This window comes from Geotrypetes seraphini, chromosome 6, assembly GCF_902459505.1.
Source record: "Geotrypetes seraphini chromosome 6, aGeoSer1.1, whole genome shotgun sequence".
Lineage (NCBI taxonomy): Eukaryota > Metazoa > Chordata > Amphibia > Gymnophiona > Dermophiidae > Geotrypetes > Geotrypetes seraphini.
The window spans coordinates 226,832,791-227,080,503 of record NC_047089.1 but is presented as its reverse complement, the minus strand read 5'-3'; the positions used below and the strand labels follow the sequence as shown (position 1 = coordinate 227,080,503).

The window sequence follows — 247,713 nt, the reverse complement described above, 5'->3', positions numbered from 1 at the left end:
CGGCCTATCACAGCCTCCGGAAGCGCATTCCATGTATCCACCACCTTCTGGGTGAAAAATAACTTTCTGGCATTTGTTCTAAACCTGTCCCCTTTTAATTTCTCTGAGTGCCCCCTTGTACTTGTGGTTCCCCATAATCTGAAAAATCTGTCCCTGTCTACCCTTTCTATACCCTTCAGGATCTTGAAGGTTTCTATCATGTCTCCTCTAAGTCTCCGCTTTTCCAGGGAGAACAGCCCCAGCTCTTTCAGTCTGTCAGTATATGAGAGGTTTTCCATACCCTTTATCAGTTTAGTTGCTCTTCTCTGGACTCCCTCAAGTACCGCCATGTCCTTCTTGAGGTACGGCGACCAGGCCTGGACACAGTATTCCAGATGCGGGCGCACCTTTGCACGATACAGGAATAAGCAGTGGATTTCTCCAAGCCATATTAATAGTGGCGAAATACCAGATTATAAGTTGAATTTAATAGAAAAACCACACAATGATAAATACAACCTGATCAGCAACCATATGAAAACAAGATTTCCAAATCCTAGAGGAATCAAATACAAAACTATTTACTCTACAATCATTCTACATCTGGCAGGAAAATAGTGGAATCCTTTACCAGAACAATTAAAGAACATCCCCTCCTACCAAAACTAAAAAGAGGACATGTCCGGGTTTTCTCGGACGTCTGGTAGCCCTAATCCAGTCACTGTCTAGTTAGTAGTAGGGTAGTGATATTCAGTCCACTAACCAGCTAAGTAAGTGGATAATTTAGCCATCCCCTCTATCTGTAACCCCTACCCTGGCATCCTGTTTGTCTGTCTTGATTGTTTAGATTGTAAGATCACTCAAGCAGGAACTGTCTCCTTTGTAACTCTGTACAGCGCTGCGTACATCTGGTAGCGCTCTAGAAATAAGTAATAGTACTAGCAGTATTAGTAGTTTAAAATTAGGACAGCAAAAGGCTGTCTTATTTTATCCGCAAAGCTAATAAGGCACTGATCTGATATCGGCTATTCCCCAATTAACTTTGGGGTGAGAGAGATAGGGAGAGAGAGAGAAGGCTTTTATACGTTGGCATCTTTATTCTAAAACTAGAATCTATTGTATTTCCCAGTATCTTTCTGTTTAAAATTTGTAAACTGTTTAAAACAATGGTTAGCTTAATTGATAAGGAAGGGGTGACACAAGAATGGTAGATGGAATTAGTCTGTATGGCTTCTTTGTCCCATTCAAGGGCTAGATTCACTAAGCAAACCGATTGTATATTGATCGGTTTGCAACCCCTTTGCGACCCTGACCCAATTCACTAACCTTGTGGCCGGTCTGATTCCGATCCGTGCATGCAAATGAGGGTAAGCGGCATGCAAAGCAAGAAGGACGTGATTCACTAAACTTTGTCAGCAACACCGACTGGGCTGGCCGATCAAGAAAGAAGCGACTGGTAGGGACCATCACTCACAACCTTTCCTGCTCTCTGCCGACTTCTCCTGCCTTTCAGCCCCGCCGCCCTGACTCTCCTCTCACTGCCCTGCTCTCTGCCCTTCTCCTGCCTTTCAGCCCCGACCCTCCTCTCGCCACCCTGTGCTCTGCCCCAAATTCAAACTTCCTCCTTCTCTCTGCCACCCCGACTCTGGATCTCTGCTGCCTTCCCTGCAGTGCAAGTTTGTGGGTTTAAAGCGGGGCTGCACTACAGTGTGTTCCAGAACACGCCACAGTGCAGCCCCACTTTAAACCCATAGGCTCGCACTGCAGGGAAGGCAGCAGAGAGCAGGAGAGTCGGGGTGGCACGGACTTCCATTATCCTCCCTGCTCTGCTTGCGGGCACCTCCCACCCCATCACACACTCAGGCAGCTCTGGTAAGCATCCGCAGACCATCTACAGGCAAAGTAGATGATATGAGCATGCGTGGGGTCGCTACCTAGCGATCCGTGTCCTCAGATGGGGGTGTGCCTCCAATCCGGTGAATCGGTCAGCCTGCCTCTAATTGCGCACGGATCAGACACGGATCTCCAGGTTAGTGAATCTAGCCCCAAGTAGCATACCTTCTTGATAAACAATCCAGTCTGGCTGGATACTTAGGCCTGGATTCTATATAGGACGCCCGGTCTCAGAAGCCGATGGGCATCCTACATAGAATTGGGCATAAGGCCGCCTAAAATAAACTCGATTCTGTAACTGACGTCCATGTTATAGACGCCAGTTAGACAATCGGGTTATTGTAGATGCGGCTGCTACACTTACTGCAGCAAGGGATATCCCTGCCGCGATAAGCATAGCGGCCATGGCTGCCAGTCCCCCCATTCAAGTACACCCCCCCCCCCCCCCGCTAACCTTTAAGATGGACAGATGGATCTTCCCACCGTCCGGCTGGCAGACCTGCCTCTTCCCGTTGCATTGTGAGATGCACCGGGGAGGGGTCTAAGGCCTGATTGGGACGGGTGGGGGTGTTCCGTCCAGGAGGGATTGGGAATTCATCCTGCTGCATTTGTTCAGAGGGGGGGACTGGCGGCCGCAGCCATGGCAGGAAGATTCCTTGCTGCAATAAGTGTAGAGGCTGCGTCTATTTACAATGTAGGCCAGCATTTTTCTAGCCTTCATTGTACGCATCTCCTGCTGGCTGCTGGCCTAGGGAGACGCATACGACTGCCTAGGTTTACCTAAGGCTACACTTAGGCAAGCTTAGGCAGGCTTGCAGACCTCCCTATGCTCCCAGAGGCGCCTCCAATGTAGGCGGTCTGGGGAGCTTTTTTTAAAAAAAATGTGCATCCCAATTGGCTGGTTAGACAGCTGTAGAACTACAGCTGCCTACAATCGGGACGCAGTTTACAGAATCTGGTCCTTAATGTATGGATTCTGTGCAGGAGTATTTAGGGTCTATCCGCATCAACATTCCAGAGTCAGGTTGATATAACGTCCCATAGGCCTCTGCTTACATTGGTGAGAACAACAGAAAATGCTGACAGCTAGCAATGTAAGGCTGGACTGACGTCTCCCATACTCTTTTTTTTTATTCAGGAGTGTCACATAGTGGTGCTTTTACCATATATCTGTGCTAAGAATAGGCTGGCTGATATTTGAATGTTTCTGAAAATGCTACATGTTCTTTTTCAGGTCCTGCCAACCTCACCCAGCTGTAATACCTATGCATTCGGAAATGCTTGGGTGGCTCCTGCCTTCACATGGTCCCTAGGCTGCAACTACCAGAGTGGTTGATGGAATTCCTCTTGTACCGATAGCTTTACAGAATCTCTCCATGGTGGTATAAAAAAATGGAGATGCAAGTGACTGAACGGAAAGAGAAGCTGAAAATGTAGAGGAAGCTTTGTGAGGAGGGTCTGTGTGGTTTGGAATTATGATTTGCCAAGTTTGAAAAGGTTTACTTATTGCTTGGCAGTGTTCTGATAGGTTTAAAAGGCCTAGAAATATTAGGAGTAGGGCATGGTACCACTTAATGATTGAGGTTTATTCTGCAATATCTGTTGGAGGTGTGGAAATTAGGAGGATTTAAAATTAGCTGACTGGAGATTACCTTGGTGGGGTATGATGATCTTCACTTGTTGTTAAGTGGAACATTCATGGGTTCCATGTGGTTGATTGTCCTCTGGTCCACTGATGTATGTTGTTTGATGTCTTTGGGCTTCTGTTAATGGCGGCATGAAGCAGGAGGATGGGGGGAGGGGTGCAGAGCAGCTCTCCCACACTTGTTCAACTCACTCCCCTCCTCTGCCGATACTGGATCCCGATGGGATAGCTAATGGTGGCAATGGAGCTGCCCAGTGTTTTAGTTTGGTACCTTTGGGCTCCCATTAATAGCGACACGTAGCAAGAGCGTCGGGGGCGGAGTGACTCTCCCAAAGAGGCCTGACTCGCTGCCCTCTTCTGCCGATGTTGGATCCCAGTGGGGCAGCTCCTGGTGGCAACGGAGCTGTCCTATGTTTAAGTTTGGTGCCTTCGGGCTCCCATTAATGGTGGCATGTAGCAGGAGCTGTAGCATTTGTTTTGTTTATACTTGACAGCATCAGCATGGAGTTGGAGAGGGCAAAGGGGGGTGGGGTGGGTGAAGAGGCTGCAAAATAAACCCACCAGCTAATTTTAAAGCTATATCATAGAAAGCAAATTGAATCGTATTGAATCGAACAATTGATTCAATTAGCAAAATCGAATTGAATTTTTTTTCCCCTGAATCATCCAGTTCATGATCTCACTAAGGTTCCTGGATCTCTTTTAGAAACATAGAAACATGATGGCAGATAAGGCCAAATGGCCCATCTAGTCTGCCCAACCACAGTACCCATTATCTCTTTCTCTCTCTGAGAGATCCCACGTGCCTATCCCAGGCTCTCTTGAATTCAGACACAATCTCTGTTTCTACCACCTCTTCCGGGAGACTGTTCCATGCATCTACCACCTGTTCTGTAAAAAAATATTTCCTCAGATTACTTCAGAGCCGATCACCTCTTAACTTCATCCTATGTGTAGGAATGCCCCACAAAGGAAACACACACACACACAATCTTAGTAAGGGCGCTAGTAAGGGTTAGCTCCGAGTCCCAATTTATTATGCTTCTAAGCTAATGACATTATAGTAACTCGCTCGTTTACACATCTCATGATTGGTGGGTACAAAGGTACATGGGTTTTACATTGGTGGATACAAAGATAGGTACATGTTTTTTATCTTGTGATTATCTCGTGCTTTTACCTCATGATCATCCTCCAACTCAGCACTTAGACAAGGACCTGATTAACATGTGGACAGGGCCTGAGTCTTTGCACATATGCAATGCCTGTCAGCTGATGTCCTTACCAAATAAGGACAGCTCAAATAAGATAAGCATGTGACAGTCCAAGGTTATAATGCATGCTCCTTAGCCTTAAGCTGTAGGCAAAGTAGGGATGCTTAAACAAGATAAGAGAAAAGATAAGGGTAAACCTATGTCAGGTTAATAAGTGGCAAGAATCGGGGAGGGGGAATGCCTCAGCATTCTGTCTCAGGGTGCAACCCTTGTCCATACTTAGAATGTATATGTGGCAGAAGAGAGAGGGAATGAGAAACAGGGCCTCAGATCCAAACACAGGCCTAGATCCGCACACAGGGCCTAGGTCAGTGTACCAACCTGGCCTGCGTTCAGAACCGCCTGTGTGCTGACCCTGCCTGTGTTCCGATGCCCTGGATCAGAACTTATCAGATCTCCATCCCTACACTATGCCCTCTCATTGCAGAGTTTCCTTTCAAATGAAAGAGACTTGACTCATGTACATTTATATTATACTAGTGTTTAAGCCCGTTACATTAATGGGTGCTAGTAAAGCCTCCTTCCCTCACATGTCCCCTATTTTCAGTCCCAGCTCCAAACCCATTTTTACCCCCCCCCCACGGTCCAATAGCACCTCTTCCCTACTCCCCCGGTTCCTCTTCCCTGGTCAACAGCACCTCTTCCCTGCTCTCCTGGTTCCTCTTCCCTGCTTCCCCAGTCAGCAGCACCTCTTCCCTGCTCCGCCGGTTCCTCTTCCCTGCTCCCCCGGTCAGCAACACCCCTTACTTGCTCCCCTGGTCCAGCATGTAGCTTTGTGAGTATCGCGGCCGGCTTTTGCGAACTTCGCAGGCTGCTCTGCACTTCAGTAGCACGTTCCCTCTGATGCAATCATTAACCTCTTTCGTTTTCCACTCAACCAGTTCCTGAACCAGTCCTTCACTTTGGGACCCATCCCAAGGGCACTCCGTTTATTTATTAGACGTCTGTGTGGAACACTGTCAAAGGCTTTGCTAAAATCTAAATACACCACATCTAGCGCACATCCTCTATCCAATTCTCTGGTCACCCAGTCAAAGAAATTGATCAGATTTGTCTGACAAGACCTACCTCTAGTGAATCCATGTTGCCTCCAGTCCTGTAAATCCATAAACTTGACCATTCTCTGTTTTAAAAGCGTTTCCATTAATTTGCTTACCACAGAAGTCAGACTTACCGGCCTGTAATTCCCTACTTCTTCCTTACTTCCACTTTGTGGAGAGGGATCACATCCGCCCTTCTCCAGTCCTCCAGTACAACTCTTGACTCATTGAAAAGGTAAGTCAGCGGAGCTACCAGAACTTCCCTAAGTTCCTTCAGCACTCTCAGATGTACACCATCTGGCCCCATCGCTTTGTCTACCTTTATTTTAGCTACCTCCTCATGAACACAACCTTCTGAAAATTGATCAGGGTCTATTACTCCTCCAGTCCCACTCCGACGTTTCAGCCGTGAACACAGAACAGAAATATTTGTTAAGCAATTCGGCCTTTTCTTTATCAGCTTCTACATATTCCTCCCCTTCACCTTTAAGTCTCACAATGCCACTTTTGCACTTCTTCCTATCACTAACATATCTAAAAAAATGTCTTAACTCCCCATTTTACTGTATCAGCTATTTTTTCTTCCATTTGCATCTTTGCTTTCCTGACCAAACGACCAGCCTCTCTTAACTTTTCCAGATATTTTTGCCTCTTTCTGAAATCTTTTATAGTTTATGAAAGCTAACCTCTTATTCCTTACCTTCTCAGCTACTACTTTTGAGAACCAAAGTGGCCTTCTTTTCCTCATACTTTTACTTACTTGCCTCACAAAAACGTTTGTCGCTCTTACAATTGCTCCTTTCAGTTTTGCCCACCGCATTTCCACTCCTTCCAGACGTTCCCAGCCAGACAACAATTCCTTGACGTAAATTCCCATCCGAACAAAGTTAGTTTTTATAAAGTCTAGAACCTTTGCTTTTGAGTGAGCCCTCTCTATACCCATCTTAATATTAAACTGTACCATGCAGTGATCACTGGATGCCAGAGGATCACCCATTGTAACATCAAAAACACTTTCCCCATTTGTAAGCACTAAGTCCAGTATGATGCCCATCCTGCGTGGGTTCCATTACCAACTGATGGGAGAGTTCTCCTTGTAGAGAATCCAGGATCTCCCTACTTCTAGAAGACCCTGCATTAGGGATACTCCAATCAATATCCGGCAGAGCTTTGCATTCATACCAGACATGGAAACCCATGTTGACTGCCATTAGACTGAGGTAATTAGAAGGGCCAGGGCCTCTCCTGGCCCACCTGTGGCTGTGCTCAGGTTCAGTGCAATATACTATGATTACTTCTAAGTATTTTTACAACAGATAAAGCATTACTTTTTTTTGTTAGTACAGTACATAGTTCTTCCAGGGCTGGGACTGTGAGAAGGTAATGTTTAAAAAGTTTTAAGTCTGTTCAAAGTTTCCTATAATATTTCCAACAAAAAGTAGCTCTGTAGATTTTTCAAACTGTTTTTTTTTTTTTAAAAACAAATTAATTGATTCCATCTGTTGAATTACAGCATGCTCACCACAGCTGTTTTTCCCAACCTTCCCTAAAGGCATATTTCTTTCAACCAGTCTAACTGGCTTTTTTAATGCCTTTTATTTTCTGGAGGATTTTTTTTTGTTGTTGTTTTGTTTTGGCAAACTTAAGAATTTTCTCCCTGCCTGAACAGCAGGAAAGCCAGGCACACAGCCCTGCTGATTGGTTGTGTCCTTGGAAAGGATGTGACATCAGCCTTATACTATGCCTTATACACTGTGGCCTTTTCTACCTGGAGCTGTGCTGGATGAGAGGGCTTTTTGTTGGAGAGGAGAGCAGGTAGCCAGGTTATGGTGAAGCTCTGAGCCCCAGTCTTCCTTTCTGAACTGTTTTGCTTGTCCTAGCTGCTGTAATAGATTACTTATGGAACTGGCATGCTCTTCAGTGGAGATAGAGTTCAGACTCTTCTGATTAAGCACTTCACAGAATGTGCAGTGCCTGCTGAAGAATGAAGGCTGCAGGAGCAAGTGGGTCTCAGGGCTTGGAAGGGTCCGGAAAGACTTCCACAGCCTTCATAGCAAACCCATGGATGAGTGGTAAATATATATTTTTCTTTATACTGTGCATCAGAAAGTGGATAACAAACTCTTCTAATAGGAATGAAAGGAAAACAGAAGATTCTAGAAGTATAGCTCAGGGTTGTTGTTTGTTTGTTTTTTTAAACCATTAAGTTCATATGTATGCATCCAATGTGCACTGAGACTACGAAAATAGAATATATGCCTAGGTATTTCAAGAAATAATATCAATTTGTATTGCTAGTCATTTGTACTAACATTAGGGCCAAACAGTAGAACAGGTCCAGAAGCTTTGGCTGTCTGAAACACGGGAGTCTGCAAATTAGCGTTTGCACAACTGTTATACAGCACTATTATTACTCTCAAGATAGTGGAGGGGGAGGGAAGATGCACATTTCTCAAATGACATATTAATTAAGAAATTAGTACTGTAAATACTTTTTTTTCCTTAACACAAGTGATAGTTCCCCTCTTACTAACAGTTAATACAGCGCCCTGCCAACCAGGGCAATGGCTCTAAGCCTCCAGTCCTATAACCTGCAATAGAGAACCTTCTGTTCTGCTTCTGTACAAAGTACTGTGAGCTGCTGCGGTAGCCATTTTGCCAGGCAGCTGCGAGGGGGCTGCACTCCTGCCCCCAACAACCCCCACTGGACCGCCAGGGATAGAAGTAGGCCTGGGAGGGGCCTACTTGGACAGCTGGGGCAGGGGGCTTGCTTTCTGGCTGTGGGTAAGGGGAGGGAAGAAGAGGGCTTTGTTACGGGGAGCAGGAGGAGACTCAAATTTGTTTAAAAAAGGTTATGTGGGTGCCACTCTGATATTCAGTGTTGGCACCCGCATGCTAAGCGACCTGATTTAAGACAGCTTTTGTTCTAAATTAGGCTGCTTAGCCATGTGGGTGCTAGACCTATATATTGCCAGCACTAGCCTAACCCCAGACTTCTCCCTAACTCTGCCCCTGCCCACTTTTTTTGTGAGTGGTCAGAGGTGATATTCAGTGGCACCACCCACTTTAGTGTCTCTGACTATCGGGTCTTAAGCGGCTCCAGGGGATTTAAGCGGGCGGAGCCTCTGCTGCCTGCTTAAATCACTTTGAATATTGAGATTTTTTTTCTAGCATTTGGGTTAGAGAATTAATGTTTTTGATATGTCTAGCTAGCTAGCTTTTTAATTTTACAATCATGTCTTCCAGGAAACTTTATTTGGCCTTGAATCAGTGTGTCTTTTATTATTGGCGTTCCTTTCTTTATTATTCTTTTTATTGTAAACCCTTTTGATTTGTTTGTTTAGCGGTACAGCAAATTTTAAATAAAACCACATACCATAACCATTTAGGCACGACCACTTACAATTGCTGTGTGGCAGGTGTAAATAGGTTTGCCTAAAGGCAGCAATTAGGCACCTAACTGATAGTATTCAATAAATTCATGCTTAAATGATCAGAATATCCATGAACCTCCCATGCCCCCCCCATACAAACACTCCCTTTGCAGTTATTCTATTTATTAATTTTTCTCTAGTGTTCTCCCAGGAGAGCTCAGAATAGTTTATATTCAGGTACTCAAGCAGTCTGTCCCAGTGCACTCACAATCTATCTAATGCGCCTGGGGCAATGGGGGATTAAGTGACTTGCCCAGGGTGACAAGGTGCAGAGTGGGTTTCAAATCACAACCTCAGGGTGCTGAGGCTGTAGCTTTAACCACTGCGCCACACTCTCCCCAACACTTAGGCGCCAATTTATAGCATAGCACATAAGGACACTTAGGCACTTATCTGATGATTCATCCCCATTTTGGCGCTTAACTTCTGTTTGAGTGCCAAAAGCGTGCCTAACATTTGCCGCAAACCCTTTGAAGCTGCGACGCACTAAATGCGAGGCTGCGGCTGGAGGGAAATCAAGGAATGTGCGGATGTTGATGCGATGATTACATTACATTAGTGACTTCTATTCCGCTTATACCTTGCAGTTCTAGGCAGATTACAGAAGAAGATAACTGGACTTTTCCAGGAAAAGTTACAGGATAAAGTGCTAATTACCGGTACATGGTTGAGAATTTGCTTGGAAAATTACAAGATTGGGAACAATTAAGGAGATGTTTTCAATGATGATGTCCGCACATGCGTGGATGCCCTCCAGCCTGGCTCCTAGCCTCCACTTGCCACTGGTGGGGGGGGGGGGAGGGGAGGGTGCTGAAGAAGGAGAGGAGGAGAAGCACCAGCGGAGAGGCACTGGTGCCAGCCGACTTCTTACAGGACGTCCTGTAAGCAGTCAGCTGGCACCTTTCCTCCTCACCGGCGTCTCACGGAACACTGGGAATCTGCCACGGCACACAGCTTGCGATACACTGCATTAGAGGTATGTGGTTATATTAAGCCTCTCTTCCCAGAAGACCTGAAGCCCCAAAACAGAGGTGCTGAAATTTGGAATTAGTTGCTACAGTATTCCTTGTCAATGGAAGAAAAGAAACATTTAAACGTGTGCCGCGAGATGCCTGCTAGGAGGAGATGAACCGTGCCTCTCCTCGCCGCGCCTCTTCTCTTCCAGCACCTCCCACGGGTGGCTCAGGGTCCCGTCTGGAGGGCCTTTGTGCATGCTTGGATGTCGACGTGATGACATCATGCATACTTGTGACATCATCGTGTCGACATCTACGTACTTCCGGATGTCCTTGAGCCGTAGCCACCGCGTTCAGTGTGCCGCGGCTTCGCAAAGTTTGCGAGATACTGGTTTAAACTATTCTAGCTACGAAACAATTAAGGGGACAAGAAGTTACTAACGGTTTGAACTTCTTCATTGCGCAGATTTTGTTTCAGACTGGTCTCCCATGCACGATGCTGCTTTTCATGGACGGCTTCTTGTCCTGGACAAACTCATTAACCAGGTAGCATTTTCTTGGAATGACATGTTAATGACAAGACAATATTTGGTACTTTACAAATGTACTATGTTCTGACAGATTTAGTAAGCTTTGGATGATGACTGAGTGCACTTATGCTATTTCTTAGGTCACTGGGCATATGTGAATTCATTGTTATGACACAGCCAGTCCTAACATGCTGTGTGGTAATACTGTGGTAATACTGTGGTACAAATTTTCAGTGTGATGGCTGTTGCATAATTTGAAATGGAACCGGTCTATGTCCCAGAAATGCCAAAGAAAGACAATTTAATTATTAATTAAAAATGAGTGTGACTTTTGGGCAGACTGGATAGACCATTTAGGTCTTTATCTGTTGTCATTTACTGTGTTACTAAGTCAGTGAAACTCCACATGCAACTTTAAGTGCTGATTCATCTGTACCTCCTATTTGTGCAGTAATGTTTGGACAGATAAATTATCTGTTTAGCAACTGAATATCTCTGCTTAAACAGATAACTTTTCATGTAGCCCTGGAACAACCTTAGCCAGGCCCCAAATATAGCTGGCCTGGAATTTCAAAAGGTAAGAAAACAAGGCGGCAGACAGTCCACTAGATCCACAGTGAGGATAAAACAAAGAAGCAGACCAAGCAAAATCCAAATATCCAAGTTTTTATTTCAAAAGCTCCCAGAAACAGATGTGCCTGACGTGGTCGCATTTCACCTATGTGGCTGCATCAGGGTAAATTGAAACCACAATTCGTAAAACACAACATTCATTTAAAAAATATCTTTTCATGAACCTGTGGGTATATATAATCTCCCATGCTATAATACATTGAAACTCAAGGTGGATAAAATAAATATCTTCTGCAAGTATGTTTTACGAATTGTGGTTTAAACTTTTAAATTTTGTATTTGGCTTTTGTTTGCCCCTGATGCAGCCACATAGGCAAAACATGGCACAGCTTTTGAAATAAAGAGTTGGATATTTGGATTTTATTTGGTCTGTTAGAATTTGAAAAGAAAAAAGTATTTATAGATCATTGCCAATTTTGAAAAATGACTAGTGTATATTTTAATTTATTTCTATTTATTCCCTATTTTCCTTCTTTTGCATAACCTTCTCCTTCTCCTTAGACCTTCTCCTGAGTGACACAATGCACTTACTCATATTAGCCAGGAAGTCTGGAGGGATCTATTTTGACACTAAGGGGCCAATATTCAGCTAGCACCGGGCAATGTGCTGTCCGCCAATGCTGGTGCTCAACCCAGATATTCAATGCTGGGCTGTTTTTGGTGACCGGAATTTTTAGCCGTGGCAACTTAACTGCAACTCCTCAATATCTCTCCTCTCTTATCTCTTCCTATACTCCTCCCTGGGAACTCCATTCATCGGATAAGTCTCTCTTATCAGGACCCTTCTCCATTAATGCCAACTCCAGACTCCGTTCCTTCTCTCTTGCTGTGCATTATGCCTGGATCAGACTCCCCGAATCACTATGTCAAGCTCCGATCCTGGCTATATTCAAATTCAAGCTCAAGACCCACCTCTTCCAGCTCCGGACTCCGTTCCTTCTCTCTTGCTGTGCCTTATGCCTGGATCAGACTCCCCGAATCACTATGTCAAGCTCTGATCCTGGCTATATTCAAATTCAAGCTCAAGACCCACCTCTTCCAGCTCCGGACTCCGTTCCTTCTCTCTTGCTGTGCATTATGCCTGGATCAGACTCCCCGAATCACTATGTCAAGCTCTGATCCTGGCTATATTCAAATTCAAGCTCAAGACCCACCTCTTCCAGCTCACTTTTAACTCCTAACCCCCACATGTTTGTCTGTGAAGTAGATTGTATGCTCTTTTGAGCAGGGACTTTGTCTTGAATATTCTAATATATAGCGTTGAGCACATCTAACTGTGCTATATTTATTTATTTGATTTTTTTTTTATAGCCCAAGCTCCCAAAGGAGCTCAGAATGGGTTACAAATCAGGTCCTCGAGAATATTCCTTATCTGTCCCAGTGGATACACAATCTAATGTACCTGAGGAAGTGGAGGATTAAGGACAAAATTTTATAAGAAGCGCCCAAAAGTTAGGCGCCAAATTAGGCACCATTCAACGCGATTCAAGTAAAATTGGGTACAGCACCCAATTTTACTTGAATCACGCTGAGTGGCACCTATTTTGGAGGCGCCCAATAAATAGGGGTTATTTATTTATAGTATTGATATTGACAAATTTGACCTTGTGGGTTTTGCAAGTGAATGGCATAATATGTGGCATAGTATTAGTTAGGCCTATTTTTAATAGTAACTCTCAAGCAACCAGGAACTGCATTTATCTGGCATCTATCAATCTCCATGGGTGCCTGTTTACTGAGAGTCTACTGTAATTTTAATTTGGATGGGCCCTTCCATGCCTCCCACCAGTAGATATATAAAATAATTTGTTTTTTACCTTCTCTCATATCCAACATCTCTCCTTCTTTCTCCCCAATCGCCCACCTGCTGACTGGCAGCTCCTCCTATCTCTGAATCCTCTCCTGATATACCTCAGAGGTGGCCACAGTGAAGGTGGGGCTTCTATAAGGCTTGAAGCTGCATGTTTGCACAGTGCTGTCTCTCTCAAGTTTTTCTGGTGCCACCACTGCTCCTAAATTAGCAGCAGAGGTGGACTGACCATTGGGACAACAGGGCATTGCCCAAGAGCCCACAAAAATAGAGGGCCCTCTCTTCCCTAGCCTCCATCATCCTTAAATTTGAACTGAGCTTACACAAGAAGTGCTAGTGTTAGTGGCTGAAAGGCATGCTGCCAATTTCCTCACACTGGGGGAGGTTCGGGCCATGGAGCTCTGGCTTGTGGGGCTTAGACATCCCCCATCGGCAAAGGTGAAATTTTTAATGGGGGAAGGGAGGAGAAAGCAGAAAAGAATGTGTGGCCTCCTGCCCCTTCCTCCAAAAAACAAGCTGCTGATTATGCCCCTGGGCAAGGCATATTAGAATGAAGGGGCCCCCCCCCCCCCCCCCCCCGGCAGTGGCGCTCTGGCATCTATCAAATTTTGACACCATAAGCGGTCACCTATTTAACAGTTTGATTATTATCTATGTCTAAATCAAGGCCTACTTTCAATGTAGTGTGAATAACAAGTGTGAAAACCCCCATCTGTAAACATTCATATTAAATTTAAATCAAAAGCAGCCCAGTTTTTCCTGGCGGCTTGGATGATTCAGCATTTTCAAAAGTGTCTCTCCTCTGTGAAACTGTTGAACCAGACAGTGGCTCCAAGGCAAATAATTAATTGTTTGTTAATTATACTTTGCTACTTTTCCCAAGGGCTGCAATGTGAACCTAATCACAGCAGATGGGGTCTCTCCTCTCCATGACGCTTGTTTAGGGGGTCATCAGGCTTGTGCCAATGTCTTGCTGAAACATGGAGCAAAAGTAAGGAACGATTTATTTTTAGTAGAATCTTTTGTCAAGTTTCCTTATATACTTACTTCATTTCTCCAATAAAAAAGATTCCAATTGCAATGGGTCAAAAATGTATGCCTAATCCTATATAATAAAACGCTAGCCACGCATGCGCACTCAGACCTGCGTGATCTGTGATCCTTGATCTGTGATCCGTAAGTCTGTGGTCAGAGTGCGTATGCGGCGGCCAGATCGGGAAAGCACAGCCGGCGACTCCCCCCTCCCACCCTCACTCACCGCCAAAACCACCACCGCCAAAGCCTCCTCCTTCTCGCCGGCTCACCCGTGTTTAAATTGAGAAAAGCGCTGCACCGCGCTAACGCTGGCTTTGCCGTCTTCTTTCCACTGCGGCCCGCCCTCTCTGACTACTTCCTGTTTCCGCTAGGGTTGGCCGCAGTGGATAGAAGACGCCAAAGCCAGCGGTAGCGCGGTGCAGTGCTTTTCTCTCAATTTAAACGCGGCGGCTGGGAAGGGGGCGGCGGGAAATGCTGCTTCTGCACAGGGAAGTGTGTGTGTGTGTGAAATGCTGTTTCTGGACAGGGAAGGCCAGGAAATGCTGCTGTTGCACAGGGAAGGGTGGGAAATACTGCTTCTGCACAGGGAAGTGTGTGTGTGTGGGGGGAGAAATGCTGTTTCTGCACAGGGAAGGCCAGGAAATGCTGCTGTTGCACAGGGAAGGGTGGGAAATGCTGCTTCTGCACAGGGAAGTGTGTGTGTGTGTGGGGGGGAAATGCTGTTTCTAGACAGGGAAGGCCAGGAAATGCTGCTGTTGCACAGGGAAGGGTGGGAAATGCTGCTTCTGCACAGGGAAATGTGTATGTGTGTGTGGGGAAATGCTGTTTCTGGACAGGGAAGGCCAGGAAATGCTGCTGTTGCACAGGGAAGGGTGGGAAATGCTGCTTCTGCACAGGGAAGTGTGTGTGTGTGGGGGGGGAAATGCTGTTTCTGCACAGGGAAGGCCAGGAAATGCTGCTGTTGCACAGGGAAGGGTGGGAAATGCTGCTTCTGCACAGGGAAGTGTGTGTGTGTGTGGGGGGGGGGGAAATGCTGTTTCTAGACAGGGAAGGCCAGGAAATGCTGCTGTTGCACAGGGAAGGGTGGGAAATGCTGCTTCTGCACAGGGAAGTGTGTGTGTGGGGGGGAAATGCTGTTTCTGGATAGGGAAGGCCAGGAAATGCTGCTTCTGCACAGGGAAGTGTGTGTGTGTGGGGGGGGAATGCTGCTTCTGCACAGGGAAGTGTGTGTGTGTGGGGGAAATGCTGTTTCTGGACAGGGAAGGCCAGGAAATGCTGCTGTTGCACAGGGAAGGGTGGGAAATGCTGCTATATTCTAGCACCCGTTAATGTAACGGGCTTAAACACTAGTAAGTAATAATAGACTTAATAGGAAACCTAACAAATTCTATATTGGCAATTGTGCATGCATTTGCTATTATAAAATACTAGTGTAAATCTGTATTTACATGGTAAACCAGAGATTTTCATACCTAGCTCAATGGCAGGTATAAACGTTCACGTCTAGGCAGTTAAGTGCATAAATCCTTCTTTACACTTTTCACACAGAATCCCCCTGGCGGTGACAAACAACCCAGAGCTGGAAAAACTGAGAAAAATTATAAAAGACCTACAGCCACTACTCCAGGGGGATGAATTACCCAAAGAAATATTCCCAGCTCCACCTAGTCTAAAACAGAAATTGGTGAAAAACAAACTCCCAACCCAAACTCACAAGAAAGAGAATGGCACACGTCCCTGCAATATGCCAAGCTCCAAACTGTGCCAACATGATTCACAGCAGTGTTTCTCAACTCGATCCTGCTGTACCCCCTTGCCAGTCGGGTTTTCAGGATACCCACAATGAATTTGCATAAACTTGATTTGCATACACGGCCTCCATTATATGCAAATTTATTTCATGCATATTCATTGTGGATATCTTGAAAACCCGACTGGCAAGGCGGTTCTCCAGGACCAAGTTGAGAAACACTGATTCACAGGACCCCAGTCACTCACAAAGGAATCCTTCACATGCTCATCAATATAATAATTCAAAATGTTGTGTGATCGTGGGGTACCCCCCTCTTCAAACCTAGCATGCACCCAAAAAAAGGGAGGAAAAGCCTCAGACTAATGTAGCAGTATAGAACCAAAAGGTACAAATCAAAACTGTTTTTGATACTTTCACTGGCAAAAGGGGCTGCACTTTTCAAGGCTGTATTGTTTGTTCCCCTGATGAGCCAAACATTGGTGAAACAAGGTTGCTTGTTGGGAAGATTGGAGAAGACGTGACAGCGTTGGAGCTCAAGTCGTCTTTTGTCAGCTAAGTCCTTGAATGTGCCTCCGGGTGACTTTGCCCTTTTCTAAAGGGATCAATAAGTACAAGGGGGCACTCAGAGAAATTGAAAGGGGAGAGATTTAGAACAAACGCCAGGAAGTTCTTTTTCACACAGAGGGTGGTGGATACATGGAACGCGCTACCAGAGGATGTGATAAACAGGAGCACGCTACAGGGGTTCAAAGAAGCTTTGGATAGGTACTTGGAAGACAAAGGGATTGAGGGGTACAGATAAGAGTAGAGGTAGATTATAGGGATGGGATTAGAGGTAAGTTACAAAATTAATCAGAGACCACTGTTCAGGCACTAGGCCTGATGGGCCGCCGCGGGAGTGGACCGCTGAGCAAGATGGACATCTGGTTTGACTCAGCGGGGGCAACTTCTTATGTTCTAAACCTGAGCTGTTCTGTGAGGGAGATTTTTTGCCAGTGAAAGTATCAGAAGCAGTTTTGATTTGTACCTTTTGGTTCTATACTGCTACATTGGTCTGAGGCTTTTTCTCCCTCTTTTTGGGTGCATGCTGGGTTTGAAGAGGGGGGTACCTCGGTGCAACAATCACACAACATTTTGAATCATTAAATGAACATATTAACTCGTATGTTGTGCGTCCTCATATAATTTGTAAATATATCGTTTAATGCAAAAAGCGAAAAGAAGGATGGAGAAACAAGCCAGATGCTAAACACTAGGATTAATTTATACAGATATCATATTAAAAATTGCAATGCAATGTCTGTGAGACAACACTTCAAAAAAAAACAGAACACTGCATCAATGATTTTATGGTGAGAATGCTAAAAGGAAATTTTAAGACAATCTGAGAATGTAAGACCTTTGAAATCAAAATAATAAAATACATCCACTAGACAGGAATCAACAAACCATTACATTTTACTGCTTTGTCACCTTCTTATCGCCTATCCGTATCTCTCTGTCTTTCACCTTGCCCATCCCTCCCTCCTCCTGTAAAACTTTCATTGGAATGTTTTTATGCTTCACTTATATATACTGGTATTTGGCAGCATTTGCTTACTTCTGATCTGAAGAGCTAATCAAACAATGCACTTATTTAGGCCAATAAAAAATGTATCACCTTTATTTCTTTTGTTTTATTTCTATATATTAAACTTCCAAGCGAAATTTTGAAATATATATATATGAGTATACAGTATATTGCATGCAGATGGATCTCAGCCCCTTGACCACTCTAGAACCCCCCCAATTCCCTGCACCCAGGACGGACCACCCCCACCACAGCTACCTGAAGTGGTAAAGCCTGAAACAAAATATTTCTAGGTATTTTAACTTTGTTTATTAATGAAATATCTTGCTGGTGGTTTGTTTTCCAGGTGAATGATGCTAGCATTAAGTGGCATACTCCTTTGTTCAATGCCTGTGTTAGTGGCAGCTTAGCTTGCGTGAATCTCCTGGTACAACATGGAGCCAGCCCGAATTCAGCATGTGACCTGGCATCACCCATTCATGAAGCTGCAAAGAGAGGTATAGCAAATTAGGCACTGACCCCCCCACCCGGATTCTGTATACTGCAGCCAAAGCTGCGCATGCAAATCCGTGCGCTTTGCAGATTGGCATATGGCAGATTAACAAGCCAATCAGCACCGATTAACAAGCAATTATTGGTATTACTGTATTTCTCTGCATATAGGCACCCCTCTGCATAGGCCGCCCCCAAGTGTAGGCCGCAAAAAAGGATGGCCTATGTTAAAAAACTGGAAGATAAGCTGCCCCATGGTATTAGCTGCGGCTTATCTTCCCCTGCCTTTTTCATTCATCCCCCTGTACCTTTGTCGGAGCCCCTTTGCTGGACGGTGCAGGGCTCAGGTCTCCAGTGGTGCGGGGGCAGGCAGCTGCGATCACTTCGATATCCAACCTGCCCCCGCACCGCTTGCTGAATGGCTGATGTTAGCTGTCGTGGGACTCACGAGAACTGATGTCAGCCACTCAGCAAGTGCTGTGGGTGCAAGCCAGATGCCAAATAGATCGCGGCTGCCTGCCCTGCACCGCTGGAGATTCGAGCCATGCGCCATCCGCTGTTCAGCGAGGGGGCTCCAAAAAAGGTATGGGGGAGGGGAATGATTGTATAAAATACTGGGGGTAGGGGGATGATTTGCTGCATAGGTCGCCCCATTTAACTAGGCCGCGCTCCATACACGAATTTGTAAAACCCATTTATAGGCCGCGGCCTATATATGGGGAAATATGGTAATTGGCACTAAATAGAATTTATGCACGAAACTTTCTAAGTGCTTTCTATAAAATGATGCACGTAAATTCTACTATGTGGTTCTTAAGACAGGATGTTAGACTTATTTTAAAAAATCTGGGTTCAAAGTAGTTTAACCATCCAGAAACAGCTCCTGGCCAGTTACATCGCCCATTCAGGGCTATCCACTCATTTTCAGTGGCACTTAACCGGTTAGTACCGCTGAAAATGTCTGGTTCACGCCTAACTGAAAACCAGCTATTTTGGGAGCATTCCAGCCAAGGTACTTGCTTAAATAGGACTGACACTGATGCATTCTGTCTTTATGCAGTGCCCTATAGCTGGTTAAGTGCTGAGCATCACAATTAGATGGCTTTGCAATTCAATGCCAAAGCCCTGACATGGTTCGGCATTGACTTTCCAGGCATTATGCCAGTGGCTGTCAGCAAAATGCTGAGTACGCCACTGGCTGAATATCGGACCCTTGTGAAATTATCTTCATTTCTCTGTAGGTTATACTGAATGTGTGGAGGCCCTCGTCTCTCATGGAGCAAATCTACAACTCAATGTCAAGGACCTAGGAACCCCACTGTATCTTGCTTGTAAGAACCAGAAAGTGGAGTGTGCCAAGAAGCTCCTTGAATTAGGTACCAAACTGACCCTCTTTCATTTTTTATTTTTATTTTTTTATTTATAATTCTCAGTACATAAGAACATAAGAATAGCCTTACTGGGTCAAATCAGTGGTCCATCAAGCCCAGTAGCCTGTTCTCATGGTGGCCAAACCAGGTCACTAGTACCTGGCCAAAACCCAAGGAGTAGCAATATTCCATGCTACTGATGCAGGGCAAGCAGTGGCTTCTCCCATGTCTTTCTCAATAACAGACTATGGACTTTTCCTCTAGGAACTTGTCCAAACCTTTCTTAAAACCAGCTATGCTATCTGCTCTTACCACAACCTCTGGCAATGTGTTCCAGAGCTTAACTAGTAAGGAATGGAATTTTATAAAATATAATCATTTCAATGTCTTCCATCTAGCCCACATTATGAGAGGATATACCGGTAACTTATTTAAACAAGATAAACGCAAGTAATACAAGAGGAAGAATTTTTAGATACAATGAACATAGGCAATAAGTAACCAAAAAGGATAAAAAAAAATCACTATCTAATTCATTCACCGGTTCAAAATCCTCTAAAAATTAGGTGACATCTTTGATTTCTCCTCAATATCAATCAAATTTAGGTGTTATGCTGCTCATGTAAATTCAAAAACCTCTCTAACTGAATAGAATCCCAGAAAACAAATTCCTTTTCTTGAAGTTGAACTAAACATTTGCAAGGAAACTTAAGAAAAAATATATTTCCCAAAGCCAAAACTCTAGGTTTAAATAAAAGAAAAGCCTTCCTTTTCAATTGAGTGGCTCTAGCCACATCAGGAAACATTAATATTTATTTAGATTTCTATCCCGTTCTCCTGGCAGCTCAGAACAAGTTACAATTGACATTCACAATAAAATTATAGGATAAAGTTTATAGGTGGTCATAGAAAGACAGGAGGGGAGACATAGGGGAGGAGGGGGGTGGGGAGCAAAAAGGGAGGAGGAGGGGGGAGAGCAGGGGAGCGGGAGTTGAGAAGGAGAGCTAAGAGCAAGGAGAAGGCGGTCCTAGGGGGCTGTTCACTTTAAAAGGTGAGTCTTCAGTGTTTTCCAGAAGGTCATTAGCAAGAATTGTGTTCTTATCTGGGCAGGCAATTGGTTTTAAAGATGGGGGACAAAGTGGCTGTATGAGCATCTGAACGATGTTTCCATTTGAAGGGATCTTCCTGCAAGGATGCATAGTTGTTTCTCAGCCTCAGAGTGGAGAGGGCAGGCAGGAGTGTATTAAGGTAGTTTTGATGTGATGTAGGCAGGGTTGATGTGATGGAGTCTCTTGTAGGCCATCACAAGGACTTTGAAAACATAGCGTTTGTTATCTGGTAGCCAGTGTTCTGCATGGAGGGCTGGAGAGATGGAATCGTGGTAATCCAGGTCATGTAGGAGGCAGATCACAGAGTTCTGGACATGTTGGAGGCGTTTGAGTTCTGTGGTGGTGATTGCATTGAAGATGGAGTTACAATAGTCCATTCTTGAGAGAACATAGGCTTAGAGGAGTTGGGTTAGGTCAGGTTTAGTGATATACGGTTTGATCCTTTTTAGCTGGCCCATGTAGTAGAAGGAGACAGAGACCACTTGAGAGATATGGGCTGAAAGGGAGAGGTGGCCATCTAGTATCACTTCAAGACTATGCACTTGATCTTTTGCAACAAGAGTGTGGAGTTGGGCAGGTGAAACTAGTGTTCTTCTTTCTGATCCATAGTAATTCCGTTTTGGCAGCATTTAGCTGGAGTTTGTTATCTGTTGTCCAATTCTTCATGTCGGTGAGGCAGTGTTGAAGGTTGGTGAGTTGGGTTGCTCGGTCTTTACCTAGCGGGAGGAGAAGCTGAATGTCGTCTGCATAGGAGTAGATTTTGATTTTGTATTTTTGGGCGATGTCGATCACTGGTCTGATGTATAGATTGAAGAGGAGCGGGGACAGCAGGGCACCCTGGGGGGATGCCATATTTAATAGGTTTGGGTTCTGATTTGTTTGGGCCTAGTAGTACTGATGCTGTACTGTATCTAATACTAATACTATATCACCACAGAATTTGCTTTTTTATTTTTAAAATAAGTTTTCATGATCAGTCCTTTATCAATCTCATTAGCACAGGTCATACTGACCCTCTGTCAAATACACTTCCTGGCCTGGCTCACTGGCTATAATGGCAGTGCTGTGTTGAATATTTTTGTTTCGTGTCTTGATCCAGTTTCTGTTTGCTGGGTTAGCAAGGACTGAGGTTGCTAGGGAGGCAACATTCACAGCTCTGAAGGGGGGAGAATCCCAACCACAGTATCTTGTTACAATAAACAGCAATGAATGGGACACAGGGGGTATTTGTCCTAGGTTCAGAGGAGAGCTGGGATTTTTGGCATCTGAGGATGTTTGCTGTGATGGGCCAGTTATAGCAGGAAATGGATACTAAATTAAAATAGATTTCACAATATATATGGTGATACCTTTTTAGTGGACTAACTTAATACATCCACTTAAGCCAGGTCAAAAAACCTTGTTGTCGAGTACTGTATATCTCTTTTTATGAAAAATCATTAATTTGAATAATTTCAACACTGGAGCCAACTTCTGTAGCGAAAAATGACAAATGAAATACTTAACGTCATTTGTCTAAATCAGGAGTGTCCAACCTGCGGTCCAGTAAAGTATTTTGTGCAGCCCGGGTCGAGGGCGATGCAGTGTTTTCCTCTGCTTCCCCCGGGTGTTTACCGTCTTGCCGGCTCCCTCCTCTGTCTTGCTGCAGTGTTTGAACGTTTGTGCAGCCCCAGAAACATTTTTTCCGACCAATGCGGCCCAGGGAAGCCAAAAGGTTGGACACCCCTGGTCTAAATAGTACATAGCATACTTTATTTAAAATACTTATATTCTAATATTTGGATGAAGTGCTTACAATTTCCTTGCAAAATATTCTTCTATTAAATAAGGTTTACTATATTCCTTCAAGAAATTCAGGAGAGTCTTCAGAGGTTAAGTTTCAAGAAATAAAGCATAATGAAAGCAATTTATCAGCAATTTTTGATACAACTTTGGCTCCTTTTATTAAGCCACGCCAGCAGGGTTAACGTGACTTTTCAACACGCACTAACCCCTGCGCTTGCCTAAAAACTACCGCCTGCTCAAGAGGAGGCAGTAGCAGCTAGCGCGGCCAGCGGTTTAGCACGTGGTATTATGCACGTTAAACCGCTGATGTGGATTGGAACAATCTTTCCGCTACGACCAGTGGCAGCAGGAAGCTATTAACCTCTATAAAGGGAGCGAGACTCAGTCAAATGGTATTAGAGCCTACTAGGGATCGGGCGATACTAGACCTAATACTCACCAATGGAGAAAGTGTCACAGAGGTCTCGGTAGGCAATACGTTGGCCGCCAGTGACCACAACATGATATGGTTCAACCTCAGGAAAGGTTTCACTAAGTCAAGCACATCAACCAAGGTCCTCAACTTTAAGGGCACAAACTTCGAAAGCATGGGAGATTTCGTCCATCGGGCACTGCAAAACCATGCCGAAACAGATAATGTAGAGGTAATGTGGTCAACTCTGAAATCAACCTTACATGAAGCAACCAACCGCTACGTCAAATCAGTAAGTAAACGGCGAAGAAACAATAGACCGCAGTGGTTCTCTGCGGAGATCTCAGACCTCATAAAAAAGAAGAAAAGAGCGTTCATCGTCTACAAACAATCAGGGAAGCGAGAATCCAAGGAAGACTCTCTGGCCAAGTCAAAAGCGGTCAAAACGGCAGTTAGGGAGGCCAAACTCCGAATGGAGGAGAACCTTGCGAAGAGCATCAAGAAGGGCAATAAATCCTTCTTCCGATATATTAGTGACAGAAAAAGAAACACAGATGGGATAGTACGCCTTAGGAAACCCGACGGGAACTATGTAGAATCGGACTCCAACAAAGCCAAACTTTTAAATGAATACTTCTGCTCGGTCTTCACTTGCGAGGCGCCAGGATCCGGCCCTCAGCTGCCGACAAGGGAAAACTCGGAAGACCCGTTTCAAAATTTCGAGTTTACGCCCAGCAGTGTCTACGAGGAGCTATCATGACTCAAGGTTAACAAAGCTATGGGACCGGACAAACTACACCCCAGGGTGCTCAGGGAGTTGAGTGACGTCCTGACGGAAATGTTATCCGCGCTCTTCAATCTTTCCCTAAGTACAGGAAGAGTCCCGTTGGATTGGAAAATGGCTAATGTCATTCCATTCCACAAACAGGGATGCAGGACGGAGGCTGAGAATTATAGACCGATGAGTCTCACATCGATAGTGAGTAAACTTATGGAAACACTAATCAAATGCCAATTGGATACGATCCTGAACGAGGAGAATCTACGAGATCCCTATCAACATGGTTTTACGAAGGGAAGGTCCTGCCAATCAAATCTGATCAGCTTCTTTGACTGGGTAACAAGAAAGCTGGATATAGGGGAGTCCCTGGACGTCGTGTACTTGGACTTCAGCAAAGCGTTTGATAGCATCCCACACCGCAGGTTATTGAGCAAGATGGGTTTGATGGGACTGGGTGGAACATTAACCACATGGGTTAGGGACTGGCTTAGAGGTAGACTTCAGAGGGTAGTGGTAAACGGTACCCTCTCCGATACGACGGAGGTGATCAGCGGAGTGCCGCAGGGCTCAGTCTTGGGCCCGATCCTATTTAACATTTTCGTAAGAGACTTGGCTGAGGGGCTTCGAGGTAAAATTACATTATTCGCCGATGACGCCAAACTAGGCAACATGGTAGGCAACCGCACAACAGATGAAAGAACAGTGCCCGACAAAAGCTCAATGCCTGACAGTATGATGCAGGACCTACTCCTGCTGGAGCATTGGTCAAAGACTTGGCAACTAAGTTTCAATGCCAATAAATGCAAGGTCATGCACCTTGGCGGCAAAAATCCATGCAGGACTTACACCCTAAATGATGAGATCCTAGCAAGGACTGTAGCAGAATGTGACTTGGGGGTGATCATTAGCGAAGACATGAAGATTGCCAATCAAGTGGAGAAAGCTTCATCCAGGGCTAGACAAATCATGGGCTGTATCCGTAGAAGTTTTGTTAGCCGTAAGCCCGAGGTCATAATGACGTTGTACAGATCCATGGTAAGACCCCCATCTGGAATACTGTGTACAATTCTGGAGGCCACATTATCAAAAAGATGTGCGGAGAGTTGAGTCGGTCAAGCGAATGGCCACCAGGATGGTCTCAGGACTCAAGGATCTACCATATGAGGAACGACTGGGTAAGTTGCAGCTGTACTCACTCGAGGAACGCAGAGAGAGGGGAGACATGATCGAGACGTTCAAATATGTCACAGGCCGTATCGAGGTGGAAGAGGATCTCTTTTTCCTTAAAGGACCCACGGCAACAAGAGGGCATCCGTTGAAAATCAGGGATGGGAAATTTCATGGCGACACCAGAAAATATTTCTTCACCGAAAGGGTGGTTGATCACTGGAATAATCTTCCACAACAGGTAATTGAGGCAAGCAGTGTGCCAGATTTTAAGAAAAGATGGGATTGGCATGTGGGATCTCTTCATGGAGGTAGTTAGGGGTTGGGCCATTAGTGTGGGCAGACTAGATGGGCCATGGCCCTTTTCTGCCGTCATGTTCTATGTTTCTAAAGGAGTCCTATGAGCGAGGATTCAGAAAGATTGACATTGCTGGGATCGTTTGTCTTTGAAAAAGATGTTAAATAAAAAGGGGGGTTAAATTAGTGTATTTTTTTTTTTTTAACTTTATTATTTATTGAAATTTTTTACATACTCCACAAGAACATTCTTCTTGTACAAGCAAAGCAGAAAGGAACAAATTAAAAATACTCACATTTACTGCTACTGGTAACATATTCAATTTTCCTTAGACCACTAACTCAAATGGGGGGGGGAGGAATTGAATAAATTGAAGAGATACAATATTTAGGAATATGTCAATGAATGAAAGGCTAAACTAAACTAAACTAAACCTTAGGTTTCTATACCGCACCATCTCCATGGTCGTGGAGCTCGGCACGGTTTACAGGGGTTGTAATAAGAAAGGAACTCCAGGGAAAGGGTTAGATGTAGATCGGAGAGGAGAAGAATGTTAGAGGGCAAGGATGTCAGAGAGGGGAGAAGTTAGATTTTAGAGAAAAGCCAGGTTTTCAGGTGTTTGCGGAAGGGTTGGAGAGCACTCAGGTTCCGAAGGGGAGAGGTGAGGTTATTCCAGAGCTCGGTGAATCTGAAGAGGAGGGAAGTCCCCAGTTTTCCTGGGTGGGAAATGCCTTTTAGTGAGGGGAAGGATAGTTTTGATTTTTGGGACGGTCTGGGGGTACTAAGATTCGAGGAGTTCCAGGAAAGAGGAATTAATGGAGGAAGGATGCCATGGAGGATCTTGAAGGTTAGGTTGATGCATTTGAAATGGACTCTGGAAGTTATTGGAAGCCAGTGAAGCTTGGAAAGAAGTGGTGTGACGTGATCGAATTTACTTTTAGAAAAGATAAGCTTGGCCGCGGCATTTTGGATCCGCTGGAGTCTGTGGAGGTTTTTCTTCGTTAGGCATAAGAAGATGGAATTGCAATAGTCCAGCCTGGAGAGGATGATGGATTGGACGAGCACTGCAAAATGATTTTGATGGAAACAGGATCTTACTGACCTCAGCATGTGAAGGCTGAAATAGCATTTTTTTACCAGGGAGTTGAGGTGGTCGTTGAAGGACAGTGTAGAATCAATGATGACGCCCAGGACCTTACTGGAGAATTCAAGCTGCAGAGAGGAGCCGGAAGGCAGTGGGATTGAGGGGGGTAATTGAGCTAATTTTGGGCTGAGCCAAAGTAGTTTTGTCTTGGATTCGTTCAATTTCATTTGGACGGAGTGGGCCCAAGATTGGAGGCTTGAGATACAGGAGGATATGTTCGATGGGAGATCGGTGAGGTTCGAGTCGGTCTCGAGAAGGACAAGGATGTCATCAGCATAGGTGTAAATTGTTTCAAGGGGGGATAGGTGGAGGAGTTTTAGGGAGGACATATAAATGTTGAAGAGGATAGGAGAAAGAGGTGAACCTTGCGGGACTCCACAGATTGGTGTCCAAGGGGAGGAAGAGGTACCATTCATGTTGACAATGTAGGAGCGGGAACGAAGGAATTTTGAGAACCATTCAAGGACAGTGGAGGTGATGCCAATTTCGGAGAGTTGGTAAAGTAAAATGTCGTGATGAACGACGTCGAAAGCGGCAGAGAGGTCAAATTGCAAGAGGACAGCGAACTTGTTGCGGGAGTGAAGTTGTTGGACCTTGGAGATTAGGGAGGTCAGTAGGGATTCGGTGCTGTAATTGGGACGAAAGCCGTGTTGGTAGGGTAAGAGGATGGAGAATTTCTCTAGGTAGGATGAGAGTTGAGTCGATATGATGGATTCGAGCATCTTGGTTAGGAGAGGGATATTCGCTATTGGGCGATAGCTAGATGGAGAGGAAAGGTCAAGGTCGGGTTTTTTCAATAGAGGGGTTAGGGCGATGTGGCCCATTTCTGGGGAGAAAAGGCCCGAATGTAGAGTGGAGTTTAGGAGTTTAGTAATGGAAGAGATGGCTTGTGTGGGTATTTCCTCGTAGAGGTAGGAGGGGAAAGGGTCTAAAGAACAGTTGCAGGATTTCATTTTGAGACAGAGTTTGAGGATGGTGGAATCGGATACTTGGTCGAAGGCAGCCCAGAGTCTGTCGGCTGGGATAGCGCTGGAGGCCGATAGAGTAGGGTTGGGGTCAGTGAGCACCAGGGAGTTGTAGGAGACTGCAGGAGGGAAGGAGCAGCGTAGGGTAGTGACCTTATCATTGAAGAAATTTGCCAGGACATCGGCTGAGGGAGAGGAGGGGAAAGAGGTGGAGTCTTTTTTGGAGGTTAGAGAGCACCAGATTTTGAAAAGTGTGCTACTCTGATTATTGGATCTGGAGATTTGCTCGCCATAGAAGTTCTTTCTTGCTTTTTTTAATGTAGAATTATAGTGCTTGATGCTGGCTCTCCAGGATTGTTTGTCTGTAGGGGAATTGGATTTTTTCCATTTGCGCTCCAGGGCTCGACATTTCTGCTTTAGTTCTCTATGATAAGGGAGGTACCAGGGGGCTTTGCGAGGGTAAGAGATGGATTTGGTGGAAAGGGGGGCGAGGGAGTGGTAGGTGGATTCGGAGAGGGCGGTCCAGTTATGCCAGTTGGATTCGGGGTCTACAGGTTTAGGAGCGGAGGAGAGTTGATTGAGAAATTTTGTCCAGAACAGGTTGCTTGGAATTTTTTTGCGAAAGGTGATGAGGTTAGGGGAGAGGGGAGGAGCCCCGAGATGTGACATGAAAATGGGGATGGAGAAGGTCCCAAGGAAGTGGTCAGACCAGGGGACCTGTTCCCAGCGGGTGTCACCGACTGAGGTTTTGTAAGCGGTAAGATCAAGGAAAGTAATGAGGTCAAGAGTGTGACCCTTTTCATGGATGGGGATGGTGAGGGGGGTGAGAAACCGAGAGAGGCGAGGAAGCTCTTCAGTTCTATCGTATTCTTGTTGGTATTGTCATCAAGGTGGAGATTGATGTCCCCGATGATCAAAAGCCTTTGAAATTTGAGGAAGGCATTTGATATGGTTTTGAGAACGAGATCAGCGGATTTGTTCCAGGGGGCAGGTGGGCGATAAAGAAGTAGGATTCCCAGTGGGTGAGATTGGAGTTCGTCGTTGACCGAGGCCAACATGTATTCTAGGGAGGTGTGGCAGCTCTTTTCGATGAGCTGGACATCGAAGAAGGATTTGTAAATTAGTGCCAGGCCGCCTCCTATTCTGTTAGATCTGGGAGAGAACAGACCTTGGAAGCCGTGGGAGCAGAGTTCATTTTCTGTAAATGTGTCATCTTTCATGATCCAGGATTCTGTGATACATAGGAATCCCGGGTCAGAGTCCACAAGAAGGTCCTTCAGGATTTGAGTCTTATTGCAAGCGGATCTGGCATTGCAATAGAGTGTTGGGACTGGAGTAAGTGAGTCAGAGGCAAGGTTAGGGAGGTTGGCGGGGGGAACGGGCTTTAAGGGTGTGTGGTTGACTCTTCGAGGATTTTTTTTGGAGGAATGGATTCTGGGGTGAAGTAGGGTGGGGATTCTGAGGCCAGGACAGAAGTTGAAATCAATTGAGGGGTCGGGAAGGTTAGGGGAAGGAGGTGTCAGGCAGGGGGTGGTGTAGGGAGAAGAGCAGAGCAGGAGGAGAAGGAGCCAGAAAGGCGGCTTCATGTTTTTTTTTTAATTTTTGGGGAGAGCTTTATCGGGGGGAGAGCTAGGCAATATGCCTAGTCAGGCAGTGGGAGTATGGACAGGATGGAGGGAGGCTTCCTCCTTTCTCTGTTTAGAGATGACGCAGGGGGTAAAAAAGAAGCCTTGACAACAGGGAGAGCGGAGATGCCGGGGTTTCGGGGCGGAGCAGGGCTCCCACGCGGCCCGAGATCGCCGGTTCAGTAGAGGCAGCTCCCGATGGCAGAGGAGCTGCTTTTAAAGGAGAGCAGAGTCGGAGGGGTTTCGGGGGCGGAGCAGGGCTCCCACGCGGCCCGAGATCGCCGGTTCAGTAGAGGCAGCTCCCGATGGCAGAGGAGCTGCTTTTAAAGGAGAGCAGAGTCGGAGGAGTTTCGGGGGCGGAGCAGGGCTCCCACGCGGCCCGAGATCGCCGGTTCAGTAGAGGCAGCTCCCGATGGCAGAGGAGCTGCTTTTAAAGGAGAGCAGAGTCGGAGGGGTTTCGGGGGCGGAGCAGGGCTCCCACGCGGCCCGAGATCGCCGGTTCAGTAGAGGCAGCTCCCGATGGCAGAGGAGCTGCTTTTAAAGGAGAGCAGTGTCGGAGGGGTTTCGGGGGCGGAGCAGGGCTTAACAGCTATTAACCCTCTCTTGATCTTAAACATTCCCAGTAGCCAAACCTTTCAAGTCTAAAAAGGCTCGTAATTGATCTGGTGTATAGTAGACATATTTAACTCCTTGATATTTAATCAAATATTTACATGGATAAGCTAATAGGAATGTCGCTCCCAGGGTTAAAGTCTCTACTCTCATTGCTAGAAACAATTTTATTTGCTCCTGCGTTGTTCTCGTGACGTCGGGAAACATCCATGCTTTCTTTCCTAAGAACAATAATTGTGGGTTTCGGAAATACAATCGCATAATTGTATTCATATCTTGTTCAAAAACAAAAGAAATGAACAGTGTGGCCCTCTCTGTGGATTCAGAAATAGTGGATTCTAATAATTCCGTAACATTAAGAGCATCTGTTGACTTCAATTCCTCTATGCCTGGTGTAGTTCCCACAATTTTCTTTTTAGGCAAATAGTAGATTCTATTAAGTGGAGGATAATGTACCGGGGTAAACTTTAATATAATCAGTTAAATACCTTTTCCACATTTCAATGGGTGTAACCCCCAAGGCCTTCGGAAAGTTCAACAGACGTACATTTAATCTTCGGTTATAATTTTCCATTTGTTCAATTTTTTTAGTCAAAACTGTTCGTTCCTTTATCAAATTGTTGGTTACAGCTTGAATATTTACCACATTGTCCTTAATTTCTTTTATTTCTGTTGAAAAATCTTCTTTAACTTTCTCCAAAGATTTACCCAAAGTGTCAAGGGTAGATAATTCTTGTAAAGATCTGGCTACCTGGGTGTTTAACCTCTTGAGAGACTCCAAAATTTTCTCGAGGGTGACCACCTCCAACTTTGTTGTTTCAGAGCCAGCTACAATGTTGGCTCGCACTGCTCCTTGTTGCCCTTCAATCCTCGCGGCTCCAAGCCCCTGAAACAGGGTCTCCCCAGTGCTGGCTTCCGCAAACGGAAGCTCCGATAGGACCACGAGTTCCTGAGCAGGGTATGGGAGTGGAACAGGCTCCGGGGGGGTGGGGGGGAGAGAGACACCTCCTGCTCAGAGTCTCCAGTCGCTCTTCCGGCTGGAGATAACCTGAGCCTTCCTCCCGGAGTACCGGGGCCTAAAGAAGTAGCGGTAAAGTCCAATATGGATCTTTGGACAGGAGTAGATGTCCGGACTGCAGCGGGCTCAGAACGGATATTACCCTTCCGTTTTGAATGAGGAATTACGCTGAAGTAAAAAGCTCTCGTGGACCGCTGGTAAGACCGCTGACTTCAGGCTGCCGCCATCTTGACTCCTCCCGATTTTTCTAAATTAGTATATTTATTTAAAAAATTTGTAACCAACAATTAGGAGCGGGTAACAACAAAACATCTATAATAATAAAATGGTAAGCGCGAATGCGCACTCTAAAGCCGTATTCCCTGATCTGTCGGGACATGGCCACAAGAGTGTGCATGCGCGCTTACTACGTCACCCGCACCAGGCGGGGATCGAGCGAGGAGCTGTGGCGGGCCAGCTGCCTATCGCCTCCATGAGGGAAGTGAGGAGCCGGCCCGGGCGACGCAAGGGCCATGCCCGACCCCGACTCTGCCTAGCGCTGGCTGCACGGCCGAGATGCTGCCGTTGCTGCTCCACGCGCCCCGGCCTCCTCCTCCTCCACATGTGTGCTCACAGACGGGCGGCCGGCCTGCAGACAGGAGGCTGCTGAAGCCGCGGCAGAAACGCACAAACCTTCCCCCGGGGTGGGGGGGGACGGACGGCGCGTGACGGCGAGGAGGGAGTGGGAGCAGGCCGCAGAGGCTGTCGGTGCTATTGAAGGAGCGAGTGAGGCTAGATAATACTTTTGTTTTTTTAAAAGGTTTTTGCACTATATCTGCCGATTGTTCAGCAGGGCTGGTCCGTTGTCGCTAAGTAAGGCAGGGGAATTTGTACCTGGTAGGAAGTTTTCTAACCAATTGGAACTTCGGTTCCCAAGTTGACGCGATGGGGGTTCCTGCTCTTTAAATTCAGTGCAGCGAGGATGCCGCAGCCATTTTTAGCAAACACAGCAGTGTTACAGCACAACCGAATAAGCACAAGTGTTAGATTAGGTAAGTTAACTTTGTAGGAACGAATACTACATTTTGGTTTGTTGGAAAATTCGGTGTGGTAGAAAGCATGATTATTATGTAATTGTTTAGTACAGTCACAGTATTTGCTTCCCGAAAGACAGAAAGAAAGAAAGACAGAAATACAGAAAGCGGCTAGGAAAAAGAGAGAGAGAAAAAGAAATAAAGACAGACACACAGACATATATTCTAGCACCCGTTAATGTAACGGGCTATAAGACTAGTACATAATAAAATACAATAACTGACAAAAACATACAACATGAAATAACTGATAACATTTCAATTTAAAACCCAATTCAATGCACCACACAGTAATACTATGCTATTAAGAAAACACTCGATCAAATTCAAAACCGTAGCGCAGTTTTTAGCACTGGCCATGGCAGTAACCGCTTCGACACTCATAGAATTCCTATGTCACCATCGCAGTTGGAGCTAAAAACCACGCTACGGTTTTGTAACGGGGGAGGGGGCATTTAGTAATGAAGTTATACTTTCGGAATTTCCAAGCTCTTTTATAGGAAAAAGGTGTTAATTTACCCAAACATGACAAGACAAACCCAGGAAATTAGAAGAGCTTTTTTGGCTATGAGACAAGAAGTTTTTTTATTTAGGGGCTACTTTTTTGTTGGCTTACTCATGTAATTGTCGTATAAAATATTTGGGTACAATTTATGTTTATTACCAACCAGAGCAATTGAGAAACTTTATTGATTTAAAGAAGATGTCTTTGTAAGTTTTCAGCTTATTTATGACTGCCGTATTATTATATAACGGGGTTATTCATGTTTTCTTAAGATTGATCTCCTTATCATTTGATTCATTCCCCCCAAATATTGGGATCTAAGTAAGAACGATATTATAGTTCTTGTAAAATATTGTTTCATAGAAACATAGAAAGTGACGGCAGAAAAGGGCCAAGGCCCATCGAGTCTGCCCACTCCATTGACCCACCCCCCTAGTTAATTGCTCTCTGATGACCTTTTCCCTCGAAGAGATCCGACATGAGCATCCCAAATGATCTTAAAAACTTGCACCTGCTGGCCTCACCTGGGAGCCTATTCCAGCTGTCCACCACTCTTTCAGTGAAGAAGTACTTCCTGGTGTTGCCATGAAACTTCCCGCCCTTTATTTTCAGCGGGTGTCCTCTTGTGGCTGAGGGTCCCCTAAGAAGGAAAACATTATCTTCTACTTTGATGCGACCAGTGACATACTTAAACATCTCAATCATGTCCCCTCTCTCCCTACGTTTCTGCTCTATTCTTACTTGAACAAGAGGATACTTGTGTGATTATTTTTGAAATGCATAAATAAATAAAATACTTACATTCCACATAATATTGACAATACTCCCCCGATATTCGTGGGGGTTCTGTTCTAGGAACCCCCGTGAATTGTGAAAAACCGCGAATACGGTTTTTCAATGGGGGAGACTGGAGAGGGCAGCGAGACAGGCAGGAGAGAGCAGCCGGAGCGCCGGCGACTGCAGGAAATCACTCGCTGTATGCTCCGACCGCCTCTTCCTGCACTAAGTCGGGCCTTACCAATCAGGAGCTGCGTGTCAAAGCAGCTCCTGATTAATGAATGTACCAGAATGTTAATGGATTTTGGCTCTAAGAATTTAGAGATTGAGCGGATCAGTTGCAGCTTGAAAAAACATGATTTAATTACAGAACTTATATGGTTATGGAAGATTAGTTTTTATCACATAAAACCCCTAAGATTTTAATAGAGTCAACATGGTCCAGGGGGGATGTATCGAGAAGAATTGGAAAGTTTAGCACTATTCTCTCTTTCCAGGGGAAGAACATTACTTTTGTTGTTTTTGAAGCGTTTAAGGCTAGCATATTTTCTTTCAACCATAATCTAATCTGATTGAATTGTTAATTTCAGTAATTTCATTGGTATTTTCCGGGTTTAGCGGGTGTAATAATTGGATATCATCTGCGTAAAGAAATGCTGAAAAACCAATTGATTGTGGGTGAAATTTATATTAGATTACCTAAAATGTTCTGGATTAATCCTAATCGCTGTATTAGTTTTTCTTTATTTTTCTCTCTAATCCTTGATGTGGACTGATTTATTTTCTAAACAAATCAAAGTGGGAAGGTCGAGATGTTCCGGTAGGGGGTCTTTATGATCAGTAACATAAAATCATTCAGCGACTCAACGCTGCATGTGTTTCGGTACTCAGGGTACCTTCCTCAGGGGTCTGACAATAAAGACCCCCCCCTACTGGAACATCTCGACTTTCCCACTTTGTTTCCGTAGGGATTTCCTGCTGCTTCTAGTGGTGCTGATTTATTTTCTTTAATGAGTGCTGATCGTACCGATTGTTAAAACTTCAATTAAAAAAAATAAAAGAAGAAACCTACTCCATGTTAAATCTAAGGGCTCCTTTCATCAAGGCGCGCTCCGGGGATTAGTGCGTCGGACATTTCATCACGCGCTAACCCCTTCGGCAGCCTAAAATCCTAACGCCTTGTCAATGGAAGCGTTAGGTACTAGCGCGGCAGGCAGTTTAACGCGCGGTATTCCGCGCATTAAACCGCTACCGCGCCTTTGGAAAAGGACCCCTAAGTGTAACTCTTTATTGCTGTAAAACCAGAGAACTCACAGAACAGGTGTCCTGTCTTTGTTAAATTCTGTTCACAAATATATTCTCATTCTTTTCTGTGCTTGACTTAATACCTTACTACCAAGGAGCAAATGCAAATGATGGCAAAAATCTGGACTCCAATCTCCACCTGGCTGCCAAGAATTGCAACATAGATCTGGTTAATTTGCTGATTGACTTTGGAGCTGACAGTATGGCTAGGAATGCTGATGGGAAGCGGCCAGCAGAATTAGTCCCACCTGATAGCACTTTAGCACAGATGTTTTCAAAGAGAGAAGGTACGTAGATCTCCAGTCTGTTGAAAGTCGTAATTGTCAGAGAACCACTGGAAGCATTACGCAATGTTTATTCATCAAAGCAGATATTCCACCTACAGCTAGATTACAATACAACTGAAACAAGTCCAGTTTAAATGAAGCCTTGGCAAGGGTGATGATAAAATAATGGGTGTTGACTCTTAAAGTAATGATGCATGTACCATAAGTAAGCAATTATATTCTGCTTAATCTTGCAGTCCCTTTGAAATGAGCTCCAGTGGTTCTGCCAGTTAAGTTTCCAAACTGTAATGGAATATGTCATTCACTGCTTCTTAAACTCTTGCTCTGAACAACATGGCACCAACTCCCAGTTAACATTAAAAACCTGGTAGAATACCTTCAGTGCTTCTTTTTAGCAGAGAAACTATTGAAATTACCTGGATGAAGCGATGAAATCTTTCTTCATCTGATAATTTCTTTTTAGCGATGTGTAGCAAGTTATTTTTATGCTATAGCTTCAAACGTTTTTTCCTCTACTCTACCTTGCTTATATCTACCAAGTCTTACCAGGAAACTCAGTGCAGTTTTCTTTATGTTTAAATGATTTTTATTATTCCAGCAGTAAGAAGCAAATACAAACAGTAATACCAGTCAGGAAATAACATTTTCAACAATATAATCAGTTCCCCTCCCTTCCTCAAGAATCCTTGGCCAGTCCAACAGCTGAGAGTGGGAATAAAATCTTAAAGATTCAAAAGTCTACTGCGAGCACGCGGTGTGAGGTCCTGCCAGAAGTGCTCCCACACCTGACAAAATTTGCGACCCGGGCCAAGAGTCAAGTCTCCCACCATGCGTCTCTCCAGTGTTGCGTGCACTATCATTAGGGATCTCCAATGTGCATATGACGGGGGATCACGGGAGAGCCAGTTGGTGAGGATGGCTTTTTTTCCCATCAAAAGGGCTCTGGAGATAAATGCTGACATTCCCCTGGGTTTGGGCGAGGCTATATTATAAAATCCAAATAACGCCCTCGGTTGCAGAAGCCATCGCCTTCCCCAAAGCAATGTGGTATATAGGCCAAGATGTCTCCAAAACTGTTGGATTGCGGGGCAGGCCCAAAACATGCGACTCAAAGATATGTGAGCCTGATTTCGGGCAAGAATGCGACGCAGTAATCCCCATCCGAGCTGCACGTTCCGGTGGAATGTAAAGTCTAAGAACAATTTTCAATTGCATTTCCCAGTGAGTAATATTGGGTGACACCTTCTGAATGTTCTTCAGGACCCGTTGTAACTGTTGAGCAGTCAACTGGCAATGCAGTGCAGTTTTCTTAAAGAATAATCATTTATTAGATTTAGCCTTTAAATTTACTTCTGCTTGTTTGGCTTTCTGTTAACTTTCATTACAGTGCAATAGGTGAGACATTCTAGAGTCACAGATGGGTAATATCCCTATAGCCGTGTGCATCTGCAGAAGGAATCCACTCCAGATTTTTCCTCTTGCCTCTGCTGTACTTCACTGGGTGGAAAAATGTGTTGGCTGCTGTTGGAGGAGCTCTGCAGCTGGAGAGGCAGTTTTTGTGCATGTGAACATGCATGAAAACTAAGCCTGTGCAGGGGAGGGGGGGGGGGCGCGAAGGCCAGCAGTAGTGGCAGCTTTTGGATATTGATGCTGGCTGCCAAGGTAGGAAAATAGTCTGATTGCTGGTGGGGCTTGGGGACCCTACCAATCACTGGAAGGGTACTTTAATTTGGGTTGGGCCTAAGCCCAAAGTGGGTGTGTCTACCTGTGGCTATACAGCTGCTTGTAACCAGGTTGGGATCTGGTGCTACCTGGCTTGGGGATTTTCCCTTCTATTTTATATATTCCACCAGTGACAATCTTTGTTGTAGCCTGGCTCCTTTTGCAACCTTACAACCATAGGCCCTGGCTCCAACCATGTTGGCATCGCTCCCGTAGAAACCTGATGGCAGGTAAAGGCCAAATGGTCCATCCAGTCTGCCAATCCGCAGCATCCACTATCTCCTTATCTCCCTAAGAGATCCCACATGCCTGTCCCATGCTTTCTTGAATTCAGACACAGTCTTTGTCTCCACCACCTATACCAGGAGACTCTTCTACACATCTACCACCTTTTCTGTAAAAAAAAGTATTTCCTTAGATCACTCCTGAACCTATCACCTCTCAACTTCATCCTATGCCCTCTCATTCCGGAGTTTCTTTACAAATGAAAGAGATTCATCTCATGCGCATTTATGCCATGTTGGTATTTAAAAGTCTCTCAAGAACACCATTGTAGTGACAATTAAACAATAGTTACAAAAAAATGTCACTCACCAGTAGTGGGCTGCCTCTCTAAGATCTGAAATTGAGATCAAAACCAGGTGGAGAAAAAGCCTCAAAAACTATTATCACGCAGCAATCATTGATGATTTACAGCTGGCATTCTTATTGTCATTGGCAAAAAAACTCACACCTGCAGCACAATGTTAGAAGATCTAATGAGGGGAAAACCCCACTACTGTGCACAGTATTAATTTTTATTTTTAAATCTTTTTATAGTTCATGTATATCATTTTTATAAATACTAATAAATTATAAAGATTCAAAACAAAAAGGCTGAAGAAACGGAAGCAAAAAATACTTAGCTCTGGCGCCAGAGAATGTTACTGGAAGAGATCCGCCGGTACTGGATAAACAACTTCTTTTTAACGGTGTGCATCAGCCTCTCATCGTAAACAAACAGGTCCACGACAGAGCCAAAAACTGCTCCAACAAGCAGTCGTTTCGCCAACAATCGTTTGGTTTCTTTAGGGTTTCTCAAATCAGCTTCCAACAGCCAGAGATTCTCAAACCAACTTCAGACGTGATAATAAGAACGCCAGATGTAAATCATCAATGATTGCTGCGTGATAATAGTTTTTTGAGGCTTTTTCTCCACCTGGTTTTGATCTCAGTGTCAGATCTTACAGAGGTAGCCCACTGCTGGTGAGTGACATTTTTTGTAACTATTATTTAAATGTCTCTATCATATCTCTTTTCTCCCGCATTTCCTCCATAGTATACATTGAGATCTTTAAGTCTGTCCCCATATGCCTTATGACGAAAACCACCTACCATTTTAGCAGCTTTCCCTGAATTTCCATCCTGTTTATATCTTTTTGAAGGTGTGGTCTCCAGAATTGTACACAATATTCTATCTATGAGATCTCACCAGTCTTATACAGGGGCATCAATACCTCCTTTTTCCCACTGGCTATACCTCTCCCTGTGCACCATAGCATCCTTCTAGCTTTCGCCATCACCTTTACAACCTGTTTGGCCAACTTAAGATTATCACATACTGTCACACCCAAGCCCCACTCCTCTTTTGTGCACTAAAGTTTTTCACCCCCTAAACTGTACTGTTCCCTCGGGATTTTGCCTCCCAAATGCATGACCTTGCATTTCTTAGCATTAAATCTTAGCTGCCAAATTTCAGACCATCCTTCAAGCTTCACTAGGTCCTTCCTCATGCTATTCACACCATCAGGAGTGTCTACTCTATTGCAGATTTTGGTATCACTTGCAAAGAGGCAAATCTTAACTGATAAGCTTTCAGCAATATCGCTAACAAAAATGTTAAAAAAACCCCACAAAAACAGGCCCAAGAACTGAACCTTGAGGGATACCACTGGTAACATCCCTTTCCTCAGAGCAATCTTCATTGACTGCTACCCTTGTCACCTTCCATTCAACCAGTTCCTGTCCTAGTCTGTCAATTTAGGGCCCATACCAAGGGCACTCAATTTATTTATTATGCGCCTGTGTAGAACACTGTCAAAGGCTTTGCTAAAATCTAAATACACCACATCTAGTGCACTCCCTGTATCCAATTCTCTGGTCACCCAGTCAAAGAAATTGATCAGATTTGGCTGACAAGACCTGCCTTTAGTGAATCCATGTTGCTTCGGGTCCTGTAATCCATTGGATTCCAGAAACGTTGCTACTCTGTTTTAAAAGCATCCTATATAATAAAACGTTAGCGGCGCATGCGCTTTTAAAAAAGCGTGATTCCTGCCGCTGTGGTGTGTGATCCGTGGCCGTGTTCCATTTTAGAACCCGGCTAGGGATCACTCTGGCCACTCCCCTCCTCCCGCCCTCACCAACCAGAAGCAAGCTCAACACACCTCCCACCCTCACCTCACCAACCCTAAGCAAGCTGGAACATACCTCCCGCCCTCGCTCACCACTGCTGCCGCTGCCGCTGATCCTCCTCTTCGGGGCAGCCTGCGATCGTGGCCGGCTTTGGCGGGCCTCACGGGCCGCTTTCCGACCTCGGTGGCATGTTCCCTATGATGCACGGGACCACGTCGGGGGGAGCGTGCTTCCGGGTTGGGGAGTGGCCTGCGAAGTTCGCTGGGGCCAGCCACCACGATCGCGGCCTGCTTTGAAGAGGAGCAGGCCAGAAGACGCCGGGATGGAGGGAGGGTAAGCAGGGGGATTAATTCAGGTGGCCAGAGGGAGAGGGAAAGGGGGCTGCTTTGGGGGGAGGGGTGTGCTGAGGGGACACAGAAGGGGCCATTGAGAGATAGGGAGAGGGAAAGGGGGCTGCTTTGGGGGGGAGGTGTGCTGGGGACAGACAGTTTTACTCTGGGGGAAAGACAGAAGGGGCCATGTAGAGACAGGGAAAGGGGGCTGCTTTGGGGGAGGGGTGTGCTGGGGGGAGACAGAAGGGGCCATGGAGAGATAGGGAGAGGGAAATGGGGCTGCTTTGGGTGGGAGGTGTGTTGGGGGCAGACAGCTTTGCTCTGGGGAGAAGACAGAAGGGGCCATGGACAGACAGGGAGAGGGAAAGGGGGCTGCTTTGGGGGGAGGGGTGTGCTTAGGGCAAACAGCTTTGCTCTGGGGGGGAGACAGAAGGACAACTGCCAAGGAGAGAGAGATAAAGAAACACAGACATCTAAAGAGCGGCAGGCAGCAGAAGCAGCGGCGGGGACTTAAGAGCACAGCTCCACCCCTCCCCCGATCCAGCAGGGGCTAACGGTTAAGCATGAGGAGATGCTGGGGCCGCACCGAAACCAGCGGCAGACAGCAGAATCAGCAGCAGGGACTTAATGAGCACAGCTACGCTCCTCCCCCGATCCAGCAGGGAATAACGGTGAGCACAAAGGGACGCCGGGGCCACACCGAAACCAGCGGCAGGCAACAGAAGCAGTGGCAGAGACTTAAGAGCATAGCTCCGCCCCTCCCCCGATCCAGCAGGGTTCTATACCATACTAGATATCGAATCTGAGAATGGTGGCAGTTGACCGTTTAATGCAGCTGATGCACTGAGATGATAGTGGCGGTTGTCTGGCTGTTGCAGAGGTCATCTGATCCAAATGGCATGCCTGCATTTTAGCATTGCATTGACTCTTGATCTAAATGACTAGCCTGTATTTTGGCACTCATTACTATTTCCTGGGAAACCTCATAGCTGAAATATTTTGTGTTGGCTTGGCTGCATACGTCAGGGCTCAAGGAGCATATCAGCTTTCGCTCCTTGGCATATTGTCTTTATGAACTTCTAACATCAGATCCTATTGTCTGACTGGAATTTACTTTATTTCATTTATTTCATTTTTATTTATTGTTTTCTCAGGTACTTTAGCTAGATTGTGAGCCTTTGGGACAGCTAGGGAAATCCAAAGTACCATTTTTATTTATTTTATTTTAATGTATCTTTAATCTATCTTCATTGTAAACCGCGTTGAACCTCACAGTATAGCGATATATAAGAAATAAAATCAAAATCTATTCTAGCACCCGTTAATGTAACGGGTTTAAAGACTAGTTTCCAATAATTTACTTACCATAGAAGTCAGACTTACAGGCTGTAGTTTCCTACTTTTTCCTTACTTCCACTCCCGACTCTAGAAAAGGTCAGCCAGCGGAGCTCCCAGAACCTCCATAAGTTCCTTTGGTATCCTCAGATGTACACCATCCGGCCCCATTGCTTTGGCTACCTTTAGTTTAGCTAGGTCCTCACAAACACAGTGCTCTGAAAATCAGTCAGGGTCTACCATACCTCCAGATTTGTCTTCTGTGGTCCTGCTCCCAGCGTTTCATCTGTGAACACTACCTTCCCAGAATCTTCGGCCCTACCTGATCCAATCTGCTGCTAACTGGCTATTTAATCTAAATCTAATCTAAAATTTGGATTTGTATACCGGGTCATTACCTAAAAGGAGCTTGACTCGGCTAACAAAGTAGCTGTAACATAAAGGAATAATGAAAAGTGCAAAGTAAAATACAAACTCGGATTAAAAAGTGAAGAACTATTAATACATGAAGGTTATCTTGACCTTAGAAATGTAACAGAAATGAGTCATATATATTAAATGTGCCCTTTTACGAATTTGGTTTAACGTAATAAAGATCTGATAATAGGCTGCACACATCTGATTGGCCATATTGTTATTTCTTCTGAAACCTATAGAATGTGGCATCAATGAAATGGCTTTTATAACTCTTATGTCTTTTTTCTAGGACCTCTCTCCTTGAAGCAGTTATGCCGCTTATGCATTAGAAAATATATTGGACATAAATGTCACCTTAGGATAACTGAACTGCTGCTACCTAAGGAGCTGAAAGACTTTCTGTTGTTTAGATAGACCAAGTTTTATTGATGATTACTAGTTGTCACAAGAGTGAGGTATGCTTTCAAGATTCCAGCATATGGAAGAATGGAGTTTATCAGTTGACATGGAACGTGATTCAGGTTTCCAAGGAGCTAGTCAGCCTCTGTAAAGGGATTGGGATTTGATACATCGCTTAGACAAAGTGTATTATGTGGTCAGTCAGGCACTCAAACATTTCTCCCTATCTGTCCCAGCAGGCTCACAGTCTTATCTAATGTACCTAAGGCATGAGCTAAATCCAAATCTACTCATCTTTCTATATGTTTATGGGGTCATTTTACCAAACAGTGATAAGCACTAAGATATGCTTACTGTGAGATAGAGACACCTACTGCAGGATATGCTGAGGTTTCCCGCAGTAAATTTGCTGATTTACACATGCACACTGTGCACCAAATAAATATTTTGCATTTTGTTTGAGCATGTTGGTTGTGGAGAATAGGGGAGACAGCACTACTCAGTGCATGGGGCATTGCTGTACACTGATTAGCATGGGTTGAGCACATGGCCCTTACCACAAACAAAATGGGTGGCGTTAAGGGCTGACATGGTAATATTTTTAATGGCTGCATGTTAATTGCGCAATTAGTTTGTGAAGGTCCAAGAAAACAAAGAGACAGCGATCCACAAGATCCAGGATACAAAAAACCAAACAGTAGATCAGAGTAAAACTCAAAAGTTCCAGTTCAATAATTTATTCACCATAGCTGAGAGAGGAAAGAAACCATCACCGTTAAGTGATAGCTGTTGCAAAACACCTTTTGGTTTTTACAGCCCCTGATGCAGGCCTTGTAAGGGCGAAATTATTGTACTAGCACTTTTGAGTTTTACTCTGCTCTACTGGCAATTAGTTTGTGGCCCTTAATTCCAGAAATAGGAAAATTGGCCAATTTCCTTGCATGGCACAAGTGGTGTTAATGCATGTGAAAGATACGGAAGGGGCGGGCTAAGGCCACTTTTGCCGTGGCTTTAGTAAAAAGACTTCTATATGTCTCAACTGTACTTGCCCCCTTGGCTGCCTATTAAGATGTTTAATTGTATCATATTTATCAAATCCTCTTGATAAATGTCTTGTCATAGACTAATTCCCCCAAAATGCTTATGACTATAGGTGGAAACGTTTTCCTACTGTGCTGAAATTCTTTAACTTAAGATTTAAACTTTTAAGGCCTAGAGGGGAAAAAAAGACTTCAAGGGCTCGCACTTACCTGACTTTAGAACACTTCTTGTCAGGTTAGCCTCCTGTGAGCTATCATTACTCTCAAAAAAATCTATTTTTTAGGCAAATCCAAAAATTTGTTGGTATCCTATATAATAAAACCCTAGCCGCGCATGTGCACTCCCACCTGCGTGTTCTATTTTCCCTGTTCCGTGAGATGTAGGTCCGTGATGGCAGGAGTGCGCATGCGCGGGTCCCCAGCCTTACCGCACCTAACTACACTCGCCAGCAGGACTGGCCGCCAGCGCTGGACTCCCTGCTCTGCTGAAAGTAAGTTCTTCGCCTTGTCGCCCCCCCTTCCCTTCCCACGGTCCCAACTCCAAACCTGCAGACTCCAGCAGGGTCTGCATCACTCTACACACGCTGCTTCGGGGCTGTAGAAGGCCCCGAAGCAGTGTGTGTAGAGTGCTGCAGACGCTGCTGGAGTCGGCAGGTTTGGAGTCGGGACTGCGGAAAGGGAAGGGGGGGGGGAGTGGGCGGCGGCAAGGGACTACGAGAGCCGACCAGACTTCTAGCACCCGTTAATGTAACGGGCTAAAATACTAGTATTTATATAATGTTCATATATGGAACAACAGGTAAATAAGACTTATGACCATTTTACTTAGCTTTATGCCGTGACTTAGTAGCAATGCTCAAGAAAAATATTTGATCTTGAAATCTAAGGGCTCCTTTTATCAAGTCACGCTAGCGGTTTAACTCGTGCTAAACCGCAGGCCGCGCTAACCGCTTCCGCCTCCTCTTGAGCAGGCGGTAGTTTTTGGCCAGCGCAGGGGTTAACGCGTGATGAAAAGTCGTGCACGTTAACCCCGCTAGCGTGGCTTGATAAAAGGAGCCCTAAGTTAAAGAATTTAAACCCAGCAGAAAAATGTTTCCACACATAGTCATAAGCATAATTGTATCATACTGACATTATGAGCATCATATTTATGTGAGAGTGCTCTAATTAAGTGCCTATTAAAGTATGTCATTTGCAATGTGTTGAACATTGTTAAGTTACTACTAAATTTCACAGTGTTTGGCTTTTTATGCTCATCTATATTTTTTTATCCTTATCTTAGATGTATATCTAAAATATTTATGGTGATGTGCTCAGACCTGTAACCCAATAAATAGTGAAGCCACTATCATGAGTTTAACAAGGGGACCATCATTGCAACCACCTGTCCCCGACCCTCCCTAAATAGTCTTGTTACTTTTCAAATACTGTGATATTACTTATCTGAATGGAGAGGTTTTAGTTGTTGATCTTGGTCTTGTTAAATCTCACTGGTGACTGTGTTATAACCAATAAAGTGAAGATTAAAATTCAAGGAAGATTGTGTTTATCCTCATCAATTCTTAACAATTCCCGTCCCCCCGACTCGAGTTTCGTCCGCTTCGTCGGGGAGGGACACTAGAAATCTAATATCGGCTTGCTGAGACCTGATTCTTTCAAAATCCTCGGGCCATCTGAGATAAGTAATTCCATTCAGATAAGTAATATCACAGTATTTGAAAAGTAACAAGACTATTTAGGGAGGGTCGGGGACAGGTGGTTGCAATGATGGTCCCCTTGTTAAACTCATGATAGTGGCTTCACTATTTATTGGGTTACAGGTCTGAGCACATCACCATAAATATTTTAGATATACATCTAAGATAAGGATAAAAAAATATAGATGAGCATAAAAAGCCAAACACTGTGAAATTTAGTAGTAAACTAATTGATAGTAGTTCACAGAATATTATTGTATATCTTCCTATTATTGTTCAATATAGAGAACATTGTTAAGTGTCATCTCTCTTATAAGTTGTTTTCCCATGCTGCCTGGTATGATATAACATTTGTAATCTGACATTTATCATATTTCTGTTACATGAATGTTTTAATGTTTAGATTTCTGACACGATTCAGTTTCATCAGGTCAGAATGTTGGCTGTTACAGTGCTTTTCCTATTGTTTATTAAATTGTATGTTGTTTATTAAAATTTGATGCAAACGCTTATAACATAGTTTCACAGCAAATTACAAATGGGGTGTCAAATCATTTATTTAAACATATAATGGACAAACATAGACAGACTTACAGACTACAATAGGAAAAGGCAACACTGAGGGTTCACATAGTAGGAAGGGGATGGAAAGCAGAAGCAGAAGCTTTAAAAAACCGAGAGCCTTAAGAAATGCTATTCATTAGATAGGTGTATATGTTTTCTAATTTACATAGTAGGTTTTATGCAACAGCCTATGTTTATATTCCATTATTCTCGATTGAAGAACATTATTCTTTTTTTTTTATCATTAACTGTTTATTAAAGATTTTATGCATATACAAATAAACAGTATATTCTATAATTACATTGTATTACATTAGTGACTTTTAATCCGCCATTACTTTGCGGTTCAAGGCGGATTACATAAGAGGTTTTCTGGTCATTTCCAGAAGAGTTACATAGTTGAGCGGGTTACTTCGGGGTACTGAAATGCTTCCTATAATGTACATCAGTGGTCCCCAACCCTATCCCGGAGAACCACTAGCCAGTCGGGTTTTCAGGATAGCCCTAATATGCATGAGGCAGATCTGCATTCCTATCACCTTCATTACATGCAAATCTCTTTCATGCATATTCATTAGGGCTATCCTGAAAACCTGACTGGCTGGTGGTTCCCTAGAACAGGGTTGGGAACCACTGATGTACAGAACAATTGCACTACAAGCACCAAAAACTGCAATAACACTGCGGAGAACAAGGAAAGGGATCAACCAAACCCTTATCTAATAATAATAAACCATCCACAACAGCCAGCTCCCAACATCATATTGCCCTCCTCACCCCCCTGTCAAAACACACAAAACCTCTTCTGAAGCAGCAAAGACAGGCTGCATAATAATCTTAATACAATGCTTGAAGAACATTATTCTTGACTGAATAATTTGTTTATATCAGAGGTGTAATGATTTTAGATATTCCAGAGCAAACAAGACAAAACTGTAGATCTGTACAAGACGCAGGCAAAATTTATTTGTGACAAAAAATAAAAAAATTGGTAAAGGGTTTAAAAATTTTTTTTTTATTTTTTGTCACAAATAAATTTTGCCTGCGTCTTGTACAGATCTGCAGTTTTGTCTTGTTTGCTCTGGGTTGTTTCTTTACTGCAGTTTAGGTTGGAACTTTTCTTTTTGTTTTGTTGCTTTATGATTTTAGATATCAACATTTCCTCTGCCATCCTCCTGATCCCAGGACTGGCACTTTTATACCACTAATGATTTCTATGTGCTTTGGGTTATAAGGATATTTTTATTACAGCAACAAATGGAAGATGTGTAGTACCCCCTCAATTAAAGATGCTCACCACTCCTCCTATTGAATTCATTGGGGAAGGGTAAGTGGGGTTTTGCATCTACAAGTGACGTTAGTGTCTAGCAAGGCCTCAACCATGTCCTCTCTCTTTCAGGGTTTGCTTTATATTAACTCTTCCACGGCTGCCAATTCCGGTCCTCGAGATCTACTGGCAGGCCAGGTTTTCAGGATATACACAATGAACATGCATGAGAGAGATTTGCATACCAAGAGGCAGTGCAGGCAAATCTCTCTCATGCATATTCATTGTGGATATCCTGAAAACCTGGATCTCGAGGACTGGAATTAGGCAGCCCTGCTTCAGCCCTTGAAGATTATTGGTGGCAACTTAGAGAACCTTACTTCTTAATTTCTGTCTACCTTGGAGAATAGAAGCAATCACATAGAGAAAATTACTGTGGGAATCAAATTGGAAAGATTAGCACACAGAAAACAATCTGTATGTAAAATGTTACTGAAAAAAAAAAAATGGTCAATGAAAGGAGAAGTCTTACCCCCATTCCCCCACTAAGCTGCGGTAGAGGTTTCTACCACAGCTCAAAGCGCTAAATTCTCTGACATTACTCTGACACTCCGGGCCATGGTAGAAACCTCTACTGTGGCTTAGTAAAAGGAGGGGTGGGGTGTAATTTGTAGGAAATTAGAAAAATTAAATGAGGGGGGAAGGGAGTGCATTTACTGAAATGAAGAACTGATTCAGAACTGTAGTCCAAGAAAAATAAAATGCTGGGTTTCCTCAATAACACCACAAAAAAGTTGTTTGCTGCATTCTACGTAGAAAATTTGGTACCACTGAGTAGTGCTTTATGGAAACCAAGTTCACTGAAAGCTTCAAGCAGCTAGAGGATTATGATGCAAATTACTGAGGGTTGGATACTCAAAAGCAAATATTGGTAACTGGCTGCCATTATCGGGATATTTGTGTGGACTGGAGCTATCTGTGGACAGAGTTGCTTAATATCCTTCCGTATGGAGAGTGGTTTGAATATTGTGGCTAGTAGGAAAAAGGAGGAATTTATGCCCCTGTATAAGACACTGGTGAGACCTCATTTAGAATATTGTGTACCATTCTGGAGGCCGCACCTTCAAAAAGATATGAAAAGGATGGAGTCAGTCCAGAGGAAGGCTACTAAAATGGTGTGTGGTCTTCGTGATAAGGTGTATGGGGACAGACTTAAAGATCTCAACCTGTATACTTTGGAGGAAAGGCGGGAGAGGGGAGATACGATAGATGTTTAAATACCTACAAAACATAAATGTGCACGAGTCTCTTTCATTTGAAACAAAACTCTGCAATGAGATGGCATAGGATGAAGTTAAGAGGTGATCGGCTCTGAGTAATTTAAGGAAATACTTTTTTACAGAAAGGGTGGTAGATGCATAGAACAGTCTCCCAGAAGAGGGGGTGGAGACAGAAACTGTGTCTGAATTCAAAAGGGCCTGGGATAGGCATGTGTGATCTCTCAGAGAGAGAAAGAGATAATGGTTACTGCGGATGGGCAGACTAGATGGGCCATTTGGCCTTTATCTGCCATCATGTTTCTAAATATTCACACCTCTCGCAAGCCAGATAGCAGCGTTGAATATCCATGTTTAATTTAACTTCACAGCCAGCATTTACATTTAATAGACTTTTTTATACCGATATACCATAAATATTCTAGCTACTGTGAAGATATTCTTTGTTGAATAGACATTCCCAGAAGAGGGTTTGACTTAATATAGAGTCAAAATTATTATACCGTATATACTTGAATATAAACTGAGATTTTGGGGTCCAAAATGGACCAAAAACTTGGATCTCAGTTTATATTTGAGCCACCACCCGACCACCGTCAAGGCTCTGCTCATCTTCCTCCTGCACTCAACCCCCAGAGACCACTATCCTGCACACCCCCTCCCAGCCAGCAGCTTATTGGTTTGTGCTCAAGAAAGCTGCTGCTGTGACGCTGAATAAGGCTGTAACTGCTGATCCATTGCAGAGCATTGAGCATCTGTGTATGCTCAAGGCCTGCTGGCTCCCCCACCTTCGAGAATCTCTTCTCATCCCTCAGAGAATCTCTTCTTTTCCCCATGCTCTTTTGAATTCACATACAGTATAGCTTTTTCCTCATCACTCTCCACATGTTGGTTCATAGCATCTTTTAGTCTTGCAATTCCATTTTTCAACTTCCTCCTTTCACTAATACAATTAATTGGTTCCAGGAGCAAGTTTGTTATGCGAAAAGTTCGTTATGTGAAACGCGTTTTCCCATAACAATACATGTAAAAAAAAATAATTCGTTCTGTAGCATAAAATATGCTAAGATGACATAAAAAAAGATAAATTTTTTGTTATTATTTTTATTTAGATACATCTAAAAACATAATTGTTTTTTAAAACAACACACATTTTTTAAATTTAAAGACAGACTAAGTAGAGTCTAATTTTACAGTGAGAGAGGGCAGTTAAGCGCAGTGCCATCAGTTATCCTGCCCCTCTCAGTGAATTGCCTGGGATGGAGGGAGGGAGAGAAGAAGGCAGATGATGGAAGTGGGAAGAACTTGTGCCGTCAGCATCAGGCACAAGCGGGAAAGCAGCAGCGGTGAGGGGCTAGAAGTTATCTTCCTTTCATTCATGTCCTTGCCACCCCCGTCCCTTGGTCGGTCCCACAATTTCACAATTTCCTGCATATCTCCTCCCTCCATTCTTGTAGCCCATAATCTCCTCTCCTGACATCTCCCTGTCCTTTTACTTCCACTATCTTCCTATCCCATCTCTATTCCCTTTTGTCCCTCTCCCCATGATCAATCATCTCACCACCTCTCTCTTCCCTCACCCTCAGGGTTCAAGATTGCTTCCACTCTTTTTCCTGTTGTTCTCTCTGCCTGTCACCCTATGATTTAGCATCCCTTCTGCCCTTGTCCAATATTTCCCCTTCTCTCCCTCCCTCTCATCCCCTGCTCCAACATACCGTATTTCGACTGCCCTTCCATCCCCAGGCCTGCCAACTTCCACTCATTTACTGCTTTCTCCCACCTCTGCCAAAGCCCGCCCCCTCCCCGCAGTGATCGGCAACACCAGGCACCCCCCCTCAATCGGTGAAACAGGGCCCCCCCTCGATCGGCGAAACAGGGCCGGCGACTGCTTTCTCCCGCTGCTGTTGAAGTCTGTAAACAACTTTAACACAAGCCACGGGGCTCTAACAGTGCGTATGCTGCCAACAGCTTCCTTCCTCCTTCCTCTCCCCTCATGATGTAACTTCCCATTTGGTTGATGGAGGAGGAGGAGGGTAACCGGTAGCGTCACGCACACTGCGCGGAAGGATGCAGCTCGGGCGACTTCGTTGTGTGAAACGAAGTTCGTTGTGGGAAGCAAGACCTGAAGTTCGTTGTGCGCAGCGTTCGCTGTGCGAGGCGTCCGTTATGCGAGGCACCACTGTATATCTGAAAAAAAAAATTGTCTCACTTTTTTACGTTTTTAGCCTTTTGTTCTTCCGCTTGGCCTTTCGCTAGTCGTCTCTCTCTCTTGGCTTATTTCAGTTTCACCTAGTAATCCTTTCTATACACCTCTTCTTGATATATTTTTTTTAATATATTTCACAAATGCCAGCTCTTTTGCCTTTATTTTCTCAAAATAATCGGTTTCCTTTTTCTCTTGCTTTTATTTATTCAAATAAAGGTCAGTAGCCATTTTTATTGCTCCTTTCAGCTTAGACCACTGATTTTCCACTTCTCTTATGTCCTCTATTCCTAACAGCTCTTCCTTCAGGTACTCTCCTATTTTATTAAAGTCTGTATGTTTGAAATCTAGGACTTTGAGTTTTGTGTGGCTACCCTCCCATTTAGCTGTTATATCGAACCAAACCGTTTGATGATTGCTACCGTACTTCCCAGGTGGGCACCCACTTGAACATTAGAGATACGCTCCCCATTTGTGAGTACCAGATCCAATATCGCTTTTTCTCTTGTGGGTTCCTTCGCCATTTGTCTGAGCAGAGCCTCTTGAAATGCATCCACAATCTCCCTACTTCTTTCCGATTCGGCAGACGGAACTTTCCAATCAGCATCCGGCAGACTGAAATCACCCAACAGCACCATCTCCTCTTTCTTTCCAAACTTTTAGATATCCGCAATCAGATCTTTATCAATTTGTTGCATTTTGGGTTGGAGGTCTGAAGACTACACCTAATCCTTGGTGGATTTATTGGTATGTTTTGGGTCATTGTCGTGTTGCAGGGTTCAGTTCCGCTTCAGCTTTAATTTTCTTACAGATGGTCTCGCATGTTCCTCAAGCACCCTCCGATACATGGTAGAATTCATGGTGGATTCTATGATGGTGAGCTGGCCGGTCCTGCTGCAGCAAAGCATCCCCAAAACATGACACTTCCACCTCCATGCTTTACAGTTGGTATGAGGTTCTTTTCCTGGAATGTATTTGGTGTATACCAAACATGTCCTCGTTTCTGGTGTCCAAATAATTCAATTTTAGACTCATCTATCCATAGAACACTATTCCAGAAGTCCTGGTGTTTGTCTACGTTCTCTTTGGCAAACTTCAGTCTGGCCTTGATCTTTCTTTTGACTTGAGGAGTGACCAGGAAGTGACGTTAAGAAGGGAGCTGAGGCTGGCATGAGCAGCAAGTGGAAGATACTGCTTGTGTCTGTGAACATTTAAAGAGATACACGAGGAGCGGAAAGGAGACAATGGCCTCTCCTCCTTATTACACCATTACATTATTACTTATTACACTTGTTTACAAACTATATACAGGTACTTATTTTATACCCAGGGCAATGGAGTGTTAAGTAGGGTTACCAAATGGCTCCAGAAAAAGGAGTATGGATTGAGACATCCAGGCTTTACTTCCACTGCTTTCAACAGAAGCAAAACTCAGATGTCTCAATTCGTACTCCTTTTTCTGGAGCCATATGGTAGAAGTAAAAGTCAGACATCTTAATCCGACCTCCTTTTTCTGGAGCCATATGGTAACCCTAGAGCAGTGTATCGCAAACTGTGCGCTGCAGCGAGATTCCGGGTGTGCCACCAGATGCTGGAAAAGAGGAGAGGCGCAGGCTGACTGCCTCGCAGTGAAAGGCACATCCTGTAGGCAGTCAGCTGGCATCCATACCTCTTCTCCATGCCTGTCCTGCTCCAGCACCCCCCCCCCCAAATCAGGCTGCTCAGGATAGAGAATGACACGGTGACAAAATTCATCACCGCCCCCGCCCCCGCGGATAACCGCGGAAAATAATCCCATGTCATTTTCTAGTGTCTATTTCAACCTCAGTCCTTCTACACCAGCATTCTTCAAAGCAAAGCTTGTGAGTCAGTGGTTGTGGCCATTCATACTCTGATTCTTCCCTCTCTCTTTAAAGAATGACATGAAGATGGTTTCCCGCGGGGACGGGAACGGTGATGATTTGTCACCGTTTCATTCTCTCAGGGTTCCGTCTGGAGGGCCTCCACATGTCAAATATTGATGTGATGATGTCACGCACGCGTGTTACGTCATCATGTCGACATCCACGTATTTCCGAGAGCCCTCCAGTCACGGCCCAGGATTCACTGCTGCCGAGTAATACAAAAAAAGTTTGCGGGACACTGCGCTAGACTACTTAGTGACTTGCCCAGAATCACAAGTTGCTGCAGTGAGCACTGCACCCAGGTTCTCAGGCCGCTGCACTAACCACTAAACTACTCCTCCACTCTTATTACGATCTTCTTAGTTTCAGAAATGAAGCCGTATAAAGTAACCTCTTTCCCGAATTCCCCACACCTTACCCAGCGCGACCTGCCCCGGCTTCCGCACGCCTCACGTGACAGCGGCGTGATGACGCAAACTCTGGATGGCGTCACGTGAAAGGCGACGAGTGGTGGAGTTAAGAAGTGAGCAACCTGCGCGCTAAACACGGGCTTTCTCCGGGGTTTGGATGACATTGTGGATTTTTTTTTTAAACTTACCCTCCCGCTGCTCGTTAGGCCTCTGCCTAGACCAGGAACCGACTCTCGTGCACCGGCCCGGAGTAACCGAAACAGGTGATTTCTGTGCGCGCCCTGCGGCTGCCGTTTGTTCTGCCGTCACCGTGGCCTCTCGCGCCGGCCCCTGCTGTGGCCCGGATGTGCTGGAGATGATCGCTCCCGTGCTCGGTCCTGCTAAGAGCCCAGGTCAGGTTTTATTTCTGCTCTCTGCTGGCCTGTCTCGCAGCGATTCCGGCCCTGCTGAGCTGGGGCCTGCTCTGAAAAGGAACCGTGTTTTTATCAACACTATATAAAGTAAGGGACTCTTCTTCCAGTCGTCAAAACTTATCACCCACCTATGTATATAGTTATATGCACGTACATAAAATAAACCCAAAAATAAAGCTAACCAAACGGTCTTCCTCCCTCGCCAAAAGAGAAAAATGGGAGCATAGTTTCCACTAATAACAAACACAGACACCTTCTCACAAATATAGCCTTTTCTGCCTCAAAAACGACATAGACGTACACACAGGGTCTCATGCAGAAAAGTGCACTAGGCTCTGTGCACCGGTTAATTTTATGGGTGTACAATGCCAACATGAGTTTTGTGCATGAGTTATCGGTGTGCAATGAGTCGTGTAAACAACTTGACTCCAAGCTAATGAAGCTATTTAGTTCAGATACAAAAGAAGTGTGTAGAGAAGATCAAAAGGCTAAACCCGATGCTGTGGCTCATTTGAATACCATTAATGCAAGGAGCTTGTATTAGAGCTGTGTACCAATGCCTTTTTAGTGTATAGCTTCCTAAACCAAGCAAAATACTACATTCTTGTGTGCCAACGCAGTAAACAAATTGTATGCTAATAGGAGAGCACACTGGATGCATGTGGTTCTTCTGTGCAAGGACCAGAGCACTGGACGCATGTGCACTAGTTCTGTGTTGACACTGACAGCAGCTAGAGCTTCTGTATAGGTCTGAGCAGAAATGTTACTATTCAGCACATAAAATATTGCAGAACCAGTATTTATGTGCAGATAAGTATTCTAGAAGTAACACCCATAATTACATGTACATCTTCTTATGTACAATTTTTGCGTGACTGAAGTTGCTGCTAGAACAGAGCTGTAGTACTCTTTGATCCAGGCCTTGTTTGCATAAAAAGATGATATAATGAGGACACTCCTACAGAACCATGACCTCAGAAGAATGAGCACATGTCCTCTTCAGTTCTCTCTTTTTTTTTTTTCTTCAGTATGCTTTGTGTGGAACCAAATATGTTGCTAGTTTTATATGCTGGTAGAAAAGAGAAGAAACAGATGGGAAATTCTCACAAATATTACTGCAGAAAACTGAGCTAACACTTAAAGTCTCTTTGGATTAGGTGTTCAAGTCCTGGTATTATGCTTAACCTTTTGATCTTTTGTGCACTTCTCTGCATCTGCGCAGAATAGCTAAAAGCCTCATTACCATTGATTGTAATAAGCAGGGTTAGCGTCTGCATAGAAACTTTTTTTTTTTTGCACCTGTGCGTTCACAAAATTGTGTGCTCAAACCAGACTTACCCTGTGTAAAACCTTGTGCGTTCAGTCCCAGTGTTGGTGAGTTTCATAGGGACTGGGTAAAAGAAATAAATCCTCCAGATCTAGTGTGTAGCACCTTAAATCTGGAGGAGAACTCTGGATCCATTAATTGGAAGGAAAAGTAATATTTTACATTTAGGCTCAGAACAGGGACAGGGCAGTTGCAGCAGAGGATCTGGAATTCGGCTGACTGGGTAAAAGCTAGATTTCCCCCATTTTTACACTGAAACAGTAGTGGATCTGGGGGTGGGGGGTGGGTGGGTAACAGATGACTGGGTATAAGTTGAATCTAATGGATTTAAGGAGGCAGATCCAGATTTTTCTTTTTAACTCTGACCCAATTTTCTGATGGCTTCTTCTCCTTACTGCAAGCATATAGACCTGAGGTGTTTGCATATCCCATAAAGAGTATGGGGAAGTATACTGGAATAAAAGCAGAGTGCTGAATTGTTGAAAATTGAAATATTGGTACATAAGAACATAAGCAATGCCTATGCTGGGTCAGACCTAAGGTCCATTGTGCCCAGCAGTCCACTCACGCAGCTGCCCAACAGGTCCAGGACCTGTGCAGTAATCCTCTATTTATATCCTTCTATCCCCTTTTCCAGCAGGAAATTGTCCAATCCTTTCTTAAACCCCAGTACTGTACTCTGCCCTATTACGTCCTCTGGAAGCGCATTCCAGGTATTCACAACACGTTGGGTAAAGAAGAACTTCCAAGCATTTGTTTTGCATCTGTCCCCTTTCAACTTTTCCGAATGCCCTCTTGTCCTTTTATTTTTTTAAAGTTTGAAGAATCTGTCCCTCTCTACTCTCTCTGTGCCCTTCATGATCTTGTAAGTCTCTGTCATATCCCCTCTAAATCTCCAGGGAAAAGAGTCCCATTTTCTCCAATCTCTCAGCGTATGAAAGGTTTTCCATCCCTTTTATCAGTCGTGTCGCTCTCCTCTGAACCCTCTCGAGTAACGCCATATCCTTCTTAAGGTACGGCGACCAATATTGGACGCAGTATTCCAGATGTGGGCACACCATCGTCCGATACAACGGCAGGATAACTTCTTTCGTTCTGGTTGTAATACCCTTCTTGATTATACCTAGCGTTCTAGTCGCTCTCTTAGCGGCTGCTGCGCACTGTGCCATCGGCTTCATTGTCATGTCCATCATTACCCCCAAGTCCCTTTCTTGGGTACTCTCATTCAATAACATCCCTCCCATTGTATAGGTGTACCTCGGGTTTCTGCGTCCCACATGCAATACTTTACATTTCTCAACGTTGAACTTCATCTGCCATCTCGTCACCCATTCCCCTAGTTTGTTCAAGTTCCTTTGCAATTCTTTGCAGTCCTCTTTAGTCTGAGGTCCACTAAAGTTTGGTGTCGTCCACAAATTTTATTATCTAACACTTCGTCCCTGTTTCTAGATCATTTATGAATATATTAAATAGCAGCGGCCCGAGCACCAAGCCCTGCGGAACACTACTCGTGACCCTCCTCCAGTCCGAGTAGTGGCCCTTCACCCCTACCCTCTGTTTCCTACCCGCCAACCAATTTCTTATCCATCTATGTACGTCTCCGTCCACCCCATGGTTCTTCAGTTTCCGGAGTAGACGTTCATGAGGCACCTTGTCAAAGGCTTTTTGGAAATCTAGGTATATGATATCTATGGGATCTCCTCTGTCCATCCGTTTGTTAACTCCTTCGAAGAAGTGCAGTAAGTTAGTTAGGCACGATCTCCCCTTGCAGAAACCATGTTGGCTGGTTATCAGAAGTTCGTTTCTTTCAAAATGTTCATCGATGTTTTCTTTTATCAGCGCTTCCGCCATTTTCCCCGGAACCGAGGTCAGACTCACCGGTCTGTAGTTTCCCGGGTCACCTCTTAATCCCTTTTTTAAAGATGGGCGTAATGTTGGCTATCTTCCAATCCTCTGGGATCACGCCTGTTTTCAGGGATAGGTTGCAAATTTGCTGCAGTAGTTCCGCTATCTCCTCTTTTAATTCCTTCAGAACCCTTGGATGAATTCCATCCAGACCCGGGGATTTGTCAGTTTTTAGTTGAATGTGTTGGAGAATACTGTATGGCAAGTACAGAATTCTTTGCAAATTTCACAGCAAGATGAGTACATTTGAGTGTAAATTTACTACAGTTTTCTAGGGGGTAGTCAACTCTTCCTCCCTATTTCCATAAAAATGAGCTGCTGGTTCACAACTGGAACAGTAATCAAGTGTGCTAGATTCACCCACAAGAAATTTGGCAACGTGATGCTCTGACCTATAAGTTGTATTTAGGCAGTCATAATGTTATTATGTAATGTGGAGAAGGGAGAGTTATGTTTACAAAGGCCCTTTCTCTTTCATGTATATGAATTGTTTCATCCTTACATTTTCTCCCATACTATGCTGGTTATGATTTTATATGGTAAACAGCCTGGATGGCTTGTCTAAAAAACAAAAATGAAACTTTCACACACACTTATCCTCATGGATAGTAATGACACTATGTTATGTCCTTCAAATGGTTCTTAAGCAGCACTTTATAAAGCTCAATGGACTGCAGAAAATTCTATCGATTGTTCCCTTATTTTAGTGGTAATATATGTGATAGCTTGAGACATTTTGACCTTCTTTTACTAAGCTGTGATAAGAGGTTTTTACTGCGGCCTAGGGCGCTAAATGCTCAGACTCTTGTAGGAATTCTATAAATGTTGGAGCAGCATCGGAGCATTTAGCACTCTGGTTCGTGATAAAAGCCTCTATCAATGCTTTAAAATTTTATTTTATTTTTTTTTATGAGCTCTAATCTTAAATGACAATTAGAATACCAGGTTGTTGAGACTTATCCCCTCTTCTACAAAGCCGCGGTAACGGCCCCGACGCCTATAGAGATTTAAAGGGCTTCGTGGCTGTTGCCGCTAGAGTGGCTTTGTAGAAGAGGGGGGGTTAATGAAGTTGCCATCTGTTTTTGGCATTTTAGGTTTCAGTAAAATATCTTTATCTAAAATAAAAAAAACAAAAAAAAAAAAGTTACATACTTTCAGGAAGTGAGTATCTGTTTTTTTGGAGTGGAAAATTATTAGTTCAAGCTTATGATGATACATTTCAGTGTACTACCAGACACAAGGTAATATGGTGTGGTAGTTGTATTAGTCCATCTTTAAAGGTAATAAATAAAAATAATTTAAAAAAGCCAAAGAAAAGAAAATGATATTTTTTTATTGGACTAACTTAATATAGAAAAAAATTGAAGATCTGAATATGTATATGCTAGAAGTCAGGAGATATGATACAGACATTCAAGTACTTGAAAGGTATTAATATACCCTTTCAGAGATGTAGAGGCATTAAAACTAGATTCCATGGTGTGCCCTCACCTGGAGTACTGCATCCAGCACTGGTCACCGTAAATGAAGAAGGACACGGTACTACTCGAAAGGGTGCAGAGAAGAGCGACTAAAAGGTTAAGAGGCTGGGGAGGTGCCGTACAGTGAAAGATTCGAGAAACTGGGCCTCTTCTCCCTTGAAAAGAGGAGACTGAGAGGGGACATGATTGAAACATTCAAAATACTGAAGGGAATAGACTTGGTAGATAAAGACAGACTGTTCACTTCTCCAAGGTAGGGAGAACGAGAGTGCACTCTCTAAAGTTGAAAGAGGATAGATTCTGTACGAATGTAAGGAAATTCTTCTTTACCCAGAGAGTGGTGGAAAACTGGAATGCTCTTCTGGGGTCTGCTATAGGGGAAAACACCCTCCAGGGTTTCAAGACAAAGTTGGACAAGTTCCTGCTAAACTGGAACGTACGCAGGTGAGGCTGGACTCATTTAGAGCACTGGTTTTTGACCTGAGGGCCGCCACATGAGCAGACTGCTGGGCAGGATGGACCACTGGTCTGACCCAGCAGCGGCAATTCTTATGTTCTTATGACATGAATTGAGGTTGCAGAACCATACATAGAGATGGTAATGGATACCTGGAATGCCTTTCCAGGAGAGGTGGTGGGGTTAAAATTTGAGAGAATTAACAAATGCATGAGATAAACACAGGGAAGCCTAAATACAGCATGGAAACACAGCATGGCTGTTGAAGTATTATATTGGGTTGGAGTAGTGGGAACTAAGGCCAAAGCCGGAGAGACTTCTACGGTCTGGGTCCTGCAAAACAAAAAGATTTCATAATTTCATAATTCCAGTATTGTATATCACTTTATTATAATGCTTTGAGTGAATGTGCTGTATAATTCAAAGGGGAGGGGAAGATATGTTAAATAGCATGTTAAATAGCATGCTTAAATAGCATGTTAGCGATACTTTGGTTGTCCCAGAACTTCATCATATTTAACTGGTTATATATGGTTGGTATGATGGCAAATTGCTAACTAGTGTTTAAGCATGCATGACTACAACCAGTATAGAGTGATGGGTGTGGCTCTGGCTACCTTGTTGGCCAGACTGGATGGACTGTACGAGTCTCTGTCTTCTGTCATTTACTGTGTAACATTTTTAAAATTAGGTTTTGAAGGTAATTCTTCAGTTCAGATCTGAAGAAAGTATTGCCTTTGAAAGCTAATAAAAAATGTACACTTCTCCCTCCGTATTCGCTGTGTTAGGGGATTAACAGAACTGCAAATACAGAGAAACCTCAAATAACTTTTTCATATGTTAGTCGTTGTTTTCTATTAAAAACCATTGTGAATATGGTGAAACTGTGAATAACATGGTGGGAGACCTAGCCTGTTCCTGAAGGAGAGGCAAAACATGGTGAAGAAAGTGCTGGGACTCAGTGATTTTTCTCTGTAAACACTTGGAATCAGCGTAATTTGGGGGGAGGAGCCAGCAAGCTAAACACCGTGAATAATCGAATCCGCGAATGCTGAATCTGCAAATACAGAGGGAGAAGTGTATTAAGTTACTCCTGGTTGGGCAACCTTGGTTCTTGAGGGCTGCAACCCAGTCAGATTTTCAGGATTCTCCCAATGAATCTGCATGAGATCTATTTACATGCACTGCCTCCAGAATGAGTTGTGGGCCTCGAGCACTGAGATTGCCCACCCTTGAGTTAATTCAATTAAAAAAAAGGTATTGTCTTGTTTTCTTATCTTTTATTTATATTTATCTTTAAATGTAGTGGACAAATGATGCCACTTACAGTTTGGAATCATGGATAACGCCCATGCCTTTTGTAATTGGAACAGAAACAATTTATGGTCAATTTGTTTTTTGAATTTTACTTATCTTTTCCAAATCTGAGCTCAAGGCAATTTACATATTCTGCTCCATGAATTATTTCCTTGCCCAAATTGGCTTACAGTCTAGTTGTACTGGATGCAATGGCAGATGAAGTGACTTACCCAAGGACACAAAGGGCCGGATTTTCTAAATTGTGTTGCTAGCAGTGGCTGCTTTAAAAAGTGGTGCAGATCAAATGTCAATCACATGACTGCGCTGTTTAGAGAATCATGGCCATGTTGAAAGTAGGCACCGGAAATGTAGACTAGGGTTTTGCAGGCCTACATTTCCAATGCCTTCTTTTGATGAGAATCGCATTGTAGAGGTGCCTACTAGTGCCTACATCCAGCATAAACCATGATTATTTTAGACATAGGTGTCTCAATGGACAGGAAGGAGTTGACTACTGTCGTTTGTAGATGACTTGCAAGCGCCTAAATTAAAAAAAAATTAGATTTTAATTGGTTTTAAAAGACATGGTCAATTACCGCATTGTTTATTACTAATTAAACCACTTAAGTTAGATGGTTGTAGGTCACTTTCGTTGCAGCTTTGAGAATTTGGGCCAGAGTGTCGGAAGAAGCAGAACTTGAACCTTGGCTTACCTGATTTATACTTTACTTGTTCAACCATTGAGCTGCATTTCTATTCTACTGGTTCAAATTGCACAAGTAATGACAATTTTGATAGAGAAGATAATTCTCTTGAGTGCACACTGAAAGCTAAATAGTATTTGTTATAACTACCTTCTAGTAATGTGCAAATGGAGGAAGTGATACCTCAATCAAATATACCCTCCACTCCATATGTGTGGTCTGGCTCTCTGTAAAAGTACAGTAGGGCTATCTCTTATAGCACTGTTTTTATGTATTTGAAGTAGAGAAACACATTTGGATTGTTGAGGGCACCTGACATTCTGCCACAGGGCAGCAGAAGTTAGTTGGCATTACCCAAATGAATGAACACGTCTTCTACAGTGTATACGATGAGATTCTTTGCATTTTTGCAATTATTTCAGCAATTGGTAGCAAGTCCACAGTGCTTGGAAGTAGCTTTCATATTAACAGAAATATCTGATATGTATGCCTTATCAAAAACCAGGCAGAAGAATCAAAGATTGTATATTCGAAAGACTATATATTTAGGAGTTCTATTCTTGTGTATTTATAAATTAAGTAGATGAAGTTGGGATTAGTTTGTGCACAGGTGCATTGTGGTGTTTTGTTTCTTTATGAGATAGTCAAATACATTTGTGTAGCTGGGGCATTGTTCTTTTGAAAAGTTACAAACAGTGCAGAATTAAAAGCAAGTGAAGTTGGGGGTTGGGGGAGGGAAGTAAAAAGCTAGTTTGAGAAATGTTTTTTTTTTTCTAGTGGTGTTAATTACATAAGTATCTATATTAGAGGGGTCTTTTACTTAACATTAATGCATGTTCCAGTGTAAAGGTGTCTGCTGATGGTCTCGGTTTATTTGACTTGGTCAGGGGCTGGAGCACAGGCTGTTCAGATGTTAATAGCATTCTTTTGGAGTGCTTATGGTGCCAGCTTCATTTCATCTCTCCTCCTCCCCCCCCCCTTTTCGTGAGAGGTGTGCTGGGATTGAGGGTTGGTCTGTGGAGGTCTGACTGGCAGCCCGAAAATTCCAGCAAAGTGGTTGAGTGGCTGGAAGCAGAGGGCCTCTCCTAGAACAGCTGCATCTGAGAGGAGCTGAGGCAGGCAGCAGCAGCTTTTCCCCAGCACATGGTCTGTGAGTAAGGCTGTGACAGCATGTGGAAAAAATTGGAGGAGGGGAAGGGTGGTGTTCAAAAGTTGTTTTTAACTGTTTCTATAGCTTGGGCCTTACTTCTCCCCTCCCTTAAAGTCCTGTTTTTTGAGCGTTTTTTTCATCCATGAGGTGACTAAGCTTTTATTTTTTTTTTTAGCACTAAAACTCACCAGTGGTCATCTTGGATTTTCCTGAATTTTTTAATTCCCCCCCCTCCTAAGTTCTCAAACTTCTCCATAACCTTGGCTTGTTTTTAAAGTGGCAGGGACTCTAATACCCCTATATCAATCATGCCACGTTTGCAAAGGATGGGTGGCGGAAGAGCGCCCTTCTGCCATGTACTGTGTTGAGTGAAATGGGGTAGCAAGAACTTTATGTTTAGCGCCCATGTGTCTTCTGGGGCATGGCACATGACTTTTGAGTGTGTTAGGGAAGCAAAAATTTCCCCAAGAGTCCTGGAACAGCAGCACAGCATGCTGAACTGGTGCAGAGGCTCTGCGGCCAAAGAAGAGACGTCCCCTCCCTTCTAAAGGGGAAGGAGAGTTGCCTACTAAGGCCTTTACCCTTATCCCAGAGTTCTTTAATCTGCTCTGGCAGGCGTATGCGTACAGACAAAATATGCAATTTAGGTCCACTTCAGGATGTGCTGTTGTCTCGTTGGTCTCCCCAAAAAGACTCCCTACATGCAATTTAGGTCCACCGAAGAGTGACCCTTGGCACTTCTATGAGAGTGGAGCTCCTCCTTGACTGATTGTCAGTCGGACAGGCATTCAGGGGATGAAAGTTCAGTTTTGATCCCCTTACTGTCTCAGTGAGGCCTCCCTGATGGGAGGTTTCTGCCTCCTATATTGAGGGTCAGGATGGAGTCCCAGCCATTAACCTGGGAGAGGATCCCTCCATATGGTGGCTGTTAAAGTCTTTGACCCTGCCAGACATTATTACCAAGTTTCTTCATGAGTTCAAGTTTGATCCGCCTCAGCCCCAGTCATTTCAGTGTTCTCTTTTGAGTCGGGTCTGATCTCGGCCCATGTCCTTTCTGTGGCACCCAGTCATGAAATTCCTGGTTACAGATCCTGGGAGGGATCAAGAGTTCCTACAAATGTTTGCTATGCCAAAGGTAGAATCCCTGGTGGCACAGGTGACTTAACACACATCCTTATCCAGTGAGGGAGGAGTCGTGCTAAAGAATACACAGGACCACAGAATGAATATGGTCCTCATGGGGCAGTTTGAAGCAGCATCAGTTGCCTCTTTTTTTGTAGCACGCGCCTACTGTTCATGGCTGTAAACTTTGGACATGACATTGGCTGAGCCATTACCTCAGCTCGTTCTGGCAGGGGTGGACTATGTGGCCGACGCACTTTGATGTAATTAGAGTCATGGCGAGAGACTCCGCACACTCTATCTCTGCCCAACGCATGCTGTGGATCAGACACTGGGCGGGCAATTCAACTTCCAAGGCTTTGCTTAGCAGGCTTACCTTCAAGGGAAAGATGTTTTTTTGGCAAAGATATGTATGATCTTATGGCCAGTGTGTAAGATTGTTGTCCCCAAGTCCTTACTGGACAGCAGACCTCAAGTGGTTAGAAGCCAGAACCGGAGCTCCTTTCAGAGGTCCCAATGTTTTTCCAGTACACTCAGGAGGCTCGTTTCAGAGAACCTATCAGGGTTCCAGACAGATATTCCAAAAGCCAGGAAATTCAAAATACAGGTTCCTGGCCATAACGTCAGCTAAGAAGCCACAATGACATCAGACCTTCAGCTCCCCTTCAGAAAATTGGAGGTCAGCTCAGATCTTTGGGTCTTGGAGATTGTCGGAGAAGATCACAGGATAGTTTGCATACCCTCTGTCTGACTGATTCTTGGATTCCACGGCAGGTCGACTGGATTTGGCGGTTCAAGTCCGGACTACGTTAACAGATTGCTGAATATTTAAGCCTTTGAACTAGTTCCAGAAGAACACTCGGGCAGATACATGGTATACTTTGTTGTGCCCAAGAAAGATTCCTTTGACTGGAGGCCTATTCTGGAACTCAAACATGTCAATTTCCAAATGGGTTCTGCATTTCCAGATGGAGACGGTGAGATCTGTCATTGCAGCAGTCTAGCTGGGAGAGTTTCTGGCTGCCCTGGATTTGACAGAAGCTTTTCTTCAAATTCCAGTTTTCCCAGCATACAAAGTTCCTGAGAATTCATGTGTTGAAGGAATCGCTCAATTCTCAGTGCTATCATTTTGGGCTGGCAACGGCACCCCAAACGTTCACCAAGGTGATGGTAGTTGTAGCAGCTCATCTTTACAGAGCGGGCTAGTTGGTTCATCCTTATCTAGATGACTGATTCATCAGCACCCTTTCTTGAAAAGAGGGAGACAGAGGAGTGGTTGCAGTTGTGCAAACTTTGCAGAATCTGGGCTGGATTGTAAACTTTCAAAAGAGCCAATTAGTTCCCACTCAGTTCTGTTCAAGATGGCAGAAGGCTGAGTTTTGTTTTTGTTTTTTAATTTTTTACCAGAGGCACTCGGACAGAAGCTATGGGGGCAAATTATGAACCTCCTGTCGCAACCAGTACCTACAGTGTGGTACTACCTACAGGTTCTGGGCTTGATGGCAACTGCCATAGAACTAGTACCCTGGGCAAGAGCGCATAAACATCCACTTCAGGATGTGCTGTTGTCTCATTGGTCTCCCCAGAGAGACTCCCTACATGGCCCTCCAGTAGTGTACAGAGGAAGGGGGTGTCCACCCTGAGTGTAGCCCATAAAAGGTTGCTCCAAGCAAGGGCCAGTGTCATGCTTTGACTCCAGCGGCAGCATTCAGAATCTGCTGCTCTACCAGCATCGGGCTTTTTCTGCCGAGACCTGTTAGAGAGGAAGGTCCAATGCTGGCAGAAATAGCAACTTTTGAATGAGGGAGGGAGAGAAAGCAGATGCCGGACCACGAAAGAGAAGAGAGAGATGCCAGGGCATGGAGGGAGGGAAGGGAAGGAGACAGAGATGCCAGTCCAGGGGGAAAGAGAAGAGATACCAGATCATGGAAACGGGTTGTTTAAACCCAGAGGGAATACAGTGGACTAGAGGCATTTACAGGAAAAAGAGCAACCAGTTATATGTTCTATGTGCTTTGGACCTGCTCTAATTGCAGTGAGTTATGTTTCTTTGTTTTGCTGTACAGTTTGATGCTGGTTCACTTCCCAGGCTGTCTCCTGCGTTTTGGACCAGGGGAATGGGTCTGCTGACTTCTCAGCTGTGGAGAAACCACAGTCCTTCTCGACTTTGTTTTTGAGCCTTGACTCTTGTCCTGCCTTTGTTTCAGGTTTAGGAAAAAAAATAAAAAAAGAAGCTGCCAGTTTTGTGTGTTCACCCCTCCTCTGAAGTTTGGTGACAGGAACACAGAAATATCTCATTCTTTCCGAAGAATTTCTACAAGTCAGTGCATTTTGTTCTGGGAACTGACTCCTCCCCCCTTCCCCGAATATATTTCACTAATATAGTATTTAGCTTGAAAATTCTTTGCTTGGCTAGTAAACATTTTTTAATGGGCCCTAAGTTTTCAAAATACATTTTCTGCAGCTGTTAGTTTCAGTTGCTATAATTTCATGGCATTGTTTCAGTATACTCAACCCCAAATTTCTTGATTACATGAAAGGAATGACTACTCAGCTTTGCAGTAACTCATAATTTGAAACTGCCCTTAGTAGTATTTTAACAACTGTGTGTATGAAATGAAGGTGAATATGCTAGTGCAGAAGTAGTAGAAAAATCATAATTGATTTTTCTTAATTTTTCCCTTATTTAAAACTCCCCATCCTAGACATTATATTGTAGGGTAGTGTAGCTAAAAAAAAATTGGCATCCTCCACTTTCATTGTTCTATATGTAGAGATATTCTGTTGGATCTAGCTGCTGTCAGTGGTTGTACCAGCGATGGTCCTACTATGTTTACAGTTCCCTAGATCAACCAATGTCTGTCCAGATGTGAGCAGATGTTTCACAGTAGATAAATCTGATATTTTTTCAATGACTAAGTTGTGATTTTTTATTTTATTTTTTTTTAAATCAGTCATTCAATATGATCTAGAATAGATAATTACCCTTCTTGCCTGTGATCTGTATTGCATCCTATGATTGTTAGGTCTCTGACCCTTAACATCTATTCCTTGCCACATGGCTCTTTTCAATAATTTCAAAAAACAAATGCTGTTTAAAATATATAATACCATAATCTCATTGAGGTTTTCATTCTGATAACCTTCACCCTAACTTTTTTGGAGGTTCAACTCCAGTATGCTATGTGATCTTGTTTTCCTAGACTCGAGTTTGTGATTATAAAACAGTGCTTTCAGTGAATAAGTTGGGGATACTTCAGCAGCTGTCTGGGATGCATTTAAAGTGCGTCAAGAGCAGAAATGATTTCTTATTCCATAGCCTAAACCAGGGATACTCAAACCTGTCCTGGGAGTCCATGGGCCAGTCAGGTTTTCAGAATATCCATCATGAATATGCATGAGAGAGTTTTGCATGCCTGTCACCTCCATTGAATGCAAATCTCTCTCAAGCATATTCCTGAGGGATATTCTGAATATGTCTTGTCTAAACCAAGGGTTCTCAACCCAGTCCTTGGGACATACCCAGTCAGTCAGGTTTTGAGGATATGCATAATGAATATTCATGAGGTAGACTAGTTATTGTGGATAGTCTCTGAAATTCTGACTGACTGGGTTGAGAATCCCTGAATGGAACTAAAGTTAGTAGATCTAGAGAACAAGATTAAGGCTCTGGAACCATGACATATTGGATAGTAGAACAGTGATCTGCAAATTCATCATTTGAAGTACAAATATAATTTATTTTCATGTCTGTAGGTAAGAATAGCTAGCTATCATCAAAATGTAAGATACTATGAAGAAAGTAAAAAGTGATGATATTCTGGCCCAGTACTTAAGATGAATAGAAGACTGGTTGAAGTATTGATCTTGAGGACTGGTGTTAGCCTGACTAAAGAATAAAGACTCTTTTGCTCACTTTCAGCAATTTTTCAGCCTTCTTTTCAGTAAACCTTCACATTTCATTGTTAACAGATGTTGGAAGACTCCCTAAATTTTCAGCGGGACTTAGCCAGCTATCTCCCATTGAATATCCTGCTTGCTGGATTGGTTGGTGACATAGCCAGTCGCTGTCAGTATTCAAAAGCTGGCCAGCTAAGGCAAGACAGACCTGCTTTTTAGACGGGTCTATCTTTACTGCTTTGCTTCAAGTTTCAAGTTTATTTAATCTTTGATATACCGTTTATCAAAAACATACCTAAATGGTTTACAATTATCAGAGTATTAAAATAAAAACTTTAAAGTAAAAAAGTGTGTGTGTGTGGGGGGGGGAAGACAAAACAAATGGACTTACTGGAATAAAAAGGAAAAGTGGGAGACTGTAAGAACTTAAATGCAATGGCAAAAATAAAATACAAAAATGGAGGGAAGAAACGGGAGGGCATTAGCACACTAGGTTAGGTGAGCTGTATTGGTGAAAAGGCTGGATTATACTATATTACTGATCATTTGTATGTCAGTTCTCTTTAATTCATTTTCTATCCCGTTGTCCCCAAAACAAGTTTGTCAGCTTCATGTTTGCGCCTTATGTAGTCATTCTTCTCAGCATAAGCTCTCCTATCTGTATCTGTCCTGCAAATTACTGCTTGCCTTGGCCACAGGAGCCAACTCTGTGGGTGCTTTAGCACCTCAAATATTGGGCTCAGTTTGAACCCCCCAACACATGCACAGACCATCTGTAGATGGTCTGCACATGCTTAAAGAGCAGCGACCTTTTTTATTTTTTTATTTTTTTTAACTTTTAACTTTAGCCCAGCGAGTCTGTGGTTTTAACCTGCTTTAAACCTGTGGTTTACGGGCTTGCACTGCAGGGGAAGGCCAGGGCAGAGCTTGGAGCAGAGAGCGCAGGAGATCTGGGGCAGAGCAGGGCTACAGGAGAATCGCAGCAGAGAGCAGGAGTTTCGGGGCAGAGTGACAGGAGAATTGCGGCAGAGTCGGGACAGAAGAGAGCAGGGCAGCAGGAGAGCTGGAGAATCGCGGCAGAGCAGGAGATGCAGTTGGAAATCACTGAATGACTGGTGTTGCAGTTTTTTCTTAGTGAATCGCTGCCTGCCTACATTTGAATGCTGTTCCCCCCTCATTTGCATGCACGGATCGGAGGATGATCGGGACAAAGGTTAGTGAATTGGGTCGGAGGGAAATCGGGTCACTAAGTAGTCGGAACTTGATCGGTGGGCTTAGTGAATCTAGCCCAAAGAAAAGATAGGAGGTTTACGCTTACTTTCATTCTTCATCCGTCCCACTATTCTCTCGTGAGAAGTGTGATAAAGGTACTCTTTATAATACTTTTTGTAATACTCTGGTGTCAATTGTTGCAGATGCATGCAGGAACAGCAGGAGGAAGGGGGAGAAAACTGACTGGCTTCCTGAGAAAGAAGATAGAGATAGATAAGACATTCTTTGAGAACACACCGTCTCAGCAACTACAGAACACAAACTCTACCAGAATGGATAGTAGCAAACTGAAAGACACGAAACAATATATGGGTAAAAGTAAATAAGGTTAGGATCACCCAAAGGTGGGGAAGAGCAGGAGAAGTGAAAGAAATAAACAGAGACATGGAAAAAGGAAATACAGCAGGTAACAGTTCTAGGTTGTCTAAGGATGTGAGCCACCTCTACCCTGACCAATGGGCACATAGACAGGAGGGACCAGAATGAAAGAATAAACTATATAATGTAAAGCTGCAGTCATCTTTGTGTGTATGTCACCCTTTCTTGCAAGAGAGTAAAATCATTTAATTTGCTGTTTCACATCTGAGTCCATCCTGAGTTCATCCAGGGAGAGTGTTTTTCACACCACCACATCCAACATGTCTACCTCTCATCTCTCTTCCCCATGCATGTGCACCTCACGCCTCTCCCACCATGTCCAATATTTTTCTCTCCCTCCCTATACCCAACAATTCTCCTCTTTCTTCACTTCCCCATGTGCACCATCTTTCTCTCACTCAGACTCCCATGCCCAACAATTCTCCTTTTCTATTCCCTCTCCTACCTCAGCATCTTTTTCTTACTCCCTCCATTCTTCCATCCTATGTCCCAAGTTCATGCCCCCTCCCTCCATCCTTTGAAGTTTCCTTCCTTCTGTGTCCTAATGAGCCCCTCTTACTCCCTTCTGTGTCCCAACATGCCCCTTGTCCTCCTCCTCACTTGCCTTCTTCCCGCAGGTGTTACCTTCTATGGCCAGCTCACTCCTCCCTGCCATACTTTTCTTCTCGCAGCTGCAGGTCCTGCAAGTGGCTCACAGCTGACCTGAAAGCCTTCCCAGCAGAGAGGGAAGGCTTGTGGGTTAGCTGTGGGATGGGGCTTTTGAGAAGTACGGCAGGGAGGAGGTAGCTGTCCAGAGGAGGTAACACCTGTGGGAGAGAGGCAAGTGAGAGGGCGTGTTGGAAGGGAGGAGAGGGGCTAGTTGAGACAGGAAGGGAAGGCTTCAGAGTCAGCATCGGGCCACGTATAGCTGCAGCTTGAGAAGAAAAGTATGGCAGGGAGGAGGGAGCCAGCCATAGGATATAACATTTGCGGGAGGGAGGCAAGTGAGAAAGAGGAGGAGGGGTGCATTGGGGACACAGATATGAGGAGGAGGGGTGCATTGGGACAGGCAAAGAGAAGCAGGACTCTGGTTCGTAAGTATAAATCTGACATAAGTTGGGCATTCTTAAACCGGGGACTACCTGTATAAAAAAAAAAAAAAAAAGGCGCACAGTTGCTAGGCAGATGTGCTTCCTTTTTGACCTATGTGCGTACATTCACATGCTTGGCTTAGAGGGCACACTGGCTCCTATTTCATCTGCTGTACAGTATTTCATACAAGAACTCTTTATGTTTCCTGCTATTATGTGGTTATCTGAATTTTAGCTGTGGGTTAGACTGTCAGGGCCAGATCACATGTTCAGCCATTTGGATGACAAGCGTCTAGCTTCCTCATTCCATGTTGATAGTTGTAATACTCGCAGACAATTTCAATGGGTCATGGCAGTGCTCTTATGTATTCTAGCTTTTGTGTCACCTTTCTCAGCCTTTACCAGGTTGAATTCAGGGGTCAGCTGACTTCCCAGAAAATCCCAGCTCCTGTCTCCAGAAATAAAATGAACTAACTGTCAGATGATGCGGTATATAAACTTAAGGTTTAGATTAGATTAGATTAGATCAAAGTATTTTTCTTAAACCACATTGTAAATATTTGCATGCATTCAGACTCTAGAATTCAGTGCATAAGTTCCTTTTTTCTTTACTGCAGTTTATGCAGCTGTCTGCGTTGGTTTGCAGGTTCAGCTCAGGGCTGCTTGGCCTTGTCGAATTCTTCTTTTGGGGGTGCATGGCGTGGCTCCTGCTTAGGTTGCCTGCACCCCAGTCTTTCTCCTTTGTTCCTTTTGAAATGATCAACTGTTTTTAGGTGAGGGTGGTTTGAGTGCAGCATCCTCTTGTAGGGGTCATGGGCATTTCCATTTTTGGATGGTGAGAGCGGCTCCATTGTGGGTTGAGGAGGATGCTGTGGAGCGCAATTTTGTCTTTGGGATTGAGAAGTGCCCCATTTCAGCCCGTATGGTGCTTTGCTGTCTCGGTTTCTTGAACTTGGCTGTACTTCTAGGAGTGGTACACAACTTTCTCTTTGGTTCTCTCGGGTAGCTCCATTATTGGAGATAGAGTGAACTTTTATCTGGGGCTTGGTCATAGCTTCAACTCTGGAGGTTGGGCACTCCTTCCCTGAGCCTCAGACATGGTCTTATCTCAGAGTGTGGCACTCTCTCCCATCACTGATTCTCGAGTATAGAGCACCATCTTTGACTCTCGAGCTTCGCTCCTTCTTTGAATGTAGAGTGCACTGGTGTCTTTGGAGTGGAGTGTTTCTTCATTTCTAGCTGTAGAGTGGACGTACTGATGTCTTGGACACTTGAGCGTGCTGTCATCTCTGGATGTGGTGTGAGTGTGTTGCTGTTTCTAGCCTTAGAGCATGGCTCCATATCTGGATATAAAGTGAGCGTGCTGACATCTCTAGCCCTTGAGCATGGCTCCATCTTTGGATGTGGTGTGTACATGCTGTCAATTCTGGCTTTCGAACATGATTTCATTGCTGAATGTGGAGTGAGCGTGTTGGCATCTGACTCTTTAGGCTGGCTTCATCACTAGCTGTGGAGCAGGCACACAGTACAGCATGGTTCTGCCCTTTGGATGTAGAGTTCAACTCTTTTTAGCAGTGCAGCTTGCCTGCATCACTCCATGTGGAACGTGACTCCGCCTGGCCATACAGAATGGAGTATGGCCATACATGGAGTATGTTTCTGCCTGACCTTGCTGCAGGCCTCTTATTTTGGGATGTAGAGCTCAACGTTTCCTGGATATGCAGAGTTTCACATCTAGATGTGGTGCATGGCTCCATCTGGCAGTCCATCTTGTCCCCCATCTCTGGCTAAGGAGTGCTGCTGTACCCAGCAGTATGGCTTCACTCCACCTCTGGATGTAGAGCATGGTGCCACCTGTCTGTCAGCGTGGCCATTTTTGAATGTATCACATGGCTCTGTCTCTATGTAGAGCACGGCTTCATCTGGCTGTTCAGTATAGCTCCAGCTCTAGATATAGAGCACGATCCCGCCTGGCTATTCTGTATGGATTCATCTCTGGATGTAGGGAGTGGCTCCTCCTGTCTGTTCAGCACAAATCCTTCTATAGGGTGGAACGTGGCTGTACTTGGAAGTTCAGAATGGTTCCCTCTCTGTAGGTTGGGCACAGCTCCTCCTGTCTGTTTGGCACGGCTCTAATTGGCAGTAGCTCCACTGCTTCTTGCTGTGCAGTGCTTCATTGCTTTGTGTTGCATACTGATTCATCATTTGAGGCCATGTACCGGCTCAGTCTTAGAGCATAGCTCGGTTGTTGGCTGTTGAGTGCTGCCCTGTTTCGCACTACTATGCACAGCTCCATTTCTGGCATCGAGCACAACCCTTTGTCTGATTGTTGGGCACAGTGATATGCCTTCTTTGATTGTTGACTGCTTATCCTTGGCACAGCTCCATCTCTAGGGGGACGTGCACGTCGTCTTCCCTGATATCTGTCTAGGCTTTGGACACTGCTCATCCTTTACGTCATGGGGTGCTCTTTCTTATCTCCTCTTGAGTGCTCTGGCAGCTTGGGTTCGGTTTGTATGACACTGAACTTTGGCAGGCTTGTCTTAGCAGGTCTTTGCATTGAGTGGAACAGGTCTCGCTCTTTGGAGGCTTGGTGTGTAGTTTCTGATCATTTGGTGGGGCAGATGGTTCCATCCGGAGTAGAGCTCCTACAGTCGGGTGATCCTTGTGGTGTTTCTTGGAGACAGCAGTTCTGTTTGGCCCATCCTTCAATTCCTTGGGGGATGGTGGATTGCTTAGCTTGGTAGCTCCTTCTTTCTACGTTCTGTTTGCTGTCCCACCCTACTGAAGACTGCTTTGCTACATCACACTCATTTCTGGATTCATCTGCTTCTGATGACAAGGAAAATAATGATGTCTTAGATGAATCAAGAATCCCACTCTTGTTTCTTTTTGTCTTTAAGCTCTCCTTTTTGTTCTGTTGGGATTTGTCCTGTGGACTGACTTGATTGAATGGATTGTTTCTCGATTAGCGAAGTGGTGGGGAGGGAGTTCTCAGCAGACTTGCTTTTCATGTTTGTCCTGCTGTTTTGTTATGAGGAATACTGACTTACCAGGAAGTTTACCATCCTATATATGACAGAGCTCAGCCTTTGTGCTCTCTATCTCTGTTTGCTGGTGGATGGTCATAATTCATTTGTCTCTGGATTCATCTGCTCTGACTAAAGGAAAGAAAATTATCAGGTAAGATGCAATTTTTCCCTTTGCAACACTGCAAACCCACTTATCAGAAAAATCAATCAAATTTCTCAAATATTTTTAAAGTGTGTGCATAAGCTGCATATAGGAAAAATTCCTGGGTGATAAATTCTTCATGCAGTCTTGCAAAAGATTTAAATTGCTCATCTGATATTAATTGCTGTTTAGACCAAATTCTACCCTCCTGCCAAGATTTCCATGAAAACAATTGACTATTTTATACAAATATTATGCTACAAGGGGGATTTAAGAGACACAGGACCATTAAAATTTAATTCATTTCATCAAACTCTAAAAGCAAACCTACAGATACAGGTGGTTCCTGGACCAAAATTGATATAAATAGGCAGAAGGATCTCTTCTTCAGGATGAATCCAGAAATGCATATCCTCCACCACAGCAGAGGAAAACCAATGAGTACTCATACTCAATATACGCCAAATGATATCTCTAAAAATCTGGAAATTTCATCCCTCCTTTATCCCTAGAACATTTCAATGTATACAGTGCTATGCAAGAGTGTTTATTTTTTCACAAAAATGCAGTTGATTTATTCTTCAATGTTTTATACACTGCACCCTGAAATAAATGGGGAATAACATTCAAAATATAATTTCTTTGGTGCAATAGTCATCCTAATGGGCTCCAGTCTGCCCCAGGAAAGTTGAAGGGAAGACATGGGGACACATTTTTCCCTGTTCCATCTGGAAATTGTTTTATCCCAGGACAAGCAGGCAGGTATTCTCACATATAGGTGACGTCATCGACGGAGCCCGGATGCGGACGCCTCACAAAGAGACTTGCTTAAAGAAACTCGAAGTTTCGAGTCGCCCGCACCACGCATGCGCAAGTGCCTTTCCACCCAGCGCAGGGCGCGTCTCCTCAGTTCTCAGTTTTCCGCGGAGCCAAGAAGTCTGTCTTTGACTCTCGGCGTTTAACTTCGTTCCTTTGTGCCTTCTTTCAACCGCGGTTTGTGGGTTTTTTTCCTCACGAATCGCTGTTTTTAGTTTATTTCTTTTATTTTAGTTTTTAAAAATTTTTTCTTCTTCCATTCGCTTTCCGGGACAGGTCGCTCGTCTGCAGCCCGAGGGCTTCAATTTTGCGGCGGCTATTTTTCTTCATTGTCACCTTGAAAGTTGAACAGAAATGGGCCCCCAGATAAGTTTATTCCAGCAGCGGATCAATGAAAAGGAAATCCTCTAATTAAAATCTCTAGTGGCACAGTGACACAATGGCAAAATTTGTGCTTTGTTCCAATTACCTTTACACTTCTGAGTACTCTGCGGTAAGGGAAAGTGAAAGCAAATTGGAAGGGGCCTGTACAAATGCTACCTTTCAATGAACCCAGGATGCAACAAAGGAGAGAAACATATTTGAGGTTAACAGCAAAGGCTAAAAGTTTCAAAGCTACGTTAAATAACAGGAGAGAGAGAGAGAGAGGGACAACCTTGTCTAGCTCCTCCTGATAACAGCAGCTACATAATATGCAGATGGGAGACCATTAACCAAACATTAATTTTTTCACAACTTGGGATCCCTGTTTGGCTTTGGAACCACCACTATTTTCACATAAAAAAAGAGCCTGAATATGCACCAATTTGCAAATAAGCATTATACACAATCAATCTTTAGACCAGCATTGGTGCAAAGAATTGATAAAATTCAGAAGAAAAGCCATCTAGGTCTGGTGGTTCTTTGATCTACATTTCGGTTCTTAGCTGAGAGTGTTTTCTTGAGAAACTGAAGTACTTCCTTAATGTTTTTAAAAGCAGATTCAACGTGCACAAAATTTTACAGGTGGCTTTTTACTGATGAGGTCTCTGTAAGAGTCACTAAAGCATACTTCCCTAATGCTATTGTATCCTGAGGTCGGGGACTTTTTGCTCCATTTTTATACAAAATATTTATTTTGTAGTCGCAAGATAAATAAGGATAAGAAACTTTAAACATTTTCTGAGTGTTTCACAGCATCTACACTTTCTTGGGATTTGTGTGTGTGATGTTACAGTTAAGACAACACTCCTTCATTTATTTTGTATAGATCAAGTTTCAAGTTTTATTTAAAATTTCTTATACCGCCTAATCAAACCTTCTAGGTGGTGTACAATAATGTTAAAACCGTCTATTACGGTAACTAAAATACAGTTTAAAAACACACAACACTAGGGCAAATACTAACTTTAAAAGACTAATAAACTAAAAAAAATATAAAAATTTTACAAACAGACAAGAGGGAAAGAAGGGCTAGAACTACAATATGTAAAGAAAAAGAAAACATGTAAGGGAAAAAAAACAATAGGGAGGGGAGCAGGTATAAAGAATCCTCCTTCTAGGTACTAGGTCATCCTTAAAAGGACAGTTAGGTTTCAAAAGCATCAAGGAAGAGAAATGTCTTTAATTTCGACTTAAAGTCTGTTTGTGTAGATACATACCAGGCACCACAGAGAGGCCTAGTTTGAATAGAATCTTGTTTCACCCTAAGCCATATGGGCCTATCAGTAGGAACTGAATGATTATACCAATAGCTACCTTGCTTTAAACAAAAAGCAGGGTGGTAATACCCAAATTCAGATAAATTAACTCCTTATTGATTCCTGCATTATTTTAGCTTATATATACTGTAAATAATATTTATTTAACTCCTTATTGATTCCTGCATTATTTTAGCTTATATATACTGTAAATAATATTTATTTAACTCCCTTTGATATCTTGATCCTGATCAATAATTACAGCCAAACCAGGGTAGATTTGATTTAAATCATGGTTTTCTACAGTCTCATTCTTGCTGGTATAATCTTAATACAGTATTTGCAACAAGATTAAGGTTTCATTTTTTTTGAAAAAGAACTTTTCAGATTAGTTTTACAGTTGTATCAAAAAAATTACTGATTTGGTTATACTACGAAGTATGTTCCAAAGTAATAATTTTTTTTTAAATTAACCTACACAGGTTGTTCAAATTGCACATTGGTAGAGTAATTCTTCCTCTGTACAGGTGTTTCAGAATCTTTTTCTTCATTGCAGGTGAATAATGGATTCCAGACAGAAGCAACATGCCGTCATTGAGTTCTTGACAAAGGAGGGGTACAGGCTGTCCTCATTCACAGAAGGCTACGTAATTTTTACAGAGATGGTACCATTGACAAGAGCAATGCAGCATTGAGGACAACCCACGCAGTGGGAGATCATAAACTGCAACCACTGACACAAATCGTTAGCGAGTGGACAAATTGTTTTGCATGGACAGATAAGTCATAATCAGTGAGCTTGCTGCACAACTGGATTGTGGTCACAATGCCATATTGAAGATGGTGGAAGACTTAGGGTATCGGGAAATGTGTGCAAAGTAGATACCTCAGCAGTTGCCACCTGATTTGAAGGAGAGAGAGGTAAAAGTCTACTCTGATTTGCTGGAAGCTTTTGAAGCCAATGAAGATGCACTTTCTTTTTTTCCAATCTGGTGACGGGATGAAATGTGGGCGTATCTTTATGATCCGGAAATGAAGAATCAGTCTATGGAATGGCATCGCACATCTTCTCCAAGGCCTAAGAAATTCAAGAGCCAGTGAACAAAACAGAAAATCATGGTGACTTTTTTACCATTCTTCTTGATTTTCTAGAATGTGGCCATACCCTGACAGTGAGCAGTACATTGAGACGCGCAAGAAGTGCGGAGAAGCCATTAGGAGGAAGAGATCAAACGAGAATCTAGAAATGATCCACATTCACCATGACCATACATGACCGCACACATCTTTGGCAACGAATCAGGTGATTGGCAAATTGGACTGATCGGTGGTCCCCATTCACCGTTCATTCCAGATCTGGTGCCCTCCAACTTCACCTCTTCAGTCCAATAAAGCATAGTGTTCAGGGAAAACAATTTGATGACACAGACAATTTGAAAGTGACTGTGAAGAAGTGGGTATGGCAGTGCACACTGAATTTTTTCAAAGAGGGTTAGAGTTGGGTTCATTGATGGTGCAAATGCATCGCTTGTGATGGAGACTGTTGAGTAATACCTTTTGTATAGAGGAAGATATACTCTACCAACATGTGCAATTTGACCAACCTATATTGGTTAATAAAAATGTCATACCCTCTTTTGCATTACTTTCGGTATATCCCGCTTGTTAGAAATATAGTTCACCTCCCAATAATTTCATAATTTTCTGCAGTTTAATATTTGGGCAACTTTTCTGTTGTACTTGATTGAAAGGAGAAAAATAATCATTACCTTAACAATTTATATAGTTTTATTTAACCAAAACAGTAACATTATAGTATACAGGGGTGGTTTGCAAAGTTTGGTTAAAAAAATAAATTAAGTTAATCAATACATTAGTTTCTATCGAGGGCTATACACTTAGGCCTCCTTTTATGAAACTGCGATAGCAGCAGTTTCTAGTGCAGAAAGCCGCGCTGAATGGCCCGCGCTGCTCCTGACGCTCATAGGAACTCTTGAGTGTTGGGAGCAACGCGGGCCATTCAGTGCGGCTCTCCGCGCTAGAAACTGCTATCGCAGTTTCATAAAAGAGGGGGTTAGTTCAGCAAGTTTTTCCAATTTTTTCATGTTGTAGGAAAAATAGTTTATGAAAAAAACTGGAAACTTGCTGAACTAAGGGCTCCTTTTACGAAGGCGCGTTAGGGCCTTAACACGTGGAATAGCGTGCGCTAAAATGCCTGCGCGCTAGCCGCTACTGCTTCTTGAGCAGGCGGTAGTTTTTCAGCTAGTGCGTACTATAGCACACGCTAATCTGGTGCATGTGCAGGAAACACTAGTGCACCTTCGTAAAAGGAGCCCTAAGTGTATAGCCCTTGATGGAAACTAGTGTGGTGGTTTAACTTTTTTTTTTTTTTAACCAAACATTTCAAACCACCCTCTTGTATTATTGTATTTGCTTAAACAAAGAGTAGGGGACACTTGATGAAGTTACAGGGAAATACTTTTAAAACCAATAGGAAGGAATATTTTTTTTACCCTAGGAACAAGTTGACAAAGAGTGGCTAATGTAGCTGGTTTTAAGAAAGATTTGGGCAGTTTCTTGGAGGAAAGGTCCATAGTCGGGTACTAGTGACCTGGTTTGGGCAGTTTCCTGGAGGAAAGGTCCATAGTCGAGTACTAGTGACCTGGTTTGACCACCATTAAGATGAGCTACCAGGTCCATAGTCGAGTACTAGTGACCTGGTTTGACCACCATTAAGATGAGCTACCAGGTCCACACATGAAAAACTTAAATTACTGTCTTCTGTAGCTCACTTATCTTCAGTACAAAAGAAAGTGGGAATGGACAATGAACACTTCACTGAAGATCACTGATGTGTCCTTTTCTGAAATAAACAAGTTGGTTTTACATCAGTGATCACTGATGTGTCCTTTTCTGAAATAAACAAGTTGGTTTTACATCAGTGATCACTGATGTGTCCTTTTCTGAAATAAACAAGTTGGTTTTACATCAGTGATCTTCAGTGGAGTGTTCATTGTCTGTTCCCACTTCCTTTTGTACTGTTTTATACCCATGGGTTCTCTGTCCTTTAGGACTTTTTGGTGCTCACTTATCTTTATTTGACACCACGCGCTACACTCAACCCATGCATAACACCAATTTACTCTCAGAAAATGATCTAGTACAGCATTTCGATTGAAAAATTAAAAACCTAAGAAATAACTACTCTAATTGCCGAATACGAACATCAATCAACTGATATACAAAGAAATGAAATACCAGCGGACATGATTTGGAGTTCCTTCCACAATTTAGAATGGAATAACTACATCAAGTTATATAACAAATACTCTAAATCATACTGTGTCCTTGACTCATGTCCCCCAGAAATTATGAAAGCAGCTCCATTAGACTTTAAACTATCCCTATTGAATTACCTAACCAATAACCTAAACAATGAAAAATTCTTCACTAATAATGGTCATATTATAATAACCCCAAACTAAGGAAGGTGAGAGACTCTGCACTACAATATAAGCCACTTTTTAGGATAGACATGCTGAGGTGATCTTAGAAGCCCTTTGGGACCTGGTAGCAAATTTTGGGAAGGTAATTAGTCCCAATTTCCAACATATTGAAAATAAACTTATCCACCATTCAGAAGAATAACAAAAATTAAAATTGGATATGACTTCTAATAGTTTACTTGAAAAGACTCAGCAGGATATGGTTTCAATAAAACAACTCCAGGAAATTATAATTAAAGACAACTTGAATCTTAGAAGAAAAGTGGAGTTATTAGAAAATCAAGCACCTAGTAATAATTTAAGATTGATAAACTTTCCAAGAATAACTATGGTAACACCTAGAGATATATATGCTTAGGAGATATTTATTAGAAATTTTGGAAGTTCTGGAAGGTAATCTTCCACCATTCGCCCAAGTTTATTATCTCCCCAGCAAAATTCTGCACTAACAGCAACCTGAGCCTACTGAAGGATAAGTATTAAATATTACAGAGATTCTGGAGAAGTCAGATAAGGAAGTGGTAACACCTGCAACATTAGTAGCCACTTTGGCTCTTTCTATTGATAAATCTTGGTTATTTCTAAAGAATAAACCAAAGGAATTTCTTGGATGTAAAATTCAAATGTTCCCTGATGTTACAAGGGAAAAGCAAAAATGCAGATGTGACTTCCTTCTTTTGAAACCGGGGGTCATCTCATTGGGGGCTACACTTTATTTGAGATACTCTTGTAAGTGCATTGTCCGTTGACTAATTTTTTGGCAATGTCCCGCCTGGACAAGGAGAAAACTCAAAGTTTGAGCTCTAAAAGAAAATAGTAACTTCCTTCCCGATCTATAGGAATAGCATTACTTTCTTGATTGTTTCTTTATGTTCTCACAATTAATTCTTGGATCTAATGAGGACTAATTTTACCATAATAGTTTTTTTTGTATTGCTTAACATTGTTAAGTATGGATTTATATGATTGTAATATGCTTTGGTTAAATTTACTTTCTGTACAAGTTTACTTGATATAATATTGAAATCAATAAAAAACAATTAAATATATAAACATAAATAATATAGAACAAGGATCAACAAAACCCCCGTCTCCCCTCCCCTTCACAAATATCCCCTCCACTATTGAGAAAAACTGAATAAGCCAAATTACTACAGAATGCTACACAGCGAAATCATGCTAACAGAATACCACAGTCACACAATGCAGGAATAGTGTTAAGGAAGTGCAACAAGGGCAACATCCCCCTTGTCAGAGAGAGCCCTAAGCCATCAGGAAGCTAAAGAGGCATGTCCTGGGCTTTGCAGTCCCCAGTTATGTCTAACACCAGCTCTAGCAGGATACATATTTTAAATCTGATATATTCTAATCACAAAATAAAATTATTTTTTCTACCTTTTGTTGTCTCATCATTTTATTTTTCAAATCATGTTGGTCTCAGGCACTGGTCTGTTTTCTTTTGTCTTCTCTTAACTCACTTGCCAGGGTCTCCTGACCATGTAACATTTCTTCTTTCTCCATGCTCACCATGCATCTTATTTCTCTGTGTATGTATTGTTCCCCATGTTCAGCATCTCGATCTCCTGTATGTCCCTTTCTAGTATTTCCCCTCTCCTGTATGTCCCTTTCTAGTATTTCCCCTGTGCCCATCTCCCTGCCTTTATCATCTTACCATTCTATGATTCCCCTCCACCTGTGTACATTATCGCTCTTCTATATCCCTTTGCCCCCTGTCCAGCATCTTCCTGCATTCTTATTCTCCCCCATGTCTATCTAGTCATCTTCTCTGTCCATATACCACCCCCATGCAGCATTCTCCTTTTTGTCCCTGTTCCTATCCTCCCATCCATTCCCACCATCTCCCCTCTTTTGTATATCACTGTATCCATCTTTTCCCCTCTCTAACTCCCTTACACCAATGTCTCTCTCACTCTTTCTTTCATCCCTCCCTCTGCTATGTTCAGTATTTCACTCACTTCATCCCCTTGGTTCAGCTTTTCTCTTTTCCTTCCTTTCTCTCTCTTCCTCCCTGCAGATACTGCACCTCTCTCCCTTCCCTCTAACCCCCTTTTCATGGGTCCAACACCTCTATCCCCTCCCTTCAGCACCCAGATGTGGGTCTGGCTCCACTCCACTCCAGATGTTGTATAGGTGAATCATCAGTTCGGTTTAAGTCTCTGCTTGTCAGCAGGTTATGCGAGTAGCTATAAACTCTATATAACTGGTGCTAGTTGCACAGCTTTGGATATTATGTTAAATCCACATGGACTCGGCACCTTTCCGTTCTCCCCCCCCCCAATCTCCAGACCAGATCCAGCAACTCTCCTTTCCCTTCAGCTCCAGCCAGTCCAGCAGTCCAAGAAACCCCCTCCCCCTTCATAAGTACAGCAGTAGCTCTACCTCGTGAGTCCAGCAGCTCCCAATCGCAGGTCAAAACCTGCAAAAAAAAACAAAAAAAACCCAAAAAAAACCCCTGCTACTCCTCTGGGTCGTCCCCTTTATACCTCCTGGGGTGAGCCTACCAGCCTCTTAAAAGCTTCATGGAAGAAGAGGCAACATCACTTCCAAGGCTGCTATCAGACCTTTTACCGGCCGAGTCCCTCCTTCTGATGTAACTTCTGGTCTCTGTTGTTTTTCTCTAAACAAAAAAAAAAAATTAATGCTGTTTTTTTTATTATTGATACCATTTTTGTTTGCTTAGTATTACTTATTGTATTCACTGTCACTTAGTACTGCCCCAAAAAGGGATATTTGCTTGTTTCATCTCTTTATTTCTTTATAACAGTTGCATCAAAATGATGGTAACATGCAGTAATAATAAATATTTTTACTCAAATATGACAATTCCTCAAGGCAGTCTTTTAAAGAAATATGATGAAATCAAAACATTACCAACCTGAAGATCCTGCCTGTTCACATGTTCTTTTTGTCATCTTCATCAAAGCACTTCTCATGATGTTTCGTTCAGTCCACTAGGCCTTGCACTGCTTTGTTGCAGTATTCATTTTGTATGCTTGCCTATCTTACCCATAGGTAAAGTATCTATAAACAAAATATGTGATTATGTCTTTAATGTGTCTAGTAGTCCTGAACACTAGGGTCTTGTATCTGAACCAGCCAGTTGCTTGCAGAAAACTCTCAATCATGTTTCGTATCTCTACCCTTTTCCCAGAGAGCTGCTCTTGCACCCCCCCCTCAGTTTGTTTTCTGCAAGTTGCTCAGAAGTGTTTGTAAATTTTGTATCCAGAGGTTCCCACTTGATGGGATCTCTGCATGGGAGAAGACGGACTCGCACGATATAAATCTTCTGCTAGTGGGATCAGCCCATTGGGGACACCTAGCTAGCCAGCCAGCCTGCAAGTATTTTTTATAGCTCAGGGGCCAACCCTGGGTAGCTGCTAACATCCCTGATTCAGTCAGGAGCTTGAATGCAAGCTGTGTAGACTCCTTTCCGGCTTGGTCAGGACTAATTATGGACCGGCTGCATGGTCCTCCTCCTTTTGCAGTGTGGTTTTCCAGTGGTTGAGTCTGACCTTGGTCCGACTGGCAGCCAGAAGACCAGATTCATCCAGTGAATCTGTGAGGCAGATTTCTTCTCTTTGATTCCAGCTGAAATCCTTCCTTCCTCAGATCTCAGTCGTGGAGGTCTCAGAAAACGCAGAGACCGAGGCTCCCACCCTTCCCCTGTATGCTCTGTTACACACAGGACATAGATGCTCCTTGGCTGGCAATCCAACGCAAACCTGGCATGATATAGGGGTAAAAAGACCTGGTGTCATCCATCCCAATTGATTTTGGGCAAAAATCGAGGGGTTTTGAGGCAGATGAAGGTAAAAGAAAAAAAGATCATTTAAAAACCAAGATGGCTGCCACCAGAAAAATTGTACCCAAAACAGCCTTTGGAGACCTCCCTAAAGGAAAACACATTACAGGGAAAGGGATTTTGGAGGTGGGGGACCTATGCTTTGGGGTCATAAGCCCTCAAATTCAAGTTTTAAGGACTCCCCCATCCCCAAATTTTCCCCATAGGCTTTAATAGCCTTACTCACTGTCATATGGTGTGTCCCTGCTTCATAATAGGATTTCAGCTGGAATCAAAGAGAAGAAATTGCCTCACAGATTTGAGCTGCTGAGGGTCCTCAGCACCTGTTAGCAGTGCACCTTGGCAGCAACACAGGGGTTCTCCTCTCAACAGGTGCACCAACCAGACGAGGGCACAGACTTGGACCAGGAGGTTCAGTTTGTCATGGACTAGCAAGTCCAATTCCATGCCATTTTTATCCCAGGATGACATCTCCCTGGCAAAATCTGCTTCCGTGCAGGAGGATAGCGGTCAAAAGGTGGTAGCGACACTGGATCAGGGGGAAGACCCCACAGTACACAGGTGTTCAGGACCTCTGTGCTTTCGAGAGTTATTTCCACATTGCTGCAAGAGTTAAAGCTGGAAATCCTGCAAACTTCTTCTAAGTGCTCAGTTATGAGCAGTTCTGTAGCTCTGACCACGTTTTTTTCCTCACATCTGGTCATCACTAATTTGGTCACTGATCACTGGACCCCTTTTGAGTGGCTAAAACTATGGCCAAGCTGTATCTGATGGTGCAAGATTTCCCAGAAGCTGTTTGTTCAGCTAAAAGTGGATTTGCTAGTGGCATAGGTCACTAAACAAACTTCCCTTCCTAGTGATGGAGGGGTGATGTTAAGGATTCTCAGGTCCGCAAAGTGGACTTGCTCTTCAAACTTCAATTTGAAGCTTTGGCCCTCCTACTGGACTGTTTTGGAATGTGGCTGGCTGGCCGGAGAGAGCCCTCAAAGATCAGACTACAGTGAAAATGCTGCTGTTTGTTTAGTCTATAGAGCTAGAGCCAGCCGTAGACTTAGACTTGGGCAGAACTCCATATACTTCATCTGAAAACTGTAGACCAGGCTCGGACAACTGTAGACCTGTTCTAGATCTCGAGTATGTCAGTGTGGATCTGAAGTTACCACACTTCCATATGGAGAATCTAAACTCTGGGGACTCCTTTGGTATGTCCCTAGCATTCAGGACCACTAGACATGTTGCACTAGAAAGAAAGATTAGGTTCTTACCTCAGTAATCTTCTTTCTTGTAGATGTGACTAGTGGTTCTGTAGCCCCACCCTGTGTATGGGATTTGCCTGCCTTCTACCTTAGGATCAATCTGAATTTGAAGAATTTTCTGCATTTCAGAGGAACTGAGAGGAACAACAACAACAAAAAAGACAGATGGTGTATAGGTGAATCATCAGTTCGGTTTAAGTCTCTGCTTGTCAGCAGGTTATGCGAGTAGCTATAAACTCTATATAACTGGTGCTAGTTGCACAGCTTTGGATGTTATGTTAAATCATGTGTTTGTTTCCTGTGTTTGTTTCAGAGCAGAGCAAAATTGTAGTGTCAGGGATTTCCCCGTTTTTCCTCCTTCCTGTAATCTTATATTGCAGTGCTGCTTAATTGCTTTTGTACAAACTGTAGGGGCAGGAGCAGCTTCCTGAGAAAGAGGTGGAGTTGGACAACATGATTGACAGTTTTTTGTAAGCAACTTGCTGGTTCAGATACAAGATCCTAGTGTTCAGGACCACTAGACACATCTACCAAGAAATATTATTTATGTAAAAACCTAATCTTTTTAATTAGGCTTCAGGTAGGTGTCACCTTGGTGTCTAAATATAGGCATCAATTTATAGAATTATCCTCTGAGCACTTTAGTAAGAAGTGATAAAGAAACTGAATTGCATTACTATAGATTACTTTGTAAATATATAAATATATATATTTTTCATTTTTGTTAGGATGCGTCAGGATGAAACGCCGCCGGAATTTCAGCAACAGTGACAGTTCAGACAATGAGAGTAAGTAATATTGTGCAACTTTTTGTGATCTCATGGCAGTTGCTTATGGTTTGTGGGTAAAGTCCATTTTGCTTTTCCCCTTTTTAATGGGTGTATTCTACTCCTTTTTTTATTTTATTTTATTTTTTTTTTCTTTCCATTAATTTTCAAAATATTTATTGAAAATGTACTTCAGTAAGAAAGTTTTAAGTGATGCAGTAACATTAGACAAACTTCTTAAAAAGGAGCAAGAAGAAAGAAGAAATTTTTAAATGAAAGTGTTCTCTTAGGTTTCCATGGCTGGTGCAGTTAACTGTGTCTGAATAAGTGGAATTGATGAGTCAGCCATCATGCTATAACTTTTTTTTTTTTCAGAGTATGCTGAGAGCTCTGCAGTTTTGCCTTTATGTGGGTCCTCAAGCCTGATTGGCTGGTGTTTGAGCTGATTTCAGCAGAAAATTGAGGCAGGAAGGTCTGTTCATGAATTTTGAGTTTTGGGAAAATGAGGCTAGAATTTCATTGGGATAGCTCTGACTCAAGCGGGGAGAGAAATTTCTGTAGATCATATTCTAACTTTTAGTGGGAAGAGGACACTTGTTCATTTTTGCACTGAATCTCTTTATAAAGGATGAGCCCTTTGTCTCCACTGTTGTTAGGGTATCTTGCTATCTTTTACCTCCTTGATTTTTCTCGGCTACAAACTATATCTTCTTTCTCCAAGATTTTTGTCACCATAAATCTAATTTTATGACCAGTTGCCTTAGCATGAAGTCCTGCAGCTGGTTTTTCTATGTTGTAGAACTTGTGGAGTCTCTCATACTTTTGCAGCCTTTCCTCTACAGTGCATTCAGTTTTGCCAGTGTATGATTGGCCATAACTACATGTAAGTTTGTATATTCCATTCAGATTGTGACCAATGGACATCCCCACCAAAATTTCTTGCTGAAATTGGCTCAAACCCCAGCCAGACAGGTTTGAGGACTCACTATATATAAAGACAAACTGCCAACCTCACAGCACAATGGCTGAAATGTCTATTCCATTAATTCAGACACAGCAAGACTGAAACAACTGCAACAATCAAGATCTGATATGGTTTGGTACCATATTATGGTAGAACATTTGAATGACTTTGTTTATTATTAGTCACCATATTTTTTTGCTTTTAATTCATATCCCTCTAAATATAAATTAACTATTTTTAGAAAATAGAAAGATGGAAGAGTATCTAGTCCATTGACTAGTACTATTTATTTTTGAAAAATGACAATCGGCCACATAAATAGGTGACACAGGATGGCGGTGATGTAGAGCTTCTCCTAGACAGCCCTGGAAGAGTTTAGAAAGTCTCTTCTGGCATATGCAAGACTTTTGCCTACCAGCCATTTCACAGAGTTCTTTCAAGTCTTTCTTTGTGCACAGGCATCATCAAACATGTTTGGGTTTTTTTTCTCTGTGATTGGATCTCCTAATTGACTCCCCCCTCTGATTCATTTTGTGTTGTCTGTTTTTGGAATGGAGAGATTTGAATAGTCCCATAATTTTGAAACTAAAATCAGTTTATTTTAGATCCTGTGTCTTTGAGGAAGATCAAAGGGAGGGCCAGTATCATTGGCCCCATGGATAAGCTTCTTCAACTACACCAGCTATGTCTTCTCCTAATGTACCATCATGATTTTTAGCATCTTTCCAGACTTCAGAGCATTTCTGAGTCCTGTGGATAGGACTTCATAATCTCCTCTAAGGCCTCTCTGATTGGAAGTTTGGAGGTATAGACTCTTGCTTCAGCTGTTTCCGCTGGGAATGTGTTGTGAACATTAGAAGGGACAAGAATTTCTTTTCTGGAAACTATATTTTTGAGACTGTTGACTTGAAATAAATTATTTTCTTGCAGATATTATGTGGCTGGGTATCTTGCAAATTCTCTTATGTGGATTTATGGGAAACTGTGATCATAATTTGATCAAATTTGAGCTGATATTGGAAGTGACATCGCAAATGAAATCTACTGTAGAGGCATTTAATTTTCAAAAGTGCAACTATGATAAAATGAGGAAAATGGTTAAGAAGCTAAAAGGATCAGTTGCAAAGTTTAGGACTGTAAACCAGGCATGGATGTTACTTTAAAATACCATCGTGGAAGCCCAGACCAGATGTATTCCATGTATGAGCAAAGGTAGAAGAGGAAACAAGAGTCGGTATGGTTTAAAGGTGAAGTGAAAGTTGCTACTCTTTGGGTTTTGGCCAGGTACTAGTGACATGGATTGGCCACCATGAGAACGGGCTACTGGGCTTGATGAATCATCGGTCTGACTTGTGTTCTTATGACCATCTTCTTTTTCTAACAGAATAGGAACATAAGCATAATATGTTGCAGATGTAAGCAACTGTATTGAAATGTGGTTTTATTTTAATAGACCAGCAAAATGTTGGAGCTACGACTATTAGTCAGTTTAATTCTGCATCTTCAGCTGGAATCTATGTAAAATTTTATCAAGATTTAGAAGTTTGAGATGAAAATTTTTTTCTAAGACCTGGCTTCTTTTTCCTTGATTTCTTAAATATTTTTTTCTGAAATTATTGGGTCATTCCATGCCAGGTGGTCTAATGGTCCCCACCATTATGTTTCAGATTTTGTTCAAAATTTGCACATAGAATAGTCAAGGCACTAAGATAATTTTTCTAAGATTTTAGATTCCTAACTGTAATAGTCACTGAGCTAGACCCACTTGTCTGGCTGGATATTGGCAGCATTGTGCACAGTGATGAATAAGGTGTCATTTTTAACTGCTTGTAAAATTGAGACCTGTCGCCACAGGTGGGTTTCTTTTTTGCAGGATCCCAAGCCTGATTGTGAGTTTCTTTTCCGCAGGATCCAAAGCCTAACTGTGGGTTTCTTTTCCACAGGAGTTACTGCAATGATATGCTGCTCTGGGACCCAGCAAGTATCACTTCTTAAAGGCCAGTAAAATGAACTTATTGGGCCATATGGATGCATAAGCTTACTAAGGCACTTAGTAGGCCCAGTTTATCCACATGGCCCAGTAAGTTCCTTTTACTGGTCTTCAAGAAGTTATACTTGCTGGATTCCAGAGCAGCATATCATTGCATTTACTCCTGTGGAAAAGAAACCCACAGTGAGGCTTTGGATCCTGCGGAAAAGAAACCCACCTGTGGTTGTTGTTGCATGGCTATTGGGCGTGGCCCCTATTGTTGATGGGGATATTGATTTGCTCATTTGGAAACCAGTAGTGACAAAGCCACCATGGACCAACGCAACACCTATTTCATATACATTTTCTACCCTTGTGATATGTGTATCATGGGCCGTGCGCACACAATATCCCACACTTTTAAGCAAATATATATTTCAATAAGGGTTACATTGCAAAACAAATATAAATCTTGTAGAGTAATATTTCCTCTTTCAGGTGGTACAATTTATTTATTTATTTATTCATTTTTATAGCCCTTCCTCCCCTAGGGGCCCAGAACTGTTAGAAAAAGATTCAGGGAGACACTTTTGTATTATTGACCCTGAAAATTGACAAATTTCAGCCCTTGTGTAAATGGTGCAAAATCTGAAGGAATGTTCTGATGCAGCTATTCATACTGAATTGCTGCAGATTTGACAGTGTAGCATCCAGTGCAAGGATAATCTATGATAAAAATCTGACTTCTGTATCTACTTTTGCTCTGGAGCTATAGCAGCTGATAAATGGTCAAAATCTGTCACACAACTGCAACAAGTTTTTAAGACAGACTTTGAGCAAAATATTTAAGCGGGCTTTTGCAACCATGATGCTCATACTAGTATCGCTGAGACTAGCGTAGCTTGTTGTGCTAGACTGCAAAAATTAGTATTTTTCATCAATTATTGTCAGCTTTATGAGCAGCTAAAAATGATGCTACCAGCCCCCAGAAAAACAAGGGGGTCTAGCTCAGTGACTGTTGCAACTAAGGATCTGATATTTTGGGAAACTTTTTTTTTTATGCTGTGCTAGTTCTGCATACATAGCAACATAGTAAATGATGGCAGATATACAAATTTCTAATCAAAATCCAAGACATAATGGTTGGGAGGTTTTGTTTTTTTTTAATTTAGACCGCTTGGTATAGAATAAGAACATAAGAATAGCTTCACTGGGTCAGACCAATGGTCTATGAAGCCCAGTAGTCCGTTCCCATGGTGGCCAATCAGGTCACTAGTACCTGGCCAAAACCCAAGGTTTTGCAATATTCCATGCTACCTGTACAGGGCAAGCAGTGGCTTCCCCCGTGTCCTTTTGAATCACTCACTGCACATCAGCTTGTCAATTTTGACCTTAACAGGGGCTTTCATTATTTATGATCCCAGCATAACCTTAGCAACGCTTCACTGAAGCACAAATGGTAATAATTGAACAATATATCTCTTAGCAACTTAATTTAAAATGGTGACCTTGCCATTAAAGTGAGATACCCAGCACTTAAGCTGGTTTAGGCTCTTCTAAGTGCTTGTGTTCAGATGGACTGTAAAAGTTGTTGCTCTGCCAAACTTGCTCAAACTGTCGGAATTGCAATCAAAGCATCTAGAATCAGGGACGAAGTGTGAGATAATAAAATTTGCAGACGACACCAAACTATTTAGTGGAGCTCGGACTAAAGAGGACTGCGAAGAATTGCAAAGGGACTTGAACAAACTAGGAGAATGGGCGACGAGATGGCAGATGAAGTTCAATGTTGAGAAATGTAAAGTATTACATGTGGGAAACAGAAACCCGAAGTACAACTATACGATGGGAGGGATGTTATTAAATGAGAGTACCCAAGAAAGGGACTTGGGGGTAATGGTGGACATGACAATGAAGCCAACGGCACAGTGCGCAGCGGCCGCTAAGAGAGCGAATAGAATGCTAGGTATAATCAAGAAGGGCATCACTACCAGAACGAAAGAAGTTATCCTGCCGTTGTATTGGGCAATGGTGCGCCTGCATCTGGAGTACTGCGTCCAATATTGGTCGCCGTACCTTAAGAAAGACATGGCGTTACTAGAGAGGGTTCAGAGGAGAGCGACACATCTGATAAAAGGGATGGAAAACCTTTCATACGCTGAGAGATTGGAGAAACTGGGACTCTCTTCCCTGGAGAAGAGGAGACTTAGAGGGGATATGATAGACTTACACGATCTTGAAGGGCATAGAGAGAGTAGAGAGGGACAGATTCTTTAAACTTTCGAAAAATAAAAGAACAAGAGGACATTCGGAGAAGTTGAAAAGGTGTGGTGGACACCTGGAATATGCTTCCAGAGGACGTAATAGGGCAGAGTACGGTACTGGAGTTCAAGAAAGGATTGGACAATTTCCTGCTGGAAAAGGGGATAAAAGGGTATAGATAGAAGATTACTGTGCAGATCCTGGACCTGTTGGGGCTGCCGCGTGAGCGGACTGCTGGGCGCGATGGACCTCGGGTCTGACCCAGCGGAGGCAGTGCTTATGTTCTTATGCTTATATTCTTATGTTAAATTAAGCTCTATACTTCCTTTCCACATGTGCTGTGTACTCTGGCCCAGGTGAAAATCCACCTGTTATGATCTGACTAAGCTATGACATACACTTCTCTCTCTGTATCCGCGGATTCGCTTATTTGCGATTTTTCGGCTGCTGACTCTGCCCCCTAACTTTCGTCACTGAACCCAGCATTTCACATTGGAAATCGCTGCTCCCGGTGGTTCCTGAAGGAAATCACTGCTCCCGGCGTTGTACGGAGCATATCGCAGGTCAGGTTATTCACGGTTTATTATCTTTTTCCTTAGCAACAGCAGCAGATGAATCCGGAGATCAATGGGATAGCACACATCTACCAGCAGGCGGAGATAGAGAAACTGATTAACAGGTGGTCCTATTGGCTGGCACTCCTCCTGTATCTTCAGTATGCTCTATCTCCCAGCAGGTGATGGTCATTATTCAACTAGCTCCTGAATTCTGGCTGTGCCTGGAAAATCATTTTCTCCTGTTGAGGTTTCTCTTCAGTGAGACAGGGGTGTCCAGCTGAACGGTGCCGGCTTTAGGGGTTACACCTGGGCCCCCCCCAGGTCCCTGCCTCACCCTTCCTCCATTGTTAGAGGGTCTGACTGGGTCTCTTATTTTTTTTTTTTTCTTCTTTCCCTTCTCTGTTTATTTAAAAAAAAAAAGGGGAGACCACAGTTGCTACATTCTGCCCTGTTAGTGCTGCACAACCAGCTCTTACTGGCTTCAACCGGCCCTAACAACAAGCTTGTGAGTATGTATGTGTTTTTTACTGTTGTTTGAACTTCAGGTTCTGTTTGGGAGTCTTAGTACTGTGGGTTCAGTCAACGTACGTTTAAGGAATGGATATTTTATTGAATTCTGTTGAGGGAGCCAGGACTTTCCCGCCCTTTGCATGCACACGCTTGGTTTCCTTGTTGGTTACAGCGCGGCAGTAGCGGTGCAATTTCATGCTCGCACTTGTCTCCTCTTTGGGTTTCAGTGCAGCAGTAGTAGTCCTGTTTAGTCCGAGGCTCTCTTTCGTCGGTGTTTGTCGCGGCCATGTACAACTGATTGTGCAGGTGCCGGTTTATAGCAGCACGCATGAGATGGGACATGTTTTTTCCGGCGCTGTGGGAAGTACTGCACTGTTCTTCTAGTTATTCCCTGAGTCTGATTTTCTTTCTATGCAGGCCGCGGCAGGGTAAATTTTGTGGGGCTTGAATCTGACTATGTTTCTAGGAGCGTTGATGCAGCGGCCACGTGTCGGCGAGAATCAGGCGTGCGCTTGGGTCTCCGGCGATGGCGGGAGAGCTGCGGCGTTCCAGTAGTTTATTTCCAGCTGACTTTGGTCAGGGTATGCTGCGGCTTCTCTCCTTTCCAGTTCAGACAAGTTGTACGTGTTTCACCAGCTTTGGGCAGATTTATATGTCTGTCTGTGTTCCTGCTGTATTCACTTGAAGGAAGCTGCTAGTTTAATCGGACTCTGGGGTTAGCACTCAAGGGGATTACCAGAGAGACTCTGACCTGTGCTAGGTCACCCAGTCTCGGTTTGTCTCCGGACTGGGTTGACATACGGCAACTCACGGCACAGAGAGATCAGCAGTATGATAGTGCCCTGTATTTCACTCGGGTATCTCATTGTCTCTCTTGGGGTCCCTGCAGATTGAGCCTTTGTCTATTGGTAACTGTTCTTTTTATTTGGGCTTCTGTGCTGCGCTGCATGTGTCTTGTAGTGGCATAGGATATATATGCCTAAAGGTAGTACAACCACTAAAAACCCTTGAGGACTTAAAAGCCAATAAAGTCCAAACTAAATCTCAGAAAAGAAAAAGAATTGGCTCGCAGTCAAACTTTTCCCAAAAGAAAAAGATTGAATGGAAGAGTTTCAATACTAATGAAACTCAGTTTTGATTGGTTTGTTAAACAAACCTCTAATTTAAACCCCATTATTCCAATGGACATCAGTATGAGCCATTTAAAAGGCGCCCAGTGAGTATTAAAGGCTCAGGCAGTGACTTTTCGATGACTTGCATCACCTAGACAAAGTCTAGATAAAGGCTGCCTCATACATCATGTTGTCCTTAATATAAAGAAAGAGACTTAAAGTCTGTGAAACTAAGTGAATGAGCAAAACCCCTTTCAACCATTTGCTTCTGGGATGCAGTAAATAATCTCCCGAGACTTGTTAAATAAAGTGTCGATGGCAAAAAGTGCCTGTGCTGAATAAAGTGACAATGGCATAAAAAGTGCCTGTGCTACAGTTAAAAAGCAGTGTATCAATCAATAAATGCACAATAGTGATTACAAAAAATGAAAATAAATATAAAATTGCCCAAAAGAAAAATATAAACCTGTGAGTATAAAATAAGTCCAAGTATTCAAAGTCAATGCCTTAAAGGACTAGGAAATAACACCAATACCTAGAATGGTGCCCACAGTTCATTAGATAACGGTTGAAGAAAACTTGAAGAAAATCAGTTCAATCAAAAGAGAACACCTGTTCAAGTTCGGATTCTGATGGTACATTTGTCCTGTAAAATTCAGAGGATTTTACATAACACCCGTTTCAACCTTATTGCACGCTGGCCCCAAGATTCAAGAGAATGAATACTTAGCTTAACAATAAATAGCAAATATTGCTGTTGCTGGTAGAAATCTCCACTCAATAGAGCTCCGTTTCGTCACCTTCGTCAGGAGCGAGGATCAGTAAAAATGAAAAAGCGACAGGCCAAATGAAGCTGTCAGCTAGCAGGGCGATGGTTAAACAATAAAGCCATCAACCTCGTATAACAGAGCGGTCCCGAATAGCACCGCCACTTCCGAGTGGATAGTAGTTAGGAGCCCCAGCTGTTTTCCTTTTCTTCTTTAACTTTTGTTTCTTAGTTTCCATTGTCTTATGAATTGCAGTACTATGATGTGCAAGATTCTCTTCCTCCCTTCTGTATCTTGTCTTTGTTTTGTTTGAATCTAGCTGGTTTTCTTTTTTTCTAGTTTATTGAAAACCACCTTGATTGTCACCCTGACGATATGACAGTCTAAAAAATGTTTGCAATAAATAAATGAGACCTTATACACTCTTTTGTCCCATGGCAAGCTTTTGGTTGGTTTGTGGATGGCTGGTTTTATTAAAGGTGTCAAGCTTTTTGTCTTTCCTAATATTTTATTTGCCTTATTGATTGTCTTTCTGTCCTTTAAAGGAATGTGAACTCCAAGAAACAGGGACCTGGGAGTTCCAGGGTGGGGGTTTTGGGTCTGAGAGGTGGTGTCATGAGTTTTTTGGGAGGGAGGGGCTGCTGGCAGGAGGGAGTGGGCATCCTTCTTGTCTATCGTGGGGGGGGGGGTTGTTTCAGGGATTCCAACATGAGAGAGTGGGCATCCTTCCTGATGGGGAGGGTTTCAGGTGGCGGTGGGAGGGATTGGGCATCCTTCCTGCCATGGACATTATTGGGAGAGGGTCTGGGGGTAGCGGCGGGAGGGAATGAGCATCCTTCTTGCCAGCCGACATGTGTTGGGATTCGGGGGTTCCCTGCCATGGCCGCTCAGCTGATCACGGCAGAGAGACTTTCTTGTAGCAATCAGCTGAGCGGCCGTTTCTAGTTGAAATGATTGTAGATAACAAAACACAAAAACAAAAATTCAAAATTCCACCAATCCAAAATAGCAAAATTCAAAGCAAACGATGGAATTAAAGCTCAAATTAAACATAACTTATTTGAGAAAATATAAATATCATGATCAAAAAATAATTTTTATATGTTTACATTATCAACTTATAGACAAATTGCTGTTCTTGCATAATTTTTGCTGTTTTTGCACAATATTTAATATACCGTTGATTGTTGCACATGCAGTGAAGGTGGAGGAGGAGGACCAATGATTAGAACCACAAATTGTACTGGCTGAACGGTCATTGGCTGGCATGAGATACAATGATACGGTCTGAGGTCCTGCCTCCCTTCTACAGATGACCTTATTGTTTATTGTATTTTTTTATCATGATATTTATATTTTCTCAAATAAGTTATGTTTAATTTGAGCTTTAATTCCATCGTTTGCTTTGAATTTTGCTAGTTGAAATGTAGGCCAGTATTATAATGGCCTACATTTCAGGCTCCTATCGTTGCCCTAGGGAGATGCCTAGGGCCGCTTAAGCTTACTCACTTGGCAAAACCAGGCCCAGCCTTGGGCGAGCTTAAGCGGCCCTAAGCACCTCCCTGCACCTGCAACATTCCTATAGTGTAGGCGGCTGCCTCGTGTTTGGTTTTAGAAAACATGCAACCCGATTGGCTGGTTAGACAGTTGTAGGATGCCTACTGCTGCCTACAATGGGGACGCCGTTTATAGAATTTGCCCCTTAATTTCCTGTCTGTCCCGATGGGCTCACAATCTATCTAGTGTACCTGGGGCAATGGGGTAGATTAAGTGACTTGCCCAGGGTCACAAGGAGCAGCGTGTGTTTGAAACCCACATCCTCGGGCTGAAGCTTTAATTATCTATTGTAAGTCTATAAAGTGCTGTGCATTTCTGGTAGTGCTGTACAAAGAATGACTATGATTTTAAAAAAATACCTCTTGTTTCTGCAGGTCCTTCAACTTCTTTTTCTTCCTGCGGTAAATACAGGAGCAAGTCAAAACTCTCAGCAAATGAACAAAAGAGACCCGCAGAGGTGAGAGTACAAATTTAGTTGATAAAGCTTTGAAAAACATCAAGTAGATTGCCAGTTTTTGAATCATATTGAATCATAAAGAAAGAAAACAAGAATAATTTTTTTTAAGAATATCAAACTTGGACTCTTTCTGTAATAGGTGTATTAAATTGAGAGAAGGAAAGTCTATCACACTAAGAAAACTTTAAGAAATCATAATAAAAGACCCTATTGTTGGTCTCATCTAACTAAAACCCTGTGTACATATACAATTTACCTAATATAATCACCAATGTATTATCATTACTTCAACTAACCAGAAGATGCAGATTTGGCTGATTTCTGAGTTTGAATTAAGCTTTCTAAATGGATCATGAAAAATGTAATCTTTTCCCGTCTCCCTCTTTTATTTACAGAGTTTTGATCCCCTATACCCCACTTAGAGCTCTTAGATCCATTGATCAACATCTTTTGACAGTCCCTTCTTTAAAAATCATAAATACACGGCGAAATTCAATCTTCTCCGTCACAGCACCTCAAACTTGGAATTTACTTCCAATCAATATTCGTGAGGAATTAGATTTGGTTAAATTTAAAAGTAAGCTCAAATGTTTTCTTTTTAAAGATGCATTTGACAGCTGATATAACCAGTACGTATGACCCGACCAAAGTTTTTTTTTTTAGATCTCATAAGTACTTTTTAGCCTTCATTTGTCTTCCTTTCCTAATGTTGTTTACCATAAATGTTTTCTTTACCTTTTTAAAAATTGTATTTCTTTCCCTTCTCCCTCCCCTTACATTCCATGTTCGTCTCAAGTACTTTGTTTTCGTTTTTTATATGAAATTGTCAGTCTCCCCCTATTAACTTTTGTAATGATTATAATATGTACATCGCTTAGAATGTTGAATAAGCGATTAATCAAATATTGAATAAACTTGGAATAAACTTGAAACTTGGAAACTTGGAAATTCCAGTTCTGGTAGATCTCTTACATCTTCTTCCATAAAGACTAAAGTAAAGAATTCATTTAGTCTCTCTGCTATGGCCTTATCCTCCCTGAGTGTCCCTTTTGCTCCTTGATCATCCAAAGGTCCCACGGATTCCCTCACTGGTTTTCTGCTTCTGATGTACCTAAAGAAATTGTTATGAGTTTTTGCTTCTTTGGCAAGTTTCTCTTCATATTCTTTCTTACTTTCTTTATCAATGTTTTGCATCTAAATTACCAGTGCTTGTGTCTCTCTTATTTCTTCATTCGGATCCTTTCTCCATTCTTTAAAGGATGTTTTTTTGCTCTAATAGCCTCTTTCACTTCACTTTTTAACCATGATGGCTCTCATTTCCTGTACTATGCCTTGCATTCCATTAAGGGCCAAATCTAAAATTGTTCCCCCTCTTGTTGGTTCCCAGACAAGTTGCTTCAAGAAGCAACGTCTAGGAATTTTACCTCCCTAGCACTCCCTGATGTAACATTAAACCGGTCAATGTTGGGGTAATTGAATCGCTATAATAAGTTGGAGGAGCATGATAATCCCAAAGCCATACAAAAAATGTCTGCTCCTAAAAATATATGCATCCTAGGGTTCCTGGTAGGTGTGGTATACCTCCAGAAACAATAGAACACCATCAGACCAAAAAATAAGAAGAAAGCAAAAGAAAAAACGAAGTAGTGTAGAAAAAAACCTCTGGTTTCATGGGTTTAAAAAACTCCACTCCTTCTGAAGAGTGCTGTCTCTATTTTGGGTACAAACTAGGCAACTTCCGACTGGTGTGTACTGAAGGTATATTTCAGCACCTTACTCCGGGAAAATGGTGTGTTTTCCCGGAGTAAGGGTTTTCCTGGAATAAGGTGCTGTTCTCGGGTCCTGTTCACCCTTGAGAATCCAGAATGCTTTGGACATATGGCATGGCCCTTGTGTGTGCAGACCTAGTATTGTACGGATATTCAGAGGCAGTCATAGCTATCCTTCTAAAATCCAAGAAGCCAGCTACAATTGGGGTTTATATTAAGCCTTACAAGGATTTTCAGCATTGGTGTTGGCTCATGAAGTGCAGCCATATAGGGCTCAGATAGCCATAGTCCTATCATTCTTCATGAAAATGGACTGGTGGTTGATGTTCTCCAAAGTTCAGGTAGCAAGCCTTTTGTGCTTAGATCTCAAATGAAGAAGTTTGTCCATAGAAGATGCAGTCACAACTCTCCCTTAAGCTATTCTTGGCTTCCCTTCCTGTTATAACCAAATATCTTAAGTGAGAGTTTGACTGCATCCTCCATGGGTCTACCATTTCCTATGTGAAATCTTATTACGAGTTTACGGGCGCTCTGTAAAGTATTTATTGAACCCTTAATGGAAAGATTTACAGAGATTGTTCCATCAAGGCAGTTTTCCTAGTGACTAATGCCTTGGTGAGAAGAGTTTCAGTGCTTCAGGCTCTTGTCATGCAGAGAGCCATTCTTCAGATTTACGGAGGAGGGCGTATCTCTATACACTTTGCCTTCCTTTCTAGCCAAGGTCGTCTCTGCATTCCATGTAAATTAAAAAGTCTTGTTTTCTTGCATTCTGTGCCTCATGCAGGTAGAAAAATGACACGTTTTGCCGATCTTAGAGGTGAGGGGAGTTCCTCTGTTATGTCGAGGGGACAAATGATTTTCGCCTTTTGGATTATCTTTTTGTGTTAACCAAACTTAGCTGATGGGGGGGAGGGGGAAGACAGTCTCAAAAGTTTCCATTTACACATGGATTTGCATGTCCTTTTCATCCGCAATTAATATGCATAAAATTGATTTGCATATACTGCCTCCATTATATGCAAATTTTTTCATGCATATTCATTGCGGATATCCTGAAAACCTGACTGGCAAAGGGGGTACTCCAGGACTGACTTGAGAAACACTGTTTTAAACAAAGCAGCAAGTAGGTCATGGGAGAAGCCATGTGCAGTGCTTCTCAACCCAGTCCTTCAGGTGCACCTAGCCCTATCAGGTTTTCAGGATATCCACAATGATTAGGCATGAAATAGCTTTACATACCAAGGAGGCAGTGCATGTAAGAAAGATTAGGTTCTTACCTTAATCTTCTTTCCAGTATTGAGAGACATGGGTCTTGACAAGTGGGTTCTTTCCCCAAACCAGCAAGTATTGCAAAAGGCATCATCTACATTTTTCAACTCTTCTTCCTTATGTCACTGGGCAGTACTCAGCACTGATCATAATACCTGGAATTGATATAAAGCTCTGGTTTTCCTTTCCAGTTCCTTTTTCAGGGGGAAAGAAGGGGGACAGCAGCCACAGAGTGATTAAGGAGGGGTCATGTCTTAATCCCTCCAGTGGTCAGCTGCTCAATCGGAGCACCTTTTTTGTAATTTGGATGTGACTGAATCTCCTTTTTAGACATGGACATTTCTTCCTGTTTGAAAATTACTAAAACACTCCCTTGCTGTTTGGATGAACTGCAGTGTGAAATGTCAAAATTTTGACAAAATCAGAATTTGTGTGTTTAGTCCACATGTAAGATTGCTAAGCTATTGTCTTAGAGAATATTTAGGATAAAGTATCTCATTTTATTTATTTATTGAAAAGATCTGGGTGGATGTGTTAAGTACATCATTATTTATTTTTTAAAAATTTCTATACAGTCTTAAAATAGCTCAGTCATATGATTAATAACTTATGGATCACATAAGCATATGCAGTCTCTTAATAATTGAATTTGTCTTTTCAACTTAACATTTACAGTTGCTTTCTTGAGGATATGTATTATTATTAAGCCCCCATTGGGAGAGAAATTGATGTGATGGTGCTCACCATACCATTTCTCAGAGATTAATTTCATTACCATAAACATGAACACTTCTGCTTAACTGTTGAAGTATAAATTTAAAATACTCTTTTAAAGGAAGAGCTGCATTTGCATTGTATTAAGACAGCTTCTCATATAGCTTGTGTTCTCTCTGTAGGTATTCCGGAAAGACCTAATAAGTGCCATGAAAATTCCAGATTCTCAGCACATTAATCTTGATGACTATTATCTTTTTGTGGACACATGGAAGCAAGAATGGGAGAAGGGTGTTCAAGTCCCAGCCAGTCCAGATATAGTCCTGCAACCTTCTCTCCGGTATAGTATTGAATAGATTCTCAATATGGTTCTGACATATTTCACACTAGTTTTTAAGCCCGTTACATTAACGGGTGCTAGAATAGATGTGTGTGTCTGTCTTTCTCTCTCTCTCTCTCTCTCTCTCTCTCTCTTTGGCTGCTTTCTGTATTTCTTTCTTTCTTTCTGTCTCTTTTTCCTCCGCTGTCCACCACCACCCCTTGCCAGCTCCCCCTGTCCAGCAGTAGCCCTTCTCCCTTCCTTTTATCTCCCCCGTGCCCTGCAGCATCCCTTCCCTGCTTCCCTGCTCCCCGGTCCATCAGCACCTCTTCCGTGCTCCCCATGTCCCTCTTCCCTGCTCCCCGGTCCATCAGCACCTCTTTTGTGCTCCCCATGTCCCTCTTCCCTGCTCCCCTGTCCATCAGCACCTCTTCCGTGCTCCCCATGTCCCTCTTCCCTGCTCCCCGGTCCATCAGCACCTCTTTTGTGCTCCCCATGTCCCTCTTCCCTGCTCCCCTGTCCATCAGCACCTCTTCCGTGCTCCCCCTGTCCCTCTTCCCTGCCCCCCCCCCGGTCCATCAGCACCTCTTCCATGCTCCCCCTGTCCCTCTTTCCTGTTCCCCCAGTCCAGCACCTCTTCCATGCTCCCCCTGTCCCTCTTCCCTGCTCCACGGCCCATCAGCACCTCTTCCATGCTCCCCCTATCCCTCTTCCCTGCTCCCTGGCCCATCAGCACCCCTTACCTGCTCCCCCTGTACAGCATGTTCGTTTGCAGCCTGGTGAGGATAGCAGCTGGCTGTAGCGAACTCGCAGGCCTCTATGCCCTTCAGTAGCAAGTTCCCTCTGATGCGATCGCGTACGTCAGAGGAAACGTGCTACCGAGGTGCTGAGCGGCCTGCAAAGTTTGCTACAGCCGGCCGCTAACCTCACCAAGCTCCTTTGAAGAGCGGCGTCGGCAGCGGTACTGGCCAGTTTCACAGCAGCGGCGGCCACCGTGGCCGGCAATCGGGTGGTGACGATGCGGCTCTGCGCCGCTGGGAGAGAGCTTGCCTGCGCTTTCTCCAGCAGCAGCGGTTGGTGAGGGAGGGCGGGAGGAGGGGAGTGGCCAGAGTGTTCCCTGTGGCCGGGTTCTAAAATAGAATCTGGCCACGGATCAGAAAACACGGCCGCAGGGATCACGAAACCCTAAGTGCACATGCGCGCTTAGGGTTTTATTTTATAGGATAATGTTGTGGGGGGGGTTTTAAAAGATTTTAAAAAATTACATTTAAACATCCAAATAATGGAATAAACAAACTGTCATCAATCATATCTATCATAAACCAAAAGTTTTACAGAAAACTGTGAGCAATTCTTGATGCTGTATCTTAAAGATATACAGCAGAACTAGAAAATGTACAGAGAAAGATGACAAAAAGTAATAAAAGAGATGGGACAACTTCCCTATGAAGAAAGGCTAAAGCGGTTAGGGCTCTTCAGCCTGGAGAAGAGACAGCTCAGGGGGAGATATAATAGAAGTCTATAAAATACTGAGTGGAGTGTAAAAGGTAGATGTAAATCACTTGTTTACTGTTTCCAAAAATACTAGGACTAGGGGGATACAATGAAGCTACTAAGTAGTAGATTTAAAACAAGCCAGAGACAATATTTCTTCATTCAATGTGTAATTTGAACTCTGGAATTCATTGCCAGAGAACGTTCAGATCCTCAGTTCTAACAGCAGGTTCACCTGACCCACTTTAAACTCGGGGGACTGCTTTGATATGTCCTACAGATTCAAGAATGGAGTGTCTGTCGCACTAGAAGGAAAGATTAGGTTCTTACCTTGGTAATCTTCTTTCTTGTAGACAGATATTCTGTTCCTGAAGCCTGCCCAGACAGATGTTCATTTGCCTGCTTACTGCCTCAAAGGTGCTGGGAGAATCCAGACATCTTGTTTCTTTCCTTTGTCCAGCCTTGACAAGAATGGAAAATGCGATTGTCAGGTTAAAATATAAATAAATAAGTAAATAAAAAGCTAGTGGGTATCTATAAAATCTCCCACACACTTAGTGCAGGTGACACTCAAGTTGGTGACTTGTTTGCTTTTCTCCTTGTTATGTATTGCCAATGGTTCAGTTTTGTTTATCTGTTATATATTTAATGTGAGCAGAATAGCATTTTTTTTGGAGTGTCCCCCATACCCCTCCCTCTTCTGTTTCCTTTCCAGGGCTGACCATCTGCTTTGATACAAACTTAGGGATTGGAGGAAAGCCCAGAAGGATGGGAGGTGGAGCAAAAGAAAGTCATCTTTTCTCAAGAATTTTTGTAAGGAGCTCCATTAACATTCTACAGATTCAGGAATGGAGGGAGTGTTTGTCTACTAGAAAAATTTCAAAGGTAAGAATTTAATCTTTCCTTAAATTGTCAGGGTTCTCCTGTAACTGGTGAGGGAACAATGGTGTGCCCTGCAAGGGGAACTGTCCTCTCCCAAGTGTGCTCTCTCCAGCAGAGATTCCTGAGCAGAAACCAGAGGACCAGTCAGATAAAAGACTGGAGGACTGGAAGTCTAATTCAATGCCTTTACTGTCCCAGAGCGAAGACTTCCTCCTGGGGGATTTGGGGTCTTGCACAGAGACTGGAGGTCAGGAGACTATAAGTCTTCAGAGGACTTCAGATGATAACCAGACTGTATTCCATGGCTTCTGAATTTTCAGCAGCTATATTTGTTCAGGCTAAGGTGGACTTACTGGTAGCTCAGGTTACCAAACATACTTCTCTCCCTAGTGAGGGGGTGTGGGTGTGTAGTCTTGAAGAATGCGGCGGACCACAGGATGAATGTAGTCCTTAAACTTCTGTTTAAGCCTTGAGGTTTAAAGCGGCCTCAGTGGCCTCTTTCATGGCACATGCCTGTCATACCACCTAAGTTGTTTTAGCGGGGAGACTCTTCCTCCCCCCCACTTCCTTCTTCTTACTCTGTTTTAGTGGTGTTTGATTGCTTTGGTACAAACTGAAGGGACTCTACAGCACTGGAGAAGGAGGCAGAGCTGAAGTATGTGAGAAAAATTTCATTCTTCTGCAATCAACTCGCAAGTATGGGAATATCACCTAATGTCAGGCTCATATACCCTTATTCCAGAAAGAAGGTTATCATGGTAAGTATCTAATCGTCCCTTTGAGAGTACAAAATTTTGTTCTTTCTGTCTAGAAAATTGAATTTAAAACTAGTTTGTGTGTTGACATTTTTTTCATTCTATTGATTTTTAATTTGTAAACCATCCTGTTATGTTCTCTGAAAAAGTGATATATTAAGTCAAATAACCATATTTTAAAATGTATTAAAAACTGCTTGAAATGTCCCATGCCAAAGTGAGATTGAAAATAATACATGCCTATAAAATTATGGTAGCAGTATTCTGGTTACCTTTTTATTTAAGCTCTTCTTATATGTGTTTAGGGTGATTGCTGAAAAAGTGAAGGAAGTATTGTATTCTCGACCCAGAAAATACATTCATTGCTCCAGTCCAGAGCCTGCAGAATATGGCTATATCAACATTTTGGAAATGGCAGAGAACACATGTCGGTATGACTTAGATGATATGGATATATTTTGGTTACAAGAACTCAATGATGAGCTTGCAGAAATGGGTAAGAAAATTTGATCTGTTTGCACAGACAAATATGTATCGGTTGTTTCTATGCTGAGCTGACTTGAGTAAGTTTTGTGAAATTTTGGTACACTGACAAAAGCACATAGGACATTGGTGCGCCGACATCTGTGCACAGGACAAATGTGCGCTGCCGGTTCCACTGCTTTCATGCTTTACCATTAGCGTTTTTTTAGGGGGGGATTCCCCCCAGTACAATTAGAACTGGTCGCGCTTCTCTCACTGTTCAGGAGTTTTCAGTGTAGTGGGGGGTTTCCCCCCACACCCCACACCCCCAGCAGGAGCACGAGCAGTTATAAGTGTAGTGGGGGGGGTTCCCCCCACACCTCCCCTCAGAACACCAACAGTAAGGCATGAAAGTGGCAGAACCGGCGGCGCGCATTTGTCCTGTGCGCAGATGTCGGCACGCGATTGTTGGCATGCCAATGTCTGACGCACTTTTTGACATGCCACTGAAATTTCTCCGACAGGCTGGATATATCAGTCTCCCAAGTGGATGATATTCAATGTGCTAACAGAGCTCAGATAAGCAAAAGATTTTTTTGAGCATTGAAAGGAGCTGCCATGTAACTAGTTTGGGATTTTTTTCCCCCCCAAACATTGATATTTCTTTTGTTTATAGCTGTCGCTGTAGTTAACTTTCCTTAAAACTTTTGTTTTATCCCAGGACAAGCAAGTAGCATATTCTTACTTGTGGGTGATGTTGTCCACTGAACATGGTATGGACAGTTCACAAGTGCAGTGTGAATTTAAAACTTGAGTGCCTTCCCACCCACTGCCCTCTTATCAGTTCTTAGTTTTCCGTGAAGCTGATAAGCCGTTTCTCTCAGTGCATGTACTATTTACATCTATTTTAGGAGTAGTTTTTTCTACATACTTTATGTGCATATGTTCTTTATTAATACTTTGCATCTTCTCATTACCTTGGGTTGGTTTTTTTTTTGGGGGGAGGGTCCATATTTTATAAAGTCTTTTTTATTCTTGGCCCTCTAAGTATGTCGTCAGGCTACGATCATCAAGACTTTATTGGTTTACTTGACCTTCTCAATCCAGTCAGTCTTCTGACCTTGTCTCTGCGATTTTTCCTCTGATGTTCAAGGTTTCTAGAGGATTTAAGTAAGCAGTGTTCTCAGTGTAGTGTCACAGGGCTATTTCTCATACTGATTTGTATAGCTGTTACGTTCAGTGCCTAGGTCCTGATCACTGTAATTTTTCTTGCCCACTCTGTTTAAAATTGCAGAAAATATCACTAAAAGCCATAAAATTACATTTAGAAAAACTTCAGGTTGTTTGTTTCTACATTAGAAATGGTGGGAATTTCCAATGTCATCCTCAGCATCTGATAACTCCTGTACCAAGGGCATCTACGTCATCGGTGCTGCTTGCATTGTGGGAACCTCAGAGACTAAGGAGCATAAACACGCTTCCCTCTCCAGGAACGCTTCAGCATCATCTCGGCATCTTCACCCTAGACACGCTGTTAAGCGCCGATGCACCAATGACAGATCCCCCGATTTTTGTTTTAAAGGCCGTCAGCCTGTTACTCACTGTGAAATACTGTGTGATAGGAGCTGCTTGTGATGAAGCTGCAGACAGCTTACAGGGAGAACTTCTGCCTCAAACAAGCCTGGAATTCAGATTGCTTGTCTCTCAGGGACACTGGCCCCCTTCTCAGAGGAAGTGGTCAATAACCGCTTGGAACTTAGAGTTAGAGAATGACATAGGGACAAATTTGTCCCCGTGGGATCTATCTCCATCCCCGTCACGGCCCTATTACTGCAAGTTCTATCATCATCTGCACAAGCCTTGTATACTTATGTTTTTACACCGTGTTGTTGGCAAATCGAAGTGCGGTTAAAATTTTTAATAAACATAAACCATTTTGAGCTCCCCTGGGAGTAAGGTATAGAAAATTGAATGAATAAATTCAACATAAAACTTACAATTATGTTAACAGCATAATAGTAGTAAAAAGACCAAATATAAACATAAATACAATGAATGAGGTAAACTCAAAGTCAGCAAATTGAAACTTAATATTTCAGAATATGTTCTGGGCAATTTCTGAAGATGAAGTCTTGAAGAAAGAAGAGTCTAGTAGTACTCCTTGATTTGTTGTTTTTTTTTTTTTGCCATGTTCAACTGTAAACAGACTTTCATCCAAATATTCATGGTTTTATTTATTTAAAAAATATCTACCCTAGAATAGAGTTGCTCAGGGACAGAAATCCCCGTGAGGAATTCCCCGCCCATCCCCAGTAAAAGTTACCTATCCCCATAAAAAGCAGCAATTACTTCAGAAAGTTTTGATTTTTTTTTTTTTTCTTTTTTTTAAGTCTGTTTATTTAAACCCAACAATAAAATGCAATCTTTTTTTACACCCCCTCCTTTTTTTAATACCCCCCCTCTCTATAAAAAAATATTTTTAGTAATCCATGAGTCACAAAGCAAGGATACATAAACACTGCAAGTTTAATATACCCATTGTTAAACTGAAGCTAGATTAATACAGATCGATCCTTCACAGTCGACGCTAAAATAAAACAGTCCTTTTCATACATACAGAACACAACCTCCCTACCCCTCACACTGGCCCACTTGCTTCGTTGTCAGCATCACATCACTCTCCCTACCTGACACCATCACCTCTGTACCCCTTATGCCTACCAGATTCTCTCCCTTCCCCTTCACCAGATCCAGCCTGCCACTTCACTCTCCCTACCTCTCTCTTTCTGCCCAAGGTGGAAGGCTATCACCTTGGCTGGCCTGTCTGCCACCTTATTCTCTAGCCACCTTTCATCCCATGCTCCATGTCACCATTGCCTCATTCTCCCTACCCCTCATGATGGTCGTCACCTGTCCCTTTTGCTAGTTCTCATATTAGCACTGCCTGCTTACTTGTCTCTATCATGTGCCCCCCCTTTCCCTATTACCTCACTCTCTCCCTTCATGCTAGCTCTCACTCTTTCTTTTCCTCACCCTGGCCTGCCTGTCACTTCCCTCTCCCTTCCCCCTAGCTGTCCCCCACAATCCCAAGCCTAACCTGTGGGCCAAATTGACTCGCCTCTCTTTCCTTCCCCACCTGTCACATGCATGCCAAATCCCAGCACTCACCAAGCCTTTCCCCCTCACCCACCCCCACTAACCTGACCTCAGCAGCACCAGCCAGATCCTGCCAAGTGGTTTGGCAGGGGGAGTAGGCCCTCTCCTAACCAGCCACCCCATTGCCCAATAGCTGCAGCCACCTTCACCACGGCAGTGGGGAGCCGTGGAGGGGGTGGTGCCTGCCCCCCCCCCCCGAGGTCCTTCCCTTCTCTAGACCCAGTGCCCACACTTACTCTGTGCAACTTTGGCTAGCTCAGGTGGGGGCAGGGCAGAACGCAGCTGGGAGCCAGAAAGCCATCCTGCTCCTTACTTGGGCGGTTGCATAAAGGCAATGAAAAGTGAAGCTGTGCAGCTCCCCAGAAGCAGCAACTCAGCCGCTGGCTCTCCTTCATCATTCTGGAGCTCATCACTTAGGCAGTAAGCTCAGCACAGGCACACGTTGGTTCAGCTGCAGCACAATGGGCCAATCATAAATGACCTTAGAACTCTTGAGGTTGTTTGTGATTGACCCGTTGTGCTGCAGCTGAACCAATATGTGCCTGTGCTGAGCTTACTGCTTATATGATGAGCTCTATGCCTACATGACATGCTGCTGATTCGTCAGGACTCGGAGCTCAGCGCAGCACCAGACCGGAAATAAGGTAGGCCTTGAGTCGGGATAGGAATCCCAGTTCCATCCCTGTGGGAGTCCCGTGGGCCCAGGAGGGGTCCCCGTGGGAGTCCCCTTGACCTAGGGGGGATCCCTGTTCCCATGCAGACCATCTACTATTATGTATGGCTCACAATCAATAGCTTATTGACTTTCAAGTGACTTTCATCGCGAAAGAATGCGTGCACTGTACCACCCTAAGGGGTTCTTTTACTAGGCGCACTAGCCGTTTTAGCAAGCGCTAACACGTCCATAGGATATAATGGACACATTAGCGTTTAACGCATGGTAATATTTAGCACACGCTAAAACAGTTAGTGCGCCTTAGTAAAAGGACCCCTAAGTTCTTATCCAAGATTGTGATGGGTTTACACTTTAGTCATATTCTTCACTGTGCATTTTTAGAGAGGGGGAGGGTGGGTTGTCTAAATTATACGGAAGGTTTGAACATATAAATAAGAGTATTTATATTTATATATTTTTGTTTAAATATGAATGGAATGGGTGGGTGGGAAGAGAATAATTTTATGTATCTGAATATATTAAGAAAATTCAAGTGATGTATTTAATCTTAAATGTTTTATTAATTGTACACTTGATGTAAGTTTTTAAAAATGAATAAAGAATTATTAAAAAAAAAAGAGAGGGGCAGACAAAGAAAATGTGCAAATCTCTTTTTTTTTTTAAAATTCCTGAAGGCCATGTTCAAATAAAAGTGAGCAAACCTGTGTGCGTTGTATTTCAAAAGAATGATGCTTTTTGTTTCAAGCAGACTAAAGACCTCAAAGTTCACCATTTTTTTTTGTTTGTTTAATTTTGCTCCGAAGAATGACTGCAGTTTTTTGTGAATATTTATGGCAGTCTGTTGAAGTTTTAAATTTGCTCCTTTGCTAGTTGTTACTAGTACATTCTTTGCTGCCACAGAAGAATATCCAGTTTCCAGTAATGATGAATTACAGTATTTCTTAAAATGTCTGAATTTCTATCTTTACTAGCTGCTATTGTTTGGTCCATTGGCCTTTGTTGACTTGCATTCCTCTATCTTGCATCTTCCCCTCTTTTCTTGTAGGATGTGGGGCAGTGGATGAAAGTATGATGGAGAAGACCATTGAGGTGTTGGAGCGGAAGTGCTACGAGAATATGAACCATGCTATAGAGACTGAAGAAGGGCTAGGTATAGAGTATGATGAAGATGTGATCTGTGATGTATGTCGTTCACCTGACAGTGAGGAAGGGAATGATATGGTATTCTGTGACAGATGCAACATCTGTGTCCATCAGGTTAGTGCTGGTAGAAAGCTGAGGGGATATTCTCCCATGCCTTATTTGACTATTTAAGTTTGAAAAATATTTTAGCTTAGAAATGAATAGGGATGTGCATTTGTTTTGAGTCTGAAGTGATAGGGAAAAAATCTGAAATGTTGGGATTTTTTTACTGTAAACAAAACATTTTAGGGATATTGTAGTTATACACCAGGAAATAAATTCAGATTATCAAATAAAATCTTGACATGTGTGCCATTACTGTGACATGAGTGCACACTCTTTGCAAAGAGTACATACTATATCTTGATGGTGCATGCATGTGCATTTCACAGAGTATATTGTAACACCTAAGATGGTGCACCAGTTGAGTAGGTAGCAGAACAGCAAACAGCAGGAACCAGCACCAGAGGAGCATATTTCATTAGCAGGATAATAATCGCACAGCAGAAGCAAAAATGTCTCTGGTCTCAGTCCAAAACAACCTTTAAATAAAAAAGCACAAAACCATAAACCTGGGATGGGTCCCAGATGGGTGCCCAGAGAACAGCGGTTCTGAACAATGAAATAAATGTTCGCTAAACCTTTTCCAAACAGTCACAACCCTTCCCCCCCCTTTTCCCTTATCTCCAACAGTTCTTTGGGATACTGTTTTATTTAAGGCTTTCTTCAGGGCCAGGCGCAATCCTCACCTATAATCCAAATGGAGGACTTATAAAGTTTCCTTTTATTATTGATATGTACCAAACAGGATTTGTTGCTAAAAGACATTCTTCTAATAATACCAGATTGGCTTTTCATATATTAAATTTAACAAAAGCCATAAAAGATCCGGCTTTCTCTGTCTCTTTGGACGCGGAGAAAGCTTTTGATAGGGTTGAGTGGACTTTCATGTATCAAGCATTAGATTGGTTTGGTATAGGTTCGGGATTTATACAAATGATTCAGACGTTGTATAGCTCCCCTTCTGCAAGATTGTAGATTAATAATAATTTATCAGAGCGTTTTAATTTGCAGAGGGGAGTTAGACAAGGCTGTCCATTATCTCCTTTGCTTTTTGATATTGTATTAGAACCCTTGTTATTAGCCATTCAATAAGCAAAGGGAATACAGGGTATTCTTCGTACAGATTGGAAATATAAAGTCTCTGCATATGCAGATGATATACTGCTTTATTTGAGAAATCCAGAAACTACCATTCCATGCTTGCTTGAGTCGATAGATACATTTGGAAAATTTTCAGGTTACAAAATAAATTGGAGTAAATCAGAAATTCTTCCACTTAATGTGCAGTGTACTAAAGCACAGTTCTTCAACCGCCGGTCCGCGGACCAGTGCCGGTCCGCAGAAAATTCCTGATGGTCCGCGCAGGACCGGCGAGATTAACTTCTTCAATTTCCTGCCGGTCCGCGCAGGACCGGCAAGATCGAGGAGCGCAGGGCCGGAGATATAATGGGGAGCCTCCGACTGTGCTTTCTTCCCTCCCAGCGGCTCTCCTTACAAGTGCAGCGATTCAGGAAGGAAGCCTTGGAGCTTTTGGTGAGTTGGGTTGCCTCTGATGATGCAACTTCCGCTTTCCTCAGAGGCGGTGCGACCCAACAAAGGACCTGAGGCTGCCTTACTGAATCGCAGCGCTGGCAAGTAAGGAGAGTTGCTGGGAGGGGAGAAAGCTGCTGGCATGGTGAAAAAAAAAAAAAGGGACAGCTGCTACTGGACCTAGAGAGGGAGAAGGAGAGATGCTGCTGGGAGGGGGAAGGGAAAGGAGTCTGGGAAGCTGCTGGGTAAGGGGGAAAAAGGGACAGCTGCTACTAGACCTGGAGAGGGAGAAGGAGAGATGCTGCTGGGAGGGGAGGAGGGAAAGGAGTCTGGGAAGCTGCTGGGCAAGGGGGGGAAAGGGACAGCTGCTACTGGACCTGGAGGGAGGGAGAAGGAGAGATGCTGCTGGGAGGGGAGGAGGGAAAGGAAAAGGAAGAGAGTTACTGCTGGACAGGGGGAGGAGGGAAGGAAGAAGAAAAAAGGAAGGAGGGAGATTAGAGGAAGGGAAGGGGAGAGATAGCAATGAGATGGGAAGGGGGGGTCAGCAGAGAAATTGAGAGGGACAAAGATGCTAGATCTGGTGTAGGAGAGATAAAAATGAAGAGAGCAGTGAAGCTGGAGTGAATCGTGTAAAAAGGAGAGAGGGGCATAGGCTGGATGGAAAGGGGAGAGGGGCATAGAAAGAAGATAAATACCATATGGAAGGGGGAGAGGTCAGACAGTAGATGGAAGGGGCAGATGCTGGATTGAAGAGACAGAGAGGGCAGACGCTGGAAGGAAGAGAGTGAAAAGAAGATGAAAGCAGACAACAAAAGGTAGAAACAAATAATTTTATTTCTATTTTGTGATTAGAATATATCAGATTTGAAATATATATCCTGCTAGAGACATAACTGGGGACTGCAGTATTCTGTTAGCATATTTCTATGAATTTGGCTTGTTCAGTTTTCTTGATAGTAGAGGGGATATATGTGAAGGGGAGGGGAGACAGGGGTTTTGTTGGTCCGTGCTCTGTATATTTGTATTTATAAAATCACAATTGTTCAGAATATTGTTTCTTTTTATACTTTAATAAAATACGTTCAATATAAAATCATAATTGCGGCTTGTGCTGATGGGATCAGATGGTTTGCGGGGACCGAGCTCGCGGAAATGGAGCGTAAACGGGGTTTTTAAATTTTAGTCCTATTATTTTGCCGGTCCACAAAATAATTCTTTTATTTCTGCCGGTCCACGAGTCTAAAAAGGTTGAAGAACACTGTACTAAAGGACTATTTGATTCTTTCTCATTTGTTTGGAAGGATGATGGTTTAAAATACTTAGGTATTAGGATAAAAAATACACTGGAAGACACAATGAAAGAGAATGAAAATTTTTTGTTAAAAAATGTAACAGAAATGTGTGAGAAATGGAATCTGTTACATCTTTCTTGGTGGGGGAGAGTCCAAATTGTTAAAATGATGATATTGCCTGTGGCTTGCTATCAAATGAGTATGATACCAGTTTTTTTTCAAGGGTCCTTTTATAAAAAGTTAAATGGTATTCTTACAAAATTTGTTTGGTTGGGTAAAATGCCTAGAATTGCTTTAGTATCTTTGCAAAAGCCAATTGCGGAGGGTGGGGTAAATTTTCCAAACTTTATAGGTATCATCAAGCCTATATTTTACGCCAGGGTATGTATTTGGTCCTCCCAGAGCTCATGGAAAATACTCCGGATTGGTTGTATTTAGAATGGCGACTCTTGTTTCCTCTAAATTTATCTTATGTTCTCAGTATGCCTAGGAAATATAAAGAAAACAGAATATTGATGGATACATGGAAAACATTGAGATATGTTAGTAATTTAACTCCTAACCCAATAAATAAATCAACAAATCAATTGTTATGGATAAACTCCAAGATTCAAATTGGCGGATTTAAAATCGTCTGGAAGCATTGGATTATTGCAGGTATACGGACTTTAAATGATGTTATTTCTTCAAATGGTAAACTGCTTGATTTTTCACAGTTGCAACATAAATATGGTCTTAATAAATCACAAAGTTTTAAATGGTTGCAACTGAAGCAGGCTATTCAGGAGGGGTTCCCTGAATGGAAAAGTCTCAATAATCAATATAGTCTGGAGTTCTTATGCTTTCAGGCGGATTTCTTGGGACACTAAGCCGCTCAGTGGTATAAATTGATATCTAGATTTATGAATAAAAAAACAAAAAATGGTCTTAGAGACATTTGAGCATTGAGATTAAGCATCAAATTTCTGCATTTCAATGGCCACGAATTTGGTCTTGGAGAATGAGATGTACAGTGTCCGCATCTATGAGACAAACTTGTTCTGTTTTTTTTTTTTGTTACATAGAGCAGTGTTCTTCAACCTTTTTACACCTATGGACCGGCGGGAAAAAAAAATTATTTTGTGGACCGGCAAACTACTAGGACTGAAATTTTAAAACCCCGTTTCTGCCCTGTCTCCGCGAGCTCAGTCCTCGCAAACCATCTGATCCCATCCGCACAAGCCTCAGTTATGATTGTATACTGAATGTATTTTATTAAAGTATAAAAAGAAACAATATTCTGTACAATTGTCATTTTATAAATACAAATAATACAGAGCAGGGATCAACAAAACCCCTGTCTCCCCTCCCCTTCACATATATCCCCTCTACTATCAAGAAAACTGAATAAGCCAAATTATTACAGAATGCTACACAGAAATATCATGCTAACAGAATACCGCAGTCACACATAGCAGGAATAGGGTTAGGGGAGTGCAACTAGAGCAACTGCCCCCCTGGTCAGAGAGAGCCCTAAGCCACTGCCTGGACTTTGCAGTCCCCAGTTATGTCTAACACCAGCTCTAGCAGGATATATATTTCAAATCTGATATATTCTAATCACAAAATAGAAATAAAATTATTTGTTTCTACCTTTTGTTGTCTCTGGTTTCTGCTTTCATCTTCTTTTCACTCTCTTCCTTCCAGCGTCTGCCCTCTCTTTCTCTTCAATCCAGCATTTGCTCCTTCCATCTACTGTCTGACCTCTCCCCCTTCCATATGGTATTTGTCTTCTTTCTATGCCCCCCTCCCCTTTCCATCCAGCCTATGCCCCTCTCTCCTTTTTACACGATTCATTCCAGCTTCACTGCTCTCTTCATTGTTATCTCTCCTACACCAGATCTAGCATCTTTGTTCCTCTCAGTTTCTCTGCTGACCCCCTTCCCATCTCCTTCTCCCTCTCCAGGTCCAGTAGCAGCTGTCCCTTTTCCCCCTTGCCCAGCAGCTTCCCAGACTCCTTTCCCTCCTCCCCTCCCAGCATCATCTCTCCTTCTCCCTCTCCAGGTCCAGTAGCAGCTGTCCCTTTTTCCCCTTGCCCAGCAGCTTCCCAGACTCCTTTCCCTCCTTCCCTCCCAGCAGCATCTCTCCTTCTCCCTCTCCAGGTCCAGTAGCAGCTGTCCCTTTTTCCACTTACCTAGCAGCTTCCCAGACTCCTTTCCCTCCTCCCCTCCCAGCAGCATCTCTCCTCCCTCTCCAGGTCCAGTAACAGCTGTCCCTTTTTTTTTCACCATGCGTAGCAGCTTTCTCCCCTCCCAGCAACTCTCCTTACTTGCCAGCGCTGCGATTCAGTAAGGCAGCCTCGGGTCCTTTGTTGGGTCGCACTGCCTCTGAGGAAAGCGGAAGTTGCATCATCGGAGGCGGCCCAACTCAACAAAAGCTCCAAGGCTTCTTTCCTGAATCGCTGCGCTTGTAAGGGGAGCTGCTGGGAGGGAAGAAAGCACAGTCTGAGGCTCCCCATTATGTCTCCGGCCCTGCGCGAACTATAGCTCCTCGATCTTGCCGGTCCTACGCGGACCGGCAGGAAATTGAAGACGTTGATCTCGCTGGTCCTGCGCGGACCGGCAGGAATTTTCTGCAGACCGGCGGTTGAAGAACTGTGACATAGAGCATTATGGACCCCTGTTCGTTTACAAAAGTTGGATAGCTTTAAGTCTAATGGATGCTGGCACTGTAATCTGGAAGCAGGGACCTTAGATCATTTAATATTTTGCTGTCCCTTTATCATTGCTTTTTGGAAATCAATTTGGTCTCAAGTAAATTGTTTATTGGAAAACCATGTAGCTCTATCATATGATACTATTCTGTTTATGTCAATGAGAACAAAGAGTCAAATATCATCAAGTAATGACAAACTTTTATTGATAATGACAGGAGTTGCCATGCAACAGATCACCAGTAACTGGAAAGATTACAACAATCTTAGTTATACATTTTGGTGGAATTCGTTATGCAACATTTACAAAATGGAAAGAGTAATTGCTTTGCAGAATGGGAATTATAACAATTTTAAAAAGATCTGGGGGCCATTGGCAAATTATTGTAATGATTAAACATCATTTTTCACTGATAGTATATTTATACATAGGGGGGTGGGGGGATGGTATAAATTTCTTTTTAAAGGTTAATCATTTAATAAGTTTATAATACTTATATGAAATATTTAAGGGAAGGGTGGGTGGGGAGGGTTTAATTTATGTATATATGATGACATTAGTAAGAAATTCAGGTGATGTGTCAAAATATTTAATGATGTAATATTGTGCACTTGTTGTAAGATGATAAAATGAATAAAGAATTGGTAAAAAAAAAAAAAAGGCTTTTGCCCAAATTCTTCAGGGCCAGGCACAATCCTCACCTATAATCCAAATGGAAGGCTTATAAAGTTTCCTTGCAGAAGCAAACCCTCCTTGTATTTCAATGTTATAATTTGCAGAAACAATTCCCAAATCTCCACAAAGCGGCAAACTGTCTCTGGCTGCTTCCAGTTGGCTCTACAGGCTTATTCATCAGACTCCTGTGGAAAGATCTACCGTATTTTCACGCATATAACGCGCGCGTTATATGCGTTTTTACCTACCGCGCATACCCCTCGCGCGTTATATGCGTGAGCGCGGTATACGAAAGTTTTCAAACATAGTTCCCACCCCGCCCGACGCCCGATTCACCCCCCCAGCAGGACCACTCGCACCCCCACCCCGAACGACCACTCGCACGCGCTCCCACCCGCACCCGCATCCACGATCGGAGCAAGAGGGAGCCCAAGCCCTCTTGCCCGGCCGACTCCCCGACGTCCGATACATCCCCCCCCCCCCCCGGCAGGACCACTCGCACCCCCACCCCGAAGGACCGCCGACTTCCCGACAATATCGGGCCAGAAGGGAGCCCAAACCCTCCTGGCCACGGCGACCCCCTAACCCCACCCCGCACTACATTACGGGCAGGAGGGATCCCAGGCCCTCCTGCCCTCGACGCAAACCCCCCTCCCCCCCAACGACCGTCCCCCCCCAAGAACCTCCGACCGCCCCCCCAGCCGACCCGCGACCCCCCTGGCCGACCCCCACGACCCCCCCACCCCCCTTCCCCGTACCTTTGGAAGTTGGCCGGACAGACGGGAGCCAAACCCGCCTGTCCGGCAGGCAGCCAACGAAGGAATGAGGCCGGATTGGCCCATCCGTCCTAAAGCTCCGCCTACTGGTGGGGCCTAAGGCGCGTGGGCCAATCAGAATAGGCCCTGGAGCCTTAGGTCCCACCTGGGGGCGCGGCCTGAGGCACATGGTCGGGTTGGGCCCATGTGCCTCAGGCCGCGCCCCCAGGTGGGACCTAAGGCTCCAGGGCCTATTCTGATTGGCCCACGCGCCTTAGGCCCCACCAGTAGGCGGAGCTTTAGGACGGATGGGCCAATCCGGCCTCATTCCTTCGTTGGCTGCCTGCCGGACAGGCGGGTTTGGCTCCCGTCTGTCCGGCCAACTTCCAAAGGTACGGGGAAGGGGGGTGGGGGGGTCGTGGGGGTCGCCAGGGGGGTCGCGGGTCGGCTGGGGGAGCGGTCGGAGGTTCTTGGGGGGGGCGGTCGTTGGGGGGGAGGGGGTTTGCGTCGAGGGCAGGAGGGCCTGGGATCCCTCCTGCCCGTAATGTAGTGCGGGGTGGGGTTAGGGGGTCGCCGTGGCCAGGAGGGTTTGGGCTCCCTTCTGGCCCAACTACCAAAGGTACGGGGAAGGGGGGTGGGGGGGGTCATGGGGGTCGCCAGGGGGGTCGCGGGTCGGCTGGGGGAGCGGTCGGAGGTTCTTGGGGGGGGCAGTCGTTGGGCGGGAGGGGGGTTTGCGTCGAGGGCAGGAGGGCCTGGGATCCCTCCTGCCCGTAATGTAGTGCGGGGTGGGGGTAGGGGCTCGCCGTGGCCAGGAGGGTTTGGGCTCCCTCCTGGCCCGATATTGTCGGGGAGTCGGCGGTCCTTCGGGGTGGGGGTGCGAATGGTCCTGCCGGGGGGGGGGGGTGTATCGGACGGCGGGGGGGGGGGTGAACGGAGAGTCGGGACAGCGCACGGAGAGGCGGGGCAGTGCACGGAAGTCAGGGGGGTGAACGGAGAGTCGGGACAGCGCACGGAAAGTCAGGGCAGTGCACGGAAGTCAGGGGGGGTGAACGGAGAGTCGGGACAGCGCACGGAAAGTCAGGGCAGTGCATGGAAGTCAGGGGGGGGTGAACGGAGAGTCGGGACAGCGCACGGAGAGGCGGGGCAGTGCACGGAAGTCAGGGGGGGTGAACGGAGAGTCGGGCAGCATGCGCGGTATAATCGTGAGCGCGTTATACCAAAGTTTTTGTGCTTATCATCGTGATTTCTGCGCGCTATACACGTGTGCGCGTTTTATACGGGTGCGTGTTATTTGCGTGAAAATACGGTAATCTAATCTTCTATTTCTGCGTCGCACATACCTAAGCAGGCTCAAGGCGACTTAGAAAGAGAAGAAAGGGGAGTGAAGAGACTAGGGAAAGAGAAAAGGGGAAACATGGGGCAAGGGAAGATCTGAGAAGTTTAAGTATCAAAGAGGCTGGTTTTCAGTTTTTTCCGGAATGTGGTGTGGTTGGGTTCTGTTCTGGTCATTTCAGCAAGGTCATTACAAGTTTTCACTCCAAGGAAGGTGAGTATGGAGTGAAAGATTTGCTTGTATTGGAGATTCTTTGTTGAAGGGAGGTTCTGTGGGAGGTAGACCATGCTTTGAGAAAAGTTGGATGAGTGGAGCCGCTGAGTTTCCGTGAATTATTTGGTGTGTGATGCATGAAGTTTTAAATTTTTATTTGTGATGGGATGGGTAGCCAGTGTATTTGCCTGATGAAGGCTGATATTGAGTCGTATTTTTTCAGGTTGAAAATTGGTCTTACAGCTGTGTTTTATATGAGTTGCATTTTGTGGGTTAGTGCGCTGTTGATACCCATGTAGGCAGAGTTACAGTAGTCCAGCTGTGTTAGGATCATCGACTGTACAATCAGAGCAAAGTGATGTTGATGAAAGTACAGCCTGATGAGTCTTAATTGCCTTATGGTGAAGAGGGACTTTTTCCGAATATTAGTGTGAAGACAAGAATACAACCTAGAATTTTGGAGGTTTTATCGACTTGAGGGTGTGGCCCGTTTGGAGAGTGATGCTTGTTGGTGCTGTCTGTTGGGTTGTGTCGAAGAATAAGGTTTTGGTTTGGTTTAATTTTAGCTTGTTGTTTGTTGCCCAATTTTGGATTCTTTCAATATTGGTTGATTTTTGTTGGTGACATCTGACTGGTTGTTTGTGGGGATGAGGAGCAGAATGTCATCTGCGTATAAACATAGAAACATAGAAAAAAGCAGCAGAAAAGGGCTATAGCCCACCAAGTCTGCCCATTCCAAGTATCCCCTCCCCTGAATTTACTCCCTTAAAGATCCCACGTGAGTATCCCATTTTCTCTTAAAATCCGTCACGCTGATGGCCTTTATCACCTGGAGTGGTAGTTTGTTCCAATGATCCACTACTCTTTCGGTGAAGAAGTACTTCCTGGAGTCGCCATGAAACTTCCCTCCCCTGATTTTCAGCGGATGCCCTCTGGTGGTCGAGGGTCCCATGAGCCAGAAGATATCATCTTCTGACTCGATGCGTCCCGTGATGTACTTATATGTTTCAATCATATCTCCCCGTTCTCTTCTTTCCTCAAGTGAGTACAGCCGCAATTTTTTAAATCTTTCTTCACATGTGAGATCCTTGAGCCCCAAGACCATCCTGGTGGCCGTTCGCTGAACCGACTCGATCCTCAGCACGTCCTTTCGGTAGTGTGGTCTCCAAAACTGAACACAGTACTCCAAGTGAGGCCTCACCATGGCTCTGTACAACGGCATCATAACTTCAGGTCTCCTGCTGACGAAACCTCTGCGGATACACCCCATCATTTGTCTTGCCCTAGAGGAAGCCTTCTCCACTTGATTGGCAACCTTCATGTCCTCACTAATGATCACCCCTAGATCGCGTTCCGCCATGGTCCTAACCAAGGTCTCACCATTTAGTACATAAGTTCTACGCGGGCTTCTCTTACCCAGGTGCATTATCTTGCATTTTTTAGCATTGAAGCCTAGCTGCCAAGTAGTTGACCATTGTTCCAGCAACAGTAGGTCGTGTCATATTATCAGGTAATAAGCTTTTGCCTACTATGTTGCAAAGTTTGGTGTCGTCGGCGAACAGTGATACCCTTCCTCTAAGTCCTTGCGTCATATCTCTTATGAATAAGTTAAATAGAATCGGGCCCAGGACCGAGCCCTGCGGCACTCCACTGATCACGTCCGATGCTTCAGATGGGGTACCGTTCACCACCACCTTCTGAAGTCTACCGCTCAGCCAATCCCCAACCCATGTAGTTAGAGTGTCTCCTAATCCTATCGATTTCAGCTTGTTCAGTAATCTTCGATGAGGGACGCTATCAAATGCTTTACTGAAGTCCAAATATACCACGTCCAGTGACTCTCCGGCGTCCAGTTGTCTAGTAACCCAGTCAAAAAAGCTAATCAGATTAGATTGGCAGGATCTACCCTGGGTGAACCCGTGTTGGTGTGGATCACGCAGTTTTTCTTTGTCTAGGATTGTGTCAAGATTCTGTTTGATCAGTGTTTCCATGAGTTTACACACTATAGACGTGAGACTCACTGGTCTGTAGTTTGCTGTCTCTGTCCTGCAGCCCTTTTTGTGGAGTGGGATTACGTTGGCGGTTTTCCAGTCCAAGGGGACCCTTCCTGTGCTTAGGGAAAGATTGAAAAGAACAGATAATGGTTCTGCCAGGACTTCCCTTAACTCCCTGAGCATTCTGGGGTGTAGGTTATCCGGTCCCATGGCTTTGTTTACTTTGAGTCTTGATAGTTCGTCATAGACGCTACTGGGCGTAAATTCGAAATCTTGAAACGGGTCTTTCTGGTTATCTCCCGTCTGCAGCTGTGGACCAGCTCCCGGCGCTTCGCGGGTGAACACTGAACAGAAGTATTTGTTTAGTAGTTCTGCCTTCTCAGAATCTGATTCCGCAAAGTTACCGTCCGATTGCTTCAGGCGTACTATCCCATCTTTGTTTCTTTTCCTGTCACTAATATAGCTGAAGAAAGATTTATCCCCTTTCTTAATTTTCCGTGCTAGCTCTTCCTCCATTCGGAGTTTGGCTTCTCTGACTGCTGTTTTGACAGCTTTAAATCTGTCTAGATAGTCCTCTTTCGCCCCCTCTCTGCCTAAATGTTTGTAGGTGATAAATGCGTCTTTTTTCTGTTTAACTAGGTCTGAAATTTCTTTACTGAACCATTGGGGTCTTTTGTTTCTCCTGCGTTTACTTACTGTCTTTATGTATCGGTCTGTTGCTTCGTGTAGGATGGACTTCAGAGACGACCACATATCCTCCACATTGTCAGATATTGCTTGTTTATGTAGCTCCTGATGGACAAAATCTCCCATGCGGTTGAAGTCTGTGCCTCTAAAGTTGAGAACCCTTGTTGCTGTGTTTGTCTTAGGGAAACCTTTCTTGAGGTTGAGCCATACCATATTATGGTCGCTGGAGGCCAGTGTGTCTCCTACTGAGACTTCCGTGATGCTATCTCAGTTGGTGAGAACTAGGTCTAGTAACGCCTGGTCCCTGGTGGGCTCCAATACCAATTGCTTGAGACGTGCACCCTTTATGGAGGTTAATATTCTTTTGCTGCTACCCGTAGTCGCGGAGAGTGTATTCCAATCTGCATCTGGCATGTTGAAGTCTCCTAGCATTACTGTGTCCCCGCGCAGTGTGATGTTCTCTATGTCCTCGATTAATTCATGTCTTTGTCCTCCTGTTGCCTGGGAGGTCTATATATCACCCCAAGGTATAGGCATTTTTCATTCCCTCTGGCCAGGTTCACCGGTAGGACATTATGCTTTCATCATCGAATCTGATGTTTCCGAGGGAACTCATGAAAAGGTTAAACAGGATGGGGGAAAGTGGAGAACCTTGAGGCACCCCACAGAAGGCCTTCCAGAGTTTGGAGATCTCTTCATTCTTTTTACCAATGTATTCTCTGTTTTGTAGGAAGTCAGAGAACCATTTTAGCACTGTTCCAGTTATACCAATTTCTGACAGTTTTGTTAATAGAAGGTGAAGATCCACGGAGTTAAAGGCAGCTGAAATGTCAAATTGCAGGAGTATTGCCTGACGTCCCATACTGAGTAGTTGTTTGGTTTTTGTGATTAGTGAGGATGAGAAGTTCAGTGCTGTGTTGTTGATGGAATCTGAATTGGGTTGGGTGTACACATGAATGTTGTTCGATGTAGACTGCAAGTTGTTTACTTATGTTGGTCTTGATGATTTTTGTTAGACTAGGTATGCCAGTGATGGGTTTGTAGTTGGAGGTCATGGAGAGATCCGCCTATGGATTTTTTGTTATGGGAGTAAGTGCTATTTTTCCCATGGGGCAGTTGTTTAGGGGACTGTGACGTGCTGACAGTTTGGATAGTAGTTTTGTTGTTTCTGAGATGGACAAGGTGGAGAATGAAGTCCAGATATGGTCTGCATTTGTAGGTTCTGTGGAATGTTTTGGAGTGTCAAGAGAACGATGTTCCGTAGTAATCACTTTGTCTACATCAGATTGAACTGTCTTGAATTTTGTTTAGAAAGAAGTCTGCTAGTTCTTGTGCAGTAATTTTGCTGGGGTGACCCACCCCTCTCATCTACAAATCCCTTTCTCTTAGCTAAAAGATCAGCTTAGAGATCCGGTGTAGTCAGCAGTCCAAAGGAAAAATTAACAGTTCCACCAAACTTTTAGCTGCTTCATACAGGCAGTTGTTACTCCTTGGCTAAAATACCAGAGCTCAAAACAGTTCAAAAGAATCCAGAAAGTACCTTCAATCTAGCTCTATTTTATCAAGAGAATTATCAGCAATCTCGGGTATAGGCTATGCTGAGGTCTCCCAGTTCATTCTGCACTCTGTCTCAGGAAGCTCCATTATCGGAAATGCCAGCTCACTCCCAAGTAAAAATTGGAAACGATCAGCAGCCCTGGGGCAAAGTGTGTATGGACCATCTTCTCAAGGGAATTGAGGGTCTTTTCCTTCCGTTCATCCTAGCTCTTATTTCTCTCTGTGGTAGGGACCACACTCTTTGGCCAATCCCAGCATGCAGGAAAGCTAATTTCAATATACTGTCTCTCCAAAGGAAACGAAGGGGAAAGGATTGGGGCCTTAAAGGGCAGATGCCTGCTTCCTGAGGGACTTAAGTGGGTTTGGACAATTTCCTGGAGGAAAAGTCCATAGTGTGTTATTGAGAAAGTCATGGGAGAAGCCGCTGCTTGCCCTGGATTGATAGCATGGAATGTTGCTAGTCCTTCGGTTTTGGCCAGGTACTAGGGACCTGGATTGGCCACCATGAGAACGGGTTACTGAGCTTGATGGATCATTTGTCTGACCCAGTAAGGCTATTCTTATGGGTCACCAAAAATCCAAAATATGTAACACGTTTATTCAGAGAAGTGCACCAGATAGTCTCCAACCACGTTTGTGAGTGTATTTCCAAGGGCCTCAGAGTTGGAGCCTACGCACAGTTGTACTATCACAAACTGAGAAAATCAGCGTAGGTTGTTTCTCCTTGCTCCAATCATTGGCCAGAGGGTGTTATAACTCACATTAATTTTTGTTCTCTTTTTTTTCTATTTTCTTTATCTTTTTATCTCTTTATCTCTACTTTAAATATACACCAGTGTCCCCACATTAATACTTTCATTATTTAAAGTAGAGATAAAGAGATAAAAAGATAAAGAAAAGAGAACAAAAATTAATGAGAGTTATAACACCGTGCCCTCTGGCCAATGATTGGAGCAAGGAGAAACAACATACGCTGATTTTCTCAGTTTGTGATAGTACAACTGTGCGTAGGCTCCAACTCTGAGGCCCTTGGAAATACACTCACAAACGTGGTTGGAGACTATCTGGTGCACTTCTCTGAATAAGTGGTGTGTTATATATTTTGGATTTTTGGTTACCGATACCACTTGGGTTAATTGATATAGATTATATTCTTATGGGTCCCCATCACTGTGTTCTGTATAGAATAAAAGTGAGCGTGTGCACACTATTGAAGAATAATGCTAGATATAGTGTACTTGAATTTTAGCAATGCCTTTGACATGATGCTGTATAGGTGGTTGATAAGCAAACTGAGTGCTCTTGGTATGGGACCTAAAGTGATGGACTGGATTAAAAACTGGTTAAGTGGAAGGAGACAAAGGATAGTGGTTAACGGAGTTTGCTCTGTGGAAAAGGATGTTGATAGTAGAGTGCTGCAGGGATCTGTCCTTGTGCCTGGATCTTTTAACATCTTTGTGAGCAATATTGCAGAAGGATTGTCTGGTAAAGCTTGTCTTTTGCAGATGATACCAAACTCTGTAATAGAGTAGACACCCCGGACGCTGTGGATAACATGATGGATCTAGCGAAGTTGAGGAATTTTCCAGAAATTGACAACCAAGATTTAATGCTAAAAGATGCAGGGCCATGCACTTGGGCTGAAAAAATCCAAGGAAACAGAATAGTATAGGGGGCGAAGTACTTCTGTGTACGAAAGAGCGGGACTTGGGGGTGATATGTGTGTGATGATCTCAAGGTGACAAAACAGGTAGAAAATGAACGGTCAAAGCCAGGTGGATGCTTGGGTATACAGAGAGAGGAATGGCCAGTAGGAAAAAGGAGGTGATATTGCTGTTTTAGTCTCTGGTGATTCCCCGTTTGGAATAGGATGGAGTAGGTCCAGAGAGCTGTTACAAAATTAGTTAGTGGTCTTTGCCGTAAAGCCTATGGGGACAGACTTAGAGACCTCAATATGTATACTCTGGAAAAGAGGTGATAGAGATGTTTAAATATCCGTGGCATTAATGTACAGGAGGTGAGCCTTTTTCAATTGAGGGAAAACAATGGCATGAGAGGATTATAGCCACCAAAAAATAAGAAAAATAGCAGTTTCATGACAAGGTCACAAACACTGTTGCAACATTCACTATAATCTTCCCCAACCCTGAAATGTCCTGTCTAAATTAGATTGTAAGCTCTTCTGAACAGGGACTATCTATTGTATGTTAAAATGTACAGTGCTGTGTACACCTTTCAACACTATAGAAATAATAAATAGTAGTATTAAACCGCTGATGCACTAAACCCTCCCCCCTTTTTTTTTTTTTTTTTTTGTGGTTGTGAAATTTGCATGATTCTTTTACTCTTTACTTTAGGTATTAATATTAACACTAGCACTTTTGCACAATTTGTTTTTAATACAAGGAAGGGTCCAAGGATGGTGTGCTGCAAAGGGCTGTATAGCCTGTGCATGAGTTAACTATTCGCTATTGCGCTCACCTGACTATGCAATCATACTGAGGACCTCCTGTTTCAAAAATATTAAAGTAATTAAAACATTTATTGATGTAAGATTTAAAATTGTTCAGAGGGGGAGTGTGGTTTTTTTCACAACTGCTTTGTTTTTGTTGAGAACTATATAGATTGTTCAGGATTGTCAGTGTTTGTATTGATAGAAAATTACAGGGAAGCATAAAATGGAGAACTAGTATTTCCAGTGCAATAGGGTTCGGGATGGTATGGTGAACCAAGGGTCTTCCATCCACTCCTGTGAGTTTGTTGCAGGAGAATACTGATCACTGTTTTCAGCACTTCCTCCTTCTCCCTGCTCTCTGCTGCCCCCAGTTATTTCTTCTGTAAGCGAGCCTGCAGGTATGGAAAACCTGGATTATGAGGAACAACTTAAGAGACTGGGGTTGGTTCTCCCTTAAGAAAAGGAGACTGAGAGGGGATATGATTGAGACTTTCAAAATACTGAAAGGAATCGACAAAATAGAGCAGGGAAAAACATTATTTACAATGTTCAATATGACATGGACAAGAGGACATGGACTGAAGCTAAGGGGGGACAAATTCAGGACAAAACAGGAAGTTCTGCTTCATGCAACGAGTGGTGGACATCTGGAATGCTCTCCCAGAAGAGGTAATTGCGGAATCCACCATTCTAGGATTTAAGGGTAAGTTAGATGTACATCTCCTTATGAGTGGCATAAAGTGACATGGGTAAGGGTAAGCTAGAAGCACTTCTCTTTATGAGAAGCTTAGAGTGATATGGGGACTAAAACTATGCCAGGGTACATCTGGTGGGGCCTCCACGAGTGCGGATCGCCGGACTTGATGGACCTTGGGTCTGTTCCGAAGATGGCACTTCTTATGTTCTTATGATCTACTTGGTCTTGGTTTTTTAAACATCTTCCCCCTCTATTTTGTTTCTAGGCATGCTATGGAATTCTTAAAGTTCCTGAAGGAAGCTGGTTGTGTCGTAGTTGTGTTCTTGGGATCCATCCTCAGTGTCTCCTATGCCCAAAGAAAGGAGGGGCCATGAAAGCCACTAGGACAGGAACCAAGTGGGCTCATGTGAGCTGTGCCCTCTGGATACCAGAGGTAAAATGAAAATGTTTCACTTGCCTATTTCTTTTCTTTGGTGTCCTTTTATTAATTAACAAGGCCAATTTTTGGAACTTAAGGTTTAGAAAACTAGGATTCATGCTTCCATTCTTCACCTCTTAGGCTACTGTAATGTGTTGTTGTTGTTGGATGTACCTCTTTAATCACTGAGGTGAAGATTCTCAAAACTAAAATATGCCTTTAACGTGCTTGCTAAACCGGTTCCAGCCGGTTTAGCGTGCATGCATTTTAGTGGCGAATTATCAAAATGGCTTACTGTGATCTTTTCCGAGTTTCCTAGCAGTCTCCAATACTGCCATGCAAATGTAGTACAAATAGGTCATCAATACTAAAAATTAGCACGCCAGAGTGCGATTCTCTTATCGCCGAGTGATTCCCTCTCATTGTGCCACATTTGTGGCCAAAATTTGCAAACAAGTCTGAGCTGTCATAGCCTTACTTTCTGATCAGTGCCTGAGCGCTGACTGGCTTAGGCACTAACAGGAAAGTAAGGTTTGACTGCTCAGACACCCCCATGCAAATAACTCCCCCACAAAAAACCCAACTCCCCATTCCCCCACCCCGTACCTCCTGCTGATTTTTATTGAAGTATGGAGAGGGGGCGTCCTGGCCGGGGGGAGGGGGGTTGGCTGTGGCAGGAGGGAGTGGGCATCCCTTCTGCCTCTACTTTTGTTCCGGAGGGTTTTCAGCTGGGGGGGGCGGGGGAGGGGGCTGGCTCAATTTTTTTTTTTTTTTTAATATGGGCCAGATATTGTGTGTGTGTGTGTTACACATGCACAACATCTGTTCCATAGGAAAAAAAATGAAAAAACTACATCAGACCTGTTGTCTTTTCCAGGTTGTTATTAGCGATCTGATTATGGCATGCAGTATTAGGCTTGTTTTAATATTAATCATTTCATTTTGATAGTAATGAGGTCATTTGCATGCCGGAATCAAAGAATGTATGACCACATGGAAAACCATGGCAAATTCAGTCGGTTGCTAAACCAGTCAAGCTGGTTCATCAACCATCAGTACACGATCGGAGAGTTTTGTGCATCCAGCCCATAGTATGTAGCATTTTCAAGGGGGTATGGTTTGACTGTGATGTGGAATACTTATGTAAAGTAGGAAAGAAAATGTACCCATGAGGATTTACACTTGCTCAAAAACATCTATAGAGGAGTTATCCTCCTTAATCTTACATTATCCCCCCCCATAGAAGCAAATGAAAAGATTGCATACTTGGTCCTTAATTAGTAGCAGTCGCACATATGTAGGTTTGTAAAATGGCAGACATGCACTTACATGCGTAGGTATCTGAGTTTCCTTCATTGATCTTTTCCACTTTGTTATAATTGTAAAATGGATGATGCCTATATGCGTTTTAGAAAGAGTTGTGTTGAAAGATCTTCTTTTTTAAAAAAATACTACTAGAATTGTTCGTAGTCTTATTCGTGGTGGATGCATTCTGGCTACAGGCACGAATATGGAAAAACCGTGAATAACTTTTCAATATGTTATTTGTAGTTTTGGGGAAAGTGACATCATTTTTTCTGTTGAAACCGCGAATAACGTATCAAATGTTATTCGCGGTTTTTGAGGAGGGAGAGGAGAAGGCATCGGATGCAGGAGCGGAGGGAGTCCTAAGTTCTGCACCAAGTCAATGCATTTGAGAAGGGGACACGGATGAAGCCAGAATTTAAGAGTCAAAAGGAATGTTTTTCTTTCTGTCTGGTAATTCTTCGCCTTTACAGAACAATATCTTTGTCTGCCTTCACTGTAGCTGCAGAGCTGGTTCTTATCTTGTTATCAACCTGAAGCCGATGACTGGCAAAGGCGACAGCTAAAATGCAGCTCCCTTCAAAGCTGCAAAAAGCTCCTTCCACAAGTGGGACGTTCAATTGCGAGTCAGCAGTGAAAGGGAAGTTTGCACAGATGGAAGGAACATTTGTGATAGCTAAAAAGAGCACATTTTGCTGTCTCTTTTCTCAGTACACAGGCCGTTTCAGATCTCCCCCCCCCCCCCCCCTTTTTTTCTTTTTTTTTTTTTTTTTTGCTGGAGACTTTTCAACCTGGATTTGCCAACACAGGATGATATTTTAACATTTTGACAGTTCGTGTTAAAATAAAACCTTTGCGTTTAATGATGGCGTTTTTGGGGGTTGGAGTCAGTGGCTGAAAAATTGCAAATAATTGAAACCACAGATATGGAAACCGCGAATACATAGGGAGAAGTGTATATCGGTTCCAAACCAAGCACTAGGGGATATCCATAGCTCACCCTGCTAGCTTATTTCCTCATTACTGTTCAATGGATAGATGGATTATGCCACCGAATCAGCCACTGTCTCATGGCAGCATGCACAATGAGGAATCCATCCTGCGATGTACCCATTCACAAACTATATAGAAACGTAGTGAATGCTGTGGATGGGCTGACTGGCCTTTGTCTCCTCTACTCCCTAAGAGTTCCTATGTACCTGTCCCACGCTTTCTTGAACTCAGACACAGTCTTTGTCTCCACCACCTCTACCAGGAGGCTTCCACCCTTCATCCTATACCTGTCATTCTAGATTTTCCTTTCAGTTTAAAGAAATTTGCCTCATATGCATTTATATCCATTTTTTGTAGTTTGTTTCATTTATTTCTCGTATTTCCTTTGTTACATAATAAAACAACCAATTTGAAGAAATAACTATATTTCACCAAATTTCTTTGATTGCCTCCTTTTATTTTTCTTTCTATCTTTTTGTTTATATTGCTTTGTACTGTTTCCTGTTTATATTGTTGGATACTTCTTGATCTTGTTTCAGCCCCTGCTGAATCTTAGCTTTCTGGGTCTCTCCTTAGGTTTGAGCAACAGAGATCTAATGGCTACCAGCTCTAGAGTGCTCAGTCTGAAATAGTGCTGCCCAATTCAGGAAAAAAAATTTGATTCGATTCAGCCTATTGAATCGATTTATTTATTTATTTATTTTTTTTCGATTCGATTTTCCTGCCCAAGTGGATGTTTGTTTGTTTTTTCAAATATCCTGGTGGGTTTATTTTATAGCCTCTTCACCCACTTTGCCCTTTCCTGGCGCTGTGGTGTAAACAAAATAAACAAACAAGAAACACTTTTCCTCTCTCTTAAATCCTAGCTCACATTCGTGGTCTAACACCATAAAATAGAAAATAAAATTATTTTTTCTACCTTTTGTTGTCTGATCATTATTCAGATTTTATCGGTCCCAGGCTCCGGTTGTCTTCTGATAACTTGCTTGCCAGGGTCTCCTTCTTTCTCCGTGCTAACCATCTATCTTCTGTCTCTGTCCTCCCCTTCCGTTTCCCTTTCCTCCCCCGGAGGTCTGGTATCTTTCCTTTTTTTTGTCTCCTTCCACTGATCCACCTTTTCTGAATTACCCTTTCATCCTTCATCTCTCTCTCTCCTTTCCCACCCAACTACCCTCCTATCCAGTATCTCTATCCCCCCTCCACACCATCCCTTGTGTCCAACTTCTCTCTCTTTTTGTTCCTTCCCTCCCTAAATCCCATTGTCCACCATCTATCTCCCTCTCCTGTTTTTAGATCCTTATTTCTTCTATCCTTCCCCCATCTCGCCTCTCCATGATCTCCCCCCAAGTCCATCTCCCCTCCTTCACCAAGTTCATTTCTCCCATCTTTCTTCTCCCCCATCTCTCCAGTCCACCAATTCCCCATCTCACCTCTCCCTCCATCTACCTTTTTAAAAAATTTTTTATGGCACTCCTAAGCTCCCACCACCACCACACCCCCGCACCTTTCCCAAAGAAAGTCCGGAAGAGGTCTGCCGGTGGCGGTAGCGATCCACTCCTGTCACTACTCCCAGCGTCTTCTCTTCACTGCGGCCTGCCCTCAGTGAAAACTTCCTGTTTCCGCTTGGGCGGCCGAATGGAGAGAAGACACCAGAGTAGCAGCAGGATAGTGAATTGAATTCGCTACCGCAGCTTTTGCCTGGCCAGGGAGGAGAGGAGAAAGCCTTGCTTGCGGGAAGGAGAGAGCTGTGCTGCCCCGATCTGCACCAGAGATCTGCTCAGGCTTCTCTTTTGCCACCGGAGTCCTTGCTTCGATGTAACTTCCGGTTTTTATTAAGGCGCTAAAGATTAGCACACATTAAATGCTAAGGCATCTATTATATTCTGTGGGTGCCTTAGCATTTAGCGAGCGCTAAATTAGTGCGCCATAATAAAAGGACCCCATAGCAATTTACTATTTATTTTGTCATATGCACACAATCATTTATTCTTGGTAATTTATCCAAATCTTTTAACTCTTCATCTTCTAGAATCCATTTGGATCCTTGAGGAAAGCAATTTTAGTTTTGCCAAAAACCAACCCATGTTGGGTCACTTGAAATTTTATACACCAATATGAATTTTTTTTTTTTTTTTTTAATTGTGGGTCACTTGTGACTGTATATAGCTTTTGTGGATTGCTCCTATGTTGTTTGGTGCTTATTAAACTACAAACTGGTACATCTGATCTCCTGTTCCACAGTTTTTGTTGGTTTTCTGCTTCATTTATCATGTGGAATCCTTTGGTGCCATTTGCATTTTGTTGTTTTGTCTTCAGAATGCAGCTGCAAATTTCTTGACAAATACATCTCGTTTTTTTTGTGTTTTTTTTTTGTATTACACCTGTTTTGAAAGATCTACATCGCTACTAATTCAGTGGAGAGTAAAATTCATGACACTAGTTCTGATCTATAAGGCCTTGAACAATGATACTCCATTAGCAACTGCAAATTTTCCTGCCTGTAATCTGTGTTCAGTGAATAAACATTTGCTCGATGTTCCCTCTTATAAAATTTGAATGAATATTGTTCCTCCATATTTTATGTTGAGGGTGCCAGACTGTGGAATGCTCTCTCCATTTGAACTGCATAAAATCATCTCAATAATTTAGTTTTGGAAACAACTGAAAGCACAATTTTTTCAGGCCTTTACTGTAGTTTAAAGTTTCTGGTGTGGACATTTCTGCATTGCTTACGTTCTTATCACTACAAGAATTATGCTCTGTTTTATGACATTTATGTTATTGTTTTATGTTGAGTTTAGAAGTTTATTATGCATGTCTTTATTTATTTATTTCAATTTCTATCCCGTTCTCCCAGAAGCTCAGAACGGGTTTGAAAACAGACTGGTCATGACAACAAATAGGCTACAGTAGACAATAACAGAGCTTATTCTAGAGACCAGACTGGTTATAGCGAAGAGTACTAGGAGAAGTATATTGAGGAGGCAGTTTTTAATGGCCCAATTGGCGGAAGAAGAAATTCTTTACTGCTCTGCAGAAGGTCATTAGTGAGTCTAGTGACCTGATCTGTGTGGGTAGTCGATTCCTTAGCTGAGATAGGAAATGGCTATAGGATCTTTTTGTTTGCCGTACTCATTCGGAGGGATCTCCCTGCGGGAATGCTGAGTCTTTGTTCTGCTTTAGAGCGGAGGGGGCAGTTAGGGGTGTATAGGCGTAGCTTGGATGCTATGTAGGCTGGGGTTTTTTTTGTCTTGTGTGTCATGACTAGAGCTTTGAAGATGCATCGCCTTTTGACTGGTAACCAGTGAGCTGTATAGAGCGCTGGAATAATGGGGTCATGGTAGGTAAAGTTGTATAGGAGTCAAATTGCTGAGTTCTGGACTTTTTGGAGGCGTTTTAGATCTCTTTCAGCGATGCTCTTGAATAGGGAGTTGCAGTAGTCTAGTCTAGAGAGTACGTAGGCATAAAGCAGTTGGGCTAAGTCTGTTTCTGGGAGGTAGGGTTTGATCCTTCCCAGTTGGTGTAGGTAGTAAAAAGATGTGGAAACTACCTGCGAGACGTGGGCGGAGAGGGACAGGTAGCCATCCAGTATAATTCCAAGACTTCGTACCTGACCTTTTGCTGTTAAGGGGGTAGATTCCCAGGATAAACATAGAAACATAGAACATGACGGCAGAAAAGGGCCACGGCCCATCTAGTCTGCCCACACTAATGGCCCACCCCCTAATTACCTCCATGAAGAGATCCCACATGCCAATCCCATCTTTTCTTAAAATCTGGCACGCTGCTTGCCTCAATTACCTGTTGTGGAAGATTATTTCAGCGATCAACCACCCTTTCGGTGAAGAAATATTTTCTGGTGTCGCCATGAAATTTCCCACCCCTGATTTTCAACGGATGCCCTCTTGTTGCCGTGGGTCCTTTAAAGAAAAAGAGATCCTCTTCCACCTCTGATACGGCCTGTGTCAGATGGGTGAAAGTAGTTTTTTCCTAATCTAGAGTAGTTCAGTCTTTGAGGCATTTAGCTGGAGTTTCTTGGCTGTCATCCAGCTTTTCATATCAGAGAGGCAGTGTAGGAGGTTAGTGAGTTGGGTTGGCTGACTATCACCTAGGGGGACACAGCCTAGAATTATGGTAAACAGCCTAGAATTGTAGGATGAAGTGGGTAATTTATTTATTTTTTAAATAAAAGTGCAGTTGCACTAGGGAGTGACACAGAGGCATCATGATATTCTCCCTTTATGTTTACTTTAAGTCACACACTGAACAGAAGATTTCAGCATTTTGTCTATGATGATGCCTATATCATTGTCCTGGGTGGTGATTCTTAATGCTGAACTTTGCATAGTGTATCTATAATTTTGGATGATTCTTCCCTATGTATATCACTTTGCATGTGCCCCATTAAGTTTTATTTTACATTCCTCAGTCTCACAGTGCTACCCTATAATTCCTCTCAATCGGCTTGTATTATAACAGCTTTGAATGATTTTGTGCTGCTGGTAAATTTGATCGCCTCCATTATTTTTTCCAGATCATTTAAAACTATGTTAAAAAGCATTTTCCCCAATAAGGATCATTGGGGCTTTCCACTGCTTACTTTTTTCCACTGAGAAAATTGGCCATTAAGCTTTATTCTGTCTGTCTTTTAATCGGTTAACAAGTCGCAGAGTGATTTTTAAATTTGGGTGCATCTGTTTTAAGGCACTTTTCGATTTATTACCTTTTTATCTGGTTTCTCATCTGAAATTATTTAAGTCAAATAAACATACAAGAAACTCCGGTATGTTCATCATCCCCTTTCCAAAGGCATATTGTTATAAAAACTCTCTGGATAGAGCATTAGCATTTCAAGCAGGGAAGATGAACTCCTGGATATGTCCTTTGATTGTTCAACCTCGATCTTACTTCAAATTTAGGAAATTGTTGAAAACTTATTTATTCAACAAATTTGTATGTTAACTTTTAACAATATATTAGTGATGTTGTATTTTAAATGGGTATAAGTATTTTATTGAATTGTATTTCTTCACTGAAATGTTTCAGTTTTTTCTTGTTGTAAACCGCCCCGAACTACTGGTAGGGCGGTATACAAGGAAATAAATTATTATTATTACTTCCTATCCCATGATTTTTTTAATTTCCTAAGGAGCCTTTCATGTTTATTTTGCTTTTAGGTTAGCATTGCTTGTCCAGAAAGAATGGAGCCAATCACAAAAGTGTCCCACATTCCACCACGCCGATGGGCCTTAGTCTGCAGCCTGTGTAAGCTGAAGATTGGTGCTTGCATTCAAGTATGTATTTAGTAAAGTTCATGAAAATTAAAAGAGGAGAATTAATATCAGAAAACTAACACAACATAGGGTAGGATAGTAAACAGGAAGAGAGGAGAGGAGAACTACATTTTTGAAGATAAAGGAGACAAAAAAGGAAAAGACATAAGAAAGGGAGGGGGGTAAGATAAAGTTGTAACATGGTATTGTAAAATAGAAATTGAAATAATTTATTTTGAAAGGCACTTGTAATCATGGCAGTCAAACAGGTGGGCCACTGGCTCAACGAACGTTTTGCCTCAGATGGGATGAACACCTAGAGCACTCTCAGAGGAGAGTTTTGGGTGTGTTAGTGTTAGGATGTTTCCTTGCATAATCATTTCAGGTTGATAAGAGGCAATTCAAAAAATGTAAAGAAATACTAATTGATTGTATGACTCTAGGATCATAATTAATGGGATATCAGAAATAGAGGAAGCCTACAGTCAATTTGCTTTTGCAAGTATGAAATGCAAGTCTTAAGGAAAAGTTCCATTAAAAGTTTTGTGGTTTTTTTTTTTTTTAATTTTTGCTGTTCAGAAGTTGCAGGAAATAAATCTTTGGGTAAAATATATTTCAGAATTGTACAGATTCACATGAAAGCATTTTCTAGTGCAATAGACACATCATTCTGGAACCTGTGGGTCGTCACCCTCTGATCGTGAGAACTGGTGTAGAGAGCATCGTTTACATTTTTCTGCTCTGCCTCCCATCGCTCTGGGCTGTCTTGTAAATCTTTAGTTTTACTCTCTACTTGCAAGATGGTGAGAGCCTGTCTGTTCTACATGTGTTTGTTTTTTATTTAATTTCAGCTTTTTTTATTCGATCATGAGGCTTTCTGACGCTGCAGAGGCTCCCAGTTACGAGACATCTCTGGCTGCAGAGAACATAGACTCTGAGGATAGTAATCTGTAGCCAAGAGGCAACCTGCTTTGCAGGGCATCTGCTTGGCCAGCCTTCATTAACAGTCCAGGAGCTCAGGGGACCGTTCCCTTGGGAACAAGGCTCGCTGTAGGTTTTTTCATTTGAGTGCTTGAGCACAGGCTGAATGGCCTCATGGCAGTTTTTCTCCAGTGGGGAGGTGAGATCTCAGTCATCCGGCTGGACAGAGGGGCAGTCTGAAGAAGCAAGCTCTCCAGATTCCCAGGCTTGTCTGAAACAGAAGTTCCCCGGCTGCAGTTTCAGTCCTTTGCAGCTCCCAACATCAGCATGGCACAGTGAGTAAGGCTGTGACAACCTATGAGAGAAAGGAGGAGGGGGGTTGTCTCTAAAAGTGATTTTTAAAGGATTCTGGGGCTAGGGACAGGGTCCCCTAACTCTAAAAATCCTGTTACCCAAATTTTTTGGCCCCTTTTATATAGCTCCCATAGACCGTTTTTGGTGCTAAATTCTCCACTCTGATAGACATCTTGAATTTCCCAATTTGAAAATAAAAGCCTCTATCTGCCTCCAATCACCTTGATTAAGCTCAAATTCAGTCTAGATTCATGTCAAATTTGTGATGGCTGGCCGAGGACCGTCTGTGTCCCACATGTTTTGCAGTACATGGGGGGGTGAGGGGGGGGAAGAGCCACTGTCTTTTACCTCCTCTAAGGGTATAGGGTCCCTGATGGATTAAGTTCCAGACCACAAATCCAGGCTGGAGCTGGCAACTGATGAAAGGGCATCCCCAGTGAAGTGCAGCTAAGTATTCACCATGCAACGCCAGAGGGATCATAGGAGCACCTGCCAGAGCCCTCTGGATGTCCTGGTCAGGCTTTTGCTCCAGAATTTATAAGTATGATGTACAAAGCATACTTAAATTACAGTGATCACAGTGACTCGGAGGTCATGATGGTGGTTGCGCCAGAGGTTTTTCCCTCTAAGAGCACATTGTCCCCACAGCAGAGCCACGTGCAAGATACGAGTGTAGTCAGAAGAGAACTAGGAAGAAGTGAATTCGATATCTGTCTGTACTGTCCCATTCTGTGTCCTCAGTATTTGGAGAGACTGCATAGTGCCGGGGAGAGTTAGGTTCTGACCAGGTGGCAGCCCTAATCTGGAAGAGGACCTGACAATGCATAAGGCTGGTCAAGCCTTCAGCACTTTTGGAGATTACTGAGTCCCTCTAAGAATTAAAGCCTTCACAGGCCACTACTGTCCAGTGCTCACTTATGAGCAGCACTAAGGCTCAGACCACGTGTTTTCCCTCTCATCCAGACATTACTAAAATTCTCACAGTCCATCGGGAGGTCCTGGAGGGAACCCTTTGGGTGGCTAAAGCCATGAGAAAACTTTACTTGGTGGACGCTGAGTTTAATCAGCTGTTTATTCCACCAAAGGTAGCTTCCCTGGTGGCACAGGTTACAAAGCATACCTCACTCCCCATTGAAGGTAGAGTGGTGTTGAAAGATGCACAGAATCACAGGCTGAATTTTGTCCTTAAGAGGCAATTTGAGGCAGTGGTGTTGGGGTTGAAGGCAGCAGCGGTGTCATACGTTGCACGTGCTTGCAACTCAAGGCTATGTCGGACTCGGAACAGATGCCAACACGTCTCCCCAGTTTCTTATGTCGGGAGTGGATTGTGATAAGACGTTCTGTATGATTAGTTCATGGTCCTAAGCAAGGTTATTGCATATACTATTTCTGCCCATAGAATGCTTTGGATCAGACATTGGGTGGGAGATTCATCCTCTAAGGTTACACTGAGCAAGTTGCCTTTTAAGAGTCAATTGCTCTTTAGTAAAGGGCTTGACGATCTTATGGCCAGCGTGCAGGATCGTAAACCAAAGTCTTTGCCAGACTGCAAACCAAGGGCCCCTAGGAGGTCAGGTTGAGGTAATTTTCGTGGCTGTAGGTGCTTTTGCCAGTACTCGGGAGGACCGTCTGTCCAGAGGGCATTTCAGAGCTCGAGACAAAGATTGGGGGGATGCTAAGCGTCCTCAAGATCTTGCCCCACAGTGGCCCTCAATAAGCAGTTCTGATGCCAGGATAGGAGGGAGGTTGTAAGTTTACTGAGAAGCGTGGTGAGGATCATATGAGACCACTTGGTTCTGGACATTATTCATGAGGGGTACAAACTCGAGTTCTTTCATCTATTGCTGGACCTCTTTGTGGATTCTCCAGCAGAGAAGCCAGAGAAAGCAGTCAGAGTCCATGCGACAATAAAGAGGCTAATAGATCTAGCAGCCATAGATCCATCCTGGATGCAAAGTTGAGCTTGGGCTGATGCTCAGTATACTTTAATGCCCAAAAGAGAAGACTGAAGGCAGATTCTGGATCTGAAATCGTTAATGCTGCTCTCAAGATACCGCATGGAAACGGTAAGGTCGGTCATTGCCTCCATGGCACCAGAGGAATTTCTCGCCATGCTGAATTTGACAGAGGCCTACATGCATGATGCTGTTTTTCCTGTTAACAGGAAGTTCCTGAGGTTCCACGTTTTGGAGCAGCACTTCCAGTTGTCTGCCCTTCCATTTAGGTTGACCACGGTGCCACACACCTTCACCAAGGTGATGGTGTAGTAGCAGTGCTCCCCCCGCAAGGAGAAGATACAGGTACAACCAAATCTGTTTGATTGGCTGATACAAACCCTGACCCAATCTAAAGGAAGGACAGCAGTGGGGAGTGCATGTTCCCCCTTCCACAGAGCCTGGGCTAGGTCATAAACTTTTGAAAAAGCTGCCTGGAGCCGGCACAATCCCTGGAATATCTGAGTCTGTTTTAACACAACGGACAACAAAGACTTTCTCCTGGGAAAACCACAGAACAAAGTTCACATCAAATCAGGGAGTTCCTGGACAGGCCAGCACAGACAGCTTCATATTACTTGCAGGTGCAGGGGTCAATGGTGGCAACAATAGACCTAGCCCCCTGGGTGAGATCCTATTTATGTCCTCCTCCAAGAAGCGCTCTTCTCACTGATTCTTGCAAATGGATACATTGCAGGTGTTCCTATATTGGACAACAGAAGCACTTTGCAATCTGATCTGATGGCTGGAATTACAATCTCTATCTTGGGGAGTGCCGCTTCGCATCTGCACGTGGGTGATGCTGACAACAGATGAACTCCCTGATGCAGCTGTGGCCACAGACAAGGTTGCTGTATTGTGTTCCTGCCGAGGCTTATGATGGGCAGAGTCCTACGAAGAATAATGTTGCATCCAGGGCTCGTAGTTCTCTTTGCACCGGATTGGCCAAGGCATCCGTGGTATGCAGATCTGATCCATCTAAAGAGGAACCGCCCTGTCATCCGGAGTTCCTCTCACAGGGCCCAGTTGCCTTGGAGGATCTGGAGAGCTTTGGTCTTACAACATGGCTCTTGAGTGTGCAGCCTTAGTGCGAAAAGACTATTCGGAGGTTGTGATTTCCACTCTCCTAAAGTTAAAAAAGCAGTCAACCTTGGCCACCTGTGTGAAGGTTTGGAGATTCTTCCAGGGCTGGTGTGCCCAGAAGAGCGAAGACCTGTTCACAGCTCCAGTGTTGCTGGTTCTAGCTTTCCTTCAGGAAGGGCTTTAGAAAGGACTAGCAGTTGTCTTGTGTTTTAGATCCAAGATTAGTATAAGGACATTGACCTCTCACCCAGATGTGTCAACATTTTTGAAGGGAGCATTATGTCTTCATCCTCTGGTACATAAACCTTTTCCAACATGGAGTCTGAATCTCATTCTGTGGGCTCTTACTAGAGCTCCATATTAGCCTTTGGAGATGGTGTCATTGATGGACCTGACAGTTAAAACAGTGTTTGGTGATGGTCGTATCAGCACCACTGGTGTATGAGCTACAGGTCTCATCTTGCAGAGAACCCTTTCTCGGCGACAAGGCTCTGAAATTGCTGGATGTTTGCAGAGTGTTGCTTCGTTATCTGGAAGTCATGAATGAGTTTTGACTGTCTGATCATCTCTTTGTGCTGGTGAGTATTAGCCGCCAGGGCCAGCCGGCTTCAAAAGCGACCATTTCTAGATGAATTTGTATGGCCATTTTTTCAGCTTATATTGGCAACGGAAAGCGACCTCCAGTAGATGTAAAGGCCTATTCCACTAGGAGCGTAACTTCTTCCACAGCGGTGTCTAGAGTAGTTTCCCCTGAGGAAATTTTGTAGAGCAGCCATACTGTCACAAAGTTTTATAGGGTAGATATAGCAGCCAAATTGGATACCGTGTTCAGATCTTCAGTACTTTTAGCAGGCATGTATGTTCCACCCTACTTTCTATTGGGCTGCTTTGATACGTCCCACAGGTTTTAGAATGATGTACCTATTGCACTAGAAGGGAAGATTAGGTACTTACCTTGATAATCTTCCTAGTAAATAGGCACATCATTTTGGAATCCCGCCCTATCAGATTTTCATTAGACTGCTTGCTGTCTCAGGCATGTCCGTATTATTGGGTGCCTTGTTTTTTTCCCCCATCCAGTACTGTATTAGTTTGAAGAGATTAGGGCAGTATCATTGAGAACTCCAAGACTGTTAGTGCAGGTTGCACTTAGTTAGGTGGCCTGTTCATTACACCTCATTGTATGGTTAAATGTTTTAATGTTACATGATTATTTTGTGTTAAATATTGTAATATGAACAGACTTGTTTCTCGGGGCGACTCCCCGTACCCCTCCCTGTTATGTTTCTTCTCTAGGGCTGAGCATCTGCTTTGATAACAAAATGAGTATTTACAGGACAGCCCAGAGTGATGGGAGGCAGAGCAGAAAAATGTAAATGAGGTTCTCTACACAAGATCTTGCAATCAGAGAGCGACGACCCACAGAATCCAGAATGATGTGTCTATTTACTAGAAAGAAGATTATTAAAGGTAAGTATCTAATCTTCCCTTGCCATTTTATTTTTCTATTTCTTTAAAAAAAACAAAAAAACATACAACTTTTGCTTAATGCAGTCTGATCCTGATAAATTTATTTACCTTTATAATGTTTGGTAGAGCTGATCAATTTAAATAATTCTAGTTTTATTGCCCTAATTTTGCAGAATAGAACAATAGCCCTTATTCTTTTGCTATTCTTATAAAATTGGTTCTTTTTAACTGTTCAATCCTCCAGTGCTCTGTAAAAAGCTGCATCACAGCCTTTCATGTCACTTGTGCCTTTGAGCACAACTTAGAGATGAAGACCATTTTGGATGAGGGAGACGAAGTCAAGTTCAAGTCATTTTGCCTCAAGCACAGTAAAAATAATCAGAGCTCATTGTTGGATACAGAGAGTGCTCCAAAGGGCGGTGCTGAACTTAAGCAGAAAGACAGAGAAAAAAACAACTTTCGTGCTCAGAAACTGCAAGAGCTGCAAGAAGAATTCTACACGCTTGTGAAGGTGGAAGATGTAGCAGTAGAAACAGGCCTTCCCCCGCTCACTGTGAACTTCATCTATAAATACTGGAAATTAAAGAGAAAAAGTAATTTTAACAAGCCATTGCTGTCTCCCAAAGAGGAAGAACAAAACAGCTTCATGCAACCTAAAGATGACAACGTTCACACCCGCATGAGAATGTTTATGCATCTCAGGCAGGACCTAGAAAGGGTAAGGCATTTCAAGATATTCAAATACTCTATAGATAGTCATACAAGGATAATGCTTCATTCTTCTCTTATCATAAATTTGACTGAAGTTATAAATTTGCCTCAATATCTGCTAATAGTAAATTGTGAATTGCATTTATAGTTTCACACATAGTTTATTTTATTTGTATCCCGCTTTATACAAATCAGGTCACAATAAGTCCATACACTATTTTATTTGTATCCCGCTTTATACAAATCAGGTCACAATAAGTCCATACACTATTTTATTTGTATCCCGCTTTATTCAAACTAAGCACAGACAGAAAAAAAATTCCAGCGGCCAGCGCTCAACTTAGTATCAAGGACTCAATTCCCATATTTCATCTTGCAAAACAAAAACTCTTCAATAATTTCTTTAGATTCTACAAATTCTCCTGCTGGTGTATATATGTCTGGATCTCATTCCATGCGTGTGGTCCTATCCAGGAAAACAATAGAATGTCCATAAAATAACCTTTTCTGTTGTTCCTTTATTACAACAGCCTTTCATTTTAGAATATGCATTCTTTAGGTAGGGTGGGAGGGAGGGGATTAATATTTTTATTTTAGATGATTTGGAAAGATGTTCAAGTGTTGTATTGAAATTATAATGATTATATTTCTGTACACTTATTGTATGTTTGAAAATGATTCATAAATTTTAATTTCAGTAGGGTGGGGATGGGGATATATACTTTTGTTCTTGATGATATGATTAAGATTTTCAAGTGTTACATTGAAATTTAATGGATATATTATTGTACACTTGTTTATGATTTAAAATGAATAAAGAATTAAAAAAAAAAAAGAATATGCATTATTGTATTTGAAAACTAGGGGTAGGCAACTTTAAAAGAAAAACCAAGAAAACTCCTTCTCTAAAGTCACTTTATTAATTTTTAGCTTTTCTGGCTGTTTTTTGTTTGTTTTGTTTTTTTTTGTAATTCTTTATTTAAACACTGCAGTTGCAACCCGATGGCAGCAATTTGAGGATCTATGGGGTAGATTCTTGGAGGTGGAGGGTAATGACCCATGCTGAATTTGGGGGGGTCATCCTGGTCTGTTGGGGCTCTGGCTTTTGTATTGCTTTCCTTTATTCTGATATAGTATTAGATTTGTAGTAGTATTAAGGGAGGGGGGTTCCATCAACTGTCTCTCGGGGGGAGGGGGGACAGGGGAGGTTCTTTCTGGTTCTTGGGTGGGGGCTGGGGGGGTTGTTTTCTTGGTGGTTTCAGAAAATTGGTTAACACTGTTATTGATGGTGCTAGGGTGCTTTTGTTGCTGAGCACTGCTGATGAACTGTGCCCTGTCTTGATGTCCGTTTTTTAGGTTCATAGTCAAAAGCGCGTGCCGACAACCGAGCGCAGACAACTGAGCGCAGGACTTAATAGCGCCAAAGAAAACCCGTATTTTAAAGGGTTCCGACGGGGGGTGTTGGTGGGGAACCCCTCACTTTACTTAATAGAGATCGCGCTGGTGTTGTGGGGGGGTTTGGGGGAGTTGAAACCCCCCTCATTATACTGGAAACTAACTTTTTCCCTGTTTTTTTAGGGAAAAAAGTTAAGTTTTCAGGATAATGTGGGGGGTTACACCCCCCCCCCCCAACATGGCAGTGTGAGGCAGCGTGATCTCTATTAAGTAGAGTGGGGGGGGGTTCCCCCCCACACCCCCCGTCAGAACCCTTTAAAATACAGGTTTTCTTTGCCGTGATCAAGCCCTGCGCTCAGTAGTCTGCACGCCTTTGTCCTCGCGTGCTTTTCACCCGTCACCATTTTTTAGCTTATCTGGCTTCTTGACATTTTTTTCTTCGATATATAGGTAAGAAACCTATGCTACATGGTGAGCAGGAGAGAGAAACTGAAGTTATCAGACAGTAAAATGCATGAACAGATCTTCAACTTACAAGTACAACTTGTTAATCATGAAAAAACTACAGGTAACCTATACCTAATGTAGCAATGAAATTCAAGACCTGTGTACCTAAATTTTGGTTACATCACACTACATTTCTAAATGTGAGATATATTTATGTATCTCTCCTTTGGTTTCACACCTCCATTTGTCCTTTTAAAACTCAAGAAAATAATGGCATGTTAAGCATGATACTTTTCCATTTTTTGTTTTAACTGTTTGGCGATCTGAGCTAGGTACCATAAGGAAGCTGCCATTAGGAACAGAATATAGGAATAACAAAAATCTACCGATTTTAAAGCAAAGTTCTCGAAACATTAACGTAGTCACTAAGCAGTTTTCTGGTGGTTTAGCCTGCACGCATTTTAGTGGCGGATTATCAAAATGGATTATCTCTGAGGTTAACGAGGTTTCTAGCAGTCTCTGGCAATGGCAAGCAAATGGGCTCTTTAACATTGAAATGAGCCCTCCAGTGGATTCTTAAAAATCGCTGAGGCATTTTTGAAGTGCGGCATCAGCTTTTGGCGACAAAAAGCAGCAACAGGTCCAGAGGTGCTTTTACAGTGCCAACACTTGTGTTTTGACTGGCTAATGGAAAAAAAAATGTGTATCTATATATTGTTAGTGGAGGGTAGTAAAATCACGCTTTTGAGTTTTTGGGAGAGACAGGCATGTTTCAAGCGCAAAAGCCAACGTTTCTTCTTGAGCACGTATGATACCCTTGTCTTGTGTGTTTCTAGCTGTGGGTCTTGATTCAATTTTACATTAAAAACAAATTACAAGATTTACCTGAATTATAGTAGTTTTTTTGGAGAGAGAGAGGCATGTTTTATGTGCGATTGAAAAAAGTCGTCGTTGCTTCTCCTCCTCCTCTCCCTTCCATTTGTCTAATAGTGCAGCAGGAGAGTGGTTTTTTTGTTGTTGGTTTTTTTTTATAGCGTTTTTCTGCGCATGGGCACATGCAAATGTAAGAAATCTTCACTGCTATCCGCTAATCTTATTTGCATGTTTAATTTTTTTAAGAATGTCTCAGGTTTTTAGATTCGGTATCAAAATGGCTGTGGTAGCAGACTGTCACTTTTTAACGCAGGTTTTGGAAAATCCTGCCCTTAGTATTTATAAATCATATAGGTAACACTTCAGAAGCAACTCTCACTTAGAACATCATCTGTCCATGGAGTTTCTGCTACTAGCTTCTTCATTGGTTTAAATTTTATCAGATTTCCATATTTTCATTTATTTATTTAAAAAAATGTATTTCCTGCTATATCCAGAGTTCTGAGCGGGTTACATAGCAATACGAGTACACACAGTAAAATAATGATGGACAACCCCCCCCCCACCCCCACAATAAATAATAGGGGAAGCCCCTTTACAGTTTACATTAACTTGCTGTTAGCTCAACTTTTTTAGCAGAAAATACAGTAAGAAAAAAATTTATGTAAACTTTCATAAAGTCCAAATTAATGACATTTATCTTAGAAATGTGCTTTCTGAGACACAATGCAGGCATGCATGTTTCACTTTTCAGCAGCAACAGAAAAACAACAAAATTTGTGGAACAGGATCAGTTATGCCAGTTGTAGTTTAATATGCAATCCACAAAGGATGTTAAAATGTCTTCCTCGGGGGGTCTTAATAGGTCCTTGGGGGGGTGTATGTATATGGTATATAGTCAAAAGCATGCCGGACTTTGGTGTGCCGACAATCCCGAGGCGACATTTGCTTGCAGAACATATGTGCGCCGCCACTTATAAGCCTTTTCGTTAGCACTGTGAGGGGGGTGGGGGAGGTAGGAACCCCCCTACATTTACAAGTTCTCATGCTTCCGTTGGGTTGGGTGGGGGGGGGAACCTCCCACTACACGGAAAACTCCCGAACAGCAAAAACGGAAAGAAGAACGGGAGTTTTCAGTGTACTTGCCCCAACGGGACTTCCCTAGACTCCTCCCTATGGAAGTCCCTGATTGGCTTAGGTACCCCGGCCCCTCCAAAGGGAGGAGCCTGAGGCGCCTCAGCCAATCAGTGCCTTAGGCCTCTCCCCATGCATCAGATGATGCACTGGGGCGGCTCCTAAAGCTGCTTTTGGGGCGGCGGCTGGCTGGAGAGCAGGAGCAGGAGGACTTTCCTTCTTCTCCTGAAGATTTTGAACGGCGTAGGAGCAGGAGCAAGGTCTGGGCACCACTCCTACTCTCGAAGATGAGCCTCCAAGGAGCAGGTGGGACTGGGCACCCCTCCTGCTCCCAACAATTGTAAAGGTACCGGGGTGTGTGGGCCGGGCCCGACCACCTGGGCCGACCAGGGTTGGGCCAAGGGGTGGGAAGGCTAGGAGTAGGAGGGACTGAGCACCCCTCCTGCTCCCAACTTTGGTGTTGGACTGTGCCATGTTGGGGATGGGGGGAGGGAGTTCCGTGCTGCGCTGCCTTTTTCTTTTTAATTCTGATGGCAGGAGGGAGTTGGCATCCTTCCTGCTTTTTTCTCTGGAGGGGGGAAGCGTGTTTGTTTGTGGGGGGCACATTTTTTTTGACAGGCATGGAAAAAAATGAATAAAAAAGACAGGCAGGCCTGTCAAAAAGCCTGCAGACCTGATGGTAACTCAGTTACTGACAGGTCTGCAGCAGTTGGATTTGTCAGTAGTAAAACCCGACTCAAAATAGCCAAGCAATTGTTAGTGAATCAATTGCTTGGCTATTTTGCATGGGGTTTTACTAATTTGCATGGGACAATCGGGATCAGATTGCTACAGGCGTTAGTGAATACTGCAGGAGGGAAATCTGGTCGTAAAGGGCTCGCAAACTGATCGGTACACGATCGGTTTGCTTAGTGAATCTAGCCCTAAGTCAGTTGTGCCCGCAGTTGCACCAGGTACTTTTTCCATTCCTCTGATTTTGCCGGGCGGCACTGCGGCTGCCATGGATGTGGCAAATCTGGCGGATGTCCAGGATCAAGGTGGTCTTCCTTGTGGCTATTACTTAAGCCCGGAGTATTTCAGAGCTTCAGGCTCTTTCCTGCAGAGATCCCTTTCTATGTATTCTGCTGTGATGCTGCATATTGTTCCTTCTTTTCTTCCAAAAGTGGTGTCCACTTTCCATGTGAATCGGGAAGTTTGGCTTTCTGCTTTTGCTTCCTCTGGTTCGAGAGAGCAGGACTGGGTGTTGCGCTCCTTGGACATTTGCAGACTTTTGTTGAGGTATCTGGAGGTTACCAATGAGTTTCGTCTCTGACCACCTGTTTGTTCTTGGCGGGTTCTGTCCACAAAGGTAGGCCAGCCTCTAAGGTTACTATTTCCAGGTGGATTTGCATGGCCATTTCCGAAGCTTACATGGTGGCTGAAAAGAAGCCACCCCTCGGGGTGTGGGCTCATTTGACTAGAGGAGTTTCCTCCTCTTGGGCAAAGTCGTCGACTGCATCTCTGGACTAGATTTGTAGGACCACTTCCTGTTTCTAGATTTGTAGGACCGCTTCCTGTTTCTCTTTGCATACCTTCATCAAGTTTTGCTTGCTGGGGAATTCCCCGTTCCTCTCTCTTGTTCTTATCCTCTACAGATGTTTCTGGCTGCTGACTGACTGCTGTGGACAGGGGCATGCTTAGTGATGAGGTATGAGAGGGAGGGGGTAAAAGTCTTACAAGTTTTGAGGCTTCCTACAGATCCCTGGCGGGAGGAGGGAAATGACCCACTGGTACCGGAATAAAGTGAGGATTTACAAGAAAGAAGAATAGCAAAGGTAAGAACCTAATCTTCCGTCGTTTGGTTTTTATTGTGGGAAACTTATGACTGTTTATATCCTTTGTGGATTGCTTTTGATGTGTTTTTGGATGCTTATTAGACTACAACTGGCACATCCAATCCTGTTCCACAGTTTTTGTTGTTTTCCTGTTTCATTTCCCTTGTAGAACCCTTTAGTGCTATTTGCATTTTGTTGTTTTGTCACTTTTCAACTGCGTCAGGGAAAGGTCTTAATATTAGTGTCCCACATTGTCTTACTCTCCTCATTGTACATTGCAACCATTATACACTTATCCAAGAAAAAAGATTAAAAATAACTTGTGTCTCCGTTCTAAGGGACATGCATATTCATTGTGGATATCCTGAAAACCTGACTGGCAAGGAGGTACTCCAGGATTGACTTGGGGAAACACTAGCTTAGGGTATCATCTTCACTATTTCCATTTATTCTCTGTCATTTGTGTACAAAAGGAGATATTTCAGCAGCATTTTTGGGCAGTTTCTCTTGAAAGGATTTCTAGGAAATTGGCCCTAAATATCTACTTTAGGTGTTGACTGTTTACAGAAGAAGCAAGGACATTAAAAAAAATTTAAAAAGTAAAGAAAAAAATAATTGGTAATATGTCTATTTCTTTGCTCCTTTCTGCCGTTTCTTTTAATGGTCCTAGAAATTAGATTAGCAAGGGAGAGGCTTTTAAAGAGTTTGTATGACAAAATAAGAAATCTTTTTTTATGCGTATGTACTAAGACTGTCAACTTATCATGTTTACCAAAGGTTAAATCTAATATTTATTTTTATTTTTTCTTCAGTATATCCTTTGTCAAGTGCACTGGAAAACTCATTGTTCTATCCACCTCCCAGAATCACCTTGAAATTGAAAATGCCCAAAGCCCTGTTGGGGGATTGTAAAACTAATTCTGCAAAATTTAGCAGCCAGCCACTTTTTTCAGACAAGAAGACAACCAGTACAGTTCACAGTAAGAGAAGTGTACAAAAGTCCAGAGACTCTACTGAGATCAAAACGAAATCTTACCCAAGGTATCAGCATGGTAACAGGAACAATGGGTTGCTAGAAAGAGTTAGTCATTCCAGCACTGAAGCAAAGAATTCTGGTGCTCTGCAGTCCACAAAGTTTCGTCTTGGACAGACATCCGGCAAACCATTGGCAATTCAGGCTGTACTGCACGGACAGTCTTCTAATGGGAGTGGTAAAGTACAGCAAAGGTACTCCAGTTCATCAAGGTCAAATGGTGTAATGGAGACCTCTGAGGATATCGTTCACAAAGACGGTGCCAGCCAAACTTCCCATGAACAAGATTCTATGCTCATTACTCATTTAGTTACTCAGAGCAACTTTAGGAAATCTTCAATTGAGCATCTTAGCGAGCCTTTTAAGGAGGTGACCAGCAGCTTGGTGAAGCCTACTGAAAATCGCAAAAGCTGTGAAGAACCACAGAGAAGGCATTCTATGAAAGAGCGGTTATTGAACAAGCAGACTCTTGAATATCAGACAGCATGTGCTCCATACCAGGACAATGATGGATATTGTCCTGATCTGGAATTAAGTGACTCTGAGGCTGAAAGTGAAGAGAATAAGGAAGAAGCCCAGCTACAGGGCAGCAGCTCAGACAAAGAAAGCCCCAGCAGGGACTGTAGTAGACAACATCACGACAGAAGCAAAGCAAATATGGTTAGTCAAGGTTCTATGCCTAGGTGATAATTCCAGAGGATAGCTCAACCTTTTTATAGCGCAATTATAGATGCCAAAAGGTATGAAAAACACCCTTTAGGTGGGGAAGACACCCGGTGAGAGGAAGTATATGAATGAAGTGGAGTTTCATATTGAATTGGCTTGCAATTTTTAAGAATCTTTGTGGCTCATAAAAGCCAGCAACCAAGAAAGCACTAAATTAATCCTTCGTTTTCAGAAATTTGGTTTACATTTTACTAGCACTTGTAGTAGACCAAGTGGGGGTATTTTTGTGTCTTTCTAATGATGAGCCAGTTCTTTCTTAGCCAATGAGTACTATGAGACCTCTTGTACCAGTCTTAACTATTCTGGTGCAAGAAACAGTACAATAAGCTTACAGAACTGATCCCTTTGGCACTTGCTGTCTATTTGTACGTTTGTGTGTGTGTAAAACTACTAAATCAGATTCTGTCTGGGAAATTAGATTTCTTATATTTATAGTCCCTCTGCTTGTGGTAGAGGCCTATATTACAGATACTGCCAAACTCAATGACCTCTGTACGCTTCCACAAACTTTACCCTTGCAACAAATTGAGTTTTTCTCTTTACTGTTCTGTAAATATTTATCCACCAGTAGGTGGGGTTTTTTTTTTAACATTTGTATATAGGGTTATTTGTGATATGCACGTATAACTAGTTCTCTCAGAGAACAAGTACAAATGGCTAATTTGTGGATCATGTTTACAAAATTACATATACTACTTTGAAAAAGAGTGCTTTCTGACATTTATATTTTGGCAGCTATAGATGCCATGCCAGCCTGCTTGAAGAGACATGGGAGACGGTTTCTCAAGGGTTTCTCAAAGTTCCTGATAATAATCCAGATGTGTGGGCAAACCTCCCTTTACTTGCTAACAGTGGATAAAAATAAGTTATAGAACCAACATTGTGTAGAGCAGTGGTCTCAAACTGGCTGCCCAGGGGCCACATGCAGCCTGCCAGGTACTATTTTGAGGCCCTCGGTATGTTTATCATGATCACAAAAGTAAAATAAAACAGTTTCTTGATCATTTGTTTCTTTAGCTATAAATGACAATATTATTGTTAAGACTTAGCCAAAAGGAAAGATGATAAACTATTGAGAGTTTTACCTCATGCAAAATTGTCATTTCTTTAATAAGACATTAACTATTTTTTTTCTGAGGCCCTTCAAGTACCTACAAATCCAAAATGTGGCCGTGCAAAGGGTTTGAGTTTGAGACCACTGGTGTAGAGCGCCAATTGCCTTTACAATGAAAGATACTCTGTGTGTAAGTGATGTTTGCTGACTAATGAAACAGATGAGAGGGTTTCTCTGCTAAGTTCCATATGCCCCAGTCCCTTTTTTTTAATTTTTTTTTTTTTGCTGTTGCCTTCCTTCCAGCACTGAGTTCAACTTCTGCTTTCTCTCAACCGAAATGGCAGTAACATCAATGAGGCTAGCAAATGAATGCTTGCAATCGAGACTTATGTCCTAAGCTGCAGTAATATAAGTCCATGTTACGCATTTGTTATGAAGTAAATAGTATGCACTAAATTTCTCACATTAACATAAAGATCTTGAGATGTAATTAAGAGTTTTGATTGGCTCTCTTATAATCTTTGTGTACGTATAAGATGAGCTGATTTACTTAGGCAGTACATTACCTAATTTTGCATTAGCATTGCACTGAAGTTCTCGATAGCTAGATCATGTGTGTAACATTTTGTAAACGGAACAATGCATTAGTGCATTTGCAGACTGCTTAGTGCCTCAGATCACCTCTGATGACTGCGAGCTGAAAAAGAAGAAGGAATTAGATCTAGAGCTACTCTTCTTAGATGTTTATAAACTAAATTTAGGTGTTTATTTTCCAATTAATTAGGGGTTCTTTAAGAATTTTTTTTTTTTTAATTGTTTTCATGACATGGGTCCAACTGTTGAATATATATATACCTGTGTGCCTAGCTCTGTGGGTGCTGAGTACAGCCAGTATTGAGCAAGCTCCTTCATTGTGTCTAGGGAAGGGTAATTTGTATTTCACACTCCATACCATTTGAAATGTTAGCATTTATGCATATGTGCAGCTGTGGGGATCTTCGGAATGCGAAAGGCACAAAACTGAGTGGAGAATCCAAAATAAGCCCATGAAAATAAAGAGAATACCTTGGGGGAGAGGTGTTTTTAGGGTGTTCTTGCAATATAAACGAAAAGCAATCCAACCTGTCTGCAGTGAAAAGCAATCTGAACAAGCAAAGAACTGCAGACAAATGTACAAGATGCAGGCTAAGTTTATTGAAACAATTATGTAGCGGTTAAGGTCACCACCTTTATGCAAACCAGGTGACCCGACATGGTCCGTTTTACGGTTAACACGCCTTCATCAGGGGTCCCTAATTTGAAAGGTAACGATGTTCCTATATACCCTCCACGGAGCTACTTTTGCGGTGACTTTTTTGCACAGGCTTGTGCCTATTTCTGTAGCGGTTTTACTTGATACCTTTCAAATTAGGGACCCCTGATGAAGGCGTGTTAACTGAAATACGGACCGTGTCGGGTCCCCTGGTTTGTATAAAGGTGGTGACCTTAACCGCTACATAATTGTTTCAATAAACTTAGCCTGCATCTTGTTCGTTTGTCTGCAGTTCTTTGCTTGTTCTGATTGCTTTTCACTGCAGACATGTTGGATTGCTTTCGTTTATATTGCAAGAACACCCTAAAAACACCTCTCCCCCAAGGTATTCTCTTTATTTTCATGGGCTTATTTTGGATTCTCCACTCAGTTTTGTGCCTTTTGCATTCCGAAGATCTCCACAGCTGCACATATGCATAAGTGCTAACATTTCAAATGATATGGAGTATGAAATACAAATTACCCTTCCCTAGACACAATGAAGGAGCTTGCTCAATACTGCATCTTGTACATTTGTCTGCAGTTCTTCTTTGTTTGTTCTTGTAATATAAATCATTTTTATTTTTCACCCCGGACATGTTACTGTTTGTTGGGCTAAAACCTAAAGTCAGAAACCCTGGTTATATATCTTACAGAAGTTAGTGACATGAGAAAGAAATGCATTATATTTTGCCCTTCATGTTAATGTCTCAGCCCATACATGCTCAGTGGTGGTTTTCTCATTCTTTTTCTATAAGGGGCTGATATTATCCAAAAATTCTGCATGGCAGATAGGAATAATGAGGGTCATGTATAGTTGATACTGTGATTCCAGGCTTGAAGTAGGGCAGAATCTAGTGCTTCATTATATGCTTATCACCTAGTTCTCTGTTGTTCAGCCTTCCTTCCAGTCTCTGTTCACACTAGTTATGGCTATTTACTTCATGCTCTTATCTGGCTTCCAGTTGGACAAACTGAACCCCTTTATACTAGTGCTTTACCGAATATTCATATTTAATTTAATTCATCCCCGAACAGTGCCCTGAATACGTTATTCATATTCAGTCGATTTGTGGTTTAAATTCGAACACAAATAATCTGGGATTCTACTGTGCTAAATCCTACTGAAATTAAACACTTGGTCTCACATCGCTGCTTTTATTTTTTTGTTACGTTAAAGCTCAGTGCTTTTTCTTATTTGGTATTTGTATTCAAACAAAAAATAAAATATGATATTTGGTGCAGCTCTACTTCATACCCCAAACCCAAGGATCCTAAAGAACTCGGGCCCCAATGTACAAAAGCTTTCCATGGCAGTAAAACTCGTTAAAGCAGTCTTACTGCTGCAGAAAGCTCTCCTCCCGAAGCACAAAGGGTTCTCCATGGCTGCTGCCAATCCTAGTAGTAGCCACAGAGAAGCCTATACAAATGCATTGCAAAGAGCTCATTAGTTTTATGTTCAAAACAGTTTTATTTTGTTCTATTTCTATCATTTAAATTTCTCCAGAATTCTACTGTTCAACGGCTCCCCCTTCTGCTTCTATTCCTTTCTCTCCTCTCTTCTACCTTCCAAAGTATTTAGATCAATGCTGTCTTGTTAAAATGTTTATTTTATTTTTATTTTTCCTCTAACTCTACTTTTCACTTCTCTATTACCCTCCAGGTACTTTAGTTAGATTGTGAGCCTTCGGGACAGTAAGGGAATTTTTCAAGTACCTTTCTTATTTCTAATCTTAATGTATATTTTCTGTAAACCGCTTAGAACCTAACGGATGTAGCGGTATATAAGAAATAAATTACATTACATTTTATTATGAACATGAAAAAAAACAAAAGCAAGAAACAGAACAAGGAATCAACATCCAGCAATACACAAGTTTCAGAAACAATACAAAGAGCTAATCCAATCACCTACCACCCCTCCCAACCCTCCAAAAAAAAAAAAAAAGGGGGACAATCCCTCCTGGGACCCCCACCAGCAAAATACAAAAACGACCCGAAGGTCTCTCAAAAGCCAAAGGCCCGTACTCTTGTGGCCCATGGCATACATCCAGAAGAAACCCCCCCCCCCCTAAAAAAAAAAAATTATAGATAGGCAGTGACTGACCGGGGGAGCGAGCACAGGGAAGATTAAGAAAGCTAAGCAAGAGAATTCAAAAGGAGGCTACGACCTCTAGGAGGTAAAGAGCTCATTAATTTTTAAATGAGCTCTCCTTGCGATGCACAAAAGGGAATGTGCCCCTTTCCCTTTTATGGAGCAAAATTTTCTGGCAGGGCTGGACCTGCCGGTAGCTGTGCTCTGTGAGGCACACAACACATGCACCACAGCAGTGTCCATTAAAAAAAAAAAATTTTGGTAGGGTCAGCTGGGAGAGTAGGAGCTGTTGGCTCAGCTGTGGCCGGCTTTTTTTCTTTTAAGAAGGGCGCAGCTATTGTTCATGTCTTGTGTGAGTGCACAATAGCTGTGCCCTTCTTAAAAGAAAAAAAAGTTGATTGCAACTCCGGAGCCAGAAGGAGAAGCTTGCTGATCATGACTCTGGAGCCACCATCAGCTGGGCAAAGGGAAGGAGAATGGCAGCTGCAGACAGGAAGAGGAGCTGTGCTTGACGATTGCTCTTCTGAGCAAGCACCATTAACAGTTTCTCCCCCTTTTACTGGAGCTGCTCCGCACGAATAGCATGTATATAATTTTCACCTTTAACAGTTTCTCCCCCTTTTACTGGAGCTGCTCCGCACGAATAGCATGCATATAATTTTTCATGCTATTGTGCTGAGCATCACCCGGTATAGAAAAATCTCTCCCACCACAGTATTTTTTAACTATGATATCAGAGCGTTGTGCATCGGGGCCTCAGACTCCTGCATTTCAGGGATTCATACTGGTCATTTTAATTGGTGGACTTGAAAAGATCAATTAAATATTATAAATGTTATCCCCTAAGATCAAGTTAGAAAGAGAGGTATTTGGGATCTGACAGAGTCCCCTAATTCTTTGCTCATCAAAATCAGCCTTTATTAGGCTATTGTGTCACAAACCTTATTTCTTAACCATATGGATTATACCAAAAGGGAAAATCTCCTTCCTTTTCCAGTCTAGTATAATCATCATAGCAAATCCTTGTCCAGGGTCACACACCTCCTTACAGACCCAGTACCCTTGCACATTCTCTCCATTGTGTGATTTGTACAGTATTTCCAGCTTTGACTGTCCCAAGAAGCAGAAGTTGGGTTGGGGTATCAAATCAAGGTTGGGTTGGAAGAATTCCAGTGTCTTTTTAATAGCGATGTTATTTCAAAATGTTTGTCTCCTATAAGTAAAGGGAGGCATGCCCACAATCTGGAATATTTTGTGAGAAATCATCTATGTCTAGTTAATGTTTGATAATCATATTTTATTGGTATTTCTAAAAGGAAGTCAGTATAAAATCATGTATCTAACATTTGTATGTTCAATTTGGAGTGCAACATTTTTATTTCCAAATATACAGCACTTTGATGCATATATGGAAATGAGAGCTGCTTAGATATCCTGGCTGTTGGAACAGGTACTATTTCTGATGAGAAAAAAAGCCTACGTGGACAAGGAAAATACTTTATACTACAGCACTTTCTCATTTCTGCTGTGGCAGTGGCTGATGCAGAAAGGAAATCATTGGAGCATAGGACTGGCAGTGAAACATGCCAGTAAGAAGCAGTTTTCAGGCTTTCCACACTGGGATAAAATTTGCTGATTCTTTTTACATGCAAACTTTGTACTCATTTAAAAAGAGCAAACAGAAATATGCTTAGACTTGGAATCTTGGACTTTTTGTATCTTTTTTATGCATGTGCTTTTTCAATGAATAACTTGCTCAGAATTGAATGTGCAGTCTAAATATGATTTCTTTTTATCACTTAACAATGTTTCTAGTGCAATAGGCATTTCATTCTGGACAAGCGGGTTATCTCCCCATGGCCGCAAGCCATCTGCAGAAGGAATTCACTCTGTATTTTTTCTGTGAGCTCTTACTTTACTGGGAGCTCTACTTCCAGCTACAGTTTTTCCCATCTGTACGCGAGCTGGAAGGAGTGTTTTTTGTTCTGCTCTCCCTTTTTATTTATTTTCTCAGTGTTTTACAGTTAATTTTTGGCAGTTTCAGTGCTTGGAGCTTAGCTATTTCACAGCTCTGCCTGCATGAAGAAGAAACAGACTGAGGTCAATCCCTGTTAGCTAGCTTGCATAAGTATTTTTGGAGCTTGGGGCCATCCCCACTTACCTTCCTTCACCTACTGCTTAGCAGGGGTTTGAGTACAGCCTGCAAGGCATTTGTAGGTGGCTCAGTGGTGTCTCGCAGGGTGCCAGATGTGTTCATCACTTCCCCCCTTCTGATAGCATATCCGTCAGTCCCTGGGAGTGGAGGTTCAGTTGGACACTGTGACTGGCAGCCCAAAGATCAGCTTTGCAGAGGACTTTCAACATGAGGTAGAGATTTCTTCTCCTTTCTAGCTACTATAAAAGAGCTGAGGCAGGTTGCAGCACATTGCCAGCACAGGTCACAGTGAGTAAGGCTATTAGTCTGTGAGGTGAATCAGAAGGGTCTAAAAATACTGTTTTTAAGAATTTCTGCATGTTCCTCTGTCCCCCACCCTCAAAAATCCTAAATTTCCTGTTTTGTGACTTTTCTTTCCTAGTTTTTTGTTTTGTGGTTTTTTTGTTTTTTTGTGATTTTAGGCACCAAAATCCTGGTAACAGCTATCTTGGGGTATTTTAACAATCTTTTTTTTCAAAAGTTTCCTGCAGCTCCAAATCTCCTTTTGTCTCAATTTTGGTTGGGATAGAGTCCTTGAGCTCTTTTACCCCAAATCCATGCCAGGATTGTTCAAATTCTGTGCCTCAGGAGCATCTTTTTGATACATGCCAAGCTGTGCAATAAGGAGAGGTGGGCGCATCCAGCTTAACCTCTCCTATGCATTCTTGGCTATTAGAAAGGGCAGATGGCTCCGTGGGGTGGTCTTTTCTTTTATCAAGGTCTGGAAACGGTGATAATTTCACGCAAAAGGACACGGATGCCCTGCAGCCCAAGAAGCACAAATTAGAATCATCTCGGAGTGACTTCTTGCTCCTTGTCATGGCTTTGTCTTCAGAATTCATCAATTTAATGTGGAAAGTCTTTCAGGAGACAAAAGATGACAAATAACTCCACTCAATATGCTCACAAGATAACCAATGAATGGAGCAAATATTCAAAATCAATATCAAATCCTTTTTCTTTTGTAACATCAGCTAATTGTGAAACATTCAAGGAAGGGGTAAAGACCTCAGACTCCTCTTAGCTCATTTCAGTACAATATGCGCTGAGCAACTGTACAGATTGTGATTTTAATCAATGGTATTAATTACCTCCTTCCTCCTTTTAATTTAAGAAAATAAATATGTAACTTAGTTAGCTTTGATCTTTGGAATTCTGACCCGCAAATCCTTGCGGGAGAGCCATGCTTCTACTGCACAGACCCTCCAGGTGATCCAAGTTCTTAAGGACCTGGGTTGGATTGTGAATTACCAAAAGAGCAATTTGACTCAATCTCTTGTGTACCTGGAAATCATGTTTGATATTGCTGTTGGATGTGTCTATCTTCCAGAGGCACGCAGACAGAAGCTTTGCTGTCAGATTTCATGCTCTTGGACAAACCTGCTCCATCAGCATGGGACTATCTTCAAGTCCTGGGTTCTAATGTCAGCCACAATAGATGTGCATCCTCTCCAGCATGCGTTATTCTCATACTGGTCTCTGCAGATGGATTCTTTACAGAAGTCTCTGCCTTGAATGCTGGAGGCTTGGGCCAGCATGGATTGGTGTCTCCACTCTCAGTCCCTAGCCAAGGGCATGACTTTTTGAATAGCTTCCTGGGTGATTGCTATGACAGATGCCAGTCTCCTCGGCTGGGGAGCTCATTGAAACAGTAAATTGTTTCAAGGGCGTTGGTTGCCCTCTCAGAGGAAGTGGTTGATCAACAGGCTGGAGCTGCATGCTATTTGGCTAGCTCTGATGGAATTGTGAAAGACTCTGGAAGGTCAAGCAGTCGGAGTCTTCTCTGACAATACTACAGCAATGGCATATGTCGATCACCAGGGTGGAACCAAGAGTGCACCTCTGTGTCTGGAGGCCCACATGCTCTTCAACTGGGCAGAACGTCATCTACAAGCACTGTTGGCTGTGCATGTCATGGGAGTAGACAATGTTAAGCCGACTTCCTCAGCAGAAGGACCTTGGATCTGGGCGAGTGGACACTGTTGATGACAGCTTTTCAGGTCATTGTTCAATGCTGGGGTCAACTACAATTTGATCTTATGGCAATGGTGAAGAACAAGAAGGTGGACAGGTTCTTCAGTCGAAGATATGAGGCTGGAAGCAAGGGTCTAGACACACTAGTCTAGCTGTGGCCCCAGGGCCTACTGTTGTACATCTTTCCTTCCTGATAGGCCAAATTCTTCAACAGATTGCAAGTCATCAGGGAAAGGTGATCTTGGTGGCTCCAGATAGGCCACGCAGACCATGGTACACAGATCTGATGCATCTTCGCTTAGGTCACAGTCTCCAGTTGCTGGTGCATCCTCTCATAATGTCCAGTATGCATGGAGGATCTGGATCGCTTTGCTCTTATGGCATGGCTCTTGATCTCGAAGCGTTAGAGCATAAAAGGGTATTCAGAAGTGGTCATTGCTACCCTTCTCAAGTCTAAAGCATGGAATACGTTCCAACCTTGGTGCTCTCAGGATTGTATGAAGCCGTTTTCGGCTCTGGTTTCTGTTGTGTTAGCTTTCCTTCAAGCTGACCTTGACAAAGTGCTTACCGTGGCTATCCTTTGCGTTCAAGTCACAGGGCTCTCTTGTTTCAGGGCCCGAGATCGCAAATCTACTCTGGCATCTCATCCAAACATAGCCAGATTTCTGACCACCAGTCAAGACCCCTTTCCCTTCCTGGGATCTGAACGTGATCTCCAAAGCTCCACTTGAGTTACTAGAAGAAGCATCTCTGCTGGATTTAACAATCAAGGCTGTTTTTCTGGTGGCTGTGACATCGGTGAGACGAGTCTTGGAGCTTCAGGTTCTTTCTTGTAGAAAGTCTTTCCTTAAAATCTCGGACACTGGAGTTTCTTTAACGCACTGTCCCTTCTTTTCTGCCGAAGGTAGTTTTTGGCGTTTCATGTCAATCAGGAAGTTCGATTGCCTAAGAAACAGGACCAGATTTCAAAGAAGTTAGATGTAAGAAGAGTACTTCTTCAGTATCTTGAGAGTTTAGGCTTTCTGACCATCTGTTTGTGCTGACTAATTCAGCTAAGCGAGGCACACCAGCCTCTTAAGACCACAATTTCCAGATCATTTTGTCAGCCTACATTATCTGAGGGATACAATCTCTTGTTTCCGTCAAGGCACATTCGACAAGAAGTGTGGCTTCGTCATGAGCCAAAGCCAGGACAGTCTCCCCAGAGGAGATTTGTAGGGAGGCAACTTGATCCACCCTAAATACATTTGCTACGTTTTACAGAGTGGATGTGGTGGCAAGAAAAGACTCCGTCTTTGGGTCCTCTGTTTTACGGGCTGGTGCAGTCAATCAACCCTAGATTCCTGGGACTGCTTTTGTACATCCCACTTGTCCAGAATGACACACCTATTGCACTGGAAAAAGAGATTACACTTCCCCCTCAATATTCGCAGGGGTTAGGGGCAGAGCCAGCTCACAAATATTTAAACGCAAATAACTTTTAGGACAAACTCTGACCCACTCTTGCTTCCCTCCTACCTCCCAGACCTCTCCACACCTTACTTGGTGGTCTAGCGGGACCTCACAGCAGTCATTTTTGTGGACAGCTCTGCACGGGGCATGAGCGTAGGACGATAGCTCCTGCCCCACTTCACCGTTAGACCACCAGGTTAGGTGTGGAGAGGTCCGGGAGGCAGGACAGAGGCAGAGGTGGTTCTGGGTTTAGAATCTCGCAAATAACCGAAGTTGTGAGTCCTAAACCCACAAATTGGGAGGGAAAAGTGTATGTTCTTACTACCTTCATAATATCTTTTCCAGTAGATAGGTGTGTCATTCTGGATTCCCACCCTGTTCTTCCTGCACTTGTGTCTCATTCAAATTGTTCTTTTACAAGTATGTATCTTGGATGCTTGTCAGCCCTTTGGGCCCTGAAGAATATTGTATAATAGGTTACTAGAGCTCCTTTGATGCTTCTGTTGGCATTTGGTTGTTATTTCATTGTTCAAGTGTTATTTTGATAGAGCAGAACTGTTTGGAGAATTTCTCATTTCCTTACTTCACCTAGTCTCGGGGGAGCTCTTGCATGCTTGGGAACTAACCGTAGGTGGCAATAGAGATGACAGTGATGTAAGAGGATCACAGAAAGAATGGATTCCTTCTGCAGATGGATTGTGGCCATGGGGAGATAGCCTGCTTGTCCAGAATAACACACCTATCTACTGGAAAAAATATTTTCAAGATAAGAATATAAACTCTCTTTCTGGAAACTTCACCTCCTAAATATGGATAAAAGTACATGTGTTTTGAAACACTACACACATTTTTAAGGGAGAGTAGTTTCAGAAAGCCAATAGAAATACACAAATCAATATTTGGCTTTAAAAATATACCTTTCCATCATATGCTAAGGCCAGTGATTTATCAAATCTGTTCCAGGGGAACCCCAGCCAATCAGGTTTTCAGGATATCCATGGTGAATATGCATGAGTGATTCATATACACTGCCTCCTTGGCATGCACGTCTGTATCATGCATATTCATAGTGGATATCCTGAAAACCACACTGAATGGGGTTCCCCAAGGACAGGTTTGGGAATCTGCTAAGGCTAAGTGTCTATAAAACACTGGTAGCTGATTGATAATTTGTTTCGAGAAGTGACAAGGCACATTGATACATCTTTGAGATGCAATATATATATATATATTTTTTTTTGTATGTCTTTACTGAATTTTCTAACTACAATTGTGCAACAAGTAATTCATATACATATAATATTACAAGAAAAGCACAATAAACTTTTCAGACATTAATATACAATTATATTTCCCCCCCCCACCTAATATTCAAATAAAATAAAAACCTTCAAGAAACTAACCATAAATTACCTGAATCAAATTCAAGTGCAGCTCCCGTCCCACTCCCACCCACCCTGGATGTGTATGTTTGCAGGTCAATGAAATAAAATCAGTTATCATTCCTTACAAAATTTAGCCAATGGCTCCCAAACATCCTTAAAATTCCTGTAATGTCCCTGCTGTATGGCCATGAAATGTTCCATTTTAAAAATATAACACAAGGATTCCCACCAGAATGTGTAATTTAACCTATCCCAGTTCTTCCAATTTTTTTAAATAAGCTGCATGGCAACCCCTGTCATTATAAGGAGAAGTTTATTATTCTGAGCAGATATTTGACTTTAGCTCTCATGAACGTACCAAATAAGATGCAATATTTTAATCTGAATGGACCACATATGCTATTGGAAATGGTATTAGTTGTGCATTATAAACATGAACAAATATACTGCTTTAGAGGTCCAGCCATCAGTATTGTGTAGTGATAAATAGAACAGTCTAGTGCTGACAAGTAAGCAGATTGAAAATAATCAAACCAATACAGGTGTCTTTATAAATGTTCTTATGTAATGGAACAACCCCATAGGAAGCACATGTATGCACTGTAGTGAGCTGCTTGTAAAGCCCAAGATACGAGTAGAAGATATTTTCCAAATTTAAAGCAGTTGAACTAATGCTAATTGAGGCACACGTCCAATTTCAGAACAAATTAGTTTTGTCTCTGTTAAAAACAATAGATTTAGATTTTGAGCGTTCAGTTGTTTTTTTTCTAAAGGAAATTAATCATTGATAATAGTCGCATTGATTTTATTTATTAAATACTTTATAATCACAGAGGATAGATGTCAAATTACGTCTTTAAATTGTTCCAAACTATAGACAAGTTCATTTGGAATGCATAAAAAAAGCAAATTTTATGTCTGAATTTTGTTCACGAAAGCAAGCTAGATGTAATAGTCAGGACCTACAAGACATTTTTATGTAACGTCCAAATACATTTTAGCGGTTTCTTTCTCAATATTAGCATCTTTCGTTTGTTTTTTTAAATGTAAGTTCAGAGTATCTTGGGGGGGGGGGGGGGGCGATTTCTGGCAAGTTTACTTGTATCTGCTGTTTTATGTTCTGTTTCAAAAATATTTGCATTTGGGCTCATTTTTTATATATGTGCTGTAATATTTTTTTAATTTCTACGTGTGTTTCCAGGGTAAAATGCTATAGATTCCTAAACTGTGGTTCAATCAGGAGTGGACATGTCTTCCACTCTCCACATATTACCATAATGGTTGAGAGAGATGGAATGTGTGTGTGAGAAAATAAATTTCTCTGACCTTCAACAGGCTGGCGATGGTATTTCATTGCAGCCCATTAATTTGTGATGCACATGTAAAGGAAGAGAATAATGGTGCTTCAGTCAATTCCAGTAAGGGATGATACCTCAAGTATTTCCAGTCTGGGCAATAGTTTTTATATTTTTTATAAAATTTTATTCGGTAAATGAAAAAGCTATTTGTTTTTTGTAACTTCAGAGTATTGTCCTTTAAAATGTGTAGCTAGTCTTTACGGTATCTGTTCAATAGTGAAATGTTTAAAATATTACCTCTTAACCTTGTTAATCTTTTTTTTGTGTTTGTTTTTATATAATAGACACACACACATACATACATAAATATATGTAAAATTTCAAAAGATAAATTCAGCCAGCCTTTTACACTTCTCCTTTTTAACAATACTTTTTCATTAAATTATGAAACTGCTAACAAAAGTTGGATCTGTTGTCTGATTGTTTGGTGTTTTATGACTTCATGGAATGTTGGATAAGGTTTGTTGAGGTTCCGAATTATCTTCCATTCACTTCTAGCCTCAGCCAAAATTCTTTCCATTTGATGAATTAAACAATACAGATCACAAAAGCATAATTCTTGTCTATCGTATTAAAATTTATTAAAACAGAGCACTTTCAACATATAGCTAATGAAAAGGGCTAAGAAAATAAAAAACAAAACAGGCTTACCCTGTTAAGGGGGGAATTCCTGTGGCCTAGAGGGCTCAGTTGATTTGGGATGTTTCCAGGCTGATCTGGGGCTGGCCCAGGCTTGCACCAGTGTTTGCTGGGTCTGAAGAAGAACAAAAATGCAGCAGGCATGGAAAATAGCTGGATTCAGGGCTGGAAGCATACTGAACATGTGCAAACTTCTGCACATGCTCAGAATGGCTTTGGAGCCTGAGATAGACCTCATTTGAAGCTGAGGCCTTGATTTTTGAGGCAGCCCAGCAGGCTACTTTGAGTGATTGCAATTAGGTCCTGGTACCACAGGAGGTTGATCTGGAGGCTGGTCACTGGTGGGGGCATCAGGAGAGCCAGGTAAGAGGTCTCCTGACCTTGAAATTAATTTATTTAGTTTTAATTGGGCCATTAGAGTTGTCCAGAAAAAAACTAAAAGTTGGAAAAAATATACAGTGTGAGGCCTTGATGCAAGGAACTGAACAGCATTGCAGGCTTTATCCTATCTCAAGACGACATTGAATGCATGTGTGTTTGGAATACCATCGGTAGATGACTATACCAATGACGTTCCAAACACTCAAGCAGAGTAAAACAGATTGCTCCCATTCAAAACCAACAAAGTTTTTCCAACTGGGTCTGTGATGATGCCATTGACAATCAGTTATCCATTTTAGTGTTGAAACAGTTTTAGTGATAGATCAAAAAAAGAATACAAGTGCAGTAATTACATCACCTAACAGTCCCCATACCCTCCCCATACCTCCCCCCCCCAATCCACCAGCTACTTCTGAACTGGAAGGGATGGCCCAGTACCCTCAAACCCAATACGAACTGGGAATCTGTGTTCTGATAATTCCCAAGCTCTACCATAAGAACAGGACCAAGAAGCCCCTCCCCCAACCACCAGTACAACCCTGCACACCCATCCTCAAAAGCAGCCCTCCCCCCCACCCAGTGATCATGAGAATCTAAAGCATATCCCATCCTGTAAGACCACAGAGCGTACCTAGGAAACAAACCACACTAATACCATCACCCGCTATTGCACTCCACCCTCGGGTCACCCACCAGTATCCTGCCCTCCCAACCCCCGCACTCCTCTAGAACCCCCTCCAACCTGGCTGCCCCCACACCCTCATCACACCACTCACAATTCATTCAGAATAAGACTGTGGCCCTTGGGATGTAACTGCCGACGGTATGGGTCCCAAGTTTGCAAAAATCTCTGCCCCCCCCCTTCCGAGAACCTTTCGCATCTCTGGCTTCCCAACAGGCCAATTGATGCATGTTTGCCCGCCAAAGCCAAAACCCAGGTGGTGTGTCAGAGACCCAGCATTTCATAATGCCTTTTCTAGCCACCAAACTGAGTTTCCTACATAAGTCAGCGTGCCCTATCTACAGTCACAAAAGCCTCAGGAAGATCCAACACCAATTGCTCCTGGGTACCAGTCAGGGCAAAAAGTAGCACATTGTGCATATAATGCAGTATGTCCCTATGCCAACTGCTGATGTTCTAGAGGCAGGTATGTACGTTTTTATTCTGAATTTTGTAGGGTGCGACGGGGTCAGTAAACACGGGAGGGGGGGGTGTTTTTACTTTGTCCCTGCAATGATTATCTGATCACTTTGGAAACCTTTTGGGCACTTATACCTGTTTGTAGATCACCCAAGTCACAACATATAAGTTCTGTCTAGGCCAGGGGTGTCTAAAGTCCCTCCTCGAGGGCCGCAATCCAGTCGGGTTTTCAGGATTTCCCCAATGAATATGCATGAGATCTATTAGCATACAATGAAAGCAGTGCATGCAAATGGATCTCATGCATATTCATTCAAGGAGGGACTTTGACACCCCTGGTCTAGGCAGACTCATCAAACTTTCGATTATCCCTGTGTAGTATGACTAAATCTAGGTTTATTTATTTTAGTACTTATAATACCACATATTACCTAAGTGGTTTACATTCAGGTACTCAAGCATTTTTCCCTATCTGTCTTGGTGGACTCACACTCTATGTAATGTATCTGTGGCCCACATCCCGCCCTAACCACTCACCCAAAAACACCCAATTCAGCTTTGGATGCACAGCAGGATTCAGAGGCATAAAAAGTCTCTGGATATGTCTAAAAAAATCCCATTTCGATTATTGGCACTTGGACGGACCTGTCTTTTAGATCGTCCAAGTGCTGACTTGGCTGGGTTTTTAGATGTATTTTTGTTTCAATTATGAGCCCCATAAAGTCCAGGAATTTACCACCCAGTACAAAATTAGATCCCCATTTTGACTTGTGCTGAACAATATGCCACCATCACAAAATCATGCAACCAAACCAGCCATTTCAAGAACACTCTTGTCTTCCATCCCTGCTGGTAATAGAAAAATTATTAGCGCATGTCGTGCTGCAACATTCTCAATAACTGCCCCTATGATTTGCAAACCTTTGCCAATTTACATTAGAGAAGTGCAAAATCTGGATAAATTTAAAGGTGCACTAAAATGATTTCTTTTTAAAGATGCCTTCTAACACTGACTTTCCTTTCTCTGCTTCCAAGGTACCCAGCGATTAAAAAAAAAAAATATTCCCCTTTCATTCCTATTGGTTTGTTTTTTGTTTTTCTTTCATTGTTCTCTTTTCTATACTTTATTGTAGTTCACCCCTCTCACCTCTTGTTTAATGTTCGTCGATGCTGTGTGTCTTGATTGTATTATGCCCATGTTTTTAGATTTTGCCCTCCCCTTTTTATCATTGTAAAATGCCTAGAATTTTGGATAAGCGTTTAATCAAATTTTAAATAAAACTGAAATAAAAACATGTAAAAGAAAACAAACATACGAGAGCTTAAAAAGTGCATGAAAAACAATCATGGTGAATGGACTTTTGTCATCAGCAGACAACAAAAATCAATCTAGACAGTTTTATTTTATTCAGTTCTACTTTGTTTGATTTCCAACAGCCCAATTTCATTCACCTAAGAAAATCAGTTCCCTGAAATTTTCTTTTGTTGTCAGTGGTCACTCATTTGTGTGTCAATTGATGTTTCACTGGTTAAAGTCAGTCCTTCATTGTCAAACTGCTTCTTCTTTTGCAATATGTACTATAATCATATAAAGAAACCGGTATGGAGTATTTTCAAATCGTTTCAATGAATTATGAGTATGCCTCAGCCCCACCACTCCACCGCTGTGCTAGCTCTTAACTGCGGCGAGATTTATGTGGCACTTCATCATTGGCCGCTCATAGTCATTTTAAATCTGCTAGTCTTGTTTTTTATTTTTTAATTCTTTTTTTGTATCTTTTTTATGTGTACCTATAAAACCATCTTAGCTGTAAGAATCAAATGTACTTAATTGTACTTAGCTTTAAGTAGCATAGCTAAATCCAGCCAACGCCAGGGAGTTTAACCCAACATGTTTCGCACCATACAGACGCTGTGTCAAGGGTCTCCCGAGGTGCAGCGTGTCATCCGACTCATTCAGTGTCTAGACTATGAGCGGTCTTCTTTTGCAATAAACAGGTCCCCAACCCACCCCCCTTTATATTGCAGGTATTTTTGGTCAGGATCTCCTGAACCTGTGGGTTTTAGCAGCACAGGAAGCACAACTGATCTCGGAAATTATACATTAACAATTTATGACCTGTTTTCAGTGTGTCAAATTCAACTCTGGTTTGAACCAAACAGTAGACAGAAACTAGCTGCAATGTGGCTGAAGAGATGATTCGATATCAGTGGCCTCAAACTCAAATCCTTTGTAGGGCCACATTTTGGATTTGTAGGTACTTGGAGGACCTCAGAAAAAATAGTTAAAATCTTATTAAAGAAATGACAATTTTGCATGAGGTAAAAACTCTTTGTAGTTTATAAATCTTTCCTTTTGGCTAAGTCTTAATATTGTAATTTATAGCTAAAGAGACATATGATCAAAAAACTGTTTTACTGTTGTGATTATGATAAACATACCAAGAGCCTCAAAATAGTACCTGGCGGGCCGCATGTGACCCCCGGACCGTGAGTTTGAGACCACTGTTCTATATCTTCTAAACTAAACCTTAAGTTTATATACCGCATCCTTTCCACGGAAGTGGAGCTCGGCACGGTTTACAAGAACTTAAAATATAAGAAGAGAAAGGAAAAGGTTTACATGAGCTTATATATAGAATGGAAGAGTAAGGGGGAAAATAGAATTACATGTTAGAGAAGAGCCAAGTTTTCAGTTGCTTGCGGAATAGTTGGAGAGAGCCCAGGTTCCGCAACGGGATAGTAAGGTCGTTCCAGAGACCTGTGATTTTGAAGAGAAGAGATTTTCCCAGTTTACCTGCATAGAGAATACCGCGTAGAGAGGGGAGACTGAAAAAGCATGCTTTTGCCAAGGAATTGAGGTGGTTGTTGAGGGAGAGAGAAGAATCAATAGTGATACCAAGGACCTTACTTGAGAACTCAAGGTGCAGAGTGTAAGGTTTGAAGGTCAGGTCCCCCACAATGTGAGGTTGTAGGGGTTATGGGAGTCGCCCTTACAAACGCCAGGTCCCAGGTTCAATTCCCTCACCGAAGATTCACCAGGAGTAGAATCAAATAAGAAGCACAGCCAGAGGTGATGGCATAAAGAATATATTATAGAAATAGGCTTACAGAAAAGCAATATTCATAAGCATTACAATTAAGCATTACAATTAGGGAGAGAGCAAAGCAGTTTCCCTGCCTTACAGAGTTCAGAGGAAAAGAGAGACATAGAAGCTTGAAGTTTCAGGGAGATCCAGAGAGAGATTGAGAAAGGGGGATGGGGTGATGGTCTAAGCTTCGTTTCCATAGATAAAGAGAAGGATAGAAAGAAAGATAGACAGAGAAAAAGAGATAGATTCATGTGTGTTGCAGAGAGGAGGCTTTTATAGCTTGGAATCTTATTCTGAATATAGAAACTATTGTATTTCCCAGTATCTTTCTGTTTAGAATTTGTAAACTATTTGAAACAATGGTTAGTTTAATTGATAAGGAGGGTGTGATACTTGCAGGCATGGTAGATGGAATTAGTCTCTGGCTTCTTTGTCCCATTCAAGCAGCCTATCTTCTTAATAAACAATCCAGTCTGGCTGGATGATTAATGTATGTGAATTCTGTGCAGGAGCACAAAATTCTGCATCAACATTCCAGAGTCAGATTGATATAATTTCCCATAGGCCTTTGCTGACATTGGTTATGCCAACTGAAAATGCTGATTGCTAGCAATAACTATGCTGACAAAGAGCAGCACCTGTGGGTAGTGCGAAGATGGTGGGCAGGTGTTCTAACTTTGGGCCGAGCCAGAGTAATTTTGTGTTTGATTCATTTAGTTTCATCTGTACCGAGAGGGACCAGGAGTGGAGTCTCATTATGCAAGATGTAATGTTCTCGTGGAGGTTGGTGAGGTTCTGGTCTGTTTCAAGGAGGACAAGCATGTCATCAGCGTATGTGTAGATTGTTTCAAGGGGGGAAAGTTGGAGGAGCTTCAGGGAGGACATGTAGATGTTAAAGAGAATAGGGGATAGGGGTGATCCCTGAGGGACACCGCAAGATGGTGTCCAAGGTACGGACATGGTGCCATTTGTGTTGACAGTGTAGGAGCAAGAGCGAAGGAAGTTTGACCGTGGAGTCAATTCCTATCTCGGAAAGTTGATAAAGTAGTATATCGTGGTGGACGACATCGAAAGCTGCAGAGAGATCGAATTGTAAAAGAACAGCGAATTTGTTACGAGTTGAACCTTTGAAATTAGGGAAACTAGGAGGGACTCAGTGCTGAAGCTGGGTCTGAAGCCGTGTTGGTAGGGGTGGAGAATGGAGAATCTTTCTAGGTAAGAAGAGAGCTGGGTAGCGACTATGGCCTCTAGCAGTTTAGTTAGGAGAGGGATATTTGCTATGGGGCGGTAGTTCGATGGTAAGGAAGGGTCGAGATCGGCTTTTTTCAGAAGAGGGGATAAGGCAATGTGTCCCATTTCTGTGGAGAACAGGCCCGATAGTAGAGCAGTATTTATAAGACTGGTAAGGGAGGAGATGGCCTGCGCAGGAATGTTTTCAAATCATCTGCTGTGTGTCTTTGAGTAATAGTGACTTTACTTATTGACAAACACAGGTTGATTTTTATTTTTTTTTCATCTAAATGCAAGGTTTGCAGTTCAGTGCAAGCCTTAGTTCTCTGGGACTGAATACACTTTGTCAGGAAAAAATGAGGACTGTAAGGAAACAGGGCTTTGAAGCAGGTGCAAATGTACCTTAGAAATATGTAACTTCACTGGAAATGTCCAGTTAGCTCTTTTGTAATCCGCCTTGAACTGCAAGGTATAGGCGGAAAAGAAGTCCCTAATGTAATGTAGATGTAATGTGATGTAATGTAGATGAAGGCAGATAAAGACCCAAATGGTCCATCCAGCTTGCCCAACCTTAACCACTTTTTTAAATTACTGATTCAATTTAAATTTTTCTTATCCTTGGCTATTTCTGGGCAAGAACCCAAAGCTCTGCCCGGTACTGTGCTTAGGTTCTTATCTATTGAAGTCTCCATCAAAGCCCTTCCCAGCCCATCCTCAACCACATGGCCATATACGGGACACAGACGGTGCAAGTCTGCCCAGTATTGGCCTTAGTTCTTCAATATATCTATAATAATAAAATGCTAAGCGCGCGCACTCTTATCCCGTGTTCCCTGAGTCTTGATTTGTCGGGATGTGGCCACAAGAGTGCACGCTTACCACCATCTCTCTCTCGCAGCGGGCTTCAACACTTGCAATTACCTGACAAAGTTCATTTTTTAGCTCAAGCTGCCGCCGCGGCTCCTCTCTCAAACTGCACCAGGCGGGGATCGAGAGAGGAGCTGTGGCGTCGGCTTTGAACTAAAAAAATGAACTTTGAAAGCAGGCCGGGGACTGCAGCCAGCTGCCGATTGCCTCCACGAGCGAAGTGAGGAGCCAGCCCGGGCGGCGCAAGGTCCATGCCTGACCCCAGCTCTACCTAGCGCTGGCTGCACGGCCGAGCTGCTGCCATTGCTGCTCCGTGCAACCTTGGCCTCCCTGCCATCCTGCGAGCCCCGGCCTCCTCTTCCTCCCGCAGATGTGTGCGCATAGATGGGCGGCTGGCCCGCAGACAGGAGGCTGCCGAAGCTGTGGCGGAAACGCACAAAGCTTCCCGGGGGGGGGGGGGGGAACGGGGAACGGTGCGCGACGGCGAGGAGGGAGTGGAGCAGGCCGCAGAGGCTGTCGGTGCCTATAGGCTGGGGCGGCTTGAGGTGGATGTCGGTGGAGGCGGCTGTCGGCGGAGGGCAGATGCTAACGCCTTCCCGGTCTCCTGAGCCGCATACTCACTGCCCTGATTGCTGGCTGTGGTGGCCGCCGCTGCGCTCAGGGTGAAACTGCCCAGTACCCCGAAAATAAAAGCAAAGGCACAGACAGTGATATGAACAGCTCAAAGAAGGCACGGGTGCAGCTCAGCCCGAAATGCAATTGCCCTCCTCCCCTACAAGGTGCAGGATCGCTTTAAAACCGGCAAGCCCGTAGCCAGAGGAGCCTGATCCTAGCAGAGAGGATACGGGAGGGACAGGGAGAGGCAATAATTGAAGAGCTGTCACCTGTGGGAACTGCCTGCTGGAACAGGGGCCTCCTGTCGCTGCTAAATGCTCTACCGGGTTGCAGAGACCCCACCCCATGCCACGCCCCTTCCCCCTTCTGACGAGGCTTTGCGGAGAGGTGCTGGTGATGGCAGATGCTAAAGGATGTAAGGGGTGCTGATGGACAGGGGGGGCAGAAAAAGGAAGGGAAGCATACTGATGGACAGGGGAAGAGATGCTGATGGACGGGGGGGGGCAGAAAAAGGAAGAGAGGCATACTGCTGGACAGGGGGAGCAGGGATGTACAGGGGAAGAGGTGCTGATGGACAGGGGGGGCAGAAAAAGGAAGGGAGGCATACTGCTGGACAGGGGGAGCAGGGATGGACGGGAAGAGGTGCTGATGGACGGGGGGGCAGAAAAAGGAAGGGAGGCGTACTGCTGGACAGGGGGAGCAGGGATGGACAGGGGAAGAGGTGCTGATCGACGGGGGGGGGGCAGAAAAAGGAAGGGAGGCGTACTGCTGGACAGTGGGAGTAGGAATGGACAGGGGAAGAGGTGCTGATGGACAGGAGGGGCAGAAAAAGGAAGGGAGGCATACTGCTGAACAGGGGGAGCAGGAAAGAGGGGTTGATGGACAGGGGAAGAGGTGCTCATGGACGGGGGGGGGGGGGGAAGAAAAAGGAAGGGAGGCCTACTGCTGGACAGGAGGAGGTAAAACAAAGGGAGAAGGGCTGCTGCTGGATAAGGGGAGCAGTGAAGGAGTGGTGGTGGACACAGGGGAGGTAAAAGAAAGGGAGAATGGACAAGGGGGAGCAGGCAAGGGGTGGTGGTGAACAGCCAAGGAAAAAAAAAAAGACAAAGAAAGAAAGGCAGAAATACAGAAAGCGGCTAAGGAGAGAGAGAGAGAGAGAAAAAAAAGAAATAAAGAGACACACATTTATTCTAGCACCCGTTAATGTAACGGGCTATAAGACTCTGTGTTCATCCCACGCTTTTTTGAACTTTGTCACCGCTTTCCTCTCCACCACCTTCCTCGGGAGCGCATTCCAGGCATCCACCACCCTCTCCGTGATCCCCAAGCTTACTTTCCATCTCTTGACCCAACCCTACTTTCTTTTTTTTTTTTTTTTGCTGTTGGTTATAGTACCATTGTCACAACATGGTTACTTTCACCTGGTTAGGAAGAGGGAATTTTCAGTCTTTGATGCTGCTTTACCCACCATAGATATGGTCATAACAAAGATAGAAAGTGTCACAGCATTTAAATGTATGTGTTGAGCATCTATGCATGCATTTATATATTATTCCCTTTTATGTTAATTTGGAACTTCAAAAAATTGAATGCATTGATCAGTTTAGATAGACGACTGAGTTCATGAGTAGTAACTTGTTTTTCTCCCATCAGTGAAGTGTGTTTATCTGAACTTACTATCTGTGGCTAGTTTGGATTTAAAAATGATATGACATGAACACTCAATAGATGAGGAAACATGTCTGCTACCGATTAGAATCTGGTTTTGCTTGCAAAGCAGCTGTTTTTTCACATTGCAAATAAACATTTTATCACCACCATCTGCCAGGTTTCTGCTAAACTTTCCACCTACAATTATAAAGAACAGTGTTAGAAAAAAAATCGTATATGCTCTAGAGCAGGGGTGTCCAACCTGTGGCCCTTGAAATATTTTGTGCGGCCCCGGTCGAGGGCGATGCAGTGTTTTCCTCTGCTGCCCCTGGGTGTTTACCATCTTGCCGGCTCCATCCTCTGTCTTGCTGCAGCGTTTGCGCGTTTCTGCGGCCCCAGAAACATTTTTTTCATCCAATGCGGCTCAGGGAAGCCAAAAGGTTGGACACCCCTACTCTAGAGAATGCCACGGGGACAATTTTTTTTTTTTCTCCCTGTCCCTGCGGGAACTCATTTTTCCATCCCGGCAAGTTCTTTTCCTGCCCCATTCCTGCAAGCTCTGTCCTCTGCACAAGCCTCAAACACTTTAAAATCATAAGTAGCATCATTCTAGAGCTCAGATTGTGATGTCATAATGTCTCATTCCACCAATGCCTAAGCTCTGTTCTCTTATGCACAAGCCTCAAACCCTTTAAAATCATAAGCAGCAACATTCTAGAGCTCAGCTTGTGATGTCATAATGCCTCATTCCACCAATGCCTAAGCTCCGTCCTCATCTGCACAAGCCTCAAACACTAAAATCATAAGTGTTCAAGGCTTGTGCGGTTAAGGCAGAGCTTACAGGAATAGAGTAGGGACAGTGACAAAATGTACGTGATGGGATGAGGAAATTGAGTTCTTGTGGGGATGTGGAAAAATTTGTCCCCTTGTCATATGCACTACACTACCTGGAATGTTCCTACTTTATTTTTTTTATTTAACATTTTTGTCCCCTTCAAAAATTTCAGTCTGAGACATCTCTAGCTATAGAGGGAGGTTCTTCAGTCATTGTCAACATGTAATTCTCTACTGTCCACTTCATCGGTCCCCTTGTAATCCCCTACCTGAGCAGTGTGTATAGATAAGAATATAATAGCCTTACTGGGTCAGACCAAAGGTCCATCAAGCTCAGTAGCCCGTTCTCACGGTGTCCAATCCAGGTCACTAGTATCTGGTCAAAATCCAAAGAATAGCAACATTCCATGCTACCAATCCAGAGCAAGCAGTGGCTTCCTCCGTGTCTTTTTCAATAATAGACTATGGACTTTTCCTCCAGGAAATTGTCCAAACCCTTCTTAAAACCATCTACACTCCCTGCTTTTATCTTATGTGTCTGTCATAATTAGATTGTAAGCTCTTTCAAGCAGGGACAGTCTCTTATGTGCATCTGGGTAGCACTATAGAAATAATAAACAGTAGAAGTAATTCTACAAAATGCTAAAAATTACGTGTGCAAATTTGAGTATGTGCAATTTAATTGGGAAAAAGTCAATTAGTAGCAATAATTGGGATCACAATGAGCAATTGGTTCTAACTGGTTGTAATTAAAATTTGCATGTGTAAATTTAGGCACAGGTCCAAAAAGGGGGTAGCAAAAATGAGGGTCATGGGCAGCTCGGGTATATCTTGAATTTACATTAGTTGTTATAGAATAAGGGGATCTGTGCCTACAAGGATTTACTATTTATTTAATTATTTATATTCTGCATAGCCTACAATTCTATGTGGATTACAAATTATCAAGGTACTTGAGCAATTTTCCCCATCTGTCCCAGTGGGCTCACACTCCTATATAATGTACCTGGGGTACTGGGGAATTAAGTGACTTGCCCAGGGTCACAAGGAGCAGTATGGGATTTGAACCCACAACCCCAGGGTGCTGGGGTTGTAGCTCTAACCACTGCACCACAGTTCAATTGGTGTAAATAACTGTGTCTTAAGTTAAATGCTGTTCCCGGCACTAAGTGCTATTCTGTAAATGGTGCCTACCTTTAAACACAAGTTTTTGTCTGTGTTTATTTTGTAGGCAACAGTTAGTATTCTGCCTCCGCTTTCATGAATGCAGATTATTTGTGTATGGATATATGTAAGCAGTAACTGTTTCTTTAAGTCAAGCTCCCAGAGTGCACTGCTGTATCCCTGATACCTCCCCTATCTTTTTGCTTGTTTTCTCTTGAGCAATCTGAAAGCACTTGGACATAGGAAAGGCATTGTTCCTTTAAATTTGCTAGCCTAAATACAGCTTAGTCAACTAAGTTTGGAGCACCGTATTATCCTGCAAAGAGAGTTTGTGATACACACTCCTGGCTTTGTGCTGGTTGCGTGTAGATTCTGTAGAAGACATCCCTTGAATTGATTTCTTTGATTTACATGTATAGTAAAAAAAGTTTGTTCAAGAAACTACGGAGTCTGGCCTGATGATAATAATGGCTACAGGTTTAATAAGTTTATCCGTCTGGGACCCTCTGGGACAAGCCAGTACAATTAAATCTTGCACAGAGCAGTGAATTGGAAGATCTGTAAAAATTTGACATGAAATACAGAGCAGTAGCATTGCTAATTGCAGGAGGCAGCAGGGGTCTTCAGATCCAGCCATACTGTACTATACTTCTCTCTGTATCTACTGGTTTCCGCCTTCTTTCTCCTCTTCTTTTCCATCATCATCCTTCATCTCCTCGTCAATGATGCACTCTGTCTCCGAGTACTTTATGTAGGTTAGTTTTGCCACATTATCTGATTCATCTAACCATGCCTAAAAGAGTGGAAATGTTTTTATTGTGCTAGTAAGAATACGGCTTTGCTTAATATGCCCAAGTACTAAATTGCACTTTTTAATAATTGATACCAAAGAAAAAGAGAAATAAAACATCGCGACATTCCTTCTCCTCTTCTAATTGTTTAGTGAATCAAAAAAATGACTCGTATGACAGAAGCTTTTGTGTAAACAGCTGTCTGAATAGTGGACAATGCTATAGCTTTTTTTTTTTTAAAAAAACCTCTTTATACCTATTAATAATTTTCTATGGTGGCTTCTGCCTCTTCTAGTTCTGCCTTTCTGCGTGCAACATCAGTAGCAGCCATCCCTCTTTTTTTTGTTGTTGTTGTTCCTCTGATCTTTAATTTCTTTGTCTCTATAGCCGCTTCTTGTTGGCTAAACAGAGCCCTAGATCTTGCAGCTGCTGCCCTGGCTCTAGCTCAAATGGTCACTGAGATGGCTGTTGACTGATCTGATTGGTTGGTTCTGTGAGATCTGGTGGTTCTGCTAGTCCTAAAGTTCCTCACAAAGCATTTAGCACTGCCAAAATACTGCGATTCAGCGTCCTTTTCAGGGTTTCTGTATATTACCCTATTTCTTTAAGAGCATGTGCTACATGGCTTGCCATGTTTGATCTAGTGCTCTTTGTTTCTCATGCTGGACAAATCGATCCTCTGTTCACTTCTTATCCAAGTATGAACAGAACCCTGTTAATGTTCTTTGATATTTTTCATAGGCAGCCTGTAGCTGACTGGCTTAGCCTGTCTTACATCCTGTATTCCTTTGCCCCATAGTCTCTCTAGGACAGGGGTGTCAAAGTCCCTCCTCGAGGGCCGCAATCCAGTCGGGTTTTCTGGATTTTCCTGATGAATATGCATGAGATCTATTTGCATGCACTGCTTTCATTTTATGTTAATAGATCTCATGCATATTCATTGGGGAAATCCTGAAAACCCGACTGGATTGTGGCCCTCGAGGCGGGACTTTGACACCACTGCTCTTGGAGCAGAATAAATCTTTGCACTTCTGCCTCTTAGTTCTCCTGGGCTTTTTCAGTCCTATTGTGATCTCTTGTTAACTGTTCCAGTGTCTCTTAGATTGTTCTGTGACAAACTGGGTTCAGCCTTAACTGTCATGCACTGACTAAAAATAAATCCTTTTTTCCTTAAACTGTTTATAACTACTTCGCTATGCTGAAAATGCAGCTATGTATTCTGTGAGGTAAGGGCTCACACACTCCCCTGTAAACCTTGGTAGCAGTGGCATCGTAAGAGTGGTGGGGACAGATCAGTGGGGCGCCAGCATCTATCCGCCCTGTACCTCTTTGGCATAAACAGCATCGCCAACATGCTGCTTGCACCAGCCTTGGCTTTCCGTCCAAAGTCGCTTTCTGGTCGTGGCACCAAGAAGTGATGTCAGAGGGAGAGCTGAGGCCGGCAACTTTTTTTTTTTTTAATAGGTGCCTTATTTAGTAAGTGTAGGAGCTCATCTGAATCCACTTCCCAGGATCTCAGCGATTCCACTTAGGGCTCGATTCCTCTCATAGCGCATAAGCTTTATGTATCTACTCGTCACTGGTCCATATAATCCCAAGCTTAGTTTAGATTTTTACTTAATATTTGGCTTTAAGGTTTCTTCTACCCACCCCAACCATATTCAACATTTCAAGTATGTCATATTTAGAAAGGATAAACTCTATGAGGAGCATAATCGAAAGGGACGTCTAAGTCCATTTACATCCATCTCACAAGTCGTCCAAAGTAAAAAAAAAAACAAAAAACAAAAACAGCTTAAGACACATTTTCAAAAGATACGTCCAACTTATTTTTCGTTTTGAAAATCGTCTAATTATATGTCCTGCCGATCTGATTGTCCAAGCCACTAAATCGTCTATCTTTATACCATATTTTCGTCCAACTTTCCGTCCAGGTCCAAAACGCCTAGAACAAGCCTTGTTGGACATGGGAGGAGTCTGCAAAGTGATGGACTGTACACCCAGACATGCCACTAAATAGTGGGGTACCTTACAGGGCACTGCTGTGAACTTCACAAAAAGGATGCCATGTCTTCTCCTCCAGCTCCCTTATAGGTTATGGTGAGCCCCCCAAACCACCTCCAGAATCCCCTAGACCCACTTTTCTACCACCCCAATAGCCCTTATGGCTGCAGGAGCCACTTATATGCCAGTATAAAAGGGTTTTGGGGGTGTATAGGGGAGTGCACATGTTTAAGTATCAATGCAGTGATTACAGGGGCTTATGGGCATGGTTCTTCCTCTCCATGAGTCCCTAACCCACCCCCAAGACGACTTAAGCTGCCTCTGTGCTGGATGACTAGGCTTTCCTATGCCAGGTGGCCAGGTGATGATAGTCTGGAGGCTGAATTTTAAAGTTATGATTAAAATTTTTAGGGGGGGGGTTGGTGATCACTGGGTAGTGTGTGGGTGTCTGTTTTATGTGTTTGCAGTGCTTATCTGGTAACTTTAGGTGGGTTTTTGTGAATTAGACCATGTTTTACATGGTCTAAGTTACAACATCCAAGTTCCGTCTAGGCTCTGTTGTAAAACTTTCAGTTATACATGCTGTATGAATAAGTCTAAACTGGCCCACATTCCTCTCAACTCCCCCCTTTGACATGCCTCCCGAAATGCCCCGTTTAACTTTGGTCGTTCAGCGGCACTATGAAGGCTTAGGTCGATTAGAAATATGTCCAAAAGCAGTTTTTATTATCGTCACTTGGATATTTTTGAGAAATGTTCATCCAAGTGCCGACTTAGGCTGGTTTTTGGATGTTTTTCTCTTTCGATTATGAGCCCCTATGGATTTAAATCGCTCGGTCTTACAGACAAACCTTTACTTGAGACTTTTTTCAGTAACTGATAGTGTTTTAGAAGATAAATGAGTGACAAAGATTTTTTTCTCTCTCTCTGCCTGTCAATTTGAGATCAAAAGGCTTCTTGGAAAAGTTTTTTTCTTTAGCTCATTAAGGAGCAAGACACCATCAATAAAGTGAACTAAAAATATGTTTTCCTTCATGTTAATTTTTTTTTCTGATTATATTGAAATCTCTTGAATGTATTTTCGTTTGATATGTATAGTAATAAATCAATTTTTAAAAAATCCACCTAATTAGATTGTGCATGCAAATAAGCACTACAGATTAGTCGCAGTATCTAGAATCCAGGAGATAGTGTTAAATAAATTTACAAATGTAGTATGAAGATGCAGATCTCCTAAACTTTAGGGTGCAGAAGTATGAGGCTAATAATCAAAACTTAAACACATCTTAAAAACCCACCCAAGTCAGAACTTGGATGACCTAAAAGACAGGTCATCCAAGTGCAGATAAATTGATTTTTTTGAGATGTCACAGGACCTTTTAGGCTTCTGAATCCCTTTGGACGCCCAGAGCTATAAGGGGCGAATCTGGAGCAGTGGTGTACCAAGGGGGGATGGGGGTGGGGCGGTCTGCCCCAGGTGCACGGCTTGGGGGGGTGCACAGCCAGCCAAGTCCAGGTCCTCCTGCCCTTCCTTTCCCTCGGCCTGCGCCGCTGGAATCTTACCTCCCCCCACTGACAAGAAGTCTTTCTGACATCAATTCTGACGTCGAAGAAGACGTTCTGGGCCAACCAGGCAGTGATTGACGTCGGAAAGACTTCTTGTCGGTAGGGGGAGGTAAGATTGCAGGCGCGGGCTAGGGGAAAGGAAGGGGAGAAGCGCTTTTTTTTTTTTCCCCCACAGCAGGGAAGGAAGGATGTAGGCAGGCAGGCAAGCTGGCTGGCTTTAGAGCAGCAGGGAGGGAGGGAGATAGCTAGGCAGGCAGGCTGTCTTTGGGGGTGGACAAAATCTGGAAGGTAGTGGGGGGACATAAGGAGGCACTGGGGGCACTAAGGACACGGGAATGGGGCACTGGGGACACTATGGACATGGGAAGGAGGCACTGGGGGCAACATGGATACGGGAAGGAGGCACTGGGGGCAACATGGACACGGGACGGAGGTACTGGGAGCACCATGGGCACTGGACAGAGGCACTGGGGGCACTATGGACACGGGAAGGAGGCACTAAGGACATGAGAAGAGGGCACTAAGGACACAGGATAGAGGCACTGGGGGCACTATGGACACGGGAAGGAGGCACTGGGGGCACTAAGGACATGGGAAGGAAGGAGGGAGGGAATAGAAAGAGACAATTGTTGGGCCTGAGTGTAGAAAGAAGGAAATGAAAGAAAGAATACACAGTCAATTAATAGATGTCCCCTTTTGATGAAAAAATTAAATGGTCACGTTACCTCTGACTTACTTTCTCTGCAGCAGTCGGCAGCCGCGCTGAGGTGCAGGAAGGTCCCGCGATGACTCGTCTGCCAGCTCTGCTCCGGAAGAAGTAAGTTACGTCGGAGGAGTTGGACCCGGCAGACGTAGTCATTGCGAGACTTTGCCACAACTCCCTCCGTCTGCTGGGTCCATCCCCTCCGACATAACTTACTTCTTCCGGAGCAAAGCCAGCAGACGAGTCATCGCAGGACCTTCCAGCATGTGGCTACGAGTCCGCTCCAGAGCAAGTACGTCGGAGTGGGGTGGACCGGCAGCTATAGTCTTCGTGGGACCTTGCTGCATGAAGGGAGAGAAAGGAGCAGAATTGCTGGAATGGATGAGTGGTGGAGGGAAAGAAAGGGGGCAGGGTGGTATGGAAGGTTGGTGCTGATAGAACTGATGTACAGAGAAAGGGGAGAGACATAAGGGGGAAGGATATTGGAGGGAACGAAAGGGGGCAGATGCTGATTAAAGAGGGGTGGATGGCGAGAGAAAGAGCAGACATTGGATGGTAGTGGGGAGCCTATGCTGGATGGAAGTGCAGATGGGAGAGATAAGGGAGCAAATGCAGGAAGGAAATGTGAGGAGAGAAAGGGGAGCAGACGCTGGATGGAAGTGGACAGAGAGAGGAGAAGGTACTAGATGGAAGGGTTGGAGAAAGAGGGTACATGATGGAAGGAGGGGATAAATAAAAGGAGGGCACATGACGGGGGAGAAAAGGATTGAGTTAGGGAAACACTGCAGGGGTGAGGGAAAGAGGTGGCAAGCTTTAGGTAGACAGTAAAAAAGGACATTGATGAGAGGGTAGTAAGAATGTAATCTAGACAGATGCAGGAAAGGAAAATGAGGGGAAAAAGAGAAAGGGATTGCAGAGGAAAGGTGTGGGAGAGGGAAGGAGAGGAAAGAGATGCCAGACCAATGGGGGTGAAAGGAGAGATGGAAGGGGAGGCATACAGTTTCTGGAAGGGGCATAGAAGGAGAGAAGATGCCTTATAGGGGAAGAGAGACAGCAGACAGTGAATGGAAAGAAGAGAGTTACAAAAAGATGAGGAAAGCAGAAACCACAGAAGACAAAGGTAGAAAAACATTTTCTATTTATTTATTGCTTTAGGAGACATGTGTCACTGTTTCTGTGGTGCACTGTATGCAGAGTCCAGCTTCTTAATGGTTCAATTTAACCTTTGTCTATGTATTCTATTTTATCCCCCCTTTTACAAAACTGTGGAGCGTTTTTTAGCGCCAGCCGTGGTGGTAGCAGCTCTGATGCTCAGAATTCTATGAGCGTCAGAGCTGTTACCACCGTGGCAAAAATCCACACTACAGTTTTGTAAAAGAGGGAGGGGTTAGTTTGTGATTACATATTCCATACTAGGCGAAGGTGTTTTCTGTATTCTGTGTGTTCGAAAGACATGGTATTTTTGTTAGGATTGACTGCAGGATTGATCTGTACTAGTCTGGCTTGTTTAGTTTTACAATGGGTGTATTGATGTTGTACTGTTCACTGCAGTATGTAAGATGCTGCCTTTTCCTAGGTACTCATGTGTGACATGTGGCTTGTTACTAAAAATCATGTTTTTCGTACAGATGGGGGGGGGTGTCAAAAATGATGGGCCCCGGGTGTCACATATGCTAGGTACGCAACTGATCTGGAGGAGTGGTTAGGGCAGTATTTGGGCAGGATGGGGGCTGACTTGGACTTAGTCATCTTGCAGAGATAATTGAATGTTTTACTAGACATCCTGGACAAAACTTAAACATTGTGAGTTACAAAATAAAGACCTTTCCCCCCCAAATATCAGAATAAAAAAGTACATACCTGTTTCCAGAACATCAGCACCTGGTATACAAGTGTCTTAAATAGCCTGGCAGGTGGGCTAGTGAACCATAGAGAGGAGGACCCAGGCCCCTAAGCCACTCTAACCACTATATTTATGGTGGAACATGTGTGCCCTCCAAAACCCTACTGCCATATAGGTGCCACCTGAAGCCATAAGGCTTATTGGGGTTGTAGACAGGTGGGTATAGTGGGTTTGGGGGGTGTTTTGGGGGCTCACCATAACCTATAAGGGAGGTCTGGTGAGATGTTTATGTGACACCCTTTTTGTGAAGTTCACAGCAGTGCCTTCTAAGGTGCCCCACTGCTCTGTTGCCATGTCTGGGTAGTCAGTCCATTACAAGATTGGCTCCTCCCACATCCAAATGGTCTTGTTCAGGGCATTTGGGGCTTGGATGAAATTTTGGTCAAAAATGTGGTATAAAGATGGACGTTCTGGTGGTGTGGACAAATAGCCTGGACGTTCAGATAAGATAATTTTCGGGGAAAAAATTCTAGATGTATTTTTTTTGAAAATGGGCATTTTCCCACTGCCAACTATGGGCGTCTAGCGCCATACATCAGACTTAGATATTTGTTTTGATTATGCCCCTCCACATGTCTATGATAAACAGCTAGTAAGAGAGTGGATGTCGGAGACAGTGAGGGCCAGATTCTCTAAACGGCGCACTTCGTGGCAGCTGCCTAAAAAACTGTGCCAAAAATGTGTCAATTGTGCAACGCCGACATTTTGATCATCACCGCCAGCTTAAAGATATGTAGGCCAGGGTTTTAAAAGCCTACATTTCCAGCGCTAGTCTTTGACGTGAATTGTGACCTTGGAGGCGCCTAAGTTCACTTCTGGTATTAACCATGCCTTCTGTGACTTTAGACATCCTTAGGCTCCCCCCATTTTTTTTTTTTTTTTTAAATGAGAAAATAATTGATTTTAAATGATAGGGTCAATTACATACCGATTTAAAATCAATTGAGTCAATTAAGTTAGGCAGCGGTATAGGTAACTTACCGCCTCTTCTATTAAACTGCGCTAGCAGTTTATAGCACAGAGAGCCACGCTGAATGGCCCGTGCTGCTCTCGATGCTCATAGGAACTCTATGAGCGTCGGGAACAGCGCTGGACATTCAGTGCGGCTCACCACGCTAAAAACTGCTAGCGCTGTGTACTAGAAGAGGGGGTTAAGTGTGCTGTTTTTAGAATCCAGGCCAGAGTGAGTGAGTGAGTGTTTGTAGGACAGGGGTCCTTTTCTCAAGCTGCGGTAGGGGGTTTAACGCGCGGAATACAGCGCGTTAAACCGCCTGCCGCGCTAGCCGCTTCCAGCTCTAGCGTGATTGTGCCACTGAGAACGGAGCAGGATTCACCGGACTGTTAAATTTGGATGACAAGAGGATTCATTACTTTGTTATTCTCCCTCGTGACGAAGTTACCGAAACGGGGCCTGTCGAGCGAGCAGAGATGCTGTGCTGACCGGAATTTGTCTTCAGAGAACATTACGGCATGGAGAGTTCAGCTGTTTCAGCTAAGTGCTGGTATTGATGTTGTATGATGATTCTTCTTACTAATTCCAATGAATCAAGACACAGTGTTGACATGAACTTGAAAATATGAACTGCTACATTCATTTTTAGTTTATGCAGTTTATTCAGCTACTGTTTGATTGATTGACTGATTGATTTCATAACGTTGTGCTTCTGGATCTTTTTTCCATCGTTGTTGTTCATTGATTGCCTATTCTTTTTCAATTGGAGATACAATGGTGGGTTATGAATTTTGATATGAAATTTTATAGGACTCTATATGAAATTTTGTAGGTTTCTTTGAAATTATTTCATGGTTTATGATTTTGAAGTATTTACAGTTTTTTGATTGTTTTTTGAATTTTTGGGGTGGGTTTTCTTATATATATATATATCCTTATATTTTTCTTGTACCCACTATGGATGCATGTTTGCACTTTATATTTACTTATTAGAGTTTTTCAAATACAACATAATGGTATTATGATGTACGGGGCAGGATTTATTTAAACCTTTGGTCCAGTGCTAGTCACTCATAAATACCTGCCTGGGGCTTTCTGGTTACCCGCAGTGAAAACTGAGCCCGTACTGAGACCCTTTTACTCATCTATTTATTTAATTGTTGATGTTCATTCAATTCATTGAATTGAGATGCAACTATTTTCCTGGTGTGGGTTTAGCAAGAAAAATGTTCACCTCCCACCAACTGTGGTAGGAAGCACAGTATCCATAGCTTCCTGCCACACTTTTACGGTGTACTCCAAATATTGGCATACCACACACACCAGCGCTGAAATTACACTGCTAATAATGACACTTAAAAGGATCCTCAGAACGCCACCCAAACAGCGTAGTTCAGCGTGAGCATTGTTGGTATCTGTCTTTGTGTAGTTAAAACCAATTCTATTATCGCCAGCAGCGTAATTATGCTATTAACTCGCAGTGGGCCAGAGTCATTCTAGATTACTGGGAAGTTGCCCAGTTTGGTCAATATATATATACCTGAAAGTCTCCATTGTAATTGTCAAAGAGGTCAGAAAAGCTGTATTTGGGATCTGGTATTAGAGGCATTATTTGCTTATGCAATCTGGAAAAGAGAGAGAGAGAAAAAAAAATAAGCTTTCTATGATGATTGTTTGGCAGGGCATATTTGGGCTGAGGCAGTGGGGACTTCATTCTGGTACTTTGCAAAACTGTAAGCCACGTTTGATCATATTTACGTCGTCAGATCTTGATCAGGAAAACTTTACTTTTCCTGGGTGATAAGTGGGATTTAGGACTGTGATCTGAAATTCACAGGGGTTTTTTGGGGGGTTGTTGGTTTTTTTTTCCCTCTGATAAAATGGTCATGTTCTGCCTTTTAATATCTAGATCTAGATTTTCAATTTACTTTTGATTTCATAAAAACAGCAAGTGTAAACAGTTACCTAAAGGGTTCTTCTTGATGCTACAGGTATATTGAATGCATACCCAGCACCATGCTCAAACAGCTGTCATAAATCCCACACATCTAATAAGATCTTAATCCCCCCTTCACTTTCCAACCTTCGCTTTTAGGGATGGTGTTAGGGAGTGCCAAACAAAGCATTTTCCCTTGTCTTCTTCTCTACTCCCTCCCTCCCCTCCCCCACCAGCATGTGCCCTTCTCTTCCTTTCCCTAACCCCATTCCCTGGTGCAAGCAGCATCTCCAACTTGCTGCCGGCGTCAGCTCTCCCTCTGATGTCACTTTCTAGTCGTGGGACCTGAAAGTAATGTCAGAGTTGAGCGCTGAGGCTGGCGCAAGCAGCAGGTTGGAGCTGCAGCTTGCGCCAGCAAAGAGTTAGAGGTACTGGCAAGGGAGGAGTGGCAAGGGAGGAGTGGGAAGGGGTGTGCACTCTCCTCTCCATGCCCCCACTCTTTCCATGTCCTCCCCCTGCTCCTTCCTGTCCCTTCACTCCTTCCCGCCCCCATTCCACACTTGTGCTCTCTCTCCCCCCCCACCGTACCTCTAAATCTTCACCAGCGGAAGTGACCTTCGGCAGCATGCTTCGCGCCAGCATTGGATTTCCCTCTGATGCCACTTCCTGGCCCTGTGACCCGGAAGTGTTTCAAGGGGGGAACCAGGCTGGCGGGAACAACAGGCAGAAGTTGCTCGTGCTAGCAAAGATAATACAGAGGCATGGGGTGGAGGGAGGGATAGCACAAGTGTGGTGGGGCGGAGAGGTGTCAGCACCCCCACCGACTTGGCATCCGGGGCGGTCTGCAGCCCCTGTACTATGCCACTGGCTATGTGTAGTCTAAAATCATAGCAGAAATATTCTCTGGAACCCATGTGCAGTCCTTGGCAAAAGGCAATACTGTATGTAGCACATTGCTATATGCATCTTAAAAGTAAATAGAAACTGAGAGTAATTTTTTTTATTGTATCTAGTAATTCTTTTAATCTAGTATTTATTTGTATCTAGTAATTTTTTATTGTATCTAGGTCATACAATGGATATTTAGGTCTGTGTCCTAGTATGTTATAAAAACTTTTTAATAAAACATGTATTACACCACAAAAACAAAACAAACACCTTTGGCAGTATCAGTTTTGCTGTTATACATGTAAGTGGCAGATTTTGTAAAAATGCATGTCTTAGGGGAGGCAATTAATGAACTGAGCTCTAAAACTCTCTAAAATTTGGCTTGCTTTTAAGCACCATTCTTTAAACACCCCTCCCCCCAAAAAAAACCCAGCTACTAATTAAAGCACACTGGCTCCCCATCGAACATAGAATCACTTATAAAATTCTTCTACTTACATTCATAACTAGAACTTGTAATCAACCGGAATTCATATGCCCCCCTCGGTTCACTCTGCTCTTCTACACAGCTGAAACAGCCCTAACTTCAAACTTACTGTCCTTCCCCCCTCCCTCTTCTCGCCACACAGAAACTACAGAACCTACTCTTTACCTCTCTAGAAAAGACAAATGTTCTTCCATTGTAACCCTCCGTTTTTTTATCTCTTTTGTAATCCGCCTTGAACCGCAAGGTAATGGCGGAAAAGAAAAATCTCTAATGTAATGTAATGTAACATCTTCTCAATATCCCCTCTTTGAAAAATATTAATACCATGCACTTAAATATCTTTTTTGGTTACTGCACCCTCCCTCTGGAACTCTATACCCGATTACATAAGAGAGGAAACAAATTTAAACCAGTTTAAATCTAAATTACAAACCTTCTTATTTAAAGATGCCTTCGAGTGGTAACTACTCTTTTAAAGATGCTGTTTAATAGCAACTGTCCATCTAAGGACAATTCGACTTCTCTTCTTTTGGTCTTTCCCCCACCTCTTGGTTTTTCCTTCAGTGTCTCTTTCCTATAATACTGTAATTCAACCCCTTTTTTCCTTTTGTACAAGTTTGTCTGTTTTGGTTAATTATTCCCGCAAATATGTATGTTAACTTGATTGTTTTTATTGATTAATGTACACCACCTAGAAACATAGAAACATAGAAGATGACGGCAGAAAAGGGCTACAGCCATCAAGTCTGCCCACTCTGCTTACCCACCCCCTGTCTATGCCCTAATGACCCAATTTCCTTATCTTGACCCTCGTAGGGATCCCACATGGGTATCCCATTTATTCTTAAAGTCTGGCACGCTGTCTGCCTCGATCACCTGCACTGGAAGCTTGTTCCAATGATCAACCACTGTGAAGAAATACTTTCTGGTGTCGCCATGAAATTTTCCGCCCCTGAGTTTGAGCGGGTGCCCTCTTGTGGCCGAGGGTCCCTTGAGAAAGAAAATATCATCTTCCACTTCGACACGTCCCGTGAGGTACTTAAATGTTTCGATCATGTCTCCCCTCTCCCTACGTTCCTCAAGAGTGTAGAGCTGCAATTTGTTCAGTCTCTCTTCGTACGAGAGACCCTTGAGCCCCGAGATCATCCTGGTGGCCGTCCGTTGAACCGATTCAATTCTGTCCACATCTTTACTGTAATGTGGCCTCCAGAATTGCACACAGTACTCCAGATGAGGTCTCACCATGGCCCTGTACAACGGCATTATGACTTCAGGCTTTCGGCTGTAACTTCTATTGATACAACCCAATATCTGCCTTGCCTTAGATGAAGCCTTCTCCACTTGATTGGCAGTTTTCATGTCTGCACTGATGATTACTCCTAAATCTCGTTCTGCTGAAGTCCTAGTTAAAGTTTCTCCATTCAAGAAGTATGTCCTGCATGGATTTCCACTTCCGAGGTCCATGACCTTACATTTCTTAGCATTGAAGCCTAGCTGCCAGGTTGAGGACCAACTTTCCAATGTAAGCAGGTCCTGCGCCATATAATTCTGTAAACTGCATTCACTTACTATATTACATAGTTTGGCATCATCGGCGAATAGTGTTATTTTACCTTGAAGCCCTTGAGTCAGATCCCCTATGAATATGTTGAAAAGGAGTGGACCCAGGACCGAGCCCTGCGGCACTCCACTGGTCACCTCCGATGTTTTAGAGAGGGTACCATTAACCACCACCCTCTGAAGTCTGCCACTCAGCCAATCATTGACCCATGCAGTTAGTGTCTCTCCTAACCCCATCGATTCCATCTTGCTTAGCCTAGAAGCCTGATTAGGCGGTAAAATTAATTTTTAAATAAACTTGAAACTAGCAAGGGGCTATGCCTGACACAAAGTGGTGGTAAGCGTCGGGGCAGAACATTTCTACAGTATATGTGCATTGTAACCTATGGAATTACACACTATCTTTTGAATGTCCACGCAAACTACTTCCAGTTCATTCCTGCTTAAAAATTTTGTGCATTTCCCCTTTCATGTGTAAGTAGTACCTTTCCTAAAATCACTTAACATATGTGTAATTGGGTGCCTAACCCTTCTAAAAATACCTACATCGAATAGGTTGCTCTCATACGAAAATTCTCAGACAGGCTATATTATTGCCTAGCACAAGAATAGGCAATTCCGGTCCTTGAATGTCGTAGGCAAGTCAGGTTTTCAGGATTTCCCCAATGAATATGTGTGAGATCTATTTGCATGCACTGCTTTCAATGCATATTCATTGGGGAAATCCTGAAAACCCGACTGGATCCGGAGTAGAGGTCTGCACGGGAACGGGAATCGCGGGAATCCTGCGGGTTCCGCGGGAGTCCTGAGGGAATCCCCCCTAACCCACGGGACTCCCACGGGGACTCCCCTCTAGCCCATGGGACTCCCATGGGGACCCCCTCTGGCCCACGGGACTCCCACGGGGATGGAAGGCTTTGGAAGCAGGACACATCAGCCTTAGTAAAAGAGGGGGTTTATAAGTTAATTATCTGAACAGAAAACAAAAAAAGGTTTCCACCAAAGAGATTCCACAAGGAAAACAGAAGCGCCAACACAAAAGAAACTGTGGAATTGATGATCTTGTCAGAAGTAATTGCTGCTTTTTATGGGGACGGGTGGGGATGGAGAGGATCCTGATGGGGACATAGAAACTTAGAATCATAGAAATAGATGGTAGATAAGGGCCACGGCCCATCTAGTCTGCCCACCCTAATGACCCTCCCCTACCTTTGCCTAGTGAATAGAACCCACGTGTCGATCCCATTTGGCCTTAAAATCAGGCACGCTGCTGGCCTCAATCACCTGTAGTGGATGACTATTCCAACGATCAACCACCCTTTCAGTGAAAAAGAATTTCCTGGTGTCACCTCGTAGTTTCCCGCCTCTGATTTTCCACGGATGCCCTCTTGTTGCCGTGGGTCCCTTGAAAAAGAAGATATCTTCTTCAGCTTCGATGCGGCCCATGAGATACTTGAAAATCTCGATCATGTCCCCCCTCTCTCTGCGCTCCTCGAGTGAGTATAGCTGCAGTTTATCTAACCGTTCTTCGTATGGGAGATCTTTGAGTCCCGAGACCATCCGGGTGGCCATTCTCTGAACCGACTCCAATCTCAGCACATCTTTGCGATAATGTGGCCTCCAGAATTGCACACAGTATTCCAGGTGGGGCCTCACCATGGATCTATACAATGACATAATGACTTCCGGCTTACGGCTGACGAAACCCCTGCGTATGCAACCTAGGATCTGTCTTGCCTTGGATGAGGCCTGCTCTACCTGACTGGCAGCCTTCATGTCCTCACTGACGATCACCCCCAAGTCTCGTTCTGCTACCGTTCTTGTTAGGATCTCACCATTAAGGGTATAAGTCTTGTATGGATTATGGTTGCCTAGGTGCATGACTTTGCATTTTTTGGCATTGAAGCTAAGTTGCCAGGTCCTAGACCAGCGCTCCAGTAGGAGTAGGTCGTGCATCATGTTGTCGGGCATTGAATCTTCGTCCGTTGTGCATTTGCCCACTACATTACTTAGTTTGGCATCATCGGCGAATAATGCTATTTTACCTCGAAGCCCTTCTGCCAAGTCTCTTATAAAGATGTTGAATAGGGTCGGACTCCACTGATCACCTCCGTCATTTCTGAGGGGGTGCCGTTCACCACTACCCTTTGAAGCCTACCACCAAGCCAGTTCCTAACCCATTTCGTCAATGTGTCACCTAATCCTATAGAACTCATCTTGCTCAGCAACGGGTGGGTGGGGATGGAGAGGATCCTGGCGGGGATGGGTGGGATTTCTGTCCCCGCACAACTCTCTAATCCGGAGTTGCCCATATCTAGCCTAGCACAAGGCTAGGCAACTCCGGTCCTCAAGTGTCGTAGGCAGGTCAGGTTTTCAGGATATCCACAAGGACTATGAACAGTGGCATAGTAAGAGAGGGATGGTCTGCCCTGGGCATGGTCTTGCTTGGGGTACTGGCATCCCCCCTCCTCTCCGCCCCCCCTTCCCAATCCTTTCCCTAGCGCCCTCTTTCCCCTTACCTTTTTAACTATGGCACGAGCAGCCACCAACTTGCTGCCCACATCGGCATCGGCACTCTTTCTGACGTCGCTTTCAGGACCCGTGCCTAGAAAGTGATGTCGGAGAGAGTGCCGAAGCCAACGGCGGCAGCAAGTGGGTGGCTATTTGTGCCGAAATAAAAAAGGTACGGGGAAGGGGGCGTGTGCACATGGCAGAGGGGGAGGGTGTATGGCAGGAGAAGAGAAGAGGGCGGGAGAGGGGCACCCCCCGCTAAGCCACTGAGATAAAGTTTCATGTCCAACCTCTATTATATGCAAATCTATCTCACTCCCCTGCTAAAGAAGGCTCATTGGCTCCCCATCTCCCACTGGATTATGTACAAAATTGCTCTCTTAACTTTCAAATCCCATTTATTAATAGACTCCTGATCCCATATGAGCCCCCTAGAACTCTAAGATCTGCATCGCAACATACTCTTTATGTCCCCTCGTTAAAAATTATTGGTACCCGGCGTACCTCTATTTTTTCTGTCACAGCTCCTACTATCTGGAATTCCCTCGCAGGCGGGCTGAACAAAATCTAGATAAATTTAAGGGCAGTTTAAAACGTTTTCTTTTCAAAGATGCCTATGAGTAATTTACCATTCTTGATATCTTACCATTTTTATCCAACCCCTTCCCTTCCTTGATGGTGTTTCCTTTTATTTTGTTCTTTTTCTTAAAAAAAAAAAAAAAAAAAGTAGTTCTCCCTCCTCCTGTTTTATTATCCTATCCTATGTTATGTTAGTTGGTCTGTGGTAAGTCATGTTTGTTTGTTTTAATATTAATTCTCCCTTTTTTTAATTTTCATGTATTGTTTTAATGTACAATGCTTTGAATTTTATGTTTAGCGTCCAATCAAATTTTAATGTTCATTGTAGATGTCCTGAAAACCTGACCTACCTGTGGCACTCAAATAGGGTTACCGGACGTCTGGATTTCCACAGACAAGTCCTCCTTTTTGAGGACAAGTCTGGGGGTCCGGATGGCTTTTCGAAACCCAGTACTTTGCCCAGGAAAAGCTCCCCGTTAAAATTGCGTTGGGAACGGGCATCAGCGCATAAGAGGATGCAATGCGGTGACGACATGGTGTTGCATCTGTGCATGCGTGGATGCTGTCTGGGGGTGGGGCGTGACCATGGGTCTGGATTTTCCTTTGGAAAAATCTGGTAACCCTACACTTGAGGAACGGAGTTGCCTAGCAGTTTAAAATACAGTATGTGCTTGCATTGAAATGGGTATAGTTTTTATTGCTTGCTGTCTTTATCTTGTTCTGCTGCATTAACACAAGTATATAAGGGTATATATGATTGTACTTTTTGGTCTAGAAGTATAGCAATCCCATACAATAGACCACAATCTTATCTGGTGTAGATAGGCTGAGCAGAGAAAAAAAATACAGCATTGAGAAAGTCGAGGAGTTGTATTGGTTCACTTACTGTTTCATTGTACAGATGCAGTACAGAAGGATGAATATGGCCAGTGACCCAACCAATGACATGATGAGGATTACATTCCTTGATAGGATAACATTTGTTGATTCGTCACTGGGGCATGAGTCTGTAGAAAAAAATCCATTGAAAAAACCATCAAGTTTGGTTGTTAGAAAGTTCTACCTATAGTAGGTTTTGTTTTGGTTTTTAATCTTTATTAATTTTCAGATCAAATACAAAGTGCAAACAATATACAATCAAAGAATACATTAAACAGCATTTATAGCCAAAGAAATATTAATATTAGTACATTCACCCCTCTCTGGATGTGTGTAGAAATCAACTAGGAATTAAAGGTTTATTCGATTATGACAAGGGTGGCCATGCAGTTAATAACGAGAAATTGGAAGAACTGGGACAGATTGAGCTTTACTTTTTGGTGGGAAACTCTTTGTCAATATTATAGATTGAAAGAATGAATGCTGAACCACAGGGACATAATAAAAAGTTTAAAGAAACATGGGGTTCATTAGCGGCATTTGTTAAAACTGATTAATTGTATTAGTTTCAAATACAGTATGGGGCTCATAATCAAAACAAAAAAACTTCTAAAAAGTGGCCTAAATGGGTACTTGGATGATCAAAGAGCCTGCTCGTCCAAGTACCCATAACCAAAGCTGGTTTTAGTCAAATCTATAACCAGCTTAGGCCTTTCCCCTGCTTCTAAATGCATAGAGCGACAAGAGGTGTTTTAAGGGAAAGGGTGTTTTTAGTCGTACAGCAGGTATATCCCAAAATTTAGGCAGGTTGCCTCGTCGGCACTTATACATTTTGACTTAAACCAAGTCAAAACAGGTATAAGTGCCGAAAAAGGGTCCGCTGAGCTGATCGCGCTGCTGCAATGAGCTCAGTGGCCCCGGAACATGCCTACCACCCCTGACAACAATCAGGGCAGGAGGGAGCCCAAGCCCTCTTGCCCCGGTGAAACCCCCTACTCCCCATCCCCACTAAGATATGGGCAGGAGGAATCCCAGGCCCTCCTGCCCTCGGCGCATCCCCCACCCATGATCGCCCCCCCGAACCCCTGATCAGCCCCCTACCTGCTGACCTCACGCTGACCCCTTGACCTCCCACCCCCCACCCCGGTACCTTCAGAAAGTTGGACGGATGGCAGACCACAGGGCCTGATTGGCCCAGGCGCCTCAAACCCCGCCCACAGGTGGGGCCTGAGGCACCTGGGCCAACCAGAATCAGCCCAGTAGCCTAATCCCTCCTGTGGGCGGGGCCTTGGACACATGGGCTAGATTGTTACAATGGATTTCAATCTTACGGATTTCCTTGAAGGCTCTGGGGATGTAATACAAGAAAGGTCCACCCTTCTGGTTTCTTGTATGAATGAGTCAGATAAAGTATTGATTTTGAAACTTTATTTTAAAAATAAAGAAGCTATGTTTTCTGGCTGCAGGTGGCACCTCTATGGCCCAACCTACACAACTGAGGAGAAAGGTCTTTTTGGTCTTGAAACCTAGCGTTGTGAGTTTGGGGGCCACGTTCTTCTTCAAGTATCCATGCAAATGTCTGCTTCATTTACAGAATTAGGATTATGTTTTTGTGGAACCAACACAATTTGAATCATTTCTTCAAGCGAATGAGAAATAATGTACATTGACTCTTTGTTCAGATTTTGACTTCAGGTCACAAATTTAATATTAGTGCCTAATGGAATTGGGGATTTCATTCCCATTTTTTTCCCTTTTCCTCAGAGTTTTTCTTTCCAAATTTAGAAACACTTTTCTCTCAATAATATGCGGGCTTGATGGAATCCTTTATAAGACTGATGTGTTAAATTTATCTTTCTTTTTGTTCCATGTTCTTTACTTTGTGTAATAACATTGTTTGAAATTTTCCAATAAAAAAAAGAAGCAGAGCAGAATAAACTCGACTCACCTTTTGGAGTACCGTTCTTCCAGAATGTTATTGGACTCCACTCGCCAGGATGTGGATGCGAAGAGCAGTCAGTGCTCCTTTTCAGCCGGACTCGGAAAGAATAACATTTCTCTAGATCAAACCCCGAGTCTGTTATTGTACAACATTCTGTCTCTCTTGGCTGGATAAATACATGTGTGTTCATTATTATTAACTGTTTTCATCTATAAATGCTCAATTATAGCTTCACATAGGAATAACGTGTAATGTGTAAGAATATATCTGTTAGGTTATATGCAATGAGGGCATTTTTTTCAATGTTTTTACACAAATACACATATGAAGGTCTAGAAGTGTGTGCCTCTAATTAGACACAACGATGCCACACTGAAAGCCTGTGCTATAATGGCATGGTTGAGAGACCATGAGTTGATTTTTAATGTTGACAAATCTATCACTATGTGGTAATCTCAGAAATCTAAACCACTTATTACTGAGCCAGTGATGCACGGGAAATTGATTCCTCTCAATTATTACTTTGGGGTTTCATTGTTATAATGCTTTGACGCTTGAGAGGCAGAGCAGCAGTGTTGTAAGTGCATGCTATTTTGAATTACAAATGTTTTGCCGGTTGAAAGTTTCAAGTTTATTAGGATTTTTATATACCGCCTATCAAGGTTATCTAAGCGGTTTTTACAATCAGGTACTCAAGCATTTTCCCTCTCTGTCCCGGTGGGCTCACAATCTATCTAATGCAGTGATTCCCAACCCTGTCCTGGAGGAACACCAGGCCAATCGGGTTTTCAGGCTAGCCCTAATGAATATGCATGAGAGAGATTTGCATATGATGGAAGTGATAGGCATGCAAATTTGCTTCATGCATATTCATTAGGGCTAGCCTGAAAACCCAATTGGCCTGGTGTTCCTCCAGGACAGGGTTGGGAACCACTGATCTAATGTACCTTTCTGGACTCGGTACAACTTGGTCAAAATCATTCATGCACTTGTAACTAGCAGATTTGATTATTACAATTTGTTGTTTTATGGATTCACAAAACCCAGTCTTAAGATAGCTGCAGTTATTTGAAAATGCAGCAGCATGCTTGATGTTTGATGACAAGAAATTTGATCATATAACTCTATGCTGAAAGAACTACACTAGTTTCCTTTCTCAGCAAGAATATCTTTCAAACTTTTATGGCTGGTTTTTAAGGCCTTTCGTATGGGTGTCCCACACTATCTTTCTGGAAAGTTGGTTCTTCAAGAACATTTGAGTTCAAAAAAGCGTTGGATGAAGACAGAGGATCTCGAATCAGAAAATAGTAAATATTGAAGAAATATTGAACAGTCTGTGTCCGTATATCGCCATTTGGTTGAGGATGGCTGGGATGGGTTAGATGGGATGGAGGTACTTTGATGGAGATTTCAGTAGATGGAACCTATGCACAGTACCAGGCAGAGCTTTGGGTTCTGGCCCAGAAACAGCTAAAAAGGAAATTTTAGATTAAATCAGTAATTTAAAGAGTGGGTAAGGTTGGGCAGACTGGACCATTCGGGTCTTTATCTGCTGTCATCTACTATGTTACTATAATGCTGTCTGCTGCAACTTCCATCTCTAAAGACATACGAGGGGCTGCTGAAAGTTCTCAGCCCAACCAACAAAATTGGGGCAGTCTCTACTGAGGGCTATACACCCTGTTACAAAGGTGCTTTAGGGCACAGAATAGCGTGCGCTAGACCTTAACACCAGCATTGAACTGGCGTTAGTTCTAGAAGCGTAGCGTGGGTTTAGCGCACGCTAAAATCCTGCATACACTAAAAACGTTAGCGCACCTTAGTAAAAGGAGCCCTTAGTTCAGTGCTTTTTCACTTTTTTCATTTCCTTGGAAAAATATGGAATGAAAAACTGGAAATTAGCTGTATAACTTTTGATGGAGGCTGACCCAACTTTGTTGGTTGGGCTGAGGACTTTACAGCGGTCCCTCGTAGATACATAGAAAAGAAATAAAGGCAGAAATAGACTGTAAGGCCTATCTAGTCTGCCTGTAAAGGGGAAGAAATAATGATCCTGGAAATAGAGGACAGGATGAGAGAGAGGAATGATAATGGAATAGAGGGAGGGAAGAGAAAGGGAGAGGAGAAGGATGAGGGTTGTGTGGAGGGAGAGCAGTTGGGAAGAGAGAGAAAAATAGACCCAGGGACAGTGGAGAGGGAGGCAGGGAGAGATATTAGATGGCAGTTGGAAAGAGAAAAGGAGGGATGGTTGACTCGAGAGGTGGAGAGGGAGGGAGAGAAGCTGGATAGGAGGGCAGTCTGAAAGAAAAAGAGAAAAGCTGGACAGGGAGGGAAGGAGGAAGGGGGAAATGTTTGGTCTGGGGTGAGAGGGAGATGCAACATCTCTTTCCTCTTTCCATACCATTGTTCAAAATCAAGGGGGGGGAGAGAAGAACAGAAAAGAAAGAAAGCAATGTTGGACCAGGGGGAATAGGAATAGAGGGGAGGAGAGATGAACCTATGGGTGTCAGAAGGGAAGCGAGGCAAGACAGGAAGATACTAGGGGGTGCAAGTAAAGGAACAAGGATATGTCAGGCAATGAGAGTGGGGTAGACTAGAAGAGAATTCTGGAAATGGTGGAACCATGTAAGGTGACTGAGAGAAGAATATCCTCCCCCGCACCGATACCTGCGGGCTGCCGGGGAATCGGAGGCCTCCAGAGAGGAGCGTGGGAGCACTGCTCCACCCCTCCCCCGAACCAGCAGGGGACCTCTGCCTTTAAAAACTACTTGATCCAATGGCGTGCAGTCGTTCGGCGCACCAACGAAGGCGCACGACAAAGGCACGTACGCCTTAGTGCGCGCCTTTGTGAAGCGACTGCAGGGAAGCCGTCCAACCATCATCGACCGTGCAGCAACAGGCCAGATACGTCCATCATCCCCCAAAACAACCGAAAACCACTTTCTATCCAGAACCGACTTCCAACCCGCCTGCCTGCTCCCATTATCTCCTGCAGCATACTAAGATCACACCTCGACGATCAACGTGAGAGACTGCCCAGAACGCCCTCATTCGATAATAGCCAGCCAGGAAAAGAAGTTTTCTCGATGTGTTCCGGCAGCGGGAACCTGCCCACGCCACCAAAGACAGAGGGGTTACCATCGGCCCTGCCCGCAGGGTGAGTGAGCCCTGCTCCACCTCCTCCTCACAACCAGCTAGAAGAGGAAACTTTCCCTTGAAACTCCAGCGGCAGCAACTGCACGGAGAACTGGAGGAAACACTGTAACGTGAATCACTACAGCAGACGACCCACCTCTTCAGCACCACTCCCCTCAAGAGACCTAGCCGATGCCCCTGCACAGAGGTGCTGAGAGGTAAGGAGCTATCTTCCTCTCTTCTCCCTCCAATCCCCACAGATAAAATGCACATCAGATACAATTCCCACTACCGACCAGCCCAGCAAAGAGCCCACAAGTGAGCACAGCAGACTCCCCAACCTAACAAGACGGAGAGGAAGGGAGACGCTCTCTCCTCTACCCTCCCCCAATACAACCCTACACCTCTCAGAAACTTGCAGCTCACACCATATTTCAGGCAAAGGTAGATCCTCCACCGCACACAATAACACCCTGTACAACAAAAATCATACTCGTCCATCTACTACTCTTCCTATTCCTAACCAACCAAAAAACAGCAGGGTACCATACATCCTCAATCCCAATCATAGCAGAATCCTACAGGCATCCACAACCATCCAGGAAACTCTACTCTCCCAGAAATCTGATAGACTGCTCTTCATTCAACCATAACAGCATTCCTACCAGCTGGGGAAAAAGACCTCCTCCAAAACCAAGGTCAACAGTCCACAACACTCACCCTCTAACAAAAAACCTCCTCCACCCAAAATGCACCTTCTTTCCCCATATACCTCATTAGCCTGTGCATATATGAACATCAGATCGCTAGGCACAAAGGCAGACCTAATAAAGAACTGGATAGTTAAAGAACAGTTAAGTTGCTTATTCCTAGCCGAAACCTGGCTAACCTCCGACTCAGACCCCTGCATCACAGAACTCTGCCCTAAGGGATACAAAATAGAGTTGGTCTGCCGAAAGAAAAAGTGAGGAGGAGGTCTAGCCATCCAACTCAAAACCAACATCAACATAAAGACTCTAGACAAACATTCCACCCCTCATTTGGATCTTCTACCTGCCAACTATTTGACGATTCACTCATAGGTACCCTGACCTGCATTCTTTGTTACATAACACCAGGAAAATGGAATGCAAACAAACAAGTACTCAAAGAATTCATTTACCAGAACTCTCTTACATCACCTCAAAACCTGCTTCTGGAAGACATAAACTTCCACCTAGAAGACCACACCTCCAAACAAGCAGAAAATATACTCTCATACCTCAAAGCACTGACCTACCAGATCCTCAATCCCCAACCCACACACGAAAAAGGCCACCAACTAGATATTGCAGCATACATGACCCAACACCCTCACAATCCTGAAATCCACATCTCAAATGGGGCCTGGCATCCCTCCCTCTTGTCAGACCACTACAAATACACCTTTAACATCAATTGGGTTCAACGCAATAGCAAACAACATCCCCTCAAAATCCCCTTAAAAACATGCCAAAAAATTGAACCCACCACATTCTGGGATAAAGCAGACCCCGCAATCGCTACCATATCCCAATGGCGAACTTTAAGTGAAACCATCCTGAATAAACTCGCTCCAAAAAAATCAAAACTCAGAATCTGCAGACCGTCAGACAAATGATTCAACACCGAACTTTTCCAATTAAAAAAGCACTGCAGACAACTAGAAAGATAATGGAAAAAAAAGAACCTAGAACATACCAAAATAGCATGGAGAAGCCAAATCAAATAATACAAGAAAAAACGGAAAGCCTACTACAAAATGGTAGGCACGGAAACTCTAGACACAAAAAAGCTATTCAATCTAGTAAAGAACCTCACTGATACCAAACCTTTCCTGGCTACACAAGGAAGCCACCCACCGACAGCCATCCAACTTGCAGACCACTTCAAAAACAAGATCACCAAGATCAGAACTACCTTCAACAATACATACACACAGCTCGATGAGATAACTACAAACCCTTCAATAGGAAAAGCCATTGCCGCAGAAAGAAGCTGGACCAACTTTCCAGAAGTACATTGGTCTGATATGATTCGACTCTACAAGAAATACAGCCAAGCATCATGCGACCTAAATAACTGCCCCACCTACCTGTTGTCAAACGCCTCCACCACATTCAGAGCTAGCCTCATGCAATGGATACAAACCACATTAACGGAAGGACAATTCCCACAGGACCTAGGAGAGATCATAATCACCCCAATTGTGAAAGATCACAAAGGCCCAATAGACAACCCCTCCAATTACAGACCCATCGCTTCAATACCGATATACATTAAAATAATAGAAGGTCTAGTTGCACAATTCCTCACTAACTACCTGGAAGACCATAGCCTACTTCATCCATCACAATCAGGATTTCGAACCAACCACAGCACAGAGACACTACTAGTAACCCTACTAGACACAGCTCGACAGCATATTAGCAAAGGCAAAAAGATGCTGATAATCCAACTTGATCTCTCTGCAGCATTTGACCTGGTCGACCACTCCATACTGCTAAAGATACTTGACACCATTGGGATCTCAGGCAAGGTTTACAATTGGTTCCAAGGATTCCTCAAATCAAGAACCTACAGAGTAAAGTCCAATGATCTCAAATCAGAACCATGGTCCAACCCCTGCGGAGTTCCACAAGGATCACCACTATCACCTACGCTCTTCAACCTCTTTATCTCCTCCCTTGGAACCACATTAGACAACTTAAATGTTACATCCTTCAGCTACGCAGATGACATCACCGTACTCCTCCCCTTTGACCTATCAGAGCTCATCTCAACAGTAAAACTGGAAAAAACACTAGACGCAGTGGAAAAATGGATGGTAGATCACAAACTGAAACTAAACTCAGATAAAACAAAAATCCTTCTGCTCGAAAAGGCCAAAACCCCCACCATCACAGAATTGGAAATTAAGGACACCAAATACCCAATACAGCCCAAACCTAAACTCCTAGCAGTAACGATAGACAGATGCTGTACAATGCAGGCCCAAATCAATAAGACAACCCAGAAAGCTTTTTTAATTATGAGAAATCTACGTAAAATAAGAAAATTCTTCAACCCAGAGCAATTCAGGCTAATTGTCCAATCCCTAGTCTTAGGTCTACTTGACTATTGCAATTCCCTCTATCTCCCTTGCCCTGCCAACATGCTAAAACAACTTCAGTCTATACAAAACACCGCTCTCGGACTGATCTACTCTCTGAGAAAATATGACCACTTCACCACTGCCTTCCTAGACTCTCACTGGCTACCAATACAAGCACAAATTCAATTCAAATTCTACTGTCTATTATTCAAAGCATTAAACAGCTCTGCCCCCTCCTACCTAAACAACCGCCTAAATCAGATCCTCACCACAAGACAAAGAAAAACCCTGACCCCATTTGCCTACCCTCCGCTCAAAGGCACTCAGCGCAAGATGTGTGACAACCTTCTTGCGACGCAAGCAGCGAAACTCGACCACTCCATCTCCAATCTGCTGACGGCAACGGGCGACCTCAAAACATTTTGAAAAGAAATCAAAACCCCACTATTCAAATATTTATCCAGATACCTTAACCCCCCCCTCTTCCCTCTCCTCCCTGGTAAATTCCCCTCCCAAAGCCTCCACTTTGGTAATCTCTTCCTCCTCAAAATATCAACCAAGAATACAGATCCCTAAAATGTAATGCTCCCTCGAAATGTTCAGCATTCTTAATTGTAATCTTATTTATAACCTTATTTGTAATACTACCTAGAAATGTCCAGTCATCTTACTATCTAATTTGCAAGTTCTCCTGGAAACATTCAGCTATCTCACCTCTTCTGTAACCAAAAAAACAATTGTAACGTTACTGGAAATGTCTAGTTAGCTCTTTTGTAATCCGCCTTGAACTGCAAGGTATAGGCGGAAAAGAAGTCACTAATGTAATGTAATGAGTACAGAGTTAGAAATGTGTAATGATGAGTAGATGGAAGGAAATAGCAGGCTGGAAAAGGAGTGATATGGGAAATGGGAGAGCTAGGGAATGAGAGGAGATGGAAAATTGATACATAGCTGAAAATGTAAAAATAAGGAGAAGGGTGAGAGGCCAAAATTTGGATGTACAGAGGCAGAAAAAAGGAAGGAAAGAGTTGAAAAAGAAAAATCAATATTTTAAGAAATAGGCATAGTGAGTAAATAGAACAAGAGAGAACAGAGGAGAAAAGAAAAATGGGCAGCAGGCACTGGAAAGAGAATTAGCAGAAGATAGACTAGAAAGCAGAAAAGAGAAACTAGGACTAAGATAATAGAAATCCAAAATGTCCAGAAAACAAAAATAGAAAAAAAGTGTTTTATTTTATATTTATTAAATGGGATATGGGGTCCTTTTATTAAGGTATGCTAACCGATTTAGAATGCACTAAAGATTAACACACGCTACATGTTAAGGCATCCATTATACTCTGTGGGTGCCTTAGCATTTAGCACACACTATATAGCGCACCTCAATAAAAGGACCCCCTATATTAGCTATAGGATATGTGTGTCAGATGTTTTTATACTAGATTTCTTATGATCACATTGTGCTTATGTGAATCAGTTTTTCTGTACAACTTTTGCTTGGTTTATCATTATTTAAATTTCATTTAAAAAAAATTTAAAAACAAATTAAAAAAATCTTATTAGTAGGGGTGGGGCCAAGCAGGGGCATGAGCCCCACTGAACTACACTTCCCCCTCCATATTCGCTGTGATAGGGGATTAACAGACCCGCAAATACAGAAAAGCCATGAATAACTTTTTCATATGTTATTTGCTGTTTTCTATTAAAAACCATTGTGAATATGGTGAAACCGCGAATAACATTGTGGGAGACCTGGCCTGTTCCTGAAGGAGAGGCAAAACACGGTGAAGAAAGTGCTGGGAATCGGCGATTTTCTCTGTAAACGCTTGGAATCGGCAATTTCTCTATGCAAGCTGATGTAATTTGGGGGGAGGAGCCAGCAAGCTAAAAACCGTGAATAATCGAAACCGCAGTTGCTGAAACCGCAAATACGGAGGGAGAAGTGTAGTCTGTACAGGGCCATGCTGTTGCTAAGACTGGCCCTGATCAAATTGACATGAAAAAGCGCCATTCAGGTGCCAACTAGTGCGGAGAGGAAAAAAAAAAGAGCTACCCCATTGGCATTTTTGTCCAAGCAGTCGGAGAAAAAGGGGCAGAGATTTGAACATTTGATTAAAAGGGGATGCTCGAGGAATCGGAAGCAGCTCATCTGTCCAAATGGAACTATAAATCTTCAACATAAACGTGAAATGTTGATTTCCACTTATACACCCATGTCTTCCAAGGCTCGTCTAAAATGGTCTGCCTTCATAGACTATCTTAACCTTCTTTGATTCTCTCTTCCAACTTTCTCTTCTTCTCTTTCTCTCCTTCTCTTTTCTTTCCTTGACCTCTGAGGGATTTTCTTTCTTCTTTTCTAACCTTTCCTTCCCCTTTCTTTCCTTCGTTTTGCTTCTCCTCCCCTCCCTTTGTACTCTTTTCTCTCCCTTCTTTTACTTTTCTTTCCCTCACCCCCCTTGTCTTCTCTTCCTACCACTTTTACCTTCCCTTTTTGTGTAACTTAATTGGACATGCTTGACCATCGTACTGTATTATATTATCTATTATCATTAATCCCTGATTTCTTTGATATTGCCTTTATATGACTGTCCTTGATTGTTTTTATGACCCTTGTACTAGAGAGCTGCATGGGAACGGGGATGACGGGAATCCCGCGGGCTCCCTAGGGTCGCGGGGATCCCGTGGGGATGCCTCCGAGGGTCGCGGGGTTCCTGCGGGGTTGGATCGCAGTGCACTCGAGCCGCGAGGGTAGTCTCCTCCTTCTTACCTGCCCTGTCGCAGCACACAGCCGAACGGAAGTCTTCCCGATGTCAGCGCTGACATCGGAGGGAAGGCTTAAGCAAAGCCCTCCCTTCCTCCGACATCAGCGCTGACATCAGGAAGACTTCCGGTCGGCTGTGTGCGGCAGAGCAGGTAGGAAGAAGGCAAAGGCGTACGAAAGAGGGGGGAGGGGGCAGTCCGCCCCGGAGAATGTGCACAGCCAATCAGGTCCCCCGATCGACCGACAACAGGCCCGGCCGACAAATTTCCCTGCCCTGTAGCCGCGAATCTAAATTACCTCTTACAGCAGCTTCACTACTTCAGCTGCTGTAAGAAGGTAATTTAGATTCGCGGCTACAGGACAGGGAGATTTGTCCGACCGGGCCTGTTCTGTTGTTGGTCGGGTGCGGAAACGCCACAAAGGTAAGGGGCAGGGAGGGAGGAAAGGTGGAGTGGAGAAGAAAAGATGCTTAAGGGGGGAGAAGGCCGCTGAAAGCACTGGGGAAGACAAAGGGGTGGAGAAGGACGCTGAAAGGACATGGGGTAAACGGGAGGAGGGGGGGGAAGGATGCTGAAAGCACATGGGGAAGACAGAGGGGGGAGAAGGACCCTGAAAGCATTGGGGAAGACAAAGGGGTGGAGAATGGCACTGAAAGGACATGGGGAAAACAGGGGTGGAGAAGGCCGCTGAAAGGACATGGGGAAAACAGGGGGGTTGAAGGCCGCTGAAAGGACATGGGGAAGACAGAGGGGGGAGAAGGACGCTGAAAGGACATGGGGAAGGCAGAGGGGGGAGAAGGATGCTGCCTGATAGGACATGGGGAAGATGGTGGGGTGAAGGACACTGAAAGGAAATGGGGAAGAGGGAATGGGGAGAAGACGCTGGCAGGGAAGAAGACAGAGGTGCCAGACTATGGGGGGAGCGGAAGGAAAAAGATGGGTGCCAGACCAATTTGGGAGGGGGGAAAAAGGGAGAGGCACAGTAACAGAGCAAATGGAAGACACAGAGAGAAGAGAGGTAGTGGATGGAAGGAATTGAATGAGAACATGAAGAAAGCAGAAACCAGGCAACAAAGGTAGGAAAAAAATTCTTTTTTTTGCTTAAGGATAAAGTAGTATATTAGTTGTGTTGATAAAAATTTATAAACATTAGAGGCTCTGGTAGAAACCCGTTTACAAAGTATGTATTCTTCCCAATTAATATTTCCAAATTAATAAAGTCTTTTTGCTTATTTTTAAATGGTTTCTACCAGAGCCTTTAATTCAGTAGCATAATTAAATGAAATAACTATTTCTGTAGTTTATAGGGACGGGCGGGGATGTAAGGGATTCCTCGCGGGGACGTAGGGGATTCCTCGCGAGGACGGGCGGGGACGGAGGGGATTCCTCACGGGGACGGGTGGGGACGGAGGGATTCCTCGCGGGGACGGGTGGGAGTCCTCACGGGGACGGGTGGGACTTTGGCAGGGACGGGTGGGGACGGGTGGGATTTCTGTCCCCGCGCAACTCTCTACCTTGTACGCCTTTTTCCTTTTTGTATTTCATTAAAACTCAATAAAATTTCAAGTAAAAAAAAAAAAGGAACTATAAATCTAGAAGTGAGGGGAGGGGGGGTGTCCCAGGAAAGTAAACGGGCAATGGTCTTTATCTCCTTACATGGAATTTATATCAAAGGTTGTTAGTGCCAAATCAGTAAAGATTTTTATTTTGATGCATCACCTGGGTGTAGTGTGTTTTTTATTTTTGTCTTATTTATTTATTTATTTTACTACCTTACAAATCTTACGCCATGGACTCTGAAGGTAAACTTTTTTTCTCTGTCAGAGGAATCTATTGCAGGGTTTACAGGAGTGATGAGGATTAAGGGGTCCTTTTACTAAGGCGTGCTAGCCGATTTAGCGTGCACTAAATGCTAACGCACCCATTATATTTTATGGACGCTTTAGCATTTAGCTTGCGCTAAATCGGCTAGCGCCTCTTAGTAAAAGAGGAGGTAAATTGGGATTGTACAATGCATGCCTGTCTCAAGGTATACTCAGAGGGGAGTTAGATATAAATATTTAGGGACCTTTTTACATAGCTGCAGCAGTGAGTAGCAGCGTGGCAACTGCGACGCAGCCCATAGGAACTGAATGGGCTGCGTCGCATTTGCTGCACAGCATTCGCTACTGCTGATTTGTAAAAGGGGGGGATTCAGTTACTACACTTTTCCCTCCGTATTTGCGGTTTCAGCATTTGCGGTTTCGATTATTCACGTTTTTTTAGCTTGTTGGCTCCTCCCCTCCCCCCCCCCAACTACATCAGCTTGCATAGAGAAAATCGCCGATTCCCAGCACTTTGTTCACCGTGTTTTGCCTCTCCTTCAGGAACAGGCCAGGTCTCCCACTATGTTATTCGCGGTTTCACCATGTTCACGATGGTTTTTAATAGAAAACAGCAAATAACATGTAGAAAAGTTATTTGCGGTTTTCCAGTATTTGTGGTTCTGTTAATCCCCTATCACAGCGAATACGGAGGGAGAAGTGTATTTCCTTTTCATTGCTGAAAATTGGTAAAATTATGTTTCTACATCAACCTGACCCTGTTCTGGCTTATTTACTAGTATGAGGGGACCAAATATTGATGATGAGATCACAGATGCATTGTTTGTCTTCGGACTCTTAATTTTCAAGAACTTCCATGACTTTTCTAAAATGGAAGTGATCTTCCTTCTCTCAAAGGTCATTATGGGCCTCTTCTATCGAACTGCTCTAGCAGTTTTTAGCGCAGAGAGCTATAGGAACTATATGAGCGTCGGGAGCAGCGCAGGCCATTCAGCGTGGCTCACCGCGCTACAAACTGCTAGCGCAGTTTGATAGAAGAGGCCCCAAGTCTGTAATATAATTCATACTCTTCCTCGTGGTGTGATACACAAGAGCTCTGATTACATCTAGAGGAAAATCAGATTTATGATAGATCACTTTAAGATCAGGTCGGCTTCAACAAAGTTCAAAAGTTAGGAAAATCTAGATGTGGAAGCAAAGAGAGATAAACCCCCCTCCTTTACAAAGCCTCGCTAGCGTTTTTAATGCCAGGCGCCGCGGTCACAGCTCCAATGCTCATAGAATTCCTAGCGAGGCTTTGCAAAGGAGGGGGAAAGTTAGGAAGGAGAAACACAACAAGAATGGATATGATTTTTAGTAAGTTTGTCTTACTTGCCAGTTTTCATCAAACTTGCTTTTGTAATGAATTTCATACTTAAAACAACTTTTTTGTTTTGGTATATTACATGTTACAATAACTGTATTCTTTTCCCATCTGATGGTTACATTTTCAGGAAGATTTGGTTTCTCTAGAAAATAGATAGAAATTATTTACTTTATTAAAACTTGTCTACTTTAAAAATCATCGTACTTTTAAAATAAATTGTATTGAATGCATCTGACTAAAAGCTGAGACAGAAGCTTCAATATTTTCCTTGTTTTGGGTGCAAATAGCTTAGAGCAGTGGTTCCCAACCAATGAATATGCAAGGAGCAGATTTGTATGTCTGTTACCTCTATTAAATGCAAATCTCTCTCATGCATATTTATTAGTGCTATCCCAAAAACCCGACTGGTTGGTGGTCCTCCAAGACAGGGTTGGGAACCACTGATCTAGAGTGCTCTAAGAGAGTTTTAAGGATTTTGCAATTCTGGGAATCAAAGCCCAGAAACTGAGGGCTAGATTGTCCCTTCTTTAAAAGTGGTAGGTACCAGACGTCATGACATGTTTTCAATTGTGGCCCCCCAAACTTGGAACTCTCTACTAGAGAATGACACGGTGGCGGTTTACCCGCGGCCATCGCATTTTAGCCGCGGGTCACCCACCGAAAACGGGGAAGAAAACTAGCAGTCGCTGCGGCGACGGGGACAAGGCCATTCACCGCCCGCGGGGCGGTGAATGGTCTTGTCCCCGCAGTGAGGCATGAAGGATCGCGCGGTCCCCGCAGCTCACACCCGCCTGCCCAATCGATTCTAGTGTTTAGCCAGCTCTCTCCCTTCTCCTCACCTTAGTTTGTAGATTTTCTTTTTCGGCGACCCGCACGCTATCAGAGAGCCGCACACGCGCGGCTGCTCAGTGTTCAATCTTCTGCTCTGACGCAACCGGAAACAGGAAGTTGCAGCAGAGCAGAAGATTGAACACTGAGCAGCCGCGCGTGTGGGTTGCCGAAAAAGAAAATCTACAAACTAAGGTGAGGAGAAGGGAGAGAGCTGGCTAAACACTAGAATCGATTGGGCAGGCGGGTGTGAGCTGCGGGGACCGTGCGATCGCTAGTGTTCCCGGCTCAAATTGGAAGGAGGGAGTGAAAGGGAAAGGGGATGAAGTCGGAAAGAAAAACCCACAGCAGGAAAGAAAGGGAAGGACTGGCAGGTGAGCCAGATGCTAGAAGCAGGGGGGGGGGAAAGAAAGAGGGAAAAAAGCTAGATGGGGTTGAAAAGAAGAGACACACTGGTATGGAAGAGGAAGATAGGGGAAATCTGGACACAGGAAGGTAACAGAAAGAGGGGAAATTATGTGCATGGGGCATAGGGACAGAGACATAAAGGGGACATGCCATGGGGATGGTATATGGACACAGGGGGGGGCAATGGCAGATACATATGGGAGATATTAGAAATGGGGAAAATAGGAGCACAGAAGCGAGATGGTTTGTGGGGATGGGACAGGGACCGAGCTCGCAGGCTCCAGTGGCTTGCACAAATTACATTGTAACGTGCCATGAAAATAAGAGGGAGGAAGGTAGATAGATAGGCCACGCGAGAGAAGCTGAAGGGTGGTAGAAAGGAACAGATGGTAAAGGAGGGAGGGAAGGGTGGTGGTGGAAAGGAATAGGACAGACATTGAAGGAGGGTGGAGAGGAACAGACCCCGAAGGGAAATGTGGAAGACAGAATGGGAAGAAGACAGATGCCAGACTATGGGGGAACGGAGGGAAGAAGATGGGTGCTAGACCAATTGGGGGGGGGGGGTTAAGGGAGAGGCACAGTAACAGCAAATGGAAGACGCAGAGAGAAGACACACAGTGGATGGAAGGAATTCAATGAGAAGATGTGGAAAGCAGAAACCAGACAACAAAGGTAGAAAAAAAAATTATATTTATTTATTTATTTTTTGCTTTAGGATAAAATAGTATATTAGTTGTGTTGATAAAAATTTATAAACAAAGCCCTGCCAGCTGAACATCTCTTTCTCTAGTTCAGCAGCAGGAACTTTGATTTATAAGAAAGGAATAAGCTAAATATTACAGTACTAAGGCTTATATGGATGCAGCGGGGACGGTGACGGGGCGGTGAATGGGATGGCAGTGGCGGTGACGGGGCGGTGAAAGGGATGGCGGTGACGGTGACGGGGCGGTGAAGGGAACGGCGGTGACGGGGCGGTGCAGAGGATGGTGGGCCGGTGACGGGGCGGTGACGGGGACAGATTTTTTCCCCGTGTCATTCTCTACTCTCTACCACAATATATAAGAGATGAAAAGGAACTCAGTCTCTTTAAAAATAAATTAAAAACTTTCCTTTTTAAAGATGCTTTTAGTCTCTAAAACAAATAATTTTTAAATAGTGTAGCTATGTCATCCCTCCTTATGTCTTTTCCTTGAATGTTCCCTTCTCTTCTTTTCAGAACATTTATTATGTAACTTTTCCCCTTTTATCATTTTGTGTTATTGTTTCGTCTGTTTATGAGTCTATTTTTTACCTTTTATATAATATTATTTGTATGTTTTTTAAAATGTTTATATATCTCATTGTAAATCGCTTAGTAAATTATGGATAGGCGATTCATCAAATTAATAAAATAAACATAAACATAAAAACTGATGGGCTGCTGCCACAGCTGTTATTGTAGCGATTTCAAAAAGCGAGCCATTCTCAAAAATCCACACATGCAAATGAGGTTGGTGAGAGTAGAGAAGGTTCGCTCCATTTGCACGAGATGAGTCGATGGTGATGGTGATTGGCACATGCGCAGAATATACCACAAAAGAGACGTAAATGTGTGCATGTGCCAGGCAAAGGAACGCTGTAAGCATACATATCGGTGTGTCAATCATAGGCATGCCAGAGCTATTGGATGAAGGGGGAGGGGAGATGCAACGTCGGCTTTCAACAAGCGCACATAAGACATGCCTTTTCTCTCCCCAAAACTACTATAATTGATGTAAATCTTGTAATTTGTTTTTATGCCAAATTTTATCACGAACCACAGCCAGAAATGCATAAGACACAGCTATAATATATGCGCTCAAAAAGTGTGCTTTTGTTCACCCCCCCCCAAAAAAAGACTATAATTTATGTGAATCATGTAATTTTTATTTTATTTTCATAAGGTACAGTCAAAACACCGAGATGCACTTTTCGCAGTACTGGCATCCCCAGACCAGTTGCTGATTTTTGGTCGCCAAAAGCTGACGCCACGCTTGGAGAATCACTCAGCGATGATAAAGAATGGGCCAGAATGATGAGCCCATTTGCATGGCCGAATTGGAGATTGCTAGGAAACTTGGAAAAGACCACCGCTAAATTATAGGCAAGCTAAACTTTGACAGAAATTACTTTGGAAAAAAAGAGAATGACTGCAGATGGTAGATGATGAAATGCCTGTTTGTTTATTGACTATTGAGCTGCATTTTGAGTTAATTTGCATTCAAAAACAAGCACATCCATCATATTGATTAGCAATTCAATTCTATCTACTTTAGTTTTACCATTGTTACAATTACCCATACATAGCTTAAAGAACTTTATATAACCCTCAAATCTAATTTTTTTTGGGGGGAGGTTTCAATTTTATAATTTTAATTATAATGTATATCTGCTCCATTTAACGTGCCCTGAAAAACATTTGCTCCATTTACGGCCTCTTTTACAAAGCCACGCTACCGGCTGTGCTGTGCTAACGGCCCCGAAGCACATAGAGATTTAAAGGGCTTCGGGGCTGTTGCTGCACGGCTTTGTAAAAGAGGCCGTTAGTGTGCCAGAGCTAAAAAAAAGTTTGAGAGGCACTGGTCTAAAGTCTAAGAAAGTTTTTGATTGGATCTTTCCAATCTTTAAATGTAATTCCTTTTCATCCTTGTGCTTAAGCTATTTATCACTTTAACCTGCCCTTCATATAAGGCAGTATAACAAGCGTGAATAAACTGTCACTCTATGGTGGTTCCCATACGCCTATATTTTTAAAGTTTGAGACAACATGCCCCAGTCCTATGTTCACCCAAATAAAGATCAGACTTTTGGAACATAAGAGCCGGCTGAACACTTCTACCATGTCTGCTCCGATGGCTCCTCACTGTTTGGACAAGGACCATGGGTTTACCGATCTGACTTGGTTTATTATCGAACAAATCCCTGTTGAGTTCAAAAGTGATAGTTTGCCCGCATTCAACTTCGGGAACAGTTTTGGATTTTTGAACTTGATACTGTTTACCCGCATGGCCTGAACGAATCTATGGAGTGGAATACCATAGTGTAAATTTGGGCTCTCATTTGATTGGCTGTTGCTCATGACTCATGCTCCCTGCTCAGCTTTTAAGCTCCGTTTGCTTGCTGCTCTGTTGGCTCCTCCCTCTCTCCAGGCTGGCTTGTTTGCTTTATTTGCCGCTCATGGCTGAATAAGTGCTGTCCGCCTAAAGTTACAGGTTTCTGAGGAAGGGACCTAGAGTCCCCGAAACCGGGCTGGTTGAACCTACTCCTGAATTTCATCTGACTTGGCAGTTTACAGTGTTTCCTTGCCTTTGTTTTTCATCTACGGACCATGCCTGCAAGCTAAGTTTTCCCTTTTTGATTCTGGAGGCAGCTGGAGGGACCTTCAAAGCCTTTTTCTCTGTTTCAGCACTGTGAATATGTGGTTGATTATTATCACTGTTGAATTTCACTTTATTTCACCTTATCTTTTGATTTGGTTGGTGGGTGCACACAGGAGGGACTCGATGATGGTGTGCAGGTGGAGGTTATTAGACCTTCAGCTTAGCATGTGAGTGCTGGAGATGTCTTTCTCCTTTCGCTGGTCCTTCACACTGAGACTCCCTCCTTTTTTCAATTATATCATGTATATGGCATATGATTGGTAGTCCAGCGCTCGAGACAGAAGTTAGTTACTTTGAAGGTCCATCAGACCTTTTTTGCTGCTGTTTGTGGTTTGTGGTTTTCGTCATGTTTATACAATTGTTTGGTATGTTGGTGTGTTCTGTTTGATTTTTAGCTCGATTCTTCCTTTTGAAAAAGAATGTTTTTGAAACACAGCCTGTGTTAAGGATGAGAGAAGAAGTGAAGGATGTTGTTTCACCGTTTTGTTTGGTCCCATGATCATATGAAGGAGTTTGTTTAATTACACTTGTGGAGGATCTATTTGCACTTAGCACTTGCACTTTATATACTTCATTTTGTGGAATTTTTGCTTCTTTTGGCACACAGACTTGGTTGTATGCGATTTTGCACTCTGCACTTTGAACTCTGAACTTTTTAGGAGCCCTATTCGCCATCTTGGATTCCCTGGAGCCTGCACGCCTTGGGACTTTCAGCTGTTTGTTTTATGTGCTTATTTGGACCATTTTGAGATAAGTATTTATTCAGCACTTATTTTATTTAATTTTGAATAGTGAACATTTCTTTTGCACATGATTATGCTTGTCTTTCATGTGATCATGTCGGTTTGAGTATGTCTATATGTATGTCTTTTAAAAAAAATATTTTTGATGTTATGATATTAATAAAGTTGAGATATATTTATTTATCATATTAGCTATATATTTATACTGATGTAGGTATTACTTGAACAATTCACATCAACTTTTGTGCTTGGAGTATATGTATTTCCCCCAACAAGTATGCCATGAAGTGTTTTCATCAGCTAGCCACGGTCTTGTAAGAAGAACTGGTGCAGGCCTCGGCTTCTGTCGTAGAGTTACCAGACGTCCTCCTTTTCAGGATGTGTCTGGGGGGTCTGGATGACTTTTCAAAACCTGGCCCTCTTCTTTCCTGAGTTTGGGGCCACTTCTGGAAGGCCTCTGCGCATGTGTGGGTGTCGACACAAAATCATGTATGTGTGACATCATCATGTCCACGTCCACACATGCTCAGAGGCCCTCCAGATGTGGCCCTGAGTTTGGGGGGGCCTTCCAAAACCTGGACATCTGGTAACCCTATGCTCACCATACCAAGAGATAGTAGGGAGATAAGAAGGGACATATATAAGGTTACCAGATGTCCGGATTTCGCCGGATATGTCCTCCGATTAGAGCAAGCGGCAGGGGCGTGGCTAGGGCAGGATTAGGGGCAGGACTGGGGCATAACGAGGCTGGGATGGGCGGGCCTGGGGGCAGATCTAGGGGTCCGGATTTTATGAATGTAAAATCTGGCAACCCTAGACATATAGGATTGTGCCAGAATATTTGGTGGCCCCATAGTGAATTCAATTTAAAATTCTAACGCTTACCCACAAGTCATTACCTACTATGCAGCCTAGCTATCTGAATTCTTCAACTATTCCAAGTGATCTCTTAGATCTTAACAAGACAATAGATTTACCATCAGTTCATAGGACTAAATGGGAGTTTACTCGATCAAAAGCATTTTTAAATTTAGCTCTTAGTGTTTAGGCTCCAAATGTAAATCAGGAGTTGGTTCCAATTTCAAAGCTTTTAAATTCTGAAAACCTACTTTTTCAATTAGCATTTGGTGAGGGCATAGTCCAAAAAGACTAAACTAAACTAAACCTTAAGTTTGCATACCGCATCATCTCCACACTCGTAGAGCTCGGCACAGTTTACAGGGAATGGTATAGAGAAGGAACTCCAATGAGGGATATAGGACAATATAGAGGAAGATTAGAGGGACTTAGAATAATAAAGGGGAGTAAATATTACATTTTTGAGAATAGCCAAGTTTTCAGATGTTTTCGGAAAAGTTGGAGGGCACCTAGATTCCGAAGTGGGGTAGAAAGGTTATATTTATTGCCACCCAATGGGAGATTACGGTTGTTCCTCCTTCATATACAGCATTTTGTGTGTGTGTTTGTTCGTAAGTCTGTCCTATATTTTTATGGAGTTCCCTTTCCATTTTTTAAATTATGTTTTTATTGTAAACTGCTGATTTCAATTGATAGAATCATGGACTACAAATACTACATTGATTTGGGATGCAATTTTAAAACTAGGAATGACCAAAAAGTTTCCCTTTTGGAATAGGTAACCTGGTTACCCTATGGTGGAGCGGAGATAAGATGATGATGGCAAGGGTTGGGAGGGGAGAAAGTGATGAAGGGGAGGGAAGAAGACGATGGGTTGCAAAAATGTAAACAGGGTCAAGACAAAAACCAGGAAGCAAGCCTCCACAAACAAGTCAGGAACCAACAAAAAAAAGCAGAGGTCCAATTTTATTTATCAAATCACAGGTACTTGTGCGGTGGCTCACCATTTTGGTGTATTATGTGTGTTTTTATGCTATTCTTGTGGTTTTGTTTCTATTATATATTTTTAAAATGTTATATGTCAATTATTATTCATATTTCATATATTTTTCACATTGTATTTTTAGATGTTCATTCATAATTTTATTGCTCATGTATATTTATAGGTTTCTGAAGCAGGCCATAGAGGCCGAAACACGTACGTGTCGAGCCACCGCACAAGTACCTGTGATTTGATGAATAAAATTGCAGACCGACGTCTTTTTTGCAAAAAAAAATGTAAACACCATACCAGGTGTGCTGTGACACAAAAAAGGCTGGGAATAACTGCTCTAATACTAGAAATGAAAAATCACAAGTGTCCAGCTGGTTTGTTCACTTTTAGTTTTCATTAGATTAATTTTTCTGCAATCAACTGTGGTAAATCTTTTTCCACATTTGGTTTCAAAAGATGAGAATTACATTGCCATATACATACCATAGTTGTAAGTCATTAGTGTTTCCTTGAAAATCCCTCTCTCTGGGTCAACACCGCTGTCATGTATGGAAACGGACATTTGGCCAGGTTTCTCGTTCTTAAAGCGGCAGCCAATATTACAATCTTCTTTAAGGAAATAGTTTATACATTTTTTCCAAGCATAAAATCTAGCAAAGACAAAAAGTAACTAATGGGAAGTTAGCAGATAAATTATCTGTGTAGTAATATATGTAGTAATTGATAAGGGTACTTCAGATTAAGGGGCCCTTTTAAACTGTGGTAAACACGAGCGCGTGCTTACTGCGAGCCAGAGACGCCTACCGCTGCACACACTGAGGTGTCCCACAGTAAATTTGATGATTTGTGCACGCACCCACAGTGGCTTAGCGAGGGTGACTGGTGCCCGGGTCGGTGACGCCCCTCTTCCTCCCCCTCCCCCACCCCTACCACGTGTGCGCCCACGCCCCTTCCCCATACCTTTTTAACTCCGGCGCAAGCTGCGATGAACCTGCTGCCCACTTCGGCTTCGGCGCACTCTCTGGAAGTGACATCAACGAAAGGGCTGAAGCTGACGTGGGCAGAAAGTTCATCGCTGTTTGCGCCGAAGTTAAAAAGGTACGGGGAAGGGGCGTGTGGGAGGGGGAAGAAGAGGGGCACCACCACCCCGGGCGCCGGTCACCCTCGCTATGCCACTGGCCAGGATTTTCCTGGCCTAATATTCCAGCATCTAACACAGACGCCTACTGTCGACTAACTCAACTCATGACGCCTACTTTCTGGGTAGGTGTCTTGATGCGTTTAGCTCTTCCTTCACTTAAATTAGCTCACTATGAAACTATGCATAAATCTTAGGGATTTTTTCCCCTTTTCTTTGGAATAATTTACCTCCATACGCTCAGAATTTTCTTTTCCCAAATTTAAATCTCTTTTGAAAACTTTCCATTGTTCAAAAGGCTTTTGGCATTTCTTTAGGGCAATCTTGATTTGGGTAGGCGTTTTGGAAGACTGTGGAATCTGGGCTCCTTCCAATTATTCCGAAAGCATCTTAAAACTTGGCTATTTTCAAAAATGTAAATCTTGCTACCCTCTTTATAATCACTAACTCTTATTATGTTTTTCCTTCCTTATATTAAAGTTCCTGTAATCCGGGCCGAGTTCCATCTCCATGGAGAGGATGCGGTATATAAACTTACGGTTTAGTTGGTTTAGTTTGCATAAACTATTAAACTATTAACGCTAGAAGAATTAATAATTAATTGTTTGTTTTAGAGTTTGTATGAATCTTTCCTTTTATATAGCTAGCGTTCCTTTTCAGTATTTTATAATAGGATTGATCATTGTGTAAGCCGCTGTGACTTGTTACATTATCAAGTTTATAATAAACATAAACATACTACGAGGTGGTAGGAATCTACTGAGTAAGGCGCTTACCAGCTAATTAATATTCTAAAATTGTTTATTTTATGGTGTTTTAATTTTCAGAGCCAATTAATCAATTAAAAAAAATTTAGGCACCTAACTCGGTAAGCACTGTTTATAATAATAATAATAATAACAGTTTATATACCGCAATACCGTGAAGTTCTATGTGGTTTACAAAAGATTAAAAAGATACAGAATAGTTGTACTTAAGTGGGGAAAGAAGAAGTGAGTAAGAGGTCAGGAGGACCGTTATTGAGGAGAGAGAGAGGAACGGGTCAGTTGTTTAGGTATTTCAGGAACATGTATATTTTTAAGTGCTTCATGAATTCCTTGTAAGTAGTGGGCGAAAGCAATTGGTCTAGGTCTTTACCCCATACGGCTGCTTGGTGTGAGAGAAGCTGTTCATGGTGTTTTTTCAGTTTGCAACCTCTAACTGGAAGGGAAACGAAGATTGAGTGTGTGCTTCACTTGTGTCTGTTAGTGGAAAAGGAGAAAAGGTCCGTTACGTATTTGGGGGCTAGTCCATAAAGTACTTTGAAACAGATGCAGGCGAATTTAAACTTTACGCGTGCTTCCATCGGCAGCCAGTGCAGCTGCCGGTAATAAGGTGTCACGTGATCGAATTTCTTTAGCCCGAAGATAAGTCTGACAGCTGCATTTTGCACAATTCGAAGACGTCGCGTGTTCTTTTGGGAGATTGCTAAATAGGCGATGTTGCAATAGTCAAGGTGACTTAGTACGAGGGATTGTACTAGGATTCTGAATGCTGACGTGTCGAAGTAGGATTTAACGGATCTAAGTTTCCAGAGGGTGAAAAAACCCTTTCTGATTACGGAGTCCACCTGGTCTTTCATGGTTAGGCATTGATCCAGAGTTACACCCAATATCGTCATGGTGGACTGAATAGGGTAATTAAGTTCATTGATACATAGTGGGGTTTTGGTATCAAGCGGGTGGGGAGAGGCAATGAAGAATTTTGTGTTTTCTGGATTGAGTTTGAGCTTAAAGTCTGTCATCCATTGTTCCATCACATTTATGGCTTCTGATGCCTTGGGAATGGACTCGTGCTACATGCTACATGCTAATTGTGCAATTAGTGCTTAAGAACATAAGAATTGCCGCTGCTGGGTCAGACCAGTGGTCCATCCTGCCCAGCAGTCCGCTCATGCGGCGGCTCTTAGGTCCAAGACCAGTGCTCTAAATGAGTCCAGCCTCACCTGCATACGTTCCAGTTTAGCAGGAACTTGTCCAACTTTGCCTTGAAACCCTGGAGGGTGTTTTCCCCTATGACAGACTCTGGAGGAGCGTTCCAGTTTTCTACCACTCTCTGGGTAAAGAAGAACTTGAGAGAATCCAGAGAAGAGCAACTAAGCTAATAAAGGGTATGGAGGACCTCTCATATACTGACAGACTGAAAAAGCTGGGGCTTTTCTCCCTGGAAAAGCGGAGACTTAGAGGAGACATGATAGAAACCTTCAAGATCATGAAGGGCATAGAAAAAGTAGACAGAGACAGATTTTTCAAATTATGGGGAACCACAAGTACAAGGGGGCACTCAGAGAAATTGAAAGGGGGAAGGTTTAGAACAAATGCCAGGAAGTTCTTTTTCACCCAGAGGGTGGTGGATACATGGAACGCGCTACCGGAGGATGTGATAAGCAGGAGCACACTACAGGGCTTCAAAGAAGGTTTGGATAAGTACCTGGAGGACAAAGGGATTGAGGGGTACAGATAGGAGTAGAGGTAGGTTATACGGATAGGATTAGAGGTAAGTTACAAAATTAGTCTGGACCACTGTTCAGGCAATAGGCCTGATGGGCTGCCGCGGGAGCGGACCGCTGGGCAAGATGGACCTCTGGTCTGCCTCAGCGGAGGCAACTTCGTATGTTCTTAGGTTTGTATGGAATCTATCCCCTTTCAAATTTAGAGAGTGCCCTCTCGTTCTCCCTACCTTGGAGAGGGTGAACAATCTGTTTTTTAATCTAAGTCTATTCCTTTCAGTATCTTGAAAGTTTCGATCATTTCCCTTCTCAGTCTCCTCTTTTCAAGGAAGAAGAGGCCCAGTTTCTCCAATCTCTCACTGTACGGCAACTCCTCCATCCCCTTAACCATTTTAGTCGCTCTTCTCTGGACCCTGTCAGGTAGTACCGTGTCCTTCTTCACGTACGGCGACCAATGCTGGCGTTGAGGTCTATCACACGCGGCAATGTAGCGTGCGCTATTCCGTGCGTTAAAGCCCTAACGCGGCTTAGTAAAAGGAGCCCTTAGTCGTCCTGCAGGGATAATCGAATGTTTTCCTAGATATCCTGGACAAAACTTAAACGTTGTGAGTTACACGATGTAAAAATAGGTATAAGTGCCAAAAAAGTTACCCAAAGTGACCAGATAACTACTGCAGAGACAAAGGGCTACATTCACTAAGCTCACCGATCACGTCCTGACCACTTTGGGACCACATAGCGACCCGATTTCCCTCCGACCCAATTCACTAACCTCGTGGCTGAACATCCTTCAATCCAATCCGATCCGCGCATGCAAATGAGGGGAAACGGCATGTAAAGTAGGCAGGCAGCAATTCACTAACCAAAAACTGGAACACCGAGTGGTTTGGCCGATCAACAAACATGCGATTGCTGTGAGCCAGTCACACACATCATTTCCAACTGCATCTCCTGCTCTCACTGCCCCAACTTTCCTGCTCTCTCTATGCCCCCGACTTTCCTGCTCTCTGCCCGATCACCCCCCCCCCCTGTTTCCGTCCCGTCTCTTCTGGCCTTTCCCTGCAGTGCGAACCCGTGGCTTTAACCCACGGGTTTAAAGCGGATTAAAACCAGAGTCTGGCTATAGTCAAAAGTTAAAAAAGAAAAAGGTCCCTGCAATCGGTTGGGGACGTGATTCTGAGCGTCCTCATTTGCATGAGGACGCTTCGTGAATCGGCCCCCCCGGCCCACGGATCAAATCAGATCTTGCACGGATTGGATCCGATCTGTGGGCTTAGTGAATATAGCCCAAAGTAAAGACCCCCCCACACAGTCCCCAAGTGTTCACTAACCCCCTCACTCCCCCCACAAAGATCAGAATAAAAAAAAGTACATACCTGTCTCCAGAACATCAGTACTTGGTATAGGAAAGCCTAGTAGAGCTGCACCGATGTGTCTTAAATAGCCTGGGAGGGGGGGGGGGGGGCTAGTGAACCATAGAGAGGAGTACCTAGACCCATAAGCCACTCTAACCGCTACATTTATGGTGGAACATATGCACCCACCAAACCCCCCAAAACCCTATTCTACTGTCCTATAGGTGCCATCTGCAGCCATAAGAGCTATTGGGACTGTAGACAGGTGGGTTTAGTGGTTTTTGGGGGTGTTTTGGGTGGCTCACCATAACCTATAAGGGAGTTCTGGTAAGATGTTTATGTGGCACCCTTTTTGTGAAGTTCACAGCAGTGCCTTCTAAGGTGCCCCACAGCTCTGTTGCCACATCTGTTTGGCCAGTCCATTACAAGATTGGTCCCTCCCATGTCCAAATGGTCTTGTTCTGGGTGTTTGGGACTTGGGCGAAATTTTTGGTTGAAAATGTTGTGTAAAGATAGACGACCGGGTGGTCTGAACAATCAATAGCCTGGACGTTCAAATAGACGTATTTTATGAAAATGGGCATTTTCCCACTGCTGACTTTGGGCATCTAGTGCCTTACGCCCAAATTGGACTTTAGACGTATTTTTGATTATGTCTGAGAATTTCTGTCTGGGGGACAAAATAACTCGAAATGTAATGAAACATGACCTAATTTGACATGAAAATAAACCTGGTGAAAACACATTTCAAGTTTGAAAATAATATTAGACTGGCGATTCCAGAGAAATAAACTCCCCAACATATTTTTATGGAAGATGCAGTTCCAACGTCTACAAAATAAAATCACTGATACAGTGAAAAGCACTTAGGGAATAAAGAAAATAAAAACATAAATGTTGCCATATTGGAACAGACTGAAGGTCCATCAAGTCCAGCATCCTGTTTCCAACAATGGCCAACCCAGATCCCAAGTACCAGGCAGAAAACCAAAGAGTAGCAACATTCCAGGGCTGAGATTGTGATGTCATAATGCCACATTCCACCAGTGCCTAAGAGCCAAACTCATCAATTATGTCACAATGGCTTGATTATCCTACACTTGACTCACATAAGAACATAAGAGCTGCCATACTGGGACAGACTGAAGGTCCATCAAGTCCAGCATCCTGTTTCCAACAGTGGCCAATCCAGGTCATACCTGGCAAGATTCTAAAAGCACATTTTATGCTGCTTATTCTAGAAATGAACAGTGGATTTTCCCAAGTCCATCTTAACAATGGCTTATAGAGTTTTCTTTTAGAAAATTATCCAACCCTCTTAATTGTTTTTACCAGGCTGTCAGGGTAATGAATTTCAGAGTTTAATTACATCTTGAATGAAGAAATATTTTCTCTGCCATTATGGTGTGAACTTTTGTCCAGTCTCTGAAGGGTGAACCCCTTGACCTATGCAAAAAGGGGTCATTTATAATCCTCAGTGAGCCATTTGATCTGCTGTTGAAATCACTTGGGTTTTCTTCTGTTTGTTCTGTCTAGATTAGAACATAAGAATAGCCATGCTTGATCAGACCAATGGTCCATCTACTCAGTATCCTGTTTCCACAGTGGCCAATCCAGGTCACAAGTACCTGGCAAGAAGCCAAATAGTAGCAACATTCCATTCTACCGATCCCAGGCAAGCAGTGGCTTCCCCCATGTCTGTCTCAATAGCAGACTATGGACTTTTCCTCCAGGAACTTGTCCAAGCCTTTTTTTAAAAAACCTGTTTTGTTAACTGCTCTTACCATATCCTCTGGCAATGCATTCCAAAGTTTAACTATTTTCTGAGTGAGTGAAAAAATATATCCTTCTGTTGGTTTTAAAAGTATTTCCCTATATCTTCATCGGGAATCCCTTAGTCTTTGTCATTTTGATAGCGTAAAAAAATCGATCCAATTGTACCCATTCAACACCACACAGGATTTTGTAGACTTCAAACATATCTCCTACTATATAGGCCCCTTTAAGTTATATAAGTCATGGGGAAGGTATTATAGAGTAATACTTACAGATAAGAAAAGGTAAGATTCCTTGCAGAGAAGAGATTTCTTGTCGAACAGTTTTCTTCAGCAATCCATGTAAATTCAATGTACTCTTCATTGAAACTGATCATTTTGAAGTTTTCATCTGTTTTTTGGGCTGCATTACAGTTAAAAAAAAATAACAGATTATTTTAGCAGCACAACACTTGAAATCCCAATCAAAAATAGTCCATAATGTAACAAAGGACCTTTTGTTCATTCCAGCTGGCCAATTTGTCCCTACCATGTCACTACAGACCCTACACAATCTCCAGTCATTGTCCTCCTGTCCCATGCCTGCATGCAGGTTGTCTGGAATACTCTGATTTTGTATTTATGTTGGAGTAACTCATTGCCTTTCCGGACTAGCATAAAACCAATTTCTTTTTAGATCTGCAATTCATCAAGTCTCTAGGACTTGAACATGAGTCGATGGCACCTACGGTAACAACAACAAACTCATTGCCAGTCACTTTTTAATAAAAAAAAAAAAAAAAGGTGCAAACATTTCAAAGAGTAAAACTGGTTAATGAGTAGCATGAAATCTAATATAATAAAACGCTAGGCCGCGCATGCGCAGTTCCTAAGTGTGCGCCGCTTTTCTGTGAGCTGTAGCGACAGGTAGGAGTGCGCATGCGCGGCTTAGGGTTCTGTTTTTCGCTCTGCCATGCTCTCTGCTGCTCCTTGCTGTTTTTCAGTCTGGCCTGCTCCCTGCCGTATTGTATTTTTTCGTTGAAAGACGTGGCGGTGACTCCTCTCACGGGATCATGAGAGGAGCCACCGCCGCGTCTTTCAACTAAAAAAATACAATATGGCAAGACGAGCAGGGAGCAGGCCAGACCAAAGCTCCAACTTTAACTGCCAGTCTGGCCTGCTCCCTGTTGAAAGACGCAGCGGTGGCTGCTCCATTATTGCCGTCGCCGCGATGTACGGACCCGCAGGTAGGAGCCGCATGCCCCTACAGTACTCTCTCCCTTCGCCGCCGCCGTTCGTTCTTTCAAAGATGCAGCGGTGGCTAATCTCACGATCCCCGCCTGCGTCGGACTTCCGACGCAGGTGGGGATCATGAGAGGAGCCAACGCCACGTCTTTCAACTAAAAAAAAAAAATCGCTTTTAAAAAATCTTCAGGCGCCAGCTACGGCTTGCCGCACGCGCCCCAACTTCCCAACGCCAAGCGCCCTTTTAAAATCTTCAGGCGCGAGCGAAGGCTTGCCGTACACGCCCTGACCTCCAAACCCCCCCTGCCGGCATCTATTTTTCCTCCTCCTCCCTCTCGCATGCTCACAGCGTTTAAATGAAAAGCGCTGCGCTGTGCTGCCACTGGCCTCACCATCTCCTTTTCACTGCGGCCCGCCCTCTCACAACTTCCTGTTTCCGCTAGGGTTGGCCGCACTGTAGAGAAGACACTGAGGCCAGCAACAGCGCGGTGCAGCGCTTTTCTGTGAGGCAAGCAAATTTCTGTGGGGCATATGCACAGGGGGAGCAGAAAATGAATGTTGCTGGACGGGGGAGGGAAAAGGAAGGGAACAGGGGGAGCAGGCAATGGGTGGGTGCACAGGGAAGAGGGGGAATACTGCTGCTGCACAGGGAAGGAGGGAAAGCTGCTGTTGTACAGGGAAGTGTGGGTGAATGCTGTTGCTGCTACACAGAAGGGGGAATGCTGCTGTTGCTGCACAGGGAAGTGGGGGAGGGGGAGAAAGGGAAAGGGGGCCAGGGAACAATCTTGGTTTGCTTTGGGGGGAGACAAAAGGGGGCCATGGAGCGAGACAGAAAGATAGGCAGGCAGCGCACGAGAATGAAAAACAGACACACAGAAAGACAGCAGGCAGGGAGAGAAACAGAAATAAAGAAACACAGACAGGAAAAGGGGGCCAGGAAGAGAAACAGACAGAAATAAAGACAGACAGTGGGAGGGAGAGACACAGAAAGAAAGAAACACAGATAGACATATTCTAGTACCCGTTAATGTAACGGGCTTAATGACTAGTGATTTTATAATTCTGATATGATCTTAAAGTATGTAGCTTGAAATGATTTTATAATTCTGCTTGGAGTTAAAATCTGTAGCAGTATGTATTTGGTTTTGTTAGAGGTAAATTATGTAAGTTTGCTGGAATTATTGCCTGACCCAAGATAGGATGTTATGGATTTATAGTAAAGTGAACTTCTATTTGAATTTAAGTTAAAGTATATTAATTTTGATGGATTCAAATTCTGATTTCTGATTTGGCCTCTGAGCCAGCAGAGCTATCTGTTCAGAAAAATGTTAAATGCCCCATTCAATAGAGCACAAAAGAAAGGACTGCGCCATCTGCCTTCAGAAAGTGTTAAGTACACCTATTCAAATAACGAAAAGGACAGCCAAGGTGGATACTAGAGCTAAACGGAACTTTAACAGGATGTAGGCCAGAGGAAATGCACAAAAGAAAGGACTGAGCCATTCACCTTCAGCAAGTATTACCCCATAATAGAAGATGTATCTGTGGAACAGTCTGCAAAATCAACAGAAGCTCTTCACACCATTTTAAGCTATTCGAAGATTCTTTTAAAAAAAATAAATCTTAATTAATTTTCAGTTCAAGAACAGTGCAATGAAATAGACATACAATTAACTTCATAAACAGCACTTACAATCAAGCAAAGAATATTAAAAAATATTTTCCCCCCTTCCCCCCTAATTCAAGAACAGAAACAAAGTGCATTAAATTATACATATTTATAAAATCAAAAAACAGCACTTACATTTGATCAATGAATACTACAAAATATATTACCCCCCCCTCCCTGGATGTGCAAATCAAATTGAAAATAAGGGCATAGTTCAACTAATCAGAATTAACAAAATTTGTTAATGGACCCCATATTAATTTAAATAGCTTATTATGATATGATATTTCTGAGTTCATTTTTCATATTTATAACATAAATCATAAAGATCCTCACCAAAAGGAAAAATTAAGTCTGTCCCAATTTTTAGTAATCATCTGCATGGCTATCCCAGTCATAATGAGAAAGAGTCTGTTTTTATATCTTTCTAGTACCGGTTTCAGTCTTAAGCTCCTGATGATGCCTTAGGGTGAAACACAGAACTGTGTCAAGCTAAAATGTTCTCAAAGATCAAGTTTGATTGAATGAAAGTGGAAGCAAATCCAGTAGATAACGGCGTGCAGAAGATAATTGAGAACTGATACATATAAGAAGATTAGGCACTGAATACAGTGTTTTATTTAAAGGATGAACTTTTCATGAATTTTAACTTTTTCTATGTGTTGGATAGATCGGGGGCGCTTCACTGTTTGGGAGAATAATTGTGTGTATGGTTAGTATGAAATAATGTTATAATATGTTTTAAAAGTTTTGATGGTGCTATATTATTATAATAAATGATGAATTATTTATAAGCATAAGAAGCAGTGTGAAACATAGCTCTTATTTGGGTATTTTGTTTATGTTTTAAGGAGAGCTATTAAAAAGTCTTATAAGTCCCAGTGGATTAATTAATATTGGTTGCCAATACATATTCACTGGGGACATTTTGAAAACCTGAGTGATGGGGTGAGTCCCAAGGACTGGGTTAATTCAATAAAAGTGTATCTGTGAACCCATTCTGCACTGTTATTCTTAAGGTCTCTTTGCAAGCAGGTTCCTGCATGCAACCTGCAAATTTTTTTTAATGATACACTTCTCCCTCCATATTTGCTGTGATACTGAAATACAAATACTGAAAAACCGTGAATAACTTTTTCATATTTTATTCACCGTTTTCTATTAAAAACCATTGTGAGTATGGTGAAACCGTGAACAACACGGTGGGAGACCTGGTCTGTTCCTGAAGGAGAGGCAAAACACGGTGAAGAAAGGGCTGGGAATCAGCGAGTTTCTCTGTAAACGCTTGGAATTGGCAATTTCTCTATGCAAACTGATGTCATTTGGGGGGAAGAGTCAGCAAGCTAAAAAACGTGAATAATTGAAACCGCAAATACGGAGGGAGAAGTGTACACGGATGTGGCAGTGCTTAGCTGTTTTCATATAGGAAGGCTCACAGACGAGATGACTCCCAAAGGCCGGCAGTGAGCTGTCGAAACTTGGCTCTGAGCTCTTCAACGAATAAATATTGTGATTTCCATTTATCCCTGGGACTCAAGTTTCATTTTCATTGTCTCATCCGTGCTATCTGTGATTTTTCAGTCCCTATTTCTACACTTGGGGCTCCTTTTACTAAGCTGCGATAGCGTTTTTAGCGCAAGCAGGATTTTAGCACGCGCTAAACCCGCGCTAAGCGGCTAGAACTAACGCCAGCTCAATGCGATTCAGTGGGCGCTAAAAACCGCTATCGCAGCTTAGGAAAAGGAACCCTCACTCTGCTTTGTCACCTCTCCGTCTCCTACTTAACAAAATCACTTTGGCTTTCTTTCCCACTAAAAAGAAATTCAAACTGTTTTGTCACCTTTCTCTCCAACACTGAAATGCTTTCATATTTCCCATATATATATTCTGATTTTGCCAACATTTGCTTATTTTTGATCCGAGGAAGAAGGGGTTACCTTCGAAAATTAGTCATAAACTACATTGTTAGTCCAATAAAAAAGGTATTACACTTTTTCCTTTATGGTCTTATTACATTCAATCTAAAAAGGGACTTCATGTCACTTAAGATGGTCTATTCTATTTTTTTTACAGTTTTTCTTTGGTTATTTTACCATCCGTCTACTAGAGTTTATTCTCAGGGTGAAGGTTTTCATAGGTTACCCTTTGGTAAACTAGCCCACAAGATTGAGACTCGCAGGCAATGCCGTGTTGGTGGACCCAGCCTTTGGAATTCTTTACCAACACAATGAGAATGAAATTGACATGTTCAGCATTCAAAGGAAATTAAAAGTTTTTCTCTTTTTCTAGTATTTTAAAGATGCACTGTCAAAAGCGCGCCGGACTTTGGCACGCCGACAATCCCATGGCAACATTTACACGCAGGACATATGCATGCCGCCGCTTTTAAGCCTTTCCATTAGTGCTAGGGGGGGTGGGGAGAACCTCCCCCAGTACATTTACAAGTCCTCGTGCTCCCATCGGGAGGTGTTTATGGGGGACCCCCCAAGTACACTGAAAACTCCCGTTCTCCTTTCCGTTTTTGCTGTTCGGGAATTTTCTTTTCTTTTTTTTTCCAATTCTTTATTCATTTTTCATCTTCCATCAAGTACACAATATTACATCAATTGAATCAAACACCATCAACGACCATCTCTCCTTCCGTTTACTGGTCCAATCATTAATCCTAAGCATACTGGACTACTGTAATATCATATACCTGGGAGCCTATAAAAACGAAAACCCTACAAGATATATAGCCAATAAAAACTATTGTCAAAATACTCCTAAAATTGGCTAAATCCCCTTGTGCCTTGTGCCTGAGCCAGAAGTCTGTAACTAAGCTAAATACAAAAAGCAATAATGAAGTTAAGGTCAAAGATATCAGTATGAGCCCACCATGGATCATGGAAACCTTTTGGCTCAGGCTAAGTCTCATAGGTGACTGGCACCAGACATGCGTCTAAATGAGAATTGCCTCATACATCATCAAATCTGTGACCATCTCCTATAAACAAAATCATTCATTTCAAGTGAAAAAATACAGGCTTATAGTTCAGGGCCAAGGGGAATATAAGGACATAACAAACAAATACCCCATCACAGACTAAACCAACATCATAAATATAATTAGTTATGAAAACTAAGGAAAATGTGTGGATGGTGGTTAACGATTTACACAAGCTTAATTTTAAACCTCAAATTTAATAACTACTAAAACATTTAAGTTCATAAATTAATGCATAACATCTAAAAGTTAATCTAAAAATGCTCGGAGCTAGCGTGTATAAATCAAACAACGCTGCGTTTGTTTGATTTATACACGCTAGCTCCGAGCATTTTTCTTGAATTTGAAACTTTGGACCGACTAACTGTGAATTCTGGTTGTCGGTTTTTTCCACTGGGCCATTATATTACATTATTTGGCATCCCGCTCCTGATGAAGACACGAAACGGAGCTCTGTCGAGTGGAGATGAATGACGATGAATGATAATATGTTTTTGGTGTGAGTGGTATTGTGAGTGTAAATGTGTGGGGTTGGTAACAGTCTGGGCCCCTGGTTATATGTGTAGTCAATTGTTATAGTAATGATGCTTTATTAGTCACTAGAGTTGGGTTATATGAGTGATATTCACATAATTTTTATATTTGCACTGGATATTGGAAATTCAACTGGTATTTGAGTTATTGCACTTTATTTTAATGAGAAAGATTTTGCTGCTATTTCAGACAGAAATTTTTGTATTGGTGCTGGCACTGGCACTTTTCATGAGCATACAATTTTGCACATTTTAGGAGCATATAATTTTGCACTTTTCATGAGCATATTATTTGTTATTGTACTGTAGTTATTTGTTCCTCAGGGTTTGGGCAGATTTGCACATTTAGCACAATTTTGCACATTACAATCCTTTTAATGGATCCTCATATTTATTTAGATTAACTTTTAGATGTTATGCATTAATTTATGAACTTAAATGTTTTAGTAGTTATTAAATTTGAGGTTTAAAATTAAGCTTGTGTAAATCGTTAACCACCATCCACACATTTTCCTTAGTTTTCATAACTAATTATATTTATGATGTTGGTTTAGTCTGTGATGGGGTATTTGTTTGTTATGTCCTTATATTCCCCTTGTCCCTGAACTATAAGCCTGTATTTTTTCACTTGAAATGAATGATTTTGTGTATAGGAGATGGTCACAGATTTGATGATGTATGAGGCAATTCTCATTTAGACGCATGTCTGGTGCCAGTCACCTATGAGACTTAGCCTGAGCCAAAAGGTTTCCATGATCCATGGTGGGCTCATACTGATATCTTTGACCTTAACTTCATTATTGCTTTTTGTATTTAGCTTAGTTACAGACTTCTGGCTCAGGCACAAGGGGATTTAGCCAATTTTAGGAGTATTTAGCCTATAAAAACACCATCAAACATCTAAGAATAGTACAAAATGCCGCTGTCCGCCTCATTTTCGGCCTCAAAAAACATGACCACGTTAGCCCCTATTACACTAAGCTCCACTGGCTGCCGGTGGAGGCAAGAATCATCTTTAAATTCGCTTGCCTCTGCTTCAAAACCTTAGCAGGCTCTTCACCAATCTACCTATCTGAGCACCTTGAAATTGCTGGCCCCTCTCGTACTCGAAATACCTACCTGTTTTCCTTTCCCTCCCTGAAGGGCTGCCTCTACAAAAAAATTCCTCGACCGGTCCCTAGCATTCCAAGCGAGCAAATGGAACAAATGCCTCTCCACTCTCATCTCCAATTCCCCCCCCTACCAAACTTTCAGGAAGTTAACTAAAACCTACCTTTTTGACAAATTCCTCTGAATTATCCTCCCTCCTCCTTCCCCCTCCTCTGACCTCGACTCTCCTCCAGACTCTTCACCACCGTATGTAACACTGCTATTTGTAACACCGCTGTATGTAACTTATAGCAAATGTAACTACTCCGACTATTTAACCTAGCTGCAAAAAATAACTTCTCCATAAATTTATCGTCTGAAATGTAAATGTAACATTAATGAAAATGTAACTTCGCTGTAAATGCAAAGTTACATTCATCTGTTAACCGCATAGAACTTCCATGGTAATGCGGTATACAAGAATAAAGTTATTATTATTATATCACTGTTCGGGAATTTTCAGTGTAGTGGGGGGGGGGGTCCCCCCCACACTCTCCCAGTGAGAGCGCGAGGACTTGTAAATGTAGTGGGGGGGTTCCCCCACACATACCCCTTCACAGCGCTAACGGAAAGGCTTAAAAGCAGCAGAAGCAGCGTTGCGCATATGTCCTGCACCCAAATGTGGCCACGGGATTGTCGGTGCGTCAAAGTCTGGCACACTTTTGATGGGTCGCCATTTTAAATAAGGTATTAAACAATCATGTTTTTTGTGCTCTCCTCCCCTCTCTCGGTCCCGTATTTAGTAAGCTCAATTCAAGTTCCCCTGCTCCTTCCTCAACCCAAACTCTACTCCCCCTTGCTGCAGACTCTCACACACCAACCACCCCACCATGAATCCATCCTTCTGGATCCTTCTCCTCCTACTCTGCTCACCCCTCTATCCTTCCCTCTGTCTGAAACCTCCCTCCCCCAACCTACTCGACCCCGCAAACACCAATACCATCTGCCCCGGACTCAGAATCCCCACACTGATACGCACCAGAAATCCCCCTCCCAAGAAAAACCCCCGAAAAGTCAACCAAGATTCCCTAAAGACCCTACTCCCTGCCAATCCTCTCAACACTGTCCCGGACTCTCTCACCCCAGTCCCGACACTTTATTGCAACGCCAGATCCGCGTGCAACAAGACCCAAATCTTGAAAGACCTTCTAGACGAGCTCGACCCTGGATTTCTGTGCATCACAGAAACATGGATCGCCAAAGACGACCTATTCACACAAAACGAACTCCCCCCCCACGGTTACCAAGGCCTCTTTTCTCCCAGACCCAATCGAAAAGGTGGTGGCCTGGCACTCCTCTACAAATCTTTCTTCGACGTCCAGCTCCTTGAGACGGGCACCCATCCTCCTCTAGAATATTTGCTTGCTTCAGTCAATGACGAACTCCGCACCCACCCATTGGGCATCCTATTACTATACCGGCCACCCACCCCTTGGGCAAAATCTTCAAATCTCGTCTATGAGACCATAACAAATGCCTTCCTTAAATTCCAAAGACTTCTGATTATTGGTGATATCAATCTCCACCTCGACGATACAAATAACAATGATACATCCGAATTCAACAACTTCCTTACCTCTCTTGGCTTTCCCCCACCCACCCCATCCCAAACCCACGAAAAAGGGCATACTCTAGACTTCACCACCTTCATTGATCTTACCACCTTCAAAACCTCAACCGACGACACTCGCTGGGAACAAGTCCCTTGGTCAGACCACTTCTTAGGGACTACCTGTCTCCCCGTCTTCATGTCACATCTTGACTCCCCACCCCACTCCTCTCATTCCATAACCTACCGCAAAAAAACCTCGAGCAACCTATTCTGGTCCAAATTTCTCAACAAACTCTCCTCCAACCCTAGACCTATAGACCCCGAATCACATTGGCACAACTGGACCATCCTCTCCGAGTCCACCTACCACTCCCTTGCCCCATTAACCACCAAAACCATCTCCTATCCCCGAAAGGCCCCCTGGTACCTACCCCTTCACAGAGAATTGAAACAGAAGTGTCGCGCTTTGGAGCGCAAATGGAAAAAATCCAAATCCCCCTCTGATAGACAGACCTGGAGGGCTAATATTAAATTTTACAATTCAACATTAAAAAAAGCCAGGAAAAACTTCTTTGGAGACAAGATCTCCAGATCCAACAACCAAATCAGTGCGCTGTTCAACATCTGGCGCTCCCTAACTACAAAAAAGGACCCGTCTTTGCTTCCGCCATCTCTATCAGCCGAGGCCCTTGCAAATTTCTTTAATGAAAAGATTACCACCCTAAGATGCTCCTTCCCCCCCTCAGTCTCCTACAATTCCCTGACCTCTACTGTTCCCAACTATACCTTACCGGTATCCATTCCTGCCGACAGATCCTGGACCACCTTCGAGCTTGTCTCTGAACCGCAAGTCTCCAAACTCTGTCTCAAACTAAAAACTTGCAAGTGCATTTTGGATCCTTTCCCCTCCTACCTATTCGAGAATATCCCTACACAGGCCATTGCTTCCCTCACCGAACTTATAAACTCTGCCCTAACATCAGGCCTTTTCTCCCCCGACATGGGACACATTTCACTGTCCCCTCTACTGAAAAAGGCCGACCTCGATCCCTCCATTCCATCAAATTACCGGCCTATAGCAAATATCCCTCTCCTAACCAAGCTATTAGAATCCATCATATCCACCCAACTCTCATCCTACCTAGAACGATTCTCTATCCTCCTACCCCACCAATTCGGCTTCAGACCCAACTTTAGCACCGAATCCCTCTTGGCCTCACTAATTTCTAAGGTGCAACAACTCCATTCTCGCAACAAATTTGCTGTTCTTCTTCAATTCGACCTCTCCGCAGCCTTCGATGTCGTTCACCACGACATCCTACTCTTCCAACTCTCCGAAATAGGCATAAGCTCCACAGTTCTGGATTGGTTCTCGAAATTCCTATGCTTCCGCTCCTACACCGTTAACACTAACGGTTCCTCATCCCCCGCCTGGAAGCCAAAATGTGGAGTCCCTCAAGGCTCACCCCTCTCCCCTATCCTTTTCAACATCTACATGTCCTCTCTGAAACTCCTTCATTTATCCCCACTAGAAACTCTCTACTCCTACGCCGATGACATCCTCATCCTCCTCGAAACCGACTCGAACCTCTCGAACCTCGCTGAGAACATTTCCACATGTATTATGAACCTCCAATCCTGGGCCCAATCCGTACAAATGAAACTGAATGAATCCAAAACCAAACTACTTTGGCTCGGCCCAACCTTAGACCATTTACCCACCTCCATCCCTCTATCTTCCGGCCCCACTCTTCAGCTTGAGTTCTCAAGCAAAGTCCTTGGCATCATCTTAGATTCCTCTCTCTCCTTCAACGATCACCTCAACTCCCTAGTAAAAAAATGCTTCTTTAGCCTCCATATGTTGAGGAAAGTTAGATCCTGCTTTCATCACTCTCATTTCGCCATCCTCGTTCAATCCACCATCCTTTCTAGACTGGACTACTGCAACTCCATCTATATAAGCCTGACAAAGAAAAACCTCCATAGACTTCAGCTAATTCAAAACGCCGCGGCCAAGCTTATCTTCGCAAAAGGCAAGTTCGACCACGTTTCCCCACTCCTCTCCAAGCTTCACTGGCTCCCAGTTTACTCCAGAGTCCTCTATAAATGTGCCTGCATAGCCTTCAAGATTCTACATGGCGTCCTTCCTCCTGTTATCCCACTCTTCTGGAACTCCTCAAACCCGCTCTCGACCAGATCCTCCCAAAAACTGAAACTATCTTTCCCTTCTATAAAAGGTATATCCCGCGCAGGAAAACTTGGAACATCCCTCCCCTTTAGAACCACAGAACTCTGGAACAACCTTTCATCCCCGCTCAGAAATTCTAGCTCCTTCCAATCCTTCCGCAAACACTTGAAAACTTGGCTCTTTTCAAAAACCTAATCACCTCCCGTGCTCTAGTATCCTGTCCCCCTCTATCTCCTCAGTCCCTCTCCTATATCCTTTCCTTGTAGTTCCTTTCCTCTCAACCTCTGTAAACCGTGCCGAGCTCTGCGCACGCGGAGATGGTGCGGTATACAAACCTAAGGTTTAGTTTAGTTTAGTTTAGTTTAGTGCCTATTACTAAGAACCTAATAGCCATACTGGGTCAGACCAATGGTCCATCTAGCCCAGTATCGTCTTTCCACCGTGGCCAATCCAGGTCATAAGTAGCAACATTCCATGCTACTGATCCCAGAACAAGCTGTGGCTTCCCCCATGTCTGTCTCAATAGCAGGCTATGGACTTTTCCTCCATGAACTTGTCCAAGCCTTTTTTTAAACCCAGCTACACTAACCGCTGTTACCACATCCTCAGTCAATGAGTTCCAGAGCTTAACTATCCCCCCCACCCATTACAAAACTGAAGAAGCGTTTTTTAGCGCAGGCCAGTGCCTCGACGCTCGTAGGACCTCTATGAGTTTCAGAAGCAGTGCAGAGCATTCGGCATGCTAGCCTGCGCTAAAAACTGCATTCAAGGTTTTGTAAAAAAAGGAGGGGGGGTATTTGTTGACTGAAAAAACATTTTCTCTTTTTCCATGTAACTTCATTGGGTGTCCCCTAGTCTTTGTAATTTTTGAAAGAGAAAAAAAATCAATTCACTTTCACCTGTTCTACACCGCTCAGGATTTTGTAGACTTCAGTCATATCCCCCCCTAACCTCTTTAGCTTTTCCTCATATGGGAGGAATTCCATCCTTTTATCATTTTGGTTGCTCTTCTTTGAACCTTTTCTAATTCTGCCATATCTTTTTTTGGAGCGACGGCGATCAGAACTGAATGCAATACTTGTTGCATATTTTGCCGTGTGTGATTTATGTTTTTATTATGGCATATGCTTTATAGAATCCACGGAGAATGATCAGAGATCAGTGGAATATAAATGCTTTTATATACCAAATTAATAGATCATGAATATAAATACATCAAAAAAAATAAATAGAACCAAGGGAGGCTGTCAAATAAATCTATATCCACATAACACAACCTCAAAAATATAGGATAACAAGTCCAAGTGTTACTCTCAAGAGAGAAAAGACCTCAGTGTCTAATAGGGAAAATCAAAGCAACCCATATAGACAGGCTAGTTGCAAATATCACTTGCAGCCAGCAGACACATCCTCGGTCAAAAACTCCCAAAAAGTTGAGGACACAATTTCACAGTGAATTTCAACAGTCTTAATTCTAAGTCTCAAAAAGTTTTCAAAAAAACACTTATCTGAAAATTGTTGTCTTCTCAATCAAATTGCAAGCACAAGGACGTGATCCTGGAGCTTGGAAGCAGGAGAAAATCACTCCATAGGAGACAAACTCAGAGCATAGCAGCTACTAAATATCACCACTAGCATAATCCAACAGGGTTCCCTGTTTCGCTGGTGCGCTTCTTCAGGGATTTGAGCATCGATTCACCCGCTTCAATTTCTGTTGAAATTCACTATAAAATTGTGTCCTCAACTTTTTGGGAGTTTTTGACCGAGGATGTGTCTGCTGGCTGCAAGTGATATTTGCAACTAGCCTGTCTATATGGGTTGCTTTGATTTTCCCTATTAGACACTGAGGTCTTTTCTCCCTTGAGAGTAACACTTGGACTTGTTATCCTATATTTTTGAGGTTGTGTTATGAGAATATAGATATAAATACATCAAAACATAATAAAACATTTTTAACATTTAATAACCTTTAGATAAATCTTTCCAACAATGTAAAATGTTTTTAAGAGCCATGAACAACAATATGTTAAGCAAGCTTGCATTATGAACAGGCAGTGTATACAGTAATCCATTGATGACCCAATATAGGTATGGTTCAATCTGCTGTATCGTATTGCTCGTCAACATTCTGGGATTCCTTATTTTGTGCAGCTTATATGTATTACGCCTTGTTAACATTTCCTGTTCTTGCTGTATATTAAAATCAATAAACTATTTGAACTGAAAAAAACATTTAATAACCTATGCAATTATAAACTAGTGGTGGCTTTGAAGGGCTCTTGGATAGATTATTTCATGAAAAGAATGTCACCATGCAGGGCAGAACTGTCAAGAAATCCTTGATAAGCAATTTGTAACATATCAATAAACTTACCGTGCATCATTGTAAATCCTCCTAAAAAAACTGTTACTATATAAACCAGGAAACCTGTAACCGCTGCCATGCTTTATTTGGAAATACAGAGTTGACCAAATGTCTCAGGAAGTGGCTCTGGATACATTCTGATTTTCAGCTTTTTACTCTGAGAATTAGAACCAGAGGAAGTGACTACAGGAAGCCGAAATCATTTCCTAAATTAACCCCATCAATTCTACCTATAAAGAATTGTATTTGATTGCACAAATTTTCAACAGGTAGAGGGAAATTTTATGATTCTCAATAGGAAGTGCAGATGCACTTGTGTTCAATGCATATGCTAATCAACCACACAAGAACCAAGTGAAAATCTCTAAGATATGCTGTGTACAATCAGACACACAAAGAAAAAGACCTAAAATACCCAGACAATATATTAAAGAGGCTGTTTAAGAAATCAAGTCTGATCTCATGGATATGGGGGGAGCCTGCATAGACCAGGTGGAAGAGCTTGTAGATGGCTGCGAGACTTCAGTGGCAGAGGCCCGTTGGATAGATAAAGACAGGTTGTTCACCCTCTCCAAGGTAGGAAGAACGAGAGGGCACTCTCTAAAGTTAAAAGGGGATAGATTCCGTACAAATGTAAGGAAGTTCTTCTTCACGCAGAGAGTGGTTGAAATCTGGAATGCTCTTCCGGAGGTTGTTATAGGGGAAAACACCCTCCAGGGATTCAAGACAAGGTTGGACAAGTTCCTGCTGAACTGGAACATGCGCAGGTAGGGTTGATCTCAGTTAGGGCTCTGGTCTTTGACCTGGGGGCTGCTGCGGGAGTGGACTGCTGGGCGCAATGGACCACCGGTCTGACCCAGCAACGGCAATTCTTATGTTCTTATGGAGAATCTTGTTCTTATGGAGAACCACATGCAACGCAACAATGAGTGGATCCAGGACCTCCCTGAGACGGCGGAGTATAAAGACCTGATTGGAACTGTACAAAGACTGCATTGCTGGTTGCTGAAAGGCATGCAAGAGGAGCCTGTCGAGAGGCCGCTTACTGAGCGTGCACACACAGTATTGGACTTGTGTGTGAATGAGTGACCTCGGGACATGGTAGTCTGCTTTTTGCATTTCATGGACCAGGATTCTAGGTTTAAACAGGCACAAGAAAAAGGAGTACTCCACTGGAACGAGTGTGACATTGAACTGTTGTAGGATTAGGCAGCTGCTGCCACCCTTTTGAAGCGTCGGTCCTTTCGGGAGTTCATGCAGGCCACAGTGAAGGCTCAGATATGGTATCATTGGACCTTCCCATTCGGCCAGCTTGCTACATGTAGTGGAATGCATACTCACTTTGTGACTGTGACTTGTGCCTGAGAAGCTCTGCATAAAGTTGGAATCCAGCGGCTCGAGCCAGTACAACGTGAGGAAGAGATCCAACAGAGGATGGAATAAAAGACAGCAGCCTGAGAGTATTAAAGGAGCACCCCTAGTAGAAGCAAGAACTGGTGGCTTGGTAGACTTCTGGGATAGCATTGCTTTATTATGGAAAGTTGAGGGGATGGCATGTGTCTGTATGAGTGGAATGAGGTGTATATGTGTTGGGTAGAGGGGAAAGAGATGTTAATAAATAGTGTATGTCATGTGGGTGTAAAAGGGGATGATGTGGGAAGCCTTAGGCCTTGAGTAATTGGACTCTTGGAGGTTTCACTTCCTTGTATGGAGAGATGGGAGTTGGGAGAGTTCCTACCATAGGTTTGGAAAGGTGGGGGTGGGGGTGGGGGGGGGCCTTAAACTTTTGGAATTTTTCCCCCCAAGGTTGCTATGAGGAATCTAATAATTAAAATTGTCTTATAATGTGAGGGGGCTCAACTCGCTTGCCAAACACAGCATGATGTTTAGGGAACTTACACATCTGTAGGGTAATATTTGTCTATTACAGGAAACTCATTTAAAGAAATCACACGAGCACTTTGTGGCATTGCCCCATTACCCAATTAAATACAGATGACTTGCTTTCATCTTGAACAAATCTTTTCCCAAACTGATTTCCTGAACAAAAAAAATGCACTGGTTTCCGAGCAGAATCTTTGAACTGACAGAGATGGCCAGAAATCCTTCTAACAAGCTCTGCAATTGGCGACAGCATCCGTGAGTCACCGACGACTAAGCACCTGTGGGGTGCTGGCATCAATGGCTTAGGGACATTGCTGTTGCCTGCCAAGCTTGGTAAAAGGGAGTTCTGGCCACCTTCAGAGAAAGTTTTCAGCTGACAGAACTTGGGGATCCTCATTAATTAAATTATTTATATTTTGAAGTAGGGGTAGGGTGTGGCAGAGAAAATTTTGTGCCCACCCATCATGGGCTCAGGACCACCCAAAATTGGCTGTTTGGTTGCACCACCGAGCTGGAAACTAGTGTTATGAAGAAGTTCCCTTTTATTTTAAATTTTTCCAAGTCCTCTACTTATCTTGCCTGATCACCGGAGTGAGAGAACGTGGCATGACTGTTGATACAGGCAAGTGAAATAGAAAATCACCTGGAGCATCCTGCCTGAGGGGTACCAGTATTCCTCATTAGGTTGTGGGCCCCAAGTGCTTCACACAACCATTGTAGTGGCAAGAACATACCCCATCTTTTACATTGCTGCTTCCAGATGGCCGAGTAACTGAAGGCGTTCTTGCCTCCTGTAACTGGTGCCCTGCCGCGGGCAAGGAAGCTAGTTTGTCCTGAGAACATGCTGGTCATAGTCCAGAACAACAGAACCAAAAGAAGGGAGGTCCAACCTCGTCTGCAGTGAAAAAACCAGCCAGGAACAAACAAACCAAAACTGCAGATATGTACAACGATGTAGGCGAATTTTATTGTGATAAGCAAACTATATATTAAAACCTTTTGACCAAACAGGGGATCCAACACGGTCCGTGTTTCGGACAACCTTCATCAGGGGTCCATGGTAGATAAAGGAAAAAACATATGTCACAACAAATATTGAAAAAGATAATATAAAACCAAACAGATGATGTGTCACACCGAGAGTCTCTGCAAATAGTAAAAATCGCTAGGTCATAGTCCAGAAGCCATCTACTAGCCCCTGCCAGAATATTGCAACCATGAACCCTGAATCCACCACCCTCAAGCAAGGGGCTATGACGGCCTCCTGGGAAGCTCTGAATTATGTCTCTAAAGTATCCTCAGTCTCAGCAAAGTGGGACAGCAGAAGACATGTCACATATCGATGGATAGAACATGCCACCTGAGCCAGCTCTGTATTGCATTTTATAACGCACTAGCTGATCACCTGCCATTGCCCAGATATTTATTTATCCCAATCATCCGGTAATTTATGACAAATATATATATATCACCCCTCCCCCCATAATTATATTAAAAAAGTACAGTCAAATTGAGAAATTGAAAAAAAAAAAAAAGGAGGGAGGGTCTATTTCTAGCGCTACCAAAGAACGCCGTGGCCATTTTTTGATCGCCTGCGGCTGCTCTGAATGGGAGAAGTTTAGCTTTAGTTGTAATGTAATGTAATGTAATGTAATTTATTTCTTGTATACCGCTATATCCGTTAGGTTCTAAGCGGTTTTAAGAAAATATACATTTAAATTGAAAGTAAGAAGTTAGAAAGGTGCTTAATAAATTCCCTTACTGTCCCGAAGGCTCACAATCTAACTAAAGCACTGTAAGCCAGTTCTTGACCACAATGTTTTTTTCTGTTTTTTAACATGTAGAACTTAGGTTATTTAAATGAATTGATGTAGATGAGTATATTGACTCATTAGAGTGAACTGACTTTTTATATTTTGATCCATCGATAGTTTCCCTGACTTTGATAAAGTCAAGCGAAACCGGTCGGGACGGGGAATCATCCATTGCAAAGCTAAGTTATGAACTTATTTATTCTAAAAGTATTTTAAAATGAAATAGTGAAAATTCTATCATGAAATGGAAAATCAACTTATATCTAAATCGCAATTAATTTAATTTATGAGAAATGCTTTAAATGCTGTACTGGGAATGATGACAATTTATACCACCTTGAGTTGACTAACTCAGGCAGAGATCTGAACTCCCCTATAGGGTTCATAGACAATGGCGCGAAAGACAAAATCGCGCACCGACAATTGAGCGCAGTGCGGAGGCGCGCACCGCACAAAATTACAGTTTTTAGGGGCTCCGACGGGGGGTTTTGTTGGGGAACCCCCCCAGTTTACTGAATAGACATCGCGCCGGCATTTTGGGGGGTTGTAACCCTCCACATTTTACTGTAAACTGAACTTTTTCCCTAAAAACAGGGAAAAAGTGAAGTTTTCAGTAAAATGTGGGGGGTTACAACCCCCCACGCCCCCCACAATGCCCCTCACAACGCGGCGCGATGTCTATTAAGTAAAGTGGGGGGTTCCCCCCACGCCCCTCCGTCGGAGCCCTAAAAACAGTAATTTAGAGCGGCGCGCGCCTCCATGCTGCGCTCAATTGTCTGGGCGCGCCTTTGTCCCGGCGCGTTTTTGACCTGACACCCCCCTATAGTACTATGCATTGTGTATTTAAATAAGAAAAGAAAAATAGCTTTGCGCATTGATATCTTAGGGGGAACATACATACACACACACAGATACTCGTATATAGATGAACTTGACCTTACAGTAAATGTCACACCCATCTTCAAGAAGGGTTCAAGGGGGGACCCGGGGAACTACAGGCCGGTGAGCTTGACCTCGGTCCCGGGAAAAATGATGGAAGCACTGATTAAGGACAGTATCTGTGAACACATAGAAAACAATGGACAGCTAAAGTCGAGCCAGCACGGCTTCTGCAAGGGTAGGTCATGCCTCACAAACTTATTGTACTTCTTTGAGGGGGTAAACAGACAGGTGGATAAAGGGGAATCCATTGACATCATTTACCTTGACTTTCAAAAAGCCTTTGACAAGGTACCGCACGAAAGACTGCTTAAAAAGCTGTGGAGACACGGGGTGCAAGGGGAGGTCCACCGATGGATCAAAAACTGGCTGGCAGACAGGAAACAGAGGGTTGGAGTGAAGGGCCATTACTCAGACTGGCATGGGGTCACGAGCGGAGTTCCGCAGGGGTCGGTGCTGGGACCGCTCCTGTTCAATATATTTATTAATGACCTGGAGGCGGGAACAAATTGCGAAGTTATTAAATTTGCGGATGACACCAAACTCTACCGCAGGGTTGAAACCATGGAAGACTGCGAAGATCTGCAAAGGGACCTAACGACGCTAGAAGAATGGGCCAAAAAATGGCAAATGAACTTTAATGTAGGGAAATGCAAGGTCATGCATGTAGGGAAAAAGAACCCGATGTTCAGCTACAAAATGGGAGGATCACTGCTAGGGGTAAGTAACCTTGAAAGAGACCTGGGAGTGATGGTGGACACGTCTTTAAAGGCGTCGGCACAGTGCACCACAGCCTCAAGAAAAGCAAACAAAATGTTGGGTATCATTAAGAAGGGTATCACGACCAGGACAAAGGAGGTCATCCTGCCACTGTATCGTGCAATGGTGCGACCGCATCTGGAGTACTGTGTCCAATATTGGTCGCCGTACCTCAAAAAGGACATGGCGGTACTTGAGGGAGTCCAGAGAAGAGCAACTAAACTGATAAGAGGTATGGAAAACCTCTCATATACTGACAGACTGAAAAAGCTGGGGCTGTTTTCCCTGGAAAAGCGGAGACTTAGAGGAGACATGATAGAAACCTTCAAGATCCTGAAGGGTATAGAAAAAGTAGACAGGGACAGATTTTTCAGATTATGGGGAACCACAAGTACAAGGGGGCACTCGGAAAAATTAAAAGGAGACAGGTTTAAAACAAATGCCAGAAAGTTCTTTTTCACCCAGAGGGTGGTGGACACATGGAACGCGCTTCCGGAGGCTGTGATAGGCCGGAGCACGTTACAAGGCTTCAAAGAAGGTTTGGATAGGTTCCTAGAGGATAAAGGAATTGAGGGGTACAGATAAGAGTAGCGGTAGGTTATAGGGATAGTCTGGGACCATTGCTCAGGCAATGGGCCTGATGGGCCGCCGCGGGAGCGGACCGCTGGGCGAGATGGACCTCTGGTCTGCCTCAGCGGAGGCAACTTCTTATGTTCTTATGTATAGTTCATTAGTCTTTTATCACTCTTGTTCTTCCCTAGCTTAACATACGTAATATACAGTTAGCAGGTTACAATTTGCCATAGTTATCGTACAAGTTTTTCTGGGCTCCTTATACTAAGGTGCGCTGGCGTTTTTAGCGCAGGCAGGAAATTACTGCACGCTACTCTTCTAGAACCAACGCCAGCTCAATGCTGGCGTTAAGGTCTAGCACGCACAATTCCGCACGTTAAAGCCCTAGCGCACCTTAGGAAAAGGAGCCTTTTGATACAAGTTATATTCTAATTCATCACATACTAGGCTAGATCTAATGCCAATATACAGTACATGGTATAGAGTTTACAGGTTATAATTTGCCGCAGTTACAGAGCACGATTTTTCAATACAAGTTTTATCCTAACTTGACACATACTCGGGATCTAATACCAATATACATACAGTAATATAAGTCTATTTCATTTACATTTCAGGTGTTACTTTTCTTAGTACTTATGAGCACTGATATCTAAAAGAAATGTTGGTTTTTTTTGGGGGGAGGTGGGTGGGCAGATCATGATTGACTGTTATATGGAAACATTCAGTGCAGAGGAAGCAGGGTCTGTTTGCAGAAACTAATAATTTCTTTATCAGCAGAGCAGATCGCTGAAAAGTTTCCTGTAAGCTTTGTGTGAATGGCTGTAGATAAGCGTTATCTGCTTTTGGACAATACATTGGGTTTTTTTTCTGTAAGAACATAACATTCTTTTGTTAACGATCTTTGCTAGGCCTTTGAAGCCTACTCCTTTCGATTCTTTGGTTTTAATTTCCTATGCCAAAAACAATTTCTGAAGAAACAAAAAATTACTGTGGGGAAATAACCAAATTATGGCCCTCTTTTACTAGGTGGCGTGTCAAAACCGCAGAGGACAACGGCACGCCGACGATCCCGCACCGACATTTGAACGCTGGACAAGTGTGCACCGTCACTTACGCCACTTTGAGGCCTTCCCTTTAGCGTTCTAAGGGGGGGAACCCCCCACTACACTGAAAACTCCCTAACAGTGAAAAGAATGGGAGTTTTCAGTGTACTAGGGGAGGGGGGTTCCCCTCCCCAACGGGAGCACGAGCAGTTCTGAGTGTAGTTGGGGGGAGGGGGGTGTCCTCCAACACACACCCTCATAGCATAAAATGGAAGGTCTCAAAGTGGCGGAAGCGGTAGTGCGCATTTCTCCTCTGCTCAAATGTCGGAGCTGTTGTCCGTGCTTTTGACGGTGTACCCTTTTACTAAGAGGTTTCTACCGCAGCCTGGAACGCTAAATGCTCCAATGGTCATAGAATTCCTATGAGCGTCAGAGCAGCTTCAGAGCATTTAGTGCTCTGGGACGCGTTAGAAACCTCTACCATGGTTTAGTAAAAGGGGTTGGGGGTAAAACATTATAACAAATTTTTGTTATTATTGGAAAACCTAAAACATTAGAAAAATTTTAAAAATGCTCATATCAAGGAAACTCCAGAACCACAAGAAAAGGACCGTGGACAAAGGGGCTGATTCTATAAACGGATATCCCAATTGTAGGCGGCGGTAGGCATCCTACCGCCATCTAGCAGCCAATCGGGGCGCACGTTTAAAAAAAAAAAGCTCCCCGAGGCAGGCTGTCTACACTGTAGGCGTTTGTCATGGGTCTAGGGAAACTTGTAGGGCCAATCGGAGTCTTAGGCTACGCCCATTGCATCCCAGGTTGCACCAGAAAAGAGGCCTAAGGCCCTGATTGGTCCAGGTGCCAAAGGCCCCTCCCATGGTCACAAGGAGCAGCACTGGGCTGGAACCCACAATCTCAGGGTACTAGGGCTGCAGCTCTAACCTCTAGACCATTCTGTCCTTATAGGCACAATGGAATTAGATTTTACACTAAAATAATTTCCAAAGACTTAGGGGTCCTTTTACTAAGGCACGCTAAATATTAGCGCACGCTAAAATGGCTACCGCGCCTTAGTAAAAGGATCCCTTAGAGCAGTGGTTCCAAACCTTTCCTGGGGGACCCCCAGCCAGTCAGGTTTTCAAGATATCCCTAATGAATATGCATGAGAGAGATTTGCATATAATGGAAGTGACAGGTATGCAAATCTCTCTCATGCATATTCATTAGGGATATCTTGAAAATCTGACTGGCTGGGGGTCCCCCAGGACAGGTTTGGGAACCACTGCCTTAGAGCAGTGATTCCCAACCCTGTCCTGGAGGAACACCAGGCCAATCGGGTTTTCAGGCTAGCCCTAAAGAATATGCATGAGAGAGATTTGCATATGATGGAAGTGATAGGCATGCAAATTTGCTTCATGCATATTCATTAGGGCTAACCTGAAAACCCGATTGGCCTGGTGTTCCTCCAGGACAGGGTTGGGAACCATTGCTCTAAGGCTTAGAGCAATGGTTCCCAACCCTGTCCTGGAGGACCACCAGGCCAATCGGGTTTTCAGGTTAGCCCTAATGAATATTCATGAAAGAAATTTGCATATAATGGAAGTGACAGGCATGCAAATCTGCTCCATGCATATTCATTAGGGCTATCCTGAAAACCCGACTGGCCTGGTGGACCTTCAGGACAGGGTTGGGAACCACTGCCTTAGAGGATCTTCTACTAAAGCACAGGTGTCAAAGTCGGTCCTCGAGGGCCAGAATCCAGTCGGGTTTTCAGGATTTCCCCAATGAATCTGCATGAGATCTATTTGCATGCACTGCTTTCAATGCATATTCATTGGGGAAATCCAGAAAACCCGACTGGATTCCGGCCCTCGAGGAGGGACTTTGACACCCCTGTACTAAAGATTAGTGCAAGTTATTGAGAGGCTCTTATACGAAGCAGTGCCAAAAAGTGTCCAGCGCTATCCCCAATGCGGGTCTTACCCACGCACTGAGGTACGGCAGTAAAATGGCAACATAATAGCCAAATGCTCATTTCCCCATTAGCATGTGAGCATTTACCGCCTGGATTTTGGTGCCGTGTTTTGCAGACGCCTCATGGTGCCTACTTTTTTCCTTTTTAATTTGTTTTTATTTGGATTTTAATGGCGCAATCAATGCCACGCCGTTAATAGCCAATTAAAGCAATTAACTTAGACACCAGTAGAGTTTCCTCATGGCGCCCTGTTCAGAATCCGGGCCTCGGTGCTTAGCTCGTGTGGCTCTGGCCGTCTGATATGATATGGTCACATTTTTAAAATTTTCAATGTTTTGGTTGTCCTACTACTAATAAAGATTTGTTATGCTTGTAGTGTTTGATTTGGAATGAGGTGGTTCTTGTAGTTTTGTTATTGTAATTTAATATGTCACAAAGTGTAGTGAAGGCAAGATGTGTTTGAAAAAATTCTAACCAAAAATAAACACAACAAATCAGGGTAATCACCACGAAGGGGAAAGGCTCATAGATGAAACCGCGTGCGACAATTGCATGTAGGACGTCAGCGCGCTGGATTTCAACAGTATTTTAAAGCGCTGTGAGGGTGTGTGTGTGGGTCAAATCAAGGTCCATAGAGTCCAGGATCCTGTCTTCGATGGAAGCAAGTCCAACTCACAAGCATTTGGCAGACCCCAGAAAATGGACATGAATATTTATAGCTTCCCAAGCCCACCTAACTAATAATGTCTTCATGGACATTTATTTATTTAATTTATATTAAAAAAAAAAATCTCAACCGCCTATTCCTAGGCAGCTTTACTAATAGTAATATACATAAAATAAAACAAACAAGATATGTACAAACATCAAAGATTACAGATCATTCAATAAAGACAATTAATTCATAGCGCTCCATAATATATTAATCCAAAAATCAGGATAAGTCAAAATCATTCATTGGAACGCTTCTATAAAAAGTATGGTCTTGAGCATGTTCTTAAACTTCTGAATATCAGAGAAAGCTCTTTGCGGTCCAGTTCATTTGTTCCACAGTTATTTCCATTTCCTCAAGGAACTTGTTAATACCTTGTTTGAACCCTGCCAGGCTACTTACCTTGGCCATGTCCTCTGGCAACAGCAGATTCCACAGCAGAAATTGTGTGCTGCATAAAAAAAGAAATCCACTTCTCCCTCCAAATTCGCAGGTTAAGAACTCGCGGTTTCGGGTATTCGTGAGTTTCTAAACCCTGACCCCCCCCCGCCTTCCAGACTTCTCTACACTGTACCTGGTGGCCTAGCAGTGAAGTGGGGCAGAAGTGATCTTCCTACACTCCTGTCTCCCTGCCCCGTGCAGAGCTGTCAACAAAAATGGCTGCCGTGAGTTCCCGCTGCAGTCTCGTGAGACTACATGGCAGCCATTTTTGATGATGGCTCTGCATGGGGCAGGAGCGTAGGAAGATCGCTCCTGCCCCATGTAGAGCCGTCAACAAAAATGGCTGCCGTGAGTTCCCGCTGTAGTCTCGTGAGACTACATGGCAGCCATTTTTGTTGAAGGCTCTGCACGGGGCAGGAGCGTAGGAAGATCGCTCCTGCCCCATGTAGAGCCGTCAACAAAAATGGCTGCCGTGAGTTCCCGCTGTAGTCTCGTGAGACTACATGGCAGCCATTTTTGTTGACGGCTCTGCACGGGGCAGGAGTGTAGGAAGATCGCTTCTGCCCAGTTTCACCGCTAGTGAAGCGGTATTACGCGCGTTAAACCCCTACCGCAGCTTGATAAAAGGACCCCTTAGTCTAGAAAAAGTAGTATGGTGGCCATGTTAATAAAAGTTAAATAGAAATAGAAAATGGACATGGAATCATTTTAAATACATTTTCGACTAACTTTCAGAAACCAAAACCTCCTTCCTGCTGTTATGGTTTCCTGTACTGACCTGAGGAAGGAGGTTTGGTCTCTGAAAACTAAATGCATAGTTAGTCCAATAAAATGATAAGGTAGATAGAGATAGATTCTTCAGACTGTGGGGAACAACAAGTACAAGGGGGACAGATTTAGAACCAATGCCAGGAAGTTCTTCTTCACCCAGAGAGTGGTGGACTCATGGAACGCACTCCCGGAAGCTGTGATTGAACAGAACACAATACAGGGATTCAAAGTGGGTTTAGATAAATTCCTGAAGGAGAAGGGGATTGAGGGGTACAGATAGAAGTAGAGATAGGTTATAGGATGAGCTCAGGGACCACTGACAGGTCATGGACCCGATGGGCTGCCGCGGGTGCGGACTGCTGGGCACGATGGACCTCTGGTCTGACCCAGCGGAGGCGACTTCTTATGTTCTTATGTTTCCACTTTTTTGGTTTATTTATATTTGTTAATTTGTAATATACTGTAGTGATTGGAATGTGCTAGTTTTTGAAATTTACATCTGCTATACAGGGGGACAATGCTGACTCTGGTGTTATACTGTACTCAGAATTTGACTTCCTATGGGTTCAGTTACATTTTTGGCTATATATTTCTATTTTTAGTTTGTGGTTACTTATTCTGTGCTGGGTGAGGATCTATCTACCTGTGTTTTGTAAGTGTGAAAGAGACATGGTTTTGTTAGCATTGACTTTGCAGGATTGATTTGTACTAATCTGACTCGTGTCCACTTCTCCCTCCGTATTCGCGGTTTCACTTATTTGCAATTTTTCGCTTGCTGACTCCTCCCCCCAAAAAATTACGTCATGAGTAAAGTACTGTACCGATAAAAAGTTTGGCGCTTCCCAGCTTTCACCCTGAAAATCGCTGCTTCCCAGTGAGCACAGAGAAAATTTGCGAATATGATCATTGTTTGTTATAAGCAATTTCAATATATTAACGGTGGCTGTTACAAAACCCCCCACGAATAACACATAAAAAGTTATTCACAGTTTTTCCCATATTTGCGGTCATGAAGAGAGACTGAACAAATTGCAGCTCTACACTCTCGAGGAACGTAGGGAGAGGGGAGACATGATCGAAACATTTAAGTACCTCACGGGACGTGTCGAAGTGGAAGATGATATTTTCTTTCTCAAGGGACCCTCGGCCACAAGAGGGCACCCGCTCAAACTCAGGGGCGGAAAATTTCATGGCGACACCAGAAAGTATTTCTTCACAGAGAGAGTGGTTGATCATTGGAACAAGCTTCCAGTGCAGGTGATCGAGGCAGACAGCGTGCCAGACTTTAAGAATAAATGGGATACCCATGTGGGATCCCTACGAGGGTCAAGATAAGGAAATTGGGTCATTAGGGCATAGACAGGGGGTGGGTAAGCAGAGTGGGCAGACTTGATGGGCTGTAGCCCTTTTCTGCCGTCATCTTCTATGTTTCTATGTTCCTCCCCTAACCACTGTGACTAAGGAGGGAGGAGTGTAGTTTTCCAATAGCTGTTTTAGTCCCCACTGCAATATTTACTGTGCTGCCTCTTTTGGGGAAGGCCCTTGTTGTGTGACTCATGGAAGTTACTGCTATTGTGGAATGTTGGAATTGCTCTGTAGGTCCTAAGTTATTTATTTATTTATTTAAAAATATTTATACGCCACACATCCCAAAATCTGTGCGGGTTACACTACATAATACATACACAATACATAAGCAAACATACAAAACAGCACATACCCAGGAGCAGTCCTATCACATCACATCTTATGAAAAGGCTTCTTGAAAATAATTTGGGGCTTATAATCGAAACTTAAATATATCTAAAAACCCACCCAAGTCGGCACTTGGACGATCTAAAAGACAGGTCGTCCAAGTGCCAATAATCCAAATGGCTTTTTGGATGTATCCAGGGACATTTTAGGCCTCTGAAGCCTGCTGTGTGTCCAGAATGGAAAGGGGCGTTTTTGGAGGAGTGGTTAGGGTGGGATGTGGACTGACCTAGACTTAGTCATTCTCTAGGGATAATTGAATGCTTGACGAGACAGCCTAGGCCAGGGGTGTCAAACTCAATCACATTAAGGGGCCGAAATCCAAAACACAGGCTAAGTCGCGGGCCAGACCCCGCCCAATCTCCGCCTAGACCCTGCCCCCATAATAATACTAACACAATTTATTCCATTCATTTTTCATATATACACACATACAATATAATCTTATTAACACATAATGATAATGGCTAACCACAAAATTAAAATAACCAGAACACACTGTATGCTTCTCAACATTCATTCCTACCAGAACACAGACAACCTCTATGCAAATACGGGACCAAAAACTAAAAGTACTTATATATAAAAAAGAAACCCTAAGATTCAAGACTCTGAATGCATTACAACCCCCAGAGAAAAAGAAACAAATGCATTTCTTCCTGAGCAGTGCAAAAGATAGACAGCAGATTAAAATACTCAAAACTGACACAATTCAAACACTAACTTGAAAATAAAACCATTCCCCCTACCTTTGTTGGCTCCCTTCCTCCATGCTGTGCCTCCTTCTGGCGGTGTCTATCCTTCTGGCTAGCTCCAACCTGGCCATTTTATGTGGCCCGCGGTCCAATGCCCCCCGGTGTAATCTTGTGGCCGGTTCCCTCCTCCTCACAGCCTTAGTGTGCACGGAGCCGCATGCAACGGCTCCTCATGCGTCCTGCATCTGAACTGGAAGCAGTGGCGTATCAAGCTTAAAAATGAAGTGGCCAGAAGTTATGGTAAAAGCAGATAGCGTAGCTGGTTTTAAGAAAAGTTTGGACAAATTCCTGGAGGAAAAGTCCATAGTCTGTTATTAAGACATGGGGGAAACATCTGCTTGCCCTGGATCGATAGCATGGAATGTTGCTACTCTTTGGGTTTTGACCAGGTACTAGTGACCTGGATTGGCTTCCAAGAGAATGGGTTTCTGGGCATCATGGACCATTGGTCTGACCCAGTTAGGCTATTCTTATGTTATGTTCTCATCTGTAGGGGCCTTTGTTTTCACTTCTTATTTTAATGTATTTTTTTTCTGAGAACTTATCAGTGTTTTTTATAATGGGAACAAAAATGGAAGAGAATTAATGTGTGTGGAATGGAGGGGGGTAACTAATTTCTTCAGCTAAATAATTCAATCCACCTCAACCAGACATAGAACTCACGCACCATTCACATACCCTCCAACCAAAAACGTCAAAAGAAAAAAACTGTTCGACAACCTCCTAGCCATTCGGGCTGCAACACTCGACCCCCAACTCTACAACCTATTGACCTCGACCACAAACTACAAAACCTTCAAAAAAGAAATAAAAACCCTTCTATTCAAAAAACACATAAAACCGAACTAACACAATCAGAACTGTCCCAAGCATCACCTGCAACTACTCCATATGTACTTCTGATGTCATGACAATTCAGACATAATTTATGTTATGGTATGGTATGTTTGGAATGATGGTTACATATATGAGGTTCAATAAAAGAAAATTTTCACTGCCTGTTTCTATTATGACCATTTATTCAGTTTCATGGTTATTACAAAAAATATTTTTTTACATGGGGGGGGTGTGTGTGTAAAAAAATTATGGGCCCCGGGTGCCATATACCCTAGGTACGCCACTGACTGGAAGCCTTCACTCTGACATCGCAGCGTCAGAGGGAATGCTTCTGGATGAGGTGTAGGACGTGCGAGGAGCTGCTGCAAGCGGCTGCATGCACATTACAGCTGTGAGGAGGAGGGAACCGGCCACAAGGTAAAACTGGTGGCATCGGACCGTGGGCCATATAAAACAACCAGGCGGGCCAGATGTGGTCCACGGGCCTTGAGTTTGACACTTGTAGCCTAGGCAAAACTTATACGTTGTGAGTTAGATGATGTAAAGACAGGTATAAGTGCCTAAAAGGTGTCAAAAGTGACCAGATAACCACTGCAGAGACAAACTAAAGACCCCCAAACACTCCCCCCCCCCCCCGTTCACTGACACCGTTGCACCCCACGAAATTCTGACTAAAAATGTAGATACCTGCCTCCGGAACATCAGCACCTGGCATACGAAAGCCTACTAGATCTGCAAAGAGATGGCTTAAGTAGTCTGGGGGGGGGGGGCTAGTGAACCATAGAGAGGAGGACCCAGGTCCATAAGCCACTCTAACCACTATATTCATGGTGGAAAATGTGATCCCACTAAACCCCCCCAAAGCCTACTGTGTTTATTTATTTATTCAATTTTCTATACTGTTCTCCCAGGGGAGCTCAGAACGGTTTACATGAATTTATTCAGGTACTCAAGCATTTTTCCCTGTCTGTCCTGGTGGGCTCACAATCTCTCTAATGTACCTGGGGCAATGAGGGGATTAAGTGATTTGCCCAGGGTCACAAGGAGCAGTGTAGGTTTGAACCCATAACCTCAGGGTGCTGAGGTTGTAGCTTTAACCACTGTGCCACACTCTTGACTGTCATGTAGGTGCCACTGTGCCATACTCTCCCCATATAAACTGCCCTATAGGTGGCACCTGCAGCCATAAGGGCTATTGGGGTTGTAGACAGGTGGGTATAGTGATTTTGGGGGGTGTTTTGTGGGGCTCACCATAACCTATAAGAGAGTTCTGGTGAGATGTTTATGTGGCACCCTTTTATGTTGCCAGTCCATCACAATACTGGCCGTCCCATGTCCAAAAGGTCTTGTTCTGAGCGTTTGGGACTTGGATGAATTTTTGGTTGAGAATGTGGTATATAGATAGACATAGTGGTGGTTTGGACGATCAAATGCCTGGATGTACAGATAGACGATTTTCGAAAAATGGATTAATTTAGACGTACTTTTTGAGAATGGACATTTTGCCGGTGACGACTTTGGGCGACTAGTGCCCTATGTCCAAATCGGACTTAGACGTTTCTTTTGATTATGGCAGTCCTGGGGGACCCCCAGCCAGTCAGGTTTTCAAGATATCCCTAATGAATATGCATGAGAGAGATTTGCATACCTGTCACTTTCATTTTATGCAAATCTCTCTCATGCATATTCATTAGGGATATCTTGAAAACCTGACTGGCTGGGGATCCCCCAGGACAGGTTTGGGAACCACTGGATTATGGCCTTCGATGTCTTCAAACATTTACAAAAAAGTAAAAATGAAGTTGCTTGATGAACTGATTCTGGGAGAGCATTCTATAGCCGAGGGCCTGCCACACAAAATACCATAGATTGCACTGAAGCCTTGTGAATCTGTTGTAATGATGGTACGTCTAACAGCTGCTTAGACCAGACATGGGCAACTCCGGTCCTCGAGGGCCGGAATCCAATCGTGTTTTCAGGATTTCCACAATTAATATGTATTGGAAACAGTGCATGCAAATAGATCTCATGTGTATTCATTGGGGAAAACCCGATTGGATTACGGCCCTCGAGGACCGGAGTTGTCCATGTCTGGCTTAGACTGTGAGCGCAAAGAACCACGGGGCACGTATGGTATTATTGAACTAGCCACAATAGAAGGCAGCTCTTGATGCAACATAACTTTTGTAGTATTGTACATTACTTCACAGTATACATGGTACTGGATTTTGGATTTGGATTTAGACAACACATAAAAGAACCCAACTATTTCAAGGCAGACGGAGAGTCCCCAGACAAGCAAAAGATACTGTGGAATGGACACTTTAAAATCCAAACTCATCCACATAATACAGCCCTCTCATTGCAGAGTTTCCTTTCAAATGAAAGAGACTTGACTCTGCATTTCCAGAATATTGCAAATGCTGTTCTGTTTTAATATGTTGCCGATATATATGAGGGAAGAAAAATCGCTTAATAGGTTCAAAGGACTTTTATAAGAACATAAGAAGTTGCCTCCACTGGGTCAGACCAGAGGTCCATCGCGCCCAGCGGTCCGCTCCCGCGGCGGCCCATCAGGTCTATGACCTGTGAAGTGGTTCCTAGAAACATAGAAATAGATGGCAGATAAGGGCCCACGGCCCATCAAGTCTGCCCACCTTAATGTCCCTCCCCTACCTTTGCCCTGTGAATAGATCCCATGTGCCGATCCCATTTGGCCTTAAAATCAGGCACGCTGCTGGCCTCAATCACCTGTAGTGGGAGACTATTCCAGCGATCAACCACTCTTTCAGTGAAAAAAAATTTCCTGGTGTCACCTCGTAGTTTCCCGCCCCTGATTTTCAACGGATGCCCTCTTGTTGTCGTGGGACCCTTGAAAAAGAAGATATCTTCCTCCGCCTCGATGCGGCCCGTAAGATACTTGAACGTCTCGATCATGTCCCCCCTCTCTCTGCGCTCCTCGAGCGAGTATAGCTGTAATTTGTCAAGCCGTTTTTCGTATGGTAGATCCTTGAGTCCCGAGACCATCTGGGTGGCCATTCTTTGCACCGACTCCAGTCTCAGCACATCCTTGCGATAATGCGGCCTCCAGAATTGCACACAGTATTCCAGGTGGGGCCTCACCATGGATCTATACAATGGCATAATGACTTCCGCCTTACGACTGACGAAACCCCTTCGTATGCAGCCCATGATTTGTCTTGCCTTGGACGAAGCCTGCTCCACTTGATTGGCAGACTTCATGTCCTCACTGACGATTACCCCCAAGTCTCGTTCTGCTACCGTTTTTGCTAGGATCTCGCCATTAAGGGTATAAGACTTGCATGGATTCTGGCTGCCCAGGTGCATAACTTTGCATTTCTATAACCTACCTCTACTTCTATCTGTACCCCTCAAACCCCTTATCCTTTAGGAACCTATCTAAACCTTCCTTGAACCCCTGTAATGTGCTCTGGCCTATCACAACCTCCGGAAGCGCATTCCATGTGTATAAAGCTTTTGAATCCTAAAACTGAATTTCTCGGATTCCTCTGAACTCGGCTTTCTTCAGAGAGCTATTATCCCCATAAAAGAAAATTAATGGGCAACAATTCCCTATCCTAACGTTCCAACCCTGCATATTTTCCTTTTCTTTTATACGTTGTAGTTCAACCTGCCTGCCTTTTGTTCCTGTATTGTCTGAGGGCTCCTTTTACAAAGGTGCGCTATTGGTTTTAGCGCGCGCTAAAATGCCGCATGCGCTAGCCGCTGCCACCTCCTTTTAAGCAGGCGGTAATTTTTCGGCTAGCACGCGCTAGAGCGCGCTAAAAACACCAGCACACCTTAGTAAAAGGAGCCCTGAGTCTAAAAATATGTCACTTTTACTGCCGCCCCATTTTTATACTCGTAAATTGCTTTGAAATACGATATTGCGATTAAATCAACTTTAAAATCAACTTGAAACTTGTTGTATTATTTCGCCTTGCATTATTTTGATTTTTTTTTCAGGTACATAATTTCCTGGAGTGTATACAATGTGCACGATACCATCAGTAACAGAAGCCCTGCAAGGCAGCTGGTTGACGGTGAAGAGGTTCTTCCCTGCTGTGTTTAAAAGTGCCTCTAGTGCTCCTTTTTTTTAAAGTGGTGCTCATGGAGAAGAAAGAATGTGAGGAATGGCCTTGTGGTAGAGCTGCTGCCTCAGCACCCTGCAGTTGTGGGATTGGATCCCAGCACTGCGCCTTCTGACCCTGGACAAGTCACTTAATTCTCCATTGCCCCAGGTACAAAATAAGAACCCTGTATATATGACCACTTTGAATGTGTAACCCAAAAAAAAAAGGTGGTCTACAAGTCCCATTCCCTAGATATTGGATGGAAAAGGTAGGGGGAGGGGAAGAAAGAGCACTGATTGTGAATGAGAGGAGGAAGAAATAAAGAATGAGGAAAAAGTTAGTAAGAGACTGAGGAAGATGGAGAGCAGGCTAAGGGAAAGGGGGAAAAAAAAATCTGTAGATAGAACAAAGTAGAAAGAAGAAAATTGAAGATGATTAATTAAAAGACAGAGAGGTAGAAAGATAAATTAATGAAAGCTGAAAGGAAACAAAAGGGAAGAGAAAAAAATGCAAATGGACAAGAAATCCTGGCAAGAGTTAGGAGAACACAAGGAAAGCAGAAACCAGAGACTGTAGCTAGCCAGGAAAAATAATTTTATTTTTAGTTTAGGTTAAAGCAGTGTGGAAGCCATGTTAATAAAAGTTAAATAGAAATAAGAACATGGAAATAAGATGACATCTTTTTATTGGGCTACTTTTAATACATTTTTGATAGACTTTCAGAAACCAAAAACCTTCTTCCTGCTATTATGGTTTCCTGTCCTGACTTGAGGAAGGAGGTTTTGGTCTCTGAAAAATGTATTGATAACAACAGTAAACTAAGGGCTAACAGAGCTGAAGCCAGTTGGCCGTTTGGCAACTTATGAAAAACAGATACATCATTTTATGGTTGTCCATATATAGAAAAATGGAAGCATGACCTCAAGTAGCAATATTGTATTATTACTGCAAGAAGTCATGGTGGTCATTTTGGATCCTAGAGGTTCTAGATGTGGCTTTGAGTGGGCATTACTAGCCCCACTAGACACCAGGGACCCCACAGTTAAGTCCAGGGACTTTGTTGGGGGATGGAAGGTGGGTGGGTGAGCTTACAGACCCAGAACAATTTTGGGATCTCAAGTCCCAGGGAGGGAAGGGAATGGCTGCCATGTATCGGACTTGTGCCCTCTTGTCAGTGTCTTTGTGGGGGTGGAATCTGCTCTTGTTGAGGGGTCTGTTAGTGCTTGGGGAGTTATTGATGTTGGGGGGGGGGGGGGTAAGGTGATGACAGGTTGCGCAAAAGGTGCGGAAGCACTGGAATTGTGAGACCTGATACCTCTGGGTTTAGAGCTGCTCCTAAAGTAGGCACTTAGTCATGCCTTGGAACAGGCCTAAATTACGATATTTGGATTTTCCACTGAGACGTGGATTGCCTATGTGAAATAGGAAATGCATATTTGCATTGCTGTCATGCCAGACCACTCCCTCGCCTCACCTTCCTCAAACCTTTTTGCCATCTAGACATAATGAGAACGTATGTCTGAATGAGACCTGTTATGAACTAGCATTGGAACATCTGAGTCTCTCGAGGGCCGAAATCCAGTTGGGTTTTCAGGATTTCCCTAATGAATATGCATGAGATCTATTTGCATGCACTGCTTTCAATGCATAGTCATTGGGGAAATCCTGAAAACCCGACTGGATTCCGGCCCTCGAGGACCGGAGTGGCCCACCCCTGCTCTAGACATTTAAAGGTTGCTATTTAGATGTGTGGATGCTTTGAAAATAAGCACCATAGTAAATGACAGCAGATAAAGACCCATATCGACCATCCAATCTGCCCAATAAGGTGACCAGAGTCACTGAATGTGATTTAAAATATGCTTACTTCTTCTTGATCTGTCCTTGCCATTTTCAGTCTGTCTGGCACTGGTCTACTTCCAATTGTTGGATTTGCTGTGAAAGCCCACTTTAGCTCATCCAGATCCGCCTTTTCATAATCGGGATATGCACTGTAGACATCTACCCAGCCGTGGCTATAATTCCCAACTACCGGTATTGCTGTCTAAGCACCACCAAACAGGTTGAAAACAAGACGGCGAAAGCTAGAAGGATGCTAAGGTGCATATGGAGAGGCCAGTAGGAAAAAGAAGGTTTTGATGGCGCTGTATAAGACTTTGGTGAGACCTTCATAATAAGGCGTATGGGAACAGACTTAAAGACCTCAATATGCATACTTTTGAGGAAAGGTGGGAGAGGGGTGATATAATAGAGATGTTTACATAACTAAGTGGCATAAATGCGCTTGAGACGAGTCTCTTTTATTTGAAAGGAAGCTCCAGAATGAGAGGGCATAGGATGAAGTTAAGAGGTGATAGGCTCGGGTTACATGTTCTCTCAGGGTTTCTGCAGCTGGCATCATGCTTGTAGGTTTCCGGGTCTCGCTGCATCTTGTCAGGTAGAACTAACGTTTCAGCCATCATGCTGTGGCTTTCTTCTGAGTATGCTGTGAGGTCTACGGTTTGTCTTTATATAGTAGGTCCTCAAACCTGATTGGGGCTTGAGGTGAATGAGGCAGGAAAGTCCGTTGGTAACCAATTTGAATTTTGTTTGGAAAGTCAGTGGGTCACAAATTTGAATTTTGGTGGGAAAATCAGTTGGTTTCTTTTTCCCATAGAATGGAAAAGTCTCTGGTGAGTTTAAAGATGTTGTCCCTGTGAAGCTAGGTTATATGTTCTCACAGGGTTTCCGCAGCTGGCATCATACTTGTTGCAGGTTTCTGGGTCTCGCTGCGTCTTGTTATGTAGAACTGATGTTTCAGCCATCATGCTGTGGCTTTCTTCAGAGTTTGCTGTGAGGTCTATGGTTTGTCTTTATATAGTAGGTCCTCAAACCCGATTGGGGCTTGAGGTGAATGAGGCAGGAAAGTCCGTTGGTAACCAATTTGAATTTTGGTTGGA

General features: G+C 43.3%; 2 protein-coding genes across 16 annotated transcripts; both read left to right on the top strand.

Moving 5' to 3' along the window:
* Positions 1-7,604: 7,604 nt before the first annotated feature.
* On the top strand, positions 7,605-42,341 carry ASB9 (ankyrin repeat and SOCS box containing 9). Of its 2 annotated transcripts, XM_033947742.1 has the most exons (7): positions 7,605-7,903; positions 10,688-10,767; positions 14,078-14,185; positions 17,899-18,049; positions 19,286-19,420; positions 34,086-34,277; positions 40,767-42,341. In XM_033947742.1, exons 1-7 carry the CDS (start codon positions 7,816-7,818, stop codon positions 40,889-40,891), a joined length of 879 nt encoding a protein of 292 aa, XP_033803633.1. In that variant the 5' UTR covers positions 7,605-7,815; the 3' UTR covers positions 40,892-42,341. The 2 variants fall into 2 exon arrangements, with proteins under 2 accessions (XP_033803633.1, XP_033803634.1); XM_033947743.1 differs by lacking the exon at positions 14,078-14,185.
* An 8,887-nt stretch (positions 42,342-51,228) lies between these two features.
* On the top strand, positions 51,229-216,441 carry JADE3 (jade family PHD finger 3). 14 transcript variants are annotated; one of them, XM_033948307.1, is made up of 13 exons: positions 51,229-51,351; positions 73,942-74,688; positions 82,699-82,758; positions 92,810-92,892; positions 96,827-96,984; positions 100,400-100,590; positions 105,434-105,645; positions 121,780-121,947; positions 129,408-129,524; positions 135,570-136,043; positions 137,882-137,999; positions 142,512-143,392; positions 201,930-202,159. In XM_033948307.1, the coding sequence occupies exons 2-13, from the start codon at positions 74,658-74,660 to the stop codon at positions 202,059-202,061; spliced, it is 2,625 nt and encodes an 874-aa protein (XP_033804198.1). In that variant the 5' UTR covers positions 51,229-51,351; positions 73,942-74,657; the 3' UTR covers positions 202,062-202,159. The 14 variants fall into 14 exon arrangements, with proteins under 14 accessions (XP_033804198.1, XP_033804194.1, XP_033804197.1 ...); XM_033948306.1 differs by lacking the exon at positions 51,229-51,351 and adding an exon at positions 51,358-51,501; XM_033948305.1 differs by lacking the exon at positions 51,229-51,351 and adding an exon at positions 51,358-51,630.
* Positions 216,442-247,713: the final 31,272 nt, after the last annotated feature.

Bases quoted from the DNA above. Each gene is read 5' to 3' on its own strand.
- JADE3 (XM_033948300.1), top strand. From the start codon at position 51,396: ATGACATTGTGGATTTTTTTTTTAAACTTACCCTCCCGCTGCTCGTTA. The intron at 105,646-121,779 runs GTTAGTGCTGGT...TTTTGTTTCTAG, and splicing joins GCAACATCTGTGTCCATCAG to GCATGCTATGGAATTCTTAA. The intron at 138,000-142,511 runs GTAACCTATACC...TTTTTTCTTCAG, and splicing joins TAATCATGAAAAAACTACAG to TATATCCTTTGTCAAGTGCA.
- ASB9 (XM_033947742.1), top strand. From the start codon at position 7,816: ATGAAGGCTGCAGGAGCAAGTGGGTCTCAGGGCTTGGAAGGGTCCGGA. The intron at 14,186-17,898 runs GTAAGGAACGAT...TTTGTTTTCCAG, and splicing joins TGCTGAAACATGGAGCAAAA to GTGAATGATGCTAGCATTAA. The intron at 19,421-34,085 runs GTACCAAACTGA...CTTACTACCAAG, and splicing joins CAAGAAGCTCCTTGAATTAG to GAGCAAATGCAAATGATGGC.